The 288,358-nt window shown below is 40.0% G+C and overlaps 5 protein-coding genes across 9 annotated transcripts in view; 4 read left to right on the top strand and 1 right to left on the bottom strand.

The window, feature by feature from the left end:
- The first annotated feature begins 54,457 nt into the window (after positions 1–54,457).
- On the top strand, positions 54,458–73,745 carry LOC127436763 (cadherin-related family member 5-like). Of its 4 annotated transcripts, none has more exons than XM_051691119.1 (15): positions 54,458–54,622; positions 61,124–61,229; positions 61,505–61,713; positions 62,032–62,088; positions 62,521–62,613; positions 62,833–62,919; positions 63,518–63,628; positions 63,784–63,954; positions 64,131–64,221; positions 66,411–66,517; positions 66,823–67,023; positions 67,231–67,362; positions 67,500–67,578; positions 67,866–68,059; positions 72,652–73,745. In XM_051691119.1, exons 2-15 carry the CDS (start codon positions 61,163–61,165, stop codon positions 72,694–72,696), a joined length of 1,644 nt encoding a protein of 547 aa, XP_051547079.1. In that variant the 5' UTR covers positions 54,458–54,622; positions 61,124–61,162; the 3' UTR covers positions 72,697–73,745. The 4 variants fall into 4 exon arrangements, with proteins under 4 accessions (XP_051547079.1, XP_051547080.1, XP_051547082.1 ...); XM_051691120.1 differs by having other exon boundaries at positions 54,458–54,642; XM_051691122.1 differs by lacking the exon at positions 61,505–61,713.
- Positions 73,746–93,704: 19,959 nt separating this feature from the next.
- LOC127436773 (voltage-dependent calcium channel subunit alpha-2/delta-1-like) lies at positions 93,705–211,522 on the top strand. The gene is made up of 38 exons (XM_051691144.1): positions 93,705–94,081; positions 118,266–118,347; positions 119,228–119,344; positions 147,090–147,149; positions 149,115–149,150; positions 149,294–149,429; positions 159,448–159,579; positions 161,495–161,564; positions 161,789–161,839; positions 164,574–164,673; positions 165,441–165,599; positions 166,307–166,411; positions 166,519–166,597; positions 167,664–167,713; positions 167,813–167,902; positions 167,988–168,065; positions 168,587–168,667; positions 169,754–169,828; positions 170,284–170,355; positions 171,266–171,337; positions 171,452–171,513; positions 172,881–172,957; positions 182,469–182,529; positions 183,488–183,588; positions 187,455–187,536; positions 190,000–190,065; positions 190,151–190,260; positions 190,354–190,425; positions 190,897–190,964; positions 191,629–191,667; positions 192,142–192,213; positions 199,055–199,207; positions 200,816–200,868; positions 201,380–201,435; positions 201,733–201,859; positions 202,758–202,870; positions 203,506–203,588; positions 205,939–211,522. Exons 1-38 carry the CDS (start codon positions 93,978–93,980, stop codon positions 206,053–206,055), a joined length of 3,261 nt encoding a protein of 1,086 aa, XP_051547104.1. The 5' UTR covers positions 93,705–93,977; the 3' UTR covers positions 206,056–211,522.
- Positions 211,523–237,981: 26,459 nt separating this feature from the next.
- On the top strand, positions 237,982–272,073 carry LOC127436761 (hepatocyte growth factor-like). Of its 2 annotated transcripts, XM_051691113.1 has the most exons (19): positions 237,982–238,092; positions 245,032–245,176; positions 245,293–245,405; positions 246,087–246,201; positions 250,133–250,275; positions 252,238–252,358; positions 252,718–252,836; positions 253,969–254,134; positions 255,384–255,517; positions 256,339–256,432; positions 259,369–259,505; positions 263,589–263,621; positions 267,016–267,127; positions 267,377–267,451; positions 268,261–268,398; positions 268,489–268,595; positions 270,160–270,302; positions 270,420–270,631; positions 270,726–272,073. In XM_051691113.1, exons 1-18 carry the CDS (start codon positions 238,029–238,031, stop codon positions 270,600–270,602), a joined length of 2,142 nt encoding a protein of 713 aa, XP_051547073.1. In that variant the 5' UTR covers positions 237,982–238,028; the 3' UTR covers positions 270,603–270,631; positions 270,726–272,073. The 2 variants fall into 2 exon arrangements, with proteins under 2 accessions (XP_051547073.1, XP_051547072.1); XM_051691112.1 differs by having other exon boundaries at positions 270,420–272,073.
- Positions 272,074–273,877: 1,804 nt separating this feature from the next.
- On the bottom strand, positions 273,878–277,416 carry LOC127436611 (paired box protein Pax-4-like). The gene is made up of 8 exons (XM_051690864.1): positions 277,383–277,416; positions 276,743–276,873; positions 276,450–276,665; positions 275,261–275,352; positions 275,016–275,131; positions 274,799–274,881; positions 274,430–274,502; positions 273,878–274,287 (listed from the first exon to the last, which is right to left on the bottom strand). Exons 1-8 carry the CDS (start codon positions 277,414–277,416, stop codon positions 273,926–273,928), a joined length of 1,107 nt encoding a protein of 368 aa, XP_051546824.1. The 3' UTR covers positions 273,878–273,925.
- A 4,208-nt stretch (positions 277,417–281,624) lies between these two features.
- LOC127436756 (staphylococcal nuclease domain-containing protein 1) overlaps positions 281,625–288,358 on the top strand; it is a 247,121-nt gene continuing 240,387 nt past the window's right edge. The window contains exons 1-3 of the mRNA XM_051691102.1: positions 281,625–281,861; positions 286,536–286,685; positions 287,164–287,284. Of these exons, the coding sequence (XP_051547062.1) occupies positions 281,787–281,861; positions 286,536–286,685; positions 287,164–287,284 (346 nt within the window). The 5' untranslated portion in view covers positions 281,625–281,786. The remainder of the gene's footprint in view (positions 281,862–286,535; positions 286,686–287,163; positions 287,285–288,358) is intronic.

Below are 288,358 nucleotides of genomic sequence, written 5' to 3'. Positions count from 1 at the left end.
TTTTATTTTTATTTTTTTTTAAGTCAGGATCCTAAACATTAAAAAGCTCATACAGTAAGTACTGTATACGGCTGATGTAAACGTCAATGGCAAAAACTATAGCCATGCAGCCAGGGCCGTTTCTGAGCATACGGGGGCCCTGAGCGAAATGTAATATTGCTGGAATTTAATGCACGACAATGAACAAACACAATCTAACCAGGTAGATGGCTTACATTCATTTTTTACCAGTGGTCTGGCTGTGTTTCTCCTACTCTTCCTTTTTCTTTTTTACACTCCCGACTTGTAGGTGTGCTTCATGATGACAAAAAACCCTTTGAGTGTGTGCAAATATGTCACATCTAGCTACAACTCCCACCTTGCAATTACATTCTCCCTTCCCTCTCAAGCCACAAGTAAGCACCCTATAACTGTCTAATTGAGCCATAACAGCTACCTGAGTCTTACTGGCAGCTTTTATATATATATATATATATATATATATATATATATATATATATATATATATATATATATATATATACATATATAAACACCTTGCTTTGCCGGGCCCCCTGGTGGCTCTGGAGCCCTAAGCGTCCACAAATACCATTATAGCTAGAAATGGCATAGCTTCCTTTATATAGCTTCATGCAGCACTGCAATATAAAGGAAATTTGCACCAAACAATGGATTGGTTTGATAAGGACCGACCACCAAAATGTCTTCCATGGAGTGATTTAGCTAACTGGGAGATGTGCCTAGATCAACATCCTTTGTTGGCCGTGAAACATAATTCAAAGTCTTATTCTCAATGCACGTGAGCTTATTGATATAAGCACATACACACACATACTGTATGATAGCTTTTAAAAGCAGGTAAATAATTTAATAGTAAATAAAGGATGAGCTTGATATCTTATTGTCCTGACACAGATCTAACCTATTATATTGTACCCTATGTAGAGTGCAAAAAAAAAAAAAAAACATTCACAGGCTAGATTATTCATAATGGCATAATGCCCGACTGTGCCAGTTTACACTTTAGAGCTTTCATTATTTGGTTCCATTTAAAGTAAGTCACGTACAATCTGTTATCCTTACAGTTCTTTTTTTTATTACTTTTTTTTTCTGCTAACATAGAGATGGTACTGTGGCAGTGATACAGTGATATTAGATGGTGATTTCATGGTACTTTGATATGTACCATAGTACTTCATGGTTACCATTGTCAAATACTGTACCATGGTACTGTACATCGTTCTTTAAGGTACTTTAAAGAATACCATGCTATAACCATGGTACATGATATGACCATGATACCATGTTCAATATACTATAGTACTTTTTGGTACTTTTATTTCATCATATTATTGATGAATACAGTGGGGTACAAAAGTCTAAGACCCCGCTGAAAATTTAAAAGCAAATACAGATTCAGAGATATAATTGATAATTCATATTTAATATTCTGCACTATTTCTAGGTCTCTAATGAAATGTAGGCAAATTTATGGCAATAATCATAAAAACTTTTGGATCCAATAGAAGTTTTCTCTGCACAGATGCCCAAGAGGGGAAATCATTTTGTCTATTTTCTCTCAGTAAAACAAATGACTATTTTCAGTTTACTTCTTGGGCATAATCTCAAAATAGAGGGTTGATTCTTACATTTTAGTGCATCTGGCCTTCATTATGCAGTACAAGAGAGAGGTGGGGAGCACAATGGAGGAGATATGATAGGAAGATTGGAGACTGAAGGAGATTTAAAAGATATAAGAGGAGATGACAGGTGGTCTGGGACATTTTGTTCTATATGAAATCAGTCTACAATGAGAATCTCATTCAGAGTAAATGTTTCTGCTCATGTCTAATCACACACCTTTTTCCCAATCTAAAAAAAAATCTTAATGAGTTTCATATCATTAATTTAATCAAGCTCTCAGGTTATGGACATAATATCTCAGGAAATCTAGTTATAAAACAGCTGTGTTGTTTTAAGTTTAATCTGATCCTTTATTTTTTTTAACCAAGAATGCAGTGTTAACTACATTGCAATTTAATAATAATAAATTAAATAATTGATTTGGTCTTGCTATTAATGTTGCTGGAAGTAAAGTATACCAGAATATCACACCATCTATTTTTAAATACTTTTTATTTAACACCATGTCTGTTTAAATAAAACAGTTTTCTCATTAGTATGTGTGAGACTGTTTCCTACACATTAGTTATTTAAAAAACTAATAAAAGCTACAGGCAAGTCGTACCTCAGTATTGATCTGGGGTCACCCTCCTTGATACTGTTATAAACCAATCTATATTTAGGCTACTAAAACACACTGTCAGATTTAATTTATTGTACACACACAGATGTCTGCAGGACAAGAATAATCCATGAATCTTTTTTGGGACAACAGACACCAATCTTCTGGGGTGCACTATAGGTGCAATTTATTTTTATTTTTTTAAAGGACTCCAAATCTCAATGGCTATTGTAGGGGCTTATGTGTAATGCTCTACTGAATGTGGAGGGAAAGATTTTCTTTTTGGAGGTCAACCCAGACTCGAAGATGGTGGTGAACCCAAAAGCAGGTATTTATTTGAACAAACACAAACACATACAGCAAATGGCAGGTGAGTGGTGAATGAGCCGATTGGTTCAGGAACAAACTACAGTACTTGATGGAGGTTACTGTAATTGCAGGTAGAAGTATTACTTGGGTTGGAGGATAACACCAAGGGAAGGAGATGCAGGAGAGGAGACTTGGAACAAACTTTGGAATAGCGCTGGAGAGGAATCGTCAAGGAAGCACGCTGGAATGGCGTCTGAAGAGTCAGGTAAGTAGAAGGTAAGTGAGTCTGTATACTGCTTTGATACCAGACGAAGGGAGAGTGGAGTGTTATATAGAGGAGCTGATTGACACAGTGATTGGAGACATGTGCTGGTGATCAGTATTCGGGGGAGCGTGAAGGTGGAGTATTTGTGGGGGGAAGGTCAGGTGGATCTGTGACACTACCCCCCCTGCCCCTAAGGAACGAGCCTCCTGACACCATGGCCGACCCCGTCCACGAGGAGTTGGATGGTCTGGGTGAGTGTTGTGGAAGTAAGTGAGTAGGGTCGGGTCCAGGATGTCATCTCGTGGTACCCATGATCTTTCTTCGGGACCATAGCCCTCCCAGTCTACGAGGTACTCGAGGTGACCCTTGTGGCTTCGGGAGTCCAGGATGTCATGAACTGCATAAACGGGTCTGTCTTCCAGGTTTAGCGGTTGGGGGAGGGGTCATCAGCTGGATCAGGTTCTGAGGGGTGAGGAGAGAGAGATGGATAGTGAGGTTTCAGGAGAGAGACATGGAAAGTAGGGTGAATGCAGTATTCCAAGGGAAGTTGGAGTTGGTAGGTGACTGGATTAATTTGTTTAGTGATAGTGAAGGGACCAATGTAATGGGGACTTAGCTTTTTGCATCGTAGGTGCAACTGGATGTCCTTAGTGGAGAGCCAAACCTTCTGCCCGGGTTGGTAACTGGGGGTTGACAATCTCCGGGCATCTGCAAGGATCTTCTGGTGGCGCACAGCTCTCTGCAGGTGATAGTGGGCTAAGTCCCAGACCCTCTTGCTCTCTCTAAACCAATGGTTGACCGCTGGGACATCAGATGGCTCTCCGGACTAGGGGAAAAGAGAAGGTTGGTAGCCGAGTATGCACTGGAAGGGTGTTAAGTTGGTGGAGGGTTGACGTAAGGATTTCTGTGCGTACTCGGCCCAGGACAGAAAACGACTCTAACGGTTCTGGTGGCGATGACAGAAGGTTCAAAGGAAACGGCTGATCTCCTGAATTTTCCTCTCAGTCTGCCCGTTGATCTGAGGATGATAACCGGAAGAGAGGCTGATGGTCACTCCCTTGATGTAAAAGAAAGCTCTCCAGACTCTGGAAATGAACTGGGGACCTCTGTCTGAGACGATATCTTCGGGAATCCCATAGTTTCGGAACACATGGTTGAAGAGGGCTTAAGTGGTTTCAAGAGCGGTGGCAATACCCTTGAGGAGTATCAACTTGCAGGCTTTGGAGAAGCGGTCAATGACCGCCAAAACACAATTGAATCCCTCAGAGGATGGCAGGTCCGTGATAAAGTCGACCCCAAGATGTGACCAGGGTCGGCGTGGGATGAGTAGCGGAAGGAGCTTGCCAGTCGGTAGATGTCGAGGAGTTCAGGACATGGCACTTTCCGGGCATCCCTGGACGAACTTTCTGACATCTTTGTCCATGTGTGGCCACCAGAACTGGTCCTGGATAAGCAAGAGGGTCCTATTGGTCCCAGGGTGGCCAGTGCCCAAGGAGGAGTGGATGGAGTCAATGAGTGATAAACGTTGAGAGGATACTCAAGATGGCGCCGAGTATGGCTGCTGCGTTGCGAGCTCCAACACAACATAGTAGTGTTTTGTTTGTTTTGTTCACAATTCTTATGTTTTTTGTCTTGGATGTTGTCTGCCTTATTGTCTACGACAGACAAACACTTTTGGACATTGGTTCAGCAATTTCACACCGTAAACCGGACTTCAAATTTCTCAATGCCGACCCGCTGTTTACAAACATGCAAGCGGAGCCCTTTGTCTGGGCAGTACGGCTGCGGAAACGCAGGAGGAAAAGGGGAAACAGAGCTGTCATTCTCATCAGAGTAAGACGCCGCGCAAATCGACCCCCGCTACCCAGTATTCTACTGGCAAATGTTCAGTCTCTGGATAACAAGCTCTGCGAGCTGAAAGCGCGGATCTCTTTCCAACGAGATACAAGGGACTGCTGCATTATCTGCCTTACGGAAACTTGGATGTCTGCGGAGATTCCAGACCCGCGGGTTCTCCGTGCACCGAGCAGACAGAGCGAAAGAACTCTCAGGTAAAAGCAGAGGAGGTGGTGTATGTTTTATGATCCTGGTGTGATCAGAGGAACGTACATTCTATCAAGTCTTTCTGCTCTCCTGATCTGGAATTTCTTATGCTTCTGTGTCGACCATTCTGGCTACTGAGGGAATTCACAGCGGTCATTATCACAGCTGTGTACATTCAAGGAACTGTATGGTTGTATAAGTGAGCAGGAAACCGCGCACCCTGAGGCTGCATTCATTGTGACCGGGGACTTTAATAAAGCCAGTTTAAAATCAGTCGCACCAAAATACCACCAGCACATTAGTTTCAACACACGAGGGGACCGGGTTTTGGACCATTGCTACTCTCCCTTCCGGGAAGGCTACACATCCCTCCCCCGCCCACCATTTGGCAAATCGGACCACTCTTCCATTCTGCTTCTGCCCGCTTACAGGCAGAAACTGAAACAGGAATCACCCACCCTCAGAACGATCCAGTGCTGGTCGGACCAATCAGATTCTACGCTACAAGACTGTTTTGATCACACAGACTGGGAGATGTTCCGGTCCGCCTCTGATGACGACATCGAGCTTTACGCTGATAGCGTAATGTGTTTCATCAGAACGTGCGTAGAGGACGTGGTTCCGACCAGAACAATACGGATCTATCCGAATCAGAAACCATGGATAAATAAAGATGTTTGCGCGGCACTTAATGTGCGGACCTCCGCTTTTAATTCCGGGAACGCGGAGGAGCATAAACAAGCCAGTTATGCCCTCTGAAAAACAGAACTGCAAAACGCCAGTACAGGAACAAGATTGAAGGGCAGTTTAACACCACCAACTCTAGAAGCATGTGGCAGGGAATTAACATCATCACGGACTTTAAAGGGAATAAAAACTCCGCCATGAACACTGCTGCCTCTCTCCCGGATGAGCTAAATACTTTTTATGCTTGTTTCGGGGGAAATAACACCGCCCTCACGGAGAGAGCTCTCGCGGCTGAAGCTACAGAGGTTAGTTCACTCTCCGTCTCTGTAGCAGATGTAACCCGATCCTTCCGACGGGTGAATATCCGCAAAGCCGCGGGCCCAGACGGCATTCCGGGCCACGTCATCAGAGCATGCACGAACCAGCTGGCTGGTGTTTTTACAGACATTTTCAACCTTTCCCTCTCTTTGTCTGTAGTCCCCACATGCTTTAAAACATCCACCATTGTGCCTGTTCCAAAGCAATCAAAAATAACTTGCTTAAATGACTGTCGTCCTGTTGCTCTGACCCCCATCATCAGCAAATGCTTTGAGAGACTAATCAGAGATTATATCTGCTCTGTGCTGCCTCTCTCTCTTGACCCGCTGCAGTTTGCTTACCGCAACAACCGCTCCACTGATGATGCCATTGCATCTACAATACACACTGCTCTCTCCCACCTGGAAAAAAAGAACACTTATGTGAGAATGCTGTTTGTAGACTACAGCTCAGCATTCAACACCATAGTGCCCTCCAAGCTAGATAAGAAACTCCGGGCTCTGGGCTTAAATAGCTCGCTGTGCAGCTGGATCCTGGACTTCCTGTCAAGCAGACGCCAGGTGGTTAGAATAGGCAGCAACATCTCCTCATCACTGACCCTCAACACTGGAGCCCCGCAGGGCTGTGTTCTCAGCCCACTACTGTATTCCTTGTACACACATGACTGTGTGGCAACACATAGCTCCAATGCCATCTTTAAGTTTGCTGATGACACAACGGTGGTAGGTCTGATCACTGACAATGATGAAACAGCCTACAGAGAGGAGGTGCACACTCTGACACACTGGTGTCAGGAGCACAACCTCTCCCTCAACGTCAGTAAGACAAAGGAGCTTGTGGTGGACTTCAGAAGAAAAGACAGAGAACACAGTCCCATCACCATCAATGGAGCACCGGTGGAGAGAGTCAGCAGCTTCAAGTTCCTGGGTGTCCACATCACTGAGGAACTCACATGGTCCATCCACACTGAAGTCATTGTGAAGAAGGCTCATCAGCGCCTCTTCTTCCTGAGATGGCTGAGGAAGTTTGGAATGAACCGCCACATCCTCACACGGTTCTACACCTGCACTGTAGAGAGCATCCTGACTGGCTGCATCTCCGCCTGGTACGACAATAGCACCGCCCACAACCGCAAAGCACTGTAAAGGGTGGTGCGAACTGCCAGACACATCATCGGAGGTGAGCTTCCCTCCCTCCAGGAAATATATACAAGGCGGTGTGTGAAAAAAGCTCAGAGGATCATCAGAGACTCCAGCCACCCAAGCCATGGGCTGTTCTCACTGCTACCATCAGGTAGGCAGTATCGCAGCATCAGGACCCGCATCAGCCGACTCCATGATATCTTCTTCCCCCAAGCAATCAAACTTCTGAACTCTTGATCTCCCACGATCAAAATACATCAGCACTGCACTTTATTACCCTTATTCTTATATCTCACACTGGACTGTCATAAATTATATTATTATTATATTATATTCTCTCTTAACAACCGACAGCCTGAATGTCAATACAGTACAATACTGTACATTCTATATATACTATATATACTTTTTTATATATTTTTATTTTTTATTTTTATTGAATAATGTGTATCTATATAGTGCATATTGTATACTGTACAGTGTATGTTATTATTTGTATATTGTTGAGTGTAATTTTGTGTACATCAGATGTTTAAATTGTGCTGTGTTAATTTGATGTTATTGTAAATTGGTACTGTCTCATCACTGTCACGACTGCTATGTTGATCGGAACTGCACCCAAGAATTTCACACACCATTGCACTTGTGTATATGGCTCTGTGACAATAAAGTGATTTGATTTGATTTGATTTGATTTGATTTTGAGAGGAGGGTACAAAGGTTCTGTTGGCAGGAGAGCTGGTGGAGCAGGTTCAGTGGCGGTGGCATCAGAGATTCTATCATCCAGGGACCACTGGATAGGGCTTACAATTATGTGAGGAGGAAGGATGGTGTCTGACTTCTCAGGGCTTTCCTCTGGAGCATAAAGTCGGGAAAGGGCATCTACCTTGATGTTCTTGTTCCCCGGACGATTGGAGATGGTGAAACTGAAGCGTGTGAAGAAGAGGGCCCAACGTGCTTGGCGAGGATTTAGATGAAGAGCCTCCCGAAGGTATTCGAGGTTCTTGTGGTCTGTTAGTACCTGGAAGAGGTGTTGGGCCCCCCATCCAATGCCGCCACTCTTCCAGGGCCAACTTGACAGCCAGGAGCTCCCGGTTTCCGATGTCATAATTTTGCTCCGCCGGGGAGAGTTTTTGAGAGAAGAAGGCACATAGATGGAGCTTAGATGGTTTCCCCTGCTGCAGAGAAAGCACGGCTCCTACGCCATTAGTGGAGGCATCTACTTCAACCACAAAAGGCTTACTAGGATCGGGGTGGATAAGAAGTGGAGCCATGGTGAAGGCCTCCTTTATATGTTGGAAGGCGTAGGAAGCCTCGGAGTTCCAGGTCAGAGATTTAGGCTTGGCTCTGAGAAGAGATGTTAAGGGGGCAGTGAGGGAGCTGTAATTCCTGATAAAGCGACGATAGACATTGCCAAAACCCAAGAACTGCTGGAGTTCCTTGATGGTAGTAGGAGTGGGCCAGGATCGCACAGCCTCTACCTTCCCCTCGTCCATCTGGATAACCTCAGGGCTTATGTTGTAACCTTGGAATTGGAGGGACTACTGATGAAAGGAACATTTCTCAGCCTTGAGGTACAGATGGTATTCCCTCAGCTTTTCCAACACTAGCGTGATATGTTGACGATGGTCTGTCTCATTCCAGGAGTACACCAGAATGTCATCGATGTAAACGAGGATGAATCGATGGAGGTACTTGCAGAACACCTCATTCATGAAGCCCTGGAACATGGAGGGGGCGTTGACCAGGCCATACAGCATGACCTGGTACTCATAGTGGCCGGTTGGAGTTACAAAGGCGGTCTTCCATTCATCTCCCCTCCGGATTCAAATGAGGTTATATGCACTGCGCAGGTCCAGCTTGGTGAAGATGGTAGCTCCTCTCAACAGTTCCAAGGCAGCCTGGACGAGGGGAAGTGGATATCAGAACTTTACCATTATCTTGTTGAGGGAGCGGTAATCAATACAGGGCTGGAGACCTCCATCCTTCTTCACCACGAAGAAAAAGCTTGAAGCAGCAGGGGATGTGGAAGGTCGGATGTAGCCTTGGTTGAGAGCCTCCTCAATGAACTCCTCCATGGCCTTCTGTTCAGGGATGGAGAGAGGATATATTTTGCCACAGGGCACTGGCTCACAGGGGAGAAGGTCTATCACACAGTCCCAGGGTTGGTGAGGAGGAAGTTGCGATGCGTGGAGTGGGCAGAAGATGTCCTGGAAGTGGGAGTAACAGGATGGGATTTCCACAGAGGTGGAGCGGATAGGACTCTCGATGGAGGTGGAGTTGAGACAGAGAGGAGGAGATTTCTTGGTGATAGTCGAGGGCCTTGGAATGGGAAGACTGGGGAAACAGGTAGGAAATCATTGGGAGCCCCACTTCAAGACGTCACTGGAAGACCAGGAAATGATGGGGGAATGTAGTTCGAGCCATGGGCATCCCAACACGATGTCAGCGGTGGAGTTCTCCAAAACCAGGAGGGTGATGGTTTCATGGTGAAGACACCCGACTTGAAGTGTCACGGGACCCACACAATGACGAATCACACCTTGCCGATGGGTTTGCCAATAATGGAGTGGATCTTTAGGTTGGGCTGACATGGCCGTGGATGGAGCTGGAGTTGGTGACAGAGCGCATGTGAGATGAAGTTGCCGGCTGACCCAGAGTCGAGGAGTGCGAGTACTGTAAGGGAAAAGTGGGGAGCAGTAAACGTCACACTGGTAGACAAGGGAGAGGAACAAACTTTAGAGTAAGTAAAATGACTCACCAGTGGGTGCGGAGAATGAATGCTCCACCACAGTACAGGCACAACCGCTGGGTCAACCGACACTGCCGCTCTGCCGATGATAGCCGGGAAGCATCCATCTGCATATGCTTCCTGCCTGGTTCTGAAGATTGGATTGAGGGTGATTGTGCAGGAACATGCAGAGACTGCAAAGCGGGTACTTCATTAAGGCAGGGCTTCATTCGGTTGGCGACTCGGATAGAAAGTTGGATGAAGCGCTCAAGCCCCATGGTGTCATCAAATGAAGAGAGATGCAGCCGCAGCGTTGGGTCGAGCCCCTGATGGTAAGTGGTGAGTAGAGCAGTCTCATTCCATCCACTGGAGGCTGCTAGGGTGCGGAACTTGAGAGTGTAATCTTGGACGGAGACTCTACCTTGATGAAGATTACAGAGTTGTTCACCAGTGGAAATATCACCCGCAGAGTGTCCAAAAACCTTTCTGAAATGTCGAGTGAAGCTGTCAAAAGTTTGAGGTTCGGGACTGTTTTGCTCCCAGTGTGGTTAGGCCCACTGCAGTGCTCATCCAGAGAGCAAGTTGATGATATACGCCAACTTAGACCGCTCTGTGGGGAATAGATGCGGCTGCATCTCTAGGGCGAGCGAACATTGAAGCAAAAAGCCGCCACAGTTCTCTGCCAATCCGTAGTATGGCGCTGGATTGACCAAGAGACTGGCAGAATAGACCGGTGAAGAAGTTGCGGAAGTGTTGTTTGAGATCGGCGGGGCAGTGGGGTTAGATGATGTGGTTAGTGCTCGATGGAGTGTGTCAACCAGCTCCTGGATGGGGTCCGGACCTGCTGGGTTCATGATTCTTGATGGTCTGGTATCCTGTTACAATAACCCAGACTCGAAGATGGTGGTGAACCCAAAAGCAGGTATTTATTTGAACAAACACAAACACAGACAGCAAATGGCAGGTGAGTGGTGAATGAGCCGATTGGTTCAGGAACAGACTACAGTACTTGGTGGAGGTTATTGTAATTGCAGGTAGAAGTATTATTTGGGTTGGAGGATAACACCAAGGGAAGGAGACGCAGGAGAGGAGACTTGGAACAAATTTTGGAATAGCGCTGGAGAGGAATCGTCGAGGGAGCATGCTGGAATGGCATCTGAAGAGTCAGGTAAGTAGAAGGTAAGTGAGTCTGTGTACTGCTTTGATACCAGATGAAGACTGAAGGGAGAGTGGAGTGTTATATAGAGGAGCTGATTGACACGGTGATTAGAGACATGTGCAGGTGATCAGTATTCGGGGGAGCATGAAGGTTGAGTGTTTCTGGCAGGAAGGTCAGGTGAATCTGTGACAGGATGTCTGATTACCTCTGAAAAATGGATACATAGACACAAGCTTCCAGAAAGCAAGTGTAACAGGTTTTCCGGGGTGTGTGTAGCATGCATCAATAATAAGGGAGCAGATCCAGTCTGGCAATAGAGACAAGAAAGACCTCCATGTAGTCTGGCTGGACCTGACAAATGCCTATGCACTGGTTCCAAACCAGCTCGTCAGCTATGCACTGGAGTTTTTCCATGTACCAGAGTGTACTAGGAGCTTGGTAGACAGTTTCTAAGGGGACCTGAAAATATGTCATACAACACAAGAGAACACAATGGGTTTACAACAACTAGAAAAAGAAATTGAGATGGGATGTTCAGTCTCTCCCATCCTATTTACAGCTGCATTTGAGATCATCCTAATTGGTGCCAGACAGATGGCCCGAGGAATTCATGCACAGTCTGGTGTGATACTGCCAGCGCTGCACAGCTACATGGATGACGTCACAAGCATCCTACAGACTGCTGCATGTACAGACTCTTTAAAACCCTGGAAGAGCTTTTGGCATGGGCCATGATGAAGATTAAGCCAACAAATTGTATAGCCTTTCCATTCGTAAGGGAGTTAGGAGTGACCACATATTGTTTGAGGTGGATGGGGAAATAATTCTGGTGCTGGCAGAGCAGCTTATTCAAAGTTTAGGTAGAAAAAATACTTTAGATCTTTCAGATAAACACATGGCAGGGTTGGTTCTGAAGCAGCTGAAAAAGAGCTTGGATAAGATAGACCATTGTTATCTCCCAGGCAAATATAAGGTCTGGTGTTACCAATTTACACTGTATCATCACCTGATGTGCACACAAAAAATGTGTCATATCACTGCAGCAGCAGTGGCAAGGATGGACAAAAAAGGCCAACAGTTACATCAGGAAGTGTCTGGGCTTTTCACGTTGTCTTTCATATGTAGAATTGTTTGGAAGAAATGCATTACAGCTGCCACTAAAGTCCAAGGGGTTGTTCTTAGAACTAAGGGAATCAACAGACCAGTCTTTGAGTGCTAGTCAAACAGAGGTTCAAACAGGCTGTGCTTGGAAGGCAGAGGAGGTTGTTAACATGATAGTTTCAAGACTGAAGCAATAAGAGATTGTTGGAAGAAATCAGGAAGAGCAGGGCCTTGGATGGGTATGGCTCCCAAACTATTGTCAGCAGCCTTCAGAAAACAGTGAAAAGTGATGGTAGTGACAGAAGTATTTAGGACGAAAGAGGAAGGGTATATGATTGCAGTTTGCCAACAGCAGCATGGGCACTGGACAATATGGGAGGGTACATTTGATAGAGTTTTAGGATGGGCTGGCCTGTGGAAGGTACACCAATCATTCAAGAAACAACTGAAAACACATCTGTTCCATGAGCACTTTACCGATCCACACTAAATGCACGAACTATTAAACAAAAAAAAAACAAAAAAAACTATTCTGTGTCTGTCTCTTCCTTTTGCACTAGCATTTTGTGTGGTGAAAAAAAAAAAAAATAGATTGCTACACAAGACACCGCAATTACAAAGAAACAATATCTGGTTGAGAGAAACTGTGAGACAACAGATGAGCACTGTCTCCACTCAAAAAGCTCTCCTTAAATTGGAGTTTTGGGATTTTTTGTTTATGTCCAAACAAATACTCTCTATAATGAGAACATCCCTCCTCCTAATTTCACCTGCCACCGACCAACAATATCAAGCAATTCATGGACTGTGTCCTGTTTTGAAGGCTGTGTAGTCCAGAGGTCTCATTTGGCAGCCAAATAGGTCATCGAGGCTGTCTTGTTTCAGAAAAGCAAGTAGGACATTGAAGTTTAGGACACTTGGTATACTGCTGCCTACAAAGCGTATACTGCGTCCTAACGAGCAGCAGCCTTTGAAATGAGACAACTATGTTCTGCAGCTGTGATACACACTAAAGTCTATTTAATATTTAAAAAATGGACAAGCCCTTTGTTATGTCCCACCCCAACTTCCATGCAATTTTGAAGTCAAATGAAAGAAGAAATAGATCACACTGTAATCAATACATAATTATACAAGCCCACACACACATGCACACAGAATAACACACTCACACAGCAATACAGAGCAACACAAGCAGACTTGACAACTTTGAAAAGCATCATAATAATTCATGACTGAAAAGTCATGTGGTGTATAATTGGCATATTTTCATTTTGTGTTCACTCTAATGGATGACTATGGAAAAGAATGAATGCCATTGAAATTTACAAAGAAACAATGCTAAATGCAATGCACTTAGGGTAAATTGGGGTAATCTGGGACATTATGTTGGCATTACAGGATTCTAGCTAGGTTATCATACGATAAAAGAAACGTTCCATTTAGAAGTGATCATCCCCATGCCCTATTCCCTTCAAAGACTTTAGACAGGTGTAAATAACAGCCATCAAGAACTCACTTACTAAGTCATATTTATTGGAATCCTATTGGAAACGATCCAACAACATGCCTCCCATGATTGCACTCCCTTTTAAAGGAGAATTGAAGTCCCCTGCAAAGCATCATTTATGCTGTTTCTAACGAAGTGAAAGTCACATTTATTGGTCTGAAGTGTCGGGGTGACAATCACAGTAAATTGCAACAGTTGAAAGCACCACAAATGCCCTATATTACCTCAATTTATTTATTTTTGTAACGGCCTGCGGAAATTGTGCTATGGTGGAAAGCAAAACTGTCATTTATTTCTTAAGATTACCTCTTTGCTTTAAAACGATGTATGTGGTTTCGCTTTTAAAGATTCAAATATTGAATGTCAGAATGAAAAGCATTCATACCTCGAAATGTAATTCACACAGCTAGATGCCTACAGCATTCAAATGTGTGACACTTTACACCTGCTCAATATTAAGCACAATATTGCTTATCTGAACTACACTGTCATTTGCATTGCATTTCAATTGAAACTGCAGAAATCGTTCAACAACAAAATGCAATCACTATCTAATCACACAGCAAAGCACATGAACTATTGACCCATATTTCACTAGTTATTTAATATTCATGATGGCAGCAAAACAAAGATTTCTCCACACAGACTGGCAATGATAGCAAATTGAGTCATTAAAGCTATGTTGGGATGAGAATGTCATATAAAACATGGGCCTAGCTGAGTGGTAAAAACACAGACAAATGGTTGACTGGAAAATGATACATAGAAAAGATACTTTTGGCACAAGTGTTTATCACAGTTTGGAGCACATAATACTCCAGGTGCCCTCTATATAGGCTATTTCTATCCAAACTTCATACATTAAGTGAAAATCACATCAGTCATACAATCAAAAAATGTTCTTGGTATGTAAAGATGAACTTGTTGGAATTACATTTAATGGCTTTATTTCCTCATCTGAGGCACAAGTCCAGAATCAAATTATAGTAGCTTTAGAAGTTCTGCTGAAGAAACAGAATTAAATCTTTAAGGATTTTCAAATGCTCATGTCACACTGGGGAAAAGCACTAAATGCCCTTAAGTTTTGATTGAGGGCATATTTCATGGAAATAACCAGATCTGTTCCAAGAGAAATACGCTTGATATGTGTGCCCACAGTCTTATTTAATTGCACTGCCAGCTCAAAAGGAAAGGTCAGTGGATCAGAACAATGGTAGAGCCACCACTAAACCAAATCAAACCAAGTGAAGAAATTGGCCTTTACTGAGACAAAAGACAGGGGATAGCATGAGACAGAAGAGAATTTAAGGAGAAAAGACAAATAATGGAAAATGGGAAAAGCAAAGGAGTAAAGGTTGAAACACAAAGAAAGAGAGAGAGTCAGAGAACGAATGGTGAAAATAGAGAATGGACTGAAATATATGATTAATCCTATTTGTACCTGTTTTTAAAGTGCCATATATAACATTGCCCTCTTGTGGTGAAAATATTAGTGCAAGTTTATATATCAGGGACTGTATTCACAAAAAAAATCTTAAAACTAATTGTATGTTTACATGGAGGCGATAAAGGCATCATTTTCAAAAACTTGCACTTTGAAACCCGTTTTCAAAAGTTTGCGTTTTCAGGCCCCAAAACACCGTTTTCGTGTACACGAACAGCCAAAAGGCATAAAACGTTTTCCGTTTTTAGTTGAAAGCGTATCGTGTAAACGGCCCCTAAAAGTAGCTCAGAACATGGAAATTTAGGATAACTCTTAAAAATTAGGGGCGTGTCACTCCTAATTTTAGGACTCGTAAAATTTTTATCTAAGAGTAATTTATGAAGCATTTGAATGCTTAAAGTAGCTCCTAAACCCACGACAGCTTGCAAGTCCTCCTGAGGACTTCTAAATCCCTAAAGAGTAAATCACAAACAGTCCAATGCATGGCTGCTGCTGTCAATCCATATTAAAAACAATATATCTATATATTGCAATGCAAGTGAATGGGTACCAGAAATTTAAAGCTCCAAAAGCACATAAAGGCAGCATGCTTTTGGAGCTTAAACATTTTGGTACCCATTCTCTTGCATTGTGATGACATACAGAGCTGAGATATTCTTCTAAAAATCTTCGTTTGTGTTCAGCAGAAGAGAGAAAGTCATGCACACCTGGGATGGCATGAGGGCAAATAAATGATGAGATAATTTTTATTTTTGGGTGAACAATTCCTTTAAAGTCTGTTCCTCATTACATCTTATTCAACTGTCTACTTCCCAGGATGAGACCACAATTTAAAGAATAAAGCAGAATATTTATGCATTTGGCAGATGCTTTTATACAAAGCAACATAGAGAGCATTCAATGTGTACATTTGATCAGTTTGTGTGTTCCCTAGGAAAACATAGAATGTACAGTTCTGCTCAAGGATATTTCGTTGCTACTAAGTGCATCAGACAAAAATGTGATGCCACTAGCCTGACAAACTTCGGCAAATCCAGTGATTAGTTCTATCCCAAAAGTTCTGATTGTATCAACCCAGTACCTTTGTTAACTTTCTTGTTAAGTTTAGACTTTTTATCCAGGTGGATTGATTAAAAACCTGTGTGCCCTTACTCGCGGAAGTTGCTTAAAGCTTGCCAGTCATCTGGCAATCTATCTATCTGTCTGTCTGTCTGTCTGTCTATCTATCTATCTGTCTATCTGTCTGTCGTGAGAATCACCCTGGCACCAATTAAAATGATCTGGGCCTCACACAAGACACCAAAATATGTGGTGATTTTTTCACTTAAGGTGTATGTGTGTGTGATTATTACAGTTTTTCTCAATTGCTTTGGCACAATCGTCGAATGACTATTAAACTTCGTCAAACTATTTGACAAAATATATGAACATTAGGTCATTTGCTCACATGACTATAGTCATTTATAATTGCTTTGTCACAAAATGCACTGAGTAAGCCTTGCAGATCAAAATAGTTTGCATTCATTTGCTATTGAATGATATTACTCTCATATGCAATTATACACATGTAAATCCCTACATGCTAAATAGAACAACCAACAATCACAATAACCTGTCACACATATGTTAGATACATAATAGTTATGTAGTATTGTTGTAATAGTTGTCAGATGGATAGACTTAGGCTAGATGGGGAACAATTCAATTTCCTCACAATTAAGAGCAATGTATGTACAGGTAAGTATTCATCATTGTTCACTACACAGTGCTGTAATCTCTTTGTCTTTCAGTATTGACAAGTACAAACTGTATATGCAGAATATGTTACACAATGTGGGATATGTGTATCTGTATGATTTACAATATCTACTGTAAATTATTTCCTAAATTGCTTTACTATCTATTAGAGAGTGATGGAGCTGGAGGCTGATGAATCCCCACACATTTTGCTGTATGCTGATGAGGCAGGATTCAACTTTACCAAAGTCAGGGGACGTGGCCATAATATTATTGGTCACCGAGCCACTGTTGATGTGCCAGGCCAGCGTGGAGGGAACATTACAATGTGTGCTGCCATATGTGGGAATAGTGTACTCAGCCACATTCCCATCATTGGGCCCTATAACACAAAACGTCTCCTCAATGTCCTGGAAACTCTTTACAGGGATCTCATACCTGAGAATGAGAGGGGGTTGATAAGAAATGCCAACGTATGTTATAGTTTGGGACAACGTAAGTTTCCATCGTTCAAATACAGTCAGGGAATGACTGTAGCTTTTTAGATAGCGATTTCAACAGTAGGTAAACGTTTACTGGGAAAAGTCAATACTGTACAATACTGTAGTACACAGAAAAAGGATGCACATATGTATACAGTAAATTTATTTTTGTAGCAATGTGTTACATGTAAACAGAAAATTCACATTTGCATGTCCATTTTTACAAATTTCTTACATGTAAATCATATATAGTGAACAGACATTTGCCACAAAATGACATCCATGCAAAAAACAAAAAAAAAACAAAAAAAAAACAAAACAAAAAAAAACCCTGCAACAATGAAAAAACCTGCGGTAGTTCTGTAAAATACAATAATTTGTACCTCTTCACAGTACGTAAAACTTCAAGTTCGCATCTTCTTGGTGGACATCCTGTCGCTCTTGATGGTCTGGCCAGAGATATAGCAGACATCACAAACATTCCATGTCATAGATATATATGGAATATACATGTATTTCTGACAGATTTTGATCATTGAATGGATCATTTTGCATGTGATGACTCACACAGTGCAAGAATGTTTAGAAGTTGTTTCACTAAGAATCAACTCATCAGTTTTGTTTTTGTACTTACTCTTTTGCACACATGTACCAAAACACATGCAATTTGCTTAAATGAAAAATAAATTCAAATCTGGTGTGACCAAGAAACTAATTGTTCAGAGATTTGAACTTATTGTTTTGAAAAAAAAAATAATTCTCATTTGAGAATTGAGCCAAAATGATTGAGAAAAAACTGTAATATCAGATGGCCCCCCCCTCTATCCTTGGGGCACCAGCTAAGGAGTTTCTTCTTAACAGTAAAATAAATATGTAAACTGGAGGGAGTTGGTCATCTGATTAATCTGAATATGTGTCAGATTCTCTAAACCTTTAGAGCTCTTCTGTATCATCAACACAAGGAACACAGTTTTAATACAGTGAGTACTAATATGCTAAAAGATAACATAAATGAATAGGTAAATAAAAGTGCTTAGGATGGTTGAATTGCATAAGTGGTTGAATTGGATGTGGCAATGGCAAAGTATGACTATTATCTTATGAAAGATAAATTGCTGTTTCTCTGTAAATAATGAGGTGAAAACATTATTTCTATTTAAACAAATAACTTTTTAAATAAGTTTATTTGCTAGACATTTGATACACAGGTTATGTAATCTAAATAAGATTAGAAAATCATAAACAAGTAAGGTAAAGATGCTGACTACCACACCTGGAGTCGCAAGTTCGAATCCAGGGCATGCTGAGTGACTCCAGTCAGGCTTACTAAACAACCAACTGGTCCGGTTGCTAGGGTGGGTAGAGTCATGTTGGGTTAACCTCCTCGTGGTCACCATAATGTGGTTCTCACTCTCAGAGTTGTGCATGGATGCCGCGGAGAATAGCGTGAAGCCTCCACACGTGCTACGTCTCCGCGGTAACGTGCTCAACAAGCCACGTGATAAGATGTGTGGATTGATGGTCTCAGACGTGGAGGCAACTAAGATTCGTCCTCCGCCACCTGCATTGAGGTGAATCACTTCACCACCACGAGGACTTAGAGCATTCCAAATTGGGGAGAAAAGGGGAGAAAATGTTTTTTAAAATCATAAACTGATAGTATACACTAATGCCAAGGGTCTCTGGAAAAAGGTTAAGTAGTGATATTTACATTATCCTTGATCAATTGATGAGTTTGGTGATAGCGACGTCTTCCACTGGGGCTCAGTGCCATGTTACATTGTGGAAGGAGCTGGATTCCATTTTAACAGCCTTGGACATGAAGGAGCTGAGGAATGCTGATCTCCTGGAAACACCGAGTGGGTTCTTGCAATCTGGAACACGCAGATTTACAGCCCTTATTTTGGTGCAAGATTCATCATCTGGAACACGCAGATGCATGAAACTTGAAATGAAGGTTTGCTCGTCAGAGCTAAACCTTGTCGCTGTTGATATATCCCTGGTATAGGGATTCATAACTTGCCATTGCAATAGTCTCTAGTGAGACTTGGTACTTGGTCGATCTTCTGTCTCTTAGATGGAGACTAAGAACGTTGGATGATCTGTTATCCTCTCTCTCATGGAGTGAGACTTAGCACATTGGTTGGTTTGTATTATGTTACATCTCCTACCACTCAGGCCAGAGATTCAGAATGTTCATTATTATTCTGTTATTGCCTCTCTCATAGAGTGAGAACAGAACAAAAGTGTGTTTCTGTTATCCTGTTAGTATCTTCTTCCGAGACTCAGCACAAAGGTGTATCCTGTTAATGACCCTCTGGACAGGGACTCAGGACAAAGGTATGGTCATCCGGAGGATAGTTTTATACCTTCCTGATGAGGAGGAGATTTCATTTTGGTGTTTCTTGTTTCAAGGTTATGATTGGCTGCTGAGATCGGAGGGGCCCACACAGTGTAGCTCACCCTCCCTTCTCTGTGTGGAACATTTGCATATTTTAAAGTAAATAGTTAGAACAAAGTATTTTAAGTTTTATCTATGCATTGTTCCTTTTCTAGATCTCTTCAATATACTCATGGCATTTTTCTGAAGATATAGAGACCAAACATGATATTGAAAGATTACATATTATACATGCATTAATTTATACCACCATTGTTCCGTTTGTGTGAACTATTTAAATAAACAGTTCAGTGAACAAACATGCAGTAGATGTTTTGCAGTTGAAGTCCATTTTAGGAAAAATCGTTGTTTCTGAGGAGGAACAGCATGGACAAACATGCACACCTCACCTCATCCTTTGACCATTGGCATTTAGAGAAAACTATGGCTCAATATCTTGTGTGTAGAGCTAAAAAGAATGGCTAAATGATAAATAAGCAAGTTATTTATGAAAAAGTTTCTGGAGAAACCTATGTGGAAATAAAGATGAAAGTTCCTAAAGATAGCCTTAAGTCTCTACATTTTCTAAAGAATACTAGGGTAAACATTTGAAAATGCTTTAGTATTTTTAGAAGGAAACCAATTTCAGAAGTGTCTGGTTTGACATGATTTTGCATGCCACAGTTCAAGCTGTAAGCTAAGTGCACTTACTTTGGTTACATGGTTCGCTGCATTACCAGATTAAAAAGAACCTCAACTAGCTCATTTGGTACCATGAATGAAGAGATTAATCAACTGCCACATTATTAAGAGCGGAGTTCCATTGTTATGTAATTTGTGTATCAACCTTCAGGCTATTCAATGGGATTGTTGTATGACATCCATCATCCTGGCTACACTGAGTGGTTTAGTCAAAAAGGGTGTAGGCTGATTAACAGTGGGGGTTGTGAATTTGAGTGTTCTGCCTAAACGCTGCAGCTGCCTTTGGAAGACTGTGCCACAGAACCAATCAAACTATCTTTCTCTTTTGGAGAGGTGCCCTATGAGGGAAATTGGATGGCTGAACTTGACAACAAATGAGACAACCCTAAAGATGATCAGCAATATCTTGTTACATACAGGGCAGTGAACTAGTTGATGGAGGTCACAAATGTAGAATTTGACCTCCTTTTCCTTTGGAATTCAAAAGGGTTTGTAGTGGATTTTTAGGATCATAACCTCCCTGTGGGCTGTGGAGACTGACTAAAACTCTAAATTCTTTAAAATGGCAAACATTTCTCAGGCTGAAAATGATGTCTGAAAAGATACAGGGTCTATGTGTTTGCTGACTCTGACAGACCCTGTTTATTAATGGATGCCCCCCTTTCCCTGGTTCTCCCTCCGAGATACAGTCTGGGTGGAGGGGGGAGGGGCCCCCAACTTGGTCATGCTGACAAAACCAGATCACTGTTCTGCCTGGATCTGTGCTCCTCAGACTTAATGTCTCTGAGAGCTTCAACAAGCATTTGTCGGATCTGTGCTAAATTGTCTTGATCCATTCCTTCAGTTTTCCTGGATCACTTATTACTAGATCCTTCCCTTCTGTCTTTGCCATGCCTGTTTTTCTGTCCGGGGACATGCCTGCCATTGTTGTGTCCCCTGTCACCTGAAAATGTAGGGTTTTGGGTTCTTTCCTGAAAATCACAGGGCTTCGATTGAGAGGAGTGGCCATAATAACTGTAATGGGCAAACCCATGGGGAAGCTCTGTCACTTCCATCTTGAGGGGAGTCTTGCTACCAAGTCCTCCTGTGTCAAGTTCTGACACAGGAGGACTTGGCTCTCTGTATTTTCTGTCTGTGCATACCTTCTCACTTTCCCATGCCTGCAAAGCAAGCTGCTTCAATTCTCCTACAGACATCTGGTCAATGTCTACCAAGAGTGTGAGGGACTTTCTAATAGTGGGGTACAGGTTGCTCACAAATAGACTCTTAAAAATGACATCTTCCTCTGCCCTGGGGAAATCTTTGCCAGCAAAATAAATTTTTCGTAAGCGCTCATAATACTCTCTTGAAGATTCATGGTGACCCTGTTTAATTTGGAAGGCAGAAAAATGAGAGGCAGATGGATTTTTATACAGGGTATACTCTGCTACAAGGGCTTTGCACAATTCGTCATAATTGTTAGCGATAGATGGGATCTGCCTTTTTATAAACCATGGACAGTCTGTGATGTCGTCTTCTTAAGGAGGAATACTGGCCTCTGGGAAGTAAGTCAAAGCAAAATTTAAATTTTGCAGATACAACTCCATGTTGTTTTTAGGGGTGTCAGGATCTAACACTTCAATGCCACGTGCCAATTCTCTAAGTACATGCAGTCGGCTTTCTCTAGATGGCGGGAGGCTTGGAAGCTTAGGGAAAGGGCAACATGTTTTTCCCTTTGATGGGGAGTCAGTCTGTGTTCCATAAATGTGATTAGTATCAGTACTCACGGTTAGGCTGCTAGAGACTGTGACATTATCACTGTCCTGGAAACACTGTCTCTGTGAAACACTGTCAAGCAGGGGGTCCCTAATTTCTGTGAATAAGGAGCAGGGGTGAACACTTTTTGCATATTCACTCATCCTTCCTCCTTTTCCTAGAGGTCTCTGCTCTGCTAAACCATCTTTAGATGCCCATTCAGGAGCTCTATCTGCAGCTCTGTCATGACTTAGCGGTACTTCTGTGAATTTTGCACAGGTTATGCTCAATTCTTCCCTCAAAAAGAAAGTTGTTGCTTCAACATTTCACAAGTCTTATGTTCTGCTTGTAGATGCTTTTTCAGCTCAGATATCTTAAGCAAAGCTGATTTTAGTTCCGCTTTGGTCCTTATTTCACTAGTGCTGAGAACACTTAGCTTCTCTGTCTGTACTGACAGGTCATTCTTGGTTTGGACCATCTCTGTTTGCAAAGTGGCCATGTCTGTATTCTGGCTGTGAATGACACAATGCAGATCTTCAAGCTCTGCGGACAATCTACACGTTTCTGCTCTCAACTATGTATTGTCCCTATGCAAAGTAGCCAGTTCATATTTAAGTTCTCGTGAATTGAAAATCCCTATCTTTGTCCTGCTCTTGGGCAAGGGACACATTGTCTATGGCCTGTGTAAGTTGAATAGGCCAATTTAATGTTGAAGTAGAGATAAGCTTTATTAGTGGCACACACTTTAAGGTCTGGCCCACTGCTTCAGCTGTTAGCTGTGTTGTTAGATCAGCCATCTTAATAAATACTTCACCACCCTTATTTGCTAAATTTTGAACATTTCTACAAAAGTTTAAGCAAATCTAAGCAATTAAGGTAATGGATGTCACACACACTGTGGGTGAGAATTCCAGCACTCAGCTATAAATTAGTCAGAGTGGCTTCCCTTTCTTGACATGTTTCACACAGAAACTCAAACAAAGTTATAGGCTTACAAGGTGAATCAAACCCATGATACAATTTTGGTAGTAATTAGTTATAATTAATAATTACAACATGTGCTAAAAAAAGAGAAATTGCAAGATCTATGCCACAATAAGCATGGTTTGATGATTCTTGATAATCACAATTAAATACACTTGGCAAACAAATCCTATTCATAAGTAGTACCAAAGAGCTAAACAAGGAAACTAGCAATCAGGTTTGGAGGGAACCGCTTTTGCAATGCAATTGGTTACAGACTCAAGTAAAGATTTTGTTTCCTGCTAAGGGTAAGCTCTTGTTATCTTTTAGTGTATTGACTTGTGTGGATATACAGAAGGCTCATTTCAATCTAGATTAGGCCTCACACGGGGCTCCAAAATATGTCCTGATTTTTTATCACACTTCATTTAAGGTGTATGTGTGTGTGATTATTAATATCAGACGGCCCGTCCCACCATCCTCGGGGCACCAGCTAAGGAGTTTCACCTTAACAGTAAAATAATTATCCAAATGGATCATTCAATAAATTAGAAATATGAAAATCGGCGGTAGCTAGTCATCTGATTAATCTGAAGGATTCATGAGTTTCGGCCTAACCCTTTAGAGCTCTTCTGTATCATCAACATAAGGAACACACAGTTTTAATAAAATTAGTTATTTTCAAAAAGATAAACAAGAATAACTAACAAAACAACAAAATGGTACTAATATACTAAAAGATAACATAAATGAATAGGTAAATAAAAGTGCATAGGATGGAAAAATGCAAGTGACTGAACTGTATGTAGCAATGGCAAAGTATGACTATTATCTTATGAAAGATAAATTGCTGTTTCTCTGTTTATTAAATAGGGTGAAAACCTTATTCCTAATTAAACAAATAACTCAAAGATTGTTTGCTAGATAGTTTGATACACAGCTTTTGTAGTCTAAAGAACATTAGATAATCATAAACTGATAGTATACACTAATGCCAAGGTCTCTGGAAAGATGTTTAGTAGTGATATTTACGTTCTCCTTGATTGATCGATGAGTTCGGTGATGGTGATGTCTTCCACTGGGACTCAGGACCACGTTACAGTGGGGAAGGAACTGGATTCCATTTCCACAGCCTTGGACACAAAGGAGCTGAGGAATGCTGATCTCCTGGAAGCACCGAGAGGGTTCTTGCAATCTGGAACATGCAGATATTCAGCCCTTATGTCGGTGCAAGATTCATCATCTGGAACATGCAGATGCACGAAAAGAGAAGTTTTGCTCACCAGAGCTAAACCTTGTCACTGTAGTTGTACCGGCATCCAAAAATTTGGAATTATGTACAAATGTTGCTCTTATGGAAAGAAATTGGTACTTTTATTCACCAAAGTGGCATTCAACTGATCACAATGTATAGTCAGGACATTAATAACGTGAAAAATTACTATTACAATTTGAATTTTTAAAACTACTTCAAAGAGTTCTCATAAAAAAATCCTCCATGTGCAGCAATGACAGCTTTGCAGATCCTTGGCATTCTAGCAGTCAATTTGTCCAGATACTCAGGTGACATTTCACCCCACACTTCCTGTAGTACTTGCCATAGATGTGACTGTCTTGTCTGGCACTTCTCATGCACTTTACAGTCTAGCTGATCCCACAAAAGCTCAATGGGGTTAAGATCCATAACACTATTTTCCAATTATCTGTTGTCCAATGTCTGTGTTTCTTTACCCACTCTAACCTTTTCTTTTTGTTTTTCTGTTTCAAAAGTGGCTTTTTCTTTGCAGTTCTTCCCATAAGGCCTGCACCCCTGAGTCTTCTCTTTACTGTTGTATATGAAACTGGTGTTGAGCGGGTAGAATTCAATAAAGCTGTCAGCTGAGGGATGTGAGGCATCTATTTCTCAAACTAGAGACTCTGATGTACTTATCCTCTTGTTTAGTTGTACATCTGGCCTTCCACATCTCTTACTGTCCTTGTTAGAGCCTGTTGTCCTTTGTCTTTGAAGACTGTAGTGTACACCTTTGTATGAAATCTTTTTTTTTTCAAGCATTGTATAGTCTTAATTCCTCAAAACAATGATTGACTGATGAGTTTCTAGAGAAAGATGTTTCTTTTTTTGCCATTTTTGAACTAATATTGACATTAAGACATGCCAGTCTATCGCATACTGTGGCAACTCAAAAACAAACACAAAGACAATGTTAAGCTTCATTTAACGAACCAAATAGCTTTCAACTGTGTTTGATATAATGGCAAGTGATTTTCTAGTACCAAATTAGCAATTTAGTATGATTACTCAATGATAAGGTGTTGGAGTGATGGCTGCTGGAAATGGGGCCTGTCTAGATTTGATCAAAAATTACTTTTTTCGAATAGTGATGGTGCTGTTTTTTACATCAGTATTGCCCTGACTATACTTTGTGATCAGCTAAATGCACTTTGGTGAATTAAAGTACCAATTTCCTTCTGAAACAGCAAAATCTATATTTTATTCCAAACTTTTGTCCACCATTGTATATCCCTGGTATAGGGATTCCGAACTTGCTGTTACAATAGTCTCTTGTAGTGAGACTTGGTACTTCTTCTGTCTCTTGGATGGAAAATAAGAACATTGGGTGATCTGTTATCCACTCTCTCATGGAGTATGTTGGTTGGTATGTATTCTGTTACATCTCCTACCACTCAGGTCAGAGATTCAGAATGTTCATTATTATTCTTTTATTGCCTCTCTCATAGAGTGAGAACAGAACAAAGGTGTTTTTCTGTTATCCTGTTAGTGCCTTCTTCCGAGACTCAGCACAAAGATGTTTTAGAAGTGTATCCTGTTAATGACCCTCTGGACAGGGACTCAGGACAAAGGTGTGGTAATCCAGAGGATAGATTTATACCTTCCTAATGAGGAGGAGATTTCAGTGTGGCACTTCTTGTTTCAGGGTTATGATTGGCTGCTGAGATCAGAGGAGGCCCACATAGTGTGGCTCACCCTCCCTTCTCTGTATGGAACATTTGCATATTTTTAATTACATAGTTAGAACAATCTCTTTAAAGTTTTATCTATACATTGTTCCATTTCCAAACCTCTTAAAAATACCTTTGGCATTTTTCTGAAGATATAGAGACCAAACATGATATTGAAAGATGACATAATACGGATGCATTAATTTATACCACCATAGTTCAGTTTGTGGGAACTTTTGTACTAATTGAACAACTGCAGTTTACATAAATAGTTCAGTGAACAAACATGGAGTAGATCTTTTGCAGTTGAAGTCCATTTTAGGAGTAAAGTTTGTGTGTAAAGAATTGCCTTTGTGGCTTCTTTTTTTCAGCCTTTTCTACCACATGGGGCATAAATGCTGCCTCTGGAATTTCTATGACCATCTTAGCTAGGATGGGGGTTTCAGATTTTGTAAAATCAGTCATGAACCAATGAGAATTCTCTTTTCACGTGTAGGTTCGTATTTCCTTGTGAGGGGTGTCTGGCAGTTGTCTGAGCAGCTTATCTGATGGCTGTGCTTGACATTTGTTTGTGTTGGTCCTGCCATGATCCAATCAAAATGGAGCAACTTTTCTTTGACTTGAAAGTTAGAGAGGGGCTCTGCCATAAACTGGCTCATGGAATGTCATCTGGTCTGATTGTTCACCACATATCTTTCTGTCTGTCTGTCTGTCTGTCTGTCTGTAAGATAACCTTCAATCATCAAAGATTTTTAAACTTTTGTTAAACTTTCTGAAAGTTTGTGTAGGATTATCCACGAACGAAGCCATCAAATGAACACAACACCACATTCCACAGATCAGAGAGATCCCCCACCGAGCCATTAGTGAGTCATAAAAACTAATCCATGGTGCCTAAATTGCTGAAGGAGACTGTCTCTCCCATGCCTGCTGAATCTCAAACTAGGATTTGTAATGACAGAGCTGACCAATAAAGACGACCCTTCTTTGTTCCACAAACTTAAGCCCTCTATAAGGCCAAATGGCCAATTAACACCTTGTGATCTTAATGCACAAATCCGCAGCCATATCAGGAAACGGAGACTCGTGAAGACAGTCCCAAGGCCCGAAATCAACCAAGACCTAAAACAGTGACATTTCATTTCTCCCCTGGGACACCTCCTCTCTCCATTTGCACATTCCAAAGACATCTCTTAGCTCAGCAGAGACCACATGGATCCCAGTCTCATAGTTTTAATAGTCTAAAAATTGCTGCCAATAAGCTGTATTAATCACCAGTAGTTGCCTTAGATATACAGTATCTTATGTATCATGTATGTTTTATATAACCTGTGATTACATTTATAACTGACAAATTAATGATTATAGACCTTTTAAAATATGTGTAGTGATTTGTAATCACTTCTGACTAACAAATCAATAAGTATAATTGTTAATCTTGTATTATTCATCTCATTCTACTAAGAATAACTATTCAAGGCTTAACCTGATAACATACCCTGAAAATCAGTTTTCTCATAACGTGTAAAGTTTTATCCATGTTGTAAAACCAATGAATTAACCAGTATGATTTGTAATCAGGGATTTTCATGTTTTGTTACTTACATGTATAATATTCATGAAAGAATGTCATATTTAGTATGTAAATGCTTGCTTGTTTACATAGAGAATGTTGATGACAACGAATGTCATGTCTATTGCACCGTTTTCAAGATATAAAAGTTCATGATTAAACATTCACTGGTATGAGCGGGAAGTGTAAGAATCCTTCACACAAAGGATCGTAAATCAAATTTGAAAAGGACAGACCAGTCGACCATGTGATTCTGAAAAGCCACTTCTGATTGGCTCAGGACACCTTTGGGGTGCAGCCAATTTCAGTTCAAAACTTCCCTACCACAGAAGAACATGCTCTTAGAACTGCCTCTTAGAACTCGTCTCTTGGTCCTGTCTCTTGGTCTCCTCTCTTCTTCGTCTCTCTTGCTTCTTCCAGATCCTCCATGCCATGTAGAGTCCAAGGAAAACTCGGGACACAAAGTCCCGAGGAAGCCTCTCACTCTCTGCTCTACGGTTCACACACCCAACGGGAGTCGTGAATCTTCCTTGCAGAAGGCCTCGCTTCAAAGCCCACTTTATCAGCCATCCAGACAATAACTATCCGCGATCATAACAGAGTCCAAGACATCGACGGAACGAATTTTCTTCAAACGCCAAAAAACCAAGCAACACAAGGAAACACAACGCAAGGAAATGCAACGACACGCAAGTACATCTCCAGACTTTTGCTCAAAGTGATGGTGTATTAGTTAAATACTTTGGGTAATCCAATTGCAAATCGATTTAGACTCAAAGAAGGATAAATGGTTCTTAAGGCTTTGTCTACAGACTCCATAAAGTTTATTTTCTCTGTATTGATCATTTATTTCACATTCTGCCACTACTTACCAACCTGTTTCATGTTGTATGTGTTAGATTAGTTTTATGTTTAGAATAGCAATAAAGTTTGTTTGTATTCAGAGATAATTTGACTGTGGTATATTTTGATAAATAATCTCATCCCTGTTTTCAAAAGATTTCGCTTCGATTTCGCTTTAAATATGTGTGATATTATTTTCAATAAGCCATGAGAATAATATTACTCCAATAAGTGAATTAATCATAATTCCCTTATTAAAGCTAATTCCTTACAATAGAAATTGTGAGCAGATACAGCGGAGATGCTATATCACGATTTTAATGGTGGAGAATTTTATTCAGACAAATAATCTAGTTATTTGTTATTTATCTTGCTTATAATGGTTGTCGAACGTGACTAATTCCATTATAAATTTCCTTACATAATAATGATGTAGAATAAGGACAGTTTTAATGAATTCCTAGCTCACACATACTGTTTCCTACATATAATGGTGTTGGAATGCGGGCAAAAATCTTATTCAAAAAAGCTATTTGTCGTTTTATACACACAGTCATCCTGTTCTTTGAATCCAGAAACAGAACAGAGAAACTAGTCTGAAGTTTGCGTCTGTGACATATATATTATGCACCGGTTTGTTGTCATGACAACGAGAAAGCTAGAGATCATATTTACCCTTGTTATAAGTTAAAGGCTGAATGCTGACTACAGCACTCATGAAAAGAGCACATAAATTGACCTGAACTATCAGATGAAAAAACCCAGACACACTTTATGGAATAAAGTTCCAGTTAAACTAAAACTCTATGAAAGGAGTTTGAAATTTCCCCTGCCAGGATGAAGAAATCTCCTCACAGTGCAGTAAGGAAAAGATACAAGCGATGGTCCTCTATCTCTTTCTAAATGGCCTTATTTAATAGCTAGACTGATGACATTGCGATGTTCCAGTGCATTCAGCTAGTCTATCTTTACTGTCTGTGGAGTAATCATTGAAGTAGATGTTCGCATTTTTGTGTCTGCTCGCTGAGAGAAGTTGAATATAACTTGTGTGATGTGCATCATTGTCCGAGTGTAATTTTGAACGAGAGTGTAAATGATTGATCACTGTAACGTTGCTGGCACTGACAATGACGAAATGTAGAAAACCCAAGTGCAGTTTATTTAAAAACGTGATAACCTATAACCCTACAAACGTGAAACATAAAACATAAACATGAACTTGACTATGACTTGACTATAAGCAAAACGTCATGGTTACTGGTATAACCTCCGTTCCCTGATGGAGGGAACGAGACGTTGGTGTCGATGTAGTGACACTAGGGGTCACTCTTGGGAGCCCGAGACACCTCTGGTCTTTGATAATAGGCCAATGAAAATTGGCGAGTGGTATTTGCATGCCACTCCCCCGAACATACGGGTATAAAAGGAGCTGGTATGCAACCACTCATTCAGGTTTTACGCTGAGGAGCCGATATAAGGTCCGGCCATTTCAGCGGGTAGTTCAGCGTTGTGGCAGGAGGGACCAACGTCTCGTTCCCTCCATCAGGGAACGGAGGTTACACCAGTAACCATGACGTTCCCTATCTGTCACTCACTCGACGTTGGTATCGATGTAGTGACACTAGGGGTCCCTATACAAAACGCCACAAGGCTGAACTGTGTTATGTGAACTGGCGGTGTGTGGTAGGCAGACTTGCTGTGTGCCTCATAGCCAGCACACCAGGTCGACACGTAACCTCCCCCAACACAGTTATGAGTGTCGAACGGCCCTTTTTGGGGACAAGTCGACTACCCAGAGATAAGACAGGCTTAACCCAGTCGTGGCCTCTTTCCCCTTCTCTTTTTCCACTCCCTAAAAAAGAAGGGGGATTATCCGACTGGGCCGCCAGGTCTAGTCGGGGGGTGTCCCTCCCAAGGGGAGGACACCGCGGAGACCACACCTCGCCCCAAGAGAGGGGGGGATATTTAAGAGGAAGAATACATCACATGGTCTTTCCAACCATGTGGAGAGCCTTCAAGGTAGATCCTGCCCAATGGGGGAGGAGTTACTACAACATGGAGACTGGGGCAGAGGGGCTCTGCCCAAGGAAGATGCAGTTTGCCAGCAGGGAAATGAATTAGCGGAAGATATAGATCGCATGGGGTTAGCCTTACAGGGAACTGCCACATGCGGAGCACCTACCCCAGAATAGGCTCTTAGTTAGCGCGTGTACTGGGCCGGCAGCGAGTCTCTCCGAAAACTCGGCTGCCACAGGGCTCGGAGGAAGTCAACCAGGGAACAACTTTTGTGAACACTACTGGGAATTAACAGCGCACGTCTTCAGCTCAAAAGGAGGTGGAAGGCGCTATGTGCAAGCGATACACCCGGCCGGCTATCCCGGGCTTATCCGCTTGTGTTGCGTGCCACTACCTGGGATGAAACCGGTTCCACCCGGAGGTTGTAGAACCTTGCAAAGGTGTTGGGTGTTGCCCAGCCTGCTGCTCTGCAAATGTCTGTTAGAGAGGCACCTCTGGCCAGGGCCCAAGAAGCCGCTACATCACAGGTAGAATGGGCTTGTAGCCCTACCGGGGGCGGCATGTTTTGGGCGAGATATGCCATAGTTATGGCATCAATGAGCCAGTGGGTGATCCTCTGATTGGAGACAGCGCTTCCTTTCCGCTGTGTACCAAAGCAGACAAAGAGCTGCTCAGAGATTCCAAAGCTCTGCGTGCGATCCAAATAGATGCGTAAAGGGCTGGGTCTGCCTCCTCCTGGGGCAGCGCTTGCAGATTCACCACCTGGTCCCTAAAAGGAGGGGTGGGAACCTTGGGCACATAGCCCAGTCGGGGTCTCAGGATCACGTGAGAATAGCCCGGACCAGACCGAACTCCAGTTTCACTGACAGAGAACGCTTGCAGGTCACCTACCCTCTTGATGGAAGTGAGCGCAGTCAGGAGGGCAGTCTTCAAGGAGAGTGCCTTAAGCTCGGATGACTGCAAAGCTCAAAGGGGGCTCTCTGTAGACCCTGAAAAACTACAGAGGTCCGATGAGGGAACGAGGCACAGCCTGGAGGGATTCAGCCTCCTGGCGCCTCTTAGGAACCTGATGATCAGATCATGCTTCCCTAAGGACTTACCATTGACTGCGTCGTGATGTGCTGCTATGGCAGCAACGTACACCTTCAAGGTGGAAGGGGACAGCCTCCCTTCCAACCTCTCTTGCAGGAAGGAAAGCACTGATCTGACTGCGCATCTCTGGGGGTCTTCCCGACGGGAAGAACACCACTTAGCGAACAGACGCCACTTAAAGGCATTCAGGCGCCTCGTAGAGGGAGCCCTAGCCTGAGTGAACGTGTCTACCATCACAGGCGGGAGACAGCTTAGGTCTTCCGTGTCCCGTCCAGGGGCCAGACATGGAGATTCCAGAGGTCTGGGCGTGGGTGCCGGATGGTGCCCCTTCCCTGAGAAAGAAGGTCCTTCCTCAGGGGAATTTGCCCGGGTGGAGCTGTCGCGAGGAGCGTGAGGTCCGAGCACCATGTCTGGGCGGGCCAGTAGGGTGCTTACCAGGACGACCTTCTCCTCGTCCTCCTTGACCTTGCACAGGGTCTGTGCAAGCAGGCTCACTGGGGGAAAACGCATATTTGTGAATGCCAGGGGACCAGCTGTGTGCCAGCGCATCTATGCTGAGGAAGGCCTTGGTCAGGGCCTGGTTCAGTACTCACAGGTCCAAGATTGGCCGCAACCCACCGCCTTTTTTCGGTACAATGAAGTAGGGGCTGTAAAACCCTTTCTTCATCTCGGCTGGAGGGACAGGTTCTATCGTGTCCTTCCGTAGGAGGGTAGCGATCTCCGCGCAAGGTAGCAGCGTTTTCGTCTTTCACCAAGGTGAACCGCTGCTGGAGCGCCAACCTGCCAAATGGAGTGGTGGACAGTGGTCGTGATGCCAGCCGTACACACCGGATACGTGACCCAGGGAACAAGGAAACCACTCTTGCTGAGCTCTTGAGTACTGCAGCCACTTGGGCATGCAGCGCAATTAAATGCAAAAGGTAACAAAAAGATGAAGATCTGCTTACCAGCTCCAGAGCAGCGGGTTTCGTTGTCCCTGGGTCGCCCGTCTCAAGGGCGCTTTGAAGCCTTTCACGGGTTCTGGGCGGCCGCGAGACGGGTGGCATCTGCTTCCTGCGGTGGGCTCCACGCCGGGGCCAGGCCGAAGGGGCGGGCTGCAGCGGAGCCGGTGCAGTCAACGCAGGGGGATGCCCTTGGCGATGAGTAGATGGGGTGCAGGATCTTGAGCCGCGCCGGGGCAGGATATGCCGGCTAGCATCCATCTACTGCTCTACCATCGAGAACTGCTGGACAAAGTCCTCGACGGTGTCGCCGAATAGGCCCACCTGGGAAATGGGGGCAGCAAGGAATCATGTCTTGTCAGCCTCACCCATCTCGACCAGGTTGAGCCAAAGGTGTGGCCATCGTCCGCCCGAGAGACCGCGCCGTGACCTCCGTCGCTCGGAGAGCGAGGTCGGTCGCCGAGCGCAGTTCCTGCATCAATCCCGGGGCGGAACTACCCTCGTGCAGTTCCTTTAGCGCCTTGGCAGACTTGCAGGAGAGCCATGGCGTGCAGGGTGGAGGCAGCTTGTCTAGCGGCACCGTAGGCCTTGGCCGTCAGAGACGACGTAAACCTACAGGCCTTGGATGGGGGCTTTGGGCACCCATGCCAGGTGGCGGCGCTCTGCGGGCATAGGTGCACCACGAGCGCCTTTATCCACCGGGGGATTGCCGAATCCAACTTATCTCATAACACAAATTACTGTCTCTCAATGAGCAATTGAGTTGAAGTTAATTTAAGCTGAGTTTGGAGAGCTGATTAAAATTTATTGTTTCTTCCCGTTTCATTTATTAACACATTTATCAATTTCTTATCATAGCTGAACTACTTGATGATAATAATAAGTCTGAAACAGTGTACGTTTACAGAAAACTTACAGCTGCCTCTCATTCTTGTTATTGTCTACCACCCATCAGTTTCCAGCTTATTTTTAATTACTTATTGGCTGTTTTATTTTATTTCACTTGTGAGTGTTGGGCACTGAACTGATTCTGTTCTATGTGGAGGGCCCCCACCTGACATAATCGACTCAATCTCCTGGCCATACAGAATAAGACTTTCCCATTGTGGAATTTTAAATTGATAAAATCCCTCCAATAAAATTCTGTTACACAATCACGATTAACGAGCACCAAGCCTCAATCAGGATCCCTGTTATTGCTATTAAGCATAATGACAGAATATTTATTGGTGGATTTTGTTCATTTAGTCTTTGTTTATTTTCCATTTAATTTTTAACTTTCTGTCTCCCTCTAACTTTTCTCTCCCTACTGTTTACAGTCTAGAGACAAAGCCTATGGAACCACAGATAATTCTGGTTAAAATATTTGTCATTAATAAGAGTCATCTTGAAATGTCAAATTATTAACCAAATTTTGTGTGTTCTCCCCAGTTTTACTTTCTAACTACTTTCTTTGTGTTTATCAATGCAATCTAAATTACGGCATCCAAACAGCCACGTCAGGAAATAAATTGCAGAGAGAAGCACCAAGTAACCAACACCGCTCCCCCGAGCATGCCTTTGAGGCATTTGTGGTAAGCAGTTCAACTGTACCACATAAACAGGTGTATGGTGTCAATCCTGCCAGATTGAAAAAGAAAGAAACATTTAATTACACTTCACTAGTTGTTCACATTCACTGAAAACAACTCTTAGCTGTTACTACTCTTCACTTGTGTCCCCACACATTGAAGACAACAACTAGCTGTAACACTACACCTAGGCCCTTAACCCCATGCAGATCTGTGTCAGCTCTCTCTCCCTAGTCTTCCACTATAGTGTGCCAACATGTGGGTGAAGACTGACCCCACGACCCACTGGAAAGACTTGAAGGCGATACCGCGTGACATGCTGGAAACATTCACCAACTACCTGGTCCACAACCTCAGAGGCCAGATGAAACAGAGCGACAAGTATTCCACCCATCTGACACAGGAAGTATATGACCTAAAGCTGCAGTCCACAAAGACCCTAAAGGTGCTAAGGCATACCATGTGCAGCATAGACCAGCTAGAATCTGAAGCCCAAGAACGACGCAAGGTGTTTAAACAACTTGAACAAGTATCAACGATAGAAATAAAATGGCCCCAGGAAGCCCTGACAGCTTCCAAGCACAGAGAGCAGCAGGCCAAAGCCGCCCAGGAGGACCTGGAAAAGAAACTCCAGCACACCAAAGCGCAACTGGGAAAGGCCATGTTTGTTTTGAAAGAGATGAACTCTCGAAAAAAAGGCCTTGGAAGGCCATCTGGAAATGTCCAGAACTGAAATTGAAACCCTGACCCAGCAACTTGACCTCACCAAAGATGAGCTTGACATGGTCAGAGATGAATTGAAACACTCTTATGAGTTAAGGCTACAGTTTAAGATGGACAGGCATCCCATAGCAGCACCCCTGGTTGACAAAGCAGCATCCTACAACCAAAAGCTTCCACATGATGAGAGACATGAGGGCCCGCAGCACAAAACCTCAGCGGCCCTCCTCCAAGAACCCCTCTCCAACAGCAGTGAAAGGGTAAACATCCCAACAAACCCTGAAGCAGCACGTGGAATGGATTTTAAAGACCTCGACAAACTGGCAAGGAACATTGACAAGTTCACACCAAATCCTGCTGAGGGTCACAAGATCCATGCTTACCTGCATCACATAGACTTCCACCTGAATATGAGGCCTCAAATGACTAACAGAGACACTTTATGCCTACTATGGATAACATCCAGCCATGAGGTACAAGGTTTTCTTGACAGACAGTCAAACCACACAAAGTCTGACTACCAATGTCTGAGAGAGGCCCTGATTAAAGAATTTTCAGACCCAGAGTCTGAGCAAGAACTGTTTACTGCCCTGAACACCAAACAGGGACGGAAAGAAACCATACAAGCCTACTACCATAGACTACGGCAAGACTACTTCCAGTCTCGGAACGAACCTGAGATGGAAGAAACCTTCAAAACCATTTTCCTCAGAAACCTGCATTCCATGGTGAGATATCATCTAGGAGTCACATCCTGTCCTCGCACAATGACAGCTCAACAACTGCATGACTTAGCACACAAGGCTTATGTTAAACAAAGAATTGCCTCGAGAAAGGCCCACAAGGCATCATCAGTCTCAAACCTTACCTCTCAAAACCAAGGGCTGGCATCAGAAGATATATGGCATCACAGCAAAGCCAGGTTCTTCAGCATAGAGTGAAGTAAACTACATGGCGTTCAAGAGCGTGACCCCCACTTTAGTGCCAGACCCATATGCATGTCCAACCACTGGGAGAAACCGTGGAGCAGACCATGTCCCTCAAGCAGTCCAAAAAAAGAATGACATGGGAACCCAGATGGACACTTAAAGGCAACCGACGACGAAAGCCATCTCAACACTGTGCAGACAGACACAGAACTGAGCCTGCACACGGACCCAGAACTAAGCCTGCACACAAACCAGATGAGCCACCTGCAGAAAACTCATCAGAACTACTGAAGCTACTCACAGCATACTTCAAGCAGAATCCACCCAAGGCCAACCATAAAGACATTTCATACTTCTGTCACGAACAATGACAGGAATGCAGGTGCCAGGCACAACAGTGACCAACACGGCACTGGCTTATCAGAATCAGAATCAGAATGAGCTTTATTGCCAAGTATGCTTACACATACAAGGAATTTGTCTTGGTGACAGGAGCTTCCAGTACACAACAATACAAAACAGCAACAAGACTTTTAAAAAATAATTAAAAATTGAATAAAAAATATGTAAATATTGAAAAGAAAAAATATATATAGAATACACAATAGACAATATATATATATATATATATATATATATATATACACACACATACATACATACATACATACACACACAGACACACACATACATACATACACACTTACACATACGTAGTGCAAATCTAAATACAAATTGGTTATATACAGTGCAAGAGAATGTAATGGCAGAAGAGGTTGGATGTGTTGGATAATATAAAAAGACTAAGCTGTGTATTGCACATTAACTATTGCTCAATGGGGCAGTTTTAACTGTTCATGAGATGGATAGCCTGGGGGAAAAAACTGTTCCTGTGCCTGATGGTTCTGGTGCTCAGAGCTCTGAAGCATCGGCCAGAAGGCAACAGTTCAAAAAGGTAGTGGACAGGATGAGTGGGATCCAGAGTGATTTTTCCAGCCTTTTTCATCACTCTGGAAGTGTATAGTTTTTGAAGGGAGGGCAACCAATAATCCTCTCAGCGGTCCGAACTGTCCTTTGTAGTCATCTGATATCCAATTTGGTAGCTGAACCAAACCAGACAGTTATAGAAGTGCAGAGGACAGACTCAATGACTGCTGAGTAGAACTGTATCAGCAGCGCCTGTGTCAGGTTGAACTTCCTCAACTGGCTAAGGAAGTACAACCTCTGCTGGGCCTTTTTCGCAATGGAGTCAATGTGGGTTTTCCACTTTAGGTCCTGTGAGATGGTAGTGCCCAGGAACCTGAATGACTCCATTGCTGCCACAGTGCTGTTTAGAATGGTGAGGGGGAACAGTGTTGGGGTGTTCCTCCTAAAGTCCACAATCATCTCCACCGTTTTGAGCGTGTTCAGCTCAAGGTTATTTTGACTGCACCAGACAGCCAGCTGTTTAACCTCCCTTCTGTATGCAGACTCATTGTCATTTACATTTATGCATTTAGCAGATGCTTTTATCCAAATCGAGTGGGGAGAGCACACATCCCTGGGGGGCACCAGTGCTGATTGTACAGGTGAATTTCCCCTGTCTCACAAGCTGCTGCCTGTCTGCCAGAAAGCTGGTAATCCACTGACAGATAGACATTGGAACAGTGAGTTGGTGTAATTTAGTCCGGAGAATAGCTGGGATGATGGTGTTGAAAGCCAAACTGAAGTCCACAAAAAGGATCCTTGCATATGTCTGTCAGAGTTTTCTGCTTTAATGTTTTATTTTGGCCACTAGAGGCCATCATTTTATTTCTTTTCAGTTTCCTGCCATTTTATCATGTGTTATTGTTTTCACCTGTGCCTCGTTCTGGACTGTGTATTTAAGTTGTTCACTTCCTTTGTTTCTTTGCTTGGTTATTGATGTTCCTAGCCAGTTACTGCCTTAAGTTTGTTCTAGTTCCAAGTACTAAACTTTGTAAGCCTTTTGGTTTGTTCTTTCCCCGTGTTTATTTTTTGCTGTGTTTTGATATCTTTTTCCTGAGTTTTTTGGAGATTATTTTTCCTCCTTTCAGATCCTTTTTTGGACTAAAGATTTTTCTGTTTTTTTGTGATTGTCAGTAAGAAATAGCTTTTTGTACTCTTTTGCTATTTTTGTTAATAAACTCTTCTGAGTTCTTTTAAGAGCACGTCTGACTATTGGGTTCAACTCCTTTCTGTGACTCAGTGGTAGAAATTAAGACTCTTGCACCAGAGACCCAAGTTTGATTCCTGGCTCTGACAATGTCCTGGCCTGAGGTACAAGACTTTATCCCTACCTCTGTAAGCATCCTCTTTGGCCTGACAAAGCTGCCTGAGTTCTGCTGTAAACAATGGTTTGTTGTTGTTAAATGTTAAATAAGTCCTAGTAGGGATGCACATATCCTCACAGAAACTGATATATGATGTAACAGTATCTGTAAGCTCATCCAGATTGGTGTTTGCAGCTTCAATAACACTCCAATCAGTGCAGTCAAAACAGGCTTGTTGTTCCTGCTCTGCTTCATTGGTCCATCTCTTTACAATCCATACTACAGGCTTAGCAGATTTTAGTTTCTGTCTGAAGTTTGGAAGAAGATGAATCAGACAGTGATCAGAGAGTCTCAAATCTGCTCTAGGGACAGAGCGATATGCATCCTTTATTGTTGTGTAGCATTGATCCAGTATATTTCTGTCTCTGGTGGGGCATGTAATGTGCTGTCTGTATTTGGGCAGTTCACGTTTGTTGAAATCCCCAGGAATAATAATAATAACTGAGGCCAGGTATTTTTGTTCCGTGTCTGTGATTTGATCAGCCAGCTGTTGCGGTGTGGCATTCAAACATGCGTTTGGTGCAATGTAAACACTCGCCAGAATAAACGAGGAAAACTCCCGTGGCGAGTAGAAAGGCTTACAGTTAATAAAGAGCGCTTCCAAATTAGGAGAGCACATATTCTTTAACATTGTTACATCTGTACACCAACTTTCATTGATGTAAAAGCATGTTCCACCGCCTCTCGTTTTCCCCATTAACTCCGCGATGCGATCCGCTCTGAACAGCTGAAAGCCTGGCAGATGTAACGCTCTGTCCGGAATGGCTTCACTCAGCTAGGTTTCTGTGAAGCACAAGGCAGCAGAAGTTGAAAAGTCCTTGTTTGTGTGGGTGAGGAGATGTAGTTCGTATGTTTTGTTAGGAAGAGAGCGGAGATTCGCTAGATGAATATTCAGCAGCGCTGTTCGAAAGCCGCACCGACGGAGCTTGACCAGCGTGCCTGCTCGTCTCCCTCGCCTGCGTCTCTTGAACAGCCAAGCTGCGCCTCCGAATAAAATGTCCAGCAAAATGTCTGAATATCCAAAAACTGGGAAAATATTGTCTGGTATATGCTGTCGAATGTTCAGCAGTTCGTCTCTGGTAAAACTGACTGGAAAAAGATTACTAAACACAGGACAAACAAAAACAACAAAACAATAGGAGCATTCCACACCGAGGTGGCCATACGCGGTGCCATCACGATGAAAAAATGGAACGAAAACTCAGCCATTAGCCTCAACCTCAACCACATCTTAATTCAACATGACAGAAATTCAGTCATACAGCTGCTCATGATGAGTTATATACAGACATCAAGAACTGTGTGAAAGATTTCTATGAACTGTGGCTTCATCAGCACCCACAGTCACTTAGAGGATCCAGATTAGCCAGGACACAAAGCGCCAATCTTCAAATGGGTCCACCAAAACCAAGTCAACAGAATAGAGCTCCAAGACCAGAAAAGGGGGGAACTTGAAACAGTCTGACACAGGTTGAAACAGTCTGACACAGTTTACAACAGTCTCACATACAGCTAAAACAGTCCAACATAGTTCGAACTGTTCTTACAACACACCTTTAACACACCCAAACACTAAATAAAGCACCTAACAGTACTTTAAGGTACTCAAACCCTAGCTACCCTACACTAAGTTCATACAAGGTCACACTAACCACTCAACACTGGTTATGTAACTTACCCACATATTATGATAGGAAACACTCAATAGACAAAATGCTAAAGCTAATCCAATTAGCCAGCAAGAAAGTCAAGGGCATTATATCAGGATTGACTCCTTATGCTTTTCGTTCACGAGCCACCATGAATTCAGAGAGCATTCAGAAAGCCTCGTGCGAATTAGACATTTATCCGTGATATGCCACGATATTGTGGACAAAGAAAACCGTCCCAACTAAACTGAAGGAACTTCACACAATTGAACCATGCGGATCAATTTCCAAAAGAACGCAATCCTTCATGTTTATGACTTAGCCTTCGGTACTTTCCGAGTGAAGAGTGTCAAATGAAATTCAATCCTTCTGGTTTAATTAACTGTGACTCTAAAACGAACAATCGCAGAAGAGTCCAAATAATGCCAAAACATCCCAAGAATACTTTGAATGCTAGAACACTTACTGAATAATTCATTATTCTGCACCAGTGCTTTAGCTTTGATGGAGGTGTTGTCTTGATGTTTGTTTGTGTTTGTCTTCTTCTGCTTGTTTTCCAGCAATTGTAGATGTTTGCTTCCACTTCAAACATCCGCAATCGAAGGGGGGAATATGTAGGATTATCCATGAACGAAGCCATCAAATGAACACAACACCATGTTCCACAGATCAGAGAGATCCCCCACCGAGTCATAAAAACGAATCACCTAAATTGCTGAAGGAGACCGTCTCTCCCATGCCTGCTGAATCTCAAACTAGGATTTGTAATGACAGAGCTGACCAATAAAGACGAACCTTCTTTGTTCCACAAACTTAAACCCTCTGTAAGACCAAATGGCCAAGTAACACCTTGTGACCTTAATGCATAAATCCGCGGCCATATCAGGAAACAGAGACTCGTGAAGACAGTCCCAAGGCCCGAAATCAACATAGACCTAAAACAGTGACATTTAGTTTCTCCCCAGGGACACCTCCTCTCCCCATCTGCACATTCCAAAGACATTCTCTCTTAGCTCAGCAGAGACCGCATGGATTCCAGTCTCATGGTTTTAATAGGCAACAGTCTAAAAATTGCTGCCATTAAGCTGTATTAATCAACAGTAGCTGCCTTAGATATATCTTATGTATCATGTATGTTTTATATAACCTGTGATTACTTTTATAACTGACAAATTAATGATTATAGCTGATTGTGGCAGGGCTCTACTAGAGCGTATCCCTCCTCCTTCCCGGGTTTCGGCACCAGTGTAACAAGGTAAATGGAAAGGAGGAGGCGAGAACCGGCTTGATAATATAAATAAAGGTTTAATAATAAACTTAACCAAAAGCACAAACACATACAGGTGTCAGACAGCTGTCCGTAACTCTCTCTCTGTCGCCCTGCCATCTCTGGTCGCCCTTATCCCTCTCGGGCTTCAACAGCCTAATTAGGGCCCGGGTGTGTGGAATCACGACCCGGCCCCGCCCTCTGCCCTGCCACACTGATGTACCTTTTAAAATATGTGTAGTGATTTGTAATCACTTCTGACTAACAAATCAGTAAGTACAATCTTTAATCTTGTATTATTCATCTCATTCTACTAAGAATGATAACTATTCAAGGCTTAACCTGATAATATACCCTGACAATCAGGTTTCTCATAACATGTAATATTTTATTCATGTTGAAAAACCAATGAATTAACCAGTATGATTTGTAATCAGGGATTTTCATGTTTTGTTACTTACACATATAATATTCATGAAAGAATGTCATATTTAGTATGTAAATGCTTGCTTGTTTACGTAGAGAATGTTGATGACAACGAATGTCATGTCTCTTGCACCATTTTCATGATATAAAAGTTAATGATTAAACATTCACTGAGTGGGAAGTGTAAGAATCCTTCACACAAAGGATTGTAAATCAAATTTGAAAAGGACAGACCAGTCGACCATGTGATTCTGAAAAACCACTTCTGATTGGCTCAGGACACCTTTGGGGTGCAGCCAATTTCAGTTCAAAACTTCCCTACCACAGAAGAACATGCTCTTAGAACTGCCTCTTAGAACTCGTCTCTTGGTCCTGTCTCTTGGTCTCCTCTCTTCTTCGTCTCTCTTGCTTCTTCCAGATCCTCCGTGCTGTTGGGCCTCATGTATTCAGATAGAAGACAAAGGCAGACCTAACAGTCATACAAACATTCCTCAAGCCCCCTCCTTCTAAGTCGTAAATTTTACTGACAAAAATCGCGCCAAAATCAAACAAAGGGAGTCCAAAACAGACTACAGATCCATGAAGCCTTGCCCTCTAAAGGATCGAGCTCTCAACTCCTATTGGATGAGGCACACCACAGAACGTCCCTCAAACATGACATCATCAGGACTTCAAATAATTCTGAAATGCTTCCAGAGTTGCTTCCAGCGACTTAGTTCACCGAATACGGACGTAGCTTTTTGCTGCTCTCCGGTGCAACCTCGTGGCTTAAGGAAGTAATGTCCAACTTGAAACTGTAGCCATACAATCTCCATCTCGCTGGACGAGTTGAGATTACTCTGTGTTCAACCGAACACTCTAACGGATCCGAAGAAAACCGCCGACCAATCCGCATCTTCATCTGTTTGCCTACAGAAGTGAAGAGATTAAAGATTTCTCTTCCATCTTCAATCAAGTCGACATTTCAGAGTTCTCCGCCAGCCCGCCGAGAATCAACAGCCGTACCGCCCGCCGACAGCACGAGGAAACAGCCCCCGTCATCACCCGAGCTTCAAGGAACCGGGTCAAAGTTAAAGGACGGAGGAAAACACATTCTACCTGTGTCCTCATGCGATTCAAGTAAGAGGTTTACATCTGGGCAGAGATAGAATATTATAGTGTGTTATTCTTGTGTTTCAAGGTTTTTGCTTGTACAGTTTACGGACCGCCATGTCCGCTCATTATTAATACTCAGGGTATTAATTATCACGAATTTGTTTTGCTGTATTGTGGTCCAACCAAATTGGACTGTTGTGCATTTTCGCCATCGCGGGTGAGACAGAATCTGAGTTCATCCATTAAAGAGTCAAATAACAAGGGACTTTTACGAGCCCCGCTCGTAAAACCGCGTCTCTGAGTGATGAACACGGCTGCTTTATCTCCAGCTATCGCGAAATCAGCTTTCGGGCTGTCACTTAATCATCTCTCTCTCTCTCTCTCTCTCTCACTAACCACACTGACACACACACACACACTGTCACACACACACCTTGTGTTATATGATTATTTTATTTCCATATCTAATCGTATCACTGTTTAGTTTGTAGTTGTAAGTCGGAAGTTTATTGACTGCATTGTATTAATTATTAATTGATATTACTGCATAAATAAACTTTGTTTATATTACAAAGAGAAGTGTTTTCGTTTGTTTTGCATACGCCTGTGTCATGCTGACGGGATGTCAGTGCTCGGATTCAAACCTTCATTCATTGTTTTTTTTCCCGAATATCGATATTCTTCGGATGTCGATTTTCCTAAGAAAACAATCTAATATTGAGACTGTTTTAATATTCGGTTATTAGTCCCTGATTCCAGGGTGGTGCCCCGTCAATGTTAATCCTTATTAATATTCTATTGATTTTTGATAATTGATAATTATCTTTGATTGAATTTGAATGATCAATAAGCTAGTGTTAATTTTAATGTTTCATCGATGTTAACAATTAACGATTATCTTTGATAAGTGTTGATTTTAAAGGATTAAAAAAAGCTAACATTGATTCTCATCAATGTTCTATTGATTTTAATAATTAATAATTATCTTTGATAATTATTAATTATTGCTAATAACCAAACTTGCTCCTAAACGTAGCACACTACATTTACTGGAGTCCCATATGAGGTTTTAATGAGTTAGATCCAATTAATTAATTTAAATATTGATTAATAACTACAGAAATAATTATTAATTATTTCTGATAGTAACACTGATCTAAACAACCAGTAAAGCCCTACAGTGCCATGTAGAGTCCAAGGAAAACTCGGGACACAAAGTCCTGAGGAAGCCTCTCACTCTCTGCTCTATGGTTCACACACCCAATGGGAATCACGAGTCTTCCTTGCAGAAGGCCTCGCTTCAAAGCCCACTTTATCAGCCATCCAGACAATAACTATCCGTGATCATAACAGAGTCTAAGACATCGACGGAACGAACTTTCTTCAAACGCCAAAGAACCAAGCAAAACAAGGAAACGCAACGCAAGGAAACACAACGACACGCAAGTACATCTCCAGACTTTTGCTCAAAGTGCTGGTGTATTAGTTAAATACTTTGAGTAATCCGATTGCAAATCGATTTAGACTCAAAGAAGGATAAATGGTTCTTAAGGCTTTGTCTACAGACTCCATAAAGTTCATTTTCTCTGTACTGATCATTTATTTTACATTCTGTCACTACTTACCAACCTGTTTCATGTTGTATGCGTTAGATTAGTTTTATGTTTAGAATAGCAATAAAGTTTGTTTGTATTCAAAGATAATTTGACTGTAGTTTTGATAAATAATCTCATCCCTGTTTTTAAAAGATTTAGATTCAAAGCTATATCTAAATATGTGTGATATTATTTTCAATAAGCCATGAGAATAATATTACTCCAATAAGTGAATTAATCATAATTCCCTTATTAAAGCTAATTCCTTACAATAAAAATTGTGAGCAGATACAACAAGATGCTGTATTTTTTTTAAGATTAACATTTTTATTTGAGTCATAGAAATGACAAAGAAAAACAAAACATATATACAATGAATTAACATTTAACTCCCACTACTACCCCTAAACCTCCCCAATCAACAACCCCACCTGACCCCCTACGAACATCCTCGTAGTCTCACATAAGTACACATACACAGAAACAAATTTATGAAATAAAAAATATATAATAATCATACACATCTCAAACTATGCCTCTCTCTCCATAGTCCCTCCCCGAGAGTCCCCAAAAATGTCAAATAACTGCCCCATTTCCCATCAAATGAATCCCAGATCCCCAGCCTTCTACACAACACCTCCTCGAAAGCTTCCACCCTGCCCTTCTCCTCGCACCGCTCATGAAACGAGGGGGCTCCAGCTGACTTCCATCCTCTTAGGATAACCTGTCTGTCCACCATAACACCAGCCAGGATCCAATTCTTCATAAACTTATCTCCTACATCAATGACCGCCCTGTCACCCAAAATACAGAGCCTGGGGCAAAAGGAGATCTGATTATCCAGTACATCGGCCATAAAATTCTGGACCCTCAACCAGAACTCCTGTATCTTACGACACCCCCAAAAACATGTGTGGTGTCTCCATCTTCTAAATGGCAGCACCAGCAGATGGGTGTGTCCTTAAGACCAAGCCTATACGAGGGTCAAGTGATTCCATGCAAGAAGCAGACGTGTGCGACGAGCTCTGCGCACTTTGCTAATTTGTTATTATTCTCATGTTATAATCTGGTGAAATTCGATACGCCCAGTTACACATTTGCTCTTTGAGGTAAAACATGACAAAGAAGGCAAAATCCTTGGGCTCTGGAGACATTGAAAGACACTTACTGTACGTGTTTAGGATGAAAGCCCCGACAGGCCTACAGACCGGGGACTCGATTTAGATGGCACGGCAGGAGAGGAGATCCAGCGTCAGCTGTCCAACATGTCGGTGATGCTGACGAAGGTTCTTGCTGACTTGGAGGATCTCGCTGTAATATGTCGATCGATTACGGCGATGGAAATAAAATTCTCTGAGTTAGTTACAAGAGTGAATGATGTTGAGAGACGAATCGATTATTTGGAGTCTTCGGAGAGGGAATCATCCGCTAATCCGCCCGCGACCAAAGTTGATTTGAAACAGGTTCTTGAAAAGCTTGAAGATCTTGAGAATAGAAGCCGCAGGAATAATGTTCGAATAGTTGGAATTCCTGAGCATGAGGAGGGCAGAGATATGGTGAAATTCCTGGATGAGCTCTTCCCGAGTCTGCTTGACATTACAGGCCACAAGCTGGAAATCGAGCGACTCACAGAGTCCCTGCCCGCAGATCTGCTGAGGAAAACAGGCCCCGATCAATCCTGGCCAGATTTCTGAGATCATCCGATAAAGATCTTGTGTTGCGCCAGGCAAGGAGCAAAGGAAAGCTTTCTTGGAGGAATCATAATATTTTCTTGTTTCCGGACTTTGCGAGTTCGACAAGAGAGAAACGTGATCGGTTCAGGGAATGCAAGAAACTCTTGCATCAATGTAAGATCACTTTTGCATTGATGTTTCCGGCCAAGCTGAGAATAGAAGCGAAGGACGGTCGCAAAGTATTTACATGTCCCAATCAGGCAATGTCTTTTATAGAATCAATGGGTGAGTAAACCATCAGATGTTTCTCATGTGAGTGGGTTGACTCGCTGTACTTACTCTGACATCATTTTGGTTTCTTTCTGCATTGGCTCCACCTAGTGGCTGGAGTTTGTTTTGTGAATCACACTTTTTCTTAAAGAAACTTTTGCATTGACGGAAGATCACTTTTACCTTGAGGTTCCCGGCCAGTTTGAGATTGGACACTACGGATGACCGCAAAATATCTACATGCTGCTCACACAAAGGATGTCTTTTATAAAGTTGACGGATTGAGTAAGTCATGGTATATACTTTTATGCGGCCTCCGAGTGAATTGACTTGATCGGATTTGTTTCTTTTTGCGTTGGTTCCGCCTAGCGGCTGGAGTATGTTCTGTTGAATAACACTCCTTTGGAACAGCTGGGGATTAATCTTTCATTCTTCGTGCTTATGCCTTCTGCTGGCTGGAGTTTGTTTTGTTGAGTAATTTTACGGGACATTGGAATGATTACGTCATCTGCTGAACTCATAACAGCTGGCTCACTGAACATTCGTTTGTCTGTCCGAGGAATCTGAGCGGTTTTATATCAGCTGGAGTTTGTTTTGTGGAGGAACACACCTTTGAGACAGTTCTGTGAATGAATCTACATGTTCTTTGTCTTCATTCTGCCTATTGGCTGGGGTTTATTTTACAAAGTATTTTCTGTTATGTAATTTTGCCTCACAAATTTGTGAGGCAAAATTGTGCATTCTGATGGTAAAGTTGTCGTGGGGGTTCATGGGTGTTCATGGACCTTTTGAGTTTAGAGGGATTGTCGCCGGTTGGCGCTTTCGTGCGTGGGGCTAATGCGCATGTTTTTCTTTTTTCTGTTTGTTTTGTTCTGGGGGAAGTTCGGGGTTTTATTGTTTCACTAATGGGGAATGTGGTCTGTATTATTTTATTTTTGACACACAATTTATTTTTTCTGCTATATCAAAATGTCAAATGTTAATATGAGTGTACTATCTCTCTCCACATGGAATGTGAATAGGTTGGGGCGCCCCATAAAAAGAAGGAAGGTTATTACTTTTCTTAAACGTAAGAAATATGATATAGTGTTTCTTCAAGAAACACATCTTTCCCCGCAGGAAGCTGAAAAATTTGGGAAGATATGGGGTGGATATGTTTTTTTTAGTGCTGGCTCAAGTAAGAGCAAGGGAGTCATTATATTGGTAAATAAGAATCTACAATTCAAATGTCTCAAACAGATTAAAGATAAATTAGGGAGAGTAATTATTGTTTTAGCTGAAATTCAGGGGCAAAGGTTTATTTTGGCTAATATTTACGCACCTAATGCTGATGATCAGGGCTTTTTTGTAGATCTTGAAGGGATGTTGCAAGCCGCTGGCACCTCTCATGATATAATTTTGGGAGGAGACTTTAATGTTTTGATGGACTCAGTCCTTGATCATAGTGAAGCAAAAGTTTGTAAACCCCCTAGAGCAACAATGACGCTTCACAGGATGTGTAAAAATCTTGGTCTTACAGATATTTGGAGACTTTTGAACCCATCTGGTAGGGACTATTCATTTTATTCATCAGTCTATAAGATTTATTCTAGAATAGATTTTTTAAATATATATAAGTCCCTCATTTCATCTGTTGTTGATTGCTCAATTGGAAACATCTTATTCTCAGATCACGCCCTGGTGAGTTTAGAGGTGTTGCCACATATAGAGAAAAAGAAATCATATAGTTGCCTCTTTAATGTATCCCTTTTGCAAAATTCTGATTTCCAACAAATGTTAAAGAATGAAATCAATGTTTATATGGAGACCAACTGGTCCTCAGTATCCTCTGTGGGCGTGGCTTGGGAGGTACTTAAGGCAGTTCTTAGGGGTCGAATCATACAGTATACCTCATTCATCAAAAAATCCAAAGCAGGAGAATTCGTGGAGTTGGAAGGAAATATTAAAAGTGCAGAGGCAGAGCTGAGCGCCGTTTGTCATCTGATGGCCTCAGAGAATTGACCAGATTGAAATATAGATATAATACTATTTTGTCACAGAAAGTGGAGTTTTGGTTATTAAGGGCAAGACAGTCATACTTTGAGTCAGGGGACAAAGCAGGAAAACTTTTGGCTAGATATATAAAGCAGAGAGAGTCTTTTTCTACCATTCCCTCAGTGAAATCTGCTGGTGGTGAAATATTTACCTTGGCCATTGATATTAATAATGCTTTTAAAGAATTCTACCTTGATCTCTATAGTTCCACGTCTTCATCTACTGATGAAGATATTAGAAACTTTGTGGAACCATTAGAACTCCCTAAATTGATGACTGAGCAAAACAATTCTCTTGATTCTGAGATAAACTTGGAGGAGCTTGATGAGGTAATTAAGGCCCTGCCTACAGGCAAGGCTCCGGGGCCTGACGGCTTTGCCTCTGAATTTTTCAAATCTTATGCTACAGAAATGGCTCCACTTTTGTTAGAAGTTTATATGGAATCATTAAAGAATGGAAAGCTCCCACCAACCATGACACAAGCCCGGATCTGTCTGATTCTTAAAAAGGACAAAGATCCAAGTGAGGGTAAAAGTTACCGTCCAATTTCCCTGATCCAGTTAGATGTAAAAATTTTGTCAAAAATTCTGGCTAACCGATTAAGTAAAGTTTTGACATCACTTATACATATAGATCAGGTGGGGTTTATTCGGGGCCGTAACTCTTCTGATAACATTAGGCGTTTCATCAATATCATGTGGTCAGTAGCAAATGATCAATCTCTGGTCGCTGCCATCTCACTTGATGCCGAAAAGGCGTTTGATATGGTAGAATGGGATTATCTTTTTAAGATTTTGGAAATGTATGGGTTTGGGAGTACTTTTATTGGTTGGATTAAGTTACTTTATAGACACCCTGTAGCAGCGGTACAAACAAATGGACTAACTTCAGATTATTTTACTCTGGATAGGGGCACCCGGCAGGGTTGCCCTCTTTCCCCATTATTGTTCTGTCTTGCCCTGGAACCATTAGCAGCTGTGCTAAGAAAGGAGGATGATTTTCCAGGGTTGATTGTGGGAGGTGTGGTGCATAAGCTTCTGCTTTATGCAGATGATATTTTATTATTAGTCTCCGACCCCACTAGATCTATGCCTTGCCTCCACAGAATTATTAATTCCTTTTCCAAGTTCTCAGGATACAAAATCAATTGGTCTAAATCCGAAGCTTTGGCTTTGACAGCGTACAGTCCAGTAACGGCCTTCCAGCCAGGCACCTTTCAGTGGCCCAAACAGGGCATTTAGTATTTGGGAATTTTATTCCCAGCAAATTTGTCTGATTTAGTCAGAGTTAATTTTGATCCTTTAATAAAAAGGTTTTCGAATGATGTAGACAGGTGGGCTTCAATACACTTATCGATGATTGGGAAGGTTAATGTAATTAAAATGAATTATATTCCAAAATTCAACTACTTGTTACAATCTCTCCCTATAGATGTCCCCCTCTCTTATTTCAAGCAATTTGATAGCATAGCGAAATCTTTCATTTGGAATGGGAAGCATGCCAGGTTAAACTTCAATAAATTACATAGGCCGATTGACAAAGGTGGGTTAGGCCTACCCAAGATTTTGTTTTATTATTATGCATTTGGTCTCAGACATTTGGCTCATTGGTTGCTTCCACCTGAAAGAGCCCCTCCCTGGTTTTGCATTGAACAAGAACTTCTTGCCCCTATTTTGCCATTGCAAAGCCTTTCAGTCAAACTAACCAGAGAAGTTAAATCACACCCCGTTATTTCACATTTGCACTCAGTATGGAGAAAAGTGTCCAGAGTGTTTAATTCAGATATTTATCTAAATGTTGCCTCGAGCCTATGGCTAAACCCCAAACTATGCATTAATAAGTCCCCTTTTTGTTGGTCTGAGTGGATTGCGAGGGGGGTTAATACACTCTGTGATTTTTATGAGAGTGGTGTGATGAGATCCTTTGAAAATTTGGTTAAATATTTTGGGATCCCCAGATCTCAGTTTTTTAGGTATCTTCAGCTATGACACTTGCTCTGTACTATTTTTGGGAATAGCATACACCCCCCTAGAGTGGCAGATACTCTGGGAGAGGTGATTTCTGCTTTTGGAAAAGGCCATGAGGCCTTAGCCAAACTTAGCCAAATTTGTAAGGTAAAATGACATAACATCAAACATTTTGTAAAACAAACCCCAGCCAAAAGGCAGGAAAAACACAAAGAATGTGTAGACTCATTCACAGAATTGTATCAAAGGTGTGTTCCTTCACAAAACAAATTCCAGCCGATATAAAGCCGTTCAGTTTCCTCAGTCAGACAAACAAATCTTCAGTGAGCCAGCTGATGAGTGCAGCAGATGACATAATAATTCCAATGTCCCATGAAAATACTCCACAAATCATACTCCAGCCAACAGGAGGCATAAGAACAAGGAACTGACAGATTCATCCATAACTGTCCTGAAGTAATGTTATTTAACAAAACAAGCTCCAACTGCTAGGCGGAACCAGCACAAAGGAAATGAAACACGCATCCCGGTTCCTCGGATGGTCAAGAGTCAATTCACTCGGAGGCCGCATAAAAGTATATCCCATGATTTACACAGTCTGCCAACTTTATAAAAGACATCCTTTGTGTGGGCATGTAGATATTTTGCAGTCATCAGTTCATTGTAAAAGTGATCTTCCATCAATGCAAAAGTTTCTTTAAGGAAAAGTGTTAATCCACAAAACAAAACAAACTCCAGCCGCTCGGCGGAGCCAACACAAAAGGAAACAAAAATGGGGCCCAGCTTCCTCCGAAAGCCAGAGTATGTATAGTGAGTCAATCCACTCACAAGAAAAACACCCAATGGTTACTCACCCATTGTTTCAATAAAAGACATTGCCTGATTGGGACATGTAAATACTTTGCTACCGCCCTTGGTGTTTATTCGCAGTCTGGCTGGAAACATCAGAGCAAAAGTGATCTTCCGCTGATGTAAGAGTTTCTTGCATTCCTTAAACAGATCGCGTTTCTCTCGTTGAGTTCACAAAGTCCAGGAACAAGAAAATATTGTAATTCTTCCAAGAAAGCTTTCCTTTGCTCCTCACCTGGCGCAACACGAGATCTTTATCAGATGATTTAAAAAATTTGGCCAGAATCGATCGGAGCCTTCCTCCCTCACCAGATCTGTGAGCTGGGACTCTGTGAGCTCGCTCAATTTCCAGCTTGTGGCCTGTTATGTCGAGCAGACTCGGGAAAAGCTCATCTAGGAATTTCACCACATCTCTGCCCTCCTCATGCTCAGGAATTCCAACAATTTGAATGTTATTCCTGCAGCTTCTATTCTCAAGATCTTCAAGCTTTTCAAGAACACGTTCCAAATCAACTTTGGTCGCCGGCGGATTAGTGGCTAATTCCCTCTCTGATAACTCCAAATAATCGATTCGTTTTTCAGCATCTGTCACTCTTGTGACTAGCTCAGAGAATTTTTTTCCATCGCCGTAATCGATCGACATATTACAGCGAGATCCTCCAAGTACGCAAGTACCTTCGTCAACATCACCGACATGTTGGACAGTTGATGCTGGATTCCTTCTCCCACCGCGCCACCCAAATCGAGTCCCCGGTCCACAGGCCTGTCTGGGCTTTCATCTTGAACACATAAGTGTCTTTTAATGTCTCCAGAGCCCGAGGATTTTGACTTCTTTGCCATGTTTACCTCAAACAGTAAATGTGTAACTGGGTGTATCGAATTTCACCGGATGATATCATGAAAATAATTTAAAAAAATTAGCAAAGTGCGCAGAGCTGTCTCTTACACATCTGCTCTTCGCATGGTGTCCTTGTCACTATCAACGAGATGCTGTATTACGATTTTAATGGTGGAGAATTTTATTCAGACAAATAATCTAGTTATTTGTCATTTATCTTGCTTATAATGGTTGTCGAACGTGACTAATTCCATTATAAATTTCCTTACATAATAATGATGTAGAATAAGGACAGTTTAAATGAATTTCTAGCTCACACATACTGTTTCTTACATTTGGTAACATCAAAGTTTGTCTTGACAAACTTTTCTTATTTACTTTGGAATGTAATGCTGCATGTATGTGTTTGAATACATGCACAAGCATGTTTGCATGCAGGCCCATATACTATACATGTGTGTTTACATGTGCATGTATGCTTAGCTCTCTCTTGTCATCAGGACAGGTACACCTGTCAAACCATCACAGGAGCTGTAGAGGTGAGCTCAATCTAAGATCCATCAACTCCAACTCAAACAGGAAAATCTCTAGTGACCCCTGCCGCCCTGCAAATCATTACCAGATAACGTTCCTGAGAGGTGAGAAGCTGAAAGGGAAGTGCAAGGATCAGAGTGCTGTAATGAAGACTAATTAACTCCTCCACAAGCCTGCCGATTGATGCAAACATCCCCCTGATTGATTCTAAGTCTGGGAGCAGAGAAACTCAAGGGATTTTCTTAGAATTTCCCCCAGCCCTCAAGCACCTTGAGTGTTGAGCGTTACATGCACCCAACTATGGGAGGTGAATGTATTTAATCCGCGATGGCGCATATTCACAGCACTTGGGTCTAAGTCAATTATCTCCCCTTGCACTCTGTGTTAAGGAGTGGTTCCATTGAGAGCAGATCAGCCTGGAAGCCCATCCAACTGTGATTTCAGATAGAAGAGAGCATGTAAGATTGTGTATGCCACTTGCCAGGAGACAGACAGAGAGTTTCAAAGTCAGGGAGAAAGTGAAAAGAAAAGTGGCTTGGTAATCCATTGACAAAGGTAATTAAAGACATGTGCTGCTAGAGTCACCTTCTAAATGGAGAGGGACAGAGAGCAGTCTAGCATCACATGGAGTGGACATTTTTTTCACTCAAGCTAAAAGATAAAAGCAGTGGACTTCAGTAGATTTCAATTATCAATTCAAACAGATGTACTAAACAACCATTGACTTACTTAATGTAGACAACATCAATACACACGAGTGAATCTCACAAAACCTGCCAAGAAGATGTTTGGGTCAGATTTTACTAAAAAAAAAAAAAAAAAAAAATACGTATATCTATTATAAAAACTGAAGCCTGTTTTTAGGATTATAATTTTTTTGCATTGTATCACATCAATTAAGTACATGTTCCCACCAATTCTCAGTACCATAAAGAAAAAAGAAAAGAAAAAAACATCAAATTTTCAATACTGTATTAAGAAAAAATAAAGATATATTTTTTTATTATATCGTTTTTAAACTTAATAATGGTAAACAACCCCATACTGCCGAATTACTGACAAGCAGCATCCCCATCAGAAATGTTTGCATCAATTCAAACATGTTTACCTTTCCCTGTGGTGCTACTGATATTGGTTCTGGTCCTGTGAAAAACAGAAAGTCGTGTTCACAAAAACAATGTTGAGCCCAATTCGAAGGTTATATTTTCCCTTTAATACAAAATGTTTATTCCACTGACAGTTAGGTTTAGGGTTTGGGGGAAGAGTTGATGGTATTACATAATTTACAACTAAAAATACTGATTTCAGCATTTCACTTTCAAGATCCTGTAACCGAATTCCCAGTGTGATCAGTCTAAATGAAACATTCTGACACATTACAATGAGAATAAAGGGTGCTTAAAATATTTATGGTCTTAAAATTATAATTTTTAGTGTGGAAAACTGAATTTCTTTTTGTAAGGACCCTCCTCAGGGTTAACCCCTGCAAAGCCGGCGGACCAGATGGCATCCCAAGCTGCATGCTCAGGGAATGTGCCCACCAACTAGCAGATGTTTTCACGGACATCTTCTACATCTCCCTTGAGCAGACGGTTTTCCCTGTGTTCTTTAAATCTACCTCCATCACCCCAGTGCCTAAGAAGTCTACAGTGTCATGCCTCAATCTGCTCAACTCAGATAACCACTCTGTACAATTATGGTGAGAAGAATAGCATCTTAGAATGGTTGGCGCTGTTTTCGCGGCAAGAGGAGGACCTACACAACATTATACAGATGGTTATAATGTTTTGGCTGATCGGTTGTATTTCCTAATTGTTGTTGACTTGTTTAATTCTGTGTACTTTTTGTGGTATTATTGTCTGTATTTACTGTTGTCTGTATGTCTACTACATTTTGCACTGTTTTTATCCATTGACATGCTCTGTGCTAAATATGACAATAAAGCTGACATTGACTTTGACTTGACTTTACCTTTCGACCCCACAGACAGATATATTTCTAAATGCAAAAGGCCCTTGGACCCTTGAACTGAGTTGTACACTATGAGGGAGGCAAAGCAAGTATAATGAGAGACTAGCAGCATTTTTGCACACATTGGACTGTATTTGCTCAGGCGCCATAGCTAAAGTTCTCAGTTTAACCTCCTTCCCAGCAGCCTGAGTTATCTTGTTCTGAAAATGCTCTCTAAGCCCTCGCTTGGCTGTGTGTGAGAGCTCTTAATTCTCTACTGCTAAACACATCTCTCTCTCTCTCTCTCTCTCTCTCTCTCTCTCTCTCTCTCTCTCTCTCTCTCTCTCTTTCTCTAGCCCTCTCTCAACAGCCCTGACTTAACTAGCTGGGAATACTCTTGCAGTTTGCTACCCGCTATCCTGTGTGACACAGGTTTCAGGCCACCACACAGGCGAGACATGTTGTGTAGAACAGGAACAGCCACCACAGGAAATGACACTGGGATCCCATGAGCTGAAAAACAAAGGATAACCACCACTGTGCAACGGTGAGGACAATACTGAAAACGTAGGTGTGTGTGTGCGTGTGTGTGTGTGTGTGTTTGTTTGCTTGCTTGCATGTGTGTGTGTGTTCTAGCGTGTGACTATGTTTCTTACACTTCACAGAACATTGACAGCTGTTGCTTTCTTCTTGTGCAAAAATGTATGACTGTACACTAGCAGAGCTCACTTTCCCAGCATGCCTTGTCTGCCCTTGTTTAATACCTTTAAATCATCTTGCTCAGACATGTTTTCTGAAAATCTGAGGGGTGGGTAGTATGACCAAAATATTATATCAGGGTATGAGTAATTTTATTCATTTATAATCAAAGCAATCTGATTACTAAAGCATCTATTCAGCATACTGTAGCTTGGTCTTGATCTTATAAAACATGACAGAAAAAAATGGCATTGTGACTTAACAAGAAAAAATGATTTTATCTTTATTCATTCTTTTGACCAATTTGTTATACACAGACTTCACTCTAATTACCTCACTATTGTTCAGTCAATTTCCAAAGCTGCACTAATGAGTCTGAAAGCCTCCTCTAAAGAGACAACTGGTGTCATTACGTTTCTAAACAAGCCTGACTTTGTTTGGCTTGCTGGACTCTTTCTGTTGTGTTTCCAAGTTTAGGGCCCCACTGATTTTACATTTTTACATTTAAAGGGATAGTTCACACAAAATTGACAATTCTGTCAAAATGGACGCCCTTTAAGCAAGATTTGTATATAAAAGTATTTTTACACTCTCTTAAAGTGAAATGTCAATCAACATTGAGCACACTTTCTCCTCTGCAGATAACAGATCCGTAATGAGTGCTCTCAAGTGTGAGATTACACTAATCAAATAAAACCAGCATAATAAATTAAAATTGCAACATCACAAAATTGGTGTATACTTCTAAAATTCATAAGAGCATTAATTTGGCAAAGTGGTTTAGATTTGCACTCACAGACAGACTCTGACACAAGCAAACTTGCATATTAAATAGCAAGCTGCCGTGTGCAGCAAGAATATTAAACCATATTGCTCTGTAATCCCATAATCTTGGCTGTGGCAGAGACCTACTTCCTATTTTGTACTAATTACTCCATTTAATCCATAATCACATGGAATCCACATACAGTTATCCTTACTGTATACAATATAATAACACACTCATTAATTATATCTTGGTGAGGATACACAACCTGGTGAAAGGATACTTTAAACTAGGAGTTAACATGGTAGGCAAGACCTTTGTCTAGGTTGAGGGTTGCTAACATCTTAATCATGCTGTTCCCCTGAAAACATAATTATTAAGACTTAATATGGAAGCCATATAAATTAACAGCACTCGTGATCAACAAATTGTTAGTGTTGTTTGGTATTTGAAAGCACTAAACCTACTAGGGTGAGTAACTTGTCCTGCACTGTTTGTGTGTATGGACATAAATGATACCTCAAATTGTGTGGCTTTTGAGAAGAGGTGTGCTTTTACTTTTCTGAAGTAATCGGACAAACATTTTCACAATAAAACAGGTGAATCAATTCCATAGACTAACATTGAAGGAGCTATATCTAGGGGTATAATAACTTTAGAGGCTCTTTTGATTTGGGCCAGTAAGCAACCACCTACCACCCACCCAGAACACCCTAGCAATTAGCACCATAGCAACCCACTAAAAAACTCTGAACACCAGACTGCATAGAAACACCCTGACATCTTGCCATAACACCATAGCATTGTGGCTGTGATTTTTTGCATGAGCAAGCACCACTTACAGCTTCTTCAGAAAATGTAAAAATCTAGTTTGAAAATGCCCTTGCAAATGTCATTGCTTAGATAACCGATTGCCAGTGAAATGTTTGTATTATACCACCTGTTTTGTGACAATATCAAATTAAGCATCTAAAGAAATATATAGACATTGGTTAATAGTTCCATCTTTTACTCAATACTTTACATGCTGAATCAATATGACATGCCTTTATCAGTATGGAAACTATATGTCCTTGCACACGTCAGAGAGGGTCTATTGTAATGTTAAACCACTGTAAGCCAGCTCAGCAGTAAACTTGAACATAGTTAGCTTTGTCTCCTCTATTTAGTTGAAAAGATCAAAATAAAATTACCCTGCATCTTACAGGTTTTGCAAGGTATGTTTTTGACTTAAAGGGTAACGTAAACTTCGCTTGTTCATGTTGCTGATCGCTGCACGCACAGTATGCGTGATGCAAATTTCGTCATCAGCACAGTCTGCAGGGACTTCATATTCGCTCGTGGTCAAAATAGTAAACTTTGAAAGGCAATGTGGTCAGTCGGACGCAATCCGACACGGATGTAGAAAAGCGAAGTATTCACCTTGTGCACCAGAGAAACTAGCGCACAGCCATTTTGAAAATGTTGTCTTTGATCTTCCAGTCTAGCGTATTCTATATCGATATCTATGGTGTTTATGTCAAAGTGTAATTAGCTAAGTGGATTTACAGGTTATAGAGTTGCCAAAAGTCTTCATGAGTAGCCTATTTAAAAGTGTTCAGGGGATGTCATAACAATGGAAAGAAGAGGGGGGAGATTTTAAAACAAGTTTAATTCATAAATCCTACCTACTGATATGCCTCTGTGCTCATGAAACTCCAAGAGACAACACAAAGTCATTAAAAATATCTCTGCATGAAATCTCTGACCATCTTCTCCTTTCATTTACCCATCGTGATATACAGGTGCATCTCAATAAATTAGAATGTCGTGGAAAAGTTCATTTATTTCAGTAATTCAACTAAAATTGTGAAACTCGTGTATTAAATAAATTCAATGCGCACAGACTGAAGTAGTTTAAGTCTTTGGTTTTTTTAATTGTGATGATTTTGGCTCACATTTAACAAAAACCCACCAATTCACTATCTCAAAAAATTAGAATACATCATAAGACCAATAAAAAAAATATTTTTAGTGAATTGTTGGCCTTCTGGAAAGTATGTTCATTTACTGTATATGTACTCAATATTTGGTAGGGGCTCCTTTTGCTTTAATTACTGCCTCAATTCAGCGTGGCATGGAGGTGATCAGTTTGTGGCACTGCTGAGGTGGTATGGAAGCCCAGGTTTCTTTGACAGTGGCCTTCAGCTCATCTGCATTTTTTGGTCTCTTGTTTCTCATTTTCCTCTTGACAATACCCCATAGATTCTCTATGGGATTCAGGTCTGGTGAGTTTGCTGACCTGTCAAGCACACCAACACCATGGTCATTTAACCAACTTTTGGTGCTTTTGGCAGTGTGGGCAGGTGCCAAATCCTGCTGGAAAATGAAATCAGCATCTTTCAGCAGAAGGAAGCATGAAGTGCTCCAAAAGTTCTTGGTAAATGAGTGCAGTGACTTTGGTTTTCAAAAAACACAATGGACCAACACCAGCAGATGACATTGCACCCCAAATCATCACAGACTGTGGAAACTTAACACTAGACTTCAAGCAACTTGGGCTATGAGCTTCTCCACCCTTCCTCCAGACTCTAGGACCTTGGTTTCTAAATGAAATACAAAACTTGCCCTCATATGAAAAGAGGACTTTGGACCACTGGGCAACAGTCCAGTTCTTCTTCTCCTTAGCCCAGGTAAGACGCCTCTGACGTTGTCTGTGGTTCAGGAGTGGCTTAACAAGAGGAATACGACAACTGTAGCCAAATTCCTTGACATGTCTGTGTGTGGTGGCTCTTGATGCCTTGACCCCAGCCTCAGTCCATTTCTTGTGAAGTTCACCCAAATTCTTGAATCGATTTTGCTTGACAATTCTCATAAGGCTGCGGTTCTCTCGGTTGGTTGTGCATCTTTTTCTTCCACACTTTTTCCTTCCACTCAACTTTCTGTTAACATGCTTGGATACAGCACTCTGTGAACAGCCAGCTTCTTTGGCAATGAATGTTTGTGGCTTACCCTCCTTGTGAAGGGTGTCAATGATTGTCTTCTGGACAACTGTCAGATCAGCAGTCTTCCCCATGATTGTGTAGCCTAGTGAACCAAACTGAGAGACCATTTTGAAGGCTCAGGAAACCTTTGCAGGTGTTTTGAGTTGATTAGCTGATTGGCATGTCACCATATTCTAATTTTTTGAGATAGTGAATTGGTGGGTTTTTGTTAAATGTGAGCCAAAATCATCACAATTAAAAGAACCAAAGACTTAAACTACTTCAGTCTGTGTGCACTGAATTTATTTAATACACGAGTTTCACAATTTGAGTTGAATTACTGAAATAAATTAACTTTTCCACAACATTCTAATTTATTGAGATGCACCTGTAGTTCAGCTGAGCAGATTTTTGGAGTGCTATACCTGGATGGGGGAAGGGGTGCTGCTATATTTATATAAACACACACACACACACACATATATAAGTGCATGTAAAACAGTTAGTTCTGGTCCTCGAATCTAATTGGACAAGAGACGTTCTATGAGTACTGATGGTCTCACACCATCAGCACTCCGACGCTTCACTATTTGTATCACTCCGCTTGTGTTCGTGCCATTCTAAACTAAAGTGTAAGAGCAGTGCATATGTGTTAAGAGATATATGTCTCTTTACATTTAATTTTTTGACATTACATATTTTAGCCAGCAGGTGGCAGCAAAAGACCATTTTTGTGTGTAATATAAGCCAGGTGACATGAAGTGAGTCAACGTCAGTCAGTGTTTTCATTCATCAGCACTACATGGTCGCTCGTATTACTACTACACTACTAAAGCTAGGAAATAGCTTTAAACGGCTTTAAACTAACAACTTCAGCATTAAGGCTCATCACAGCTGAGAGACACAACAGACGAATTAATTACACAAACTCAAGGCACTTACCTCTTACCGGAGTTTCCACATTGGAGAGGACATACTGTTCAAAATGACGGAGGAGATTGCAGTTTCTTTAGTGAATGACTCTTGTATACCAGCTATCGTGAAATAGGGAGGAGTACCCCCACTTGGACGGCTATTGTTCCCTCAGAAAATAGGATGAATTTGACCAAAATGACATTATCGTCAGAAAGTTGACTAACACACTACAGCATCTCTGCTTGGGACAGGCAACAGGTGATGGCACACGCTCCATCTCTCTCTCTCTCTCTCTCTCTCACATACACACACACACACACACACACACACACACACACACACACATATCCTTGTTTCTCCAATAACTTGTTATAAACAGCCCAAGCCGTGATCCTAGTTCTAAAGTGACATTAGACGCATCATTTGGTTTGAACTAGCAATGGCAGATTCTGATCCATCACGTAAGAAAGGAGTTCCATGCACAAATGCGTTTTTTATGACCGTGCTCAGTTTTTCCTAATTTTTTAATTTTACTTGTTCATTGAACTGTTGTATATAAGCAATATCATACTCGCAATCATGCTATATGGCTCAAAATCAGCACTGCTGTGATTTGGCTGCAGGCACGAGGCCGCAGGCCAAGTGCCGTTGGTAATCACAGCAGTGATGATTTAGGGCCATATAGCACGATTGCGAGTGTGATATTGCTGAGATTAAGCAAGTAGTATTCAGCTGGTCATGTGATGCTAACATGGCTACCCCCATGAGGCTCACCTGCCCCATGTAGAATAAAAGAGCTTTTATAAGGTTACTGATATGACTGAAATCTTCATCTCACATGAGTGGTCATGATTTTATGCATATGTTTAAAAATTACTATTCATTTATTTAGAAGTAAAACTTTTTAAATGAGGAAAAAAATTACTGAGTGAATCTTTAAGTAGGATTGTCAGTCATTATCTTACCCAGGGAGGCTGTGAAGTGATGGTGATGGTGCCCCCTAGCAGCCATGTGCTACCACAACATTCCTGTGAATGAGTTTCAAATCCAGCTGAACGAATTTGAATTGACCAAGTCAGAAACACTCAGTTATGTTCTGGCATAAAAAAATCAGTGAGGTGGAAATGATGTCATCCTTATTCTCAAAGAAATGACGAAAGTTGTTTAGTTTCGCCCAGTCAGTCAGCAAAACTTGGGAGGAAAAAAACAGCTCTCAGGCAGCTTTGCTGGTATTATGAGGATTAGAAAAAGCTCTTATGTGGTGTGTTTGAGGTGGAAGGTGGCAGATCAGATGAGCAACCTTGTGGTCACGTAACACACATGACTGCCAGGTGGGTGGCTTCGCAGTGGCTAAAGACACCATAATAGGTTTTAAGTACTAGAAAAGGCCCTGAGGTGAAGACTAAAGCCTAAACACAAGTAAACAAACACGTGTGAGGAGAGAATGTGTGAGATTCTAGTCATTCTGTGTATTTAACTGTTTGATGAATTTTACTAATCTCAGTAGATCAACTAATTGATATCAAGTTCGCATCATGACAACAGCTGCTGGTGTGACTCAACAGTATTAATGATGGTTTGGTAATCTAATGATTTCAATTGACCTATGACTGAATAAGAAAGACTATTCTTTATGACAGGAAATAGGAGCACTTTAAATCCTTCAGAGTGATTCACTTTCAGGGTTTGGCCTTTTCTTTCACAGTTGGGACGAGGAGATCGGAGCCCAAGGGGAATATTAGCCATGTTGATGCCATGGAGACTGTTTCTCTGCCAGATGGCTCTAAACATATTCTATCACATTGCAAAAGGTAAACACCTCTCAGAAAAGTAGGATATGTTACAACAGAAACAAATTATCATGACTTTGAATCAGTGCTCTGTGATATTTTTGACTGTTAGTGAAATAACGTACTGTATGATCAAGGGGCACTCCCCCTTCCAGACTGATGGCGAAAGGATCAATATTGCAAATTTTATTCCTCATGTAATGACCCCTTTGAAAATTAGCTGTACAGTCTGTTATCGAATTATTTTGTGGATAATTTGTCCTCGTAATCTAATCAGTCTCTTGTCTGAACGGCAGCCAGCTTATGCCTTGGTGGTCAGGATATATTTGCCACAGTCAGAGAGAACAGTCATACAGGAGAGTTCATAGCCAACCTCAGTATCAATGGAGACCCTGGAGCCAGTAGCATTCGTCTGTGTCTTACGGGAGAGAATGCTGATTGGTTCTACCTTGAGGGTCGAACAATCAGACTGAACTCATCACTTTCTAGGACCTTGGATCGAGAGGTGATTAAAACAAATGTGGTGATGTCTGTGGAAGCCAGACAAACAAAGCTTTGGGACTTTAAAAAAAGCCAGGAAAACAGTGGAGGCGTCATATGACTTTTTCTTTTTTTAAATAGAAATTATTTTTATAAATTTACTTTTTTTTAAATACAATTATACATTTGTTATTATTTTAGTTATAACTAAAATGATTAAAATGATTACGTATTAGTTTATTTAATAATTTAGTTATCAATATTAAAATACTCATACATGTATGCAATATATACACTAACCTCTTTATGTGTCCTAATGATTTTTTTCTGTGGTGATCTATAGGTCCTGGGATCAGTCCTGATAGCTGCTTTGACATGTTATGAAGATGAAACAATACGGGTACAGTGTAAAACGCCTGCTTTATCAACTGAAACACAGAATTGAATTCACTTTAAATCATTTTTTATTTTATTATAGACACACTGCCTGTTTCATAACTAATGTGTAACATACTCTACCAGTCAAAAGTTTGAACACAGCTGTTCATCCTATATTACTAATAGCCATATTTTAGAATAATTTCATAGTCATCAAAATGATTAAATTGCTAAAATGGAAGCATTGGCATATTGTAGTCACTTCTCATCAAAACTCTCATCTCAATTTTTTAGCATCTTCAAAGTAGCCACCATTCTAAATTACAGTACTGCACACTAAACCAACAAGTGTACAAACATTTGACTGGTTGTGTACATGAAGCATTTTTCTGATAAAATAAAAGTAACTAGAAACATTAAGAGTATTGCTGTTATTCTGTTATTCTTATTTTAGGGTCAATACAGAATCATGGTGGAGATATTGAATGAGAATGACAACATGCCACATTTCCTTGAAGACACCATTCAACCGCGATACATAAGTGAGGTAAAATAATTTCTGTCCATCTTTAATTCAGACATAAACAGAACTATTTAAAAAATAAGCTTTAGTTTTTCCTGCTTTAAACTGAAATGGGGATTAAACTGCCACCATTTATTGATTATATGGCATCATCAAGGTGGGGGCCAACAGCTACATAATCTGTGATTGTTTTAAAGAATCACAGACCATCCTGATACTTGAGCTCTGACTTTCTTCCCACAGTTGATGGCTGTAAATTCAATGGTGTTCACAGTGAAAGCCAAAGATGCTGATGGAGACACGATCACTTATATGACTGATAAATCCTCGGTGAGTGACACATCTATTAAGAACAAAATTACAAAGGAAAGACTGAATAAAAGCTGTGCAGCAGCCAAGAATCAATCTATCTGCACTTGGTATTGACCAATTAATCCTCATAGATCTTGACATTACAGCAACCTTAAGAAGTATTTGGACATGCAAACCACACATACAAATTTATGAATTTGTTTTGCATTAGCAAACAAAATATAAGATGCATCTGCAAACAATTTTTTATCAGAATTAGCAAACAAATTCTAGCCAGTTTTCAAGATTTACGCATTTAAATGTCATAACAAATTTCCATTAAATTTAATTGTGTAATCTTATCTCTTGTTAGTCTTATCTGTAAATGATTACAACTTAAAATGTAAAAAATGTTTTTACTTTTTTTAGTGGATGACAAATGCCACTTGATTTGATATTTTTTCAATGACATTTTCAGGCCCAAATTCAGGCCCAAATTTTGCCCTTATGGTATGCATTCTCAATATATTCATGATATACATGTGCTGTTACTCAATATATTAGCTGATTTTACCTTTAATTAATTTGACACCACAATCCAAGAGAATATTGACAGCACTGTCTTTCTGTCATTCAGCCTGATGCCAGCTATTTCAGAATAGATCTGCCCAACAGTGGGATGGTGATCCTAGACAAACTGCTAGACTTTGAGACCAAAACCCAGCTGCAGGTGGTCATATATGCTGTGGTATGTGGAACATACTGTATATGAATCAATTACATACAGTATCCACTGACCATCCATCACAAGACATTCATGTGTTTGAAAAGAAGTTTTTTTACAGAACCGCAAAAGGTGTTACAGATTACATTGGTCCTGATGTTTTTTACATTTACCATCAGGAAATGAACACAAAAGAAAAGTACAGTACAACAGCTAAAGTCACAGTGAATGTTCTAGATGGTGATGACCATTACCCACAGTTTCTGCCCTGCTATCCTGATTATGAATCTGGTGATCATACCATCTGCACCAACCCTGTCTACACCGTCAACATCACAGAGACAGATGAGGTATGTAGTGTCATTTTATATTCACTTCAATGCTTGCAAGGAATAATGTAACGTTTGACAGGTTCAGCATGCAGGCGACTGGGTTGGCTGAAATGACTTTAAATCCAAGTACAGAAACTGTATGCACATCCAACAGCCAAAGCCTCATTTTAGCCCATATGCTCTTTATGTTATAGGACACTTTGCTATATTTCTCTCCGGGTCCCATTCATGCTGAGGATGGAGACAAAGACATCCAGACTCCTCTGGTCTACAGCATACTGTCTGGTGAGTAAAGTATTACATATGAACTCATGGGCTCTATTTTCGTGAGCGAGCAAAGCGCAGCGATACATGCAACGACCATGCGCAATGTTTTATCCAATTTTCATGAGAGCACTAATTTTAAGCAAGATTTTCGTGCCAGCGCAAAGTGCAAGTGGGCGTGGTTGGGAGCGTTTGCGCTATTGTGGGTGTATGTGCTCAAACTGTGGGTGTATTGTATGGAAATAAAGTGGGGCAAAGCATAATTTGCTATTTTCCTGAGAAATAGGTCGTTGTGTTAAGATGTTTGAAACCACGGGCCCTATTTTAAGAGCGCTAGCATTAAGCACAGCACTATGCCATAAGTCATAAGTGCAAAGTCAGTGGGAATGGTATTTTGGTATTTTCGTGCAAGCATGTGCTAAATCTATGCACAAGTAGGTTTGGTGAAATCACACGTGCAATGCGCAAACGGGCTAGATTAAGTGCAATTTATTCTGAGGTTTTCTCCAGTTATTATTCCATCGTCTGCATCGCATTATATAGTTCATTCCCTCATGCACCACTGATATAAACAAAGACAGCACATTCATAAGAAGTTGGTAGTGTAAATGGACTGTATGCAATGAATTATAAGTATTGAAAATTATGTTCTTTTGTACATTAAAATGCGTCCTTGCATTAAATCACTGCAAAACGGGCCAGTGGAAGACGTCTTGTTCGGAATTGGTAGGCTATGATTTTTTGACCACTTCGTTATTTTGATAAAATTTTCATTTCGTTTGAAGCGTACTTTCAATTTACAAATATTTTTGGTTTAAATTTTGTGTTTCGAAAAATTATTAACATTTTTCAAAATCGACCGGTAGAAATGTGTGCTGATACAATCACTGTTAATACTAGCCATGATTTGTGTGTCAGTAGATGAAAATTATTAATAATTCTTACATTCTCGGTTATTTAATGGAGCCTACATCCAAATTCTGATGAGAATCACATTTTCCATGCATATAAAAGGAGTGTGTCACTGTCATAGAAATATGGACAATCATCAACACAGTTGATGCACAAAAGAATGTAATTTTCAATTCTTCTAATTCATTGCATGCAGTCCATTTACACTACCTACTTCTTATGAATGTGCTGTCTTGGTTTATATCACTGGTGCTCAGGGGTGTGCCCCTGAGTTATTTAAACCACGATCAATGGAAACATGCAAATGCTTCATGCTGCAACCCCACCAATGTTTAAGCCAAATCTACGCTCTTGCTGGTGCTTGAGGGAATAAACTATATAATGGGATGCATACGGCGGAATAATAACTAGAGAAAACCTCAGAATTAAATTGCACTTAATCCAGCCCATTTTTGCATTATGTGTGCGATTTTGCCAAACCTACTTGCGCCTAGACTTATCGCATGCTTGCACGAAAATACCAAAATTTCATGGCCATGCCCACTGACTTTGCGCTTGTTACTTATGGCATAGCGCTGTGCTTAACAATAGCTCTCAATTTACCTTTTATCTCGCATTGATTTATTGACTAATTTGTTTAATGAATTTACACTAGACAAAGTCTATGTTTTGTATTTGTTCAGATTGATTGTTTAACCTTTTAAAGACTCCATGGAATCACTTGCAATATGTAGATTTCTTTCCTGTGTCAAAGTATTTTATTTTGAAACAGGAAGTTGGGCTGGGACACAAGGATGTAATTCAATATTCAGCACTGGGGGGCATCAAACCTTATATTTTAACAATTTATCATAGAAAAATACATCCCCCTCAATGTCTTTTGTAGCTATGGCCCTAGAGGGACATATCAAATGGCTTGTCCCTTTTTTTAAATAGCCAATAGGTTTTAGATTGTGTTACAGACACAGTCATAAACCATGATTTAGTCAGAAGAAGATGGTATTAGGGGGAGATTACATTCTCATTATAAAGAGCATTTTTTTGGGACAATAATTTGGTAACAATTTAAGATATGTCATCAGTATTTTTGTTTTGTTTTCCCGAAAGAGAAAGACTATATATTTTAATTGTGTTTATCTGCTAAAAGTTAATTTTGTGAACAAACATACTGAATATGACCTCAAAGCTAGTAGACATGGACTAAAAAAAGCTATAAAACTTCAATTCTAATTTCATACAGTCTTTCAATTTACACTCTAATGTTTATGAAAATGACTTAATGCTTATTTTTTTCACAGGTGATGACAATGGCAGATTTACAATCAACCATGAAACGGGAGAGATCACTCTGCTTCAACGTGTGGAAAACAGACTCCTAAACCCTTCGTTCAGGCTGCGCATAATGGTACGACTACACGTTATATTTTATGAACAACAAGGTGATGCCTTACTGTATTTAACACACTGATCTGCATTTTGCAAAAACTAGCAGTAGCATCAACAGAGTCCTGTAAGACAATACAGAGGTGCTTCAACAACCATATGCAAACCATAACAGTAATGTCTGCACTTTTCAGCACATAATTTATCATCTATTGTATATATGTGGAAATGCAGTTGAAGGAACTGCATTGAAAAATAAATGTGCCATATTAAAGTGTACCATATCGAGTGATAATAACTGCTGATGCCCATTGCAAACCCCAACAGGCTGCGCAACTAAACGACCCCAAGAAATATTCTGTGGCAACAGCCCTAGTACATGTGATATCTGAAAACCGATTCGCTCCTTACTTCAACAAGACTGTCTACAAAGGGTTCCTCATTGAGAACTCCAGCCCTGCTACACTGGTCACTACCTACGGGAACCAAGTCCTTGTCATACAGGCCATTGACAGAGACTTCAGAGATGTACAGTGATTTTATTTATTTTTTACATATATATATATATATATATATATATATATATATATATATATCTTGAAAAACACCTTCAAAATAGCATCAAGATTCCTCTGAATTATTGATAAAATTATAGTCTTAAACCACAAATATGGTTTAACTGTCCCCAAACCTTCATTTAAACCATAATTTATAATTTGTATTGCTATTTTGCAGGAAATAAACCCAAAAGTCCACTACACACTGCACCCGATGACGGGCACCAATAAACTGTATCACATCACCCAGGATGGAATTGTGATTGCAAAGACTGACCGCCTTAGAGCCTTTGATCGACACATCTTGGAGGTGACAATGGCTGTATAGGACTATAGAGCTGTACATAGCCTTAACCATTTAATGTACAAACCAGCAAGAGTATGTATGCATATTGTCTCTACTGAAAGGATTACTCTTAAATCACTGATGGTCACCTTTTATAACAGGTGATTGCAACAGATGAAGAGTCGGGCGAGACTGCCCATGCTTCAGTAGATATAGAAGTTCTACAGAGGGGGCAACCAGGTACGTAATAGTGTGAAAATATATTGAAACACGGTAATGGTTATAGATAACAAGGTTTAGTGCTGGTCTGGTGCCAATCTAGCTGGTTGATCAGCATAGTTTAGAAGCACGGTAAGGACACCAGTACACCAGCATCCATTGCAGCATCCAAAACACAACTTATGCTGGTCTTTACAATGGCAAATGCACAAGTCAGTGTGAGTTCAGGAATATTCTGATAGTGGTCTTTGCTACATTAGGACATCATAACCTGTTTTTTTTTTTTTCTCCTCTAAACTCTCTGCCAGTTCCCAGAAGTCCGTTTGGAGAGGAACGTTTGTTTGGAGACATGAATGCGGGTATGGCTGGTGGCATCGCTGCTCTTGTTGTAATAGTGGCCATGACGGCATTTTTTCTCCTCCTCTGGCTGGCAAAGAGAAGGAGGGAAAGACGGGATCCAGTGGACAGGGGCTCTGTAGCCCTGGGAAAGCACCCTAATGTGGTAAGAGCTGATTTACTATATCAAATACTACTGAGTTCTACCAAAGTACCTGAGAGAGCAACTGTGAGCTCCAGTCCTCTCAGAGCATACAGTATTTGACCCTGTCAAAATGTATGTCAAGAATGAATAACTAAACATAAAAATGCAGGCTAAAATATAAAACAAACTACTGAAAACCGGTACGTATACAGGTAGCCTACATTTTATTATGCACATAATTTTGGGATCAATCATAAACAGCTGTGAATGGTCCCACTGCTTCAGTGTAAATAAGAACATATTCTAATACTGTACAGAAGTTCAGGCAAAACTTATACACTAAACTAATACCTAAACTAACTAATAAACTACTAAATTAATTAGCTAATAATCTACAAAACCAAAAAAGTAATCAAAAAAATTTTGATTGTAAGAAGCATTGTGTGACTTTCAACAGCAAATGAAAGAGTCAAAACATTTTAATAATAAACAAAACCTTACCAATCACACTGCCAAACATTCAGAAACTCATCATGTCCTTGTCATCTCCCCCTCACATTCCTCTTTAATTGTTCTTATGTAGAGCTTAAGATGGTTCCAGCAGGTAAGTACTTGACATTAAGTAGCTTGACGTGTTTTGAAGTGCCACACAGTCCTTCGTGAAGGTGAGATGTGTTTTCTGGGAAAGTGAAAGCTGTGTACTCTTTATAAAGGCTGGTTTAAATGAGTTTGTCAATGTAGCAGCTTTCCAAACACCTCTAAATGCAGTACACTATTTAAACCAGTCAGTATAAAGAGCATGATCCCCTTTGTTTTATGAGCTGTCATAATATTTCACTGTATAATTGGTATTGTATATGTGTGTAATGTGTATTGGGTTTCATCTGTAAGCTTACTGTAATAAAGTCTTTTGAAATTGATGTTGTGCAATTGTTCACTAGAAAAGGAACGTTTGTCCAGAAAAACTTTGATGTTGGCTTGACAAAGCCTTGCCCACAAGTTTAAAATGATTTTATAAACATTTCAAATCAAATTTGAAATTAAAATTATTTGAAGGTTATATAGGCCAGACAGCCAACAAACAGTTTGTTGGCTTTGTCAAGCAAACATAATTACAGGTGCTGGTCATATAATTAGAATATCATCAAAAAGTTGATTTATTTCACCAATTCCATTCAAAAAGTGAAACTTGTATATTATATTCATTCATTACACACAGACTGATATATTTCAAATGTTTATTTCTTTTAATTTTGATGATTATAACTGACAACTAATTAGAATATTACTTAAGACCAATACAAAGAAAGGATTTTTAGAAATCTTGGCCAACTGAAAAGTATGAACATGAAAAGTATGAGCATGTACAGCACTCAATACTTAGTTGGGGCTCCTTTTGCCTGAATTACTGCAGCAATGCGGCGTGGCATGGAGTCGATCAGTCTGTGGCACTGCTCAGGTGTTATGAGAGCCCAGGTTGCTCTGATAGTGGCCTTCAGCTCTTCTGCATTGTTGGGTCTGGCATATCGCATCTTCCTCTTCACAATACCCCATAGGTTTTCTATGGGGTTAAGGTCAGGCGAGTTTGCTGGCCAATTAAGAACAAGGATATCATGGTCCTTAAACCAGATACTGGTTGCTTTGGCACTGTGTGCAGGTGCCAAGTCCTGTTGGAAAATGAAATCTGCATCTCCATAAAGTTGGTCAGCAGCAGGAAGCATGAAGTGCTCTAAAACTTCCTGGTATACGGCTGCGTTGACCTTGGACCTCAGAAAACACAGTGGACCAACACCAGCAGATGACATGGCACCCCAAACCATCACTGACTGTGGAAACTTTACACTGGACCTCAAGCAACGTGGATTGTGTGCCTCTCCTCTCTTCCTCCAGACTCTGGGACCCTGATTTCCAAAGGAAATGCAAAATTTACTTTCATCAGAGAACATAACTTTGGACCACTCAGCAGCAGTCCAGTCCTTTTTGTCTTTAGCCCAGGCGAGACGCTTCAGACGCTGTCTGTTGTTCAAGAGTGGCTTGACACAAGGAATGCGACAGCTGAAACCCATGTCTTGCATACGTCTGTGCGTAGTGGTTCTCCCCCACATTTATGAATGGGTTTTGTTTCACAGTCCTCTCCAGGGTGCGGTTATCCCTATTGCTTGTACACTTTTTTCTACCACATCTTTTCCTTCCCTTCACCTCTCTATTAATGTGCTTGGACACAGAGCTCTGTGAACAGCCAGCCTCTTTTGCAATGACCTTTTGTGTCTTGCCCTCCTTGTGCAACGTGTCAATGGTCGTCTTTTGGACAACTGTCAAGTCAGCAGTCTTCCCCATGATTGTGTAGCGTACAGAACTAGACTAAGAGACCATTTAAAGGCCTTTGCAGGTGTTTTGAGTTAATTAGCTGATTAGAGTGTGGCATCAGGTGTCTTCAATATTGAACCTTTTCACAATATTCTAATTTTCTGAGATACTGAATTTGGGATTTTCCTTAGTTGTCAGTTATAATCATCAAAATTAAAAGAAATAAACATTTGAAATATATCAGTCTGTGTGTAATGAATGAATATAATATACAAGTTTCACTTTTTGAATGGAATTAGTGAAATAAATCAACTTTTTGATGATATTCTAATTATATGACCAGCACCTATACATATGTTTATCAATTTATACAAAGGAATACAGACATACATAAGTGTTCTATATTCAGCACTGGACCGCAGCAGTGGAATTGCACGGTTATTCAAGGAGACCTTACATGCCCTTTCTCCGTGGTTAACAGGTCAATTCAGCACATCCCATACCACTCATAGAGGATGCCTCCTACCACAATGAGGCATACGTTGAATATGAATCCCCAAGTTCCTGTGGTTTGGCTGGAAGACATGGGCTGTACACCAAAAGAAATGAAATGTCCCATCCACCAACCAGGGCATACGGCTCTAGAGAATCTGAGAATCTGCCCCTCCATGACATGCTACCCATTCTGGTGATTCCAGAAATAACATCAATAAACATCTCCTCTTCTACTTTGAGCAATGGAAAAGCAGCTGAAAAATCAGTCTCTTTTAAAGATATGGAAGATCAGGAGATTTTGACCAGAAAAGATGAAGGGCAGGCTTTGATCATAGGTTGTCAAATGGAGAACAGAGCAGATATTTTCATGCCTATCGTACAGCAGGCTACTTTCATACAAAGCAAGATGATAGAATATACTGCAGAAAATTCAGAGAAAATCTCAGGTGATAACTGTTATTCACATCCATCTGTAGGATCCAGAGAAAACTATATAATTCAAGGCGATGCAAATAATGGAGATGACAATGATGATGATGATGGAAATCCATACAAGGCCATGCTTTCTGTCATGTACAGCAGCGATGATGAAGACACACCGGATCACGAATCAAATGAATTAAGGCTCTATCAAAAACATGGACAAAACCAGTTTACAATGGACCAAAATAAGGCCACAGGATTGGAAAAAGAGGATCCCACCAAGAAATCATTTGAACAACTGAAACCAAATGATGAGCCAACAGATCAGATGAATCTCAAATCTGACTCTTTTGTGGATGACTCGGGTGAATTTTAATCTTTAAATATGTTGATTTTATGAAAAAGCCAAATCCTTCTACATATAAAAATATGGACAAGGATCCAAAGGGAAAATTGCACATTTATGAAAGTATTCATGCAAGTTAGATTTTATTTTTCTCCTATTATTATGCTGAACTGGTAAAGGAATGCTGTGATTTTTGTGGTCTGCACATGATCAGCCTTAATTAAGCCCATGAATGAAGTTTTGCCGACTGTCACTGAGAAAAATGGAAAAGTGCAGTTGTAAATATGCAGTGTTTGAATATTTCATCGATCTCTTGAATGTATTTTAAATTAAGACATTCAGACTGATATTGCTGTCAAAACTGTAAGTAGATGGAGTACATAATCTTTTTTTTATTATTATTTTTTTTATTATTTAATTTGTGACTAGTATTTTCTGATTACATTTGACTTGACATTGAGTTAATGACCAAAAACACTCAAACAGATGTGTTGTAGATATTGTAGATTGATGGTTTAAGATGTCTAATGTTGCTATGGCCAGATTTGCAGATAAAAAATGGACTGTAATTTTTCCTGACAAAAGGAATTTGTAGCATTAGGAAAATAAATACTAAGACTTGCTAGAGAAGCTGACAAGAGAGTAAAATCCATGTTTGACATACCCAAAAGGTAAAACTTGTAGAATATTCTGCAACATGCTGCAATTGTAGTTTGGTTATACTACAGGGCATTCTTGTGCTTAGGGCTTTTGTGCTTAGGGCTTTTGGAGATCTTGTGATAGGAAAAATGACAAGCTTAGAATGTCCACATAATCCTGGAGCTAATGTGAATGCAATTTTCCAGGGCAGGTTTTAATGCCTTAGCAATTTAAACAAAACCCTGCATGTCTACAATAAAACTGAATATTAAAAAAATGAAAGTTTTCTTGTGAAAGTGATGAATTTAAAGAAATACAGTATATACAGTATATTGAGATGTCAAAGGTGAAATCTCAACTCTACAAACCATCTCATGTGTTTTATTTTTCTGTCTGTCTGCAGGAAGCATCATCACCCATCTCTCATCGCCACATTCTATGGGAATGAGGCAGCAACATCACAATCATAGTTAAGAAACTTGAGATTGTTGAATTTATAGTCATAGGTCTCCAAAGGCATCGGCAGGCATCTGTGCCAAGACATGTAGAGCAAAATAAAAGACTCTTTAAAAAACATGGAGGTGAACATAACGTTTTCTACATAATTGGCTAATACAGCTCTTGGAAGGCAGCAGTTTTTGTAGCACTTTGCATTATCCTTGGATGTTGTATGGGAGAGATACAGTGGAATATAGTGAGCTCTGATAATGGCAGCTTCGAAAAGAGTTTTTGGAGTTTAAAAATAAATGCTTTTCACAATTTGAAGTGGTCAGTAATTCAACTGATTAAAATCTCTGTTCTCCTACAAATGAATGCACTGGAACTTCTTATATTCTTTTTATGTACCAACAGTACAATTCTACATCAAACCACATTATAAATCAGATTTCACTCTTGCACATACTGGTTGTTGGTGGCAAGATATACAAGATGCAGATGTAGAGACTGGGGCTAGTAGACTGACTCTGGAAAGATGTCACAAGGCTTATACAGTATCTTAGTAATAATACGGTTTTGACTCAAAAGTCCATTTGCTCATATATTATTGTTTTCTCAAGCAGTGGTTTTGTTTTTTGGTTTCAAATACCTAGTTTAAACTTGTCTTAAATTAGTATAATTTCTGTGAATTCCATGCTCCATTATTAAAATTCCAATTGGCTATTGTTTGCTATACAATAGCTGTTAGGGTAAACAGGTTAACATGATAAAACCACTCTGGCATATATTCAGGTAAGGGTCAGTTTTAAAGTGAAGGTAGATTTTAACCCAGTGGTTGAACTGTTCTCAGGACAAGGCTTTTTTGATTAATGTTGAGTCTGGATAAATTGTCAAATTTTTATTGGTGTGTATTATATATTGTAATTCTTCTTATTATTATTATTATTTGATAATTTACCTTTGCAATTTTTGTTGGCTCAAACAATGGTTTGATTTGTTTGGCATGTTACCTCTTAGATTTTGTGCTGTTTCATGAATTGTTCTGTGTTTCATCATTATTTTACCATATAAATTTGGCTGAAAAGCCATTACTATATCATTTGGTCTGACATCATTTGTATTCCACAGAAGAAAGAGTCATGCAGGAATTTAAGTTTTACTGCGGGACACAAATAGAGCATTCTGAAGAGTGGTGTTATCGCCCATTCCACGTGTGCCCTGTATTCCAAGTCTTCTGATGCCACAAGAATGCTTTGTGTGAAGAACAGACTGGGGAAAAAAAAAGTTTTATTTTCAGAAAACTATCCGTAAGCATGATATTTGTAATATGCCAATCTCAATGAAATTTGGGGTCGAGCAATTTTGGTTGTGCATGTCATGGAAGGAAAAGCTGAAAACATAATGTGATATGTTCCACCTTATGAAGTGACACTAATTTTTTTTTTCTGGTGTCATTACTACATTGCAGTACATTTTATTTGTCACCATCATCATCAAACAGTAGAAGGGGCCATAAGATACTGCATGTTCCAGAAAGCCATGATTAATCAGAGATACTAAAAAGATGTCTGCTGCCCTCATGTGGCTGTGACAGGAATACATTATTTTCCACCCTCTGCTGTAGGTGGTAAGGTAAATCATCTTAGAACTTATTTTTGAACAAACGTTTTACTTGAAATATGTGCTTATATTTCTTTAAAATAATTGCCAAGTGCTTTGATATTTTGTTTTCTAATGACATTCATAGATTTATTAAGTGTCCAAAATACTTTTTGGGGCCATAGGTAGATAGATAGAGCTTGTAGGCAGTGTCTTATTTTCTTTTAATATTTTATATGAAATATAATTAAATATATATATTGAATTTTCATTTTGAACCACACAGGAAAAAAAGATGAAAAAATGGCAACAACTCCTATTAATGATGATCTGTTTTCTTTATAAAATACAGCTCTGGAAAAAATTAAGAGCCCACTGCAAAATGATCAGTTTCTCTAGATTTACTTTTTATAGGTATGTGTTTGAGTAAAATGAAATATTTTTGTTTTATTCTATAAAGTACTGACAACATTCTCCCAAATTCTTGTCATTTAGAGCATTTATTTGCAGAAAATAACAACTGGTCAGAATAACAAAAAAGATGCAGTGTTTTCAGACCTCGAATAATCCAAAGAAAACAAGTTCATATTCATTTTTAAACAACACAATACTAATGTTTTAACTTAGGAAGAGTTCAGAAATCTGATTTTCAATCACAGCTTTCATGCATCTTGGCATGCTCTCTATCAGTCTTTCACATTGCTGTTGGGTGACTTTATGCCATTCCTGGCGCAAGCAGCTCGGCTTTATTTGATGGCTTGTGGCCATCCTTCTTCCTCTTGATCACATTTCAGAGGTTTTCAATAGGGTTCAGGTCTGGAGATTGGGCTGGCCATGACAGGGTCTTGATCCGGTGGTCCTCCATCCACACTTTGATTGACCTGGCTGTGTGACATGGAGCATTGTCCTGCTGGAAAAAACAATCCTCAGAGTTGGGGAACATTGTCAGAGCAGAAGGAAGCAAGTTTTCTTCCAGGATAAACTTGTACGTGGCTTGATTCGTGCGTCCTTCACAAAAATGAATCTGCCCGCTTCCGGCCTTGCTGAAGCACCCCCAGATCATCACCGATCCTCCACCAAATTTCACAGTGCAAGACACTGTTGCTTGAAGGCCTCTCCAGGTCTCCGTCTAACCATTAGATGACCAGGTGGAGGATCAGTGATGATCTGGGGGTGCTTCAGCAAGGCAGGAATCGGGCAGATTCATTTTTGTGAAGGACGCATGAATCAAGCCACGTACAAGGTTATCCTGGAAGAAAACTTGCTTCCTTCTGCTCTGACAATGTTCCCCAACTCTGAGGACTGGTTTTTCCAGCAGGACAATGCACTTTTCAGCAAACATTAAAATAAGCTTTTAGAATCTATCATTTCCAAATATTTTATTTTACTATTAAACCAAACTCCTGATGTAGAGTGTTAAATTGAGAACTAAATTACAACTACATTGAAGTATGGTAAAATAAACAATTAATAATTATACTCAGCCTTTATTCAGATTTACTAACACATGATAGAAAAGTAGCACCAAATCGTCTCCAATTACTCTTGTAAATGGGATGAAATGAATGAGACCTTGCTGAACGCTTTGGGGAATTCCTTTTCCACGACCTAGTTGAAGCCTTTGTATCATAACGCCAATCTTATGATTGGCAATGGTGTTTGAGCCCCGCCACTTCAGGCACGCATTTGCCCTATATAAGCGGGCGCTCATACACCATTTCTTCAGAGTACAAGAATGCATCACTCATACCTCGAAACTCTGAAGTAGTAGTGCGGCCAAGTTTGCAATGTCTCGTTCCTTTCATCTCAGGGAACTGAGGTTACAAGTGTAAACGAAGATGTTCCTATTGATTCAGTTCACAAGACATTGCTGAACGCTTTGGGGAATGGAGTCCCATCATGCCACGCTATGTAACGTAATACCCTTGGATGCATTAGGGTATAAAACACCTAGAAGAATATGTATATAAGGTCACAGGCCTGTCGGGCGGTGACTTTGTATAATATCTCTTAGTGTGTATGAAAATGAATAACCCCACATGGTGAAAACCAGACAGGAAGTTAATCTTAGTCTGAGGATGTGTATGAGTCATATAATACACACAGTATAATTTAACCCCTTTGTACCAGAGGTAGGGAGGGAGGTTTTATTATTTTTATTGGAAGTGCTTGTGACTTCTAGTGGGAGTAAATTGGGTAGTGGCCTACACAGGTGACTGTATTAAAATATAACAGGTAGCCCGCCCATGATAAGGGGCTTGGGCTCACCCGCCAGGTGTTGGAATAGTAAGTTATCTAGACAGAGAGGACTCGTGAAGCGATGGACACCACATCTTGGTTATAAAACCTCGCGAATGTGTTTTGCGAAGACCATCCTGCTGCAAAGCATATATCCTGCAGGGATATACCATTTGTCTATGCCCATGAAGCAGCCAAGCCTCTAGTTGAATGTGCTTTCACACCAATAGGGCATCTCATGCCCTGTGATTCATAAGCGAGGGCGATCGCATCAACGATCCAGTGAGACGGACTTGCCTTTTGTGTGTCCTCTATAACAAACAAAGAGCTGATCTGACAATCTAAACTGACAAGTGCACTCCACATATGTGTGCAATGCCTGCATGGGGCATAATAAATGTGTTAACTGCTCCTCATCTGAATTAGATGGTGGAGGAGAGAGAGCTTGTAGGTGCACTAAGGGTGTGGAAAGCATCTTAGGCAAATATACGTTTTTGGGTTTAATGGTGGCTTTTGAAAGCCTGGGATCGAATTCCAGACATGAAACTGTTCTTTTAATTCTTTCAAATAAATCATATAAAATCAAATAAATTATTCATGAACTGGCCAAAGAATTTAAGGGGGCAGCATCAGAAAATTAGAAAACATATATTTTAACATTAGACATCAGCAGTAACTAATTAAATACTGAAAAATTTAGGGTAATCCCTAATTAATTTAATTACAGTAAATAATTACTTAGTAATGCATTACACCTAACACTGAGGGTAATATTATTAATAATAAATCAATATGTACATGAATGAACTATGAAAAAGTATGAAATATGAGGAACAAAATGTAAGTTATTTACTCTCAAATCAAATATAATGTTTTTTTTTTTTTTTTTTTTTTTTTTTTGTGACCAAACGACATGACACAAGAACCAAAGAGGTTCAGTGTTAAAGTGTCACCATGTTTGATTTACAGGGTTTATTATTGATTTGATGATATGATATGATTGATTTGTGAAAGTGAATTAAGACCGGTGTGTTCATCAAACAAAGTGATCATATCCTTTCAGAAAATGTGCACAATTCGCATTGACTTGTTTTATTACACTTTTGGGTGATTTTTTAAGCTTTAAAGGGAGACACTAGCCTTTTAAACATATCCTTTTGTGTTCCACAGAAGACAGAAAGTAATATGGGATTGGAACAACATGAGGGTTGAAAACAATGACAAATTTCATTTTTGAGTGAGCTATTTCTCAAAACTTTGATTAAACTGAGACCAAGGAGCTGAGGTTTATGTTTCATGAACTGTTTCCACAAGAGGGAGCCATTAGATTGTCTTCTGTTACTGTAAGTCTGACAGTCAACTTTTTGTCAGAGCTTAATTTGAAAGGAAGCAGTCTAATACTCATTTAGCTTCAACTTCTCTGTGTGTGTAATATGTAGAATATTCTGTTACACGTAATTGCAGTTTGTTTTTATAAGACATGCCCATGCTCACCACTCTGAGAGATGATATGTTCTTCAAATGTCGAAATAATCCTAAAGCTGCGATGCATGTTTTACACCCATTTGCTGTCTAAGGAAAACATTGAACAACTTTAACACAGTGTAATCCAAGTCAAGGTCAAACTGCTTAACATTTTTATATTAATAATTTTGTTCAGAGACTTAATGCATTGTGAAAAGGATGCAAGGCACAGGTTTCTCTTATATAAAATTCTGTTGATGGACAAATATGTTTACATCTTCACATTTGAGGGTGTGTGTATTAATTTAGTTACTATGTGACATATTGTGAGATTTTTTTTATACAATTGTAAAATGACCACATTTATCACTGGAGGATGCAAATAGAAAGTTTTAATTTCTGATGCACTTTCAAAAAGTGTATGGTACAATCGGGTGTTATGTATTGCACATAATTTAAAAGAAGATGCCCATTAGATACATTCATTTTAATGTATTTGTGTGTCTATATCATTGTGGTGTCTATGATAAGGAAACTGTTGGAGGGTCAGCATTGCCAGCTTTTTCTGCTCTGCTGATCATGACTAGACTGGATACACTCATTCACACATAAATGCACACACCCACCTCTCTACTCACACACTTTCCTTGTGGCACACAGTAAAACAACTCCCTTAATAAAGTATCATTACTACAACTATGGCATTCAAGATTCTAAACAAAATGCTCTGAACATTGATTTGCGGGTTGTATATGAGCAATATCAAATATCAGATGTATTGAGGTCATTATAGTGACTGTGTGCTCTGACGTTATCATGTGTGATGTGCATGAGTGCATGAAACTGGAGAAATGATTTTGCTTGAGTAAATATGTACGTATCTTAATTCTGTCATGCACACAGACTTTGACAGAATGGAGAGAAATGTTGCCCATTGTGAGGGTGGACATGGATAGAACAGTCTGTGAATCACACACACACACACACACACACACACACACACACACACACACACAAGGCTAGATTTGGCTTGAATAATGGGGGGGGGGTGCAGCGTGAAGCATTTACAGGTTTCCATTGATCATGGTATAAATAGTGGGGGGAAGTGGGGGTTATATTTGCTTGTTTTGATTATTAGATTCCTCCCCGGAATCTACGTCCCTGCATACACACACACGTCAGCACATCTTTGTACTGTTATGGCTTCTTTCTCGTAATGATGTATGTACACACACAAACTGCATAATTTAATCAGCTAATAGAGGTGAATGGGAATGTTTCATGCTTGTGGTGCTGAATTAATTTTGACATTTCCACAGCTGAGATCTTGTGGTCATTGTGGTCATCGCTCTTGGTTGTTCTCATGACTATCTTGACTAAGTATCATAACGTGCATGTGACTTGTGACAGTCTTCATACTAGTCTTCATACCAGCATAAGCCATGTTGTATTTTGGATGTTGGTGGCCCTACCATGCATCCTAACTTCTGTAGCTTCTTAAGTATCTTAAGCCTCACATGTGGTCAACCAGATCATTAGAAAGACCATGGCTATGCTGATCCACCAGATAGACTTGCACCAAACCTGCATAAACCAGCTTGGACCAGCATGGAAATCCATGCAAGTGGAAGTGTCAAATATATTTTGTGATTTTTATGTTGTATGCTTAGTGAATATTTCTGAATTTGCATGTAAAGGAATTGTTTTATTTTGTTTTGGATTTGGATAATGAATAACGTAATGTGTTTATCTTGTTTTGATGTGTTATACTGTTTTCAGAGAGAGAGAAAGAGAGAGTTCTGTTCAGGAGAGTTCAGTGGTGAACTTGAGAAAATAAAGATGGAGAAAATGATTGAGAAAGAACTCGTCAGTGTCCATGGGTTTTATTTTTGCATCCACAATATCATCCCAGGACAGAAGCCCCCAAAGTACACACATACAACTATTACAAAAGTTATACAGATTTAGACGACATAAGGGCAGGCCTGCATAAACTCCCGATCTAACGGGCTTCTATTTGTCGCAGGCAATCTCCGCTGGGCGATCACCGAACGTTGCAGCACTATCAGGGTGTTGGTCTATCTCTCTTGGGCCCCCCTCAGTGGCTGGGCCCCTGAAAGCTGCCCCCCCTCCCCCCCTTATGAGCAGCCCTAAGCAAATGAAGAGAGAATTTTCATTTTTGTCAAACTATTCCTGTTAAGCATTCACAATCATTTAAATTGTGGGCAATTTAGATCATTTAAACCAGCTAAATGGTTTTTTGTTTTGTTTTGTTTTTTTTTTGCTTCTACCAATTAAGGCAAAAGTTTCATAAGAGATTTCCTGCAACAGACAAACTGGTGTTGGTTGGATCTCTAGGTCTGCTGGGTCCAGAAGATGCTGTGGCATTCCCATAAAGTGACAAATGTTTGCAAGTACCTCGGCAGGACATCAGACTGCCAGGAGGCCATGATGGATCACACCTCTCTCTCCACCTGCTGCAGCACAGCAAGCTTTTCTTGTTTACATACTGTGTCTGCAGCTGGAGAGCTACACCACCTGTCACCATCAAAGTCTTTCATGATCTGGGGAGTAATGTCTGAAATGGTTTAGTCCAAAGTAGGACTTAATAAAGTCTCTCAACTTCAAATGAGGCTTAATTCTGTATAAAGATATAATAGAATGTGTTTTAACAATTTTTTGGCCAATACTTTGTTATTGCCTTAAGCACTGTGAATCTCACGAAAAAGCGAGAGAGCATTTGTGTATGTGCGTTGTCTAGTTAGTATGTCTATGACACATACTCAAGAGAGCCAGAGGGAGATTGCTGCTTATGCAAGACTGTAATTCAGTCCCAAGTGAATCGTGTGTTATTCAGTGTCATATTCATCCATTGTCATGCAGAAAATTGGGATGTGCTGTATATCCACATCTGTATTGTGGTGTTAATCCTTAAATAAGACAAATTTGGGGATGGAAACATCCCATTATACACAACATTTATCTTAGAATAAGACACTGAGATCTTTATAGCATGCAATCTGTAATTCAAAACTTCCTCTGCTGGTGTCTGCCAGATGAGGCACATCTCTTGTTGAGAGCTGAGATACAGACATCTGTCTGCAATCTTGAGCTGAAACAGTTAGCCATATCATTTGTGTCCTTACAGGGGTAAGACTGGAGTCTTAGAACAGCATTTTATAAATGTCATAAAATGTCAAAGAGAAAAAGCTTAAAAGAGCAAGGCCCAACTACTTGCTTGACATTTCTCTTTTATTAGGCCAAAAACATATCCTACACAGGTTTGCAAACAGAGACGTGACTGCTTGGGCAACACATTGCCCCCGTGCGGTGCTGTTCATTCTTGCATTACTGTGGTGCTAAAAAACCTTCAGAACTCAAGGGGGCGATATAGGTCGAATGTCTGTGGCTTTGAACCAGATGTATTTTTTTAAGGTAGCTAGCTGAACATGTAGACACTAGCTGGGTTTCCATCCAGATGTTTAGCATTTTTAAAAGCGTTTCTAAAAATATTAAACAATTTGAATCGTTGCACATTTCCATCCGCGATGTCATGAACATTATCTTGAGAGAGCCCGCTTTGTCATGGTGGAGCAGCTGAATGACCTCCTTGCTTCAGGGATAGTTGTATTTGTGGTGTTGGATCAATTGTACATCGTTGTGTTAAATGCTAACAGGAGACACGACAAAAAGAGTGTAATATCTCATATAATGAGGGCTGGATTTCTTCTATGCCCATTTGCCTCTAGCCTCCTTATACCTGGGAACGCCATGGCTCAAAACTGTTCTGACGAATATTGTGGACCCACTTTAACTACTAGCTGTGTGTAAAACACTTGTTGGACAAATGGTCAAACCACGTAATTGTTTTGTGAAGTAACTGTTTCCATCACCTTAATGCGTATTTTGATGCAGAACTTTTGAATATCAACTTATGCTTAGCGCACAGACTTTTAAGCAAATTTTTCTATGTTTTATGTGAGTTTATGCGCATATCTTGTGTTTCCACTCAAGTTCTCTTAAGCACAAATTTAAAATTTGCTATTCTATTCTAACTAATTTTAACTAACTTCCTTAGCAAGACTCTTCTTACTGTTGCTCCACCATGATCTGACTGTTGTAGTGATAATCATATGGCCACCCAATTATGTAGTGGACCTCACACAAGACACTAAAGTATGTGGTCATTTTTGATCACGTCACACAAGGTGTTAGTGTATGTAAATTAATGTCAGATAGCTCTTCTGTTTACCTCGGGGCAAAGACTTTATTTCTAGCCGAACAAATGACTCAAAGAATATTTGCTAGACATTGTATAAACAGGTTATGCAATCTAAAGAACATTAGATAATCATAAGCTGGATATATACACGAATGCCAAGGTCTCTGGAAAGAAGTTTGGATAGTGATAATTATGATATGCTTGATCGAGCAATAAATTTGGTGAAGGCCAACGTCATCCACTGGTCATGCCTGGGTGCGTTGCAGTGGGAAAGGAGGTGGATTCTGTTTCAACAGCCTCGAACACAAAGCACAGAGGAATGCAGATGAGGGTCCCAACAATCTGGAACATGCAGATGAGGCCCTGATGTTGGCGCAGAAGTTCCTTAATCTGGATCACGTAGATGCAGGAAAATTAAGAGAGGGTTTGCTAGTGAGAGCTTAACTCTGTCACTGGTGTTTCTGTTGATTTCTCCCTGGAATGGGGGTTCTGAACATTGTTTTATCTGTGGTTTCTTGCCTCTTGGAGCTAGAAACTTAGAACTTGGTCGATCTGTTACTGCCTCCTACCTTGCTGGAAATTGGAGTGTTACTGTTATTGTCTCTTTTCTCTAGTTACTGGAGACTCAGAACGTGGTGTGATGTATTCTATTAGTGTCTCTCTGGACAGGAGACTCAGAACTTGGTCGATCTGTTACTGTCTCCTACCTCGCCGGCTGGAGACCCAGAACAGTGTTTATCTGTTGGAAGGATACTTTTATCCCTTTCTCATTAGGAGGAGATTCTAATTTTGGCACCTTCCTGTTTCAGTGTTCTGATTGGCTGTTGAAATCAGATGTGGCACACACTGTGTGGCCCACCCTTCTGTCTCAATGTGGAACTGATTTTCTTAGTCTAACTCATTTACATATTCCTCTATTCCATATTAATTTAGGCTAATGCCTGCTGTTGCGTCCTTTGCATCAATACTGAGGCCACACCTACACTAATATATTTTTTGTTGAAAATTTGGTTGTCACTTTCCTGACTACATAATTTTACAATGAATGTGGTAGGGAGCGTTTTTTTAAAGTTTCTTTTTTTGGTGGAGGAAAATGCAGTTCCTGTGTAGATGAAAAGTGTAAACAGCAAAATCTATGACTTTTCAACCAAAAATGAATTAGGCTAGTGTGGACGTGGTTTGACAATGCAGTGTTTAATTATGCTGCATTATAAATTGCATTCTAATACATTCAAGAAAAAATTTAGCTTGCGTGGTTAGAAATGTTTGTGTTCATGCACTTGCGTAGAATATGTTTTGGGCCTCAGTGCTGCTTTCTAATTCTCTTTTTCTTGAATGTGATTTTCGAGTGTTCTTGCTCTAGGGTTGTGACTCAATGAAGGACAGTAGCCTCTTGATTTATTTTCATTTCAGTGAGGTAATATATTAGATTTATCAGAGATGGCAGGAGAGGTAACAGAGGACAAAGGAGATTTGGTGGGTGTCCACTTTGATCAAGGGACACCTGTCTCTCTTCTCCTCTCTCTCTTTTTCATCAGCATAGTGTCTCTCTCTACAAAGGTTTGTATCTGGACTTCTAAAGAGCTGTCTGTTTATCAAAGATCTGCACTGATGCTCTTCATTTTGGCTTTGATTAGTCAGACACACAAAACCTCACACATCTGACAATTAAAGGCTTGTTACTTTGTTGATGCCCAAATTACTGTATTTTCCCACAGAAAGGCACAAGCATTGGACGGAGATCAGCAGGTGTGAGATATACATGTAACCATCTTTGTCATTACCTGAGAAATGTTCAAAACTTGATGTGACCATTAAGGCCTTCCTGCTGAAAAGACCAGCTTAGACCAGCATGATTTTCCAGGCTGGTTTGGAGGACAAGCAAAACTTAGTTGGTGAGGCCACCAGCATGCAATTGTAAGACTAATAGATAAGAAGAGGTATTGTGTGTGTTGAATCATACCAATATGATTCACAACCCCACCAGACATGGCTTCTGTGGTGCATCAAAATGACTTAAAAACCTGCAGCCAGCATGCATCTGGCTTGCCACTCCCTTGCCTGCCTGTCTGCTCTACCTCTTCTTGGTATGTGACGAGCAATATGAAGTGAGCCATTAGACATGGTAACACAATTACACCTCAGCTGCCTGGATAAACAGCCTGCCCATCTGGGCTCTTATTGAATGAGCAGACCTTTACTGATGGGCTCAATGCTTTGAGATGAACTCAGTCTTAAAGGGACAGTTGTCAGATACTGAGGGCTGTGCCTTTTTAAAACTAGAATATAATGTCAAACTGGAGAATATGCTTGTTTCAATCTGATTGATGTTTAAAGGTTTTGTTTGGTCAAGGTTAAAATCTGACAGGTTTCTTATACAAAATAGTAAAATTAAGTGTTGTTAGAGTCACAACAAGCTGTTATGGTGTGCAGATCCTGTCCTCTTTTCCCATTATGCACTGCTTACATTAGCGCAGCCTGAGCATTAAAGCTGCTGTCAGTCATCTGGCCACATATTGAAAGTAAAATCACAAATGAGATCTGTTTAACATATGAATTGGTTCTCTTAGACAGGAATTAAAATAAACAGATCAAATGAACACTTTTGCTCTCCTGTTTCTCAGTTCCTTCCCCTGAGAGCAAGACCCCCAGTAAACTTACAATACATGTGTATTCTCTATGTTTTAGAGCAGATATCAACAATGCCACAAACTGTGTCAAGATAAGTCAGCAATGAAAAGTCTCATGTCTCAGAACTCAAGCATTTCTCACCAAATTCTTCCTAGAGCAAATTATGTTATCCATTAACAGTAAATTATTAACAGTAGCTCTATACTCTTACTGTATGTCAACAAGTGCCTTATTTGTTTTTATTTCTCCTATTTGTCTCCTAATTTGATTCTATTTTTAATTCCTCCTTTTTTATTTCTCCTAAAACTAAATTGATAATTAAATGAAACAACCATAGCAACAAAAAGCAGACGGCTTGTTTTAGTAGGCTACATGCCTTTGAACAACTTCAGACCTTCATTAACATTCACACTGCCATTTGTGTCTTTTAAATGTGTGACCCTCATGACGTTATATCTTCTGAACACCATACTGTTACATATCGACAAAACAGCAGTAATCACACCTGTGTTCAATATGTGCACCTGTCAAAAAGTGTAAAGTCACACAAACTGCTTTAGATTATCCATATGAGTCAGATAACAGAGCACCTTGTGCAGTGAGATCACACAGCAGCTTCTGCCACTGCTAATTTTGTGGTACAAGCCTGTTTTCCTTTTAATGAGATAAATAGTATTGTGACTCTTGCAGTGGTGTCTTGCAGAATGTAATTTTGGAGGTATTTAAAAAATAAATAAAGTGCTTTTCCCTAGAGTATGAATGCTGTCTGTTCAGTGCTTTGAAATTGGCTATTTTGCTTTTATCTTTTTATTTCTTTTTTCTTCAATAGCAGAAGGGAATCGGCACAACATTAGCCAGGAACATGTTATTATCATTCTGCTTGCACAGTTAGAGCTGTGCCTCTTTCTCTGGTGACCTGGTTGCAGTCAGAGCTGTTTGATTGCAACCAGGCCACATCAACGAGGCCAGCTTCTTCTCTGTTATATTTTTCGGTGGCTATATCAGTATCCTCAGCCTCTGCACAAAAATGCTGCTAATAATGGAAACCACAATATGACTCCACTGCCAAATTTCACAAATTTCTTTGGCACATTGAATGCAATGCGTTTAAATGTTTTTAAGCCTTGAAATGTATACACATTGAGATTTCTTAAGAAAATCTTATAAAGAGAATTCAAATTTTACGGATTAAATTATGGCTTAAATGACCTTTTCTTAGGACGTGTAAGTGCACATAGGTGTCAGATGGACACTTTTGGAGTGTCTCACTTTGGTTGCGTCATGTCATAAACACAACATTTTTAGGTCACTCTGACAAGTTAAACATAGTTTGAAACTTAAGAAAACACATCTTGAGATCCCTGCATTTGGAAGTGTGCTCTGTACAGCTCAACGCAAGAATGCATATTCATCTTGTGCTGTCGCTAGTGTCAAGCAAGACGAGTGTGGTTTGTTGTCAGTGCATTGCCTAAACAGCTTAAGTTTCTCTTACTGCCCCCTCCTAAAAACATGGTAGAAATATGTCTTATTATGGTTCAGGGACATGATTAATTGCGTTAATTTTTTGGCCAAGTGTGCTCAAAAACACAAGGAATTTGACACAGAAAAATAACAACTTGACATAAAATTATAAGAACAACAAACATGTCACTCAACACTCAAAAACTCCTATATAAAAAACTCCTTATGGGACTCTAAAATGTGGATGTCCTCAGTTGCCTTGGAAACAATCTCCATGGGACGGATTAATTAATAAATTACACTTGGCAAACCATGAGTAGAGGAAATGCAAATCATTCCTTTAATAATCTTGTAGTTTCAACTGGAATAAGAGAAAATGTGTTGCTGTAAAAATGCTAGTAAAATTATATCAAATTTTTTTTGTTGTAAGGATGTATTTGTACCAGATCATACACTTCAATCCTGAGGCCTAAAATGCCAAAAAGAGCAGGGACAATTAAAAATACAGAGATGCCTTCCACTATACTCAACTGAAGTGTTGGGTGTATTGCATTACTAAGTAACTGTTTACATTTAATGTAATTAAATGTAATTTTTCATTGAAAAAGTAAAGGTATTACTCTTAAATTTTTAAGTAATTTAATTACAGATTACTTATGATGTAATTGTGTTAAATACTGTATAAACTATAGAACAATTCTAAATAAAACAATAGTAAATTAAAAATTGAAATTTAACGTCTAATGTTAAAATATATGTTTTCTTATTTAATGCAGCCCCCTTAAATTCTTTGTCCAGGTCATGAATAATTAATTTGATTTTATATGATTATTTGGGAAGGTCATTCCACCAACGTGGTATGATGAAGCCGAAAGTCCGGGAAAGTGTTTTGGTGCCTCTTTGTGTTGGTACAACAAGGCGAAGTTCCTTAGCCGACCGCAGGCTTCTAGTGTGCATGTAGCTCTGCAGAAATGATTTTAGGTATGCTGGAGCAGACCCAGTGACTGTTTTGTATGCCAGCATCAGAGACTTGATGCATGCATCAACCGGTAGCCAATGAAGAGAGACAAGGAGTGGTGTAACATGCGCTCTCTTTGGTTGATTAAAGCCAGACGTGCTGCTGCATTCTGGATCATTTGCAGGGGTCTAATTGCTCACGCAGGGAGGCCTGCAATGAAAGTATTACAGTAGTCCAGTTTAGTCATGACAAGTGACTGAACAAGAAGTTGTGTGGCATGTTCAGAGAGGAAGGGTCTTATCTTCCTGATATTGTAGAGTGTAAATCTACATGATCTTGCAGTCTTTGAGATGTGGTCTGTGAAATTTAGGTGGTTATCAATGGTTACCCCTAGATTTCTGACCGTTTTGGAAGGTGTTACTGTAGTTACACCCAGCTGCACAGTGATGTTGTGTTCAACAGCAGGGTTGGCTGGAAAGACAAGGAGTTCGGTCTTGGCTGGGTTAAGTTGCAGGTGGTGTTCCTTCATCCAGGCCGAGATGTCTGCCAGGCAGGCAGAGATTCGAGCAGTCACTGTGGTGTCGGTGGGCTGGAAAGACAAGTAGAGTTGCATGTCATCAGTGTAACAATGGTAAGAGAAACCATGTGCCTGAATGATGGGTCCCAGTGATGTTGTGTGTATAGAGAAGAGAAGTGGCCCAAGCACTGAGCCCTGAGGTACCCCAGTAAGTAGCTGATGTGACTTGGACACCTCACCTCTCCAGGCTACCTTGAAGGACATACCTGAGAAATAGGATAGGACTGGCCATAGAGATAGACATCCATAGAGATAGAATTAAAAGAATAATTTCATGTCTATCCTTGTCTTTTTCATCTGGTCGAGGTCGATAAGGGTTTTAGAAAGTAATTAGTAATAAGTAATGCAATTACTTTTCACACAGAGTAATTAGTACCGTAATCTAAATACACTGTAGAAGATGTAATTAGTAGTTAGTAATTCATTACTTTTTTAGAGTAACTTACCCAGCACTGTCTCTGACACACAGACAGTTCTTATCCAAACATTTCACACTGACTGACAAAAAAGACTGTTTGTTTTCATATGTTTTACAATGTAAGGGGATTTATTCACTATGTTTTCACAAAATTTTACTGCTCTTGTTTTTAGATTCAGGCAAAAAATAACATCAAAACCAAACACTGTGGTGTCCCAAAACACTGCCTTGATTATTTTATCAATACTTTTATCTAATAATCTGAATATTCCTCCATGGTATATTGCCAAATGGATGTACCCACACAGAAAGCACTAATCAAGGACATTTACTGTATTAGGCCAGTATTAAATATTAACACACAATCATTAGTTACTGGGACAGAGACAGAGCATAATGCTGCTCTAGCCTGCCAAATGACTGTTAAAAACTTCAAGCAACACATCCTTTCTAAATATACTATACTTATTTTTATCATCACTGTAGGCTACAGGCTATAATTTCAGAACTGTATTTTTTCAGTAAATATCACATGCAACTCTGACAAAGGAAGACTCATGATGTGGTAGCTATGGGTCAGATGCTATATAAGACAGTGTAAGTGTTGTAATTATATCTGTCCAAGGGCGGACTGGCCATCGGGAGAACCGGGACTTTTCCCGAAGGGCCGGCCAAGAAACGGGGCAGAATGGTCTGTGATAAGCTGCAATGGGCCGCCGCGTTATGCAGAACGGGCCATAAAACGGCACCGCAATATGCCAAAGGGGGCAGCGATATGCAGAATAGGACAGACAGCGACACCCCCCCACCCCTCCACCCCCCTGCTCAACAACTTTTGGGCCAGTTTCCATGTAAAATCCCGGGCCGATTTCTCTTCCCTGTCCGCCCCTGTATCTGTCAGTTCATTTTCTCTGGATTTGAAGAATACTTTTTCAATTTTATCATTTGCTGGTTTTACCTGCACTAGATTGTTTGTTTAATAGCCAAATATATTGGACCAACACTAAAGAGAGCACACGGTAAGCACACACAATAAGTTTATCTTTAGCCGTACAATAGTTTTGTGTGAGGACCAGGAATGCAAGTCATTGTTCAACGATGATCTTCCCTTCCTCCAAAGCACTGAAATTTCAGATTCAAAATGGCATGGCAAGTATGACATAAACACCAAATGCCACTGGTTATTGTGTTGTAACTAAACAAGCCAGTTTGAATATGTGGGGTGGCGAATGAGATATTTGCTGCCCTCAAGTGCAAAAAGAGCTGTTAAGAGTCTTTAAAAATTCTCCTTTTGTGCATGACAGAAAGCAAAAAAGCATATGGTTTGGAATGACACGAGCTTGAGTAAAGAGAATTTAGAGATAGACAGATACTAGGCATTGCTAGGCGGTTGCTAGGGTGTTCTGGGTGGTCGCTAGGGCATTGTTAGGCAGTTGCTAGGGTTTTCTGGTTGGTCACTAAGGCAATGTTAGGTGGTTGCTATGCGGTTGCTAGGGTGTTCTGGGTGGTCGCTATGTGGTTACTATGGTTTTCCATCAGATAGATAGATAGATAGATAGATAGATAGATAGATAGATAGATAGATAGATAGATAGATGCTGTAAGGCAAATTTCTGTGTCTGTCTTCAAATGGCAAAAAGAAAAGAAAAGCTGAAATGTTAATATAAATAGATTTGTAATAACTTTTGCAGGTTAGATTGCTTCCTAGGGTAATGATTTCTGTGTTATGAAAGGATATGCAGTGTTTGCTGTCTGGATATAACTGGGGAGGTGAGCTCACCGGAGCGATGCATTTACTGAGCAAGTAAGCAGCTAACTCTGATCTCAGCAAATATGAGGATTTACACTAGGGCACATTTGAGGGACTTTGTGTGAGTGTGTGTGTTGGCACCTTGAATATTTGAGGTGAACCAAAAGCAGAGGATCACAATGAATATGAAGCAACACATAAAGCAGATATAGAAAATATTACAAATGACACTACAAAATATCAAATATAGAGAGAGACATGATTGTCAATCACATGAATTTATCTTAACATATAAATATGCCACAATCATCTACATAGGTTTTTCTATTTGCTTCCATTTTCAGTAAAAGTAGTTTTTTCTCCCACTGAAAAAAGCATAAAAGCACCATAAAAGCATCTTCGCGAATCCAGCAGCACCCTCATAACCTCATTTTAAGTGGATTACAGGGCTTTAGTTAGATTAGACAGTATTAGCAAGAAGCAACATCCAACACAAATGCAAGCAAAACAGCAGGGTCAGTCAATGACATTGAGAACAGTATCAGGAACCAGTTTGCACTGAGTTAATAAAAAAGTTTGTCATTAACTAGTTCAATTATATACAGTATATATATATATATATATATATATATATATATATATATATATATATATATATATATATATATACACTACTGGTCAAAAGTTTTGAAACACTTACTCATTCTTTATTATAACTTTTTTTTTTCTTCACATTTTAGAATAATAGTAAAGTCATCAAAACTATGGAATAACATAAATGGAACTATGGGAATTATGTTGTGACTAAAATAATCCAAAATAAATCAAAACTGTGTTATATTTTAACATCTTCATAGTAGTCACCCTTTGCCTAGATTTTGCAGACATGTACTCTTGACATTTTCTCAACCAACTTCTTGAGGTATCACCCTGGGATGCTTTTTAAACAGTACTGAAGGAGTTCCCATCTATGTTGGGCACTTATTGGCTGCTTTATTATTTGGTCCAAGTCATCAGTTTCAAAAACTTTTTTTTATTTTTTATTACATTTTAGTTTTATAATGAAATAAATTAATATGGTGGCATAATTATATTTTTGTCTACAAAACTAATCTCAAACATTTAAGCATACGCCTTCAGATCCAAAGATTTTTAAGATCATGAGAAACATTTCAGTCAAGTGTTTCAAAACTTTTGACTGGTAGTGTGTGTATATATATATATATATATATATATATATATATATATTATAAAATAGGATTGGTGCAAATGCAAACTCACCAGTGGTTTGTTAATGTGTTGCTAGGATGTTCTGGGTGGGTGGTAGGTGGTTACTTAACAGTGTTGGGTGTAATCTTATTACTAAGTAATTCGTTTCTGTATTCCAATTTCTTTTTGCCTAAAAGTAGTGTAATTCATTACATTTTAAATTCATGTAATCAGATTACAGTTGCTGACTTTAACTATTTATATCATCTGGCAGGTGAAAATCATAAGTACACTTGTTTAGAAAGTAATAGCACACCTCTTTTCTCCAAACCACATGATTTAAGGTATCATTCATGTCTGTAGAAACAGTGCAAGATGAGTAAAATGTCAGATGCAAAACTTAGGGTGAGGTGTTTGTTCAAATTCTTTACCCTAAGTATGTGCAATTGTAACGTGCCTTTGCAAGCACCACTAAAGACCTTATTTCAATATCACAATAAATTGCTATAAGAGATAAAAAGGCCTTTTGGTGCCAAGAAATATTTTTTACGTGTCTTTCGCTGTGCAAGCATAGACCAGCATGCTTTTTTTTTTTGGATGTGCATTGGGTCATCCAAAGTTCAAAATGAGCCCCCCAGGACATGAGTTATAGGCACAGGTAGGACAAACAATGTATACATTATCCACAGATTAACTGATCTCAATTGTCATCTAGCAACACAACACAATCACTTTACAGCCACTTGCTCCAGTTAGCCAGACTGGCCAGACGAGGACACAATCTTAAAAGAAGAGATGAATGAAAGATGGACAGAGAGGAAGTCAGCAAAAAAGAAAAGAAAAAAAATTCAAAAGAGCAAGAGAAGCAGAGAGAAAGAAGAGGAGGATGAGGATTGCCTCATTTTCTGTGTAGGAAAAGTGGATAAAAACCAATATGTCCTCTCAGTCTACTCGGGTTCCACTAAATAATCTCATTCAACCTGGCAGGCAATGCAGAGGGAGCATGGTGCATTTACCCTGATATCAGGGTTTGTAGTGCTGTTATGGATCTATGGTGGTCCAGGGGTGCACAACACAACAAAATAAGCAAAGCAAATAAAAGCTGAAAACACAATGAAAATAATTTTTAAAAGCACTTAAAATTAAAGCAATTAAAGGGATAGTTCACCCAAATATTAAAATTCTCTTATCATGTACTCAACCTCATGCCATCCCAGATGTGAATGACTTTCTTCAGCAGAACACACACACACACACACACACACAAAAGATTTTTAGAAAACAATCTCAGTGTATGGTGATCAGACATTTTTAGTTCCAAAAATCACAAAATGGGAAACCTAAAAGTAATCCAAATGACACTAGCATTGAAATCATTATCTTAAAAAGTGATATAATCGGTGATGAGAAACAGAACAATATTTAAGTCCTTTTTTTTTTTTTTTTAACAATAAATCTCCACTTTCACTTTCATTTTCATATGTGAAAATGTAACTAATCGCACCACATTTGACTTTCAGATGTGAAAGTGAAAGTGGAGATTGAGAATAAAAAGGGCTTAAATTTTGATCTGATCGCTTCTGAAGATATAGATTTAACCACTGGATTCGTATGGATTACTTCAATATTTCCTTTATATGATTTTTGGAGCTACAAAGTTCTGATCACCATTCAGCTACAGAGATGAAATATTCTTCTAAAAATCTTTGTGTTCTGCTGAAGAAAGTCATACACTAGGGTGGCTTGAGGGTGAGTAAATTATGAGAGAATGTTAATTTTTGGGTGAACTATCCCTTTAAGCCACAACACAACAGTAAATCTGCAACAACGAAAATAAGCCACAACACAACAGAAAAGCAATAACACAATGGAAATAAACCACAGCACAACGAAATTAAGCCACAACACAACTGAATTAAACCACAACACAGAACTAAGCCACAACAAAACAATTAAGCCACAAAAATATTAAAAACATTTATTTTCTGTTAATTTTGTTGTGTTGAGGCTTAATTCTGTTGTGTTGCAGCTTATTACGTTGCATTGTGGCTTATTTCCGTTTCGTTGTGGACTTTATGTTGTGTTGTGGCTAGTGCTGTGTTTATTTCCATTGTGTTTTCGACTTTTGCCTGCGCTGCTATAATGCTGTGTGCACCCCTGGGCCACCGTATGGATCCCTCTGTTGGGGTAATGCAGGTGGGGTTTATTGCCATTTGGGGATGGTACAATTATATACTATATTAAGATGGTAGGTTATACTAAAATCGTTTGTCTCCCAGTTCTTTATCCGTTTATAAGACATAACAACCACACGTCAATTAAAGCTAAAACTTTGTTACTTTTATGTAATCCAAAGACACGCGCTCATTCATGCCCACCAGGGTATCGCTGTACGTTCTGAGAGGCGGGAGACTCGCGCGCCTTGTATGGAGAGACAAGCGTAATGATGATTGAGCTCAGATGGGGTGGGGACGTTTGGAAACTGATCCGCTACAGAGCGCACAGTCTGAAACAGACACTTTTAACATACAGAAAAACTGGAGAGACGCGGAAACGCCCCACAACTGTCACCACATCTCCGTGTGTGTGTGAGAGAGAAAAAAAATCAGCAGTAAAAATAAAGTAAAGGCTGAAGTGGCTGGGAGGGACCAAAAGCATCTATTTGTGAAAGTGGCGCTGATGGCGGCTGGTTGGCTTCTTTAGGAGGGTCACTTCAGAGAATTAGTGGATTAGATTTTAGTGGGAGGATATTGCGTGTTGTTGGATGTCTTTCAGAATAATGGATGCGCTCAAATTGTCCGCCGCTCTTCTTCTAATTCTGTCTTTATTCAACTGTGGAACCACTATACAGTTTCCGGACTCTAAACTGTAAGTAGCACAAAACTTACAATTATTGTTATGATTTTTGCAGTTGTTGCAAATGTTGTTATTACCAGTTATAGCTTTTTTACATTAGCAATTGGCTGTTTTAAGTTTTCATATTCTTTAAAGGCAGTCAAGCGATGTAGACTGGCTCTTTTTTTTTTTTTTTTTTTTTTTTTTGCCACAAGTTGCGTCTGAGAGGGAGGCGTTTTTGCGTTCCGTCTTAGCGATCAGTTTTAACTCTAGGTCGGACGTCTTTGGCCAGTGCGCCTCTAGCGTCACGTTTCTAAGACGGCGTGTTATGTTAAAAATAAATAACGTTTTTAAAACGCGTCTCGAGACTCCTGCGTTCAGTGCAAGGATCCGTTCACACCGAATGCGTCCTTACGCAAACAGCTAAACGCAGCGCCACGAATAGATCAGAACACAGGTGCCTCGAGACGCGTTTTAAAAACTTTTCTTTTTCTTTTTAACTTGAAATGGCGTTCAAAACACGGCTCAACAGTCAAGAACGTCCATCAAGCGCATGTTTGCAAAGGAAAATAATTGAATAACAGCGCTCGATTTGAACGCTGTTTTTCAACGGCGTTTTGAACGGGGTTTAAACGCAAGAACGTATCTTGTGTAAACGCCCCATAGTTTTCTAATCTCGAAACGCAAAGACAGTTAAGTTTTAATAAGACCACAAAAAGTCAGAATAAGATTTTCAATGAAAGCCTTTATTCAGTGAAAGCCATGTTTTAATGCCTTGAAGTATAGAGGTGTGTATTGGATAGGATCGACTCGTTTACTCTTTTCTGGTGCGCAACGCAAGTCTTTCCGCCTAAAATAGATTTTTAGAATTCATTCATTTTTAACTAGTGGTTGCGCTCGCTTTGCATCACGTCTCTTTGCGCTGTCATTTTCAAGCGCGAACTTGACGTGCGGCATACGGCTCGTCGAAACCTTTAAACTACTCTTATACGAATTATATTCAAATAACTTCGTTCTTACTGCATGCTCTCTGGGTTGTATAATAACATCAAGGCTGCTGGCGTCAGACAAGTGGCCATAAAAAGCCGACGTGCCACCTGTGTCCTATGGGTTATTTTTAGTGAGTCATCGGTCCATATGATTTCAAACTGTACATGTGACAATCCAGACGTTGTCTTTTTATTGCAAGTCATCATATAATCACAGTGTCCTTTGTTGCCTTGGTATTGGCACATTTATTGCCCTGTTTTAAACACATCACGAGCAAATGATCTGAACCATTATGCCTATATTCTGTCTCCAAAGCATGCTATTCTCTCATGTTTCAATACCTTGCCATAACAAACACATTCATCTGGTTTCAAGTGAAGAAGACTCTCTTCTGGTGAAAGTGGCAACCGGGCTACCCATTTCTCATCTTCCCACTTTGAGTTTCCTTCACAGATTCTCTCTTCTTCCAATTAATAGCTCAGCCTCATTTGCTGGCCTTAAACAGTTGTCTTGTTCTTGGTGTGTTTCACCACATCTTCAATCTGACATAAGCACTCCCTGTGACAGAATCAACCCAAGAACAGCTCAAGGCTTAAATTCAATCAGCTGTCAAATTCAACAAACCAGACTCCACTCAGCTTGCGAATGTTTCGTTTTAGACAGAATTTGGTAAGATGTATATCACAGTCTGATGTCCTCAGGCCTGTGTCTGATCTGTCTGCTACATAAGTGCATTGTTACATTTTTGGGAGGCACCTGATAACAAGTAAAGTGAAATGTCTATTAGGAGGTTTATTTTTTGCAGCTTGGTCAAATGCTATTGTGCATTTTTCCATATTACGATTCTCTGCTCTTTGCATCCTCCCCTTTGCCTTTCTTTGCTGTTCTGAGCCCATCTCCCTCCATGTCACTGATCTGTGTGACTGCATCGTTGTGCCGAAGCCCTAACCTCCTAATGTCAGAGCCTGTCTGCTTCAGATGTTCCATGACTGTACTCCACTATCTCTTCCCCAGTCACCCCACCCCTTCATAGTGTCTTGTGGCTCTGTGCTGAGAGGGAAATGATTAATGTCCTCTAGATCACTGACTATCAGATCTGAGTCTGATGTCACTCGTTCTGCACCTAAAAGCTTCTTGAGAGAACCACAAAGCAGGTGGTGCATCAGTGAATATTTGCCATTATTTAGCTGTTGTGAATTGTCATCTTTACCTTTTGTGATGATTTGGGACCTGTTGTCCTCTTGAAACAGGGTTTCATTTACAGACTATAACATTAACATTGCCATTGTTCAAAAGCAGCTCTCTGTCTGACAGCATATGGATATTCAATTGAGTCAGAACGCTGTACTACTGGTTCTGCAGATAGTCTGGGATTGTCTGACCTTTTGACATCCCTAATATAATGCTTAAAAGTTAATCAGTGTTCCACATTTAGAAATACATTTGGAAATAAATAGAATATTTTTATATTTAAAAAAATAAATAAATAAATCCTATATGTTTTATATTGGCAATCTGTCCACAGATGCCCTTTTCCCCTGTGCTTTTTGTTAATGCACAAACTTTTCACTATATAACATCTTGGACTTTGGTTCAAGACATTTTGTTTTACAGCCCACATGCATATTGTGTCAACTGAGCTTGGTTGGCATCTCCCTATCATCAGTCTCTTGTCTCTGGGTTTCATCCCATTATTGCTGGATCAGTTTGCCTCTACTCAGCTCAGAATCTCACATCTACACCATTCGTGCCCGTGTCCTCGCCATGTTCCACTTTGACTACAAGCATAATCAAATTTCATGCTTAAGCAGTTCGATAGATGGGCCTTTCCTGTTACTAGCCTTATTCATCACATCATAGAGCGAGGGTTATTTGCCCTTTGGAAATCAGCAAGCTCATACCCTATGTTGCATGGGTTTAACTTTAGACTCAAAGAGTTTTTGATCTTCTAAAGAAATAAAAGATTTGCTTGTGCATTATGTTCTGCTGATGTGTGTGTGTTTTGGGGACAGTTTTTAACACCTTAGTTCAGGAGGAAGCCTTTTTGTAGGTATATTTCTTGAGCCTTTTGAAAACAGCTGGGAGTTATTTTTGTCCTGCCTCAAATACTCAGGCAAAGTTAAAGCTCAGTCATAATCAGGGTTAACAGCTATGGTCCAGAATCTCCCACTGTGTCTTTACTATTAATTTTCTTATGTACACCGCTGGAAAAGGTCAACATTTATTGCTTTTTAAAAAGTGTATACTGTACTCCCGTCACACATCCACACCCCCCCACACAGGTTTACTTAGGGGCCGTTTAGACCAAACAAATTCTTGCAAGAACAGAAAAAAAGCTAGACCCAGCACAACAAATATAACAGAACACGGTTATCTTGAGACACATTTTCAAAAGTTGAAGTTCTTTTTAACTTGACACATCATCTGCAGAGGTGCAAAAAGGTACCTCAGTTCACATGGGCTCACAGGTCCTCTGGGCCCCCTGCCAGTCGTCCGAAGAGTGAGCGTTGGGGGGGGGGTTGCAGACTGTTATTCTGGGAACATGCACTACATGGGCGCTATTTACATCACTATTTATATCAATGTCTCCTGCTGAACATGTTTAATGCACTATATCCACGATTGTCGTTGGTGGGAGAATAGGGTGGCGGATGCTGCGAATGGGGCATCCTAGGAGTTGTAGGCCCCTGGGCTTCAGCCCGTGCATTAACCCCTGATCATCTGAAATCCTGCTTGAGACACTGAAAAATCAGCAAGATGTTGTGTAACGGTCTAAGACATCCGTTAGCATGTTTACATAGAAAAACAATTGAAAAACAGCATAGACGGACGCAAAAGCGTTTGAATGGCCCCATGGCTGTCTAAATAAGGACATACCTTAGGCTTCTACTGTTTTTACATAAAGCAAATTATAAATACTACTACCAAGCCATGCCCACATACATTGTATTTTCTAATTTTGTTTTCTTGGTAATTTAACTCTCTTAAATTGTAATTTCAGAGTTGCCAAAGCCCAAAATGTTGATGAATCTGCTAATATTGATCTAATACTTGCAGTTGTAATGTTTTTAAGAGGGGCATACAAACTTTAAAACAATAGAAAAATGTAATGCTCATGGACTAAAGTTCTTAGTTCCATCATAGGACTTCACGCTAAGCCACGTGGAGGAATTTTCTAGAATCATTTAATTCATTCCTGTTTCCCCCAACAAGCTTGCAAGGAACTTTGAAAATTGCTTACAGCTTTTCTACTGAAAGCACATCTGCTTTGTTTCCATGACTTATATTATAATGAATGTACTTTACAGTGCATAACTCCACAGGTGGAGAATGCCCAACTGTTTATATGCATTTACAGTTAGTGTACTGCTTCTAAGAGCACAAATGGAAACTTGCTCTGCGGGCACATATCCCAGAATCCTGGGAATGCTGATGAGAAAATCCATTATACTCATAATAACAGATCAATGGTCTCCTCAAGCTTTGAGTGAGAGCTTGTGGCTTTAGAAGAGAGGAAGATATACAAGTATTGATGCCTAGCAGCTCATTAGTAGTGCATCAGAAATATCAGTGCTTATTCTCCTATCTCTTGCTCTCACAAATGGTTGTCATGATGAAACAGGGGTTGGTATGAACATGGAGTTTCATTCCATGTAGACCACTTTGGAGTGGTATTGTCCCACAGATATCTGTTTTATTCAACATGCTGATTTATATTATTCTCTTGAAATGTCTGTTTAGGGCCAGGGCCCCTGTCCAGCTGGATTAAACTTGGTACTTGTTTGGGTGTTACCAGTAATCAGGGTTGTTTTTGGTGGTACACCACTCGGCCTATACCAGTCGGATCACAGATTTTTCTTTTAAAACTGCCCTTTGCAACACTTTTGCAAGTTATATGCTACAAAACAGCTCCAGTGAGAAATCATTAGTATCTATAATTTGTTTACCATCTTTGGCATTTTTTTGTAATGCAAATCACTAATTATTAAAGAACTGCGTGAAGACGCGGTGCCATTATTGAAGGTTTAACTGTTATTGCTGTTATTAGTGGTATTGTGACAAACATATATCCGATTTAAATTGGGGTTCTCACAGAATAGTGCTGGGATGAGGGACTGATGAGAGATTGACAGTGCACATGTTTGATTGACACGTGTTAGAGGGAGTGAAACTGAGAGCTCACATAATCACACACTGTCTGATTGTCACGACTCACGTTACATCATGTATACTCAGATTTGTATTTGCATTTGTATTTGTATTTGTTGTTTAATTCGTTTTTACATCCGTTTGCAGTGTCTTTGTCCCATCTGTGTCTAACTGTACAGGGAATGTGAATTACTACCGTAATGACTCTTGAAAATGGGCACCTTAAAATTCATACAATTAAGAAAACCGGCATATTTATCTGAATTAAAGCATGTCTGAAAGTTAAAATTTGCAAATGCTTAGAATCTAGGCACGATTGGCTGATCGCTAATCAAAAAATGTATGATGAAGATCGGCTGATTAGATCGGTGGCCGACTGATCAGTTAATTTGACAGAGTGTGTTGGACTCTGTGAGATGTGTGCAGAAAAGCTTCACATCAACCAGCACATGGACATGTATAGCCTGTGTTCAGCCATCACTCAGTCAGTGCTTTGCCAGTGTTCAGTCAGCATCTAGCTGGTGCCCAGCCTGTGCTCAGCCAGTGTTCAGCTAGTTTTCAGTCAGTGCTTAGCCAGTGTTCAGCTAGTTTTCAGTCAGTGCTTAGCCAGTGTTCAGCTAGTTTTCAGTCAGTGCTTAGCCAGTGTTCAGCTAGTTTTCCATCTGTGCTCAGCCAGCATTCAGCTAGTGTTCGCCTACTGTTGAGTCATTGCTCAGTCAGTGTTCAACTAGCATTCAGCCAGCGCTCAGCCAGTGTTCAGTTAGTTTTCAGTCACTACTTAGCCAGTGTTCAGCTAGTTTTCCGTCAGTGCTCAGCCAGCATTCAGCTAGTGTTCAGCTAGTATTCAGCTACTGTTCAATCATTGCTCAACCAGTGATCAGCTACTGTCCAGTCAGTGCTCAGCCAGAATTCAGCATGCTCAGCCAGCATTCAGTCAGTGCTCAGCCAGTGTTCAGCTATTTTTCCGGCAGTGCTTAGCCAGCATTCAGCCAGTGTTAAGCTAGTGTTCAGTCAGTGCTCAGCCAGTGTTCAGCTAGTTTTCAGTCAGTGGAAGCTAGCGTTCAGCCAGTGTTCAGATAGTTTTCAGTCAGTGGAAGCTAGCGTTCAGCCAGTGTTTAGCTAGTGTTCTGTAAGTTTTCAACTAGTGTTCAGTCAGCATTCAACTAGTGTTCTGCCAGTGTTCAGCTAATGTTTAGCCACCATTCAGCTAGTGTTCAGCTATTGTTCAGTCAGTGCTCAGCCAGCATTCAGCTAGTGTTCAGCCAGCGTTAATTCAGTTCTCAGGCAGCATTAAGCCAGTATTCAGCTTGTGTTCAGTCAGTGCTCAGCTACTGTTATACCAGCTTTCAGCTAGTGTTTATTAATGGTGTAATGGTTCTCAGAAAAAAAAAAAACGAACCGTATGGTTCACCACCCACAGTTCGGTAAGCATTGGCATCATGGTTCACCTCAAGTTTATTGACACATCTGGAGCACAAGGTTTTGCAAAGAAAATAAAGCGCCAATAGACATGCACTGTTACAACCTCCACTAATACACCTGAATGGATCTGTAGATGGATACGCTCTGCCTGTGTTTTACGTGGGTCAACTTGATGACATCACTGTTCTGCAAGCGTTGTGTGTGGTTGAAAATGGCAAGTGGAGAAAACGAGCCACTGATAGAGAAGCCCCCTGCTTTATTCAGGTCTCCTGTCTGGAAACATTTTCTTTTTGCAGTCAATTACAACAACGATGGGCAAAAAACTTTACAAAACAGGCACTGTTTAGCAGATATCGTGTGCTGTATACTGATAATACATCGAAATATGATAATTTATGCCGAAATCACAGAGGAAAGATAGCACGCACAGAGCTGCAGGTAAGCCGAAACTGCTCACACTCCCTTCCGTTTTTAAGCAGGCACTCAGTGCTAATTCGGACAGGCATAAAACAATAACTAAAACAATTGGGGTGTTCATTGCAAACAAAATGTTTTCCTACTCTGCTAACGAAGATGTGTGATTTCCACGTATGATTAAAACACGCGAGCCGTGTCACAACACCCCTCGTATCCATTTTAATAGCAAAGTTCCTTTTATAGTGATGTACAGCTTCCAATTATTGAATATATGTACAGTAGAGTTTGAAATGCATTTTATGTTGATGCATTTAGCATAATAGTGCAGATATTAAGTTAAAATATTGATTTAGTAATTAGAGAAAAGGGTTTTTTTTCAGTTAAAGACCCTAATGTAAATGAACCATGGTTTTACTATAGTAATATTGTAGTAACCATGACTGCTGTCACCATGGTTTTCTTTGCAGAAATCATGGTTTTGATACAATTAACCATGGTTTTACAACAGTAATACTGTAGTTTCCATATAGTAACCATGATTATACTATATATTGTAAACATGACAATAACCATGTTGATTTTGTGGTTACTAAGTTTTTACTACAAACACTATAGTTAAACTATGGTTACTGTAAAACAATGATTTTTATTAAGGGCAAACCTGTTGAAGTGTTTGTTACCAAATAGAGTATTCTTACTTTGGATTTGGCAGTAATTTTTTATTTTTTTCTGAACATTGCAAATACCGAACCGTACCGAAACCGTGACCCTAAAACCGACCTCAGCAATAATTTAGCCAGTGCTCACACAGATTTCAGTTAGCATTCAACCAGTGCTCAGCCAGCATTCAGACAGAGCTCAGCCTGCACTCAGCCAGTGCTCAGATAGCGTTTAGCCAGCATCCAGCCAGCATCCAGCCAACATTCATCCAGTGTTCACTCAGTGCTCTAGCGTTTAACCAGCTCTCTGTCAGTTAGCCTGGGCTTCCCTGCAGAGGTGGACAGATTGATGTTTATTGCACATTTTCCACACAAGGCCAATTTCGCTATTTTTACCGCTGAAGCAAGACAAACTGTAGAGTATCCACACAGAGTACAGGAGATGTGTCTGTGTAAATGTAGCAATAAGAAGGATGAAGTGGTTGGAGAGGAAAGAGTTAAAAATAGATGGAGGATCAGAGCAGTTTGCCATGAATTTTGCATAAATCTTGAATTCTGCATTAGTCAAAATATCCATTAAGATGATGGAAACAGTCTATTCACAAAACTATGTGTTTTGACCCTTTTTTGCACGTGTTATGGGTGTGTGATAGCTTGAAGTGACTGGCACAATGAAAGGTCAGAATTCTTCGAACATAGCCCTTGACATTCAGAAGTGTTTAACCCAAGCTAGTCGTTAAAATGGGTCCTAATGATCTGTCAGAACAGTTTTAAATGCTGGCGCTCCCAGATATACTGAGGCTGGCAGTGTATTAGCAAAGCAGACATTTTAGCCTTATTATGATATTACACTTGTTCTTCAGTATCTAAAACAAAAAACAGATTTTAATAAATTAAAATAATAAACAATACAATTGCTTCAATACTGAAAATGCAACACTCCCTGAAGCAAGCAGGTCATTCAGCTGCTCCATCATGACAAGACGGGCTCCCTCAAGATAATTTGCATGCCATAGTGAATGGAAACGTACACTGATTCACATTTTCTTTAGTTTTTCTTTTTAGGAATGCACTTAAATGCAAAACATTTGGATGAAAACCCATCTTATGTCCCTCTATGTGTTGCCGTGGTTACTGTTTAGGGTTAAATTCAGTTAGTGTTAGATTTTGATTGAAGTTAGGGCTTTAAGATTTGGGGCAAGTTGTGTTTATGTTAACATTGTGAACTTGAGACATTCTGGTGCATTGTACAAAACACACATGATGTGTATCTTAGATGTCTGTTTCTCAGACATGTGCTGGTGAGACAGACAGATGTACTGACCATGAGTGAAGAAGGGAGACAAAAAGGAGGAGAGAAATATTTGTGGAGACAGCCAGGAATGCAAGAGGAGTTTACTAATGTGTAAAGAAACCTTACACTCTTTTCTTGATGGACACAGACACACACATTCCTTTGATACTTTCACTTTTATGCCACAGATTTTGTAATTAATTCTTAAATCAGTTTTAATCAAAAATTTCAATATCAGCACCTGAGGGAAGTTCAGTCAGAGGGGAAGAAAGAGACAGAGAAAGAGATTTTTCGAGATGAACAGAAAAGCCACAGACAAAATATTAAAGTTCCTTTTTACCCAGGAATAGGCTATAGGAGTTTGTTTTTATTTATTTATTTATTTTTTATTTTTATTTTATTCATTCCTTCTATTAGTATTTTCACAGAACTTTCTTTTTTGTGAAATATTTTCCACATTCACATTTTATCACCATTTACATGTTGTTCTGACCCTATATTATTTTCTTTCTACCTAGAAACACAAAATTAGATATTAGAAAGAATGTTCAAGCTGCTTTTTTAATACAATGAAAATGCTGTTTGAGCTATGGCAGAAGGGAAAATAATAGTGAATAATAATCTATCATATAGCTTTAGAAAACTTGGAAAATAGTGCATATGTTGTAGGGTTGCACGATAGGGAGTAAAAATGTGATAAGTAGTTAGATAATGCAATATTTGGTATTCGATGCGATAATCCTATGATGATGTCTTCGGAGCGTGTTGAATATTGAACCCACACCACCCAAATATACTGACGTTTATGGGGAGGGGAAAAAAAGGTCTTATATCCCAGAGATATCCCAGTTACTCTCCTCAGACCGCTTGGCTGAGGACGGATCTCAGTTGCCTCCACGACATCTTATCATATGGCTTGCTGAGCGTGTTACCGTGGAGACTTAGCGCATGTGGAGGCTCACGTTATTCACCTTGCTGTCCACGCACAAGTCACCACGTGCCCCACTGAAAGCAAGAACCACCATATTGAGACCATCAGGAAGGTAACCCCACGTGACTCTACCCACATTAGCAACTGGGCCAATTAGTTGCTTAGTAAGCCTGGCTGGAGTCACTGAGCACACCCTGGATTTGAACTCGCGACTCCATGGGTTGTAGTGAGGGCCGCCAATAAGGGGGGACAACTGGACCTTTTGTCACGGACCTGGGTTTAGGTGTGTGTGTGTGTGTGTGGGGGGGGGGGGGGTCACAGAAAGGCTGTTCCATATTGTATAGCACATCTAAGCATGTTCAGCGGGATATAAACACGGAGACAGTGTGCAACAGCGAAAGCCGCGGGGCAGCGCAGGTTGATGGAAGAACTGCCCGCAACCCCAAGTCGGAAGTAGTTTTTGGAGAAACATTATTTTAGTCTCAGCTTTCGAATTGTCAGTTTTATCACAAAATTCAACAATAAATGTTGTTTTGATGCTCTTTAATACTGTGTGTGGCAGATCGCGGTAGCTACCCATTAAAACGGAGCAGGGCGCAACACTCTCTCTCTCCAAATGATAGCATGAAAAAAACATAAATGAAAATCAGAGAGTATGTTGAAATGTAAATTTTAAGATGACTGTTCCTTTAATTGCCATGAGAACTTAAATATACTTCTAGGCCTGCATGAAATGAGTGCATGAGTGCATGGCTATGCAGGTTGGCTCAGTTTCAAAAGTTTCTATTAATACAACAGACTATATTATGAGAACATCCCTGGTTGTTCACAATGTCACAGTGACTTTGTCTGGCTCCTAGCCCCTCCCACCACAGCACAGCAGGAATGAGAGCTGTGTGAATCGCGGTGATGTTACTGTGCTAAATATAGCAAGCAGAATTTTGGTTGCAGGTGGGTCGCAGCACCCTACTGAACATTTCACAGCATTCTTTTATTTTGGGTGCAATAGTTACTAGAGCATGCAAACACAACCCACACTAACACACAGAGGTGTTCACACTATTCTGCTTGCTATACAGTGTGGAATGGTTAAAAACAGATTTAAGCGAATTGACAGTCTTTTAACATACAGTATTTGGAAGTCAGAGCAGCACTCATGCTGTGCACCTGTGATTTATTTTGTTTGACTAGTGTTAGAATTTTTAAGCATTTCCCGTAAACTCAGTTGCTACAAGGACGGAGTTAGAATGAAATATTAATATGCACTGTTGATTAAATTCTAGAAAAATGTAATAATGCTAAATTATTTTCTTTATCATTATAATTTTTGGATGGTTTACTTGACTCTCTCTCCCTGTCTCTTTCACACAACAATTAACATGTATTGCGATTGAATTTGACTTATTCAATCTCAGCGAATCTTACCAAGCAACAAGGTGTAAACCCAATCGACTTAGCTAAAAGCTAATATGAAACTCATATTAGTCATCACTGTAATAATACCACTCTATCAAAGCTTAGAATAGCTAAATGGGCTTGAGTGATTACTAAACCTTAAAAGGCTGCATTTTAAAATATAGGCTGTGTCTCAATTGGAAGGCTGCATGCTAGGTAGGACGCGTCCTTTCAAGGCTTCAGTATACCGAGTGTCCTCCTTTAAACAAGCCTCGTTTAAACGAGACGGCCTTCGTAGGACAAACGGAAATGGAACGTAACAGTTACTATGACAGCACGCAACTCTTTAACAAGCGCGAGCGTGAGCACTTTGAGTGAGAAGGGAACAAAGTCCCTTTAGAAGGCAATGTATGAGGTACATTTTAGGAGAGTTATAGAAAATAGATTTTACAGGTGTTCTTTTAGTCTAATACTTTATTTTAATTATATATTAATATAATTATATATATTATATACTCTGCACCCATCTACTGAGGTACTTCAACTTGGGAATTAACATTCCTTGCATTTGAACATCATATTTACGGGCAAATTGGTGTCATTTTTTTAGACATTTCCGTTGAAGCAAAGAATTATTGGTTGTGAGTACCCATGAAGGATACACCTCATGCATCCTCCGAATTCCTGTGAAAGAAGGTTGCATTCGAAGGCTGCATTCGATGTGTCCTACTCGCTCTACTGAAACGAGACAGCCTCGATGACGTATGCAGCTGACAAATGCGACCTCCGCAGGACGCATCCTTCCAAACGAGACACAGCCATAGTCTGCATTCAACGCTTCAGTCAGCGCACTGTGAGCAAGTGGCGCCCTCTAGCGTTATGGACAGCATTATCCATTATACCACTATTGTACAGAATTTAAAAGGGGGTTTTGTTTCTTTGGTTAAATCTTTTTATTTTTCCATGATGTGGTTGAAATTTTCATGGAATTGCATATGCATAGTATGAATTTGTAATGTTCTATCATATACAGTACATATGTGTTCTTACATGCCTGTACAAAACTCACCACCACAATTTTAGGGTATTGTGGGGTGTTGCCAGGGCATTACTATGTGGTTACTAGATTGTTCTGGGTGGTTGTTGGGGTGTAGCTTGCATGGTTGCTGTTTTCATTGCCCACCCCCAAGTCTCAGTGACATCCTGGTTCCGATGTGGCTCGGGTCCCTCCTTCAATGTAAATCTAATGGCATTTTTTGGCCTGTTTTATCACTTACCAAGTGAAAATATTATCTCTTAGAAAGTAATGACACACCTCTCCTCAACAAGCCACATGATTTGAGGTATTTATCATGTTTCTAACACAAACTATGCTGTGCAAAAGTTTAACAAGCAATAGTAATAGTAATGCTTGCTATAGAAAGCACCACTAAATATTCACATTTCTGCATATTGAGGACTTCAGGAGTTTCAAAAGCATCTATTCATCTGTTAAACCCCTTCAAGCTATTTTTCATACCCCAGTGTTTCATAGCTCTATACAATACAGCTTTAGTTAGCCTATTCTCAGAGTACCATAATGCAATCTTGTTTTGAGGTTGAATTGTACATGTTGATAAACAATTTGTTATATTATTGTGCTACGAATATTACAGAATGTCATTTTCCATAGTGTGGTCTATCATTTGGCCATAATGAGGGAACAGCTCACTGAACTGCATTAAGATAAAGAAAAGAGTATAGTGATCACTACTGGGCGGCAATTTGCGTCTGTGCATGTGTGTTTTTGTAGGTGGGGGGGGGGGGTATTGAAGCCAGAGGTCAAGAGTCAGCGCTTTAAAACCTGACTCATGCAGTCTATTTTAGGGCTGCTTGATGTATCATTCTCCCTTATTGGCGGCATACCGTGTGAACTTTCTGCTGAGCCCCATCAATGGTTGTTCCTGTCGACATTGTGTATAGTTTGTTCTCACTGTAAGGCTCCCTCTGATTGACACTTGTTGTCTCTGACACCAGGGGTGGACTGGCCATCGGGAGAACCGGGACTTTTCCCGAAGGGCCGGCCATGAAACGGGGCCGAATGGGCCGCGATAAGCTGAAATGGGCCGCCACGTTATGCAGAACGGGCCACAAAACGGCGCTGCAATATGCCGAAGAGGGTAGCGATATGCAGAAAAGGACAGGTGCCAGGTGGAGTGAGACGAAGCGCGCAATATGCTGCCTTCAAGTGGACCTGGGAAGCTCGTATGTCCAGTTCAGGCATTCATTATTACGACTTGTCACTCATTCAAGTAAAAAAAAAAAAAGGAAACCAAACTTAAACAAATACCCAATGAACAATGGCAAAAGCTCTTTTTCTGTTGTTACAGTGAATAAACTAGAGGTAGACCGATATATCAGTTTTACCGATAAATCAGTGCCAATAGTTGCTTTTTGGAACTATCGTTATCTGCAAAAATGTATGGTGATGGTTTTTCATAATTTCAAAATAAGAGTCCCTGGTGTGCTTCGGGCTTGTTTATACTTAAAAGTCCTGCATTATGCATGAAATCTTCATTTTTTCGGATTATTTTTGGGATTTTAGTTGAACAATAAATTGCATCTGGGATTTTATTCATTTAGGATTCTCTGTCTGTGCCCATCATAGTAAGGAAAGGACAAGACATTTTTTGACATTCTATAAATCAATTTAAAAAACGATCTGCCGATGAAAAAATTATCAGCCTTTTCTACCACATTGGCAAAATCCACTATCGGTCGACATCTAGAATAAATCTGCACACTTATACAAAACTTATATGATTTATTAATGCATGGTATCTAACAAATTATTAATAAATTTGCTTAAAACAAACTCCAAAGTGTGGGTCATTAGTTGACTGTCATATATAACAAATTAATTTTATTGAAATAAAGTATAGAAGTTAAAGTATTTTTGCAAAATCATTGGTTTCCATCATCTTTCACCCCTTCCAACACACTCCTTCCAAAGTTACATCTTGGCAACTCGGGTATCATCTAGGATTCCAAGTTTCCCCATTCATAAGAAGGACTGCGCTTGATCGTTCATGTGCTCAAAACTCATAATTGTAATTTTTCCAACTCCACTTGAAGGGCACATTAGTGCCTCTCCGCGGGAGGTCGCAAATCACTTGACCGTTGGGACTTCCTGCTGAGTTAATGGTTCCAGCAACGGAAATGCACATCAAAACTTTTCTGTCTCCAAGGTGGGCTCTTGTGTTCTCATCAAGTGACCAATGAGCTTCTTCTTTTACTGAAGAACTAACAATACATGATCTGAAAGTTTTCATTGCACTCAGCTGCATATCATTACAAATGCTCATTGTAATCCATAGTGATTCACCAAGCGTTACTTCTGCGTTTTTTCCTACACTAATATGACATCAGAAAGCGGAGCCACAGCAGTCTGTTTTTAATGTACTTTTTTACTCACTGAAAGCTGCATATGGACATACATGTTCTTTGGCAAGCCTCGAGGGGATAAATACACAATCATGCCACACTCCATGCTGCCACAAGAGGGAGAGCTCTGTGACCATGAGAACAGATTTTTACAGTATTGTTCCATTTTAAAATATAACCTTTTGAAAGCAAACCAGAACCATGAAGAAAATGCAACCTTGTAACAATTTTTCCCCCCTGTTTTGGAACAAATCCAGCAAACTACAGGTCTGAAAACACCCTAAATCACTCTGTTATTATTGTGTCATACTGTGCATGTGTGACACCCTTGGCTAAAATCGAGTTGTTTGGAGTTTGCTAGTGTGGTGCTGGCTTAAGCAACCACGTAGCCACCGAAAATACCCTAGCATTGTGGTGATATGTTTTGCACCACTCATGTTTTCAGAAAATGTAAAAATTTAGTTGCTATTTATTGCTGTTCTTAAAAAATACAGGGAATATGTAGATCTAGTGTGGATCTAAACACAGAAACAGCCCTGATGTCCTCAGAGGGAATAGTTTAAATAGAGAGAGAGAGTGAGAGAGAGAAAGAGTGAGTGCTTGTTTTACAGGGTACAGTCTAAACAGAATTAGTATGTTGTGTAACAGACTACAGGCCTGGATCATTTACAGTGAGCCAACCACAGCTGGACATCCTGGTCTAATTTCTTCTCTAAACAGACATCCATCTCTCTTTCTTTCTTGGTCCTTCTTGCTATCTTTTCTCAGAGAGGAAACCAGTCAACATCCTGCTTACAAAAACTGCTGAAACAGCCTAAGATATTTGCTGGTCTTAGCTGGTCTTCCAGGCTGGTCTGTTGACTGTTTTTTTTTTTTTTTTTATTAGGTTTTTTGCCACTTTTCTGTTGGTCAGATTGGAAGACCAGTGTAAATCAGCCAATACCAGCTTAAACAAAATGAGACCACCAAACCGTCTTAGGCTGGCTTCAGATGGTTTTTCTTTTCAGCAGGGCAATAATCACACAGCTCTTTTCTCTGCACTAAGCTACTGTACATAAAGTTCCTCCACTGTCTACTTTATGCTTGCACCATTTAAACCCGCTGAGCAGAGTTCGTGGAATCGGTTTCAACTTATTTTCTTAAATAATTTACAAATGGATCTTGTACTGACTGTGAGTACACAATTATGCAAGGAAATTAAGTGTTCTCAGCTCAATTCTTAAATGAGTCGAGTCGTTTCCATCAACTGTTTACACAGCCTAATGTTTTACAGAGCGCTGCTTTGCCCCTGCCCCCAACTTCAAACTTCAGAGGATTTGGAGGGGGGAGGGACCAAAGAGGATCTTAATCAGCTTTCCATGCACTGCTCCATGTTTCCGTCTTCACATAAATTTTTTCCCATTACTTTACGCCAATGTCTGTGCAATGCCTGTTTGATCTATTTTCTGGTCACTGTGGTATTAGTTATGATCATATGATACTACTTTTGGGTGTAGAATGTAATACTATTACAATCTCAGAAGAAAAATGGTTTCAAAGGATGTTCATCAGCTAAACTAAAAGGAGTTGGAATTAATTTCCTTTCTTGGTGTGTTTTTCAATGAGCAACATTCTGCCACTCATGGTACATGACAATGATTAGTTTAATCACAACAGTGATTCAACAATTTAACAGTGATTCATAACACCATAAGGGATCAAGAGTGTCCTATGACTTTGTTTGGCTTAAAGCATGTTTGGTCACAATCTGTTTCATCTTTCCCTTTTTTCTGCATAAATGAATTGTTTTCTCTGCAGATGTGATATTTCATTGTGAATTTGATTGCCAAAATAGACATTTACCTCAATACCAAGCCTTAAAGCGATAGTTCAACCAAAAATGAAAATTCTCTTATGATTTACTCACCTTCATGCCATCCCAGATGTGTATGACTTTCTTTCTTCTGCAGAACACAAATGAAGATTTTTAGAAAAATATTTACTTATATTTAAGTAGGTCCATACAATGCAAGTGAATGGGTGGCAAAATTTGGAATCTCCAAAATCCACATAAAGGGAGCATAAAAGTAATCCATATGACTCCAATGGTTAAATCCATGTGTTCAGACACGATATGATAGGTGTGGTTGAGAAACAGATAAATATTTAAGTAATTTTTAGTCATATATTCTACTCCTTGCCCAGTAGGGGGTGATATGCATGAAGACAGTGAATCGCCAAAAACAGAAGGAGGAGAAAGTGAAAGAAAAAGGACTTAAAGGAATAGTTCACCCAAAAATGAAAATTCTCTTATTATTCACTTACCCTGATGCCATCCCAGATGTGTATGACTGTCTTTCTTCAGCAGAACACAAATAAAGATTTTTAGAAGAAGATAGAGCTCTGTCAGGTCCTTATAATGCAAATACACGGGTGCCAGCACTTTGACGGTCCAAAAGTCACATTTAGGTAGCATAAAAGTAATCCATGCGACTTGTCTCCTGAAGCAAATCAATAGGTTTATGTAAGAAACAAGTCGCTTCCATCCAGGGCTCTGATGCAGTTTGAAATTGCCAAACCTTCATGTGACATTCGTTATTCTGTTGTAAATAAGCGCAGCTTCCGAATTCTCGCTTGAACTCGCCGATGCACTTACGTTGTCAGAAGGATGAGACCAGAGATCCAAGTACGGAGGCAAAGTAACAGAATTTATTGAATATAAAACACTGCAGAGCTGGCGAAGCGTGAGGGGAACCCAGTGTAACAGGTAAAGGTTGGGCATGGAGGAGGCAGGAACCGGCTGAACAATCAACATAAAATATTAATGCATAAATGAACTTAAACAATGAACTTAAACATAAACAGACACACATGCAACGTGGCTGCGTGTGTCTCTCTCTCTCGAACCGATGTCTCCGGATGCATCTTTACTCACTCTCCTGCTGATCAGCTGATTCAGCACTGGCCATGCGCCATCACAGCCCGGCCATGCCCTCCTCCTTGACACACCCGGCATCGACTGCAGCATGGAGATGGAGAGTGTGTTCATGGTAGTGTGGAGCGCAGATCCGCCAGGAATCCTCTGGAGGATAGTGTGTTCATAGGTTTGTGTGCGTTGTGGTAGTGTGAAGAGCATATCCAGTGTAGAGCGGTAACCGATGAGGAATACTCAGGTGAAGCGTCAAGGCAAGCAATGCAACCAACAGGATGGTAACCACAATCCAGGCACTACGGCAAAGACTGGCAACCAATATAGAAAACATGCAACAGGACCGACTAGGGCAGAGAGAGTGGTGAGTAACTAAACACACAACAGCAATCTAGCAGTGAACACGAAACAGAGTGGGGTAAATATAGGCAGAAAACAAATCACGATCAGGTGCCGCTCATCCGCCAGGTACTGAACCCCTCTGCCCCTGCGTCTGACATCGAGCAATCACTAGACGGAATAAGCCGGAGCGCCCTCCACTAGGTGAGGCGAAGGTGGGAAAGGTGTGGAGGGATGTAAATTAGACCGAATGACTGGTTTAACTCTGAAGACATAAAACACTGGGTGGACGCGACTGAGAAAGGAGGGCAATTTGAGCCGGGCTAAGGACCTTCATGATGGGAAAAGTTCAGATGAATTTGGGCCCCAGCTTATGAGAGGAGACGGAGTGGGATGTCCTTAGAAGACAACCAGATCTTCTGCCCGCAGATGTAAGCTGGGGGCTTAGACCGGTGACAGTCCGCCGACTTCTTAACGTGTGCGCCAGTCCGGAGGAGGGCTTCTCTGGCTATACACCAGGTGCGACGGCACCATTGAATAAACGTGTGCGTGGACGGGACCTGGGCGTCGGGTTCTTGGGCAAGGAACAGTGGTGGCTGGTAACCTAGGCAACACTGGAAGGGTGATAGCCCCGTAGATGACAACGGTAAGGAATTGTGGGCATACTCGACCCAGACTAAATGAGAGCTCCAAGAAGACGGATTATGGGAGGTGACGCAATGCAGGGTCTTTTTTTTTAAACTCTTAATTAGCTCGCTTCACCTGCCCATTCGTCTGGGGCTGGAACCCAGAAGACAGACTCATGGTAGCCCCCAGCTGTTGGCAGAATTCTGCCCAAAACCGTGACATGAATTGGGGTCCCCTGTCAGAAACCACATCGACCGGGAGGCCATGGCTGTGGAAGATGTGTTTAAAGACTTCAACCGCTGTCTCCCTCGTTGAAGGTAATTTGGGGAGGGGAATGAAATGAGCTGCCTTCGAGAACCGGTCCACCACGGTCCGGTCCTCCCCTTCCCTGATCTGAACAAAGTGATAAGCATTGCACAGGTCCAACTTTGTAAAGACGGATGCTCCCTGCAAGAGTTCGAAAGCTGAAGACATCAACGGCAAAGGATAGCAATTCTTCACCGTGATGTCATTCAGCCCCCGATAATCTATGCAGAGTCTAAGCGAGCCGTCCTTCTCCATGAAGAAGAACCCCGCCCCTGCAGGCGAAGAGGAAGGATGGATGAGACCAGCTGCCAGAGAATCATTAATGTATTTATTCATGGCCTCCCTCTCAGGAGCAGAGAGCAAATATAACCGACCTCGTGGTGAAGAAGTACCAGGAAGCAGATCGATTGCACAATCGTATGGGCGATGAGGAGGAAGGGTCGCGGCACGGGACCGACTGAACACCGCCCTCAGATCATGGTATGCCACAGGTACTCTGGATAAATCCGCTGGTTCATCCTGAAGCGAAGCACAAGACTGGACAGGAGAGACAGCAGAAGTAAGACAATGGGACAGACAATACAGGCAAGAACAGAATTGGTTGACCAGTCAGTGTGAGGATTGTGCATTACCAACCATGGATGCCCTAACACCACCGGTGCAAATGGAGACTGGACCAGGAGGAAGGACAGCTGTTCTAAATGGTTACCGGAGATGAGGGTGAGCGGTTTGGTGGAATGGGTGACGATGGCCAGGGTCGTGCTGCTGATGGAGTATGCCATGATGGACATGTCCATCTGGAAGCCGTGGCAACATCCAGGAAGTTCCCCTCTGCTCTGGAGTCCACCAAGGAATGGCTGGTCAGTCCGTACTGCAGTCGGGCCAGGAGAAGACTCCATAGTGTGGGGGTTTTGCTCAGTGGAGTTGCACTCGCCAGTAACCCCCTTCCTACCAACGAGCGTTGGCTTTTGCTGGGCAGTTTGCGGAGACTTGACTGGCGCCAGCACAGTAGAAGCAGAGTCCCTTGGTGATGCGCCACTGCTTCTTTTCTGGTGACAGCCGTGTTCTCCCGATCTGTATAGGCTCCACCTCGGACTGCAGTTCCGTTGACCCGGCAGCAGGAGTGGGGTGGTGGTGACGGTCAGCCGGCCTGGGATGTGGAGAACGATGTTGGCTAAGTTGAAGTGTTTGGCGCTGGTCCACACTAATGGCCAGGTCCACCAGGTCATCAAAATGGGGGAGCAATTCCAAGGGGTAGATTTCATCCTGGATGGTATCAGATAATCCATGCAGGAACTGATCCCACTGCCCTCGATCATTCCATTCACAGGATGAAGTGAGGGTGTGGAACTCGATGGCATAGTCCGAGACTGACCGGTTACCCTGGACCAAACCAGCCAGAACCCTCGGTGCTTCACAGCCTTGGGCCAAACAATCGAAAACTTGATGGAGATCTTCCGAGAATACCTGGAACGATGAGCAGCAGGAGCAGCCATTGTCCAACTTAGCGGTTCCCCACTCGCCGGCCCTCCTGGACAGGAGCGTAATGACAGAAGCCACCTTAGCTGTCTTCGAGGGGAATGTTGAGAACTTCAGCGAGAAAAACAATGAGCACTGAGAAAGGAATGACCCTGCCTCACCTGAGTATGGAGCAGGAGTGTTGAGACAGGGTTCAGAGTGTCCGAAGCTAGGGGGAACCTCTGGGGCCAGTGCGGGGGCTTCCGCAATGGGACCAGTATTGGAAGGCAGGCGAAGTTATTGGACCAGTGATGTGAGCTCCGCAATCTGGGACGCCAACATCTCAATGGCGTGGTTGGAGGCGGAGATCTGGTGCTGTTGGAGACCCTGCTGAGCGAGCACAGACCGAAGGTTAATGTCCTCCTCTGGATCCATCCTGGCAAGATTGTTCTGTCAGAAGGATGAGACCAGAGATCCAAGTACGGAGCTGTTATTCAATATTATAGGGCATTTATTCATAAATATATTTATTTTTAGGATTATACAGTTTCATCATTTATTACACGGCTCTCTGGAATACTCGATTCTGATTGGTCAGTGATGCCATCCAGCAGTCAGATATTGCTCTGTAACAACCGCACATCCGGGGATTAAGACGTATCAGACTGCTCATCTGGATACTGCAAGCCGTCTATCCTGTTTCTCGGATCACTGTGCGATTTCTACAAGTAAGCTAATAAAATTATTTAAACTCAAATCAATGTTTCATGCCCATTTTTTTATCTATTTGGCAAGTAGTCTTGTAATAGGCTGAATAATGAGGAGTCAGATGGTCATTTTTACAAAATAAAAACAGAGAGAACTCCAACGCAAACCAGAGGTTGATTCCATTTTTACAAAGTAAACACCAACAGAACTCCAATGCAAACCAGAGGTTGATTTCAGCTGTTCAGTGATTTATTTCTTCTCAGATAATTACACAATATCAGAGTGAATCAATGTTTGATGTCCATTCATTTATTTATTTGGCAAGTAGTCTTGTAATAGGCTGAATAATGAGCAGTCAGGTGGTCAGTTTTACAAAATAAACACAGAGAGAACTCCAACGCAAACCAGAGGTTGATTCCAGCTGATTTCTTTGTTCTCAAATTACATAATTTCAACGCAAATCAATATTTTATGCCCATGTATTTATTTTTTGGTTAGTAGCTGTGTAATAAGCGGGATAATGTACAGTCAGCCGGTTGTTATCACACAATAATTCTAAATAATATTTATTTACAAAATCTTACAAAATCCCTGCTATTTAGTAAATGTAATTGTAGTTGATGAGAATACCCGTGTATGACACTCTTCTCTTTAACTTAACAAAAATACAATATTATGCACGTTAAGCCATCGTACATTTGATGTATACTAAAACTACAGATACAGTATCATGACTATATTTAATTTGTGCTCGAGAGAGAGATGCGGGAGGCTGCACGGGAGAGAACCAGTGCTCGCTGATTGTTTCGCGGGAGCCAGACACACCTGTTCAGCGTACTGGTGCGTACTGGCCGGCCCAATTCGTTCGAACACTGGAGAGAACCACCACTTAAAATAATATGCAATATTTCACCAGTTTAAAACAATGTTATAGAACATTAAATTATGAGATAATTTGAGCATAAATTAATAGAAGACGTTTTTTTTTTTTTTTATCTAAGAGTTATAGGAGTCAAATGAATCAAATTAATACCTGCTTTTCATTTATATTAATTTGCTCTCGCAGTCCATTTCTGAAATGACTTTCAGGCTTGATAAAGCACTTAGTGGATGCAATTTGATTCATTTTTATCGACACCGCCCTTTATTATGTGCATTTGGAGGCACGCCTCTAAATTGCATATTATTTTGGTGGAATTATTTTGGAAACGCGCAAAAATTTCCAAGACATGATATTTTGCACATCTGAAAGATGCAGTCCTTGCAAGACTATATTAGTAGATCAGCTTGGACATTTTTTGCATGGGCTATCAAGTTTTCACATGTTTTTAAATCAGGGCCAATGTGTGTGACAATGCTAATGTCTGAAATCTTCATATGGCAAAAAAATATGCTTATGCCAGTCTTGCTTGAAGCTGAGGCCTCTAGCAGTTGGCTTGCATGGCTAAATATATCACCACTCCACACGTGGTTCCTCTTCTCAGATTACACTGTTTTTTTTTTTTTTTTTAAAAACAAAACGCTCCCACCAGAACCATTTGGGCAAACTCACGAGCCTCCAGCAAGAGGGATTTTCTGTGTGCTGTCCATGTTTTGTGCATATGTGGTGTGTGTTTTATGCTGTGGGTGATGCATTCTACATGTGCCGCTGTTGTGATTTTGATTCACACTGATTCATAGCGGCGGTGACAGGGGAAGGACCTCGGTACGGATTAGTTTACACGACACCCATATCCCACCCTTAACATTTCTCTCTCCCCCGTTGCACTCTCTTGCCCTGCTTTAAAGGGCTCATATAAGGCTATAGTGCCCTTGAATGGATGCATCATGGGTGATGTCTGCCCACCAGTTTTAGATTGATGTTGGGTATTTAAGTCAGCAGAGAGCTAATCTGAGATGCTGGGCGTGGTCCAAAATTATGTTATGACTGATATAAAGTACAAGAGATGGGCCTTACATGAAGCTACTTTCATCTATGAATCTTTGTTCATGTAGAGCTGGGAAATAACTGCAAAAACCTCATAGATGTAAAAGAAGAGATGGTCGTCCATAATTGGGCAGAAGTTGGGGCATCCATATTCAAGTTTCAAACCGACCCTGTCATACTCCTGCCATTCCTCTACATCTTACTTAAATATTTGAATGAAATGCAGCTACAATAAGAATGCATTCTTCACCTTTGATTAAAGGGATAGTCACCTAAACATTTCTGTCATCATTTACTCATTACTTTCCTTCTTTTTTATGTAGTCAAAAGTACAAAGTAGTCATTATGAATAAGCTTAAAGTCTTCTGAAGACATACAATAGTTTGTATGAGAAAATCATGCACTCCACACTGAAATATCAATACCATGAAAGTATCATGAAGGTGAGAAAATGTTGAACTATTCCTTTAAAAATAAAAGTTTGATTTTTTTAATATCGCAAACCTCACAGAGCCAGAAATGTGATATTAAAGCCTGACTATTTGCCTCCAGTAAGGCAGCAAATATAGTAAATCTTTGAGACAGATCAATTGTCCACTTATGATCAGAGCCCATATATAAATAACCACTTTATTATCAGGTTTCTCCATGGTTCAACTGTCCCTGAATGTGCTAACCAGATAATTACCTATTCCTGCTACAATTCACACTGTACTGAGTGTGTGAAATCTTGCAAGAACATCAGTGATACTATATTTACACTCACACAAACACACACATAGATGGAAATTTGTATAGCAGAGTGGAAGTTTATGAACAATTTTGCCCAATTACCAGTAAGTTTGTGTGCTTTCCACTATCATTACCAAGAGTGATGTTGCAATGAAAATGCATTTAAATAGGACATTTCAGTGGGGTTTTTAGTAGTTACTTTCTCTCATTTGCTGTGCTTAATTGGTCAACAATAGATTTTAGTTGCACTTTGAAACTATCAACATACATTACCAGGAAAATCTCACATTTTAGAGCCTAGAAACCAAAGATTTGCAAAACTGGCTTAAGTGTTAATCATCCCAAGATATAATTTATATATGTATTTTATTGTAAATTATAAAAAGAATTATGATTATGGTAGAAACACATACACATTTCCTATATATTGTTGGTATTACGTATAATTTCAAGCACTCAAAACCAATCTGAAACAATACAATTATAATCATCTCAAATAAAACTAAATCTGATTGGTTCTCTGTGTTCACAGGACACGTAATTGGGCAGAGCAGATGCAGGAGGAGCTGGTAAAGTTGATTGATGTTGAGAGCGGAATACAGAGTCTCAAAGACGTAAGATCACAGGACTGCCTCTGATCAGTTGACTGTCTTTCAGCACACTAAGTATATTTTATAAACCTATGAATATTTTACACACTGCCATCACTGTTACAAATGCAGCAGCAAAGCTGAGTCACATTATCTTGATTGCTATTAGCAGTATTCCTCAGATATGAAAGAAGTCAGACTAATAGCATTTGCTATCCATTGGTATATAAATGTTTCAAAGCAGCATGAGGCAATTAATAGCACCCATGTTGGAGACCAAACAGTGCTCAAATGCAAAACAGTCCTGGAAAAGAGATACAGTGGTCGCAAGCTCATCAACAGAGACACCTGTAAAAACTTTAAAAACAGCAGACCTGAGTAGCACCTTTGTGACCGACTGTACTTTGAACTGTATATCATGAGCTTCATGAACCTGGAAAATGTGACAGTTTTGCATTCTAAATCTAGGCCAAAGACATTGTGTTCAGATGCGTTTACAATAAGAGAACGCCACTGAATTCCATCAACTTTCAATGCCTTTTGCCAGCTTTTAAACTTGGTGGGGATCTGTAATGGTACGGGCTGTCATCTTACAGGAATTGCAGAGTTTGATACATATGCTATAAGAAAATACATCTTAGCAACCTTCCTCATTTTACATAATCAATTCAAGATAATTACCTAGTATTTTTTCTTGCTTTGCTGAAAAGGTCTGTTTATTTTTATAGTCACGATTACATTTTTATGACTAATTCGATTTACATGTAATTTTTTGTGAATGGTGTCTGGCTTTGACACAAACATGATTTTCTATCTTTTCTTCCCTTCTACTGTTAAATGAAGATGATAAATTTAATCTAGTAAACTCAAAGACATTCCAAACTTAACCCTCTCTCTATCTCAGATTTTCTTGAAACTTCAGAGACACTACACTGTGAAACACAACAATGCTCAACAGCTGGTGGCAAATGCTGCGCGTGAAATTGAGAATCTCCTTGCCAATCGCTCCAAAGCTTTGAAAGTAAGTACTGATCATTTATTTATAATGTAACATGGACTTAAGGGAATAGTTCACCCAAAAATAAAAATTCTCTCATCATTTACTCACCTGTATGGCATCCCAGATGTGTATGACTTTCTTTCATCTGCTGAACTGAAGAATTTCTCAGCTCTTTTGGTCCATACAATGCAAGTGAATGGGTGCCAAAATTTTGAAGCTCCAAAAATCAGCATAAAAGTAATCCAGAAATCTCCAGTGGTTAAATCAATATCTTCAGAAGCGATATGATAAGTGTGGGTGAGAAACAGATCACTTTCACTTTCTTCCTCTTGTACTGTATTTTTAGTGTTTCACATTCTTCATGCATACCACCCCTGAATTTCAAGCAAAAGAGGACTTAAATATTGATATGTTTCTCACCCACACCTATCATATCACTTCTGAAGATATGGATTAAAACACTGGAGTCATTTGGCTTACTTTTATGCTGTCTTTATGTGGATTTTGGAGCATCAAAATTTTGGCACCCATTCACTTGCATTGTATGCACCGAAACAGCTGAGAAATTCTTCTAAAAATCTTAATTTGTGTTCTGCAGAAGAAAGAAATTCATACACATCAGGAATGGCATGAGGGTGAGTAAATGATGAGAGATTTTTCATTTTTGGGTGAACTATCCCTTTAAGCTAACTACCAGTCAATGTAGTCACTCTTTGTCTAGATTACAGCTCTGTACCCTCTCTCATTCCCTCAACCAACTTCATGAGGGGCCACCTCCTTTTTAGGTGGTCAAAATGGTATTGATAGGGTTACCATGTATGCTAAGCACTTTTTGACCGGTTTTTAAGATCATGAAAAACATAAATTCAGTCAAGTGTGTTCACACTTTTGACTGGTAGTTTACATGGCACAGGTTATTCTCTTGTACATTTATCCAAAAAAGTGTTCAAGATGTGGCCACATTTCAAATGAATGGATGTTTTTGACCTGAAGCAGTTTGGGTTGAAATCATACAAAACATTAAAAAGCATTCCTTTTAATTATATGCACTGTTGAGATGCATTCCATGTGTCAATGTTTTCCTCTGCCTGGTCCATATCTTTCGTTGATAGTAAATTAGACCTAGCAGAAAGATGTAGCCTGGATCAATCTGCATTGATCTAGTTCTGATAAAACCTGGCCTGGAATGTTGGCGTGACTGCTTCAGCCTTGGAAGTTAATTCATTTGTCGATATACCCTGACCTTTTGATTTTCTTACTTGATAAACTGTGTCCACATGACTGTATTTAAAAGAGTCTGCTAATGCACAAATAGAAATGATTCGATTTGGTTTTTACTTATGAAGATGTTCAAAGGCCCATTTTTCTAGGCAGTGAAAAAAAAAGCAGGACAGAAATAAACAGGATCAGTCAACATTATAAATGTTTAACTCCCGCCCCTGAAGTGCAGGTAATGTATATGCCAGCCTGCTTGGACCTGCTTTTATTGGTAACATTAAACACATCACTGACAGCTCCGCCTGATGACTAAATGAAAGTACTGACCTTTCACTCTCTGCCTCTCTTTCTCTGACCCTTCCTCTCCTGTTTCCTCTGCTGGCTCGTCCCTGTCATATGTAATTGGTCTGAATTAAATGCTCTTATTTTAATGGAGATGGAAGCATCACAGGCCAAATGTGCTTCATATGATGGAAATAACTGCTCTTGGGTCATTGGGTCTGTAATGGCTGTCTATGGTGTGTGTGGACAGCTTGGCTCTTTGCTTCTCCGGCATTTGTGTAAATGTATTTTTGGCTGGCTGTCTCTACCTTCAGTCACAACGCCCATGCTGGTCACTGTTCTCATGTCAACCAATTTAAAATAGCTTTTGTCCAGCGTTTTCCCTCTGCCCTCCACATACACACACAAACACACAAGACAGCGCCCAATTTAGAAGAAAACACTAGGAAAACACTCATTGTACTTTTTCTCTTCTCGAATTTTTGCATTCACAAAAAAAAAAAAAAAAAAAAAAAAAAAAAATATATATATATATATATATATATATATATATATATATATATATATATATATATATATATATATACAGGTGCATCTCAATAAATTAGAATGTCGTGGAAAAGTTCATTTATTTCAGTAATTCAACTCAAATTGTGAAACTCGTGTATTAAATAAATTCAATGCACACAGACTGAAGTAGTTTAAGTCTTTGGTTCTTTTAATTGTGATGATTTTGGCTCACATTTAACAAGAACCCACCAATTCACTATCTCAAAAAATTAGAATATGGTGACATGCCAATCAGCTAATCAACTCAAAACACCTGCAAAGGTTTCCTGAGCCTTCAAAATGGTCTCTCAGTTTGGTTCACTAGGCTACACAATCATGGGGAAGACTGCTGATCTGACAGTTGTCCAGAAGACAATCACTGGCACCCTTCACAAGGAGGGTAAGCCACAAACATTCATTGCCAAAGAAGCTGGCTGTTCACAGAGTGCTGTATCCAAGCATGTTAACAGAAAGTTGAGTGGAAGGAAAAAGTGTGGAAGAAAAAGATGCACAACCAACCAAGAGAACCGCAGCCTTATGATCGTCAAGCAAAATCGATTCAAGAATTTGGGTGAACTTCACAAGGAATGGACTGAGGCTGGGGTCAAGGCATCAAGAGCCACCACACACAGACATGTCAAGGAATTTGGCTACAGTTGTCGTATTCCTCTTGTTAAGCCACTCCTGAACCACAGACAATGTCAGAGGCGTCTTACCTGGGCTAAGGAGAAGAAGAACTGGACTGTTGCCCAGTGTTCCAAAGTCCTCTTTTCAGATGAGAGCAAGTTTTGTATTTCATTTGGAAACCAAGGTCCTAGAGTCTGGAGGAAGGGTGGAGAAGCGCATAGCCCAAGTTGCTTGAAGTCCAGTGTTACGTTTCCACAGTCTGTTATGATTTGGGGTGCAATGTCATCTGCTGGTGTTGGTCCATTGTGTTTTTTGAAAGCCAAAGTCACTGCACCCGTTTACCAAGAAATTTTGGACCACTTCATGCTTCCTTCTGCTGACCAGCTTTTTAAAGATGCTGATTTCATTTTCCAGCAGGATTTGGCACCTGCCCACACTGCCAAAAGCACCAAAAGTTGGTTAAATGACCATGGTGTTGGTGTGCTTGACTGGCCAGCAAACTCACCAGACCTGAACCCCATAGAGAATCTATGGGGTATTGTCAAGAGGAAAATGAGAAACAAGAGACCAAAAAATGCAGATGAGCTGAAAGCCACTGTCAAAGAAACCTGGGCTTCCATACCACCTCAGCAGTGCCACAAACTGATCACCTCCATGCCATGCCGAATTGAGGCAGTAATTAAAGCAAAAGGAGCCCCTACCAAGTATTGAGTACATATACAGTAAATGAACATACTTTCCAGAAGGCCAACAATTCACTAAAAATGTTTTTTTTTTTATTGGTCTTGTGATGTATTCTAATTTTTTGAGATAGTGAATTGGTGGGTTTTTGTTAAATGTGAGCCAAAATCATCACAATTAAAAGAACCAAAGACTTAAACTACTTCAGTCTGTGTGCACTGAATTAATTTAATACACGAGTTTCAGAATTTGAGTTGAATTACTGAAATAAATTAACTTTTCCATGACATTCTAATTTATTGAGATGCACCTGTATATATATATATATATATATATATTACTATAATTAGAAGATTTACAAGTATGCTAAGTTTGGCATCTCCAGTGAATCAAGTATCACATTTTCCACATTCTTCCATGTCATTTCACTAACTGTAGCTAATCCAGTTTTGTAGTTTTAACATTGAGGAGAACTGTATCTGTGTCCAGTGATTTTACGTTAATCCTGCAATGACTGTTAATAGAGACTGTGCTCTGTTCACACCATTGCTTTGTCACTTTGCAAAGGTTTGATCATTTATACCAGTAACTGATTAATCATAAAAGGCATTAGATGAAATAGCATCTCACTTAGTCAATTTATTATATTAGCAGTCCTTAAACCTTTAATTAAAACAGCTTTATTGTACAGTTCATGTTTATGGTAGCTCACATCCCAATAAACAGCATAACAAGATGTGACACTGTCCTTACCAGGCGTGATGGGATAAAGTGACAAGTGATAAGTGTTAAAGACACCAAACTAAGATAAGTGTAGGTCAGAGTAGTTTCAGTTAAGTTTCGGAACTGCATTAAACTCCGTCTCGTTTAGCATGCTTTGTGGGTATGGCTTTTTTGCTGTGTCATCACCATTCATATATATATATATATATATATATATATATATACAGGTGCATCTCAATAAATTAGAATGTCGTGGAAAAGTTCATTTATTTCAGTAATTCAACTCAAATTGTGAAACTCGTGTATTAAATAAATTCAGTGCACACAGACTGAAGTAGTTTAAGTCTCTGGTTCTTTTAATTGTGATGATTTTGGCTCACATTTAACAAAAACCCACCAATTCACTATCTCAAAAAATTAGAATACATCATAAGACCAATAAAAAAAAACATTTTTAGTGAATTGTTGGCCTTCTGGAAAGTATGTTCATTTACTGTATATGTACTCAATACTTGGTAGGGGCTCCTTTTGCTTTAATTACTGCCTCAATTCGGTGTGGCATGGAGGTGATCAGTTTGTGGCACTGCTGAGGTGGTATGGAAGCCTAGGTTTCTTTGACAGTGGCCTTCAGCTCATCTGCATTTTTTGGTCTCTTGTTTCTCATTTTCCTCTTGACAATACCCCATAGATTCTCTATGGGTTTCAGGTCTGGTGAGTTTGCTGGCCAGTCAAGCACACCAACACCATGGTCATTTAACCAACTTTTGGTGCTTTTGGCAGTGTGGGCAGGTGCCAAATCCTGCTGGAAAATGAAATCAGCATCTTTAAAAAGCTGGTCAGCAGAAGGAAGCATGAAGTGCTCCAAAATTTCTTGGTCAACGGGTGCAGTGACTTTGGTTTTCAAAAAAACACAATGGACCAACACCAGCAGATGACATTGCACCCCAAATCATCACAGACTGTGGAAACTTAACACTGGACTTCAAGCAACTTGGGCTATGAGCTTCTCCACCCTTCCTCCAGACTCTAGGACCTTGGTTTCCAAATGAAATACAAAACTTGCTCTCATCTGAAAAGAGGACTTTGGACCACTGGGCAACAGTCCAGTTCTTCTTCTCCTTAGCCCAGGTAAGACGCCTCTGATGTTGTCTGTGGTTCAGGAGTGGCTTAACAAGAGGAATACGACAACTGTAGTCAAATTCCTTGACATGTCTGTGTCTTGATGCCTTGACCCCAGCCTCAGTCCATTCCTTGTGAAGTTCACCCAAATTCTTGAATCGATTTTGCTTGACAATCATAAGGCTGCGGTTCTCTCGGTTGGTTGTGCATCTTTTTCTTCCACACTTTTTCCTTCCACTCAACTTTCTGTTAACGTGCTTGGATACAGCACTCTGTGAACAACCAGCTTCTTTGGCAATGAATGTTTGTGGCTTACCCTCCTTGTGAAGGGTGTCAATGATTGTCTTCTGGACAACTGTCAGATCAGCAGTCTTCCCCATGATTGTGTAGCCTAGTGAACCAAACTGAGAGACCATTTTGAAGGCTCAGGAAACCTTTGCAGTTGTTTTGAGTTGATTAGCTGATTGGCATGTCACCATATTCTAATTTTTTGAGATAGTGAATTGGTGGGTTTTTGTTAAATGTGAGCCAAAATCATCACAATTAAAAGAACCAGAGACTTAAACTACTTCAGTCTGTGTGCACTGAATTTATTTAATACACGAGTTTCACAATTTGAGTTGAATTACTGAAATAAATGAACTTTTCCACGACATTCTAATTTATTGAGATGCACCTGTATATATATATATATATATATATATATATATACAACCAGTGTGTTAAATTACTACTAGAGCACAAAATTCTTCATAGATCTAACCTCTTAATTTTGCTCTCAAAGTGCACCAGATTGATGCATTTCACTTTCAAATGTAAAAAAAATTTGTTCGGGGGACCATGCCCCTGGACACCCCCTAGAGGGTCCGAGGTCCACCCACCACAGTTTCACAAAATCCTGTGGGAAACACTGACACTGGTCACGCTGTACATTTTGTGCTGTGTATTCAAAAGAACTGTCTCATAAGAGTCATTTGTTCAGGAATTGGACTACACTGATCAAGCTGCATGTATAGAGCTTCTGTTTCAACAAATGGGTTTCATTGCTGCTGAATAGTAGTGCATGAAACAATGTCAGAGTATCTTACTGCAATGTCCCGTCTGCATCGACGGAACAATGCACGTTCATGAAAACCATTTGGTTTTCAGTTCCAATCACAAGACCACGCCTACACTAATCTGTTTAAGTTTGAAAACTCTGTTTTCAGTTTTCTAACATATGCAGTTATGGATAGCAATTACAAAGAATCTCCATTTTTGGTAGAGGAAAATGCCATTCTAGTATGGATGAGAGTTGTAAACATAGCAAAATGTAAGTGTTTTCAAATGAAATTGTATTAGTGCGGACGTGGTTTATTAAATGTCAAATATTAGTGATGGGTCATTCGCAAACGAGTCGGCTCTGTTGTAGGTAAAATTTGGGAGCCGGCTCGCATACCAGAAGAGCCGAATCTATTTATAAAAATATAAAAAAATTGAATAAGATATGAATAATCAAAAGATTTAAATGAATAGAATTAACTAATTCAAAGAATGAAAAAATAAATAAAATAATATAGGCCTAAATGCTCAAGCGCACACACATTCGTTCTGACTGTCTGCTCAGACTAACAGCCTCACCTGTTGTTCCTGTCAATCAGACACGCAGTGTCAACCAATGAACCAAACATGCATGAGGGAGGGTGGAGCCAACTCACTCACAGACACAGTCACACACTTAGCAGCCGAGGAGAGAGAGGAAAGACAGCTGTGAAAACAACAGCTGGAAAATGAGTCAGAAGCACAGTAGCATTTGGATGCATTTTAATAATGCAGACAATGTTAGAGCAGAGTGTAGAATTTGCCAAAACAAAATCTCAAATAAAGCCAGTTCTGCGCACAACCTACACCGGCATATGTGAACTGTGCACCCAACTGTTAAGCTAGCTATAGCGGAGCTTCGAGAAACTAGCGGGCCTGGCTGCTAGTGATTGTGGTGGAGCCAGCACCTCCACACGTGGAGATGTATTTCATAACAAACCAATGCATTTTTAAATACATTGTGGTTAAGGTAGAGTATGATTTAATTTAATAATTTAATTCGAATTGTTTTAACACCAATTATAGTCAAACTATCGCAAACTGTTTGACTTGAAAAAATACAAAACATATTTTTTTAAAGAGCCGTTTGGGAGCCAAAAGTGCCGGCTCACTGAAAAGAGCCGGAATGCCTATCACTATCAAATATGTTCTGATTGCCTGGGATTTTGTGCCGTCGCACAGCATTTTTTGTTTCAGCGTGGACAGACAAATAACTTGTCGCATCATGCTTGGTTAGGACACAGTATAACTGGTTGCTGTGGAGAGATCTGGACATGTTTGTCAGACAATCTAACTCCTTTCTTGCCAGTCAGTACACACAACTCTTTAAAACTAACTTTCAGCTTTCAGTTGTGCTCTCAGCTACACTTTTTTTTCTCTCACAGCTCACCCACATAACTGCTCGATTAGCCAGCTTTTCCTAACCCCTGTTTTAAATTTTAATTTTTAAATTCCCAAGTTAACCACTGGACTGCCACCAAAAGGCATCCTATCAAAATAACACTTTTCCCAGAGAATGATGTATTGGGCTCTTATTCTACCACAGGAAGTCAGCTGTCATGGTGACGATCAGCATACCTTCTCGATTCTGCGACGCTGTTCACATTCCTGTTGTTTCTTCCTGAGCGACCCCTCGGGCACAGAATGATCACAGATCATGTCTTATTCTAATCAATATGTGCACAGGCCTGCTGGATTGCGCCTGACTAATCTGGAAGCTAAATGTGTTTGTGGGATGCTAAGACTGGATTAGACTGATTGATTGATTGGCAGCTCGGTTAAATTGATCAGCAAGTGTCTTTAATTTGGCGCCATCCATCAGCAGCTGTCTGCACAGTCGATGTGAGTTAACGGAGGTTGTTTGATGTGAGGTCATGAATAAGGATGCTGTGCTGTGTAACAGGAAACTGAAGGTGCTGGTTGCTGATGGAGGCAGTGTTTTCTTAAACACTATTTAATTTATGTAAAACACCAAAACAACTTTGCACTTTTCTTTGCTTGTGTGTCTCTCTGAGTCAGGTTTGTAGGCCTCCTTGCTCACACATGCTTTTTCAGTTTTGCCCACAAAGTTTCTATCAGATTGAGGTCAGAGCTTTGTGATGGCCACTCAAATACCTTAACTTTGTTGTCCTTAAGCCATTTTGCCACAACTTTGGAGGTATGCTTGGGGTCAGTGTCCATTTGGAAGATCCATTTGTGACTGAGCTTTAACTTCCTGGCTGATGTCTTGAGATGTTGCTTCAATATATCCACATAATTTGATTATGCCATCTATTTTGTGAAGTGCACCAGTCCCTCATGCAGCAAAGCACCACCACAACATGATGCTGCCACCCCCTTGCTTCATGGTTGGGATAGTGTTCTTCGGCTTGCACGCCTCACCCTTTTTCCTTCAAACATAACTATGGCCATTATGGCCAAAAAGTTCAATTTTTGTTTCATCAGACCAGAGGAAATTTCTCCAGAAAGTAAGATCTTTGTACCCATGTGCTCTTGCAAACTGTAGTCTGGCTTTTTATGGCAGTTTTGGAGCAGTGGCTTCTTCCTTACTGAGCAGCCTTTCAGGTTATGTTGATATAGGACTCGTTTTACTGTGTATATAGATACTTGTCTACCTGTTTCCTCCAGAATCTTCACAAGGTCCTTTGCTGTTGTTCTGGGACTGATTTGCACATCTGGGACTGAGACGCATTCTGATTTGACAGAATGCGTCTCCTTTCTGAGAAGTTGTTGGAAAAATTACTCATGTCATGCACAAAGTAGATGTCCTAAAAGACTGGCCAAAACTATAGTTTGCTAATATTAATCTGTGGAGTGGTTAAAAAATTAGTTTTATTGACTTCAACCTAAGTGTATGTAAACTTCTGACTTCAACTGTACATGCACGGCTAATCCAGATACAAGGAAAGCATTTTTAGAGGTAAAAAGTACATTTCTCAGTTGTATCCAAGTCTTCACTGAATTATTGTTAGATATGATGCATTAATACAGATTTGATGCTGCTGGGTTTTGAGTCAGAAGCAGATCTGTAAATAAAATTATACTTAACTGTTAATTAACTGTATGCTTGTTATGATTTCTATGCCGATAAATCCACCACACAGGAAAAAAAAATATTGCTTATTTTTCGCTTTTTTTGGTGAGGCATGTGGCTTATTTTGGGTTTGTTTTTCCAGACCAGGTCACTTGTTTCTGTTGCGAGATCTGGCAACACTGCAATTGGTATTTCACCCACCCCTTAACGCAAAGTACTGTCATTTTAAAAAGAACATTATTAACCTTTCTTTTATTCTGTTCTAACCGGTAAGCATTTGGAAAAGTATTAACTGTTAATTAATTTCTTTGTAGAAAGAATGGTACTTGTGATCTAAGAAACCATCTACTAACTGCTGCATCTAAAGGCAGAGAAATAAAGAGAGTGAGAGAGCACTACTTGCCTTGCATCCATCAAAAGGGAAAGACCAGATGGAAAGGAAGTGTTTATTTGTGCTCTCTCTCTCTGTCTCTCTCACTATGTTGAAGCTCTTTGATATAGCATATGAAACAGCAGCAGTCAGTTTAGTCAGTCTATGTGCTGATTTTTAGACAGCTAAATATCATCAGAGCATTTGGAAACTGGATTGGAGATTGCTGACTGTCATGAGCTTATACTATTCATACACCAAATATATCTCTAGAAACCATTTCCCTCTCCTCTCCATACTTGCTTCCTATCCTATCAGTATTCTGTCTCTGTCTCTCTCTAATGTGAACTGAAAGGCTGCTATTACTATTGCTATTGCTTATACTTGGTGTTAGGGATCTGAACAAATCCCTAACCAAAAGTATTCAGCTTCGATGCATAACTTGCATTCTTTGAGCTTTGGACATGAAATATACCTCAAATTGCATGGGATGTTGAGGAGATGTGTGCTATTACTTTCATAAGTAACTGAACTTGTGAATTTTGTTTTATAGACTTACATGGAAGGAGGGCTCATCATATGATCTCACCTCTCTTTAACTGCTCTGAGGGATGGTGTCTAACTTTGATATCACTGCCACAACCACACTGCTTCTTGATGTTAAGCAATAAATTATTCAGATTTTTGCTTTCTATTTCTCTTGATGGAAGGGAAAGGCAAACATTTCTTAACCGCTCCCACCGAAAAATCTAGACTATATATACACACAAATACCTATAAATACATCACCTCTGAAACATGAGACATTTTGGCTTTGAGATTATGATGTCATACAGGTCATATTTTGATTGTGTCTTTTGGACTAACATTATTTGTGACATGGGTTTCATGAACATATCCCACCTACCTCCTTCATATGACTTCCTATGTTGTTTATATACCTGCAGTAAAATTTGACTGGTTCTGGTGGAATATAATATATTTCTAAATCTAGTATTGCCTTACAGGATATATTTGCAAATGATGAAGTTAGAATCTAATGTAATATTTCTAGTCTTACTCAATTTCAGGAAAAGTCTAGACTGACTGATTAGATTATAGGAAGGAGAAGTGCACCTTGGGAAATGCAATGAATTAGTCACTCATTGTGATGGGATAGAGTGAGGACTTCAAGAACAAAGGAAGGGGGTGACCCAGTGATTATCAGAGGACAAACGGAACTGTCACAGGTAATGCATGTCAAACAGTTAAACTAATTGAGCAGCGTAAATGACTATGACTTCCATTACACCACTCTGAAAAGGGCTGGAGCCCCTTTTTTGTATTTGTCCTCATGATCTCATGAAGTAATGAGATTATTAATTCTACTGGCTGGGTTGCCGCATAAAGCCCAATTGACACATGCAGCATTTTGCAGCAAAAAAGTATTTGGAAGTCATTAATATTCAGAGAGAGTTTGTGATTTGATGCATCATGGGCAACAGCGATTTGATGGCAGTGCAATATGGGTGTGTCCAGCAATGCAAAAAAGTTGAGAAAAGATTAACTTTGTACAAATGAGCAGGAATAGGATGTGATGACTAGAGCGGTTCTTTTGTCTCAGCCTCAGATATGCTCAAAGATCAGAAACTGTGTGCTTTTAACACAATGTACTTTAAAACGTGATAAAAAAAAAAAAAAAAACTTTTTGTCCCTTATTTTGTTCCTTTCGTCTTTCCGTAGTTCAACACACATTTTGTAGAACTGACAAGTATTTTTTTTTTTTTTTGCCTTTTATTGATTCGTCAGGTGTTTTAAGGTAGTTTAGAGCTGTAGTTCTCAACTGGTTTTGATTCGGGACCCAGATTTTACATTGGACATCAAGTGGTGACCAACCATAGTGAAAAACATAACCTGTAATAAATGTATCCTGGGTCACATTTTCTTGGATCTTGCATAGTTTTGTTCATGGTTTTCAAGTATAAATGCATGTATCAAGTGACATTATTTTAATGATACAGGAAGTTTAAGAGTTGAGCCCATTATATTTATTATCTAGTGTGTTTCCTAATTTCAAACATCATTCAAACAGAACATATATTACACAGGAGGAAAACTTTGTTCATAATTTGCCCACAAGTCTTGGAGGTCCAGACTTTAAAGCCCTTTATGTACTTGTGCTTATATTTACAGAGCAATGTAATATACGCACAGGTAAACCATGATGTGTTTATGGTTTAAATAGTATAGATTCTACCTAAATATATTTTTTAATATGAAACTATAACATTTTTGTCAAAATATCAGTGTTAATACTGTAAAATCGTGAAAAAGTTTTGTAAGAGTGATGTGTAATAAAACAATATAATAATATACAAAATATATTTTTGAAATAGAAAATTCTCACTAGAATTCAAATGGCTGTTAATGCGCACACGTTCCAAAGATACAGTAGATTAGTGCAGAGCAGATCATTGGCTCAAGTTGTTCCGTTACACTCACACAAAAAACAAGCTTTAATCGCACTGCAAAAATATTGCGTTGCAGATGAGAAGACGTTTGCATGTGTAAAGCGCTAAAGGCAAGATTATTATTAAATTTGTCTCTGCAGTCCTAAATTTCACTTGGGCAGCTACTGAAAAATTTCAGTGGGAGAACCAGGGCATTGTTCTTTCCCTGCTGTCCGTGACTTAGTCCGAATAGACCTGCGACCCACTTTTGGGTCGTGACCTACCAGTTAATAAACACTGGTTTAGAAGATAGCAAGCTGTAAATAGGCTGAAATGGGTGCTTATGAGGAAAAAGTAGTTGCTAGTTTTGCCAGAGTTTGCTTGGTTCATGGTATTGTGTCTTAATAAAGAAGTTTGGAAAAACGCAAACGTCCTGGCTCATGACTTAAAGTTTACAAATTCCTCGAACATATCTGTAATATATTACTCTTTGTTTTCAGGGTTATACAGTATAGTACAAAAGTCTTAGGCACATAAGATGTTTCACAACAACGTTTATCTTAAGATGGTTATTTATATCTTCAACTTTAGTGTGTCAATAGGAAATATATATTTTAGAATTCTAAACATTCCTTTTTGCAAATAGAATAGAATAGAATAGAATAGAAGAACAGGGAGCCCTGCAACAGATGGCATGGCCCCCACATTGCCCCCCACTGAACATTGAGTCAGTCTGGGATTACATGAAGAGACAGTAGCAACTGAGACAGCCGAAATAGATAGAAGAACTGTGGCCAATTCTCCAAGACCTTGGAACATCCTATCTGCCAGCAACCAAGAAAAACTGTGTCCAGGTGTACCTTGGAAAACTGGTGCTGTTTTGAAGGCAAAGGTGGTCATACCAAAAATTGATTTAGCTTTTTTAAAGCATACTGAACTTTGTATGATAATTGATAAATGAAAATTATTTATGGCATTATTTTTGAAGACATCCTCACTATGCGACATTTTCACAAGTGCCTAAAACTTTTGCACAGTACTGTATATCTAAATATTTGTTACTTACTGCATCTGGACGTAAAAGCTCAACACAGTTTCCGGTATCTCAGCACGACAAGGCATTTTGACCATTCACACAGCCACAATCGCGAGTCACGGGTGCACACATACACAGTAGCTGCCAAGAAGATGGGTACTGAATTGAGTCAGTATTTGCTGTTATCGCTACTGTAGAAAGACCGGTACCATTAATTTATACATTTATATTACTTAACATTAAAGTATATATATATATATATTTTAGAGTCAACTTGTTACAGAGCACTGATACTTTTTACATCACTACATGAATGTAAAAACATTCAGGCTTAACTGAAAACATTTGTGGCTTGAACCCCGGTAGCCAACCCCGGGTGTCGACTTCCAGTATCAGTGAGCGAACTTGCATGTTCTTACTGATTATCCTTAAGAAGCCGACAACGTTTGCCACTCAATCAATTATTTTTGGTCGCATTTGCAACCGTTTTAGTCACAGTCTGGAGCCCTGTATATGGCAAAAGCAGCTTACCAATAGCGTTAGTGCATCCAGCAATAGGAACACCCACTGACAATACCAATAATGTAGCCACTCAGCAACCTCCAGCATTGAAATCACTGATGGTGTAAACACCCCTTTACAGTTATGTTACCAGAAGCATCATTACTAGTCTGCGTAAACATATCCTAGTGGCTGATAGTTGACATGATGCTTGGTTGCTACGGTATCTTAGCTCCTTACTTCTATACTGCTAAACTTAGCTGTACTGCTTGTCTCCAAAGGACAGAAAGACACAAATGATAGAAGGTTCACACTAACTTTATGCAAACTCCCCAATTTGATATCAGACATAATGAAGAGCTAGCGTGAGAGATGGCAGTAGTTAAAGTCTCATCGAAAACAATGTCGAGCTGCATAATTACAGTGGTGTCCACCCACAGTGGGACTGTATCAGGAGATATGTTCACTCCTGTTTAAACACCCTGTACTGCGTGTGAACTTTATTGGGACCTCAGGAACATGGGTAATTTTACAAATGATTCACTGATCTTTCTTAGGTCTTTCTTTAAATAGGAAGGAAAGACGCAAAGATATATGAGATGGATCTTGAAGATATTTTTATGGCTCAAAGTTTGATCTTTGATTGCTAAGGGGACTTAATTGAGTTTTCAATAATATTCAACTGAAATATGAACTCGGATTAGATCAGTATTAGATCTTTCTCTTAAATGTTTTAGAAGAAAAAAAAATAGACAATTGGTGACATACAGTAGTTACAGTATAGAACTGTATGTAGATAGTACACCCCAGATAATTTGGTCTTGAAAGTATTTTATGAGGAAAGTTTAAGTTATTTTTAAAATCTCTGACTTTTGATTGCAGAATTTGGCACCTTGGCAAATCTGAGCTCAGTTTGTGACATTGTTGAGATCATTTCTTAAACTCTATAAGTAAGTAATTACAATTTATTTATATAGCACATTTATACACAGCTGAGGGACCTATTAATTGAATGTGAAATAATAAGATATTTAATGTGTGATGGGGCCTGATCATTGAGGGCTTTAATGACAAACAACAGAATCTTAAACTGAATTCTAAAGTGAACAGGAAGCCAGTGAAGAGCGGCCAAGACTGGAGTAATGTGATCATACATTATGGTAGATGTCAACAGCCTTGCAGCTGCATTCTGGACCATCTATAGTTGCAATAATGAAAATTGGGGAAGACTGAAATAGAAAGAATTACAATAATCCAAACATGATGTAATAAAAGCATGAATAACTTTTTCCAAATCTTGATAAGACAAAAATTATTTATATTTATATTATCAAATTATATTATTTGAGTTTGGAAATAATTCTCAATTGATAGAAACTGCTTTTAACAGAACTGATTTGTTTGTCTAAGCAGAGCTCAGAATCAAGGATAACACCCAGATTTTTTGCCTGATGCCGTATATATGGAAAGTGGTTACCAAGCGTATTGGCAAGACAACTTCTAGATTTAGGAGAACCAAAGATAATTATTTCAGTTTTGTCACTGTTAAGCTGAAGAAGATTATTTGCCAATGTGAGGGAATGAGGTCACTGGGACAGGAAGGTTCAGGTCTCAGGTGAGCTTTTAATCACAAACTTAGGGATAACACAGTCACAACTGGCAATAATAATTTATAGATAAGATAATTATTTCAACATTTTTCATCCAAGTTGTGTATTTTAAGCAAAGGCTGAAAAACAACATACTTGAAACATGCAAGGACAATACTGGAAACTAAGGAATTAATAACTGTTTGAATACTGGATCCATTTGTATCAAAAGTAGCTTTTATAATATGGGAGGGAATAACATCATGTGGAGAGGTAGTAGATTTCATATGCTTAACTAAGTCACTCAACTCAGAAAATGAAACCTGGCGAAAACTATGAAAAGTAGCAGAAACAACAAAACAGTAAGACAAAATATCAGAAGAAGGATTGGTGAATATAGATCGAATATTCTCAGTTATATCAATGAAAAACGTAAATAAAATTCTCACAAATGTCAGTAGATGCTTCAGGATTATGGGAAAGACGAGGACTAATTATTGAATTTATAGTTTTAAACTAAATTTTAGGTCTATGACAACGTTTGCTGATTAAATCTGAGAAATATTTAGCCCTGGCTTTCTTGGCCGCATTCTGAAAATTCACCAGGCAATCTTTAAAAATCTCAAATGAGACAGTGAGGTGATCTTTCCTCCATCTCCGCTCAGCTTTGCTACATGTCTGTCTAAGAGAATGAGTATGGTCGTCCAACCACTGTTGAGATTTAGTTTTAGGATGTCTGTATTTAAGAGGAGCGACAGAATCTAAGATTGTTGAGCATGAAGAGTGAAAAAGAGAAATTAATTCATGTGGGGTAGAAAGAAACTCAGCAGCGACTGAAATGGGGACATGTGAGATTATTGGGGTCATGAGAAAAAAATTACTTAAATTCAACATGAAACTGCATTTGCAACCCAATTTTCTTCCATAATGTGCAGGTGTTTAAAAAAAAAAAAAAAAAAAAAAAAAACAGCTGAATGTTTTAGGTGAATATATGTTGAATATATGAAAGTAAATATGGTCAATTTTGATTTCATGGTGACTTTAGTCAAAAGTCTCAATTTCACCTCAGTGTAATCTCAATGATGTCTATGAGAATCAACAAAGATACTAAATAGATCTCACTGGTGATTTGTCTCCTACAGGATATCTTTAATATGTGCAAAACTGTTTCAATGAGCAACATTAGTGTAATCCATTGCACTTACTGAGCTCAGGGTAGAAATGCCCTTTTAAAAGATGGATGGGTCCAGAATGGGCTAACAATGTTTGCCTTTGTCATACTGTTTCTAATAGAAAACTGTCAATAGTACATTTATGCACACAGGTGCATACACAGAGTCATCTGTTTGAACACATGATGTGGTGGTGTGGAGCAGATCTCTCATCCTCAGACTGCCCTTCAGTATGATGAAGAGTAATGGTAGAAGCCAGTTTCTGTATGCTGGACTTGGCAGAGTGACGAATGGTGTATCCCCACTATACATTGAGTGCCTTGAGCAAAAATTCCTCCTAATGGACTTCTCTTCCTGTCTGGCAAGCCGGCACAGTTTCCCCTGCCTCAAGCCAACATGCCAGGCTCAATATAACGAGTAGAGCCCAACCGATATGGGATTTTTGAGACCGATACCGATTTTAGAGAGGGAAAATTCACTGATTACCGATATGGTGGCCGATATAGTTAATTTTTGAGTTGGAATGAAAACAGACCTTTTCTATGTGAATTGTTCACCGATTTTGCACCGATATGACTATGCAAAGGTACTCAGAAAGCTGCTTTCTTAAACAAATATTTTTATCAAAGAATAAAAATTGTCAACAAATTCTAGAAATGAACACTGAGAAAATAAAGAACAAATAAAAATACAATAAATAGCTTAATAAACATCAGTACTGTATGTTTAGTATCAGTCAATGGCTGACCATTAAAATAAAGAATAAATAAAAATAAAATAAATAGCTAAATAAACATCAGTACTGTTTAGTATCAGTCAAATGCTGACCATTAAAATAAAGAATAAATAAAAATAAAATAAATAGCTAAATAAACATCAGTATTAATGTTTAGTATCAGTCAAATGCTGACTATATTAATACTGCCGAGTCAAGATAAACAGCGGCAGCCGTGTTACACCGTATTCTGCTATACAAGTTCAAGGGAAACTTTCAATGGTGGAAAACGTCCTGGTTACTTGCGTAACCTCCATTCTCTGATGGAGGGAACGAGACGTTGTGTCGATGTAGTGACACTAGGGGTCACTCTTGGGAGCGCGAAACAGATGTCTCTGGTCTTTGATAAAAGGCCAATAAAAATTGGCGAGTGGTATTTGCATGCCACTCCCCCAGACATACGGTTATAAAAGGAGCTGGTATGCAACCACTCATTCAGGTTTTATGCTGAGGAGCCGAGACAAGGTCCGGCCATTTCAGTGGGTAGTTCAGCGTTGTGGCAGGAGGGACACAACGTCTCGTTCCCTCCATCAGGGAATGGAGGTTACGCAAGTAACCAGGACGTTCCCTATCTGTCACTCACTCGACGTTGTGTCGATGTAGTGACACTAGGGGTCCCTATACAAAACGCAGCAACTGTCTGAACTGTGTTACCTGAACTGGCGGTGTGTATAGTGACACTAGGGTTCTCTATACAAAACGCCGCAACTGGCTGAACTGTGTTACCTGAACTGGCGGTGTGTGACGGGCAGACCACTGTGTGCCTCGTAGCCAGCGCACCGGGCCGACACGTAACCTCCCCCAACATAGTTATGAGTGTCGAATGGCCCTTTGGGGACAAGTCGACTACCCAAAAGATAGAGACAGGCTAACCCAGTCATGGCCTCTTTTCCCCTTCTCACCGCGGAGACCACACCTCGCCCAAAGAGAGGGGGGATATTTAAGTGGAAAATATGTCACATGGTCTTGCCGACCATGCGGAGAGTCTCATGGTAGATCCTACCCAACGGGGGAGGAGTTGCTACAAACATGGAGACTGTGGCAGAGGGGGCTCTGCACAAGGAAGACGCAGTTTGCCAACAGGGAAACTAATTAGCAGAAGATATACATTGCATGGGGTTACCTTACAGGGAACCGCCACATGCGGAGCACCTACCCCAGAACAGGGCTCTTAGTTAGCATGTGTACTGAGCCGGCAGTGAGTCTCTCCGAAAACTCGACTGCCACAGGGATCGGAGGAAGTCAACCAGGGAACATAGTTTGTGAACACTACTGGGAATTAATGGCGCACGTCTTCAGCTCAGGGGAGGTGAAAGGCGCTATGTGCAAGCAATACGCCCTGCCGGCTATCCCGGGCTTATCCGCTTGTATTGCGTGCCACTACCTGGGACGAAACCAGTTCCACCTGGAGGTTGTAAAACCTTGCAAAGTTGTTGGGTGTTGCCCAGCATGCTTCTCTGCAAATGTCTGTTAGAGAGGCACTCATGGCCAGGGCCCAGGAGGCCGCTACACCCCTGGTAGAATGGGCTCGTAGCCCTACCGGGGGCGGCACGTCCTGGGCATGATATGCCATAGCTATGGCATCAAGGTGCCAGTGGGCGATCCTCTGCTTGGAGACAGTGCTTCCTTTCCGCTGTGCACCAAAGCAGACAAAGAGCTGCTCAGAGACCCTAAAGTTCTGCGTGCGATCCAAATAGATGCCTAAAAGGGGTCGTGGGAACCTTGGGCACATAGCCCAGTCGGGGTCTCAAGATCACGTGAGAGTAGCCCGGACCGAACTCCAGGCATGTTTCACTGACAGAGAACGCTTGCAGGTCTCCTACCCTCTTGATGGAAGTGAGTGCAGTCAGGAGGGCAGTCTTCAAGGAGAGTGCCTTAAGTTCAGCTGACTGCAAAGGCTCAAAAGGGGCTCTCTGTAGACCCTGAAGAAATACAGAGAGGTCCCATGAGGGAACGAGGCATGGTCTGGAGGGGTTCAGCCTCCTGGCGCCTCTCAGGAACCTGATGATCAGGTCGTGCTTCCCTAAGGACTTACCATCCACTGTGTCGTGGTGTGCTGCTATAGCAGCAACGTACACCTTCAAGGTGGAAGGGGACAGCTGTCCTTCAAACCTCTCCTGCAGGAAGAAAAGCACCGATCTGACTGCTCATCTACTTAGCGAATAGACACCACTTAAAGGCATACAGGTGCCTCGTAGAAGGGGCCCTAGCCTGAGTGATCATGTCTACCACCGCGGGTGGTAGACCGTTTAGGTCTTCCACGTCCCGTCCAGGGGCCAGACATGGAGATTCCAGAGGTTTGGTCGCGGGTGTCAGATGGTGCCCCGTCCCTGAGAAAGAAGGTCCTTCCTCAGGGGCATTCACCAGGAGGGGGGCTGTCGCGAGGAGCATGAGGTCCGAGAACCACGTCTGGGTGGGCCAGTAGGGTGCTACCAGGACAACCTGCTCCTCGTCCTCCCTGACCTTGCACAGAGTCTGTGCAAGTAGGCTCACTGGGGGAAACACATATTTGCGTAGGCCAGGAGGCCAGCTGTGTGCCAGCGCGTCTGTGCCGAGGGGTGCCTCGGTCAGGGCGTATCAGAGCGGGCAGTGGGAGGATTCTTGGGAGGCGAACAGGTCTACCTGTGCCTATCCGAATTGACTCCAAATCAGCTGGACCACCTGAGGGTGGACTCTCCACTCTCCCCTGAGGGTAACCTGCTGTGACAGCACGTCCACTGTAGTGTTGAGGTCGCCCTGGATGTGAGTGGCTCGCAGCGGCTTGAAGTGCTGCTGACTTCAGAGGAGGAGACGGCGGGCGAATTGTGACATACAACGAGAGCACAGACTGCCTTGGCGGTTGACATATGCTATCATTGCCTTGTTGTCTGTCTGAACTAACACGTGCTTGCCCTGGATCAATGGCTGGAGCCTCCGCAGGGCAAGCAGAATTACCAACAACTCGAGGCAGTTGATGTGCCAATGCAGCCGCAGGCCCGTCCATAAGCCCGTTTGCCCGTTGCAAACAGCGCCCCAGCCCATTTTGGAGGCATCTGTCATGACCACGACATGCCTGGAGACCTGCTCTAGGGGAACACCTGCCCGTAGAAACGAGAGTTCGGTCCAAGGGCTAAAAAGATGGTGACAGACCGGCGTGATGACCACGCGATGTGTCCCGCGGTGCCATGCCCATCTCTGGACTCGAGTCTGAAGCCAGTGCTGAAGCAGTCTCATATGCATCAACCCGAGCGGGGTGGCCACCGCTGAGGATGCCATATGCCCCAGGAGCCTCTGAAAGAGTTTCAGTGTTACCGCTGTTTTCTGTTTGAATGCCTTCAAACAGGCCAGCACCTACTGTGCGCGCTCATTCGTGAGGCATGCTGTCAAAGAGACTGAGTCCAACTCCAAACTGAGAAAAGAGATGCTCTGATCCGGGAGGAGCTTGCTCTTTTCCCAGTTGACCTGAAGCCCTAATCGGCTGAGGTGTGAGAGCACCAAGTCCCTGTGTGCACACAACATGTCCCGAGAGTGAGCTAGGATTAGCCAATCATCGAGATCGTTGAGAATGCTAATGCCCACTTCCCTTAACGGGGCAAGGGCTGCCTCTGCGACCTTCGTGAAGATCGAGGGGACAAGGACAGGCTGAAAGGAAGGACCTTGTACTGATACGCCTGACCCTCAAATGCAAACTGCAGGAAGGGTCTGGGTCAAGGGAAAAAAGGTGGACAGTGGTCGTGATGACGACCGTGCACACTGGGTATGTGACCCAGGGAAGGATTGCGCCAGACACGAAAGACAGCGATTGTGACCGTCTGAAGTTGAGAGGTAACCAGGAATAACACACAATCGGAAAGACATCTTTAAAAAGACACGTCTTTAAAAAGACGTTCCGTGTGTGCCGCTCTTTTAGAGAAATATACTCTTTCAGGAAAATATACTCTCTTTTTTCTGCCGAAGCGCCCAGGGGTGTTCTCTGCAGTGCACCAGTGCAGAGGAGGGAGAAGCCGCTGAAATGCGCCATCAGATCCAGCAGAGGTGAATGAACAGTCGTGAGAATTCAGCTCAGTGAGCATGACTGAGCTGAATGAGTGGTTGCATACCAGCTCCTTTTATACACGTATGTCCGGGGGAGTGACATACAAATACCACTTGCCAATTTTCATTGGCCTTTTATCAAAGACCAGAGGTGTTTTGGGCTCCCAAGTGTGACCCCTAGTGTCACTACATCGACACAATGTCGAGTGAGTGACAGATAGGGAACCAGACATTTAAATATTACATTTTGTAAATGCAATGTCTAGAATTGTTCGGTTGAAGGGGGTACTAAACAGTGAATCCTGAACAAAACAGTTCGGTGAATACATGTTTACACATTAGCTTCCACTCAGCTGGCAAGCAATGAAAGTAGCTACGTGATTAGCTAGTTAGATATAAGCTCGTTGTCATGGAGAGTAAAAGACGGACATTGTTTATTTTACTTTCCAGCATTGTGTCTCACCAGCTAGGTAACAGCATAGCATGAAATCAACACTCAGCAGACACAATCCACTACCGCACCATTGTCTGCTGAGCTGCAAAAAGATGCGCTGATGTTTACCTTTCAATCTGCTACATAACTGACTGCACCGACAAACTATAGCTGGCTAACAGCAAACAGACATGAGTGACATGATTGTCAGGGACAGGGTTAACGTTATATTAGTTATATTGAAAAGGGAAAATTATGGGGTCATTTTTTATTAACTTTCCAGTATGTATTTCACAAACTAGTTAGCAACTTACCTACACACAGCTCAACTCCGCCCTGTCTGCAGAGCCAGCGTCAGCTGTAATTTCGACTGTTTGCCCTTTTGAACTATAATAACGATTGCTCGTTCATCACCATGGCTGCTAACATTAGCATTGCTAATTTGCTATTGTGTGCCTCAACTTCACTCTACCTCTGACGTCCATCATCATCAGCGCTGTCTGATCACGGCCGGGTCTTCCCGGATCGACTCGGGTATTACACATAATGTTAAACAGACCCGGGACCAGCAACTATAGAATGGGACCCGACCCGGACCCGACCCGGACCCGGCTGACCATATTAAACGTGGATCCGAACCCGTACAGGTCCCGGGTCGGGTCTCAGGTCCTCGGGTTAGGGTGGACCCATGAAGACTTCTATTACGAGGACTCTCCTCATATACTGTACGAACTGTATATTCTATCCCCTAAACTTACACCTATCCCTAAACCTAACCCGCACAGAAACCTTTTGCCATTTTTACATTTTCAACAAAACATTGTTTAGTATATGTTTAAAGAATTACAGGGACACTAGGGGTGTATTCAGAAACCACATTTATTGCATAATACCCTCATAATTACTAGTGTGTAACCTAAAAAAATGTCCTTGTAAACCACAAAAACCAACTCACACACACACACAATCACACACGCATACAAATACACACACATTGTGTGTTGAGTGCCCTCTTGTGCACCGTCTTTCCATCTACACTCTTTGAGGAATATTTCAAGATCTACTTATCATATTATGTTGTGTGTGGGCTTGTTTGAATCGGGATAGTCTGCTGTAAGTTACGATACATCATTGTCTACTGTATGTTATATGTAAGTTTCAGGAAGTAATAAGGAAAAACATGACAAAAAGACACTTTTGTTTATTATATTGATATGTGTCTGTGGGAAATTCATACACTAATACTCACTGCAGTTTGGCTTCTAAGTGAAACAAATTTTATCTTTGCATTCTACTAACTGCGACCTTTCCAATGATATATAACACATGGGTATCTCATTTTTTTAAGGTTTTACCAACTCTGAATATAATTGTTGTGATAAGTTTGCAAATTATGAGAACGAAACAGTTCTTATTTTGTCAGCAAATGAAAAAGCATTATTTAAGAATTGGTATATATATGTATATATATATATATATATATATATATATAGAATCAGCTATATGCACTGTAAAGTACAGATTCTACAACAGTTTTATATGTATGGGTTTTGTGCATTCGTTCTGTTTCCCAGCTGTCATGCTGGCTTTGCTTCTTTGTTCTGGTTTACAGAGTAGGATAAAGACACACACACTCATTTAACTTAAAATGTATTTTATGATTTACCTCTGTAGCATTGTAGCCAACAGCTGATGAAACGAAAATAATAATCAAAATTTAGACTCTTAAAAAAAAAAAAAAAACGGCAGGGAGAGATGACAAATCCAGCCTGCAGCATTCCACACCATTATCTCAACCTTCCTTCAACACTGTGGCAGGATTCAAAGCCTAATTGGCTGACGTATGGAGATCTTGTCAGTGCCCAACTAAATGTGTCTGTTTTAATGGGGGATGCAGAGCTGTTGTTTCTCTGTCTCTCCTTTTCATACAGAGACACTCAAGCTGGGTAACTGCTGTAAATACATTGAAAATGAATGGACTGGATGTTTTGAATGGAATCTGACTTCTATAAAGTCAGAATACTCTCATCAAAGGAGATCTACCCATATATTATTTAATAATTGCTATAATTAGTCATTTGATTAGTGTAGCAACAGGGCACATATAAGCCTCAGTTTTTAGTCATGTGTGAGTGTGTGAATTTGCATGTGAGTTACTGGTCTATTTATTTTTTTCTTTCTTTGATGTCTTTTTTTGTGTTTTTCTCTACGTATTCTGGGAACGACAGGGTAAATATACAATAGTAGCAGATGTTTGTGTTGTCAGCATGTACAGTGGTGCCTCACATCAGGTGTTTGTACCTGAGAGCTGCTTTACAAGAGTGTCTAATTAGCTGCCAAAGCATTATGTGTGTATGCGTGTTTCTGACAAAGTAGTATTAGATTTTGGTCTGTTATTTTCCTCTTCAACTGTCATTCACTGGCACTCACGTTAGCAGGACTGCCTGCTGGGATGTGTCTTTGTTTTCATATTTTTAGCCTACTTGGTATTCTGATTCCAGTCTGACCTTTAAACTTGCACTGTGCTTTGAAGAGTTGTGCATGTGGCAGGTGGCATGACTTTTGCCCCTTACAATGTGGCAAGAGACCAGAAGTGAGTCAACTCATGTGCTTGACAGATAAATCAACCAAGTATTCCATCTTTGGGGAGGAGTTTACATAAATTTTCGAAAAACTTTAAAAACTGCCTGGAGACTCCTTCGTTCTGTTCCATCCAATTGCGGTCCGTAGTTGTTTTTGAACACAAGTACCTGTCCAGCGTGTACTCTATCTCAAGCATAGCATGAGCGCTGTTGGTGCCATGGACTGTAAGTCACTGTGTACAGTATTGATGTGAATTGCTGTCCGATGAATTGGATTTCCAGAAATGCTAAAAACAACAAACAGATGATACAAAATGCTAAACAATTGAGGCCCCTGTATGGCACATTTACATATACGGAACAACTACTGGATTTCGATTGGTATGAAATGTTTTGAAGTTGAAGAGAAAAAAGCTGTCTTGTCTGGGTTCCAAAAGTATTTCAATCCTATTCAATTTTTCCATAGTGACTTCATAAAATCCTTTATAAAAGAACTCTAAGCCATGAACCAAACTTACCAGCTCCGAGGTGAATCACAACTTTACAAATTTTGATTTGACGCATAAAAGTATTTGAAAATCGGGCAAAAATGGACAAAGGCACAAGACTGTGTACTTACCGTCTTTGATGAGGGAAGCGTGGCGAAAGAAGTGATCAAAGTAAAAACGATGGAAAAATACAAAACTATTGATTTTAAAGTTGTCAACTGTAAGTATAGAATACAGTATTTAATACAGTAATGTTTATTTCAAAATATTAAGTAAAATACAAATAAATCAGTAATTTGAGGGTGTAGGGAGACATGGTTGCATTCTCTGATTCGTGCATCTTTCTCCGCAGGATCATGGTTAGTGTAGTTCTTTACTAGGAATTCCGCTATTAAACATGATTACTTATTTTTTTATTAAGTTGAAGTAACACAGATTAATGGCTTTATCAGAAGCATGCACCATCAATTGACAACCTCAGAGCTCAGGGTAGGTCTATCTTTAGAGGTTTATAAGTTATCTTTAATAATCAATTCCCCTATGGAAAAAATAAATGTGATTTTTACTTCTGGAATCAGACTGTTTGCGCTCTTGTGTTGATCAGTCATTGCTGTCACCTCCGAGTACTTGACAGACGAGATGAGATTAGATGTGTCCATGCTGAGGCAGGCTTGATGATGAAAATCAAGGCTCTTGCCATACAAAGACATTTTATTGATGCTTGAGAAACACAGATAACCCTCCCTCACTGGATCGTGTGCCAGCAGGGGCCTGCACTAAGATAAACACACACCCCAGTCCGCTCTAACAAAACCACACCACTGGGGTTGTTATGGCAACAGCTCATCAGAGTGTTTGGCTGAGTGCGTAAACCCTGGGGTCAGTGGGTTATTATGGGATGTCTGAAGTGGGTGGAGAGGTTTCATCATCTAACCACGAGTTGCACTTGTTTGTTCATTTCCCCTGAAGGAACGGACAATTTTAAAGAAACTTTATTCTTAGTCTTATTGTAATAGGGAAACTCTGATCTCAGAGTACATATATGAATCTTTAAGGGGCCATTCTTTGTCTTGAACACAGTAATTGTTAATTGTGACTAAAGTTCCACTACATTGTGTACCTACAATATGAAAAACGTTCAAAGTGCTCTTAAGATAATGGAAAAAGTGATTATGTTGGCTTTAATTTGCTGCATGCACATTAATTATGTTCCTCTGACATCATTTAAGCTGGGAGCGGTGATATCAGTGAAATGCTAAGCAAATTTGTAGCATCTTGTGAGGATCTCTTTGAATCAGCTCACAATGGCAGTTCTGGACAGAACCCTACAAAATCCTGAAGTTGAAATGCTCAGATATTTTATTATTCATGTTATAGCCTTCATTTCAAACCGCCGTGAAATTACAAACCAATCACTGTTTATTTTTCAAAGTATCACTTCATAGAGTGTGGTCTGTGTTGCCAAGCATCAAATGAGAATTTCTTAATTTGCCTTTGGTCCCTTGGTTGTCAAGATTAATTTGACACCACCAACCTCTAATCTTCATATCTCATTTCAAGACCAGTTAAAAAAAAAAATGAGAATGAGATATGAAAGTTCCCGGGGGGAAATTTGCCACACAGTGAGTTTCTAGTGCAGGGCAGAATAAAGATGGTGCCATCATACTGTTATTAACCTAATCAGTTGTGGAGGCCTGGGCTAAACCTAGTCTAAATTTAGTGTGCCATCACTGAGGGGTTTTCTCATAGGCGGAGAATCTAGAGTAATGGCTGAATGCAGGTCATTCTGAGAAAAATTTGCCTGTTTTGTGCCTTGACTCTGATTGAAATGATATTAAAGGGCAGACTTACTGGAACTTGCCAAATATTTGATTCAAATGACCTGTTAGATAGACCAGCAGGTGCAATGGTCTGTTGTTGCTTCATTAAAGTGATTGATTATTTGTGTTCCTGTAGCTCAAATAGTGGAGCATGACACTAACAAGGCCAATGTAATAATGGGTTTAGTTTCAAGAAGAGGAATGCACATATTTATAAAAAAAAGTATACTGTGAATACACGATTAAAAAGCATCTACCAAATTAATACATGTAAACATAATTTGAATTAGGCTTTGCCTTTATCTTTATCTTTAAGTGTTAATTTGGCTGTAAAGTGACTGGAATACATTGAAATTATCCCAAATGTGCTTAGATTTGGTCAAAGCTGAGACAATTCGAGAAGTTCAATGAAGATACACAAACTAAACTGGATGGTCAACTGATGTTAGCCTGGATCACGGTGTCTGTTTCTGGTTTGAGGTGGTTATGTGTAATACGTAAGGGATAATGAAAAACCAATCACAAAATGGTCCTGAAGGTGTTTATTGGGACAACAGCCCATTAGTAAGGGATAATGTACAATCAGCTGGTTGTTACTGCACAATAAACCCAACAGGGTGATCAGGATGTTGTATCAGCTTTAAGGGGTTTATTTTGCAAAAACAACTGACTGTACATTATCCCACTTATTACATGGCTACTGACCAAATAAATAAATACCTGTACATGGACATTAAATATTGATTTGCATTGAAATTATGTAATTTGAGAAGAAATAAATTGCGAAACATCTGAAATCCACCTCTTGTTTGCATCAGAGTTCTGGTGGTGTTTACTTTGTCAAAATGACCATCTGAGTGCTCATCATTCAGCCTATTACAAGACTACTTGCCAAATAAATATAAATGGACATGAAACATTGATTTAAGTTGAAATTATTTTATTAGCTTACTTTTAGAGATCTCACAGTGATCCGAGAAGCAGGAGTGACGGCTCGCAGAAGCCGGATGAACGGTCTGATACGTCTAAATCCCCGGATGTGCGGTTGTTACAGAGCAATATTTGACCACTGGATGGCGCCATTGACCAATCAGAATAGAGTATCCCAGAGAGCCGTGTAATAATACTGTTTAGCTGTCATAATGCCATTACTGACCATTCAGACTCAAGTATTCCATAGAACTGTTTAATAATAGTTTGTTTATACATTCCGTAATGCTCTCTCATTGTTCCTTGTGTTGTAGGCGCTGGCCGAGACTGCAGAAAAGCTCCAGAAGGAACACCAGTGGAAGGATGATCTTGACGTAACGCCTCCCACATACATCATTTGTTTACATATAGAAACACACACTGCCTGAAGATATTTAAGGGGTAGTTCACCTAAAAATCTAAATTGTGTATTTATTTACTCATGTACAGGTGTCTCATGTTTAAGTTAGTCTCAGTCACCATTAATATCCATTGCATGTTTGTTTTTTGTTTTTTTCTCCATACAATGAAAGCTAATGGTGACTGAGTCTGCCATTCTGCTTAACATCTCCTTTTGTGTTTCACGGAATAAAGAAAGTCATACGGGTTTGCACAACATGAATATTCATTTTGGGTGAACTATCCCTTTAAGCTGCAGAATCTTTGAATGTTTGTACTTTTGGTGTCTTTTCATTCTGTTCTTTATTAACTCATCAATACATTATGGGATATCTTGCACATTTACACACACCTCACATTACCTCTATTAGAGATAATCAATGTCCATTCCATGTTCAATCAATGTTTCATCAGACATACTTGCTCTCAGATCTTACATCTGTTGCATTGACACACTTCAAATGCCCATGAACTGAAATATCAATTCTAATTAGCAAATAAACAGATGCGTGGTGTCTGGATTGCTTCAGTGTTGTCTGTTATAGATTTGTCAGTCAGGCATTGTGTGAATGAGTCATTCAGATTTGTATCATAGCCATATTTGATTTCAAAACAGGATCAGATGTTGTGTGTCTATATTCACTTGCTTGCATTTTTAGGTAGCCTATGAAAGTAGAGAGGGCTTTACAGAGAGTGAAAAAATATTAATAAGGGGTATTACAAAGTAAGAGAGAGTAACTCTCTGCTTAATGCAACAAGAGTGGATTAATGATGTCTGTGTACAAGGGAGAGAGAAAGATAGTATACCATGGTACTTTAATATACAGTATATTACACCCTATATATCATGTACTCCAAGGTACTTCTAAGTATACCATGGTACTCCCATGGTACATGTCAAACAGAAACTATGGTATTACCATGGTACTATGTTAAAAACATAGTGGCACCATGATACCACTGATGCTGGTAGGCATGAAGGTCACAGCCTTTATCCCTTGTAGGGGTGACCTGTGAACCTATGTCTCAACGATTAGTGTACTATAACCTAAAAAAGTGTCGGGCACATGATTAGTAACCTAGTAGGACAGGTGGCGCCAGTCAGTGATAATCCACTCTTATGTTTCCAAGGCAACCGTATGTCAGATAGTGAGCCCGCTTGTTAACACGCCTCTTTCACTAGTCTTGACAGCGCCCTCACACTGTGAGGAGAATAAGCCCAGAAGAAAAGACACACACACACCTGAAGCATTACTATTCACACACAAACTTAACAATATCCTTTTTTGAGAGCAAAGAGATGAGTTACAAACCTCTACCTGTGTCGACAAATCCACAACAGATCTAGACAACACAACCAAACACACACACACACACACACACACACACACATACACATCCACAAACTGACACCTAAATTGAGTCGATTGGATTTTGGCTGCACCTCTAGGATAAAGAAAGACAAGGCAATTGTCTAGGTTATTGGGCTTTGGTTAATTAAAGGAATTCACAAGCCTTTCAACTTCACTGACCCTAGCGCCAAAGCTAACAGGACACCGAGCTCTAATTGAAATGAGACTTGGTGTTCAAGCTCTTTGGAGAAAAACATAAAACCTCGCCAATTTCTGACTGATGCATTTGATGAAAAGGTACCGGAGGTATGCTGGGGGTAACAGTCAAATACAATGCTAAACTTCACACACAGATACACAGCCCTAAACAACAACATATTTACATACAGTATGCACAGTGTCATAAATTAACACAAAAGTACACTATGTGATCCTTTTGTCAGCTTTGCATATTCCCAATTAAACATTCCAATTAAACTGTTTAAAAATATAAACATATCAAATAAATAAAAGCACTGACCTCTTCTCCACCCACTCTTTGTCAAACAGGTGAATGACACCATCTACTACAATGCCAAGGACAAGGTACGAGAGTTTCTATTTGAAAAATACTCTCATGTATTTAATTTCTTAGGATGTGAGCTAACCAGGTAGCCATGTGTACCAGATGTAAATAGATGTAGTTTTTTGACTAGACAAATGTGTTTTGCTTATTTTTATGTCCCTAGTTCGACATTAATGACACAGAGGCACGGGTCCCCCAGAACCGGATCAGACTAGATTTTAAAGAAGATCCTGCATTCAAACGACCTGTTTCATACAACACGACAGCAGTGCACATCCCAACTGACATCTACGAAGGCTGTGAGTACCAGTGTTGTAGTCAAGTCACTAGATCTCAAGTCCGAGTCCGAGTCCTCACAGCTCAAGTCCAAGTCACCAATATTGTGTCCGATTCGAGTCCAATACGAGTCGCCAATAACTGCATACAAGTCCGAGTTACGAGTCATTGTCTATGTCATAAAATAAGCAAAAAATCACAATTCTGTTGCCATTTTAAGTTCATTGGCGCACACACACACACACACACACACATTCAGCCTTTGAAAGTGTATTGTACAAGAAACCATATACACAATAACAATACCATCTCTGTAGGTTTTTTTTTCTTAAGGCCAAAACTTAATTCACGCAAGTACGCAAACGCAGACGCTTGGCCAACGCCTGGCCAACGCGTGGTCCCATTGTACATACATTACGTGTGCTCTTGCATTGCTATGGCGATTACAAACCTCAGACCACAAGAGGGCAATAGATTTTTTAGGTATGACCACGAAACTGGTGCTGTGTCCGAAACCAGGAAAATGCTGCCTTCTGAGGCTGTATATGGAGGCAAGATGAAAATACTGTTCGGAGACCAGTTTCCTTAAGAGTTCCATTCATTCAAAACAGCTGTCAATTAAGCCATTAACTGATTAGGCAGCAAGTCAGCTGCCTACGTTTTCGGATGCAGCCCGGATGTGGTAGATGAGTCGATAGTTGAGGAGTGGGAAGAGATATGGAGAAAAAACAAGTTCGTTTGAATGGACTGGGGACAAAAAGTCATATATATTTTTCGAAAAGATTCAACTCAAATTGCTGCCTGAGTCTGCCATGACAGTTGTTGATTGAAAGAAGAAAATCTGCTCTAGCGCCCATTGCAACAATGCTGAGAATGCAACGCGTACTTGCGTTGTGTTATGAATTAAGCGCTGACACATTTCACAACGCAATGACGCATGAAATTGAGCTTGCGTAGCAAGGTGCGTCTGCATTCACTTACTTGTGTAGAGTATGCTTGGGCCTTTAATGTTACTTGAATGTTTGATATTGCTTTTAGAAATTTTAAGCAGTTTTCTTCAATTGTTTCTTTGTTATTATTTTAGTTCTAACTGTTTCTTTGTCTTGAATAATTACTTGAGAAAATTCTATCTATCTACAGTATCTATCTATCTATCTATCTATCTATCTGTCTGTCTGTCTGTCTGTCTGTCTGTCTATCTATCTATCTATCTATCTATCATCATCACAATGTTGTATATAGGCCTATACAGTAATCAAGGAAACAAAAAATGAGATGACAGAAAAATAACTTTCTACTGTAAACAACAGTGCCTTCTTGCCATTTATTTGAAGTTTATTTATTTATTTATTTATTTATTTTTCTCAGGTTTTGTACTCTAGTATTATATTATCAAAATTCATTATAATTGTCAGGGTTGTATGTGTTTTGTTCCATGCCATGTTTGTTCCTGTTTCCTTGTCATGGGATCTTGTCATGTGGTCCCCTGGTCATGTGATTTCATGTTTCCCTCCATGTTCATGTGTCTTGTTTTCATTGGTTTATTGTCTAGTTACCTTGTTATCAGTTCTGTCTTGTTAATGGTTATCATTGTCATATTTCTCCCTTGTCCATGTATTTAAGCCTCATGTTTGCCATTGTCCATTGTCAGGTATTGTTTATGTAACGTTGTTTGGTAGTCAAGTCTAGTCTAGTTTAGTTCATGTTTATGTTTTCTGTTCACGGTTTCTGGATTTCACGTTGATGTAAATAAACACTGCACTTGAGTTCTACACTTCATCATCATCGTCTGCCTATCATTGCAAGCGACGTTACAGAATACCTGACCGCAAAATGAACCCAGTAGTTCGGCTTCTTCGTTTACGTCAGGGGAATCGTCTCCTGGAGGAATATGTAGAGGACTTCTGCGCTCTGGCCTGCAGGGTTGACTTTAATGAGGTGGCCCTCAAAGTCTTTTTCAGTTTTGGGCTAAATGAGCCAATCAGCTCCATGATGCCTGGAGGCAAAATTCTGTGGACTCTGGCTCAGTTCATGGACTATGCCCTGTTGCTGAGCGGTTCACCTTTCACTGTGGGAGTGGCTGATGAGGGACTCAGCACTCCCACAAAGCCTGCCACGTTCCACAAGCCGGGTCCCACGCCTGCCACGTTCCACAAGCCAGAGTCCCACGTCATGGCCGCCAAGCCAGAGTCCCATGTCATGGCCGCCAAGCCAGAGTCCCACGTCATGGCCGCCAAGCCAGAGTTCCTCATCATGGTTGCTGAGCTAGCACAATCTTTTGCCCCGGATCCTGAGCCTGCTCCATCCCATGTCACAGCAACGCCTCAGCCTGCTCCATGCCATGTCACAGCAACGCCTCAGCCTGCTCCATGCCATGTCACAGCAACGCCTCAGCCTGCTCCATGCCATGTCACAGCAATGCCTCAGCCTGCTCCATGCCATGTCACAGCCGTGCCTGAGCCTGCTCCATGCCATGTCACAGCAGCACCTCAGTCTACTCCGTGCCAAGTCACAGCCACACCTGAGACTGCTCCATGCAATGTCTCAGGCCCACCTCTGGTCAACGAGCCAACACCAAAGCCTGCCACGGTCAAGGAGCCAACACCCACATCTGCCACATCCAACGAACCAGTGTTGCAAGCCTTGTCCATCCCAGAGCCAGCGTTGCAAACCTCATCTGTTCCAGAGCCATCTCTCACTGGGCTATTTGAGTTGGAATTGGATCCCGCCCTTGTGCCCACCCTGAGTTCTCCTGATCAGCCGGTTCCCCCAAGCCACCGGCTCGATCATCGCCCTCTGAGATATCCCAGACACGGAGAACTTTCGAACCTCCGACTCTGCCTAGACCCTCCGAGCCCTGGACTCCACCTTGGCCTGTCGATCCCTCAACATCACCTCGGTTCTACGTTCCCTCTGCTCCACCGTGGTCCTTCAGCCTGTCGGCTTTACCAGGGTCCCTCATCCCTCCAGCTCCTCCTTGGTCTGTCGGTCACCTGGCTCCGCCTTGGCTCTCCAATCCTCTGGCTACACCTCATCTCTCCGATCCTTCAGCTCCACCAGGGACCTCCTTCCCTATGGCTCCACCTTGGTCCTCAGCCCCAACCAGCTCTGCCTCAGTCTTCTGATCCCCCAGCACCACCTTGCTCCTCGAACCTCCCTGCCTCCGGCTCCACCCTGGCCCTTCGAGTCTTCGGCTACTCTCCGGGTATCCAGTTCTCCATGATTTCGCCCCTGAAGCCTCTCATGGCTCCGTCTTCCTCGGCTCCGCCCCTCGAGCCTCTCATGGCTCCACCCCCCACGGGCTCCACCCTAGTCTCATGCTCCACGCCACGCCCCACACCTTGTTTCACCATGTTTCCATGTCCTGCCACGTAACTACGTCAAGTTGCTACGCACCCCCCCCCCCCCAGCTCCCTCTTGAACTTGTTTTTGTTTTGTGGCGTCGGGAGCCACCCCTAGGGGGGGGATATATATCAGGGTTGTATGTGTATTGTTCCATGCCATGTTTGTTCCTATTTCTTTGTCATGTGATCTTGTCATGTGGTCCCCTAGTCATGTGATTTCATGTTCCCTCCATGTTCATGTGTCTTGTTTTCATTGGTTTATTGTCTAGTTACCTTGTTATCAGTTCTGTCTTGTCATTGGTTATCATTGTCATGTTTCTCCCTTGTCCATGTATTTAAGCCTCATGTTTACCATTGTCCATTGTCAGGTATTGTTTGTGCAACATTATTTGGTAGTCAAGTCAAGTCAAGTTATCTCATTATGTTATGTCAAGTCAAGTCATATCAAGTATAGTTTAGTTCATGTTTATGTTTTCTGTTCAAGATTTCTGGATTTCACGTTGATGTAAATAAACACTGCACTTGGGTTCTACACTTCATCATCATCGTCTGCCTGTCATTGCAAGCGACGTTACAATAATTCAGGTGTTGGAGCAATTCACGTGATTTTTCATGGATGGATGTATGGATGGATATTTGTCCTTTTAACAATGGGATTACTTAACTGTTTTAGCCTACATTTGTGTTAAACTTGCATCACATGAGCCAGTCTCCGTCACTATGTAATGCATCTGTCATAAACGCATGAACACACATCATCTTGATCTTATGTTCCCGTTATAATTATAACTCGTAATAATTATTTACGAAATACTTGATATGTTCTAGACAAACTTGCAAGAGGTGAAAGTTTTGAGAGGACTTGAGTCGCAACATGTTATTTGTTAATGGTTTCTGTCATTTGATCTGCTCATGTCTCTTAAATTGTCAGTGAGCATCAGAATATCATTCTTACAGTATGACTTTAACCATGTATTATATACCACAGACCAAATGGCAAGTTGATTCCTCAAACTCCGTTATTCTCCCTAATTATACCACGTGTACAGAGGCAGAATATTTGTATGAATAAACAGAGGCAGAGATATTTTGCATTATAATAGATTTAGAATAATAGATGCGAGTACACATGACATGTTTTGATTGGCACACTCCCTTTCTGAAAGAGAGCAGGGAGATTTGGAGTGTGCATCCAGTTTTGAGTGAAAGCAAAGGAAATCCACGTGCAAGCGCAGAGATTTGCGCTTGCGCAACCGGTACATGGCACGACATGCATGTGATCTCAAGCCATATAAGGGCAGAACGCAAAAGTTAACAGTTGTAACGAGTCCTCTCCTCCAAGTCAGAATGCACCCAATGCTCGAGTCCAAGTCCGAGTCATTAGTGTTCAAGTCCGAGACGAGTCACGAGTCATCAATATCAAACACAAACACAAGCACAATGTACAGTATACAGGCAGCTCACTCATCCTCACATTTGCTCTAGTTCTGTGGCATTGTACAGGAACTAAAATAGTAGTATATAATATCAGTCTTTCAGCCACTGCTCAGCTAACTTTATTACTGTGTCAGGTTTGGACAGCCAAAGGCTTGAGGAAAGATCGCAGACTAATTTTAGATAGCAGCCCAACTTAAATGCAGCAAACCTGGCCCCTGAGTGACCCTACAACCCCACCTTAAAGGGATGGAGATACAGTAAATTAGAGTAAATTATGACAGAATTGGGGTGAACTATTTCTTTAAGGAAGAGAAGAATTCTCTCTCTCTCTCTCTCTCTCTCTCTCTCTCTCTCTCTCTCTCTCTCTCTCTCTCTCTCTCTCTCTCTCTCTCTTTCTTTTCTTAAAAAGGGTAAGGGTTAGTGAGTGTTTCAAGGTTACTATGAAGCAGTTGACATAAGTTAGCATGCTCGAATCCCAAAGGAGCTCTCTTCCATTTATCAGAGCGAACATTCTCAAGGCCTTCTGCGTCAAACAGCTTTATTTAGCTCTCTCTGTGTGTGCTTGCTGTTTCTTATGTACACTCACACAATGTTTATTTAGTTCAGTCCAGTCTCTTCGGCCCAATGTGTCCTACTCTGAAAGCGTGGATGAGTTGAGTGAGTATAAAGCTGATCTCAGACATGTGCGGCTGCACAGCCAGCTATGATGTTTTATGAATGTTTTCCTTTGTTGTAAAGTTACCAGCCTGCAGGCCTTTCAAAATCACAGGACGCTGTTGCTCTAAATTCATGAGTAAGGAGAATTTAAAAGAGATGAAAGAAGAAAAGGCAGGATATAAAAGCAGAATGGTATGGTGAGAAAAACGGAGATGGAAAATCATGTTGGAAAGACATTGAGGGAAAAAGAGGGGGAAAGGTGTGAAGACTTGAAATGACTAAGATAGAGACAGTGGAAAGGAAAGCATTTGAGCAGAGACTGTTTAAATTCAAACAAAAGCAAAATCCAACAAATGAAAAGACAAGAAAATATGTTATCAACCAATTAGAACACACCATTTCCGATTTCACCAATAAAAAATTAAAAACTCAATAGAGGATAAAAGGCTAAAATAGGATAAAAGAGGATTAAAAAGGCCTATGTGCCAGAATGTGTTGCTTTAAATTATAAATCGTGTCACTCTATTTACATTTTTCACTTGTTCTTCACTATTCCTATGCACTTTGTCTCTTAGTGAGAGACACAGAAGATAGAGAGGGAGATTAGCTTTTATTCATGTATTGTTGTTTTTTTTTTATTTTATTTTATTTTGTTTTTTTTTTAGTTGATGTGTATGAAACAGTTGCAATTGTTGAAGACTACAGAAGAAGCATGGCTTCCCCTAAAATTTCATCAGAAATGCAACAATGACAAGTTTAATATATGCAGATTTGATCAATACAAATTACATTTATGTATATGTAATATGGTATGTTTAAATTACATACTGTATACATATGAATATGTTGTGTTCAGTGTGAAATATTTCATTGTGTGAAATATAACATGGAGTTTCATTAAAGAGGTCCTATTATGCTTTTTGGGATTTTATCTTTCCTTTTGTGTGTAATATAGCTGTTTGTGCATGTAAGAGGTCTGCAAAGTTACAAAGCACAAAGTTTAGCCAAAGGGAGTTACTCTCTCCCACAGAAAACACTGCTTCTGAACTGCCTGAAACGCCTGGTTTGCAGTCCATTACTTCCGTGACATAGCTACGCGCTGCTCAGGAAGCCTCAAGAGCTGAAACTCAGTTATGGTAAGGGCCGTTACATTGCTGACACACGCGCTAAGCAGTTGACCAGTCAGAACAGACTGGGCTTTTCTGAAAGGGGGGCTTTAAAGAGACAGGAGCTACAACATTGCGTTTCAGACAGAGGGTGAAAAGACGTGCTGCAGCATTGTATAGTATGAGAAAAATAATGTTTTGTGAACATTAAAGCATGTAAACCTATTCTAGAAGACCCCCAAAATAAAATTATGAACCTGTAAAAGAGCATAATATGGGCTCTTTAACAGAGTTCGGGACACCGCCACAGTCACACTGACAGAGCAAGCGTATATATAAACAGCTGCTTACTTCTACGTGGCGTATTTGGCCCTGCCCATTTGCCCACGAGCAGACCTATGCGAGAGACTCGGATCGTCGGATGCTACTTTGCTGCAAAGCGTTTGCCCTCATCAAATTCAGCTCTTCTGTCTAAATAATCATGTTATTCAACAGAAGCTGCTGCAGCAGCTCATTATTTTAATATTTTTCACAGCATTGACCGCTACCACTTTAAGTGCTGTTTTTACTCTGTCTTTCTTTATAATCTCTATTCGCCAAAGCAGATCATAGCGTGAAGCTACTTCCACAAACTGGCTGCTTCTGCACTGTATACATGTCAAACAGCTCACTATGACTGTTCACATGTTCTCTTATCTAAACTTTTCACATCAACCATCAGAATGGGGAAAAAAATTGATCTCAGTGATTTGGAGCATGGCATGATTGTTGGTGCCAGATAGGCTGGTTTGAGTATTTCTGTAACTTCTGATTCTGTCCAAAATCAAGTCAGTCAGTCTAGTTTTAAATGTTTTAGTAAAAATGGATCTTAAAACATATAAATATTTTTGTTTTGCTTTTACATATTAATATATTTTAACCTGGATTTCACCACAAAAATAGGCATAGAAGCTGGCATGGCATTAAAAGAAACAAACTGTGAGGAGGCAGGCAAGGAATGAGGATCTAAATGCAGCTTTTAATGGAAATCAAAGCTAAACAAAGTACTCAAAATAAAACAAAACAAAACAAAACAAAACGAAACAAAACACGGGAAACCAGGCACAGAACATGACAATACATGTGAAGACTGACAAAGGGCTTAAATATAAATGGGCAAACAAGGAAAGGAGGAACACCTGGGGAAAACAATCAGGGGAAAACCAATCATGAAAAGAAACTACAAAGGACTACAAAATTAACAGGAAACAGGAACGGGGAACTCAAAATAAAAGTTTAAGCAAAAACATGGGCAATATGTGACACAAACAAACAAGATTTGTGTGTAAATGACACTATAAATTGAGTACATTGATTCACAACACATTTCTCACGCACATTTCCACCAGCAAAATTTTGAGTAGAATTTTCAGTCTTTTTCCATACATAACTCTTACTGTAGTCACTGAGTGAGTGTTTGGGACTTGGATGGAGAGAAAGGAATGAGTGATGGAAATAGAAGAAGATGAAGAGTGACAGCTGGATGTATCAAGAAATAAAGTACAAGGATGAAGAGACAGAGAGAATTGAATTTGAAAATGCCCTTTATTACGTTATACAAACAAACAAAATGCCAACTTACAAAATCAAATGATGAGATACTAACGTAAACATCCAATCTCAGAGATAGGACAGACAATAAAATTATATACACGTCATTATAATATACACCAAATCAAATGAAAAGTTAAAAATGTTATAAATGTCCAGATTCGCTTCAACTGACTTAGTTCAAATTTAACAGCTGAAAATCAAAAGACTTTCTCTGAAAATATTTAAAATCCAATAGAAAAGAATCCATGTAAAATGATACCATTAATGGTGACCTTAATGCTTAATTCGCTATTGCGCTAGTGGCACTAAACACAATAGCAAAAATAGCAACAGATTGCAATACCAGTCAGTGTCCAGTATTTAGTAGTACTCCCTTGATACTGCCTTTCATGTTGGCTTATTTAAAAAAAAAAAAAAAGCATTGTACAACAGCTTCGTTCTTACGTTAATAAAGATTTATAAATATTTCAGCTCCTTAGGTCCATAAAATGCAAGTAAATGGTGACCAAAACTTTGAAGCGCCAAAAAGCACATAAAGGCAGCATAAAAGTAATACATACAAGACTCCAGTGGTTTAATCTCTATCTTCAGAAGTGATATAATAGGTGAGGGTGAGAAACAGATCAATATTTAAGTCCTTTTTTACTATAAATTCTCATCCTGCACAGTAGGTGGCGATATGCACAAAGAATGCGAATCACCAAAAACAAAATAAGAAGAATATGAAACTGAAAGTGGAGACTGATAGTAAAAAAAGATCTTAAATATTGATCTGTTTCTTACCCACACCTATCATATTGCTTCTGAAGATATGTATTCAACCACTGGAGTCGTATGGTTTACTTTTATGCTGCCTTCAGCTGCCTTCAGATTGGTACCCATTCACTAGCATTCACTTTCTTTTTTTTTTTTTTTTTTTTTGTATATTTGGGCTTTAATATGACCAGGGCATTTTCTTGTCAGGTTTTGGGATTGGCTCAGTCATTAGTGATTTAATTGATATGTGCCACCCACACACTTCACCACCTCTCATTGGCCTGTGGTCAAGCATCCCCTCTTCATTGGCTCTGCTCTGAGTGGGTCTCCTGTGTTAGTTCAGAGTCAAGAGATGAATGTGTTTTCAGGCCCTGATGTTTAGGTGTGTCATTAGAGTTTGCGTCAGGCCGTAGATAGACCCTCGTAAAGATGATCAATAGGGTCTGGATTGCCTTTGAATGATGGAGGATGTCTGTATTCATCCAGATCCTACAGTGGGAGGAGTCTGTTGATGGAAAGAGGAAGTGGTAGGCAATGGGGGTTATAGAACTTAAGTCACCATTGACTTTCATTGCATCTTATTTCCATATAATGAAAATGAATTGTGACCGGGGTTTTTTAGCCCCTAACGTTCTATCAAATATCCAACATCACAACAAAATGTTGATTTCTTCACTGTTGTGATGTTAAAGTTCATTTTAAAATGTAAGTCACACACAGGAAACATTATATCCTTTTCTGACGTTCTCTGGGGAAAATGCCTCCATTTCCTTCTAATTCCATTAGAACTGCATTAGCTACAGTAACAGTTCCTCTGCTCTCTTTGCTGTTTCCTATCCCACAGCCTTTCCTTCAAGTGATTTATCACTTTGAGTTCAGCACTGCATGATGGGATCTGTAGTTCTGAGAGTTTTTTGGTGTTTAGCGAGGAACGGCAGTGATGTATTGCTGTTTGGGGATTTGAGTTTGTTTGAACTAAGCTCTCAGAAAACTTCTTGAGGCTCCCTCTGCTTAAGATCTGTAAAGATGCTTCATATCAGTAAGCCACAATCATCAAACGGCAAATGCTGTTGCACGAATACATGCAGAAAATATATATATATTTTTTAGGTGTAGCCTGACCCTGTATGTGCATGTGTTTGTTACAGCCACAATAATTCTGAATGAGCTCAACTGGACTGCAGCTCTGGATGAGGTCTTCAAGAAGAACAAAGAAGATGACCCGTCCCTCCTCTGGCAGGTCTTCGGCAGTGCAACTGGCCTGGCCCGATACTTCCCAGGTAAAGCGCTGTAACAATCTGAAACACCACATTATCAAGCGCTTTCAATACTTACCGCATATTTAAGTAATAAGGTACAGATCCATATAAAGTTCATTTAACACATCTAATAAATGCTATAGTATCTACATAAAGTCATATATACATAGACTATTCTGCTTTCCTTTCAAAGTCAGATGGAGAATATTCCTACTTGATATCTCCTACAGTAATTTTGATCACAAAGCACCCTGTAGTCTAATGCTTGGAAGATGACTTCTAATGAAACAAAATTGAATTTTAAGCATTTTGTCATTATCAACAGGAGAATTCACTGTGCTCTGTCTCCGCAAACTTTGTTGAACAGGTTTTATTATCAATATAATGTAAGTTTGACTCAGTTTCCATTTTGCAAAAGTTTTTTCAATAGCTGTGAACATCTCTCTGTATGCCACCATCTTTACATGACATCATACACTCGCATCTAAGATATAAACTTTTTTGAATTAGTCCCCAAGTAGGTAATTTAACTTATAATGGTTATATTGCACTTTTTCAGATAGTAAGTTGGAAATTTTTACTTACCAAATTCAATGGATTTCAACATAATGACTTGAGGGGCCGGTGAGCATAATGAATTGACAGGAAACAGGAATAGGAAGCCTAAAACTAGTGATGGGTGCTTTCGAAACACTGCTTCATGAAGTTTCGAAAACTTTACGAATCATTAATTTCGAACCAATGCTTTGGAACATGTTTCAAAGTGACCATGTCAAGTGATTTTAGCAAACAAGGCTTCGTTACGTCATACTGTTTTAAAACTTTTCGAAATGTTTCACGGTTGGACACTGGGGGGCATTAATCCAATAGTGAAACCCTGAATCAGTGTTAAATGCAGGCTGTAACTGATCTTAAGTCATTTCAGCAGTAACTTATGTCCGTAAAATCAGACTGATTCAAACAAAAGCTGCTGATTTGAATTCAGTCGTTTTAAATTCCCTGTTGATCACCTTGAATTGTGTCTTGTCTCAGGTAGGTTGTATATTGTAAACAGCTCAGTGTCTGTTGTACTAATGCTTGCAGGCTGTTGGGCTCATTAATATTAATCACATTGTCTTTGTTCACCTGAACTGATTTGCTGAATCAAAGAAGGAACTGTGATATGTGAGTGCTAGCCAATGGGATTACCGCTTTTGCGTTAATTCCGCCCACTGCCAAAGCAACCAGCTGGCAGAGGCTCCTGCTGGGTCTTAAAGTCTTTGTTTTTGGTGAACGGCTGCACTTTTTTCACTTCCACCACAATTAAGCAAAATTAACGTATTCAAATGTTATTCTTATTTCTCAAAAAGTGGTGTTGAAAATGGAGGGGGAAATGTCCCACTGTAATGGTTATAAATGTTGCTGTGCCCCTGGAGCTCACCGAGTAGGATGTGTTCCTTGCATGACATCCTTGTTGGTCCTGGAACAACATTCCTATTAACCAGTCAGATTTAGGAAAGATATTACAGGACCAACACAAGATGCTGATTCAGGAATACGTACTACTTGGCAAAATCAGACCATGTGTGTCAGACACTTTTCAGTTTGCCACTGCTTATTCAGTAAGTGTATAAACACACATATACACAAGCACACATGCTGTAAATACTGAGTCATTGTGTTGAGCTGTCAGCTCTGGTCACCGGCACTCTGTTGCTCTTTACATGTGTTCAAGGTCATGCAACCAGATATAAACACATAGGGAAGCCATTATATGCAACCCAGAGTGATATTCACAGGTCCTTATAACCTCTATAAAACCTCTTCCGACAGTACTTACTTTAAAGAACAGATTGTTTCAATAACTTGTAATGATTGTATTTTCCTTTTTAAGGAGTTATTGTAGAAGGTAATAATTGTAGTATTTCATAATTCTCGTATTATCTCAAAACTCTAGCTTCCCCTTGGGTGGACACAAGGAACACACCAAAAAAGATTGACCTGTATGATGTACGCAGGAGGCCCTGGTGAGCAAACCTCTGCTGTTTGTGTGTGTGTGTGTGTGTGTGTGTAAGAGAGAGAGAGAGAGAGAGAGAGAGATAGCAAGCAATTTGTCCTTATTTTCAGAGTCATTGTGTTTTGAGACTGATTATCTACCATGCCTGAGAGCTTGATGGAATTTCTGTGGTTTCTGTGTGTGTGTGTGTGTGTGTGTGTGTGTGTGTGTGTGTGTGTGTATGTGTGTCTGCAGGTATATACAGGGTGCAGCTTCACCAAAAGACATGTTGATCCTGGTGGATGCGTGAGTAAAGTCTCTGATATTTTACTGATTATACACAGTACTGAGCTAATTATATTTTCTATTCCCTTTTTCCTACCCATAAACGTAACCCTCAAAGAAACCTCTCACAGTTTTTCAATAAGGCATTATTTAATATGTTTATTAAGCCATTTTTTTCTCACTGGTCCTCACAGTGTAGGTGATTTCAAGTTAGGCTGTCCTTGTAGGCAAACACTGCCCCTGTTTACTTTGTTATCTAAATGGGGACATACTATAGACTTCTATTGTTTTATATACAGCTAATCATAATTTTAATAGAATAACCCTTACCCTACCCATAAAAGAAAATATTTATATTTTTATAATAATAATAAAAAAGCATTTTCTTAATTAATAAATCATTTTTACCATTGAGAGCATACCTAAAAGGAGGTTTTGTCTGATTTAGCTAACTTCTGGGGAAAATTGTAAATATTGCTAAGTCCACATAATATTATATATAACTGTATATTATGAATTAATGATATTTAATAACATCTATAATAATTACTAATATCCGCTTTGCATCAGGTGGTTCTTTGCGTCCACGTTGTGCATTAAAATCGTTACATACACACACATTTATTAGAGTCATTTATCAGCATTAGAGAGAGAGAGAGAGAGGGAGAGAGAGAGGTGGGGGGGATGCAGTGAGAGGGACAGATGCTGATTATAGGCTGACACTGAGCCAAGGCAAGGTAAGAGGGATAGAAATATAAAATAATTGTTTTCTTTTTACCTGGAGCAGAATGGAGATTCTGTCATACTGCACCTAAAACACTGTTACTCCCAACTTAGTCATAATATTAGATTTTATGTTAGATTTTAATACTCAGTATTCTGCATTCAAAATAAATATGCAGCATAATAGTCGTGCATGCCATTAAAATTAATTCATATTTGTTCTTTTAACACTAGATAAAAAACAGCATTAGTAAATCATTATTTGATACACAGACTACTGTCTTACTGTATTATAAATTATGGCTTTGATAAATTTATTTTCATATTGCTAAGCCATAATGATGGTGGTGCTGTCTGGTGCTGTCTGGGCATTGAGCCCATTAGTGTAGTTCAACTTGAGCCAATCAGTGCAGTTTGGCTTAATGACTAAACACTGAAGCCCACACACCTCTCAGTGGAATCACAAAATGATTATTAACCTATAAAAACTTGATTCAGAAAATCACTACTGGAGCCTTTAAAAGCCTTTAAATGTGGTTCATTCTACCTCTGTTGCATTTTGTGTTCAGACTGTCCATAATCTGCTTGTCGGCATCAATCTGATAGCTTTGAAACAAAATGAGTAATTCAGCAGTATTTTTTCTCTCAGCTCTTTTTCTATCTTAAATTGTCTTTTGGATTATTTCAAAGGAATAATTTACCCAAAAAAGTAAACTGCTCCAAATCCATATGACGGAATGCAACGGAATGATCTTACGAGGAATACAAAAGGATGTGTTTTAATGGATATCTTGCATTGTCTTTTCAATACAATAGCAGTGGATAGTGAGGTGCCTCATTTTAAGGCTTCAAAAAGGACACCAAATATCATTAAAGTAGTCCATGCAATTTGTGTGTCACATTTCAAGTCTTCTGAAGGCATGTGATAAGTTTTGTTTAGAAACAGCACAGAATTTAAGTCATTTTTAAGATAAAACACTGACGTCCATTGTGCATTCATGAGCGCTATGAGAAAAGCTTATTCATAATGGTTGCATGTTCACGTGAGAACTTGTGTTATTTAGCACAAAACAACTTTTTTGATACTTTTGGGTCTTTTTTAAGTTTAACTATCCACTGCCATTGTATTGCAAAGACGCAGGGCAATCGTCATTAAAATAATATCTTTTTGTGTTCTGCATAAAAAAGAAAGCCATATGGGTTTGGAACAACATGAAGGTGAATAAATTATGACAGATTTGTATTTTGTTCTTTTTCTTTGGTGAACTATTCATTTAACAATAAAAAAAGTTTAATTCTCCTATCCACCTTTTTTCTGAATGCAGAAGTGTTCCATGATTTGCCTGTTTTCAATTTCCAGTCTCCAGTGTTTACTCTCGCATCGGCGTATATTCTTAGCGGGTAATATAATGTTTAAGGTATTGCATTTGTAAAGTTTGTCAAAAAACATGCAGATACTTCACAGAGTCGAGATGACTTTTTTTTTTTATAGACAGTGCCTCACCTGAGTGTGTAGATGACATGAAGCGATGGTCCGAGGTTAGTTATGTTGATATCATTAATTATTAGAGTTGATATAACAGCCAGCAACTGCACAAGTTGAGCCTGAAATTAATTTTTACACTAAGTAACACTTAAATGGTTGTCGTTCTCCTTTGGATCGCTCGTTTTGGCTGTTTTTACTTGGCTTCTCGAGACCAGAAATACAAAACAGGCAATTAGAATCATCATGGCGCCACCCAGTGGTTGCTCAGGAAAACTGTGGATACTGTAATAAAGATGATTTTAAATAAAAAAAATAACATTAAAAAAAAATATCCCAAAGTAGAGAGTGCTGCAAAATTGGGGTGTAAAGGCTTTTTAATGAGTGCCATGAGTATTTTGCTTTTTAAAATGATTTTTAAACTTAAAACAGACGAAAAAATCCTTATAAAAATCTTAAAACACCCCAGCTGTTCAGTGTAATGGGACTGTAGTGTTTATACATGTGATATAAGCACGTAATGAGCATGTTATAACTATGTAATTGCAGGAGTGGAAGTGTGTCAGGTCTGACTTTGAAGCTCATTCACACTTCAGTTAGTGAGATGCTGGAAACGCTCTCTGACGATGATTACGTCAACATCGTCTCAGTGAGTATGAAGGGAATTAACTCGCTATCTGATATATCAATGTGCAGTGAAGCATCAGTGTTGGGTATGCGTGTTGGTGCAAGTGTTTAAAAGATTAATTATGGCTCCTCAAAAATCTGGATTCCTGCTGAGTAGGAATTAAAACTTAGAAGGCAACAGAGGTATCAAGCCTCTTTTTCGGTAAATAAGCGTCATAGTTGGTTTTGCTTGGTTTCAGTAAGGCACCACAGAGATGGCAGGCCAAGAATTATTGATTTTTCACATCATCCCCTACTCTAACTGCTGTGCAATTAATTTTTGAAATGCAGTGCTTATTTTACTCTGTGATGCTATTGACTGGAATAAATATCACAGTCTCTATATGCAGGTTTCAAGTAAATGAGTTATTTTCTGTATGCATTTGTGTGTTTAAATTAACTTTATTTTTCATTGCTTTTATTGGTTTTCGAGTGTATTTTATGGCCTGACTCCAGCTTTGATGTTAGCTTGACGTTAATAAAATTAGCCAACAGTGCTCTAAGTGTATTGCTGGCACTGAGCCATAAGACTTTTCGAGGACCATATTAAAACCTTGTATCAAAATGATGCAAAATCATTTCATAACCAGCTTTAAGTATGTGGGGGACAGAGAGAGAGAGAGAGAGAGAGAGAGAGAGAGACTGATGATGCAAAGTTATTAGATATTTCACTCATCCTGCACCTTACAGTTTATTTTATAGCTTTTCTATTGACAGTTAACTGACAACAATGCTCTAATTTGGTTTCAGTTTAACAATTCAGCCAAGTCAGTTGCCTGCTTTGAAAACCTGGTCCAGGCCAACGTCCGCAATAAGAAGATTCTGAGGGATGCAGTACATAAGATCACAGCAAACGGCACCACGGACTATAAAATTGGTTTCACGAAGGCTTTTCATCAGCTCTCCTCAGTAAGAGTATATTATTCAGCTGAATTAAATGGCCAAGAAACATTGATGGGACTTTTTTTTTTTTTTTTTTACCAATAATTAAAAGCATTTTTTTCCACACAAAAATAAGATATTTACCTACACATGATTCACATCTGCTGAGCTAAGAAATTATTTAGTTGTACATCTAGATAAATGGATACAAAAATAAATAAAAAAATAATCACTCTGGTTCTGTTTCTTTTCTTTTCTTTTTTTTTTTTTTTTGAAAAAGACAACGCCATTAACAGCAAATAAAACATTTAATAATTGTTACAGAAATAGGTTAAAGATTGCAGCTTCACTGATAAATAGGTGAGGTCCAGAGGCTAGAGAGACATATGTTGATTACAGTCCTATTTTGTGTAGCGCTGTAAATCGAGCTGAGAATAATCATCTGTTATATGACAAGATGCTAAAACACAGCAGAGAACTGGCTTTGCATTCTCAGCTCAAGGGTCAGTTAAGTGTATTGCGCCCTCTTGTGGCTTCTGATAGGATACTTCACAAACACGTCTCTAATAAACTTTTCAGAGCATTCAGATTTTTCATTTAGCAGCAGTATCAATAGGTATTAGAGCAAGTGGACACAATGAAAAATATATTATTGCATATTATTCTGCTCTTATGGACTGTCATAGTACATACTGAATTACTGAAAGATACAAAATGACTCATCCATTTCATAGATGAATGTGTCCAGAGCAAACTGCAACAAGATCATCATGCTGTTCACTGATGGAGGAGAGGAGAGAGCATCAGAGATCTTTGATCAGTACAACACTGATAAAAAGGTGAGCATGGACCATACACACACACACACACACACACACACACACACACCTTCTCTGCTTTTATGCTATAATCATGCCAGTGTCCATTGTTTCCTCTCAACTGTCAGGTTCGCATATTCACCTTTTCTGTGGGCCAGCATAACTATGATAAGGGGCCAATTCAATGGATGGCCTGCACTAACAAAGGTATACTAAACTGAAATCAAACTTTAAAGTGATATGTCTAGTCATAAGATTGATTTTTTTTCTGTCCTGGAGATTGACAGACAGTGCAAAGCAACTGTAAAGCCCAACTGTTTACCTTAGTTTACATGTCAGTGACTAGATCTTCTGAATTTTTTTAAAGAGATAGTTCACCCAAAAATGAAAATTCTCTCATCATTTACTCACCCTCATGCCATCCCAGATGTGTATGACTTTCTTTCTTCTGCTGAACACAAATGAAGATTTTTGAAAGAAAATCTCAACTCTGTAGGTTCATACAATGCAATTCAACAGGGTCCAAAACTTTGAAGTTCAAAAGTTCATGTAAAGGCAACATAAAAGTAATCCATATGACTCCAGTGATTTAATTTATATCTTCAGAAATGATATGATAGTTGTGGGTGGGAAACAGACCAATATTTAAGTCCTTTTTTTACTGTAAATCTTCGCTTTCAAACAGCCCTCCTAAGTGCTCTTTTCTCTCCTAATAGTTCTTTTTCTTTTGTTTTTGGCGATTCACAATTGTCTTGTGTATCGCCACCTAGTGGGCAGGGAGGAGAATTTATAATAAAAGAGGACTTAAATATTGATCTGTTTCTCACCCACACATATTATATTGCTTCTGAAGGCATAGATTTAACCACTGTATGAATTTATGCACTTTTTTGTGTTTGAAGGGTGTGGAACATACAGAGCTAAAATATTCTATTCTAAAAATATCCAAAAAAATCATCATTTGTGTTCTGCAGAAGAAAGAAAGTCATACACATCTGAGATGGCATGAGGGGGAGTAAATGATGAGAATTCTCATTTTTGAGTGAACCATTCCTTTAATAAGATAATATTTTAATGCAAATCTGTGTCCTAATATTTTTTATTATGGACAAGCTTTTTTATAAAAGCAAAAAGGCACTTGAGGACGTGCTATATTGTTATGCTGTGTTTCGTGCCTTACCACACCCTTCATAGCACGGACTCTCATAAATGATTGGTTAATATGTCAATGTATGAGGTAATGTAGGAATGTTTTATGTCATGTTTATTGTAGGTTATTATTATGAGATCCCCTCCATTGGTGCTATCAGGATCAACACTCAGGTATTTTACAGCATCACTTCAGTTTGGTCCACCCACAAACACATGAAAGAGCATTCTCAGCGTATATTGTATGGAAATAATGTCCTTCTTTTCCTGCAGGAGTATCTAGATGTGTTGGGCAGACCCATGGTGAAAGCAGACAAGAAAGCCAAAAATGTGCAATGGACCAATGTTTATTTGGATGCCTTGGTATGTCAGTTCTGTCTTTGTGCACTAGAAGATTTACACCTGATGCAACAACAGAACTGAATGGCTCTATTTCTGTATGTTGCAGGAGCTGGGCCTCGTGATTACAGGCACGCTGCCAGTGTTCAACAAAACCAGCACCAGGAACAGTCGAGACAAGAATAAGGTAATGAACCCTCTTCACAGATTTCGATGACGTTTTCTGCAGCGAAAATCGAGCAAACTTTTTTATATTCTCAAAAGACTTTAGTGTATTGTTTTAACATTACATTGTGTGTTAAAAAAAAAATAGATACCACTGCAGCAGTGGGGTTTCAAATACAGCTGCTGAGGGAGTGACATTAAAAAATTAACATGTCTCTTTTGACTGCTGTAATCCCTGTTTTGGAAAGTTGTGGAAATGTAATTCCACAAAAAAAAATTAAATATGTAAATATGAATGTAATAATTACCCCACTATATTTTACTTCCACATTCTAAACCTGAAAATAGAAAAAGGGTCCACATCAAAATATATTTTCAGACTTTCAGACAATTAATCAGGAAATGTACAGAATTAAAATTCATGCTTCAAAACCGCCTGTGCATGTTGTTTGATGTCTGTTGAATTTGACAACAGTGAAGTAATCTTGATCTGTACACAATGACTTGTGTTATTAATTTTGTTGTCCTTGTTATCAATTGAAGGACCAGAACCAGTTGATTCTGGGGGTGATGGCCATAGACGTGTCTCTGGAAGACATCAAGAGACTGACGCCACGATTCACTGTAAGGCATGAGAGCTGACCCTCTTTATTTACAACTGTTGGTTTGCAACATTGGAGAGCTTGCACAAGCATTACATTGGCCTGTTGCTGCGCTGTAGCTAGACTGACAACTGGGTCATGTTATTCCTTCATACCACTGCTGGTGTTTAGCAAATCTTATTTTCTGTTTGTAATGGCAAACTAATTTAAAGGGAGCATGTCATGGAAAGCATGGTTTTCCTGGCTCTTTTAAAAAAAAAAAAAAAAAATAAAAAAGAAAGAGTGTAGACAGTGTCCAATGTAAACACATTACAGAGCTCCCTCACCAGTCCACTCAGAACAATTATGGAAATTAAACTGCAAAAAACAGGTAATTTCGAAACAGGTGGGTTGCAACCCAAAAATGGGTCACAGGTCTGTTCTGACAAGGTCACATTATTTACTCACCCTCATGTTGTTCCAAACTTTCTTTATTCCGTTGAACACAAAAGAAGATGTTTCGCAGCATGTTGATCTGGTACATTGGGGAAATCCTGGAGATTTATATCAGAGAGAAACCCCACCTTTGCAGCGTAATTCAGCTGCAAGTCATGATAGAAAGTTAAGGAAACAAATACAGCAACAACTCTGGAATATCTGGAAATAAAGTGAAGGAAATAAAGCAGCAAATCTTCCTTGGATCCCGTGTTTGTTATTTACAATGAGAAAATGTAAAGAGAATGCCAATAACATAGCTCATGTAAACACAACTTTCTTACTTTCCGGTTTCCATGTAAATGTAGTTTTTTTTCATGCAATGAAAATGAATGATGACTGAGGCTTACATTCTGCCTAACATCTCCTTTTGTCTTCCATGGAGGAAAACAAGCTAAATGGGTTCGGAACATCGTGAGAGTAACATGAGAAACAATGACAGAATTTTCATTTTTAAATGAACGATTTCTTTAAAGATAAAAACAGTTGCAAACAAGGTATAAAATGGTCATGTAACAATAAAATGTGACATTTTTAGTGCAAGAAAGCTTAATTACAAATTTAAATGGACTTTAGGGGAAAAATGCTACAAAAGTGCAACATCTTTATCTCTCATGTCTTTTGTTCCATAAAGCTTGGCCCAAATGGATATTATTTTGCCATTGATCCTAACGGCTACGTACTGCTTCATCCCAATCTTCAGCCAGAGGTAACTTTCATTGTTTATTTTGGTGTTTTCTATCTCTGTCTTTCTCTCTCTGCTTAGAAATGACTGCCCATGACCATGTGTGTATATAACAGAACCTTCCCTACAGGTTCTAATGATAGAATTCAGGCCACCCACGTCCCCATAGGTCATCTGTCCTGTGCAATAATAATCATTTGGGCAATCCAAATACAATCGTTCTGTTTAGTTTACAGATGAAATGACAAAGAAGGCATTCATTCAATACATATCATCACAGTAAATTTGTAAATGTTTAGTTAGTGATTAGTGGGTGCTTTGTGTGGACAAAGTTTGAATACTGAGAGATGGTTCCTCCCTGGAAATCTTGGTCACCTTTTCAAGGAAAATTGAGTCACGAATAAATATTTTTAAACAAAAATAAGGTGTGCTGTCCAGTATTGATGTATTGTACCTTGTAATCTGTTGTTGTACTTCAGGATCTGAAGTCTCAGGAACCCGTGACGCTGGACTTCCTGGATGCAGAACTGGAGGATGACATGAAAGTGGAGGTAAGAACAAATTTAGTCAAAGTTAAACAAGATGAAGGGTGAAGCTTGAGGACATAAAGACACAGATGGAGTCTAAAGCTTGTGCATATGAAGGCAGTGATCAGATTTAATTTTGATGGATGCTATTTTCACCCTGGTGTCATTAATAACAACTCTAATTGCATTTTGTCTTGTAACATGTACTATTACTGTACTATTAAAATATTGTATGATATAGTAGTATTGCATATATAGTGCAATGTAATGTGCATAGTATATAACATATTTATGCATTACCCTCTAGCCATGTCTGAAACATGAATCTTTGTTGTAGTTTTGTCTGGCTCCTGCTATTAAGGTGTAAATAGCTGTGCTGTGTGACCATTTACACCTTGGTGCAAATAGTCAATCTGTTAAATATTTCATCTGGTGGAATTTGAGATATTAAAGGGATTTCACCCAAAAACAGGAATTCTATCATCATTTACTCTCATGTTGCTCCAACCCATATGACTTTCATCTGTGGAAAACAAAAGGCAGAATGTTAAGGATTGACAGCCTCCATTCACTTTCATTGCGTCTTCTTCCATCCAATGAAAGTGAATGGTGACCTGAGACTGTCAGTCCCTAATATTCTGCTTTGAAAGAAATTCATACGGGTTTGGAACAACATGAATTTAATTTTTCGATTAACTATCTCTTTAATATCGCTTTTGCCATGTTGTTCAGCTGTTCACTTCAAAACAATACAATTATCGAAGCATCAACAAACAGAGAGAACTTGATTCTCAGTCCTGTGTGATTTCATAAAAAATATTTTGTATATGAAAATCTTAATTTCCTTGTGTCCGAACTTTTGACTGGTAGTTTACATCTATAAACCTTAGTACAGGGCAGTAACACACCTGTCTGTCTGACTCTCTGTCTGTAGATCAGGAAAAGCATGATAGACAGTGAGACGGGCGATCGGACATTCCGCACCCTTTTAAAGTCACAAGACGAGGTAATCGTGTGCCTAAAATACAGGGAATTATTTATTTGAATAAATCAACCTGCTGAATGTAATGGATTGTTAAACTGTGGCATTTTTTTTCTTCTCATTTTGCTCTCATTGCAGCGCTACATAGACAGGGGTGTCAGGACCTACACTTGGGGCCCAGTTCATGAAACAGACTACAGGTAAAACAGTCTTATTTGGTATATTAAATACTGAAACCCTAATAAGTTGACTCTACTCAATTAATTGAGTAAACTTGTTTCCTCAATTGAATTGAGTGATTGTGTCTCCAAAACTTGTGTAATTGAGTTCACTTAACTTGATGTTCATATTGAATGAACTAAACTATTTCAAATACTTTATCTAATCTTAATATGCAGAGATAACTGTTAGTAAGCCATTCTCAAATCTGTAAGCACTGTGTCTCCGTGGCGCTATGAAAATCCTGTGTTTGTTTTGAGTGAACCATCTATACAAACACAAAAACATTGACTCAGTCAATGGCGTGAGTTGGGATGGGACTATTTCTTTGTCTAACCAGTGGGTGGGGGGGCTAATTCAGGAAGCTGTTTTCAAAACAATGTCTATTTTTGCAATTCCATTTGGTGGCGCTTGTGGCGCAGAAATGACATATTTCAGCATTAATTTAAGGTAACTAGAAGCAAGTAGACTTAACTCAGATTTGCTATTTAAATCTTGATGTTTCTACTTTTGAATTTTTAAGCAATAAAACATCTTCAATAATGAAGATTATAACTTATTCTAGGTTAATCATTAAATAAATATATTTCTCTACAGAAATGTATAAACACCTGTACTTCAGTTGCACATGCACAAGGAGAAACTGAGATAGTGTTTACATGGTCTAACTTGACCAAAGAGGACACAGATCATCCTAATGGTGACATCACACAACATATAATTTAAACAATTTGTTTTGTTTTAATTTTTTAAATAGAAGTGTTTCTGGAAAAGACCACTAGTGGACACTGTGCAAAAAAAAGTCATGTTTAATAGTGTTCAACAGATGTTCAACAGATCCAAAGCTACATACATCACTTGCACAAGGATACAGAAAAGATTAAGGAGTAACTGATGCCATAGGAAAGCAATCAGAGTAACTTTTTTGTCCTTGAGGTCACTTTTAATTAGGTTTAACTACAAACTAAACTTTTGTACAATCGACAAAAGCAATGAAGACACTTTTAAAACGAATGAATTCAAGCCATTTCCTTCTCAACCAATTTATGGCTGGGAAATATGCAAGGACAAGCAATAACACAACCAAAAACAAACTGACAAACCATGATTTGTTACTATGTATTGCTAGTTGTAGGTAGGTGGTATTTAGTTTAGGGGGAGAGGACGTTCTCATTCTAGAGAGCACTTTATTAGCAAAAATTTGTCATTAACATTTTTGGTCTGTAATCTGTTAAACATACATTTTGTCAACTTTTAGGAGTATACTTGTATACAGATGGCCTGAAAGTGTTATTTCATGGGATGATCAGTTTCTAATTTTCTTCATTCTCGTGTCTTCTCTTTATAGCCTTGCTTTAGTCCTACCAGAGTACAGTCTCCACTACATCAAGGCCACAATAGGCGACACCATCACTCAGGCCATATGTAAGTAACCCACCAGACCATTATTGACCTTTATCAAACTCAGAGGTATGCCAGCCTCACTGCTGCCTCAAAGAAGAGATGCCTTAGGGAGAGCTCCTGGTTTTTATCCGGAGAGCGCCCTCGGATCAACCCCTCAACCTCCATCCATATCACATCTCTTTTTGACACCCTCACCTTCACCAGAGCTGTAGCAGCTTGGTTCCTTCATTGTGGTCTACCTCTGACAGCGTTCACCAGACAAGACGCCTGGCAAAGGCGTCTCTCCCCGTGCATATTACCCCCTTTTTCCTTCCAAATGCACCTCTGTGCCCATGTTTACCCTCTCCTCTCTTATGTGGCTTTTGGGAGTGGAAAGTGAATCCAAAGGCCCCCTCCCCTCAAGAGAGCCTTCACAGTCTCTATACAATATTCTTATTCAAAGCTTCTGGATGCAGAATAAAATATTGTGAAACCCCTTATGTTGTTTCCTTTATTTTTCCTTCCCCACACCCCTTACATTCTCTCTCTTTTTCTCTCCATCTCTCTCCCTCTTTTCCCTCTTTTGCCTGCCTGTCTATAGCTTGGAGGCCCTCCGTAGATTCTGGCAAGTATTTTCCTGCTGTTCTCTCACTCCTGTGTCATCTCAGTGTCCTGTGATACTCACTAGAGATCCACCGATATTGGTTTTTATGACCGATACTGATTGTTTTTATGTTTAAGTGATCAATCGACTGGCATAACTTATTTTTAATAAATATTTTGTTTCTTCTTCGAGACACAATATCAATTAATAATTTATCCAGGGATCCTGCAGATACTTAAAAGTCTTAAAATGTCTTAAATTCAGTTTTCCAAAATGTAAGGTCATAAATAGTCTTAAATATCTTAAATGATACAACAAAAGTCTTCATTTTTATTTAAAGAGGTCTTAAATTTCGGGGCAGAAAGACAGGAATCATGATATGACCTAATGTGATTATCAAACTTGAAAAGAATACGATTTAATTAAATAAATGCGTGTGCTGAGTCCTTCAAAGTGAAACCGCGGCACTGTTTTTTCTCCAAGCATGCAGGGGCTTGTGAGTGTTTTCAGCTGTTGCAGAGCAGTTCACAATCATTAAGCCATATCTGACATTTATGACAAGCTATCACTAATGATCAACTGTTGATGATAATGATGTAGTGTTGATGAAATATGACAGTGTTTACTTTTAATTGTTTATATTGTAATACTTTGTAGATTACTGTAGGAGTGCGCATTTTATATCCCTTATGTGTTTGAGCTGGAAGCAGTGAAGCGCAAACATTTCAAAATAAGATTCCCCAGTGTATTTCAAAGTTGCATAAAGTGTATCTAGAATTTAATTCAATTTAGAATCACGTAGCCTCTGTCTGGTCCTCCCCATAACAGGAAGGAAAGATTAAGAACATTTAATATAGGCTACCAAGTTTAAAAAACTATTGGTAGACTAACTGGCTTTCTTTCAATACATTATCGAATCAGCACAATCCAATATCGGTCAACCTCTAATTAGTTTTTATTTATATAATGGTATATGAACCAATTTTAATGTGATATATATGTGGAAAACATGTCTTGAGTATTTTAAACTTGCATATAGCCTACCCTGTTTTACTGATAAGGATTGTTAAGGCCATGTTGAATGTGTGCCCCTGCCTGTTTAAGTAAGAGTCTTTGATGCATGATTTATTTTGAGATTGTGTTGGTTTGTTTTGGTATGGGGATACGGTAGTAATTTTATTTGTTCAGGTCTTGAAAAAGGTCTTAAAAAGTCTTAAATTTGATTTTAAATTTTGATTATCACTAAGCATCTGAAGGTGCATTTTCAACAAAAATATTAATGTAACATGTTTCATTTGTAATGTCTACGTGTCAAAGACTCTTCACTTAAAGCCCACATTACATAATTATTATTATTATTTATTTATTTTATTTTATTAATTTTGCTTTTAGTCCATGTCTGTTAGCTTTAAAGCCATCTTTATGTAAGTATACTCCTAAAACTTGGCAACTTCTTATATCTAGTAGTAGTAGATATTTACCTATTTAAAATTTACAGTCTTTCTATTGTGTGAAAATTGACAATATTTGCATAATTTGTTCTATTATTTGAGTTCATCTTTGTTTTGCGCATTGTCTAACTCTATTGTTAACCCTTATTTTAAAAAACACAATAACTGATTAAGTGGAAAAGTGAAAATATCCGTTGCAGACATCTGTTAAATCGATTATATGTCCTTCTCTAATACTCACATCTGCTCGTTCCAGGCTGTGTGTAACTCGATCAATAATCACAATTTTTAAAAACCAAAAAACAATTAAGAAGAAAAGTTAAAATATTGGGCATAGATATCTGTTAAACCGATTATCAATCCATCTCTAATACTCACACCTGCTCGATTAGGGCTACGTGTAACTATCAGTAATCCAGCTTTTTAAAAACCAGAAAACCAATTAAGAGAAAAAGTTAAAATAAGTTCCCTGTCTGTCACTCACTCGAAGTTGTGTCGATGTAGCCCCAATCACCTTTGCTTTATTCAGAAAAGGCCAGTGAAAATTGGCGAGTGGAATTTGCATGCCACTCTCCACCCTGGACATACGGGTATAAAAGGAGATGGCGTGCACCACTCATTCAGACTTGTTCTTCAGAGCCGAGCACATGTGTGTTCATCCCGTCACCTTACCTTCTGCTGCTGGAATTTACGGTGCATATCAGCGGTCACCCTCGCACGATCGAGTGTTGTGTTGTGAATCAACAGGTGTTAAAAGAGTATATTCCAAAAGAGTATATTTTCTCTAAAAGAGCTTGCACAAATGATTGGCGTCTTTTTAAAGATGTCCTTTCGCCTTTGTACTACTGGGTGTGGCCGTTATCTCTCCCCACCAGATGGCCATGAGATCTGTCTCGAGTGTTTGGGTCGCCAGCACGCCGAGGCAGCTTTCGTGGAGGGGTCATGTTCTCATTGCAAGAACATGCCCATGAGAACGTTGCGGTCGTGGCTCTCTTCCTTCTTTGTGAAGCAGAGAGCCACCGTGGCTGCTTCCCATCCCGGTCCGTCCTGGGTTGAGACTCAGGTGGCTGCGTTGGCGAGCGCCGCGTGCGATCTGGATGTGGATATGGGAGTGTTCCCGCCGGCCCAGTCCCCGCGGACCTCCCAGCCCCCAGCAAGCTTGTTCTGCCCGGTAGAGTTCACGAGCGTGGTAGGCGGTCTGCCTCAGGGTGGATTTAATATCTCGTTAGGAGCTCGCGAAGAGGATGAGTTACCGGTTGCGGCATCGGAGAGTGGGCTTCTGCTTTTGGAAGCAGACGAATCTTCTGAGCTCCTGCTCTTGGGTGGTAGAGCTCAGGATGAGGCGGATGCTGAGTTGGCAGTCGTGCTTTCCTGGGTGGCCGCGAACATCTGGCTAGAGTGGAACCCTCCGCCCTGCCCTGAGCATTCGCAGCTAGATGATTGGTTTCTGGGCTTGGAGCATGACTCACAGCCACGCCCCGCCCTAGTGCCCTTCTTCCCGGAAGTGCATGAGGAGCTCACGAAGTCGTGGAAGGCACCTTTCTCTGCCCGTACACGCTTCACCAGCTCATCCATTCTAACTACCCTCGACGGCGGAGCGGCTAAGGGATATGTCGAGCTTCCCCAGGTAGAGTGCGCCGTTGCGGTGCATTTATGCCCGCAGGGCGCAGCCACCTGGAGGAACCAACCAAGGCTCCCTTCCAAGGTGTGTACGTTTTCTTCGTCACTCTTGGCAAAGGGTTACAACGCCGTGGGTCAGGCCACCTCCGCTCTGCATGCCATGGCCATCCTGCAGGTCCACCAGGCCAAGGCGCTCAAAGATCTGTGCGAGGGTAGGACCGACCCAGGGCTTATGCAGGAACTGGGTACCACAACTGACCTCATTCTACGGATGACAAAAGTCACGGCACGTGCCCATAGGCCAGACGATGTCCATCTTGGTGGTCCAAGAGCGGCACCTGTGGCTCAACCTGATCCTGAACCTGATCCTGATCACCAGGTTCCTCAAAGGCACGAGGAGATTGAATCCCCTAGACCGCATCTGATTCCCTCTTGGGATCTCTCTGTGGTCCTACCTGCCTTACAGAGAGCCCCCTTTGAGCCCCTGGAGCAGGCTGAGCTCAGCATTTTGTCGCTGAAGATGGCCCTCCTGGTGGTGCTCACTTCTATCAAGAGGGTGGGGGACCTGCAGGCGCTCTCTGTCACCAGCGAATGCCTGGAGTTCGGGGCTGGCACACTCTCACGTGATCTTGAGACCCCGACCTGGTTACGTGCCCAAAGTTCCCACCAGTCCCTTCTGGGATCAGGTGGTAAACCTGCAAGCGCTTTCTTCAGAGGAGGAAGTCCTGGCCTTGTTGTTGCTGTGTCCAGTTTTTACCCTGCGCATCTATCTAGACGCACGCAGAGCTTTAGATGCTCGGGGCAGCTCTTTGTCTGCTTTGGAGAGCAGCAGAAGGGGAAAGCTGTCTCCAAACAGAGGTTGTCCCATTGGATTGTGGATGCCATTTCTCTGGCTTACCAATCACAAGACCTGCCATGCCCTTTGGGAGTCCAGGTGCACTCCACCAGAGGTGTTGCGTCCTACTGGGCACTGGCGAGGGGCGCCTCTCTAGCAGACATATGCAGAGCAGTGGGTTGGGCTACACCCAATACCTTTGCGAGGTTCTACAACCAGCACATAGAACCGGTTTCGACCCGAGTGTTATGGGGTAACAACAGGTAGGCTGGGCGGCTGGTCGGGTGTATCGCTTGCATTGCGCCTTTACCCTTTTGAGGTGATAATGTGTGCTATCTTGTCCACAACTATTCGTGGGCGAACTCGGCGAAGTAGTGCCGCTGCCAGGCCCAGTACTCGTAGTATGCCCCTTTTCAGTGCTCCATACATGGTGATTTCCCCATCAGTAATCCCATGTGATGCGTTTCCACTGTCCGGTATCCCCTCAGGTGAACCCTGTGTTTCCCCTCGTCAGAGCTCTGCTCTGCCTCGGCCAATGTTGCTGTGTATCCTCTCCATAGATAGGGTCCTTCCCAGTGGTATCATTCCATATGTGAACTACCCCGTCGGTAAGTCCATGTGAGGTATTCTCCACATGTTAACCTCCCTCCGGTAGGATGTGGTCTCTGTAGTACTCTCCCTCCTGGAGAGGGAAGAGCACTTCCCCAGCACTATTCTAGCAGGTGCTCGGCAGGAAATTACTTAATACAAAAATCAGGAAAGGCCACCGCCTGTAGCTTCCTCGGGTAAGTGCTTCCTCCCACCCTAATTGGGACCCAGGAGATGCCTTACCTAACTCGCTGGAAGGTCACAACGTGGTCGAGCGCTCGCTGCGAAGCATGCAGCAGCTTGCCCGTGTCCGGTCCTCTGTATCTCGCGACACAGTTCAGCACCTGCAGCGTTTCGTATAGGAACCCCTATTGTAACTATATCGACATAACGTCGAGTGAGTGACAGACAGGGAACGTCTTGGTTACTGATGTAACCTCTGTTCCCTGATGGAGGGAACGAGACTTTGTGTCCCTTCTGCCGCGGCACTGAACCGACCACTGACATGGCCGGGACTCTCTCTCGGCTCTTCAGCACAACTCTGAATGAGTGGTGCACACCATCTCCTTTTATACCTGTATGTCCGGGGCGGAAAGTGGCATGCAAATTCCACTCGGCAATTTTCATTGGCCTTTTCTGAATAAAGCAAAGGTGATTGGGGCTCTCAAGGTCGAACCCCTAGTGTTGTTACATCGACACAATGTCTCGTTCCCTCCATCAGGGAACAGAGGTTACATCAGTAACCAAAATGTTAAAGATAAGTGTTAAACCGATTATCGGTCTATTTATAATACTCACACCTACTCAATTAGGGCTACGTGTAACTATCAGTAATCCTGATTTTAAAAAAACAAAAAAACAATTAAGAGAAAAGTTAAAATATCGGTTACAGATAAGTGTTAAACCGATTATCGGTCTGGATTATCAGCCTATTTCTAATACTCACACCTACTCGATTAGGGCTATGTGTAACTATCAGTAATCACGATTTTTAAAAACCAAAAAATAATTAAGAGGGTAAGTTAAAATATTGGGTACAGATATCTGTTAAACCGATTATCGGTCTGGATTATCGGTCTATTTCTAATGCTCACACCTTCTCGATTAGGGCTACGTGTAACTCTATCAGTAATCCCAGTTTTTAAAAATTAGTAACAAATGAAGTGAATAAGTGAAAATATTGGTTACAAATATCAGTCATAATTATCGGTCTGTCTCTAATACTCACACCTACTCGTTTAGGGCGACATGTGAAACTATTTGTAACCCTAAATTTAAAAAAAAAAAAACAATTACCGATTAAGTGCAAAAGTTAAAATGTTGGTTAAAAATATTGGTCAAACCGATTATCGGTTCATCTCTAATACTCACACTTGCTTTACACCTGTTAAATTCTCCATAGTCACCATGGAAAATAATGTACACATTAACATAAACTCACTCTGCTGTGGGTGTCTGTTCTGCATGTGTGTCTGTTTCCCAGCTGAGCATTTTAGATTATGTCTGTTATTTTCTCCTTGCAACTGGCAGCATCATTGTGTTTGTCAAAGGTATGAGAGTGGTTAGCATTTAATGTTAATCATATCATGTGGATATTGCATTTCCATGCTAGGACCCAGCTGTATTTATCTGAATGTGTGTGTATGTGTGAGAGCATCAGGAGACGTTTAGGGGATAGATTCCTGGGGTTTGGAAGGTGAAATCACAAAGGACATGAATGTGACTCCCCGTTCTTTTTTATCCCAACCCTCCTGCTCTTTGAATCATCTGGATGTTTTAAAAGCCTTGTAAAGGTCCAGTTTAACAACATACAGTCCTTGCTCTTCAGAAAGCATCACCTCTATGTGTGTGTTGGAGTCAGTGTGTGCTTGTCCAGGTTCGGATGTGGTGGTATGTGTGTCCATTTTTAAATTTAACAGGACAGTGTAACTCTGAGGCTTCTAATGTTACTGTTCCGCAATAACAGTCTGTACTAATCACCCCTCTGCCACCAGATCTCTGCTTCTTTATGAGAGCATACCTGCCAAACTATATATTGTGCCCCTCAAACCATATTTTAACATTTTACCCTTCCTTTTATACCTGATACCTCTGCAGAGATTGAATAACACAGTTTGCACTCAGTATAATGTCAATCACATGAAAATACAGTGGCCCCAAAAAGAATTTGGACACTTAAGCACTTAAACATTTATGAAAAAAATCAAAATATCAACTCAAGTTGCATTTTTTTTTTTTTTAAAGGAAGCAGCAGTAGAACACTTTTCAAGCCAAATATTTCACTTGAAATACATAAAAATACTGTTAAAAATTAAGACTAAAAATTACGATTATTTAGACACTTGCTGCTGATCAAACGTTAGTGGAAAATGTCCACCTGTATGTGATGAACTACTCCAGTGGTTACTCTGCTAGATCACCTGTGTGAACTCGAGGAGAACTGACTTCATACAGTAAATCCTCTAAAGATCACCTTGAGACCAGTTTCTTAAAAGTAATTTGCAAAAATGGCTTATAAAAGTGTAGTTAGATCTGAGAAAAGGTCTTGCATCATTCGTGATCTGCTCCGTTATTCTAAGTATCTTTGACCCAGAAACACATTTTTAGTTTTATGCACTGAAGTTAAAAGGAAAGTCTCAGCCAACATTTCAATGATTATATCTCATAGTAACTATATCAGTAAAAAGCTGAGACTCTCCGTTTTTACTTTTGTGCATAAAACTCAAAATGTGTTTCTCTGGTGTTTCAAAGGGACACAAAATGATAAAGCTGGCCACATTTTAATGCATTTATATTTCATTGGTTTAAAGGAATAGTTCCCCCAGAAATGAAAATTCTCTCATTTACTCACCTTCATGCCATCCCAGATGTATATGACTTTATTTCTTGTGCAGAACACAAACAATGATTTTTAAAGAATATTTCAGCTCTGTAGGTCTATACAATGCAAATCAAAAGGCTCCAAAACTTTGAAGCTTCCAAAAGAACATAAAGGCTGCATAAAAGTAATCCATACGACTCCAGTGGAGTTAAGATTTATAGTGAAAAAATAGTTATAGTTTGGTCTGTTCTTATCTAAAATCAATTGGATCGTTTCAGAAGACATGGATCAATACACTGGAGTCACATATGGATCACTTTTATGCTGTCTTATGTGCTTTTTTGAGCTTCAAAGTTCTGGCCAACATTCACTTGAATTGTATGGACCTACAGTGCTGAGATTCTTCTTAAAATCATCAAAATCTTTAAAGAATGTCCTTATAAATTAAAATACCATTGGTTTAATAACAAAGGCAAGTCATTTGATGAAGGCAATAATTAATAGACTCTAATTTACAACCAGTGAAATGGTTACTAGTCACTATTTGGGTTCACACACAAAATATTTGCTAATATATGCAATGTGTAAACTATAATTATTTTCCACTTTGGTCGCCTGAAGTTCTGCCCTCCTCTGTCTGGCTCATGTGAATGCATAATTCATTAACGATACCATAACCATCATGAACAGACTTCTGTACCACATGTAAGATCCCACATTGTTTTTCCTTCAATTAGCATTGAGCAAAAAGTCTTGGATCAGAATGCAATATTTTTATTCAGGACTTGTTCTGTGAATAAAATATTGGTGACCTTTGACCCCTGTGGTTTTACCCTGTTTCTCTGCCTCTCTTTCCCCTTCTCCTCGATCAATCGCTTCCTCTCTTTCCCTCTTTGCGGAATTTGACCCTTCAGAAGATGGCAAGTACTGTTTTCTTTCCCTTTTGTCTTATCCATCTTGTATGAACCCTGACCTCGCCCATGTATGAGTCTGTCATCTTGTCTCAAACACAAACAAGCACACTTAGACAATTGGTAGAATATGCTACATTTGAAGGACACATCTGTGCCTCATTAATGTTTTCTGCACTTAAATGCATCTTTTAGAGGAAAATCAACTATGAGAATGGGTGATAAATTACATGATATAAGAAATTAGCATAATCTTGGAAAAGGCCATGGTAGTATTGATAACATATTAATGTCTCCTATATTGATGATGGCATCATAATACAACATGGACAAGAGGCAAGTGAGAAACACATGCTTAGACACTGTGTAACCAATGAGATAATGGATAAAGTAGCTCTGTGCTAACTAATTTAAAACTTCCTCTCTCTGGACCCCTCTCATGTGGGGTCGTGTGCCTGAACAGCAGGGTGTCACAGCAGATAACTGTGTTACTAGACAGAAGCGCAGAGACAGATTTTTACAAGCTGTTGTGCAGCAGCCTGCTATCTGTAGAGTTGTGTTTAACTGGCAGGTCATTTTGATTTACCTCTAGGTTGTTTTGTTTTTATATTTTGCATTCAACTTCATTTTATTCATTTAATGCTTAGGAATGACAGAACTTACTGAAGTAAGCTTTGATCTTTGACTGATTTATGATCGTTTCACATTTTATATCTCTTTCAGTTTCTGTAAGCCTGCAGGTGGACAAATTTGAAGAATATGGATATACTTTCATAGCACCTAGGTCAGTTTTCTAAAGGAATAGTTCACCCAAAAAGAAAACTGTGGTCATTTACTCACCCTCATGTTACGTGGAACACAAAAGGAGAGGTTTTGTAGAATATATAAGAATATCCAGCTCCAAAAAGGATAAAAAGCACCATAAAAGGATCATAAAAGTGGTCTTTACGACTTGAGTGCCATATTTAATGGCTTGTAAAGCCATACGATATCTCTATATGAGAAAAACATAAAAATGTAAGTCATTATTTGCTAAAAATCTAGCTCTTTAATCATATTCAAACGTGGCACCTTATGACACGTCACACCAGGTTTGATGTTAAAGGTGCACTCTGTAATTTTTTTCTGCATTACAAAAGTTTTACTCATAAAGAAATTAATTGTAATTTTGGAACATAAATATCAAATCATGACCACTCACATGAGATGATGTCTCCAGTAATATCAGGAACCTTATAAAAGCTGTTTTATTCTACATGGGGCAGGGGTGCCCTTATGGGAGCAGCCATTTTAGAATTACATGACCAGCTGAATACTACTCGCTTAATCTCAGTAACCATCTTTTTATTGGACACTTTTACTTTTGCATTAAATGAATCATGGCTGATTGTAAATAGGGAATTTCTACAATGGCTTCTGTAACTGAAAACTATTGATTTTGAATGATGCTGCATCCACACCACTAGTTGTCACTGTAAGTCCAAGATGACACAAACAAAAAGTTACTGAGTGCACCTTTAATGACACTGAATCCCTTCGGTTCTTGCATGTCTCATGATGAATCACGACACACCATGTTTCAATGTGCATGGTGAGTAAATGATGAGAGAATTTAAAATTTTTGGTGAACCATTCCTTTAAAAGGTTTATTTCATAGATCATCCTAGATTACCCGAACGAATGCTCTGGATTTTTGTCCTGCTTTCTTAACTGATTCTGACAAATGTTCTGACATGTTTTAGAGAATACTGCAAAGACCTGAAACCACAGAGTGACAACAACACTGAATTTCTCATCGACTTCATTGAATACATTGACAGGAAGACCCCCAACAACCCACTATGTGAGTATATTCTGGAACACTCTAAGCAGTTTTACCAGGACAAGGTCAGGGCTGTCAGTCAGGGATGCTGGTTCAAATCCAGAACTGAGCTGTAAGGGTGCCTACATGCTAGAGTTAACACTACATCAGAGAACGCTGCAAACATATTTATTTCAACAGGGAATTGTGCATCAGATGGATGTAATGAGTTTGCGAATGCAATGCCCTGTCTTGCAGTCAGAAGTTGTGATCTTTTCAAATTTTACTGCATTGCACCTTAACATAGACATCCATTATTCAATGAAAATCTCAGAGGCAGGTTCAATTGTGCTTTCAGAAAACCAATTTGCTCTTTTCCTGCTTGATTTCAATCTGACTGGGCTCTTTCCACACCCTCAAATTAATCTTATGTATTTCTATACAGTACATCAGAGCTGTAGTACATCAGAGCTGTCCCTAGTGTGTAGGCGCCTTAACTTTGAGAGTGGTGGTCACCTGGAGGTCAGCAATATATACCATCAGTTTAAAGTTTCAGAGATCATTCTCTGGGCTGAAATGAACAATTTATGATGTTATAATCTTGATTAAAGCATGTAGCACTCACGTTCCAATTTGAATTAAACTTTACTTAAAGTGAATATTCGCCCAAAATCGAGGCTATCAGTGTTTAAAATTCTGCCTTTCATCTCCTTTTGTGTTCCACGATCCAGAAAGAGTGTCATATGTGAAACAATGTTAGGGTGAGTAATTGATGGCATAATTTTCATGTTTGGGTGAACTATCTCTTTAAAAGTCATAGCAATATAACTTATTTTGTTTAATTTTACAAAAAAGAGAGATAGAGAAAAAGGCTTGATGCATCTGTTGAGTACTTGAGCAATTTACATGAGTCAAACTACTTCTGGTGTGTGAAAACATGGGAACCCTCTTCTACATCCAAAGTAGTTCTCATAGCGTCGCTGTCTGATGAGAACCAGGTATCTCCAAAAATTATAATTTTCAAGAGCTTGGAAAAACTCGTATCTTCTGGAAAAAATCTTACAAAATGAATAAAAAATAACAATTATTAGCAATTAAATAGAATTCTATCATAACACTGTTCGAGATTTTAATTGGACTTACATGGATTTTTATAGCGAACGTGGACATACACGGTTTCCTTATCATGGGTTCCAATGGCGCATGTTCAGTTACAGATTAAGTCTAACTGTTTGTGTTCCCAGAACTCATTTGGTAGGTAATTGATTGCTAGAGAATATATTTTTGGATATATTCTGAGCTTTCACTTACTATTTTAGATCAAAATCCATTTTATGACTAGGGTTTCTAGTCTGGTTGTTGAGTGGACAGTTCGGTTTTCAGACACGATTTCCGGATCCAACACACAAATTGCCTGTCAGAATTACCTTTCACTCGTGGTTTCATGAAGATGGAAATCTGGCAACCGTATATGGCTGGTATTTTTAAAGCCACCTGACATTGTGTGTTCATGAATGGCTTTGGTTGTCAGGGAATTCACAGAGCCAGCGCAATGTAGGCAGTCTCTTCACTACACTTCAGCCGGAGAGCTGAGGTAAATTAGTTGACGCTCTTCTTAACATAAGGGCGGGACATACACGGTTTTGATGGACACTTCTCAAGGCCAATGGAGATACTTTTAAACAAATAGCCTGATTAAATATCATTTCATTGGTCATTTTGAACCCAATTAAAACAGTAGGAAGAGGTCATTCGGCGCATTCTGTCTATGACAAAAAGTCACAATTGTCAAAAGTGGAGATACGTGGGGGCCTGGGTAGCATGTAAAGACACTGACTACCACCCCTGGACAGTTCCGATTCGTGAGTTCAAATCCAGGGCGTGCTGAGTGACTCCAGCTAGGTCTCCTAAGCAACCGAATTGGCCCGGTTGCTAGGGAGGGTAGAGTCACATGAGGTAACCTCCTCGTGGTCGCTATAATGTGGTTTGCTCTTGGTGGGGCGTGTGGTGAGTTGTGCGTGGACGCCGCGGAGAATAGCGTGAAGCCTCCACACGCGCTATGTCTTCGCGGTAACGTGCTCAACAAGCCACGTGATAAGATGTGCGGATTGACGGTCTCAGACGCGGAGGCAACTGAGATTCGTCCTCCGCCACACGAATTGAGGTGAGTCTATGCCACCACGAGATGTTGTTTTTCATTGGACAGCGACAATAGACACTTTCTTGATTAAATTAAAGGGGTTGAAATACACGGTGGTGCCCTGAGAGCTCTCCGATTGGCTTTTATTTTCTGTTTTGTTCTGATTTTATTTATTGTTCTCTTGTTGACTGTGTTAAAGCTGTGTAAACCAACACACCCAGACACAGGCACCCCCTCCTCACACACACACACACCTTCCTTTCTGCAGGCCGCTTTGATCTCAGTAAGGTCAGATGGTGGTGCGCTAATCACTTGGATTGGTGCACATGTGTTGAATGTGTAGATTAATACTTCATACCTATGACCCCACCCCCTTCCCCAATTCTGCACCAATTATCATGTGAGAAAGAGGAAAAGCAGGACATGTCACAGAGAACAGAAAGAGAGAGAAAAGTTATGCAATGGTCTATTAGTATGGTCAAGGGAATTAAAAAAAAAATAGCTGATTTCAGACGTCCCGGAGTCCAACAGACTGACAAGCCCAAAGATAAGGGTATAAATGAACTAATTCGCCAACAAACAGACATTTTGTTTCATTCAGACATGTTGTTGTCTGCTTTCATTCAAAGAATAAAGATCATATGTTTATTTTAGTAATTCCTTGTGATCATAGACTACAAAATGTTGTAACCAGCGAAACATTGCACTGTAAACACTCATATTTGTGGCTGTTTGTCACTGAGGCCTGTATGGTCCTGGTTTTGAAGTCCATGATTTCCTCGCTGTCAAACTCTGGTGGATCGGTTGAGTTGTGTTCTCGAGCTGCTCTCAATCAGGTCCTAATGAAAAGCATGCAGCGTGTGGAGGAGGGATGAAATAAAGTTGTACACCAGCTGCTCTGTCTGAAGTGTGTGTGTTTTGTCGTAAAGGTTTTGTGGTAATGAACTGCAGCGATATGTTATAAAACATTCCAAGTGCTCTGAACATCCCCGCACTGAAAAAAAAAGAAAAGAAAGCAGGCCTTTGAACACTTACTGCCATTTCATACAGCCGAAGAATACAACCTTGTTCCACATCTCGGAAAATTAATCTATGTGTTACTTTCCAGACATGTCTTACTCCCTCATTTTTTTAATCTCTCTCTCTCTCTCTCTCTCTCTCTCTCTCTCTCTCTCTCTCTCTTTCTCTCTTTCTCTCTTTCTCTCTCGCTCTCTTTATGGAGTTCTACTTCTTTATGACTTTGTGCATCAGTTGCCTCAAAGGTCAGAATGTGGAGCCTGTTCTTACTCATGACCAACAGGTGTTTATTTATTTATCTAATTAAGTCAAAGGTGAAGCTTATATTGACTTAAACCTTTGTTTTGTACGTATTGATGCTTCAGTAGATTCTGCGCTAGGTTTATTCTGTACAAATTTGGCATGGTTGTGTCATCTGATAAACAATTTGGGAATTTTCTTTCGTCATAGGGCAAAATCGTCAGTCTTTGGTTGCTTAGTGTGTCAAGCTCACCGGTGGCAATTAATTGCATTTGCAAAGAATTTTCCCAATTGCTTATACTGTAGTTGCATCTCATCTTGCTCCCTAGCTCCCTATGTCATGAAAAATAACAACTGTCTTGGCTTTTACCCAAGATCTCACTGAGATCTTATTGTACAATCTGACAAGCAACAATCGTAAAGGGCAGAAAAAATTCGGACAGTGTACAACGGACAGAACAAGATCAGTCACATAGAGTTATTTGAGACTGTGCTGTGTATGCTTTCTCAGGCAATATGGACCTGACTAACAGATTGCTGCTGGATGCTGGCATCACTGCTGAACTGGCCAAACACTGGAGTGAACAGAGACCGTGAGTTCCACAGAAACAGAAATCCACAATAAACAAGGACAACAACAAAAAATATAACCTTAATCTTCAAATGATTGCAGTACGCTCCAACAAAGTTAGGAGAGTGAAGTGTTTATCACAGTGTAACATCAACATTTAAAAAAAAAAAAAAACTTCTTAAGCATTTGGGCACTGACGAAACAAGTTTAAGTTTAGCAAGCAGAATTTTCCCCCATTCATCCATTATGCAGGTCTTCAGCTGCACAGTTGTAAGGGGCCTTCATTGCTGTCTTTTTGTGCTTCATAATGCAGCTCACATTCTTAATTGGAGACAGGTCAGGACTTCAGGCAGGCCAATCTGACACCCGCACTCTCTGCTTTCACAACCATGCACTTGTAATCCGGCAGTATGTGGTTTGGCATCGTCCTGCTGAAAAATGCAGGGACGTCCCTGGAAAAGACAGCATCTGGATGGCAGTATACAATATGTTGCTCCAAAATTTTTACATACAGTACTGTGCAAATGTCTTAGGCACATAAGATGTTTCATAAGAGCATTTGTCTTAAGATGGTTATTTATATCTTCAGCTTTAGTGTGTTAATAGGAAATATAAATGTTAGACTCCCAAACATTACTTTTGCAAATAGAAAAGATTAGAATAGAAGAACAGGGAGCCCTGCAACAGGTGTCATGGCCCCCTCAAAGCCCCCCACTGAACATCGAGTCAGTCTGGGATTACATAAAGAGACAGAAGCAATTAAGATGGCCTAAATAGACTGAAGAACTGTGGCGAATTCTCCAAGAAGCTTGGAACATCCTGTCTGCCAACAACCAAGAAAAACTGTGTCCAGGTGTACCTAGGAGAATTGGTGCTGTTTTAAAGGCAAAGGTGATCACACCGAATATTGATTTAGCTTTTTTTATGTTTACTGGACTTTGTATGACGTTAATTGATAAATGAAAACTATTTATGTCATAATTTTTGAAGACATCCTCACTATGCAACATTTTTCACAAGTGCCTAAAACTTTTGCACAGTACTGTATATTTCTGCATTACTGGTGCCATCACAGATGTGAAAGTAACCCATGCCATGGACACTGACACACCCCCATACCATGACAGACTCTGGCTTTTGGACCTGATGCTGATAACAACTTGGATGGTCCTCTTCCTCTTTGGCCTGGAGAACACAAAGGCTGTTTTTTCCAAAAACTATTTGAAATGTGGACTCGTTGACCACAAAACACTATTCCAATGTTCTACTTTCCATCTGAGATGAGACCGAACTCAGAGAAGTTGGTGGTGCTTCTGGCCAGTGTTGATGTATGGCTTCTGCTTTGCATGGTAAAGCCTTAACTTGCATCTGTGGATGCAGTGGTGAAAAGTGTTGACTGACAGAGGTTTACAGAAGTATTCCCAAGCCCATGTCATGATATCCATTACAGACACATAACGGTTTTTACACAGTGACTTCTGAGAGATCAGAGATCATGGGCATTCAGATGTGGTTTTACAGCAGGACAACACCAAACCACATACTGCCGGATTACAAGTGCATGGCTGTTTAAGCAGAGTGTGCGGGTGTCAGATTGGGCTGCCTGCAGCCCTGACCTGTCTCCACTTAAGAATGTGTGGCGCATTATGAAGCACACCATACGTCAACGAAGACCCTGTACAGTTGCGCAGCTGAAGACCTGCATAATGGATGAATGGGGGAAAAACTTGCTAAACTTAACAAACTTGTGTCTTAAGTGCCCAAATGCTTAACAAGTGTTATTAGAAGAAATGGTGACGTTACACAGTGGTAAACACTCAACTGTCCCAACTTTTTTGGAGTGTGTTGCAATCTGATTTGAATCTTGAGTCATGTAGTCTGATTTGAATCTTTGAGTGTATATTTTAAAGAAAAAACAACAAGCTTAAACATCTAATAATGTGTTGTAGTGTTTTTAATATAGCACAGGGTGAATATAATTTACATATCACTCTTCTTTGTTTTGATTAGCATTTTTCATACCATCCCAACTTTTTCCAGAACAGGGGTTGTAAATTTGGTCATTATTTACAGTACTTACCCTCATGTTGTTCCAAACCCATATGACTTTCTCTGTTCTGTGAAACACAAAAGAAGATGTTGGGCAGCATGTTATTTTCAGTCACCATTTAAATTTATTGCATTTTTTTTCCCCACACAATGTAAGTGAATGGTGATTGAGGCTAAGATTCTGACTAGCATTTCTTTTTGTGTTCCATTGAAGAAAGTCATACAGGTTTGGAACAACATGAGAGTGAGTAAATGAAGACAGAATTTACATTCTAATTCAGAATCTTTCATTTATATTTACTGTAGATAATCACCAGTCCATTCTCCATATGCCTCCTAATTTATTTTGAGCACCTACGTTTATGACTTTTCATTTAAACACTTCTTTTAGCCTGATTAGGTCTTCTTTCAAAATGTGTATGTTTGTTACTTTCAGGAATGACAGAATCAGGGCGAAGTTTGTGGCAACAGATGGCGGTGTCACAAGAGTTTATCCCGCAAGGTACAAGAATAATTTCAAAGTTTAGGAATACTTTAGGAACAGGCAGCCCTCTGGGATTTGGACTAAAATTGTGTGTGTTCTGCAGTGCTGGTCCAGAATGGACCGAACAGGCAGAAACATATGAGTCCAGTTTCTACAGGAGAAGTCTGGACAATGATATTTACATGTTTACATCAACACCATACACGGCCAATGGTAAGTGTGTGTCTGTTTGTGTGTGATTTATTATACAGGTGTGTCACAGTTATTCTTTAGTTTAATGGACATTTTCTATCCTCTTTTAATCAGAAACTCAAGAGTCTGTTTTAGTGAGCAGAGCGATGGACCTGAGAATTGATGAATTTAGGTTGAAACCAGCCGGTGAGAATCTGCCGTTTTAATTTCACTATTTATCATGAGAATATATTGTAGATAGGCACTTAGTTGTGAAGAATGGATGTAGTGATCAGTGAAAATTGATATATTCATCTGGCCAATTAGATTTATTGACACTGGCATTTTAGCATAAAGTGGCCATTTCCAAAATCTGCTAACAGCCTTGTCAGTAAAAAACTTGTCAGTTTTCTGATTGAAATTTTGGGGGGATGAGTAGATAAATATTGCATTTGATGCTCAAATATAATGTTAATTTAACTGCATCAACTTGTACATGTCTCATTTGAATATATACTCATTCATTGTTTAGATCAGCATTACTGATAGAGCAACACATCAATCAGCCACTTGTAGTGATCAGTGTTTGAATGAATCGATTCGCAATTTTGAGCCATTTGCCTTGTTAAACCCTCATTTACACTGTCCTTTTTCATTGTTTTTTGTTGTCTGTTTCAGTGGTCGGGGTAAAACTGGACGTACAGACCTGGATGGACAGCTTCATGAATGCTACAATATCATCAAAGGTTACTTTAGCCGACAAATTATTAAATTATAAATAATTATTATTAAATAATTAAATTACTGTATTTTTGTTAACCTCAATTAGAGGTCTGCACGGGCCTTAAATTGAAACCCGAACCCGACCAGTACCCCAGACCGTGTGGCCCGACCCTACCCGACTCAAACGGTACCATCAGATTTAAAGCCCAAACCCGAAATCATTCAGTCTCTTTTATAATTTGTTCTCGCAGCTGTCTCGACATGACACAGTGTCTAAAAAATGCGGTGGTCCTTTGCAAGATGCAGAAGAAATCGTGAGACATGGTGCAACAGTTATAGAAGTCTGTCCAGCAGGTTTACTTAGGAAAACAATGGAAAAACAGAGCAGAGGCACACTGTCTGTAAGTGTGAGCGTATCTGCAAAACAAGTTAGGTGGGCCTGTTTTGTTTTTTGTTTTTTTTCATTAATTACAAACCTGAACCCAACCCGAACCCAAAGTCATACTTCAAAAACGAACCCGAACCCAGCCCGAAATGTGGGTCGGGTTGCAGACCTCTAACCTCAAAATAATCCAGGTTAGAAGAAAGAGTCGAGTTTTGTCAGTATGATTCCTAACCCTAATCATAGTAGTTCTGCAATTTTATTCATCTGTCTGTATATTGTTACTGTATCTATTTCCTGTACAGTGTGATGGTGAAATCTGTGGCTGCCGGAGGAACGACATGGTAAGATTACATTTATGTGGTTACTTCCAGATAAGATCTAAAGAGAAGACACTATCTTGGCTCTCTTTTAAGGAAAATCTTCACTGATGATAAATATTTTTCTTTATTGGCCAATGAGTACTGTAGCCTCAATAAAAAATTCTGATTACATTTAACCACTTAGTGCCATTATCTATATCATTTCTTCATTGTAAACTCCTTTTCTAAGTAAACAGATTCTTCTAAATTCCTACTTTCAATTATGATTGGATGAGCTGTGTTCAACGCTGTTGTAAAATGACTATAAATGCTCACTTGTAAACTCACATTCTACATCAAAGCGCCAAGTTGCTATTTTGCTTGGCAACCGCAAACAGCCTACAGTAAGATAATTAACTAGATTACTTGATGGAAGAGTTGTTAATTCTGATTATTATTATAAATTGTATTATATAAGCTTATTGCTTTATCTCTGTCTGTCTCTTCCTCTCAAAGTTTCTAGACTGTGTTCTACTGGACGATGGAGGCTTCCTCGTCATGGCCAATCAGGATGAGTACATCAGTATGGTGGGTCTCTCTCGCAACCAGTCAGAACCCTTCCACATTCCCCTTCTCTGACCCCTATAGAGCACCCACCCAACACCATCTGCCCCCCAACGGCAGCCACACTAGAGTAAATGTTTAAAGTTAAGCTCAGCGAGGGAATCCAATCAGAGCAGAGTGTGTGCGGGATAAATCACGCAGTGTTTGGCAGCAGGCTGAAGCCGAGGGGTCCGATCCTGCCCTAAATCCCGTCTGCCTCCCCTCTGTGTGGGCAGACTCCCCAGGGGTCGGCTGGGACCCGCCGAGCAGACACACATTCATTACCACTGTTATTGCATGGCGTGCAGCGGCCGTTCTATACACTCCAGGATTTATACTGCCTTTGGACTGACTTATAGTCTTAAACGCACACACTCATACATTCTTACTTCTAATACAAAGCTGGAAGCTAAGCTGTGTGTGTTCTTAACAGTAACCAGAGCTCTCTACACACACTTACAGTCAGTATCACACCTCTGAGATTTTCTAGGATTGCAGACAACTCTCTCTTTGGTTTAAATTATGATAATCCAGTAGGTTATCCTAATAAGATTGGAACAGATCCTATTGGCTTCCCCTAAGCACGGCTGGCTCCTCATGCTTTAAACACGCAGCAATTTCACAGTGTGAACTAATACTACAGTCGGTACTGGTGGAGAAAGCTCATCTCATCGAACATAGTCATAGTCTGAGTGACACATGCCAGCTACAAAATTATATGTTGTGATTTTTTTTCTACAAGCCATAAGAATGTCCACATGGAATCTGCGCCCAGAAAATTCCACAGAATTCTAACATGTGTCATTTACGAAATTCAATACGGCGCAGGGCCACCTGGTGGACAAAACAGAAAAACACACCCTGGGCCGTAACAATGTGTTCTCAAATCTTGTTGACTTCCACTCATTCAAATTCAAAATTTCCTCTTCTCTGCTGCCTTCTGCTTGGTGTCAGATAAGCTCACTGCATTGCGTTTATGTAAACAAAGATTTGAATGGGTGAAGGAGAAGATTTTCAGTGAATTAAGACTTAAATGACTGTCTATTCCTCACTCAATGCTATCATATGGCTTCAGTAGACTTTTTTGGGGGTTTTTTATCCCCTTTTTCTCCCCAATTTGGAATGCCCAATTCCCACTACTTAGTAGGTCCTTGTGGTGGCGTGGTTACTCACCTCAATCCGGTGGCGGAGGACAAGTCTCAGTTGCCTCCACTTCTGAGACAGTCAATCCGCGTATCTTATCACGTGGGCTCACTGTGTATGACACCGCGGAGACTCATAGCATGTGGAGGCTCATGCTACTCTCAGCGATCCACGCACAACTTACCACGCGCCCCACTGAGAGCGAGAACCACTTAATCATGACCACAAGGAAGTTACCCCATGTGACTCTACCCTCCCTAGCAACCGGGCCAATTTGGTTGCTTAGGAGACCTGGCTGGAGCACACCCTTGATTCAAACTCACAACTCCAGGGGTGGTAGTCAACGTCAATACTCGCTGAGCCACCCAGGCCCCCACTGGCTTCAGTAGACTTAAAAATCGCGTCTATGGACAACATTTATTGTGCTTTTATGCTTTTGGAGCTTTTACAGTCACAATTACAATTCTTTCATCCCTCAAGCTTGTGCTTCACAGATGAAGTTTTTATGTATTTAAGTTTCAGTTTTAGTAATTATAGTTTAGGAATTAACAGAACACTTAAGAGTTATTGAAATGTAAAAAAAAAAAATGCTATATGTATTATTGGTGTACTATAATATGCTTATCTATGTTTAGTATAGTGAAATTGTTTTCCTATTATGAAATATAAATTAAAATGATTTAATATCATGAGAAAAAAGTTCAACAATGACAGAGGTAAAAGACAGAATAAAATTACACTTGATATAATTATGGGACAACTCAGTTAAGTTGGCCAGCAGCTGCAGAGAGCATCAAAAACTTGCACTGGTGAAGTCATTATTATTTACACAAAGTGTAATAGTATAAGTTGTATTTAAATGCATAAATATGTACATATTTAGCAGTAAAGTAAATGAACAGCGCAAATCATGATGACGACTGCTGCTGGATGTTTAGCATTTCACTTTAGATGCTACAAATGTCCCCCCTCCCCACTGAAACGGAAACTATGCAAATATCAAGCAAATACTAAGTACTAAAGTATTTGCAAATACTAAATACCAAGCAAATATGTCATCCCGGCCTAAACGAATGTTTAGATTTGTTGAGTCAGACTGTGTATCTTGCCCGTGCCTTCAGGTCAGCGCTGGCCACGTTTAAAGTTTAGAGCGCATTGAAATTATAGTAATAAAAAAAATCACAATCCACTCAGCGGTGCTGCGGCATTGCGACTCAGTAGATTGAAAAGTTACGGGGCAAAAGTCTACTCAATGTTCTTGGCAGTATACTATTTAATTAAAATGATTTGTTTTTGTAACACAAAGTATACAAAAATAAGAGAACGATGTAAGCCTAGAGACAAAAAGTTAATTCTGAGTATTTATTTATTTTTTAAATAAAGAGTGTAATTTACGGTTATTCAGCGAAACAGTAAAAACTGAAAAAGTACGTGTAGTTTTCATTGAATTTTTTAAATAACACTCTTTCCATTATTCATCAGAAAGAATGACATGAAGCTGAAAGAAAATGCAGAGTGCTGCCACCTGGCGTGGGTGCCCGAAGCTCCCGTCCAGGGCATGTAGGTTTACGTTGTCTCTGACGGCTAAGGCCTACGGTGCCACTGGACAAGCCGCCTCCGCCCTGCATGCCATGGTTCTCCTGCAGGTACACCAAGCCAAGGCGCTAAAAGAGCTGCACGAGGGTAGTTCTGACCCGGGATTGATGCAGGAACTGCGCTCGGCCGACCTCGCTCTCCAGACGACGAAGGTCACGGCGCGGTCTCTCGGGCAGGTGATGTCCACCCTGGTGGTCTAGGAGCGCCACCTTTGGCTCAACCTGGTCGAGATGAGAGAGGCTGACAAGGTGAGGTTCCTTGACCGTCCCATTTTGGCAGGTTTGGCGCTCCAGCGGCAGGCCCCCCGCCCCTGCGCACCCAGCTGTGGCACGAACACACCCACACCGGGTTGGTTCTGATGGACTGTGGGGAAGATATTCCTCCTCCCCCCTCCCCGGCCAATCTTATGGTGGGTATCAGGAGCCAGGTAAGTGCTTCGATGTCCCTGGACTCAGCAAGGACACGGAGCTTGAGCCCCCTCAACATGGTGCCTCAGGCTCCGCCCGCCGCGAGGCCCCACCCGCCGGTACGTCCGACGTGATTGTCCCCTTGGTCCCCCTCGTCCGGAGTTTGGACGCATGGCTTGCACTCTCCAACCTGTCGCGATGGCTGACCCGGACCGTCCGACTCGGTTAGGCGATTCAGTTCACCAGGCACCCACCCAGGTTCAGTGGTGTCCGCTTCACTTTGGTGAAGGCGGTAGACCTGAAGAACGCGTACTTCCACGTCTCGGTTTTACCTCGACACAGACCCTTCCTGTGGTTTGCTTTTGAGGGCCGGGCGTACCAGTACAAGGTCCTCCCCTTCGGCCTGTCCTTGTCCCCTTGTGTCTTCACGAAGGTCGCAGAGGCAGCACGTGCCCTGCTAAGGGAAGTGGGCGTCCGCATCCTCAACTATCTCGACGACTGGCTAATCCTAGCTCACTCCCGGGATATGTTGTGTGTGCACAGGGACCTGGTGCTCATGCACCTCAGCCGGCTGGGGCTTCGGGTCAACTGGGAAAAGAGCAAGCTCCCCGGTTCAGAGCATCTCTTTTCTCGGTTTGGAATTGAACTCAGTCTCGATGACGGCGTGCCTCACAAATGAGTGTGCACAGTCGGTGCTGAACTGTGGACAGCGGTTCCTCTGAAACTTTTTCAGAGGCTCCTGGGGCATAAGGTATCCTCAGCGGTGGCCACACCACTCGGGTTGATGCATATGAGACCACTTCAGCACTGGCTTCAGACTCGAGTCCTGAGATGGGCATGGCACTGTGGGACACATCACGTGGTCATCACGCCGATCTGTCGCCGCCTCTTCAGCCCTTGGACCGACCTAGCATTTCTACGGGCAGGGGTTCCCCTAGAGCAGGTCTCCAGGCACGTCGTGGTTACGACGGACACCTCCAAGACAGGCACGCTGTCGCCGGCTCTTGGACTGGCCCGCGGCTGCGTTGGCACATCAACTGCCTCGAGTTGTTGGCAGTACTGCTCGCCCTGTGGAGGATCCGGCCGTTGATCCAGGGCAAGCATGTGTTGGTCTGGAGGGACAACACCATGATGGTAGCGTACATCAACCGCAAAGGCGGCCTACGCTCCCGTTACATGTCACAACTCACCCGCCATCTCCTCTGGAGTCAGCAGCGCCTCAAGTCACTGCGAGCCACTCACATCCCGAGCGACCTCAACACCGCAGCAGACGTGCTGTCACGACAGGTTACACTCAGGGAAGAGTGGAGACTCCACCCTCAGGTGGTCCAGCTGATTTGGAGTCGATTCGGTCGAGCACAGGTAGACCTGTTTGCTTCCTGGGAATCCTCCCACTGCCCGCTTTGGTACACCCTGACCGAGGCACCCCTCGGTATAGACGCGCTGGCCCCCGGGACTACGCAAATACGCGTTTCCCCCAGTGAGCCTACTTGCACGGACCCTGTGCAAGTGTAGGTGCTCAACATGCGCTGGTTCCCCATAGGTGACCCCATGTGATATATCTTCCACTAAATCGTTTCCCTGTCGGTAAACTGCATCTTCCTTGGGCAGAGGTTCCTCTGCCCCCAGTCACCGTGTTTGTAGAGCTCCTCCCCCTTTGGGTAGGACCTACCATGGGACTTCTCTACATGACATACTTCCAACAAGACTCGGTAAGACCATGTGATGTATTTCCACTCAAAATACCCCCCGGGTGCGGTGTGGTCTCTGCGGTGTCTTCCCCTTGGGAGTGACACCCCTGACGTAGACAATTATGGACCCAGCCGGTAAACAAAATTGCACTCTTTTTGGGGAGAAAAAAGAGGAAAAGAGGCTAGCCTGTCCCTATTTGTTGGGCAATTCGACTTGTTCCCAAAGGACCGTTCGACGTTCATAAGAGCGTTGGGGGAGGTTACATGATGGCCTGGTGCGCTGGCTACGAGGCATACAGCAGTGTGCCTGTCTCGCACCGCCAGTCCACGTAACACAGTTCAGCTTATTTTGGCGTTTCGTATAGGGACCCCTAGTGTCACTACATCGACATAATGTCAAGTGAGTGACAGATAAGGAATGTTATGTTTACTTTCGTAACCTCTGTTCCCTGATGGAGGGAACGAGACATTGTGTCCCTCTTGCCACAGTACTGAACTACCCGCTGAAATGGCTGGGACCTTGTCTCGGCTAATCAGCACAAAACCTGAATGAGTAGTTGCGAGCCAGCTCCTTTTATACCCGTATGTCCGGGGGGAGTGGCATGCAAATTCCACTTGCCAATTCCCATTGGCCTTTTTTTTCAAAATCAGAGTTGTTTGGGGCTCCCATGAGTTACCCCTAGTGTCACTACATCGACACAACATCTCGTTCCCTCCATCAGGGTACGGAGGTTACGAAAGTAACCAGGATGTTTTCTTGTTTCAAAGAGAGGTATGACAAAAACATTTATAGATTTAGAAATATACCATTGTTCGTTGTTAGTTCATTTTAGTTCACAATGCATTAACATATGTTAACATACATTATATGCATTTACAACGTTTAATAAAAAATGCATTAGCATTTGCTAAAATTTTAATTTACCAAGGTTAATAAGTTCTGCAAAAGAATTGTTCATTGTTAGTTCATGTGATATTTCATAGAAGTATCACACTAGCAAGCGTACTGTTGTACTAAATATCAGCATGGCTGTGATTCGGCCAGGTATTCACAACCGTGTTGATAATTAGTAAAACAGTACTATTGCAAGTGTAATATTGCTTTTATATAACAGTTCTATGTTAATATTGGTAACTTGCGTTTTAGACAAAATTTGTCCAGTTAGATTTTATATTCTAAGCAGCCAACAAAAATAGTTCCAAAAGAAGCCAATGCATCAAACTTTGCGAGTTACAGAGCAATGTACAGACAAGTGGAGTAATATAAACAGTGAGGTGTCAGTGCTGTTATATGAAATATCAGCACTCCTGGAACACTGCTTGTCCAATCAGATTAAAGAACCAGAACTAACTGTTGTATAATTGTATTATGAAAGTGTTTTGAACACATTTCTTTCAGCCACCATTAAGAATGTTGTACTCTCATCTTCGTTTAACACATTTTATCATTTTAAAATCCATTCTACAGAATTCTGCATGAAATTCCCACAATCAATGCAGAACATGTGAAAGTGTTCAGATTACATGTTAATCACCTATTCAAAGGAGAGTTGTTACTAAAATTCATATAGCTTCAGCAACCTGTACTGTTTCCTGCAGGAAACTAATAGCTAATATAGCTGCTTATAGTCCTTAAACTAAAGGCAAGAGCAAGAGTGGATGGGTTCACTCCTCAGAAACAGATGTGTATTCAGGGCTTTATTCCTCATCTCAGGACATCTGTAGACCAAATGGCTGATAAACAAACATTTCATTGTGAGTTTAAATAATGTTAATTGAAAACAAGAATTGGCTTTGTAAATTTTATTGCTCACTGGTGAATCTTCAGTCTGTGCATGTGAAAAGTCACTTTAGAAAAACAATGTTTCATTATTGTCATTTTTTATAGTAATGGTTATTATATTTTACAAAGATGCCAGACAAAAGCCATTTTGCTCTGTATTTTGATTTAAAAAATGTAGTGTGTATGTGCATTATCTGTGTTTTTAGATCGGACAGTTTTTCGGTATGATCGACCCTGACCTAATGAGAAATTTGCTGAACGAATCCCTGTTCTCTGTCAACAAAACCTACGACTATCAGGCCCTTTGTGAGCCCACCAGAGAAACTAAAGCTGCCGCTGGCCTCAGATCTGTCTATGTGGTGAGTTTCATTATCAGAAATTTAATCACACTTCCTTATCATTAAAAAAAAAAAAAAAAAAAAAAAAGAAAAAATACACTATCCGGTTATTTTCAATTTAAAGCATCTGTGGCATGCTGTCCATTACCATAGAAAATAATTTTAGCTCACCCCTCAGTTGTTAAACACAAACAAAAAAAAACCTGTTAATGCATGTAAATTTTAAATTTAAGCCTGTTGTTGAGTCTTTAAAGATCTCATGAAATCGCTTGTTTTCTTTCCTGTGTTGACTTATTTCCTATTGAAACAGGAAGTTGGGCGGGACATATCGAAGGGCTTTTTTTCTTTTTTGAAAAAGACAGTAGGCTTCTTGGTTCTTGCCATTGCTATTCATAAGTAAGTGGTATTTGGGGAAAGGACACTCTCATGCAAAATAGAATTTTGGTCCATTTTCAAAGACAAAGGCTGTAATTTTCACATGCATGTGTCTTTTAAAACTTAATTTTGTCAAATTGTAGCTATACGCTTGCATATAGATGGATAGACATGGATTAAAAGCCTCAAAACTCTAGCATTACCACACAGTTTTACGATCTCAGTGTTTTTTGGCCAAGTTTTCACCTGTAAATTAAAATTTGCTTACGTAGCACACTTCCCTCACATTGTAAAGTTAAGTCAAGCATAAAGAGAGTGTTGTGGTGAACTTGTGTTATTGTTCTGTAACAAACTGATAAGCTAGCCTCACGATACTCTCTCTGATCTGTTACTTCAAGGTTACTGCCCTGTTTAACATTATGACTAAATCCCTCAAAAAACACAGAGTCAAGCATGAATCATCAGAAAGAGACACTTCCTCTCACATGCTAATCAAAGCAGCGTGTGCAGCAGCTAATTGTCCCCTGAGGTCTCTCTCCTAGCCTTGTTTGTAGATTTTTGCTTGCATCTGCTGAGCTTTCACCTAATATCTCCCGTATTGTTTGGCACCGTATTCTTTTTGTCAGGCAGGTTTGAAAAAGGGCCTCTGGTGCTTCTCTGCTCCGGATATGTAACTTGCAATGTTAGAGAAGAATGTTTGAGAGAATAATGAGTTGAACACTGTCACTCATTTCCAGCGACATGTAATATGGCTTTTCAATGGCTAATACGATAACTAGAGAGTGAGGTGGCTGATGGGCAATATAATGCCGATATCTATGTGTCGGATAATCTAGACAAATACAATTTAATGGAGGCATTTGACATGTACACCAGTACGCTAAAATTTAACTTTTTTTTAACACAATATTTTTTATTCAAAATATTTTTAAGAAATTGTGCATTATCGATTGACAAGACTATTGGTAGATTTTGGAACTGACAGTAGGAATACTTCTGCTATTGAGTCTAGCGGGCATGGTTATCGGTGAATGCTGATAATCACAAAATAGCCAAATATCAACCCGTTTATTGGCTTGGCCGATATATCGATCTATCACTTAACACAATTACAGCCAGTCAGAATATATTTGATATTTAATATGGAGCAGGATTTTGGACCAATGAGACCAAAAACGTAAGATTTCAAAGGACGAGATATCTTCGTTGTTGTGCTTCTCTGAGGTTTAACAAAATGTCATTTATCCCTTTTAGCCCACAATAGCTGACATCCTGAACATTGGTTGGTGGGCTTCAGCTGCCGCCTGGTGAGTGAAGAATTGATCTTCAAACGATATAGGATTCAATTGGGCTAAAGGCCCCTATTAAACACATACTGTAGTTTTTCTGAAGTGGAGGGAATAGATTTGTTATGTAGAATGTACAAAGTGGGCTCACATTGACTGATCCAATCATAATGGAGATTAATTTGTTTATAGAATACTTAATGAAATTTCAAATGTGATTGAAATGTACATGAAATTATGCACAATTTCTGATGTGGTTATTTTGAATAAGCATTATCTTAATTTGTTACTCAAAAAAGCATCTTGTATTTTCACACAAAATGTTGCTTAATTAATATTCAATAAAAAGACATGTATTTCTTGAATTTTGACACTTTGTGACCAGACCAAAAGCTAATTTTCCTTAAGGTGTGCCTTTAGCCCCATTGTACCTTACTACATATACAAAACTTTTGCTGTACTCTGTGTGTAATAGAGTCAATCTACGGTGTGATCTGTGAAATATCCATCTTTTTTGTTTTGATTTATTCAGGTCAATATTGCAGCAGTTGTTTGTCAGCATCACATTTCCTAATTTCCTCGAGGCAGGTAAGATCCCAACATTAGTAATCAAACAAACATTAAGCTATTGCTTAATGACATTTATTTGTCTTATCGCTTGGCGCACTGTCAAAATGAGTGCTAATGTTGAATTAATGTGTGAAGCGTGACCACATATTCATTGGTCTCTTTCAAGAAGTCAAAAATAATAAATGTGATGAGAACAATGTGTGATTGTTGACTACATTCTGTGTATTTTGGGAAGAATTATTACTCTTGATAATGTGGTTTATATGGTTTATTCTGAACATGCAACATGGAATTGGGATTGTGTTTTGCACACAGCTGACCTAGATGACGATCTGTCCGAAATGCCATCTAAGGAGAGTTGCATTACAGAGCAGACTCAGTATTTCTTTGAAAACAACGAGACAAGCTTTAAGGGGACTGTTGAATGTCTGAACTGCTCCAGGTACAGTGCATACTGAAACATGGGCCAGTTTCAAGAGAAAACAAAAACATGAATTGTTCTAAATACTAGATGTCAACCGATAGTGAATTTTGCTGATATCGATTAATAAGGTACATATGGAAAAGGCTGAAAACTGATTAATTGGCCGATAGTCCGAATGTTAATTATTGAATGTTAATAAGTAAGTCTTTCCTTACTGTGACGGCCACAGACCTAGAGGCTACAAGAGTGAATGAATAAAATCTTAAATGCATTTTATTGTGCTCCCAATAATAACCAGAAAAAAAATGTATTCATATATTTGGTGCCCGGAATACACCTGGAATACACTATGTCTGTGCTTCCAGCTCAAACAAACACATACTGTAAGGGAAACAAAATATGCACTCTTACAATCATCTACTACGTATTACAATAGAAACATTTTAATTACGGGGCACTTTTCCATTTACAGTATACATGGCATTTTAGCAATATACATGCCATTTTTCTTGGCATTCCCTCACTTGAATTTAGAACACTTGATTCTTTAATTTAACAAAATATATATTGAAGTGAGGATAAAAATATAGATGAATGTTGTCAATAATGAGAGATTTAGGTAAAGCAAATCCTCTCAAGATGTCAGTGACGGTTTTTATTTAATCTCTAGAGACCATAAAACCAAGCTGTTCTAACTGTGGAATTCAACAGCTCCGAACACAAAGGAATAAAAAATATATCAGCAACTATCAGTATTGCCGATAACCAAAAGAGTTTGCTGATATTTCCAAAAAGAAACTATCGTCACAGATTAATCTGTAAAACCGATAAATCGGTCGACCTCTACTAAATACACCAGTTGTATCAAAAGTTAATGGTTTCTATTAAGAGGTCTGTGTATTTTTGTGTCTTGCAGACAGTTCATAGCTGAAAAACTTCAGAAGACTAATCTGGTGCTTATAGTTGCTGACGCACAGAAGAGCTGCCAAATGTGTGGAGAGCCGCCATTCTCCCAGGAAGAGAAGACTTGTATCCTTTAGATACATACAAACACACTTAATGTTTAGTATTGGGATACACAGTGATGATAATACAGTGCCACTGTCACTGTTGGGAAGGACCCATCTAAAAGTATTTTTTCCAGTAACAAACTATTTGTTTACTAGAGCACACAGCCTCATATCCGAGCAAGTCTCTCTCCATGTCAAATTCCAGTTCAATTTAATGAATCAGTTAATTCAAATGGTTTATTAATTCTTTTTGGGTCGCGACTTAGATATTTAGTTAAATACTGCTGTTTATCACCATAGTTATATAAATAAAATTAATACATAAAATGTTTTATTTGCATTTAGTGTAATTTTATATATTGAAGCTGATCCTCGATGTTTTGTTCTATATATAACTTTCTTTATATAATTTAAGTAACGCACTCATTTTATAATAAAAAACAGGCTTCAATGACCCTTGAATAGTTTCAGTTTAGTTAGCTAGTTTTTGTCAGTAACTTGTAGTGTAGCTAACTACTTTTTTCAGTATGGTAGCTTGACAGTAGTTTAACAAAATCATGTTCAACTGTTTCCTGAAACTGCAGTGTGGTGCGTTTTACGTGTGATTGAGTAAAGAGATGCTTTTGATCAGTTTTCCTGAACTTGAGTCCACAGCTCAAGGTCCAGATCCCTGTAAAATAGCCCAGAACCCACGGTACCGGAAAGGTCCAGCAGAGTGCTTTGACAACAACGCAAGTGTAAGTGACCCAAACGCTTTAAATCTTTGATATCCTACAACAGATGAGACTGCACAAGCATTTTCAGGGATTAGCATGATGTGCCTGGATCTCATGTGCTGCTATTCTTCTAAAATGGCTTTTTTTCTGCTCTCATTTCAACCATTAACTGCAATCTACCACACTGAGGCACAGCACATGTATTTTTGATGCTTTCCAGTCGTGATCAATGCTAAAATAAAATTTGTCTCTGTGTGATAGATGTAGGAGAGCTCGGCCTTGTTTGACATGTTCTAATTTTACACAAACATATCTCTATCTACACACACACATTGACTACATGGTCAGAAGTATGTGGAAACCCCAACACCACACCCATGTGCGCTTGCTGAGCATTTCATTTGAAAAGTATTAGCATTAATAACGAGTCATTGAATGCTGTAGCATTAGGATTCGTCTTTACTAGAATTAAAGCCTAGCCCAAGCCTATTAATTGGATGGGGATGTCAACATACTTATGTCCTTGTAGTGTACTTTCGTCTGTTTAGATACTCTCTTTTCTGGATTCCTTCTTTTCAACTTATTAACACACTTCTTCACATTTGACTTTAACCTCTGACTGCCGACTGTCAAACATTTTTCTGCATGACTCTTCCCCTCTCTCTCTCTCTCTCTCTCTCTCTCTCTCTCTCTCTCTCTCTCTCTCTCTCCCTCCCTCCCCTTCGTCTCTCTCTTTCTCTCCTGCTGTGTATGTGGCTGTATAATGTATGTTAGGATGAGGCCATGTGTAGAAGAAATGCAGGCTCTCAACTGCTCTCCTCTCTGCTCATGTTACTGCTGCCAGTGTTCTTGTGCTGTCTCGGGTCAGTCCATCTCTATCCACTCTTTCTCTCTCTTTTCTTTTCTCCATTTATGTTTTCTGTCTCTTAATTTCTTTCTTGCCTCTTGTCTGCATATTAAAGAAGTAGTTCAACCAAAAATGGAAATTCTGTTGTAATTTATCATGTTGTTCCAAGCTGATAACTGACAGAATATTCATATTTGGGTGAACTTAAAATTGATTGCAGTGGCATAAATGGAGAACCTTACAAAGTACACAAACAATTCCATCTAAAAATGTGCTTCATTTGGTAATACCTAAATTAACTCCTTTTATTCAAATCAAAAATATTATTTAACATGTCTGAGTCAACCACAAGACATTCGGTTACACCAACAAAGATAGGTAGAAATAGCTCCAGATAGCCTGTCTGTTGAAAATGTGTTTTATGGTGCTTTCACATCATGTCGAAATTGTCGTAATCATGAGATGAGCAGTTCACGTCTGCAGATTCAGAAGTTGTTTGTTTCTGTCATAGCACCTGATTTCAGCAGGGGGCATTAAGCGAAACTCCAGCTGTATAGGCAATGCAAAGCTGTATAGACAACAAATCACACTCAAGCTTGCTTGACATCTGCGACAGCACAAGTTGAGAACATGTTCTTGCTTTGAAGCACAGATGGATGGAGCGTAATTCCAGGGGATGCAGGGATCTTGAGGTTTTTTTAAAGTTTGAAAATACATTCAACTTGACACAGCGACCAAAAAACCCTATGTTTATGATCAAAGCAACCAAATTGAGACACTCCAAAAGCGTCCATCTGACTGATGTGTACATTGATGCGTCCTTGGAAAAGCCTTTAGAATAAATCTTTTCTCGGACAGATTGACAAATTCAAATGCAAAAATGGCGAACTGTAGGCCAATGATAGGCTTATGTTCAATAAAATCGATAAACAATATGTTGTCTTTTAAAGCCACTTTTTGTATTATTATATTTATAATAGATATTTATAATTATTTAGATATAACTTTTTAGAATTATTTAATCATTATATATTGAATCATTGTTTTTGAGGGGCTTTTTCAGCAAATATTTATACATGCAATTAAAAAAATGTAATCGATTGACAGCCCTAGTTTTTATATGACATCACAATGGTCAAGTGGAAGAAATCTGGGCTTTCATCAAATTAGCAGTTGCTAGTTTGCGTGTTTGCCGTGATTTTTTTTTCTTTTTTTTATCTACTTCAGCCATGTTCTCAATAATACATTTTTGTTTGAAAACGCATTTATTTTGCTACATTTACACCACTCATCCACACTAGACTGCCAGATTCCTCTACTGAAAATGGAGACTTTCAAAAACGCTCTCCATAACCTATACTTTAGAAAACTATGACATCAGGAAACTGAAAACCTACAGTAGATTTCAAACTTAAATGGATCAGTGTGGACGTCTCAAAATCCATAATTTCGACATGACTTGAACGCATCATTAGTTCCACAGCTGACTCATTGGCTTTCTCTTTCTCTTCGGCATGGCAACAGGAACTTAAAGCGGATTGTGGTGGGGCGTCAGGTCTGACTCCGCCTGTTGTGTCCCTGACCATCCTTCAGCTGCTGCTGCTCTGGCTTCTGATTGGACAAGGACATTGCCTATCGTGACCTCAACACAGACAGGCCACACCCCTTGACATGCCAAAACATCTACCACATCCAGCCGTTCATTTGAACGTTCATCCGAACTCTCACGCCACAACCCAGAAAATAGAGGGAGAGACTCTGACACAGGAAGTAAAAACCAATGCCATAATCACTTGCAGCCCTTGAGGTCAGAACGGGTCAGAGATGATAAATGACCAACAACCTTTGACATTTGACCTCTGAGGTCAGACTCTCTCCACATGGGCGGCAGGGTGGGCAGTGTTACCAGGGTGGGCAGAGCTTGACACTTTATCATCATGTTGCCATGAGGGATGTATGTCCCATAATGATCCAGTCACAGCACTGCCAACTGCCAAAGTTCTACCCTTTACCAGTGTGCTGCCTTTTTTTTAACCTTTTTGTTGTGTTTAATGCAGCTAATTTCTGAGTATTACATACTGTTTATATGTGACTTTAATGGCCAGCTCACATTTGTCCTGCTGAGATATTTTAATGGAACCCTCTGTTTGGGTCAAAATCTTGTTTTTGGTCTATAGCCCATTACTGAAAAAAAGACAAATGAGTGACTGACCCACTGGCAAAAGTCTCTTGTTTTTCCCAGCGGTTTCCACCTCTGTGCCTCGGGAATATTGTTTTCATTTCCCACCATTGTGTGAGTGATTAATCCCTCCCTTGATTCATCAGTGGGTACCCATATTCACTGTCATGCAGTGATTTTTATTTGTCCATAGTGCATTAAAAAAAAAACATGCACTGCTGCCAAACGTTACCCTGTTTGTGTGGTCTCGCTGTACTTTGCACTTGATGCCAAGCAGGTCGTTTGGCTGAACAGCCCTTCCATATGTATTTAGAGTTTTTAAATGACGGCCAATTCGCACAGACCTAAAAGCTTGCAAAGTTTTACTGGTTATGTAAGTCATGTCTGCATTCATGCAAAAAGAAATGTGTTGCATGTGTGTGTTTTGTTTTTGATGCATTACCTGTTTATTTAAGAATATTTAAAGGGAAAGTTCACTCAAAAATGACAATGTTGTCATCATTTACTCACCTTCTTGTTAAACTTGTATGACTTTTATTCTTCTGTGGAACACAAAAGTAGAACACAGAATGTTAGTCTCAGTCACCATTCACCTTCATAGCTTCTCAACCCCCCCCCCCCGCCCCCCACAAAAAAAGTGAATGCTGACAGAGACTAACATTCTGCTTATCTCCTTTTCTGTTCTGCAGAAGATGGATGTCATGCAGTTTTGGAACGACATGAGGGTGAGTGAATGATGACAGCATTTTCATATTTGAGTGACTATCCTTAAACTATCCCTTTAAGTTTTTGAAACTAGAGGTTTGTGTTTTCTGCTGTACATTTAATGTTGAATTTTCTGTACTACATATAATATGTGTGTGTGGATATGCAGATACTAAAGGGTGACAGTTGTTTTTTTAGAGTACAGTTCATGATATAGTTGCTCTTTGCCTCACTTCACTAAATATCATCTGAAAACTTGTAAAGTTTACAGATATTTTTGGGACAAATGAGTTTTTCTAAGAAATGTTGTCCTTGGTTGTGCTCTCTTTTGTGTTTATTTATTCGGCAGTCTCTAATGTGTCATTTTTCACTTTAATGTCACAGTAAGAAGCTTTGGCAGCCTGTCTTTCCTGTCAATGTGCCTTGATGTAGGTGGATCTATGTAAAAACACATTGGGAGGGGCTATTACAATGACCTGATAGTTCTGATGACAAAATCCAAAATATATGGAACAATCAAAAGGGAGTTTTTGAGAAATTTGACAAGAATAATAGCCATCCTTAAAATTAGGGAAATATTTAAAACAGGGTTGTAACCACCATAGACATTGTTTTTTAGAAAGCATTACTAACAAAGCGGTGTTCCCACTGACAGTTATTTACAGGGACAACCAGAAATCATTTATTTTCTTTGACAGCTGGCGATTTAAAGGATTGTTCCCGGTTCAATACAAGTTCAGCTCAATAGACAGCATTTGTGGCATAATGTGGATTACCAAAAAAATAAATTTCTTCTCGCCCCTCCTTTCTTTAAAAAAGAAAAACAGAGTTACATTGAGGCACTTACAATGGAAGTGAATGGGGCCAATATTTGGAGGGTTTAAAGGCAGAAATTTGAAGCTAATAATTTTATAAAAGCACTTACATTAATTCTTTTGTTATAACTAGTGTATTATTTGAGCTGTAAAGTTGTTTAAATAGTCATTTTAAGGTTTTTTGACATCATGGCAGCAAATTTGTAAAATTAGCTATAACTTTACACAGAAAAGGTTAGTAAGTGATGTTATCACACTAAAATCATGTTTACACGCATATTGTGTACGCCTTGTGGTTAAACTTTTGAAAAAGTGAGTATTTTAACGATCAAAAATGTGCCCCCATTCACTTCCATTGTAAGTGCCTCAGTGGAACCCAGATTTGTCCTTTTTTTTTTTTAAGAAAAGGAGAGGCAAGTTAAAATACATTTTTGTGGAAATAAACATTATGCCACAAATGCTGTCGAATGAGCTCAACTTGTATCGAACCCGGAATATTCCTTTAAGGTGTCAAGAGTAAAAGAGGCGACCGTTTGTGTTAGCAATGCAACAAAACAGATCTCAGCTTTATGCAAATGCACAATGATGCGATGGCGATGCGTTGTGCTCCAGAGTTGAGCTCAAGTGATCCGCCACCTGAGACAATTGGATACAGAAGTCGAGAAGAAATGCCTACTAGCAACTAACAAATCAGCAATTAAAAGAAAGACATAATACTTTACTATAAGGTTCCATTTGTTACCATAAATTATTGCATTAGGTATGGTACAATGAACAATATTTTTAAGCAGAATTTACTAATCTTGATTAATGTTAATTGATAAAAACACAATTGTTCTTTGTTTGTTCATGTTGGTTCATATTAACTAATATTAACATATACAGCTTTTAAGATTTTTTTTTTTTTTTTAATGAACGTTAACCAAGATTAACACATTTTTGTTCATTTCTATTCATGTTAACAGATGTAGTTAGGTAGACTAATGGAACCTTAAAGTGTTACTGCGAAAGATTACAGCACTGTCAGTGTGAACGGCCCTTTAAATGGATGTTTTACCTGGCAAACTGGAAAAGACAAACAATTCAATAAGATTTATGAAAGTTATGATTATTTTCCATTTTAGCCTTTAGTACTTGGTCATTATTGTTGTGAGGAAGGGATGCCTGATGCTTGGCCAATACTCAGTATATTCAATATTTTATTGATAATGGAACTGATCTGAAATATGCAAAGATCTATCATTACTTGTTATTAATGACCACCGAACCTTATTGCATATTTTTTTAGTTTATAATTGTACAAAATTATGCTCAATCTGCATCTGTGTCAAACTGATTTTAATGCAGTGTTTATTATTTTCATTGTACTCTTTTTTTTTTTTTTTAGTTTAGAAAAAACAGGAAATTAAAAGAAATGAAACCATATTACATCAAACCTGGGATGGAGGCTGGAATCCAGCAGGCAATGTGACTAATACTTCATGCATAATTTCCTCTCTTTTGTTAATGCACCTTGGAGCCAAAAACAACATGTTTGGACTATGGATTTGGCTTGTGTTTAAAAGCCATCCTTTTAAAAATCTTTCTATTATTCGTTACTATTCCTTGCTTTGTTGTAATCAGACAAGCATTCTAGAAGTGACGTGCATTAAATCAATGTGTTTTCCTACAAACACTGTAGTTAATTGGCTGTCAAAATGAGAAAAGACTGAAAACATCCTCAGTTCCAGATCGTTAACTGGAAGTAAGATTAGTTACATCACTTAATTTATAGCAAATTTAATGTCATCTTGTTTATGCTAAGTATGGTATAATGTACTGAAACAGCTGTTTTCACTTTCTCCACCTGTTGTCTACCTTTTCTCAAAGTGCCATAGAATTCCGTTTTTCTGCATATTTGTCTAAACAAAAAAAAAAAACTGGGAACTGTCACTTCCAAAAAAAAAATTGTCTTAAGGGCTGTTCATACTGAACGCGTTCATGGATCCATCTGGGCTGTTTTTCAGTTGTTTTTAAATAGTTTGATTTGACCGTTGCGCTGCATTTTGCTGTTTTTTCAGTGTCTTGCTTTAACTTTTATCTGTTTTAATTAAGCTTCTTATAAACTTTTCTGGAGGTACCTGCGTTCTGTTCTATTTGTTGCGTTGCGTCAAGCAGTTTTAAGCGCAATAAGTGTTTGCTCTGAACAGCCCCTAAAACAGTATTCTTGTCATTTTCCAATAAATATATCTAAACATTCTTAAAACAAAATACAGTATATTAACTTAAGAAGAAAATTTGTGTAAGATATTAAGATTAAGACTCCATTGAGCTAAATAAAAAAAATAAAAAAATGAATTAGGTTTATTTTTCTTATCCCGTCTTGTATTAAGTGTGTTTGGATATTTTACTAGAAAAGATATACTACTGATTTCGATTTTCGATTTATTTATTTATTTATTTTGCTGTGTTTTGACCTATGAGGATCCTCAAAACTTTAATGCAAATGCAAAATAGAAGCATTTTCACTTGTGGTCTCAGAATTTTGGACCCCACTAGATAATTAGGAAATACATGAGATACAAATACATTTTTATTTCTACTTCCAGTAGACATTTAAGAGCTGCTCTTCAAGTTCAGATGCTGTCACGTGTCACCTCAGGAACAGAATATTCACAAATTGTTATTCAAAGTGTTTCATGATGCAGATGTTTCTCTCTCTCTATCTCTGTCATCTCACGTTTTCTCACTGAACTGTGTGGGTTTTGATCTTTTGAAATCTCAGATAGCGTGAAGTGTGTTTTAAGTGGTCAGTCATGTTCTTGCTGCCTCCGCTTGCCTCTTGGCTGACCGTCAATCTGCCTTAGTCAGGGTTTTAGAGGACTTATCTGTGAGCTTATTTTATTTCTTAATTGTACTTTGATGCTGTGGTTCTCAACTGGTTTTGCTTCAGGACTCAGATTTTACAATGGCTATCAAGTGGCCAACACTGTACCAAATGTAAACTGTATTTGATGTAGTCTAGCTCATATTTTCTTTTACCTTTTTAAATTAAAATGTTTTTTTTTTTTCCCCATTTATCGCCATTATTTTTTCAAGGTTTTCAAAGATGAAGGCCCATGTTGTCCATGTTGACATCAGCCTAATTTAACAAAATTTTACCTAAGTGACTAAATTTGCATCAAAATACTGTAAAGTTTAATTGGGCCATTGCCCATCGCCCCTGCCTGTAACCCTTTTTTGGGTCACGAAAGACCAGTTGAGAAGACAACTCTCTTGTGAATATCGATACGCCTGAATCTAACCGTGTGTAAATTTGTACAAAAGCATTCTTTAAAACCGAAATTGTAAAGAAAGCCTACTGTGTACCATCTTGAAATTGTCTCAATTCATGTCCAAGTGTATTCAGAATAAAAAAGGTTTATCATTATTTTGAATGGTGCTGTGTTTTTTGCCTTGACTCTTTTGACCAGATTGCTGTTTTTCTTCTCTTCGGAAATCACTTCTACTTTTATTTGTCCTGGTGCCAAACATTTTTCCCCATGTATGTCAGAGGGAAGTTGGAGTCTGCAGTTTCTACTCTCTCCAGTGACATTTTTCTGTCATCAGAGAGGACTTGTGCCGAGCCAACCACAACACGGCGTGCGATTCACACAAAGCCATCGATTTCACACAATGTTATCTCACTGCCATCGCTATTCTATTGCTCCATCGGCATACTCACTCGGCTGCTCTGCTTTCTCTCTCAGATTTGACATAGAAGGCCTCAGTAGCAGTTTCACCTTGAGCTTGAATGTGAAACCAGCTGCACGCAGATATACTCAGTCAACTCATCCCCCGTTCATGCCGCTGTTTATTGCCAATATTAAAAAGGCTCATTTTGCAATATACAAGACCGTTAAAGCAATCGTACTGCACTTTGGTGCTTGGGGACATTTAAGATAAGTTCAATTACAATCCCTGCAAAAACTGTTTTCGTTTAATGAAAGGGCCATTTATATTTGTGAAGCAGCTGGGGGAAGCACTAAAAAGACACGTACGATATCAAATTACATATTTTACAGACTTGCAGGGAGGAAATTGGCCATAATATTAATGGCCGAGGCATTATTAAAAGTCTTCTACTGCTGTCCGTTTAAACGGAGAGATGTAAAATATTTTGTGGACTGTAAAGCAATACAGTAAATATTTGATTGTACATTAGAACTGGTGTGAAAAGTGCATGGGGTACTGCGTGTGTTAGCAGGTGTGACCAGTCCTGAGCGGTTTTGGCAGAGTTGTGGCACTCGTTCTGGTCTGAATCACATCCCCTGAAAAAAAAAAACAGACAATTTGCATCTTAGAAGTTACTTTGAACACAAACAACTCTGCTTAGCTTACTCATGTGATTCATGTGTATATTTATTTGTCTCACAAGATGCCATCTTAAAGGGTAGATACATCAGAAAGAGGTTCCAGCTGTGGAAAAGTTTACCAAAAACTGAGAATTTTGTAATTATTTACTCACCCTCGTGTTCCAAATCCATATGGCGTTCTTTCTTCTGCATTAAGCAGCAAATGAACAATGATTCTGATTATTTCATGTAAAATTCAAGCATCTGCCTATCTGAATTCCACTTCGTCTGCAATAAAGAAAGCAAACGTCATGTGATCTGCCATGACTGATGTAGGTTCAGCACTCGACGTGAAGCAGAAAAGTGTCAGGCTTGACGGCTCTCTTTTCAACTCCTCCCCGACTGCAACTGGCAAATCTCACCCATCGGTAAATCGAGATGCAGTTCAAGTTGAACACACTAAATGAGAGAGCAGGTCAGTCAAGAGCCAATCATAACGGTGGGTGTTTACTCTAAAGTCTTAAAGGAGAAGCAGCACCAAAACCGAGTGCTTCTGACAGAGGGTGAGAATGACGGTGGAAAATTACCATGTTTTTCAAAGATATTACTGTTTTGTTGGCAAAACAGTCTTTACTAATTTTATAAGTGAACCTCAAAGAACATATTAAAATAATAATAAAAACATTTCATGACTCCTTTAAAGCTTAAAAAATTGCCCAAAAGAGGAGTTCATGCAACTCATGCATCATATTCTAATTGTTCTGAAGGCATATGATTACTCTGATGAACAGAACAAAATTTAAGTCATTATTCTCTCTCAAATCAAACTAACTCATTAATCAACTCCACTAAACAGAGTAAAAATCAAATATGGCGACACAACAATAACATCAAACCTCATTGACTGGACATCATGAGATGCTTTAAAGCGAGCTACAATCAACTGCCACTGTATTAAAAGGCACACAACATCTTTTAAAATATCTGCTTTTGTTTTCCACAGAAGAAAGAAAGTCACATGGGTTTGAAATGTATTAAACGTTCTTTAGGTGAACTATTTCTTTACGAAAAATGGGTTGCAAATGCTTTTTCATGTTGACATTAACCAAAACTTATGGTGAACATCCTCTTATCATCCCTACATTTGTAATTTCTTGGATTATAGGAAAGGTCTGTGTGGATCTGTTGTCATTTTTGTTGAATATTGCTTTATATAATACTTTTCCTAGGCCTGAGTTAGTCATTACAGCTTTTAAGATTGAGATATTTGAACTGGAATGTGATCAGAGACATCCTACCCAATCCTGATTCCAGCATAGCTTGAATAATCTACTGGTTTTTCAAAAGATTTGTGTAGATGTACCATAAGTCACATGCTTTTACGATATTTACAAGGCCTTGTTTCTCAACTCACTAGAGACACGGTAGCTCTCGAATGGAATGTGTCCTTATGTTTTCCTTCTCTTGTCATCACGTCAACCCTGAACCCATAAACAATATTGGACAGTTCAGACTGAAAACTAAACATGCTCTCTGTGCACATACAGTATTTCATCTAGACATGTTTTACAAGTGCCATCTTGGACCGTCCTCTCCTTCCTGGGATTTTGACGACAACATGGTTAAGTTGTTTGTGTTCAAACAGTATGTTTCCTCTCTAAACATTCTATCTGTTGCACATTCAATGTGCATTTTCAAGTAAGGACGCATTAAAGAGTCCAAAATATCTTAGTTGTCACAGCCAAATCTGACTAGCATGCAAGAGTAACGTCTAACTTGAGGGCTTTGTTCCAGCAGAGATCTTAAATCTAAATATCTGTTGTGAAGGTTGAAGTTGGTCTTTTGGTATTTGTGGGGACTCATGGAAATTCAGTGTTAATCAGTGTGATTAACTTCATGGAATAACAGTGGTTATTGCGTTTCCAATGTCAGTGGAACAGTTTATTGTTTCAAGGCATGTTTATATACTCCATATGCAGTGGTGCAAAAAAAGGGTGTGCAAATGCAACGCATAGGGCATAGAATCTGCCCCAATGCGTAGCTGCACCCTTGTCGAAATGTCCTATAAAAATATAATTATTACAGTAGTATACTCTAAATAAATTCTAGCAAAACTAATATTTATAAGTGGTGCTTGCTAATGCTCATATAAGGCCAATATTCAAGCCTTAACTCATTCTAGGAATTACTCATATTTTCTTAAAAATAAATGTTTCTATTTGAAACAAAAAAGGTTTTACCACAGGAGAACCTTTTTAACTTTGCATGATGTCATAAGATAATCTTTTTGAGCTCCAATGATGCCATAGGATAACCTTTTTTCACAATGATGCCATAGGAGAACCTTTTTAACTCTCTATGATTCCATGAGACAACCTTTGAGTTCTAATGCCATAGAAGAACCATTTTTAGTTCCAATAATGCCATCAGAGAACCTTGTTAACTTCTTATGATGTCATAAGAGAACCTTTTAAATTCCTAAAATGCCATAGGATAACCTTTTTAACTTCTATGATGTCATAAGAGTCTTTGAGATTCAATGATGACATAGGAGGAAAAAAAATTAAGACATAAGAGAACCTTTTTAACTTCCAATAATGCCATCAGAGAACCTTGTTAACTTCCTATGATGTCAGATGAGAACATTTCAAATTTCTATTGGCTGTTTCCCACTGCAGGAACTAGCCCATTTCAGGAACTTATACACAGAACTAGTACTTTCCGTCATTTTCACACATGAGGAATTATAGTTTCTCTTAGCTTTTAAGAGAGACTTTAGACAAACTTTTTAGCTCCTAGTCCGTGTAGGTACTTCTACCCTAAAGAGAGGGACTGTGGAAGGTGCTGCAGCTTTTATGATTGGTCAAACATGTATGACGCATAAAGCAATGAGAAACACAAGGAGTCGGCAGCTGCCGTGAGTAGACAAACTTGGAGCTGCTAGCCTGCTATTCAGACAATTGCTCTAATTTTCCAGTTCCCTTAACAGAAATAATATAAAACCAACAAAGTATCCAAAGACTATTGCCTGTTTCACATATGTGTGTCCGAGGGATGAGCGGAGCTGCTGCATGACTTCAACGGGAGACAGTTTGAGTTTTCATCGCATCTGTACTCTGTGACTGTACAGAAAATAAAGTGATTTCTGGATTACTATTTTTTCCTGGGATGACGGGCACAAATAATAAGATGTTTAGAGTGGGTAAATGAAATATTTTATAAACTTAACCGTCCTGAAGTCTAATTTACATGAGGAAAGTGTTCCGTGCCTGTAACTGCGTGGTTAAATTGCGTGAGTGAGTAGTTCAGTACAGTATTTATACTGTATATATGTCACCAAAGAACCTTGTTAACGTCCTATAATGTCATAAGAGAACTTTCTAAGTTACAATGATGCCATAGGTGAACCTTGTTAACTCTCTTGTGAACTCTGAAAATTTCTATAATGCCATAGGACAACCTTTTTAACTTCTATGTCATGAGCTAATCTTTTGGAGTTCCAATGATGCCCAACATGATCACACAGAAAGTCGGCATGTTGTTTACGATAGCTCCAACCCCCTAGGATCAGCCACATTCTGCTGACTCACCGACAAGTGGCATCTTCTACCAGACATTTTTGTATAGCTCCAACTTGTTTACCTCCAGTGTATTTACCTCCCCCTGTGGCACAACCAGAAGAACTTTTCATCAACATCATGGGAGACCTGGTTTCAAATCCCACCTTGAAACCAGGAAGTAATCCCATTCGCATAATCATTGATAAGCACAATACAGAGCTTGCATGTTTCCCTTTGACATACATTTTTTACTCCACTGATGGTTAGGTTTAAGTTTGGTGTTTGGGTTGTGGGTTACAGTTTATAAAATATGCATTCCTCTTCACAGCTGAAAACAACTTGCTTCACAACTCGCTTTTGGTGCCCCTTCATGGACATTTTACTCTGAAAATGGAGCTCACACATGCCCATATGCCCAACAACACTTACTGCTTTGGCCACTGGGGGCAGGGTTTCACACTACAGTAAGCACAGACCAGTTTCAGCTAAAGAAAAGAGTAAAACTACCGTTTTCACTTTCACTGTGAGATCAGTCTGTGATGCTGTAGAAGAACCTTTTTAACTCTTAAGATGTCAAAACAACCTATTTTACAATAATTCCAAAGGAGAACCTTTTTAACAATGATGCCATTGTAGAACATTTTAATGATGCATAGGAGAAACTTTTTAAATTTCAGTGATATAAGACAAAATGTCAAGTTCTGGTGCCACAAAATAACTTTTTTTAGTTCCTATTATGCCAAAGAGACTTTTGTTAACTTCCTATAATGCCATAAGAGAAAATTTTTAGCTTCTATGATGTCATAAGAGAATATTTTAACTTCCTATAATATCATAATACCATTCTTACTTACAAAGATGTCAGAAGAAAATCTTTTTTAATTCCAATGATGCCATAGAACTTTTTTACATAATATCCAAATAACCATAAAGCCAGTTCTAGAGCTATGTGCAGCCAAAATTGGTGCTTGATGAAAAGAATGTTGTTTGCCAAGCTTACAGTGTTACAAAGAACCATTGAACAACCTTTATTTTTAAGAGTGTATTTTGAGTTAAGGTTTTGAATGAACCACTAACCTTAAGTATTAAACTTCAGCAGGTAACTCATCCAGCACTATTTGTGCTACGGACATAAATCATATATGAAACATACAAGTTTTGCCATTAGCCTTGGACAATAAAATGGGTGAAATTACCAACAGACTAACATTAAAGTAAGTACCCAAGCCATAGGGACCAGAATTTCTTAGATGGTTTTCATACCTGGCACGTTGGCTGCGGTCGAAATCTGAGTGCGATTGTCCTCGCCCCTCAACAACCCAGTGCTTTTTAGCAATGCCCTATAGCAACAAACCAGAATACTTTAGTAACTGCTTAGCTATGCCTTGGCAACCACCCACAACACCCTATCATTGTGGCGTCGAGTTTTGTACGAGCAAGCACCATTTACATTATCTTTAGACAATGTAAAAATCCAGTTGAATATTACTTGTGTGCTTGCATTTGTTCTGTGTACTTTTTGTCTTATAAGCTCTCAGATACAGATGCTCAACCAGGAATTTAGAGGATGTTCCAGGTGCTGAGAACAGTGTCTTTGCTTTGTAGCCATCACATGAGAGAAACCACTATAATCAGAAATGTTTAGATGCCAAGTCTTTCTTCTGGGTTTGGATCACTGCAAGTTAAAGGAATGCTTTATTTTTATGCATGGCGCCCCACACACATACACTCTATATACACATACACATGCAGAGCCTGCCCCAGTCACTGTTAACTCCACAGACCCACTGAACTGTGTGGTTGTACATAGTGACTCACCTGTGACTCATTTTAAACACACGTTCTGACAGCAGGAGTCTGGTAGCGCTCTTGCTTTTCATGTACTTTCATGTCCAGCTGTCTGTTGTGAAAGTGATTTGGCCACCGCACGCAGCATAGCTAAGCACAATAAGTTCTCACAGAAGTGTGTAATGTCCAGCTGAACCCCATCACAAAGCCAACTGGGAAGAGAAGTTTTCAACCAACAGTGGAACTAGACAGACAATGTAATGGTGTCTTAAAACCTAGCGAGCTAGCATGCTGTCTAATGGCTACGTGGGCCATTGTCTCAGTAAACAGCATCTTGAACAAAAGGGAACTTCATAAATAACTGATTTAAGATGTTCTTCATAGGCAGCAACTTAACAACCACTCACCTGTGCGTGCAGAATGTTATTCACATGAACTGCACAAGAGACTCAAACAACAGTCCTCACAGTTTCTTCACAGATTCAGACATTAACTTGTAGCTAAGCTAATATTAAGGACAAAACGTGGAACACACAAACACTGGGTGAAATAATACAGTAAATGTTTTTGCATCAATTCCATCATTTAGATGGAACTATTTTCTATTGATTATTATTGATAGTCAGTGCTCATTAAAAATATATATTCAAAATTAGGGCTGTGTATCGATACAGATTTCCCCACTTGATTTCATTCCCATTCACAAGCTCGCAATTCGATCCTGTTCTGATTTCAGTACTAAAATCAGCGCAACCAAAACTGAAGTAAACTTTAAAGTAAAAGATCGATCTTGGGATTTTAAGATTCGATATAGGAACCTTTCAAATGAAGATTGCAATTAATCTGGAAATCCATCTTTTTAATCAGCCTTATTCATAATCAGTATTTCCCTTAGCTCTGTCTTCTATCCCTACAAAAAGTACTTTGGTGGTGCCATGGTACATTAATACCATCAAATACTAATATCATGGCATATTCATACTGTATTTGATAAAAACTTTTTTTTTTTTCGTATTGCCGTGGTTGCATACATGTCCTAAAACATCCCAGTAAACAAATGTATTTTATTAAAGTTATATATAAAAATATATGTATGTTTATATAAAACTTCCCAAATGTTACATTGTTGTTTGAGGAATGTGAGAACCTCCAGTTTTCTTATTGTGAATTGAATACTTTTTAAAGTTAGCATAATATTCCTGGAAACGTAAAAACTTGCTGAATATTTCATTTGCCAGTTTCTCAGTTTCCACTCTCAAGATTTTTGAAGATATTTAGTGTAGAGGACATACAGTACAAAAAATGTTGCACTAAGAACATTTTCTCAACCAGTCTCGTAACATTGTGATTTCTTTTTATTTTATTATTTTTTTATTTTTTATTTAAAACTATAAACATCATAAGGATGAAGTTTTATTAATGTTATTTTAGCAACATTTCTTCCTAACTTTTACATATGTTTGGCATTGCTGTTGGAATGTTCCTTGTTAGGTGTGATGTTATTACCAATTCCAAAAGACCATGGTATTACTATTTGATACTTTGTAGTGTCTTGCAGTTAGTAGAAGTTAGTATAATTTTATTTCCTTCAACTTTATAAAGTCTTTTCATCAAAAGAGTGTTCATATGATGCCTAATATTGCTGACAAGGTAGACAACTGACTAGGTTTTGATACACAGCAGATGGATGGATGGATGGATGGATGGATGGATGGATGGATGAATGGATGGGTGGATGGATGGATGGATATACAGTATATGATTCTGGGTGATATATAGAGTGCCATATAGACAAAGTTATGAGTGTATGGCCTCAGTCAGTGTCTGTGTCGGCATGAACGTGTGTATGAAGCCGTTCTCTAGCGATCTGCAGGTGTGGGATGCAGACAGCATTTCTAAGCACAGTCTCTTGACTCACAATAAGACAATGTGTTTTGTAGCAAGCAGCAGTGATTGTGATAATGATTTTGTGACATGATAAAGCTATTAAAAGTGTCTGGACGAAGTTAGATGCCAGGCAGCTGCTCTATGCTTTATGTTCCAGCCATAGAGTCACTCTGCCTCAGGGCTGTTTACTTCTGCACACGTGCACTTTGGCTCTTTTATCCTAGTTCAAGTTCTGCAACAAGTGGCATCTTCTTTTGGTGTTCCATCAACTAGCTTTGGCCTGTGTGTGGCCTAACCGAAAACACACAAAGAGGCTATGAACACTGAGATAGTCCAGTGAGTTCCAGACTTCAGATGGCTAGTTTCTATTTTCCAAGGTTCAATTCCCAAGGCATTAACACTAATCCATTGGTCTTCATCATCCATAAGTTGACCCTAGCAAGTCCAACTACTGTCTGCAGTTGTGGAAGTGGAGGTGCTTTAGAGCTCACATGGTTTTGGATCACACGGCAAATCGATAGGTTGCTTAGTACTCTGAAATTGACCCAGTTCAGCAGAATTACCAGCAAGCGTCATCCTCCATCAGACATTTTTGTATCATTTCAAGTGTTAACACATATCCCTTTAGCACTACAGATAGCACGTTGCACAAGCAACCTCTGAGGTGCAAGTTCTGGTCCCATGGGAACCCGGAAGTATTCACAATATGGTGAGTGTGATTCTGAGTTTGCATTTTCACTCTAAAATTACATTTTTATCCACTGATGGTTAGGTTTAGGGTTGGGGTAGGGGTTTGGGAGATGAGTTAAAAAAAAAAAAACATGCATTCCTAAATGCAATACATCTAAAAATATAACTTGCTTTTAGTGCTCTCTGTGGACATTTCACCTGAAAACTGGAGCACACACGTGCCCATAGGTTCAACAACACTTCAGGCTTCGGCCACTGGGGGCAGTGGTTTGAATTTTGAATTCCTGCTCCACATAACTGTGTATTAAACATCAAATAAGTTCTGTTTGGCTGTTATTGTGCCACATTGACAGCATTGTACCTTTCAATGTGGATAGACACTTTGCTTGCCGCGGGAAAGTTACTGTGTCACTCCTGTGTAACAGTGCATAGGAATCGAAGAGGGGTGATGAATTATACAAATTATCCCTTTTCACATATTGCAATGCTTAATTTTTAATGCAAATCAACTTGAAATTTAAGGAAATAAGAACATGCGTTGCGCAAATGTAAAAATCACCATTTACAACGATATGCTTCTTGTTGTACCATTTGCAATATGTGCCTTTGTGTTTGCTGAGAAAAACAGAAAGAGGATTGGACCAGACCACATTTGTTGGCATGTCAGTTTTTCAGCATGTTCATAACAGTTAGCTTTTTGGTTTCTGCCAAGGCCATGAGAGTAAGCTGATCGATTACCACCAAGAAATTCCACACTGTTGGTTGTTACTAGATGCCATTAACTTGGAGGTTAAGTTGGTGGGGAGTGCGTACCCACTTCATTCGTTTTTCAAACCATTATGTAAATAAGGCTAATGAATTGAAAAAAAAAAAAAAGAAAAAAAAGATTAAGGGATAGTTCACCCAAAAAATTAAAATTCTGTCATTGTTTACTCATCCTCATATCATTTCAAATCAGTATGACTTTCCTTCTTCTGTAGAACACAAAAGGACATACAGTGCATCCGGAAAGTATTCACAGCGCTTCACTTTTTCCACATTTTGTTATGTTACAGCCTTATTCCAAAATGGATTAAATTCATTATTTTCCTCAAAATTCTACAAACAATACCCCATAATGACAACGTGAAAGAAGTTTGTTTGAAATCTTTGCAAATTTATTAAAAATAAAAAAATGAAATAAATCGCATGTACATAAGTATTCACAGCCTTTGCCATGATACTCAAAATTGAGTTCAGGTGCATCCTGTTTCCACTGATCATCCTTGAGATGTTTCCGCAACTTGATTGGAGTCCACCTGTGGTAAATTCAGTTGATTGGACATGATTTGGAAAGGCGCACACCTATCTATATAAGGTCCCACAATTAACAGTGCATGTCAGAGCAAAACCAAGCCATGAAGTCCAAGGAATTGCCTGTAGACCTCCGAGACAGGATTGTATCAAGGCACAGATCTGGGGAAGGGTACAGAAAAATTTCTGCAGCATTGAAGGTGCCAATGAGCACAGTGGCCTCCATCATCCATAAATGGAAGAAGTTTGGAACCACCGGGACTCTTCCTAGAGCTGGCCGCCTGGCCAAACTGAGCGATCGGGGTATCAGTAATCATCAGCTATGCTTCAAGTGGTCAGTGGCAAACAGGATCACAATTGAAGTTGTTCAAATTAATAGTTCACCCAACAATGAGAATTCTGTCATCATTTTCAGTGATACCGAAAGCGATTGGCTTGGAAGTTTACCTCTGATAATGACTGGTTATTTATGTGGAAAAAGGCTAATTTCATTTAGCCTTTTTTGACCACATTTTTAATGTTGCATCATTTGAATATCCATTTTGATTGGTTAGTCTAATGCGTGGAGACTTGATGCTGCCAGCCCCCTATACAACTTATTCAGCGATTAAATCTTGCTTGACGCTGTAGCTTGTCTCTCCATAGAATTCAACACATTGGAGAATGTTGACGTAAAACATGTGAAACATGCCTTTAAAGTCCTTTTCTGCCAACCTTTGCCCATGTTTGTATGTGTCTTACAGTGGATGTGTGTGAACTTTACTGTGAACACACCAAACTTGCCAATCAATTGGTGGTGGGGGTCAAAAGTAAGGGGGTCAAACTGCGGTCCAGGTCATTTTCTGCCTGTGAAACCAAAGACCATCACCCAGAACTGCATTAGAGACTTTTCAAAGCTGCAGGACATCTATTAACACCTGTCTTTTGCTTTCTTCTCTCGCTTGCACTCTCCCTCTCCGTCCTCTCTTCCATGCTAATTACTCAATTTAAGCACCGCAGTCATTCCCAGTTCATTCTTGAGTGGTCTCAGCAGGGTGCAGGGGTGGCCGTGTGGCTGAGAGTCTGGAAGGGTAAAACAATTTATTTGGGCTTGTTCCCTCACACGTGGAGCCACTTAGTAAGCAATGAGGTGCCAGACAACCTCACAGCTGCAATAGCACCAGGGCCCCAGCCCTCCACCCTCTCTCAGGCCAGGGATCTGTCTTTTTCTATGGGCTCTATTTCAACATTGTAAACCAGGGACTGGAAGACAACCAGTAAGCAAAAAAGACTAAGCAAATCCACTCTATTGTGATTTTGTATTGTTTTTAAAGGGATAGTGAAAATTCTCTCATCATTTACTCACTCTCATGCCATCCCAGATGTGTATGACTTTCTTCCTTCAGCAGAACTCAAACAAAGATTTTTAGAAGAATATCTCAGCTCCATAGGTCCACACAATGGAAGTGAATGGGTACCATCATTTTAAAGCTCCAAAATCCACATAAGGGCAACATAAAAGTACTCCAGACAACTCTGGTTGTTAAATCCATACCTTCTAAAGTGATTTGATAGGTGTGGGTGATAAACAGGTCAATATTAAAGTGCTTTTTCCTTCACTTTCACTTTCTCCTTCTGTTTTTGGTGATTCACATTCTTCATGCATATCGCCCCCTGCTGGACAGGGAGGAAAAGTTATGACAAAAAATGTCTTAAATATTTATCTGTTTCTCACCCACACCTATCATATCGTGTCTGCACACAGATTTAACCCCTGGAGCTGTATAGATCACTTTTATGCTCCCTTTATGTTGATTTTGGAGCTTCAAAATATTGGCACACATTCACTTGCATTGTGAAGACCTACAGAGCTGAAATATTCTTCTAAAAATCTTCATTTGTGTTCTGCAGAAGAAAGTCATACATCTGGGGTGTCAGGAGGGTAAGTAAATCATGAGAGAATTTTTATTTTTGGGTGAACTATCCCTTTAAGTTTACCTCAAGTGACTCAAGGGATAGTTCACCAAAAATTATAATTCTGTCATCACTTATTCACCCTTGATGTATGGTCAAGGGTCATGTTGTTCCAAACCCATATGACTTTCTTTCTTCCATGGAACACAAAAGGAGATACTAATATTTTGTCTAAAGGGTCGTTCACACTGAACACATTTTTGTGTCCATCTGCACTTTTGTACATTGCTCTTCTATATAAACATGCACCAGCTATTAAAAGCACTTCTTGAGACACCTGAGATTTTTTACATGCCTTGCGCTGACTTTATTAGCACAAGAATGCATTCGGTCTGAACAGCCCCTAAAGTCTCCTTTTGTGTTCCATGGTAGAAAGAAAGTCATATGGGTTTGGAACAACATAATGACCGAATGAATCTCTTTATGCTTCATTATTACAGTCTTTGTTTCTAACAGGGTTGTCAAACACATTCCAGAACACAACTGCCAACTGTCAATACAGAAGCCAAATGTGACACTTGACAGGATTTCAGATGAACAGATGTTTCCTTGTCAAATATCCAATTTAATCCAAGCACAGCCCTCGTTTTGACCCATTTAAGAGCAAACAAAAGAGACATGTACATAATACAAGTCAAGATACCGCACAGGTTTTCCACAAAGTGCACCATACGACCGCAAAAAAAAAAAAATTGTAAGAAAATTGCCCTCTTAATGTTGCTTAGTTTAGCATAAGAATTTATTTTTGCTATTGTGAAACCCATTCATCTGTGTCCAGACTGACGTCAAGTTACAAAATTCTGGCCTGCTCACTTCTCTTTGTTTCCGTAACATTGTTATCTGGGAAACTGAGTGAGCCTTATACCAATCTGAGCTGTGGCTTGTCGCATGCGTCAGGGTTAAGAAACCTGCTCGTTTGTAATTGGATTTATGTGCCGGAATGTTTTTCCAAGGTGCGACTTGTGAAATAGCACACCATCTGCTCCCTATTAGAGCGCAAGACCAATACTCGCTACACAACAAGCAAGGAAAGCCCCTGACGCGCAGATCCATGGTGCTGGAGGGCTGCTTTATTACCGCACAAGGGAGAAGTGTGGTTTTAGTGCCATGAGATTCTGTTATACATTGTTTCTTTCTCTGTTCATTTCTGTCCTTCTACTTGCTTCTTTCCAGTATAGATTTCTTCTCACAGAACTCACTGAACCATCTTGAGTTTTTAACTTGATCGTTAGTGTTACCTGCTAAGGCAAGCATCTATTGCTTATAGTTGGGGTTAGGTCAACCAACGAGTGACCATCCAGAACAACCCAGCGACATGCTTAACAACATTCCGAACACCTTAGCAACCATAACAGCTATACAAATTATTGCTCACTGTATATTTTTGAATATCACATTCCAAGCTTTCCAACTCTCTTTTTATCCTCTTACATTCTGAATTTTTACATGAGAGGGAGGGGGAGAAAGAGAAACAGAGAAAGAGAGAAGGCAGATACAGCTCTTTTTTCAATTGGTATGACAGAGTGAGGGCTAGAGGGCCGTTTCTTTGACAAGCTGGGGTCAAAAGTCACAGAAGGGAGATCACACTAACGATAAGGCCACTCTGTGTGAATTAAAGCTTCAGTCCCACTAGGAAAGGGTACTTGTGTGAGTGTATAGCACAATGACAGGCCCCGGCCATGGAGACTAAGTGTTCCCCTTTAGCCTCTGGTGTGGCGACCCACCCTTCCCTCTGGCTTTTTCATACTTCTGGTGGTTTGTGTGTCCCTTGTCTTTCTTTTCAGCACCTCTGTACTATATGTGTGTGTGAAAGAGTCAGTCGTATTGCAACACTTGTGCCATAATGGGGTGTGCGTGTGTTTGTGCATAGGTAAAAAAGAAAGCCCACGATACCATATATATATATATATATATATATATATATATATATATATATATATATATATATATATATATACTGATCAGCCACAATATTAAAACCACTGACAGGTGAAGTGAATGACATTTATTATCTTGTTACAATGGCACCTGTCAAGGGTTGGGATACAGTATATTAGGCAGCAAGTGAAAAGTCAGTTCTTGAATTTCATGTGTTGGAAGCAGGAAAAATGGGCAAGCATAAGGATCTGAGCAACTTTGACAAGGACCAAATTGTGATGGCTAGATGACTGGGTCAGAGCATCTCCAAAATAGCAGGTCTTGTGAGGTGTTCCTGGTATGCAGTGGTTAGTACCTACCAAAAATGGTCCAAGGAAGGACAACCAGTGAACCGGCGACAGGGTCATGGGCCCCAAGGCTCATTGATGCATGTGGGGAGCGAAGGCTAGCCTGTCTGGTCCGATCCAACAGAAAAGCTACTGTAGCACAAATTGCTGAAAAACGTAATACTGGCCATGATAGAATGGTGTTAGAACACACAGTGCATCGCAGCTTGCTGCATACGGGGCTGCGTAGCCACGGACCGGTCAGAGTGCCCATGCTGACCCCGTCCACCACCGAAAGCAGCTACAATGGGCACGTGAGCATCGGAACTGGACCATGGAGAAATGGAAGAAGGTGGCGTGGTTTGATGAATCACATTTTATTTTAGATCATGTGGACGGCCGGATGCATGTGCATTGTTTTCCTGGGGAAGAGATGGCAGCAGGATGTACCATGGGAAGAAGGCAGGCCGGCAGAGGCATTGTGATGCTTAGGGCAATGTTCTGATGGGAAACCCTGGGTTCTGGGATTCATTTGGATGTTATTTTGACACGTACCACCTACCTAAAGATTGTTGCAGACCACGTACACCCCTTCATGTCAGTGGTATTCCCTAATGACAGTGGCCTCTTTCAGCAGGATAATGCACCCTGTCACACTGCAAAAATTGTTCAGGAATGGTTTGAAGAACATGACAAAGAGTTCAAGATGTTGACTTGGCCTCCAAATTCCCCAGATCTCAATCCAGTTGAGCATCTATGGGATGTGCTGGACCAACAAATCCAATCCATGGAGGCCCCACCTCGCAACTTACAGGACTTAAAGGATCTGTTGCTAATGTTTTGGTGCCAGATACCACAGGACACCTTCAGAGGTGTTGTGGAGTCCATGCCTCGACAGGTCAGAGCTGTTTTGGCAGCACGAGGGGGACCTACACGATATAAGGGCAGGTGGTTTTAATTTTAAGAATGACAGACTGACTCTCGCTGATGTAAGTGATGTGACAGAATCATATCAAACCATCTGCTTAAAGGGATAGTTCACCCAAAAATGAAAATTCTCTTATAATTTACTCACCCTCGTGCCATCCCAGATGTGTATGACCTTCTTTCTTCAGCAGAACACAAAAGAAGATTTTTTTAGAAAAATATTTCAGCTCTGTTGGTCCATACAATGCAAGTGAATGGTGATCAGCCCTTTGTAACTCCAAAAATTACATAAAGGAAACATAAAAGTAATCATAAGAATCCAGTGTTTAAATCCATATCTTCAGAAGCAATATAATACGTGTGAGTGAGAAACATAACTATATCTAAATCCTTTTTTACTCTAAATCTCCACTTTAACTTCCACTTTCAGATGTGAAAGGGAAACTAAACAAGTACCACATGTGACTTTCAGATGTAAAAGTGAAAGTGGAGATTTAGAGTGGAAAAAAGGACTTAAATCTCACCAACAGCTATCACTTCTGAAGATATGGATTTAAACACTGGGGTCTTATGGATTACTTATATGTTTCCTTTATGTAATTTTTGGAGTTTCAAAGGTCTGATCACCATTCACTTGCATTGTATGGACCTACGTATGTAGCGGAAGTGATGGAGTTACCTGGCTGTGATGCTGGACTGACAAAACAATTTAGTTTGTCCCAGTGTTTGCTTTCTGCTCCATCTTCTTGTCCTTCTGTCTCTGTCTTACAGAAGGAGGTGATTTATTTGTCCGGAGTTCCGCCAGAGTATCACGATCTGCAGGCGGTTTTAAGTTGGTCCTGTGCCTCATGTCTTCCTCCACATTGGCCATACAATTGTGCCATCGACCTGCTCCCAGACACTTCTCCTCCTCGGAGGCATTTGAATGCCCTGTCTTGCCCCGAGCGAGAAGCCATGGACAAGTACATTTCTGAGTCTCTGTCAACGACCTCATTCACCCCTCCTCATCACTGGCAGGAGCGGGGTTCTTCTTCGTGAAGAAGAAGGACAGCTCCTTGCACCCCTGCATCGATTTTCAGGGGCTGAATGACATCATCATAAAAAATAGGTACCCCCTACCTCTCATGTCTTCAGCCTTTGAGATGTTGCAGGAGGAAAAGATCTTCATGAAGTTGGACCTTCACAGCACTTACCACTTGGTCCGGATCAGGAGAGGGGATGAGTGGAAGATGGTGTTTAACACCCCCATGGGGCATTTTGAATAGCGAGTGATGCACTTGGGGCTCACTAACGCCTCCACCGTCTTCCAGGCTCTTGTCAACGATGTGCTGAGAGACATGTTAAATTGTTTCTTTTCATGTACTTGGATGATATACTTATTTTCTCTCCTTCCTTCAGCACTTTTTGGGTTGCAATGGCTGTTGGAGAACAAGTTATTTGTGAATGCTGAGAAGAGTTCATTCCATGCCCAGTCCATTCCTGGGGTATATTATCTCGGCGGAGGGGATCCGCATGGGCCCAGCTAAGCTAAGGGCCGTATCTAACTGGCCGGTCCCTAATAGCCGCAAGTTCCTCCAAAGGTTTTTGGGGTTTGCTAATTTTTACCACTGTTTTGTGCACAATTTCAGTCAGATGGTAGCCCCCCTGACAGCCTCACCTCCAATAAGATCTGTTTCAAGTGGTCGCCAGCTGCTCAGATGGCTTTGGATACTCTGAAGGAGTGTTTTATATCTGCGCCCATTCTCATAACCCCAGACCTGAAGAGGCAGTTCATAGTGGAGGTAGATGCATCAGAGGAGGGTGTCAGAGCAGTCCTGTCTCAGTGATCCCCTGGGGATTGTCGGGTGCATCCCTGCACCTACTATTCCCGTCGCCTGTCCCCAGCTGAACAGAACTACAATGTTGGGAATAGGGTATTTTTAATGGTAAAATTGGCCTTGAAGGAGTGGCGCCACTGGCTCGAGGTCATGGTCGTGCCATTTTTAGTTTGGACTGACCATAAAAATTTAGAATACATTCAGTCGGCTAAGAGACTCAATTCTTATTGCCCTTGCTCCAAGAATGTCAAACCTGATGCCCTATCAAGACAATTTGCTTCCCCTGGAGATGACATGCCACTGGAAACAATTTTACCAGTTGGTCGGGTGGTGGCGGCATTTTCATATGGGATGGAGTGGCAGGTCAGGAAGGCACTTCATGGGGTCAGGGTGCCTGAAGGGTGACCTGAGGATCTGCTTTTTGTGCCACGTCAGTCCAAACTCCCGTGCTCCAATGGGGTCACTCGTCCAGGTTGGTCTGCCATCCGGGGGTGAGAAGGACGTTGGCTGCCATCTGCAGCGATTTTGGTGGACGGACATGATGAGGGACGTACGTCGGTTTGTGGCCACCTGCCCAGACTGTGCCCAGAATAAGGTCTCAAATAAACCTGTTGGTCTGTGCCACTCACCCCCATTTCTGGAAAGGAAGTCAGCATCAGCCATCTGTGCCCCCTGTGTGGTCTGTGGACCACCTTGAATTTAAAAGGCTGGAGAGCCAGATACTAACGGGTGATCCGCGCGTTGGTATCCTGCACGCAGTGGAGCCATTGGAGTGGGGCATGGTCCGAGCAGAGGGTAAAGGCCCAACACAGCAGGTAGTAGCGGAGGGTGAGGACCGCCCACTTGATGGCCAGACACTCCTTCTCCAGAGTGCTGTACTTGGTCTCCCTCAAGGAAAGCTTGCGGCTGATGTACAGCACCGGGCGCTCCTCCCCCTCCACCACCTGCGAGAGTACATCCCCCTGTCCTCTGTCTGAAGCGTCCGTTTGTAATAGGAAAGGGAGAGAGAAATTAGGTGCAAAAGCGGCCCCCCGCAAAGTGCGGCTTTAATTTGCGTGAATGCCTGTTGGCACTGCTCCATCCACTGGACCGGGTCTGGAGCCCCCTTTTTAGTGAGATCAGTCAGCAGGCTGGTGATGTCCGAATAATTAGGCACAAACCTCCTGTAATAGCCAACCAGCCCCAGGAACTGTCTCACCCCCTTTTTGGTCTTGGGTTGCGGGCAGGTCGCAATCGCCGCAGTCTTGTCAATTTGGGGATGCACCTGCCCATGACCCAAGTGGAACCCCAGATACCATACCTCCACCCACCCAATCGTGCACTTCTTGGGGTTTGCTGTGAGTCCCGCCCACCGCAGCGATCTCAGGACCGCCCTCAGATGCTGCATGTGTCGCTGCCAATCATTACTGTAAATGATAATGTCGTCTAGATAGGCAGCGGTGTAAGCCGAATGTGGTCTAAGGATTCGGTCCATGAGACGCTGAAATGTAGCTGGGGCCCCAAACAAACCGAACAGAAACGTCACAAATTGGTGCAATCCAAACGGCGTGGAGAAGGCTGTTTTTGCAGGAAATTGGTGTCAAGAGGATCTGCCAATAACCCTTTGTCAAATCCAATGTTGAATAAAATCGAGCAGTACCTGACCGATCGAGCAACTCATCAACGCAGGGCATCGGGTACGCATCAAATTTAGACACCGCGTTGATTTTCCTATAATCCACACAGAACCGTACAGACCCATCTCTCTTGTGGACCAGTTGCTGTCTGATTCCTCTATTGCCCCCATATCAAGCATCGCATCCAATTCTTCACAAACTATTTTCTTTTTGTGTTCGGGCAAGCGATAGGGATGGCTATGTACCACCACTCCCGGTTTGGTCTCGATGTGGTGTTGGATGAGGTTCGTACAACCCAGTAGAGGGGAGAACACGTCTACAAATTCTTGTTGCAACTTGGCAACCCCTGTGAGCTGATACGGTGAGAGGTGGTCTCCGCAAGTGACCGGGGTGCTATGATTAGGTTTTATATTCACCTCCGGCCCATGCTCCGCCCTACTACCATATCCAATGTCACAGGGACCGCCTCCCTCCACAATTTCAGGAGGTTGAGGTGACATATTTGACGTGCGTCCCCTCTATCGGTTTGCTTTACCTCATAATCGAGATCCCCCACTCGTCATGTGACCTCAAAGGGTCCTTGCCACTTGGCGAGTAATTTGGAGCTCGATGTGGGTAGTAATACAAGTACCTTATCTCCCGGTGCGAATTCCCGCAGCCGAGCACCCCTGTTATACAGTTGGTTCTGTCGTTCTTGAGCTTGGAGCAAATTCTCCTGTGGTAGTTGTCCCAAGGTATAGAGTTTTGCTTTAAGATCAAGAACGTACTGAATTTCATTCTTGCTATCTGAAGGTCCCTCCTCCCAAGCTTTGCAGATGATGTCAAGCACCCCGCGAAGACGCCGCCCATACAGCAGCTCGAACAGGGAAAAGCCAGTGGAGGCTTGTGGGACCTCTCGTACTGCAAATAACAGGGGGCCGAGCCATTTATCCCAATTCCTAGCATCCTCGTGCACGAACTTACGAATCATGTTCTTAAAGGTTTTATTAAAATGCTCCACCAGGCCATCTGTCTGTGGGTGGTAGACACTGGTGCATATTGCCTTAATGCCCAATAATTTGTAAAGTGCCCATGACATAAAAGTTGTGCCCTGGTCAGTGAGGATTTCTTTCGGAATCCCCACCTGGGAGATTATCTTGAAGAGTGCCTCCGCAACACTGCTTGCTGAGATGCTGCGCAGAGGCACTGCTTCCGGATATCGCATTGCATAATCCACTAGGACTAATACAAAGCGATGTCCGTGTGCTGACCGCTCTAATGGCCTGACAAGGTCCATGCCAATTCTCTCGAAGGGTACCTCGATCAATGGAAGGAGGCGCAATGGCGCTTTTGGGGTGGCTGGTGGATTCACCAGCTGACATTCATGGCACGCCGCACACCACCTGTGGACATCGCAGCCAATGCCTGGCCAATAAAAACTTGCTATTAAGTGGTTCAATGTCTTCCTTTCCCCTAGGTGTCCCACCATCGGATTACAGTGAGCCGCATGGAATAGCATTTTCCTCCGGCTCCGCGGTATTAAGAGCTGGGTTGTATCTTCTTTTGTTTGAGTGTTCGGCTCGGTCAGGGGCAGCCTGCATGGTGTCTGGGTTCCAGACCACCGTCCCCAGCTCCATCACTTGGCATTGATCCCGGAAGTGCTCCAGATCCCTGAAACCCCAGCAGACCGGCCCAGACGCCACGCCCGCACCTGCATCGGTGGGCACTTCCACCTGAGGGGGAAAGCAACGGGGCACGGTAGAGGTAGGGGGCGGTGTCCACCTCCTTAGGCGAGGAACTGGCCTTGGTGGCGGGGCAGGAATGGGCTCTGGGGAGAGAGCAGAGTGAGAGGGATGGGGGGAACACACAGAAGGAGGGGGTAGAGAAGGAGAGAGAGAGGAGGGCTCTTCCACCCTCGGGTATGCCACCAAGTGGTCCCCCGCAAGCTGGACGGCTTCCTCCGGCGACGCCGGACGGTAGCACTGGACCCACTCTGCTGTCCCCTGCGGCAGTCGATGATTCAGCTGTTACAGTACCACCTGGTTGATCACTCCCCCGACATCACGATTCCCTGCCAGCAGCCATTTCCGGCATGCATCTCAGAGCCATTGGAAAAAGGCAAACGGGCGGTTGGTCTTCCCCAGCTTCAAGGTCCGGAACAGTTGGCGATACTGTTCCGAGCTATGACCAACATGCTGCAGGATAGACTTTTTTAGATCATCATAGGTCAGGAGATTAGCCGCCGGCAACTGTTGGGCCGCAAGCTGGGCTTCCCCGGACAGTAGTGGGAGGAGCCTGGCTGCCCACTGGTCATGCAGCCAGCCCCAGATCTCCGCAGTCCTCTCAAATAAATCGAGGAAGACCTCTGCATCATCCTCCATGCCCTTCTTTGGGAGTGTGGGGGGAGGCAGTTGGCTGCGGTGGTCCGGGGTCACCGCTTGCTCTCTCTCCTGGCCGAGGAGGCTCCGGATCGCAAGCCGGTCCTCTGCTTGAGCTCGCAGGATTTCGAAAAACCATCGTTCCTGGTCTTGGCGTATCTCAAGCAGGGATTGCGGGTTGGACTGATGCAGGCTGGTGAGGGACTGGAGGATCTCAGCCACCTGGGAGGACTCCATGGGGCATACTTCAATTCCCGGGTTTTGGCACCAATGTGAGTGAAGGAGGTCACTGGGACAGGAAATGTCAGGTCTCAGGTGAGCTTTTAATCACAAACTTAGGGGTAACACAGTCACAACTGGCACAGTAACTTCTTCAGCTTCACAAACTCTTTAGCATCACAGGCTTCTAGTCACAGCCTCTTAATCATCACAAAGTCTTTAACACAACTCTTTAGCATCACGAACTCAGTAGCTTCATCGTGAGACTCTTGTGCCAGACTCTCTCTCCCTTCTGGTGGTGGCGTGGCTTGTTTATATGCCGATCTCCCCAAGCTCACTGGAATTAGAGACAGGTGTTAGACATAATTTAGCTCAGGTGTGAGCGCCCTTACCGCTTTCTCTCTCTCCGGACGGGAACTTGACCACGCCCCTGCTGCCACAGGTGCACTTCATCCACCTTCCTAAGCTCCCCTCTGCTAAGGAGATGGCACTGGTGGTGTTGGACTATGTCTTCCGGATCCACGGTCTTCTGGTGGCATGGTCTCCGATAGGGGGCCCCAGTTTGTCTCTCATTTCTGGAGGTAATTCTGCCAGCAGATTGGCGCCTCAGCCAGTCTGTCATTGGGGTTCCATCCTCAGACCAACGGGCAGATGGAGCAGGCAAATCAGGACCTTGAGCAGATGCTCCGTTGCCTGGCCACTCACAATCCATCCTCTTTGTGTCTAATCTGGGCTGAGTATGCCCATAATTCCCTTCCCGTCTCGTCTACTGGCCTCTCTACTTGGAAGAAGGCAAGGGAGGCACTCCTGCAGGCTGAGGGGAGGGTCAAGGACTTGAGCACTTGGGTATGTTTGCGGTCAAAGGGTTTGGCTTTCCACAAAGGATCTTCCTCTGAGGGGATCAGCCCGCAAGTTGGCACCTCGGTTCATGGAGCCATATCCCATTACCAAGGTTCTCAGTCTGGCAGGGGTAAGACTCAGGCTCCCACTCTCCCTTCATAGAGTCCCCCCTGTTTTTCATGTTTCCCACATTAAGCTTGTCTCTCGTTGTTTCCTGAACCCCAACCCTGGTTCCCCCCATCCTCCCCTCGTTTTGTTGATGGATCCCATGTCTTCACTGTTAGAGGCTGCTTGATGCCAGGTGCCGGGGGAGGGGTTACCAGTATATAGTGGACTGGGAGGGGTATGGCCCAGAGGAGAGATGCTGGGTCCCAGCCCGGTACATCCTGGACCGTTCCCTTATTGATGATTACAACCTGTGGCAGGGCTCCCACTTCCTCTGAAGCACCTGGAGGCAGTCCTGGGAAGGGGGGCACTGTCAGGACTCTGGACTAGAGATTGGTTAGTTTTTGTTTTGTCTTCCCATGTGCTTAGTCCTAGTCCTAGTCCTCCACTGTTGTGTCTACAGTATCCGGACAGCTTGCCTGTGTTTTTGACCCTGCCTATCTACCCATTTGAGATTGTTTTCTGCTCTTCCCCTGGGACTGTTTGCCTTGATCTCCATGGCCTCCTGCCAACCCAGGGCTGGTCAGCCCTGTCTGGGAGTCATTGTGTTCCTGAGTTTGCCATATCAAGTTTCTTGAGTTTTTGCCTTGAGATCAAAAAAGCATGATTAACTGTTCTCCACACTTGGGTCTTCTCACAGTTTGTGTTGTGACCAAGCTTGGAGACCAGCTAAGACCAGAAAACCATCTTAGGCTGGTTCAAGCAATATTTTTAACAGGTTATGACATTTTTTTGTTTGTTTGTTTTATTGTCTGTCAAGACTCTGCTGATTTAAAACTGACCTGCTGGTTTTCCACCTAGAACAGCTAACAAGTGCCCAAAACCATCTAAACCCAGCAAACTAGAACTGCCTAACCAGCCTAGGAGACCAGCTAAAACCTGCAAACCATCTTCGGCTGGTTTAAGCATTTATTTTTTATTTTTTATTTTTTTATTGTCTGCCAAGACTGCCAATTTTAAGATGGTTTGATGGTCTGCGCTGGTTTAAGATAGTCTAATTGGTCTCCCAGTAAGGCAAATCTGGGTTTCAGCTTGTTTTGCTGGTTGCTCACCTAGACCAGCTGACAAGTGCCCAAAACCCTCCAAAATCAGCATACCATACCTGCCTACCCAGGTTTGGAGACAAGCCAAGTCCAGCAAACCATCCTAGAATGGTTTCAGTTTGGGGGGGGGGAGTTCAGCAGGAAATTGATTTTTTTTTTTTTTTTTTTTTACTGTATTATTGTCTGCCAATACTTTGCTAATTCTAAGATGGTTTGCTGGTCTTAGTTTATGCAAGTCTAGCTGGTCTCCCAGCCAGGCCAAAGTGGTTTTCAGCTTGTTTAGCTGGCTTTCTGCCTGGGCTAGCTGATAAGTGCCCAGAACCCTCCAAAACCAGCAAGCCAGACCTGCCTGACCAGGCTGGGAAACCAGCTAAGACCAGCAAACCATTTTAGGCTGCTTTAAGAAGGTTTTTTTTTTTCTTCTTCTTCAGCAGGAAATAGGATTTTTTTTTTTTTTACTGTATTATTGTCTGCCAATTCTAAGCTGATTTGCTGGTCTTAGCTGGTTTAAGAAAGTCTAGTTGGTCTCCCAGCCAGGCCAAACTGGTTTTCAGCTTGTTTAGCTGGCTTTCTACCTAAAACAGCAAACCAGACCAACCTGACTAGGCCAGGGGACTAGCCAAGACCAGCAAATCATCTAAGGCTGGTTCAAGCTGTTTATCAGCAAGGTATTCTATTTTTTCGCCCACTTTATCGTCTGCCAGGTTAAAATTGTAAGTCTGATCACTTAGAGAAGTAATAGCACACCTCTCCTCCACACGCCGCATGATTTAAGGTATCATTCATGTCCGAAGCCCAAACAGTACAGAACAAGTTAATACTTAGGAGACTATTAAAATCCCTTGCCCTTAGAATGAGCAATAATATATAATCCTTTCTTTAGCAAGTACAACTAATGTGTGCTCTTTTTCTAGAGATTGAAATACTGGATCTTGCAGGTCCTGTCCTCAGCAGACCCGTCCTAAACCACAGCTGTCATTCTGTAGTGTGATACACAACATGAACAGATGTTCAGACAAATGGGACTGTATCATTACAGTCAGTTGCTCCGTACTCGTTCATCTCATTGTAAAATGTGTTCTCTTTACTCTAAAACCCGCTGTGTATAAGAATGAATTCAGACTGTGCCATTTTGCAGCTTTATAATGGACTTCACCAGGTCGGTCTGCTCATGTGGATTGGGTGGTGGTCAGAGCCTAACCTGATGTATTTAAGTAAAGCCATATAATCTGGCCACATTCTCCCCACACAAAGCCCCACCAGGCACAGCACTCTCCCTGTGACTGACATGACACTCTGACACCTGGGTTCCACCACTGCCGGCTGGCGTACGGCTTGGGCACACCTGCTCGCCACACACACGCATATACACACACACACATAACACAATGCAAACATTTCAACAGTTAGTCCAACTTTAATAGCTCCACGCGACTTAATGAGAAAGAATCTGAGGTCTGCGTTTCACCTCAGATCTTTCCGTCTCATTCTCTCTCTCAAGAGGGCATTTAGAACTGCCCATTAACGGCCAAAGTGTGGATTTCCTGTGAAATAACGATTGTGCCCTCCACATGGTTCGTGTCTAAATACTCAAGAACACTTAGTTAAACATGAAGCCAGCGTTTGGCAATCGAAGTGGGATTGCTTCCAGCTGTGTCAGACCGAGTGCCACTCCAACCAACATCCAGAGTGAAAGATATTCATCTGAACTTTTTCTTTATTGATGGTGTGGCTTATATTGCCTATATTGGCATTTGTGCAAAGTTGTCAGCCCTTCACATTCCTTCACAAACTCTGTTCTTTCAGATTGCCATCTAACCACTCTGTGCCATGGAGGTGACCTGGCAGATGACTGCTTTAATGTCTCGGATAGTTTATTTTTACAGCAGAGGACTTTGAGCTGTAAATCTTCAGAAGTCCACATTCTCCTCAAGATTGTCTTGGAACTAGATTCTGTGTCTTTTTGCCACAGATGAATGTGTCCTATTGATTCAGTTTAGTGAAACAGACAGAACTAACACTGTGAGCCACAGGGTAGCTCTGTGAGCCTCATGTTTTAGGAACTATTACTTGATCTAATTAACTAAAACATATGAATATGTGCTGTGAAATGTGCTGTGTTCCTAGAATTTATTTAAACCTTGAATTTCCTGTTTTAATTGCAGCTCTTTCTTCTTGCAGTACTTCTGGATCTTCTCACATTCGGTGACACTTTCTATTACATTATCAAAGTTACCCATAATACTGTATGTAGGAACCCCAGAACTAAATTCAAGTGTCTCTCCAAGCTGAATTTCTGTTGTTTTATTTTATTGTATTGTATTTTTTTTTTTGTTTTGTTTTTTTTTTTTTCATGCATATTTACACACACATTGCATACTTTAAAGATGAATTGTTCTGGATAGATCTCGATGGGTGTATGTAGCACACACTACATTATGTATTGATTAATCTGTGTTTAATATGTTTGTGTTGAGCATACAGATGTATTGCTGTGGATAGGTCTTGAAAGTGTTTGTTTGTTTGTTTGTTTGTTTGTTTTTATCTGTTTGTTTTGCATTGGATAATTGTTTGTATGTTTATTTTTTTTAATTACTGTATTTTATAAAGGTCAACGTAAAATGCCACACTGCATTTATTTATTAATTAGGCTAATCTGTTTTTATTTATTTTATTTTTGTGAGCATACTTTAAAGATGTATTGTTGTGGACAGATCATTAAAGTATTTTTATTTATTTATATATTTATTTAGTATAATTTTATTTGTTTTGCATTGGATATGATAGTTTGTTTGTTTGTTTATTTTTATTATTTTTTATTATATTTTTTAATTGAAAATGTAAAGCATATTGTAATGTGCCACAGTGCATTTTTTATTCATTAATCTGTGTTAAATATTTTTGTTGAGCAGATTTCAAAGGGTAAATTCTCGTATCCCATAAGTAGACTCTAGGCATCAAGAACATGTTGCTCATTAGTATTACTCAGCACTTGTTACGTAAATACACAGTAAGCACACTTTCATGATCAACATATGCAGCCTCTAATGTGGTTATCAGTCAATGCTCTAGGAAATGACACGTCCACTGATCAATCCCCCAAGAAGAGAGAGAGAGAGTGAGAGAGAGAGAGAGAGAGAGAGAGAGAGAGAGAGAGAGAGAGAGAGAGAGTTTATCACTCACTCACACACACAGCAGCACAAGCTCGGACCTTATAAACAGTCCATCCCAAATCCTGGAATAATGAAATCAGACAACATGTGGATTTATCAAGCTCTTCTGTGTGTCTTACTGTCCGTGGATATTGGTAAGTGCTCAATGCGTAATGCAAGTTTATATTGCGCTTTATTCGTTCACTTTACTGTTCATGCTTTAAATCATATGGAATACGGAATAACTGCAGAAATAAAATGCAGACACGTTAGATTGCATAGATTAATGAGGGAGAAGTTACATTTGATTACTTTTTGTAACGTTGTTTTGCGCGTATCCATAAACCGCATTTTAGTTTCCAACCTAAATATTAAGGATCTTACTATTTCATGGAAAGTAAGTGACACTGTATGCTGCAAGGTAGTGGGTAGCCTAAATGTGCTCATTGGACATCATTTTTCTGTCTTTGATCTGAGTCTGGTTAAACTGCTAATCTCTTTTACCCTCACTAAAAATGTACCATGGTAACCACTATATACCACAATAACTACTGTTAATGCTACTACATAATAATAATGATAATAATAATAATAATAATAAGATAACTTGTTAGTAGTAGCCTCCATAGTGCTCCAATAAATACATTAATTAATTACTTAATAAAGCAATAAAATAAATGTACAAAAATATTAAAGACTCTGAAAACTTCTTATATTTTTTTAAGTAGATTCCATTAATTTATTATGATTTTACAGTACAAATGTGTTAACTAAGATATTTTGGAAACTATGTTTACCATGGTAAATTTTCATAAGAGCAAGGTCAGTTAGCTCAGGCATATTTTATGTTGCTGATGAAACTGAGCTCATCTTTTTTTCCCCCTCCTTATAAACTTTCAAGCACTTTGCTGTTTACATACAGAAGGGTTCATTTGAGTTTATATCAAGTATAAACTCAATTTCATCAATCTAATAATATTACTTGCCATATTAAGAGGTAAAACACCCAACTTTGGGGTAGAAAACTAAAAATGCAATGTAGAGAAAACAAATAATGGGGTCTTTAATTTACATTCAGGGGACCACAGTCTTTAAACTGTTCTCATTGACACAACTGTATATTTAGTTTGGAGTAAAAGCAAATCCATTGATTCTCACCCATGTTTCAGTCTCATAAACTAAAGCCTGGAGTCATTAGGACCATCACGTAGCCCCAGTGGTGGGCCGTGCATTAAAAGTCTAGGCCTTCAGTGTGATTCATGCCATTAAGAAAACACAGTTTCACAATGAATAAGACACCCTATGCCTTTGGGCATCAGATATTATGTCGCAGCTAAATAATAATACCAATTTACATTTTAAAAACACGTCCACACACAAAAGCCAGAACTTGAAATGACACTTAATGCTCAAGCAAGCATAATTTTAACTGCAGCATGACTGTTTGTGAAATGAACGTCTCCCGAACAGACATTCAAAAGTCATAATTTTTCATATGAATCTACCAAGGAGGTCTATAATACCTGGAAAAATCTATCTAATAAGATTTGCGATTTAAATGTTGCTTGCAATAAATTTCTTTTCGTCAGGGTACACGGTTATGCTGCATTCCATTCAAGTTGGAAGTGGGACATTCCTACTTGATATCTCTGACCATAAATGCATTCCATTCCCCGATATTCGGAACTGCAATGCTCCCGTTAGCTTAGCAGGGGTTTGACTCTCATTAGAGATGTCTCCTAGCAACCCAACTGATAAACAATGCTGCAGCGCTAGCATTTGTGCTTCAGGTGTACGATTATCAAAAGAGATTATAATGTTTTATACACCTGTTTCTGCAGGTGTTTGTTAAACAAGCTTTAATATCTTGTAATGTGGAAACAAACTCATTTATCGATATTACTTAATAAAGTGAATGTTTATCACTTACTTTGTATATCTCCCTGAGTGTCGACATGTTTGTGTGACATCATGCCCCTGTATCTCGGCAAAATCAGAGTTGAGAATTTCTGCACGAGCATAAAAGTTGTAATTCTGACTTAAAGATGCATTCATTGCACTTTTCTTAGTAGGAAGTTGGAAAATCAGACTTTCCGAGTTGAATGGAACGCAGCACTGCTTTTCAAAAATTGATCCGACACTCAAGTAGCCTAATTTACACTTTGAAAACTCCTGATGTTGCTATAACAATGCAAAAAGCACTTACCAATTTACTTTAAGTGAAAATCAGTCCTCCTTACCTGTTTAATAAATTAAGCAATCACACCATCATGCAGAACATCACAGGTTTTTAAATCCATAAGGATCTATTTCTCAACAGCAATACCAGCAGTAAAGACAGTTGACTCGTCAGCAACATCTCGCACTCTTCGCTTTCAAATTACATCACTTAAAGCATGATTGCGTCACTCAAGGCCAGCTAGAAGGCCTCGACCGGGACATATCCTAAAGATCACACCCACCAAGAACAAATAAATCAATCTGATTGGCTGATGAATCTGACAATCTGACTTTAGTTGCCCATTAATTTGCACTTTTGAGGGATGTTGTGGAAATTCTGAATGCCTGATGGAGTGGAGCTAACAAGCTTGGCTTTGGGCATGTGATTTATGAAAAAGTTGTCACGCTTCACTTGTAAGCATCAAGGAATAAATTCTGACCGGATAAACTTTTCATTTTTCTCTATTTGTTTGTAGATTAATTAAGAGTGGAAAATGATTAAAAATAAATAGGCAAAAAGGTGATTGAGAATGAAAGGATGAAAAATATTTATTTATTTGGCATGTTACTCCAGCAGAGAAGGCTTTGCTGGCCCTGAGAATTCTCCAGTGCATAGCCCTGAAGTTTTTAAATGGTCAAAGAGCTGGGCTGCTAACTGTAAGGTTGTAGGATCAAACCCAGTGCGGTAATCACCAGACTTTGAGGTCCAGTATTCCAAAAAAGTGGTCAATCAATATAGGCTTTTTCAATGATGGTTTCTTAATTTTTTGCATTTCGTCTCTCCAATCTTGAATATTTTTTTACATCCTTGTTTAAACCCCACATTATTCATTAACTTAAGAAGTGTATTGGATAAAAGTTGCCTTGGATATAAGCACCAGCTAAATTTGTTATTTGTAATAGAGTCCTGTTCCGATGGAAAAATTCATGCATCTTCAAATGCACTATGAAATCATTACCAGAAAACATCCAGAAAAGATACACATCACAGAGAGAGAGTCCTCAATGGGTAAAAGCGCATATGGGGTGAATGGACTCTCTGAAGTGGGCGTTATCAATGTGCTGCGCAACATCTGGACAGACCCGTTTCTCCCATATTTCACCATTGCTAATATTCACTGGACCAGATATGCTGCGTAAACAGAATGAGAAGTTCTTCAAACTTGCGCCAAAGCAAAGGAAAGGAAATAAGTGAGTCAGCTTGAAACCATTAATGCTAATGTTTCACCGATGCCCATCCTCATTGCTACCATTGCACCATTATCTGCAGCGTTTTCCCCTTGTCATTTAAGGAAGATGTTTAGCCAAATCTAATAAGCAGGCTGGGAGATAAAGATGCCTCCTTCAGTCCAGGGAGAGGAATTTAAAGAAGTCTAATTGGTGCGCTGAAGGAAAAGATCAGTGTTTGAAAAGCAGCCTGATGCAAGCCAGATGTGTTCCGATGCACCCCAAACATTAATAATGTGTTCTCACCAAAACTACCTCAGCCACAGGAGTTCGGCAGGAGACAGGCAGCTGTGCAACACTGTGCACGTCTGAATCAAACTGAGGGTCATTAGCTTACACTGCTGATATTCAACAGTTGCAACAGCAAGAATTCACTTGATTATCAGGGCACAAGGCCCAGGACTACTGTGCAGAGCTTTTCCAAGATCTTACCCACCCTGAGTGGGATAACAATTAATGGCAGAGATGTATGGAGTGTCTCTACTTATTTTAGTTCTACTCTCTGCCATTTAAAGTCAACATTTAAAGAAATAGTTTACCCAAAAATGAAAATTCGGTCATCGTTTACTTTCCCCCATCCAAACTCGAACCACTTTCTTTCTTCTCAGGGACCACAAAAGGAGAAATTCTGAAGACTGTGTTGTCTGTTCTTTTCCATGCTATTTCAGTGAATGGAGGATGACGCTTTAAAGCTGCAAACGCCACCAAAGTACCATGAAGTTGTCATAAAAGTGGACCATTTGACTTGTGCCTTAAATGTAACGATTTTAACACTGTTTCTCACAAACAGCTATCATATGTCTTCGGAAGGCTTGGAATAGAACGCATGAGTCATACTGATTGCTTTTATGATACTTTTTGTGTCCTTTTTTGAAGCTTGAAAGCTTCAGTGTCAATTCAGTGTAATTGTGTTGCTAAGAGTGAAATAGTCTTCAGAACTTCCCCTTTTGTGTTCAATAGAAGAAAGTAAGTAATATAGATTTGGAATGACATGAGGGTGAGTAAACGATGACAGAATTTTCAGTTTTGGTTGCACTATTCCTTTAAGAGCCCATGCATGAGATTTACAATCAAACTCAAGACAAACTCAATCCTCCACCAGAGAGATAATGGATATGTTTTTGCGTGGGAGTAACGTGAGCTTTGCACATGTATGTAAGCTGACTTTGGGAGTGTCCTTAGACCACCGGAGTACAGTGAATCATGATACACACACGTGTGTGTTTATGCATGTGTGTGTAAGAGCGGGGCCCTCTCTTTGGCCTCTCATTCATTTCTGCAAAAGAGACAGTAATAAAGGGAGAGGGCAAACCTGATTTCTTTAATGATATAAAAGGGACATTATTGCTGATGGCCCCGCTGAAAAGACCAGAATTGCTTGTCACCAGCATAAGGACCCTGCACACTCACGCCGATGTGCTTCTTCGTTCTCTGCTCAAAACCAAAAAGAAGTTTGAAACAGCTGAGCAACAGCATACACTTTGCGAACATTCAGACACCCGCTATGCTATTGGGGGAGGCGTTTGGAAGTACATGTCAATATGAGGATGCTTAAGACTACATGTAAAACATCAACTAATATGACATTAAAATGTGTTATCAGTGAATTCATGCCTCATTCTATGAGTAGAACTCGAGAACACGAGATCAGTAAAAGAAACTGTTTTAACCACTCGATGAAGATTTAAAGCAATATATATGCAGTAGACTAGATAATGTGTAATTTGTCATGTTTACCTTTGGCATTCATGGAGCTAATGCAATAACAATTAATGCAATTAATGCTAATAACATTCTGTTATTTAATTTATTTGTCATTTATGATGACACTAATACTACTGCAAAGATGGGTGTATAAAAGAGTGTTAATTGGTAAAATACAGACAAAAGAATGATGATTAGAGAGGCATACCTTACTATGGGAAGATAAATTTAAGTTCAGTGTAAATGGCTTTCAGCTACAGACAGAACACAAGTGAAACAGCTTATCAAACAGAGTGAATGGGCACTTAAAGAGTATTTGAGTATATTTGATTCCTTTTGTAGACTAATGAAACAAAAATTTGCATGACATGTTTTTGGAAAATGTCTCTATGCACCAGTTCGCAAATAATTCTGCACACCGATGTGTTCATGTTGACTAATCTTAACTGACTGAACGTGAATTAGCTGTCAGCCTCAAAGTAGGTGGAGCTCCAGGTCACACCTACCGGTGACACGAACCAATGGCAGTAAGAAGGTGTTAAGCACCACGGTAAGAAGTTTTGCTAAAAGTTTGCCTTGCGAGCCACTACGAACCATCAAAATAAACTCAAAAACACCTTTTCAGCCACATTTTTTTTTAAACGTCGCACCAGTTCATTCTTCGATTTCTGTTGTGTTGTAGGTGGTGGTCCTCCAGCATGGGATGCTGGTGTGCTGGTATCCCCACCAGGCTTTTAAACTATCTTAACCAGCTTCATCAGAAAGACCATGCTGGTCAACCAGCTTCACTAACTAGTTTTTGCTGGTGGAAAGCATGAATATGCTGGTCCACCAGCTAGACCAGCACTAGCCAGCATTAACCATCATGGGAACTGCAAGCTGGTTAAGCTGGTTGTTTTAGAAAGGCGAGTGCGCAATCACTTTTTTGAGCATAATTGATAAACGTGTGTGTGTAGGTGTTCATATTTGCCTACACTTGTGAGGGCCAAATTTCTGAAAATGTCCTCACCTACAGCATATATTTGAACACGATGAAAAACAACTTAGAGTAAAATTTTCAGCGGTCCTCAGTTTGGCTCATAGATCAGCCAAATCATGTTTGGTTTTTAATCTACTGCTTTTAAATGGAAAGTTCCCCCAAAAATTAAAATCATGTAATCCTTTACTCACTTACATGTTGTCACAAATCCATGTTACTTTCTTCCATTGAACACAAAGAGATGTTAGGCAGAATGACAGCCTCAGTAACCATTCATTTTTATTGAATGGGGGAACAAAATGCAACGTAAGTGAATGGTGACTGAAGCTTTCAGTCTCTAACATTTTGCCTAAAATCTCCTTTTGTGTTTCACAGAAGAAAGAAATTAATATGGGTTTGGAACAATATGAAGGTGAGTAAATAATGACATTTATCTTTTATTTGTATTTTATTTTTATGATTTTTTTTTTTTTTTTTTTTTTTTTTGGAGATGAACCAACCTTTTAATGGGTTTCTCTGAGTTTTAGGTTTATCTCCATAAACATGAAACAAATACAAATTCTAAATTTTCTCAGGAAGTGTGTGAAGGAATAATAAAAAAAACTACTTAGTGTACCATGATATTTTAATTTCAAATAAGGGTTAGGTTGTATTATTTTCTCTAAAATTCTTTAAAACAGAGTAAAATGTAAAGGTGATGAATGGGGACATGCAAACTGGTTGATATTGAGATGAAAAACAAAGTTTCAAAGTTCTTTGCGATTAAACTCTAAATCTGTCAAATGATGTTGACTAAATTCAGTATCGTGTTAATTATATCGTTAATACTTCGCTCTTGATATACAAGTAAGGTTTCCTTAGAATTACTTTTCTGTTAATGTATGGCCTTTCTCACATTATGCATGTGTATGTATGTATAGTATGTATTAGGCAGGTGTTTAATGTCTGTGCATCTTTTGTTCAGAGTGCAGGAAACAGACGTTGCAGAGGTATCAGAAAAGTGAAAACACCAGGTTGCTGTGTACAGACTGTCCAGGCTCTCCACGAATCAGAAACCTTTCATTGGATGACTGTGCACACAAATGCAATAAGAGCAAGAAGACCTGCAGGTGACAAGCATCATAAACACATCAGCACGCAATGCATGAGAGCCCTTCATCTGATCCTCTTGTATCTCTATCGACTCACTGTTGTCTCTGTGCTTTCTCTCATTGTCTCATCACAGGGCATTCTACTTTGACCACATAAACAGGAAATGCCACATGCTTCCCTTTGACCGTTTCTCCGAAGGTGCACAGAGAGAACGAAAAACAAATTGTGACCTTTACGAGAAGAAAGGTAAATATTTCCCTTTGAAAAATCTGATTCGCATTTGGCTTTTTGCTTTTTCACATCTGACATTTACTGGAAATGTTAAGCTGTAAATCCAAGCAAATGGTGGTGATGTTTGTTTAGAGCGCCGACCTGAAGTGTTAAAGTGCTCCCTAGTGTCTCTGGTATATATAAATTTAACTGCTGTCAATGTAAACATGACATTCTGCAGAGATCAAACGGCCATCCTGAAAAGACCGGCTCAGGCCTGCATGATTTTCCATGCTGGTTTATGCTGGTTTGGTCCTGGATTAGATGGTGGACCAGCATAGCCATGTTGATCACCATCAAAAATAAATACTGCTTGACCTGCATAGTTAATTAAGTGTTCCTGGTTAAGCTAGTTAAGAAGTCTGGTGGGGACACTGGCATCCAAAACACAACAGATGTTTGTGACCAGTAATGCTGCTCTTTTTACAGGGGGAGGATAAAAATCAGATAGACATTTGTTGAAGTTAACAAGAAGGCGTATGTTTATGTTTCCAGCAAGAGTTGGACTTCAAAATTTTTTAATTATGCAGTAATCATCTGTAAAAATCTTGTTTGGAGAATTAAATCACCTCTGGATGTCAGAAAGATGTGTAATCAGTAAACAACATTTATGGTCTGAGATTATCTGAATAGTTGTGTGCTATATGTTTTCCACAGACTATGTGAGGGAATGCATCATTGGGTCAGGTGTCAACTACAAGGGGAGACGATCGTTCACGAAGACTGGAATTACGTGTCAAGCCTGGAATATGTCCATCCCACATGAGCACAAGTAAAAACTTTGTCTCTCCTTTCTCTCTCTTTGACTCTTTCTTTCTGTGTCTCAGACTACCCAACCCTCTATAAAGACTAGCACACACCACATGACTGAAGCGGGCTGCTTTTTTATGTTTTAAGTCTGACTAGTCAATGACTAAATTGTAGCCAGCTAGCAGCACATACCCATAACCAACACTCTTTGGGTAATTCACTAAGAATGGATTCAAATAAAAGCACCATTTGTTTGCACATGCTGTCTGCACTAATTTAGTGGCAGGTTCACTAAAGGAATTATGCAGATCAGGAAACTCAGCAAAATCTGTGCTGAACACTGCACTGCGCAATTGCGATCAATCTGTTTCTCTTTCTGTATCTTTAACATAATGAAAGTCTACTTGACTACACCATGCATCTGGATATATGCCAGGTCATAACGCTATTCTCCATCATTATTTGATGAATTACTGCTGCCATGATCAATATAGATAAAATGGAATTTACCACCTGCTTTCCCAGGCGGTAATAGTGCAATCTTAATTGCAGCAGGAAAATAGCACAGAGTTTTGTATATAAAGTCTGTAATGAATCTGATTTACATAGAAACATAAACATGTTTGCATGGCAATGAATGACAAAGACTTTATTTAACTACTTAAGATACAGTGCTATTTCAGTATCGATTGAACCTGTTTAAACTAGATTGATGGTGCTTATTGAATAAGACAATACCACACGTGAAAGTGGTGCAACTGATTAGTGAATCCGCCCCTCTGTATTTCGAGTAGACACAGATGTTATAATAAGTTTCAAGCTTGTTTGAATACTGGCCGACCTGTCTTGTCTTTGTCAAGCAGGCAAGAATCAATGAGCAACAGCTATTGAAATTGCAAGAGGAAGGCAAAAAAAAAATTTAAAAAAAAAAAAAAATGGTAAAAAATTATGAAAAATAAAAAAAATTTGTCTTTTTTATTCAATGCAAAACTGTGCAAAAATGGCTGCCATGGAGTCCTTCCTCCATGTTGTTGTGAAGTCATACTGTAGCTATGTGCATAAGTTTGTGTTAGAATGGAATTTCAGAATCGTAGCAACAGTCGGGGAGGAGAAAGATCTTTTAACTGACGCACCTAGACTACAAAGTGCGCAACATAATGTCAACATCACAAGCAAAAACAAGACAATTTGAGTATTTAAATGTGCGTAGGGTGATACGCTTCTGTCTTGTAGTGTGTGCAAGACTTACCTCATCATCTCAATAAGCTTCTTATTTGCAGTTTTCATATGGTTTCCGACAGCTCACAATTTTCACCATAATCCTCACTGTTCCTCCAAATCCTCTCTGTTAGTCATTAATCACTTCTAGCGTGTTGTCTGCTATCAGTCGTTTCAGGCCTGGTCATTTGACAAGTCAACTTTTACAACAACAACAGAAGTTAAGTGGTACTTCACGGAGTGATGCCTTGACTGCGCAAACATGAGCCAGGCTGGTTATTACAGTTAAATATTGCCAGTTAGCCACATTGTTTTTAGCTCTACGAGCTGTGCTGCTTACAAGCTGCATACAGATTTTAGAGGTGAGCGAGTAAAAGAAAGATTCAGAAAGAAAGAGAGAAGGAGGATTTATGGACTGAAGTCATGTTCTGTCTGCCCTCCAGCTGAGCTCACAAAGCCGCAGACACATTAAAATACGAGCAACATTCGAGACTTGAACACAGATGCTAATCCAGACCCTCTCATCCCTACGGATAGCTGTACTCGCAACAGCTCCAACTTCATCCCGCTTCGAACCTGTCTCCTTTTCTTGTTCTCTTTCTTTTCATGTGATAAGATCTCTTTCTTTTCTCTTTGCATTTCTCTGGAAGTTTCACTCTTATCTACAATCTTGTCTCCACGTGTCACATCAATTTGGCCAAGCCAAATGGTGGGGACAGCCTTGCTGAAAAAAATTAATAAAATACAGCTTAAACCAGTCTAGGCTGGTTAACTGGTCTCCCAGTCTGGTCAGGCTGGTCTCTTGCTGGTATTAGGGGGGGTTGGGGCACTTGTTAGCTGTTAAGTGTGGGACCAAAACAGAAATATGATATATGGCCATAAATGAACATATTTAAAATTATAGTTCATATACAGTATATGAGCATGTATGCACATATTCAAATTCCACTATTATTTGTGTAAAATGTATGTTACTTATGTAAAAACTGACATTTCTGTAGTATTTTGAAATATATGTTACATGTACAAGTATGTGACTTTTTAGATCAGTGAAAACCATACATTACATATATTGCCATATATCTGAGCAAAACTATCTGAGCACAGACTTGACCAGGCTGGGAGACCAGCTAGACCAGCTTAAACCAATTTTAACCAGCTTTAAGCAGTTTTAACCAGCCTAAGCTGGTTTAAGATGAGAGAAAATGACTTTGGATGTGGAAGTGATGCGCTATGTGGGCAGATTATGTGGTAACGTAGTAACCTACGTCACTGTTCAGTGGAAACACTGGGAAACACAGTGTAAGTAAAAGTAGCGTGACCATATCTATGAATCACTAACACCGAACTGCTGACAGGAAATTTTGCTTTATAGTGATGTAACCTTCATATGCAGGTTTCCGAACACAAACAAAATAGATGATTTCCAATAAGTGACCCATTTCTGACCCATTTGACTCCCTGGTGCCGAAACAAAAAATCAAACATGCATGTGAGTGGAATTAAAGGTTGAAAGTTTCCGTACAGACTGTGGAAAGTGCAAGAGCGTCTGTTTGCAGCCTGAGAGGAATAGCTGGCTAACATCTGTTAGCACAGTATCATTAGCTGTAGAGATTGCAGGCCTCTTGTGGAAGCAACACAAGAACCAGATGCAGAGACACAGTTTAGTTCAGCACTACAGGTCTTTCGAAACCCATTTGTTTAATCAAGGAGTTAATCTCTCTTGTTTTTGTTTATATGGAATCCTTCGTTCCTGGTCTGGTGCCATTTTTACAGTTTATTTTGGTGTTTTTATCAAGATAATATTGATAGTAGAGTCAGTTGGGGCACAGCGAGGGCAATGTGATCCCCCTGCTAGAAAATCCAGCTAAAACTGGCTTTTGATGGTGGCTGAGTTTACATGGTCTTCAGATGGTTGAAGCTGGTCAATTGTGATCTTTAGCTGGTCCAAGATGGTTTAGGTGGTTGACAATCAGTTGGTGGGACCACGGACAATCTTGTTTTCTATCTTGGCCTAAAGTGGTGGGGATCTGGTTGAGCTTGAAAGGGCTTGACCTCCTTAAAGACCCCATTAATCAAAAGTTTTGTGACTTTTATTCCATGTCTGTTAGCTTTTAGGCCATCTATGTGCTAGCATACTCATAAAATACACAGTATAACAAATATATGCACAATTAACCAAAGAAAATTGCATTTCTAAAATAATTTCATGGGGTCTTTAAATGAAAAATTCACGCCAAAATGAAAATTCTGTTACCTCTATGCTTTTTTTTTCTTTGGTGGAAAACAAAGACTATATAAAGCAGTATGTTAGCCTCAGTTACTATTCACGTTTATTGCATCTTTTTTTATTTTTTTATGTGACCTAACTTTTTATGTGTAAATGTTGACTGAGACTGAATATTTTGCCTAGCATCTCCTTTGTGTTCCACAGAAGAAAGACATATAAAAGTTATATGGGGTTGGGACAACATAAGGGTGAGTAAATAGTGACAGAATTTTCAGTTTGGGTAGCTTAAATGTTATTCCTTTAAGCCTGTATGGCATCAGTTTTCCAACAGGCTATCTCATCTAATTCTCTCAGTGCTCAAAATTCAAAATGTCATTCTGAATTGACTGGATGCCAGAGCACATAAGATAAAATCTATGTGAGTTGTCAACTCTGTTACTCTCTCTCTCTCTCTCTCTCTCTCTTTCTCTCTCTCCCTGTCTTTCTGTCTATATTTATTAATCAGTTTCAAGCCTGCCAGACACAAAAGGTTTGACCTGCGTCAGAACTTCTGCCGAAACCCGGATAATGATCCGAGTGGTCCCTGGTGCTTCACTGAACTCACTGAAACTCGCCATCAGGAATGTGGGTTGCCCCAGTGTTCAGAAGGTTAGACATTACCCCATCAATGTAGCTCTAATGCTGTGGAGATACAGTATGTTTCTCATTAATACGCAAATGTGTGTTTGTATGCGTGTTTTTGCATTTTATTTGTGATTTTATACACTGAAAACTGTTTTGTCAAGCAACCTAAAAAACTGGTGGCCAAATGTTTGGAATAATGTACAGAGTTTGCTGTTATGGAAAGAAATTGGTACTTTTATTCACCAAAGTGGCATCCAACTGATCACAATATATAGTCAGGACATTAATAACATGAAAAATTACTATTACAATTTGAAAAAATGTTCAGAACTTCTTAAACTTCTTCAAAGAGTTCTCATCAAAAAATCCTCCACGTGCAGCAATGACAGCTTTGCAGATCCTTGGCATTCTAGCTGTCAGTTTGTCCAGATACTCAGGTGACATTTCACCCCACGTTTCCTGTAGCACTTGCCAAAGATGTGGCTGTCTTGTTGGGCACTTCTCACACACCTTACATTCTAGCTGATCCCACAAAAGCTCAATGGGGTTAAGATCCATAACACTATTTTCCAATTATCTGTTGTCCAATGTCTGTGTTTCTTTGCCCACTCTAACCTTTTCTTTTTGTTTTTCTGTTTCAAAAGTGGCTTTTTCTTTGTAAGTCTTCCCATAAGGCCTGCACCCCTGAGTCTTCTCTTTACTGTTGTACATGAAACTGGTGTTGAGCGGGTAGAATTCAATGAAGCTGTCAGCTGAGGACATGTGAGGCATCTATTTCTCAAACTAGAGACTCTGATGGACTTATCCTCTTGTTTAGTTGTACATCTGGGCCTTCCACATCTCTATCTGTCCTTGTTAGAACCAGTTGTCCTGTAGTGTACACCTTTGTATGAAATCTTCATTATTTTGGCAATTTCAAGCATTTTATAGCCTTCATTCCTCAAAAAAATTATTGTCAGTCTATTGCATACTGTGGCAACTCAAAAACAAACACAAAGGCATGTTAAGCTTCGTTTAATGAACTAAATAGCTTTCAACTGTGTTTGATATAATGGCAAGTGATTTTCTAGTACCAAATTATAAATTTAGCATGATTACTCAAGGATAAGGTGTTGGGGGGCCTGGGTAGCTCAGCGAGTATTGACACTGACTACAACCCCTGGAGTCGCGAGTTCGAATCCAGGGCGTGCTGAGTGACTCCAGCCAGGTCTCCTAAGCAACCAAATTGGCCCGGTAGCTAGGGAGGGTAGAGTCACATGGGGTAACCTTCTCATGGTCGCTATAATGTGTGTTTCTCGCTCTCTGTGGGGCACGTGGTGAGTTGTGTGTGGATGCCGTGGAAAATAGCGTGAGCCTCCACACACGCCACGTCTCTGTGGTAATGCGCTCAACAAGCCACATGATAAGATGCGTGGATTGGCGGTCTCAGATGCAGAGGCAACTGAGATTCGTCTTCCGCTACCCGGATTGAGGCGAGTCACTATGCCACCATGAGGACTTAGAGCGCATTGGGAATTGGGCATTCCAAATTGGGGAGAAAAGGGGAGAAAAAAAAAAAGAAAAAAAAGGAGTGATGGCTGCTGGAAATGGGGCCTGTCTAGATTTGATCAAAAATGACTTTTTTCAAGTAGTGATGGTGTTGTTTTTTACATCAGCAATGTCCTGACTATACTTTGTTATCAGTTGAATGCCACTTCGGTGAATTAAAGTACCAATTTCCTTCCGAAACAGCAAAATCTGTACATTATTCCAAACTTATGGCCACCAGTGTACCTCAAGTGGTAACATCAAAATGAAATTATTTTATTCAAGTTTTCAATTCATCTTACTCCAATGAAGGTAATCTTTAAGAGTCAGATCAGCTTCGCTTAACATTTTCACCTTTTAGAGTGTATATTGGCACTTATTGTACTGTTTGCTATTGCCATGTGTGTGTTCGGTGTTTGTAATACCTATGTATGTGTGTGTGTGTGTGTGTGTGTGTAGTGGTGTGTATGAGGTGTAACGGAGAAACATACAGAGGACCCATGGATCACACAGAGAGTGGAAAAGAGTGCCAGAGATGGGACTCACAGAAGCCTCATAAACACACCTACCAGCCTCACAGGTACACACACACGCCTGTGCACTAACACACAACAAGCATCACTGACGTGCACAGAATGGGGTCTACAGGGGCGCAAGCCCCTGCCCCTTTCGTTCACAAATCTAAAGGTGCCCTTTTGCTCGAGGGGAGATTTAAGTGGAGGTGCCTTTAAGAGCATGCTGCAGCACAATCCCCCACTGACAGGCTGAAACTCAACAACTTTTGGGTCGGTTTCTATATTTTAAGTCCTGGACCGATTTCTCTTCCCACTCTCTCCATTTCCTTCAGCCCCTGTCCCTGCTAAGGTCTGTGCACGTCACTGACAAGCATACACAAACATCACTGATTTGCAATGCTGTCTTCTTTATGTGTATTTACAGGCATATTGATAAAGGCCTGGATGACAACTACTGCCGTAATCCCAATAATGACATACGTCCGTGGTGTTACACGATGGACAAAAACACTCCTTGGGAGTACTGTAACATCAGCGTGTGTGGTCAGTTCACAAGGACTTTTGGCTCTGTTTTGTTGCTTATAATGTTTGCATGATGTTATAATATGGTTTAATGTTTCAGGTTGTATCTCAGCTAACAAACTTGTGTTCTTAAATGTTTTCCAAATGTTACCCTGTGGTTATGGGAACGTAAAAATGTCTTAACGCGAGTAGAACGTTATTTAAAGGCTAGAATAACATCTCTGAAAATGTCCTGTGAAAATGTCCAGAAAACTTAATTTGCCAGCTTCTTTATTAGTTTTCACTGTGGGAATTTTTTTTAAAGAAATGTAGTTTAAAGGACATACAAACAATATTATACTAAGAAGGTTATTATACTAATAACGGCATAAAACTCTTCCATTAATGTTATTCTAACATTTGTTTCTAACCTTTACATAACGTTAGCCAAAAATTCCCTGGTTCATCTAGGTTCGTCCAATAGGAAGCTGCCACCTCATGGTTTAATATCTATGCATGTATGTTTTAGCTCGAGAGGAGAAGGAGAACAGAAGAGAAACAGAGCAGCAGGAGATGAGAAGAAAAGGGAGGAGGGTTGTGGAAAGCTGGAGATGATATATAGATATATGTAGAAATATATAGTATTTGTGGCATAATTATTATGCAATAATTCCTGAATGTTTTCGATGATTAAGTCATTAATGGCTTTATAATTAAAGGACTTTTTGCATCACTGAACAGTAATGTAAACCAGTTTTATTAGCAATGAGAGAATTTTGGCATTCGTTTATTTTATTGTCATCTGAATTTGAATTAAAACAAAATCAAGACCATTAGCACTATTACATTGTTTTTTTAATGACTGTAAAACGTACCTCATTCCTCATGTCTCTGCACAAATGCTCCGTTTTGTGTGTGCTTTGCTTTGATTGAATGTACTGTGTATATGCATGCATACACATAGGGAAGATTATATACAAGTTTAAATCAAACTTATAGTATCTAATGCATTTGGAAGAAAGTGATATTTAGATTAGCTCAGAGATTGTATACAGGTGCACTGACTCGCTATAAATCTCACTGTTCATGTTTAACATCTATGGCAATCTTTCCATGGAAAATGCTGATGCTTGAAATGCCTGGCATTCTCTATCTCTCTCTTTCTCTCTCACAGACTCAGATAATGACATAGAAGTGGACGTTACCACCTCTTGTTTTCGGGGTCAGGGAGTGGGGTACAGGGGTACATTCAATGTGACCCCTGCAGGTGTGACCTGTCAGCGCTGGGATGCCCTGTTTCCCCATAATCATTCTTACACGCCGCACAACTATAAATGCAAGTGAGTCTCACTTCACCACTACTGTTTTATCAGAACAGTATAATCAGAAGTGGATTTTTACATTTCCTGAAGACAACTCACCACCATAATGCTAGGGTGTTGTGGGTGGTTGCCAGAATGTTGCTATGCAATTGCTAAAGTGTTCCAAGTGTTTTTTATTGAGTTGCGATGTAGTTGCCTGCATATTCTGCATTGTTTTTAGTGGGTTGCTATGCAGTTGCTACTGTAGAATATTCTTGGTGTTTTTTAATGGGTTGCGATGCAGTTACTATCATGTTCTGCATTGTTTTTAGTAGGTTGCTATACAGTCGCTAGCATGTTCTGGGTGTTTTAAATGGGTTGCAATGCAATTACTAGCATGTTCTGCATTGTTTTTAGTGGGCTGCTATGCAGTCACAAGCATGTTTGTTTTTAGTGTGTTGCTTTGCAGTCGCTTGCATGTTCTGGGTGGTTTTTAGTGTGTTGATATGCAGTTGCTACTGTAGCGTGTTCTTGGTGGTTTGTAGTGTGTTGCTATGCAGTTGCTTGCATGTTCTGGGGGGTTTTTAGTAAGTTGCTATGCAGTTACCACTGTAGCATGTTCTGGGTGTCTTCTATTGGGTTGCTATGCAGTTGCTACTGTAGCATGTTCTTGGTGGTTTTAATGCAGTTGCTACTGTAGCATGTTCTGGGTGTTTTTTAGTGGGTTGTGATGTAGTTGCTAGCATGTTCTGGGTGTTTTTTAGTTGGTTGCAATGCAGTCGTTAGCATGTTCTGCATGGTTTTTAGTGGGTTTTCAATGCCTTGCTATGTGGTTGCTAGGGTGTTTGTTTATAAGTCAAAAGATCCCACCCTCAAGTCTCTATGAAATTCTGGTCCTTCGATATGACTCGGGTCTCTCCATCAATGTAAGTCTAGCTATTTTTTTCTATTTTATATTCCACTAGGCAAAATTTGTAATTTTTAAAAAGTTATAACACACCTGTCCTCAACAAACCATGAGGATTGAGGTATCAGTTATGTCTGTAGCACAAACTGTGTGGGATGATTAACACAACAAAGTTTAATGCTTAGGATTACAATTTTTTTTGTTTTGTTTTTCAAATCCCCAACCTTATGTATGAGCTATAGCAATAGTTAATAATTACTAAATTCATTAATATCAGGATTAACACCCCTCACATTTGACTGATCCCAAATCAGCCCTGCCACTCTGAAAATGAAAATACACACAAAAATGATTTTACAAAATGTTTTATGTGTCACTCAGGGATCTGAGGGAAAACTTTTGCAGAAACCCAGATGACTCTGAAATTCCCTGGTGCTTCACCACAGACCCAAAAGTACGCAAAGCTTTCTGTACTAACATCCCCAGGTGTGAGTCAGAAAGCTCTGACAGCACAGGTGAGATCATATAGACTTCAAATACACAACCACAAAATCTCAAATCTGTCTTTATGGCTAAGCAGCATAAACCATATTGAGCCACAAAATGAAGTTTGTTGTTCCAACACTCTTCCAGCTCATCATAATTTACAAGAATTTTAATGTTGAAAATGAAGGAAAGAAGTTTTGGCTGAGGCGCCATCATGTACATATTGAGCCTGCCTGTAAAGATCTGGCACACCGCTCAAGTGTGGTTTTGTTCTAGGTACCCTCACATTCCCCTTCATTTGTGTCACACAAATCACAAAGCTCCTAAAAGAGAGATAAATTGAGTCTTCTGCAAAAATCCTGCAGTCTGCAGCTGTTTCAAAATCCAGTTAGAATAATCTCTGTTTTTCATGTACAGTCCAGCTTTGTGTTTCAAAAGACACATTTCTCACCAGAAGAGTCCCTTTGAGGTTTCAGGTCAGAGAGACAGGGCAGTGCCTATCTGGATTCACTCAGACTTCAGTCAGAACTTGGCACAGACAAAAGCTTTTTCCCCCTACATGTTTGCCAGCCACCAATTGTAAAGCGGTCCCTGACGTGGAATTGGCCCTCACCCACTAATAAAATACTTTTTCAAACATGCTTACTTCATGACAGCATGGATACAATCAGCAAATCCATAAATGATCTAAACATGGAGCTATGATTATAAGTGGATTTTACTGAAGGTAAATGCATGTATGTTTGCATGTGTTTGGGAGTGTAATCTGTGTAGGGAGGTGAACACCAGTTTAGAAACTAAACTTAATATTATTAATATTAGTTTCATGTCTGTTTCATTTGTGTCCTAGAGTGTTATGAAGACAACGGGGAGAGTTACCGTGGTAATTTGTCAAAAACGAGATCTGGTATTCAATGTGGACTGTGGTCTGATCACACTTTCAGGTAAACAGCTGTTTCAATTAAATTTTTAAAGACATTCAAAGGTGCATGTGTAAGTTTTAAAATACTGTATCCTATCCCAGCTTTATGTGCTGAGATTTGTAAATTGATTTAGAGTTTAAACCCCCTGAATGTTAACACTTTGGCTATGTGGGGCTTTTGCAGTAACATTGCTCTGTTTTTGAGCCACCCGATATAGGTTAAATATTGGTTCAACCAAAGTAAGTAGGTGGTTTTGGGGGGAGCATTTTGAAAACCTTTAAAAAACTTTAATTTGCATTAAAAAAAATAAACGTTACACTACAGCTTTAAAGTAAAGGATTGTCTTTTGGCTGTATCAAATTATGGCTGGGTTTCCCAAAGCCCTAAGTAGAATGTTAGTTGCACATAAGTAACTCTTAATCTCTATGGCACATCCCAAAAGCATCGATATCTAAGTAGTGAGTCAAAATTGTGTAAATTAACAAGAGCTTTGTACCACTCTTACAGTAAGTCCATTAAGTGTAACTTAAATATATCTTTCAGAGTTCACAGTTTATCAGAGTCAAAGGGGCATGTACTGTATAATAAATTATATTAATATATTTTGATCATTGGAAAGCCATTGTACAGTGTTTCAGAGGATAAAAAAGTGTTGAAAAATTAATCAGTAGGCAAACAGAAAATCAATAGGCATTCTCAGCAGTCTGCACATGTGAGTTGATAAAATTAGGTCTAAATTTACATGACAAATAATACAGTATAATGATTTATTGGCCTTCTTTGATAATAATTACTGTAATGGCAATAGAAAGATGATATGTTCATATTAAACAGATTTTTAAGAAGAGATATGTGAGTGTGTAAATGTGACCCTGCAGTTTAAAACTTAAATAAATAGTTCTAAATAAATAAATAAAACACTTGAACTTGCCTTTAATTGTAACCAGATTATTAATATTTAGATATGTCTATGTGTAGTTCAGTACTGATGTCCGTCATTTTAATCCTGTTCTGTGTGCATCTGTTCAGATTCCAGAGAAAGAAACAACACTTCAGGCCACGTTAGAGCCCCTCATTGCGTACATTCACATTACATGCATATCTTGCGTCACTTTCATTAATTTCTTTAAGAGCTGAGCATTAATACATCTGAAACCCCATCTTGCCAAAGCCATCATTATTTCTTTAGTTAAATTCTGAAATAGTTAATACATTTCGTCTCCTTAACAAAGTTACAGACAATTTCCATATTGTCCACATTATTTTCATGTTGAGAAGACAAACTCTTGAATATACTGGCCAAAGTAATCAGCACCTTTGGACCGGACATTTGGACTGTAACGAGGCACTTAAGTTCTACTTTTTAACATGCTAGTTTGGGAAACTGGTGTTACTCAATTGTAAAATAACGAGCGATGTTAGTTAAAATGATTGTAAAAGCTTAAGTTGCAATGTTATAAGGAAACCCAGCCTATGTTTCTTTCTCAATAATTGACAATGCTATGAAATGTCTATGAAACAAGTGGACAATTAGCTTTCACCCATCCAACTTTTTACAGATCCTAAAAGTGTTATTTTAGTGAGTTTATCAGAGCTCTGGTATAGTGTTTAGCGCATATGCTATAGAAATGTTGAGCCTTGGCGCTTATGTTGGGGTGTGCAGGTTTGAGTCCGACTTGTGTTTAAAGCTACATCAGAAACCTGATTTTGCATTTTGAGGAGGTCCAGAACCACTATAAGCATTGAGGGGGACATGTCTCCCCCTAATTTCAAGAGTAGTAGTCAATCAATCATGGTGTTTAAAGTTTAACTGTGTAAATTCTGTGGCACTGGCGTCAACAAATGGAACTGCAAAAATAACTGTCTTCAAACAGGTTTCCTAAACCCTCCCCATAAACCATTTTATGCTTAAACTTCACTTCATGTCTGAACTTTTACATTCAGTCCACCCTTCAAGAATGAATAATTGGTTACTTTCACATTTTGCACTTTTTGTGCATTTTTGCTCTTTCAATCAGTATTTGACGACTCCTTTGGAACCACTTTTCGTTGCAGAAGTCATACATTATACATTACATACAACTCTGATGTTGAGTTTGTTTTGAGAAGCGATTACCAGGCAGTATTACAACACTGAAAAAGGTCTAAGGTGATAACAAATAGAAGGGGGAGCCAGGCAGGTCATATTCATCACTGACACTCTGAGGACCAAAAATGCCACACACTGTTTCCACAGAGACAAATGCCCCATAAAGCACTTGCTCAGTGTCCTGTAGCCCCTCCACTCTGTTAACATAGCTTAATTTACAGGAATTTTAAAAGACAAAATGGCACAGATAGATGGACATGTTCCAGGAGTGACCTCTGACTCCAGGAAGTGCTGTCAAAGCACAGATAGATCAAAGCCAATCAGCTTCTTCAATTGTTGGCCAACCAATGAGTCTGCCTCACATGGGGTCGAAAGGTTATTTCTGAGAAAACTCAATGTTGGCTTGTTCAACAGACACAGGGGACGAGAAATTACCTCTCCACTCTATCACTCTCTGCTTCCTAGACATTTTTTATTCTGGATTTTCTGCCCCTCCAATCGCTGGACTGTCCGTCTTACTCTACGATTTATTTTCTTAGTAAGCCAACTCTGTCGAAGTTGCTTGGTGTGCAGGTTGGAACTGGCTCATGTGTAGAGTTGTAGACTGGAGGTGTAATACGCAGAGCCTCTGACTTCTCAGAGTTCATACCTTCAAAATGTTATGGGTGCTGGAGGGAAAGAATGAAAACGATTCCTTTTTGAAGGTCTTTTACGGATTGTCACAGTCACTTACAAGTCAACTTTTCCATTCCTCCTGTCTTGGCCTGTTCTTCTCAACAGAAATTCAGATTTCCTGTTCTGTGTGTGTGTGTGTGTGTGTGTGTGTGTGTGTGTGTGTGTGTGTGTGTGTGTGTGTGTGTGTGTGTAGGAGAGACACACGGTCAGCGGAGGCCAGTGCAGGCTTAGAGTTGAACTTATGCAGAAATCCTGACCGAGATAAGCATGGGCCATGGTGCTACACATCCAACTCCTCCATTCCCTGGGACTATTGTGGACTAGAGCGCTGTGAGTTTCTTTTCTTTATAGTTGACCAAATCATGTTTAAATAAATTCATGCTAATTTGGTGCTGGTCTAGTTCATGCAGAATATATATATATATATATATATATATATATATATATATATATATATATATGTATATGGATGGACGGATGGATAGATAGATAGATAGATAGATAGATAGATAGATAGATAGATAGATAGATAGATGTTGCTAGGCATTGCTAGCATAATTTAACATGTATGAGAATACATGTGGATGTATTATATAACTTTATATCTGTAGATGTAAGGTTATTTAAATATCATACACTGATCAGCCACAACATTAAAACCACTGACAGGGGAAGTGAACAACATTTATATCTTGTTACAATGGCACCTGTCAAGGGGTGGGATATTTTAGGCAGCAATTGAATAGTCAGTTTCAACACAAACCGCTGAAAAACTGGCCATGATAGAAAGGTGTCAGAATACAGTGCATCACAGCTTGCTGCATATGGGGCTGCGTAGCCACAGATCGGTCAGAGTGCCCATGCTGACCCCTGTTCACTGCCGAAAGTGCCTACAATATGCATGTGAGCATCAGAACTGGCAGCAGGATGTACTATGGGAAGAAGGCAGGCCGGCAGAGGCAGTGTGATACTCTGGACAATGTTCTGCTGGGAAACCTTGGGTCCTGGCATTCATATTACTTTGTGGATGTTACTTTGACATGTGCCACCTACCTAAAGACTGTTGCAGACCACTGTGGAGGCAGGGGTGTGGTCAAGCGCCGATCTGTGGAGAGTGAGGTCTGGGAAAGCTGAGTGGTTAAGGATTTACACCTGTGCTAACACCTGTTTGTATTTCCAGTGAGCTGTGGAGGAGATAAAAGGGGAGGAGACGGCGGCAGAAGAGAGAGAGAATTGTGCTTGAACCACCTGTGTGTGTGTGTGTGTGTGTGTGTGTGTGTGTGTGTGTGTGTGTGTGTGTGTGTGTGTGTGTGTGTAGAGTGTGTTGCTGAAAAGCAACAAGTTATCCTGTAATTAAAGGGATGTTTATTGGAATGCCATCTCCCGCTTCCTCCTTCCCTGGAACTAAGGGATTTGTTACAACCACGTACACCCCTTCATGGCAACGGTATTCCCTGATGACAGTGGCCTCTTTCAGCAGGATAATGTGCCCTGCCACACTGCAAAAATTGTTCAGGAATGGTTTGAAGAACATGACAAAGAGTTCAAGGTGTTGACTTGGCCTCCAAATTCCCCAGATCTCAATCCGAATGAGCATCTATGGGATGAGGTGGACCAACAAGTCCAATCCATGGAGGCCCCACCTCGCAACTTACGTGACTTAAAGCATCTGCTGCTAACGTCTTGGTGCCAGATAACACAGGACACCTTCAGAGGTCTTGTGGAGTCCATGCCTCAAAGGGTCAGAGCTGTTTTGGTGGCACGAGGGGGACCTACACGATATTAGGCAGGTGGTTTTAATGTTGTGGCTGATCGGTGTATGTTATGTCATCTTACTTGAACCCCGTAATCAGCACGACTTTGTCTGTGTTTGATGATGATGCAGGGTATTCAAAATGAACAAATTTTGTCAGGAGAATTGAACTTAAACAGATATCCCGTGCTTGTGAGTAGGGAGCAGAATACTGCATTGGGACCCTGCGAACTGGAACGCAGCTTGAGTGTTGCTATCATGTTGGTTGTAGTTTCTAGCATTTTTTTATATGTAGCTATAAGCATTGCTAGCAAGTTGCTAGGCATTGCCAACAAGTTGTAACATGCTGCTAGCATTGCATATTTTAGCATATACAGGTGCATCTCAATAAATTAGAATGTCGTGGAAAAGTTCATTTATTTCAGTAATTCAACTCAAATTGTGAAACTCGTGTATTAAATAAATTCAATGCACACAGACTGAAGTAGTTTAAGTCTTTGGTTCTTTTAATTGTGATGATTTTGGCTCACATTTAACAAAAACCCACCAATTCACTATCTCAAAAAATTAGAATATGGTGACATGCCAATCAGCTAATCAGCTCAAAACACCTGAAAAGGTTTCCTGAGCCTTCAAAATGATCTCTCAGTTTGGTTCACTAGGCTACACAATCATGGGGAAGACTGCTGATCTGACAGTTGTCCAGAAGACAATCATTGACACCCTTCACAAGGAGGGTAAGCCACAAACATTCATTGCCAAAGAAGCTGGCTGTTCACAGAGTGCTGTATCCAAGCATGTTAACAGAAAGTTGAGTGGAAGGAAAAAGTGTTGAAGAAAAAGATGCACAACCAACCGAGAGAGCCGCAGCCTTATGATTGTCCAGCAAAATCGATTCAAGAATTTGGGTGAACTTCACAAGGAATGGACTGAGGCTGGGGTCAAGGCATCAAGAGCCACCACACACAGACGTGTCAAGGAATTTGGCTACAGTTGTCGTATTCCTCTTGTTAAGCCACTCCTGAACCACAGACAATGTCAGAGGCGTCTTACCTGGGCTAAGGAGAAGAAGAACTGGACTGTTGCCTAGTGGTCCAAAGTCCTCTTTTCAGATGAGAGCAAGTTTTGTATTTCATTTGGAAACCAAGGTCCTAGAGTCTGGAGGAAGGGTGGAGAAGCTCATAGCCCAAGTTGCTTGAAGTCCAGTGTTAAGTTTCCACAGCCTGTGATGATTTGGGTTGCAATGTCATCTGCTGGTGTTGGTCCATTGTGTTTTTTGAAAACCAAAGTCACTGCACCCGTTTACCAAGAAATTTTGGAGCACTTCATGCTTCCTTCTGCTGACCAGCTTTTTAAAGATGCTGATTTCATTTTCCAGCAGGATTTGGCACCTGCCCACACTGCCAAAAGCACCAAAAGTTGGTTAAATGACCATGGTGTTGGTGTGCTTGACTGGCCAGCAAACTCACCAGACCTGAACCCCATAGAGAATCTATGGGATATTGTCAAGAGGAAAATGAGAAACAAGAGACCAAAAAATGCAGATGAGCTGAAGGCCACTGTCAAAGAAACCTGGGCTTCCATATCACCTCAGCAGTGCCACAAACTGATCACCTCCATGCCACGCCGAATTGAGGCAGTAATTAAAGCAAAAGGAGCCCCTACCAAGTATTGAGTACATATACAGTAAATGAACATACTTTCCAGAAGGCCAACAATTCACTAAAAAAATTTTTTTTTATTGGTCTTATGATGTATTCTAATTTTTTGAGATAGTGAATTGGTGGGTTTTTGTTAAATGTGAGCCAAAATCATCACAATTAAAAGAACCAAAGACTTAAACTACTTCAGTCTGTGTGCATTGAATTTATTTAATACACGAGTTTCACAATTTGAGTTGAATTACTGAAATAAATGAACTTTTCCACGACATTCTAATTTATTGAGATGCACCTGTAGATAGATAGATAGATAGATAGATTCGACAACATTCAAAATTGGACGCAGTTGACTTCTGATCAATATTTCACCAGTTCCCATGAGCAGCTCTTTTTAAATGATAATCAAGTCACAGTACAAATTTCCCATACACAGTCATTATGACGGAAGATAAGAACCCTGACCTACATGCCACACGGGTGCCTTGTCCTCATTTGTAGCTTGAAAAGCTTTTCGAATGTTATGTTAAAAGAGTTGTGTTTGTGGTTCTTGTCATTCTCCTCAAGCAAGCCGTCACAATAATGCCAGAGAGATGCAGTCCGTTCATCTCTGTGCCCATGCAGCTGTGTCACTCAATGTTTTAATTGTATTGCATTTAGGCACAACTGTGATGGTCTGCTTATGCACATTGATGAAGAGGAGGCTTTTTGTGTATGCTCAACATTTATCATCTTAAATGGAAAAATGGTCTTGGGATTATTAAGTGATTATATTTTGAATTATTCAAAACAAATCAGATTATTGTAGGTCTCCCTGATATCATAATTTCAGCCAATCCAATCTCATTTATTGAAATTGGTTCGTCTGACAGTTATTTAAAAGAGGGAGTTGTTCACATAGATATTTTCATATCTGAAGAGCATTCAAGAGTTCATGTTATATATTTATTGCAGTTTTTGAAAGTGAACCATCATTCTATCATTCTTTCATGTCTTATTCAGGTGAATCGACGTCCTTTGATGACCATCAGAAAAGTAAGTGAGTTTATAACTTTAAGTTGTAAAGATCTTTCATATTATTATGCAGCATATGATTCCAGAGCAGATGATCAAATAAAAAATCCATGAGGTGAATATTCAGATACAGTATATGGCAGGGGTGTCCAAACTATGGCCCGCGGGCCATATGCAGCCCACCGACTGCTCTGATGCGGCCTGAGAGATTTTGAAAATAGAACATAATTTGGCCTGCTACTGAGAAATTATATGAAATTCATATTCTGAACACTGGGTGTCACTATCATGTACAGCCACATTTCACAGCGCATTTGTCTCCACAAGAGTTCAGGAGTTTGGAATCCTCCAGATTTCCACGCAGGAAGTGACATGCACAAAGAATGATGCATTTGTTATAGGACTGTGTAACAGTTCAAGGATGGGCAAGAAGGAGGTGGGAACTGGCTGAACAGTAAACATAAAGTTTTAATGTCAAACTTAACTTAAACAAACATAATAAACACAGACACACATGCAACGCGGCCGCATGCATCTCTCTCTCCCTCGAGCTGGCTTCTCCGGCTCCCCTTTATCACCATCACGGCCTGGCCACGCCCTCCTCCTTGTCACACTCCTCCCCTGCCCGATTCAGGCCAGGGCGCCACCGGTCTGACTAACTCCCCCTCCCCATCTCTAGAGGGGAGACGCTGTCCTTCCAGCCTATCTGTCAGCCAGTGGTCCACCCCGCCTCCTGTGAACCTGGGGGAGAGATGAGGAGAGGCGTGGGAAGAGGGAAAGGGCGAGCGGAGACACACAGAGATAGAGGAGAGAGAGAAGAACTTGCTCGCTGGCTCCCGGACGCGCTGTCTCCCGGTCCTCAACCGCTCCTCCGCCCTCTGGTGGATGCCAGCTCACTCCTCCCCCGGCGGACGGCAGCGAGTCCTCCGGCCCCTGGCGGACGGCAGCAGCTTCTCCCCTGGCGTGTGGCAGCGGCGAGGACTGCATTTTACCGCTCCTCACTTCTTCAGTGGATGGCAGCGTTTCTTCTGGCTTTCGGTGGCCGGCAGTGACCCCTCCGTCCCCAGGCAGATGGCAGCAGCTTCTCCCCTGGCGGATGGCAGTGGCGAGGACTCCGCAACAGCGCATCCCTCCTCTCTCTCGGGTTTCAGCACCACTGTAACAGTTCAAGGATGGGCAAGGAGGAGGTGGGAACTGGCTGAACAGTAAACATAAAGTTTTAATGTCAAACTTAACTTTGACAAACAAGCAAACATAACAAACACAGAAACACATGCAACACGGCCACGTGCGTCTCTCTCTCCCTCGAACTGGCGCCTCTGGCTCCCCTTTATCTCGCTCTCCCGCTGATCAGCTGATTCAGCACTGGCCATGCACCATCAAGGCCTGGCAATGCCCTCCTCTTCATCACAGACTGGTATGGGGTTAGATACTTTGCTCATGTACTCGTTCTCAATAAAATGTCCCGATGCATGCATTGTACAACTGAGTAGAGCTGCCGTTGTTTATTGTTTAGTTTATTGAGCACACACAGAGACGCACGAGCTGAGCACACTCTCCAAGAATGTCTTCTGCAGTGCTGGGAATTTTATTAATAGTTGTGAATTGGTTCGTTTTGATATTTCATTGAAACAAGAAAAATGATTCACAGATTTCTCACCGCCATTTGAGAGTAAGGACATAAGAGAGATCATTCAAATCACTCGCGCATCTCTCCCTGTACTGCGCACGCTCAGCTCGCACTTACGTATCAAGCAAATAAAGGGAGCACAATTTGTATCAAATTAAAATCGTATATGTAACACAAGTAACAATAGAACAGAAACTATGATTGAATTACTAATAAATGAAGAGTAATTCCTTGAATAATGTCATAGCAGGAAAATGTAACATATTCTAATTATTGTTATGCGTCACACCCAAAACTGCTTGTGCTTTGAAGTGACTGAATGGACGTCAAAAAATAAAAAACGCAAAATCCAAGGGCGTTGAAAGTAACAAGTTCTTACCCAGTATAATATTTGTTACTTCACAGCATGGTCAGAAATCAACTTTTCCATAAAGGGGACAATAAATGGATATCATTTTCAGGGGAATTTTATGTTTATGAGGGCCTTTTTTCTCAACATAAAAATGTACTGTCATTCTTTTATTCAAAACATATTTTATTTGATAGTGTGTAATGCAACTCTTAAAGTAGAATTTTAAGAACTATATCAGATGGTATAAATAAAAAAAACAGAAACCAGGGCATTGTTTGCCCCCACATTTTGAACTTTAGGACATTTTTTTGTCACTTTTGGGGGCATTTCTGCTACGTGCCCCCCTTAATTTCTGACCCTACATCACTGTTCTTTTACTAGCATTCTTGGTGGGAAAAATATCCTTTATTAACAAAATTTTTTATTAAAGCTTGCATAATATTAAGCATACCGTATAAAGATAATGCAAAAGTGGCATCTAGCCTTTTTTTGTTGTTGTTATTATTATTATTATTATGATGATTATTATTATTATTATTATTATTATTATTATTATTATTACAACGGTGCGGTCCACGGCACCTTATTTCATTTTGCATCTGGCCCCCAGTAGAAAAAGTTTGGACACACCTGGATTATGGTGTATATACATGTGGCAAGAGGAGGGCGGGGCTGGGCCATGATGACGCACGCCCGGCCCCTAATCAGGCTAATCAAGCCGATGAGAGGGATAAAGGCCACCGGAGGTGGCAGTTCTGGAGAGAGAGAGCTACAGGCAGCTGCCCTGTATGTGTTTATGTTTGTGTGTTTTTGTTTAATTAAATATTTGATGCTTAAAAAAGCAAAAAGCAAAAAAACTAACCGGTTGGGGTCTCCTCCACCCCTGGCAGCAGCCCGACCGCTGCAGGCAGTCGGTAAGGAGCCCCTCCTCCCCTCGCAGTCGGCGGTCATTCCTCCGCTTTCAGGTGGCCGGGCTCCTCCGTCCCCTCCGGCCGTGGCTGCTCCTTTGGGGTGGATTGTAGAAGCGAGGACTCTACTACGGCGCATCCCTCCTCCTTCCCGGGTTTTGGCACCAATGTAACGAGGTAAAAGGGAAAGGAAGAGGCGAGAACCGGACAAAGCATCAAAGTAATATCTAAATAAACAAAAACACACAAACATAAACACATACAGGGCAGCTGCCTGTAGCTCTCTCTCTCCTGAACTGCCTCCTCCAGTGGCCTTAATCCCTCTCATCGGCTTGATTAGCCTGATTAGGTGCCGGGCGTGCATCATCACGGCCCGGCCCCACCCTCCTCCTTGCCACAATACACTACGTCTGCAAAACGAGAGCATTTTACTTCATTTGAATCATTTCAGATTTGAAGATTATCAGATGTTGTCTTGTCTCATCAAGTCCTCTATGTAAGTTACTGTACCTCTTACCCTCTCAGCGGGTGGAGGACCAAAACCATCCTGTTTCGTACACAAAACCACGCGGATTGTTGGAGGGATGCAGGTGCAGCGGGCGGAGGATGGGAGCTGGGTCGTCAGCATTCAAAAAGGGTATGATCATGAATTAGCTTTACATGACCCTTTTACACACTCGCTCAAATATATTTCGGAGTAAGATGTTTTTGCAGCTTAGTTTCTATAAATGGTCTTTTTGCATTTATTTTATCAAACTCTTATGAAGGAAATTTTGATTTTTCTTTATTTGACCCCTTTAATGGGCATTTTAATTTTGCATGTGCATTGTATAATTGTTTGGCACCTAGCCCTAATGGTGTGTTCTGATTCATTCTCCTCCTCCAGGAACAGTCACTGGTGTGGTGGCTCTCTTATCCGTGAGGAATGGGTTCTTACCGATCAACAGTGCTTCTCCACCTGGTAATCTCTCTATCCCAAACCATCTCACATCTACCATTCACTACCTATTCTCACAGATGTGTCAACAGACCACACTTTAATTTGTTTTATTCTTGGGCGTGCATGATTCCGTATGGACACAAGCATGTCCTGGCCTTGTGTTCCCATCTGTCAGTTGATGTTTGCTGTGAGCCGTGCGGATCCAGAATTTCCGGTTTAAGAGAGCGCAGTGAGAGGCCTGTTGAGCTGTGACTGATGGTTCTCTGCTCTTTCAGTGGTGCATCTGTTTTACCTCTGCGTTTGGTTGCGTGATATATGCCAGTAGATGTGCTTCAGTGACAATAGAGTGAAGGCCTGCTGTCTCTGTTTAGTTTGAGGGGAGAACAGAAGGACAGAGATAGAGAGAGGGGGAAAGAAAGGGGAACGAAAGAGAGCGTGTCTGGGTTTTAGATCATCTCTACGTTTCCCAGATCCACTCCCTGGTGGGTTCAGCTATCTTGTGCTTCTCATGAAGATACAGACCTGGCTGGAGTCAGGCTGCGGTGCTTGAACTGACCTCTGCGCCTTGATCAGAACTGGAGATGACTTTACCAGGGATGCTTGCCAAGTTACATATCTCATGCATGTAGAGAGGCTACTCTGCGCTGTCTGCAAACCACATTAACTTGTATAGTTTCAGAAGGCTGAATGACTTATCACTGTTATACTCTGATACTGTAGTTTCATGCAGTCCTATCATGAATGGGTCAGTACTGACATGTATGTTCTTTGTTTGACTGATATGCTTGTACTGTATATAGTGTATAATGGGACTTTGGTGTGTTCCTTAGTGTTCCTGACCTCTCGGAGTACACCGTGCAGGTGGGACTTCTCCATCTCAATGCCTCCACCAGCACACAGGGTCTCCGGATCGCACATGTGGTCTGCGGGCCCGAGGGATCAAACTTGGCCCTACTCAAACTAACAACGTAAGTCCATTAAATGCACGTTCATTCATTAATTTATTAATTCATTTATTAATTCATTAATTCATTCATTCATGTGGGTCTTGTGACCAGGCCTGCCCCTCTCTCTAAGCATGTGCGAACTGTGCAGCTTCCTGTGGCAGGGTGTGCTGTTGCTGAAGGCACCTACTGCCTCATGTACGGCTGGGGAGACACTAAAGGTACTACTCTATTCTGTTGTATTCTATTTTATTCTATTCTAGTGTGGTCTATACTATTCAGTTTTCTTCTGGTCTGTTTTACTGTGGTCTGTTCTAATCTATTCTGTTCTGCTCTGCTCTCTTCTGCTGTGGTGTATACTATTCTATTCTATTCCATTCTGTTATGTTCGGTTCATTTTGTCTGCCCTGTTCTGCTGTGGTGTATTCTATTCTATTCTGTTCTACTCTGTTCTATTCTATTTTGTTCTGTTCTACTGTGTTCTATTTTAATATGTTCTTTTATGTTCTACTGTGGTCTATTCTATTCTATTCTGTTCTTCTGTGGTGTAATAAATATTTTATCAATTTGTTCTGTTCTACTTTTTCTATTCTATTCTATTTTATTCTTTCCTAGTGGTATCTATTCTGTTCTGTTTTACTTTGGTATATTCTAATCTATTCAATTCTGTTATGTTTTGTTCTGCTCTGTTCTACTGTGGTCCATTCTATTCCATTTTGTTCTGTTCGTTTCTACTGTGGTCTATTCTGTTCTATTCGAATCTATTCTGTGGTATTTTATTTTATCAATTTTGTTGTGTTCTGTTCTACTTTGGACTTTTCTGTTCTATTATTTTATATTTTATTCTGTTCTAGTGTAATCTGTTCTATTCCATTCTATTCTGTTCTGTTTTACTGTGGTATATTCTAATCTATTTTGTTCTATTCTATTCTATTGCGTACTGTTCTGTTCTGTTCTATCCTGTTCTGTCTAATGTGGTCTATTCTATTATGTTCTGTTCTCTTCTACTGTGGTCTATTCTATTCTAATTTGTTTTTATCTCTTCTGTTCTACTGTGATCTATTTTATTCTAGTGTAATCTGTTCTATTCTGTTCTATTCTGTTCTGTTCTACTGTGGTCTGTTCTATTCTATTTTGTTCTGGTCAACTGTGGTCTATTATTTTCTATTCTATTCTGTTCTACTGTGGTCTGTTCTATTCTATTTGGTTTTGTTCTGCTGCATTCTGTTCTGTTGTATTCTGTTCTATCCTGTTCTGCTGTGGTCTATTGAATTATGTAATGTTCTACTGCTGTCTGTTCTATTATGGTCTGTTCTACTGCAGTTTGTTCTATTATGTTCTGTTCAACTGCAGTCAATTCTGTTCTACTATGGTCTATTTTATTTTGTTTCCTGTTCTACTGTGGTCTATTCTAATCTATTGTATTCTGTTTTACAGTTTTCTTTTCTATTTCATTTTGTTCTGTGTCTAATTTGTTATTTTTATTTTGTTCTGTTCTACTGTGGTCTACTGGATTCTATTTTTTTACCGTGGTATATTCTATTACTTTCTTTTCTGGTCTGTTCTACTTTGGCCTATTCTATTCTACTGTGGTCTATTCCAATTTATTCTATTCTGTACCTCTGCTTTGAAATATTTTTGCTTCAGATTGGTCGACACACATTCAAAGGTGTTTGGTCATTTTCTGTAACTGCACATTTATGAAAGTAAATTCCAGCTTTGTTGACAGCAGTATATTACAGATGCACATATCACTTCACAGCATTTTTTTTGCCTCTCTTTAAGGCACTGGTCACGAGGGCAGCCTAAAGATGGTGGGACTTCCAATTGTCAGTAACAAGAGGTGTTCTCTAAGCCACAAGGGCTTTCTGCCAATCTCTGAGACTAAAATATGTGCTGGAGGCAAGAGAGACCAGGGTGTTTGTGAGGTATGAGTCAGAACCTTGTTAACGGCAGTAATCACTTAAAAAAAAAAAAAAAAAAAAAGGCATTGCTATGGCATTCCGTGTTTCTAAACTTTTGTCCTTTTGGTTCACCTCTTACAGAAAGACTATGGCGGGCCATTGGTGTGCCAGGAACGAGAGAGCAAGGTCATTGTGGGTGTCAGCATCAACGGCCGTGGGTGTGCTGTAGCCAGGCGCCCTGCCATATTTGTCAATGTGGCCTTCTACTCCGAATGGATCCATAAAGTCTTCAAATACTATTCAGACATGGAGATAAATTACTAGAACCTTCCTGACTGTTCCTCACCCATGAGGTGAATAGAACTCATGGCACATGATGTTGTTGTTGTACAATTTGTATACAAATGACACAAATGACTCTGAGGCCAAATTTTTGTTTTTCTTCAGATTAAATTAAAACCACTGGTATGGAAAAGGTGCAAGACATAAATAACTGAGGTCCTGAGCTGCAAAGACAGGTCAGAAATCAGACATGTATTTTTTTTTAAAACAAACAAGTGGCTGGTAAGTGAGCATTTAATAATCCCAGACAGATGGATAAATAAAAAATGAAAGAAAAACATTTAGGGGAAACTGTGGCATTCGTCCATATGAAGATATTTGTCTCAGACCAGAGCAGATGTGTTCTAGATGTCACTCCCTAGAGATATTCGAAGATGGCGATGACCTGCAGTTTTCCAACAGGATGGAGCATTGGTTTTTACTCTGAGAGTTTTATTTAGATTCCAACAGATCACTGGGGTGAAGACGGAGATACTTTTTTTTTTTTATTGTTCAGGCTTGAATTGAACCTGCATCTTGTCTGAAATTGTCTGAGTACATGGTTTCCGTACATGGTACGAATATGGTTTCCAAAACACCATTTTCAACATCAGCCACTTCACGAATCAGATTTGGAACTGTGACCTGCACCGTGGTTGGCATACATGACAAAACAGCGGCTTGAATGCATTTCCAAGGATTCCATAACATTCTAATGTTTCGCACCTTGCCTTAATCCAGTTTGGAGCATTTGGTGGCCCCTTTGGGGCTGTGTTTGTTTTTAAAGGACCTGTTTTTACTACACTCCAAAGAGTGTGCTAATGTCACTCTGTATGTCTGTAGGTCTTATAGATCTGAAATTACAAGCATCTGAAGGTCTTTCTCTTCTCATGGTGTAATATATCTGTTGAAATTTTATAAGCAGTTTGCCAAGTATTTATTTCTAACTTTTATAGATCGACCAAAGTCACGGCATTTCATCTTCCCAAAGTGTTTATTGTGTTTAATCTGGCATGTGGCTTTGAAACATAACATTTGTAAACAAAACAAAAGGACTATATGTCTTTTAAGGAAAATATTGTTCGTTTATGTGCCATAAAAGAGTGTTCTGACTACAAGATGGCTCCCCAAAGGTCTATAAGCAGCACATGTGTGTAGTCAAAGTGGAGGGTCTTTAGCCTCATGGATCTAAGAGTGTAAAGACACTTAATCAAACTGCAGTACTAAATAGAGTAAAGCAGTCAAGAACAGCTTTCAGTGGGCAGGGTATATTTTAACTAATGTTTATGACCTTTTAAGTACGTTTTCTAGATGATAATGTATTATATTGTAAATATTATGTTCACTATGTATATAAGGTGCCTCTGTTTCATACCAAGTGACATTGTGTATTGCATTTTTATACATTATAGTTTGTCCTTTTAACTGAATGTTCTCTTTGTGCTGCTGCTATCAATTGTCTTAATTTTAAATATGTAGGCTGCTGTTTTTTTATTAAAAAAAACAAAATGATGACTGGTTTGTATTTTATTCAAACCTTCAGTAAATATACTTGCTACCTTTTCTTTTTTTTTTTTTTTGGAAATAATTAAGAACCTCTGAAAAAATTTTTTATTATTTATTTGTTTTTACCACTAATATTGCAGTCCCTATTCAATTAAATATGGCTTATCATGAATATTATGATAGATCCTGGTTTGTTGTTACTTTCTGTATTAGTCTGAGACCCACGGTTTGCATTCACCTAGGTCTGATGTTTCACCCTGATGTGTGTGTCAGTTTACTTTCAACAGGTTGTGTGTTCAGGCTACATATAGCTGAAGAATTCACCTCTTATGAGCAATGAGCATGAACATGTGAGACAAAGGGCAAAAAACAAAAAAAAAACAATAGTTTCCCGTTTCCTTTAGGGCGCTTAAATCATTACAGGTCAAAGGTGAGAGTTCAAACTGTTGAAAAGGGAACTGGATTTATAAACCTGTTAGTGTAGAGTTACTTCAGTCGAACAGGAGCAAGCAGGATGGAGAAGCAATCATTGCTGAGAGTAATGCTTTTTTAAAGACACAGTTCTCATGTGTAAGCTGTTTCAGCTCCAGCTCTATATAGATTTTTGTTGCAATGTGAGCTTAAACTAATACACCTGATTCAATTAATCCAACATCAGTTGATTATTGTTGAATCAGATGTGTTAGTTCAAGGCTGGAACAAATTATGCTATCATAGTCTCCCTCAAGACAACAGTTGAAAACCACTGGAACAGACACAGTGTGCTTCCAGCGTAGACGTCTGATCTTCTATAGGACTCCAATGTACAGTAAAACCCAGAGGCTTTGTGTTTAATCAAGAGAAATACCACAACATTTCCACAGCATATGACATTGTTGAAGGAACATGTGCTGATGAAAATCATTTGTCTTGAGTTGCAATTCATTTTTCTGTTTCAGTGGTTTGGTAACTACACTGATTTTTTCACGAGGATTGTTTTTGTACAGAATGGTGCATTTTTTCTTTATAGATTTTCCTACTTTATGTTCAAGGGGATTACATTTAGGCTTCATGTTTTCACTAAGTCTTTATGGGTTAGATCCTCCTAACATTAGAGGAACATACTGTATTAGTAGAGTAAAAATAAACAGTAACGTCTTACAAATGAGTAATCCTTTGCTCTATCTTTAAATTAATGGCATTTATATTAGAAATAAGCCTGTGAGTTTGACCTCTGCATGTTTGTCAGTGTTGTCCAGACTCCCTGATATCGTTTCAAGCATTCTGGTTTGTGTCCAAGTGTTGATCTTGTTCAGTTACCGTGTAGAAGTATGTGAGTCCAGGCCAAAGCTCACAGGAGAGATTTCTTAACAGATGAACCTGTACTGACAGAGGTGGTCAGAAAAAGAACGGAACGGAAAAGAGAGAGAATGCGCACGGTATTACTTAATTACAGTACTCTGTAAGTATTTATAAGATGTCAGTGTGGTTACTCAATGCTGCTATTTCTAAGATTTAAAATCTTATCCCTTTACAGTTTTTTTCACCAATGATTAGTGATTTTTCATCTGGATGGAAGAGTCAGGCAATCAACAAGTTTTCAGTCTTTTAATTTTATAAAGTACTCCATTCTCACTTAATTAAATCAATTAAAAAAAAAACTGATTTAGGTTTTATGAAGTTTGTTATTCTTGAACAACAACAACAAAAAAAGATGCCATAATGTCTAAAATATTGCATGTACTGTATGTGCGACACCAAGTCACCTTTATTTTTTCCTTTGCTGCCCTCTACTGTTCACAACGTTATTCTTTAGACGTTCTTTTTTTGTCCTGCAGAATTCAAAACATGGAAGCATTATGTCCCATCAAAGTTTGATGAGGAGCCCACTGTGAGCAATTAGCCTTTAGGATCCTTTCATCAGTGTTCAAAGGAACCAGTCGGTATCCAGAGTCCTCGTTTTCATAGTGAAATGATGGTATCAAAGTCTCAAAAGTGTGATTATCCCGTGGAAATGCATTTGAGTTTAAACGAGCCAATGGAAAAGTGTTTTTGTCAGAGTGATAGGCCAGTGGAAAAGTGGATTGCAATGGGTAGGCCAGTGAGCCATTGTTATTCAAGCAGCTGTTGAGTGAGCTGTTAGAGGCCTGAGTTGCTGACAGAGAAATAAAAGAATTCTTGTTTCCCACCGGCCTGATCATACCTGTGAAAGAGACATTTGACTCTCAGTACGATGCAGACAAATTAAGTTCCAAATGTAAGTTCAGGAGGAGCTTGTTCATCTGTTCATATGAACTAGTGAACTCATGAATTGAAATCTACAATGAGAAGACATCAAAGCTCACCCAATGATCCACATTCACTGTGTTCTTCCCTTTGCTCCCTCCTCATCCTTGCTCTGCGATTGGAGAACCAAACCTTCAGACAGGAGATTAAAGTCAATTTAACACAAATCCTATGAACACAATAGGTGTTATGCAAACACTGGATACCTCATTTTCTGATTGTAACAACCATTTATGGAGCTATTTCTACCTGACCTGACCCTTTAAATGGCTTTTGATGATGTAATGTTGTCAGGTGCACTTGACTTGAATAAAACCAGTTAATTTAGTTACCACTAAAGCACATTTTAGGTTACCTGACAAATACATATTTTTTTTAATTCAGCTAATGAGTGCAGAAATGCTATTGATGTTTTAACTGATAATTACCTTAATGGTGTCTTGTGGAAGATTTGTCTCCTCAGACAGCTTTTCTCTGGTCAACACGTCTGGATAAAACCCACGGATAAATTCTGATCAGTGGAACAATTTAGTGATGGGATGTTATTATTAGTAAAACCAGACATATGCTTATATACTAAAGTAAGCAGTAGGTTAATGTGCATCAGGAGAGACAGAAGATGTGTGTTTCAGTGGTAATCATCACCTTTCTCTAACCTCTCGCACTGATCTGCAGTAAAAGATGTTCTGCTGCGATGTGAGATGCCTCGCAGGTTTGTGTTCCATTGTTGCTGATTTGTCCAGTCCATTACATCTAAACTCCTTCTCTGCTCACTCATTTGTTCCCATGCATGTTCCTCTTTGACACAAAAGTTGACACAAGAAGAAAGGTCATAAATGGGGAAAATTCTTTAATATATTTATTAGTAGAGTTAGAAATATAAATTTAACTTATTACCTGTGTGGTTTACATTTGGATATGCACTGCCCACCATGTCCACATCTAGATTAATCTTTTTAAGAATCCGGTTTATGGAGGACACCTGATGACATCATTTGATTCACGAGTCATATTGAGGTTCTGTATATTTTAAAGGAATAGTTCACCCAAAATGATCATTTATTCACTCTCATGGACTTTTCTTTCTTCTGTGGAACACAAAAGGAGATGTTAGGCAGAATGGTCAGTCTCAGTCACCATTCACTGCAATGAAAGTAAATGGTGAATGTCTGATACTATCAGTCCCTAACATTCTGCCTAACATCTCTTTTTGTGTTACACAGAAAAAAGAAAGTCATATGGGTTTGGAACATCGTGAGGGTGAGTAAATAAATGACACAATTTCCTGTTTTGTGTGAACCATTTACTGGGATAGTTCACCCAAAAAGGAAAATTCTCTCATCATTTACTCACCTTCATGCCATTCCAGATGTGTAGCCTATAACTTTATTTCTTCTACTGAACACAAAGGATGATTTTTAGAAGAATAAATCAGCTCTGTAGGTCCATTCAATGCAAGTGAATAGTGGCCAAATCTTTTAAGATCTAGAAAGCACATCAAGGCAGCATAAAAGTAATCCATAAGACTTTAGTGGTTAATCCATGTATTCTGAAAAATCTTTATTTGTGTTCAGCAGAAGAAAGAAAGTCATACACATCTGGGATGGCATGAGGGTGAGTAAATGATGAGAGAATTTTCATTTTTGGGTGAACTATCCTTTTAAGCTATGTTGTTACTGTATAATTGTGTTTATTTATCCCATCAACACATTTACAAAATGTGTTTGAACAACGATCATAACTGCATATATATCAGCCCATATACAGGATTATTATTTTAATTCATTAATGTACATTTAAATAGGTAGAAATGTCATCATCAAAAAAATAAAATAAAATAAAAATAAATATTTATCTATATCTATCTATCTATCTATCTATCTATCTATCTATCTATCATATATATATATATATATATATATATATATATATATATATATATATATATATATATATAAATGTGAATGTACAGTAGTTATTGACTATATAATGCTTGTTAATGACTTATTCATGAAAATTGTTATAGCCTAAAGTGTTACCAAGTATTACTTTAACAAGTGTAAGCAAGTTTTAACCTACACTGGGGACTTTATCTCTTCTGCACACTCGATCTGCTGCTAGTTTCTGTCGGATCTCCCAGGCAAAGAGTGTTGGGTTATGCCGTTTGTACTGCGCTATGATGGAGATGACGTCAGGAGTGAGGAGTCTCGGTCTGCTGCCACCAGTAGCCTTGGGACTGATGACCCCTGTGCGCTGAAATCTGCCCAAAATCTTGCTCACGCAGCCGTTAGAGACCTGCACACAGCAAACAGCTCACTCCAGAAATGGCTTTCACAACAACATGAGGTAAAAGCGACCGATTCACTCCGTACCTTCAGTATTCTGGAGATCTCACACGGTCTCACGCCCTCGGTCGCGAGATCAATCATCATTTTCCGTTTATAGACGGGCAGAGGACGACCGTTCAGAAACACGCCACCCAGCTGATTTCGACTCCCTTCCCCTGACACATATTCACACACATACACACGATATATTAGCACGAAGATTCAGCATTTGCGATGCGGCGGAAGTTCTACCTAAAATTATACAAAACAAAGTTTGAACTGGGCCTTAATGGAGAATTAATTTCGAAAATTGTGAAGAAGAAACACACACATACAAAATAATAATAATAATAATAATAATAATAATAATAATAATAATAATAATTTCAAAACAAAATACTTTGAATTGAGTAATCTTTAACAATATATATATATATATATATATATATATATATATATATATATATATATATATATATATATATATATATATATAACTAAATATTTTAAGTTCTGTTAATTTAATTTGTTTTAAAATTACACAATTCAATTTGATGGAATTTTGTCATGAACTTGAAATGCGTAAATCTGAAGAAAAAAAAAAGAAAAAAAAAAAGAAAGAAGAAATTCCTGTACAGCACTAACTTGCAAGTAGCCTACGCATCTGTAAAGATTAAATGCAAACCTTCATTTGCCACGTCAGAATTTGCGCCGCACATCTCGATTGACACTTGGTAACCTTGGGGGAAAAATCAAAGAGTTATAGGCTTCTTAGTAAGCGTTTCATGTATTAAATTAATTGCCTGAAATTTGCCAATGGAAAAAACGCACGACAAAGAAAGTTTGTTGGATTTTTAGTGAAAATCAGGCAACCTGTTTCTTGTAGCTGAGAAGATATTTCTGTACTGATTTTCTCTCCGCGTGACCCTCGCGCGCTGCCCACTCACTTTTCCCACGCGTTACTTCTTATATATAACCCAGTGCCCTTATCAAGATGACGTAGCCAGCTGTTTAGATACACTGTAAAAAAAAAAAAAAAAAAAAAAAAAACCTGGTCTAACCCATCATCATGCAGTCACACTCAAAATAAGAAATAATGGTTAACTTTTTTTTTCAGCGTAGGAAAAAATGTACATAATGAAAAAAGGTGAATAATACTCGACACAACTTCACATGCACTGCGTCATGAATATCCTATAAATTACTATAGCTTTTTTTCTCAAATCAAAACACTAAATAAATTAAGTTACACCAACAAAGCTATTTTTATGGATTTGAAATAGAAATATCCCTCAATGTAACAATTACAATATACCCCTTTTTTTTTTGCCAATGTGTTGCCAGTGTGCTCACCAATATTAACCAATGGGACAGGATCAATGAGGTTTTATAGACTTGGGTTCCTTGGCACATATGAAGGGTTTGAACATTTAGTAAAAGTCTAGGGAACCATATTAGTAAGGAAGTACTGTATGTTCGCTTAACTTTTAGTTAAATCACACTTGCATGAAAAATATTGGATCAGTTGGCTATGTGGGTGTGCACAACAGTCTCCATGAAAGCAAGTCAAGAGTTGGTGTGATTTCAGCACCACCCACTGCTGGACAGATCCCAGGACGTTATGAATGGGCGACTGAAAAGGACGGTAGTCCACATATGGAAGCAGTCTAATCGCGAAGGGTAATTCTGAAATGTAAAACTCATTTATGAACTCTCAAAGCCCATTTTATGCCGGTCCTGTGATGCTCAAACGCCTCGAGACCGAGGCTCTCCAGTGGTCACGTGACTCGCGCATCTCTCATCCTTCCACGCGACGACTTTACGTGTTAATCAGATTTTGCTCTTTTAAAGCAAACATTTGAGAACCTGCTCCAAAGACGACTGCCATATGGTAAAGTGCTTTTGATAAATCATAAATCCATCTTGGAGCCTCTTTTATTACATTTTCTTTCAAGCATGAACAAATATAGTCGGATGGGCAAATGTGGACCAATTGCGGTTTTATTTATAAAAAAGAGAGCTGAAAAAACCCCACAGATGTCCCTTGTCTGGCCAGCAGATAAAATGTGTTGTAAACGTTTCAAAGGAAATATTTGGAGAGCAAATATTAGCGAGAGTGTATCCACACAAGCCTCGTATTTGGTCCTGCTCGATGACTAATTGGGCATCATTAGGTAAATCCACACAGATCGAAGATTGTGGAAATAAAGGTTGGATTTTAAAATGCCATATGGTCCAAATTACATATTAACCACCCCTTACAGCATAATAATATCTGCAGGACTGGACGCTCGGTATATAAACGCGACGACCTGTTTGAAGGCCAAGATCTCCTTGCCAACGGGATGAAAAGACAAATAAAGTATTTATTTATTACTTCAAAGAGCTCCCACTGCAAAGAACTTTACATACTGCTCACTTTACAAAACGAATTGTGTTAATGAAGCGATTTCATGCTTAGCAGAAAAATGATGAAACCCTATCTGTGCGCAAATTCTATATGGGCCTTTAGGAGTATTTACAATTTGAGTCTTGAAATCAGAACGGTTTTGATATATTCACGGATACTGTGCCTGCAGAAATTTAGAAAGAAACACAAATAATTTGTTTTCCAATGATGTGCTCTGAATTGTTGCAGCTAAACTGCGATATTACACCCGCGTAAATGTGCACACGAGGCTCTCCAAACGCGCACACGTGTGAATCTGTTGTGCAGAATTCAAATATAAATGCTAATTTTAAGATGCCGCTTTAAAAGCAGAAAGAAGGAGAGATCGCTATAACATTTTCGGACACTCACTTTGATGTCATGGAAACAATACGGACAACTTCTGTGGATATATGGCCTCTTATTTTGGTTTGCGTCGTGCTCGCTGGTTCCACTGACATCGAACCTCTTGGGTAGGTAGTAGCTACAAATGGAAAAGAACAGTTCTGTTGCAAGAATGCACGTGAAGGGAATCTCATATGTTCCCCAATAAAAATAGATAAATAAATAAAATAAAAAAATATATTTAAATGTAATTATAGAACTGCCTAAAAAGCCAACACTATAACCTATAATCACAGCAGTCAAGCCCTTATAGGCTACGTGTTTTACGTCATTGACATTCTGCCTCCCATGGTTATTCATACCAACATTATTAAAGCTACAGTCTAAGGGTTGCATTGTTATGAGGTATGGCGGCAGTCCAGAATAGGAATAGACTTTTAGGCTATTTAGTTTCTTACACAGTACATTTGTGTGACCATGCGAATGTTGATACTGTATAATGCGCCTTTTAACTCATTCTTTATGATTTATGACTTGCGTGGAGTGGAAGTCAGCATGTCTGTATTGCTCTTGTCCTAAACAAATTATTTAAAGTCGGCAAATGACTTAATAAGTCATCCATTCCCTGATCAGATTAAGACATGTTATTAACGAGGTGCCCTTGATAAAACATTTAAGAATGTGATTTATCAATGTAAAAGTTTGGTATAGTTTGCCTTCCAGAGCATATTAGCCACCACGTTTATGAATTTTTGTTTAATAGATACAAAGCTGCATTGCAAAATGAACTGAGGTGCAAAAAGATAATTTAACCACAAAAAGTAGCCTACTTGCCTTTCCATATTTTGTGTGTTCAAGCAGAACGATTCTCCCAGTGCATTCACTACTAATTAGTTTGAAAACATCTAACTTTGACATTCTTTAACTAATCATAATAAAAGAAAAATCCATCCATCACCCTCACACACAATATGACATAGGCTACACTTCAATCTTGAGTACGTATATGCGTAAAAGAGGTACGGTTGCTACTTAATATTTGTCGAATGGCGTCATCTAGTGGTCAATAATAGAAAAGCATCAATGTTGCATTTTTATGCTTTTAGATCCATATTGAAATTTGGCACGGTCTCTCAGACATAGGCTAAAATTTAAAATAATAATAATAATAATAATAATAATAATAATAATAATATATTATCGTTATGTGAAAATCATCATATTCTCAGAGCCAAGCAATATAGCCTATCACAAAAAATCATTACCTTGAGCAATTACCAACATTTAGGCCTATAAGACATATTTTACTGCAGTATAGTTTCATGTTTCAAACTCCCCAAGATGCCATCATAGTCTCATCATCAAGCTTTGCGTGCTCCCTGTATCGATATTCTGGTAACACTTTACAATAAGTTTCCATTTGTTAAAAACATTAGTTAACATGAACTAACAGTGAACAATGCCTTTACAACATTTATTAATCTTAATATGTTAAATTAATGTTAATTTCAACATGTACTAATGCATTGTTCAAATAAAAAATGTATTTGTTAACCTTAATTGTTCACTAACAATGATTAAAAAAATAATTAATAACTAACATTAACAAAGATTAATAAATGCTGTAGAAAATACATTGTTCATTGTTAGTTAATGATACCCTATGCATTAACTAATGCTAACAAACAGAACCTTATTGTATAGTGTTGCCGATATTCTTATTGTAACATGGTGTTATGTAGGCAATGTGTTGTGATTGAATACGTTTTTAATGCTTTTATTTTGAATTTAGAAGCAGTACAGTGGACACAGCAACAAAAACAAGTCAATAAATGTATAAAAATAAAGTACATAATTAAAGTTACAAATATAAAACAACAAAAATAAATTACAAATATATAACAAACAAACAAAAAAATCAATTACAAATATAAGGACTAACTAAATAAAACCACCTGGGAGAATACACAGTGAAAACTTGAACAGATGTTGAGATTGATTAAGCGCACAAGCCTTTTAAAATCTGTGCTGACGTGTCGCACCTCCCCGCGTACCGGATGTCATCACTCGCGTTCTGACGTCACCACCAAATCGCCCCATTCAGCGAGCGAGTGTGAAGCTCTGACCGGGGAAGTGCAACATTTCGACGTGTACATCCCCACGCCGTGCTTCCGGTTAAGCAAAGCGTGATCAGCCGTGCTCAGTCTCTTTTCCCTTCTTTGACTCACAGTAGAGGCGTCTCGTAGGACTCTCCCGGTTCCTTTACCTCTCTCTCTCTTCCCTCCCCGATCGGAATAATCATCCAGCCCAGCGGACATGGCATCTGCACCCGCACAGGTTCAGTCCAACCAGGCTTCAGCTCCGCAGCTGCAGAGAGGAATAGTGAAGATGGTAGGAGAAGTGTTGGGTCTGGGGTGAAACTGCATAGCAGACTGGCTAACTCTCTAATGCTCATAGGGGAACAAGTGATTGCAAAGCTGTCAAAAAAGTTCACATCTTTCATGGGACGCATGCATTATGCACCGTGTTGATTTCCCTCCTGTTCTCTAGAGTTTTCAACGCTTCTTTTCGTTTCTACGAACTGTAAAGGTGAAAGTAGTTGAGCATTCTTCAGCTGTGATCCAGATGGCCATTTATGCCACATTAGATCCAATACTTACTTAAACTTTTGCTTTTCAGCATAGCAGAATACTTGTCGCTAAATCTAAATGTTTTGCAGCTAGAGCCCAGTATTTGCACACAGGCACAGCTTTAATAACAAACTCATGATACTTTTCTAAACAGCCCTTTCCTCGAGGCTAAGCGTTATAAAGTTTCATCCTCACAGATATCAGTGCAACGTACAGCTCGCGCGGTTGTGTTTGCTTATTACCGTCGTGTTAGAGTAATAGACAGTTTATATAATAGTCAGTCACTCTCTAAATCAGGAGTGTATTATTACTACATTCTTCTCAGATCAAAGTTCAGATTTGTTCTGATAGTCGCGTGCGCGTAGAGAGGAACCTCTCGCGTGCAAGAAATGGTCGTAAAGAGGAAGCGATTCAGATCGGGTTTGAGGGCTTTGGGTCTTATTATCTCAGGACGAGGGTTCTCAGGGCCCCCTGACCTGGCAAATGCGCCGCAGTTTTAAACTGTTTACTTTGCCTGCTTTGGTGAGTGGAGGGAGAGCAGCGACGAGAAACTGACACGTAGATCTTTGGCCCACCAAGACTTATTCATCGAGAAACCCACATCAACAATGTGATGTAGCCTTTAAGTAAAAGCTCTGTTGAAGATAAATTAGCATGCGCTTTGTTTATTAAAAATATTAATATGACAAATGACTGCATTTCTTAGATTTTTAAGCTACTTTGTAGTCTTCTGGACTTTTCAGTATTTTAGGATAACACACTTGTAAAACATTACCAGTTCTGTAATTATTGTGGTTACAACAATAAATCTATGGTAACTTGGTGTTAGCCACCCACCACTGTCATTAAAATTAGAAATTGACACAAATTGACAGAAAGCTCTTTACACCGTTTGAGGAGCTCCCATGTTGATTTGTTATGGTTTTACAGTAGTAAGAACAACTACAGTAGTTGTGGTATTGTGCCACTGAAAAAAGTGGAAAACAGCTCTACTGAAAATACTAAAACTAGTACACTTAAAATCAACTTAATACATTTATGTTTGAGATGAGAACATAATCATATTGAGTAAAGTCCAAGTAAAATTCAACAGTCATTAAAAAGTGAAATGATTACATTGGTATGAAATGATTGAATGGATTCAGACTTCTAACGGATAGTGTTCACTCAACATAATTGTTACTGCTTGCTCAATTGACTTATTTAAAATGAGTTAATCCAACACATTTCTTTAGCGTTTGGTCTTAATTTCATTGTGTACAATCCGTCTGTGTTTACTTGATCCAGTTGTGGTGAAACAATGTGAATAATATTTGTTCCATCAAAGTATTGCTGAAACCAAGCAGGGAATTTGCATTACCCAGCATGCTTTGCATGGGACTGGATTGGGCGAGTACATTTTGAAATTAAGTGTTATTTTAATGTATTTCTACACAAAATGAAACAAGTAGGAGACTTGTTAGTGTTTAAAGTTCCTTTATGATGGTATTTAGAGAATTTTCTCTTTTGGTGGATTTTTTTTTTGGATGTTACCATTGTGGAGAAGAGTGGAGCTAATGGTTATATTGAGGATGGGCGATTTACCATGCTAAAGATTACATTGTGTTTTGCTTTTGTTATGAAGCAAAGACTGAGGGATCGTCAGCTTAAAGGCTGATTGAGGATCAGTGTAAATTCTCAGCAGCACCACCTTTGTTAAAGTAAACAAATATATATGTATAATATCTAGGATTGGGAATCGTAAGTAATATTACGATTCTGATAGGATTCCGGTTCCAGTAACGATTCCAGTAATTCTTTTAGTACTTTTTATTTTTTTACATTTTTTTTAAGAATTATTTAGAAATGAGAAATGCAATTCTTATTGAATTTATTACCTCTGCTGTCTGTTACGCAATAATGAGATCATTTCAGATTTGTACAGAGCAGATATAACCAATCAGAAATATATTTAATACAGTTCTTGTTAAAGGTGTGTTTGCAGACTTTTTAGAGACATAAATACAATCCAATAATAGATCCTTACTCTATTTTAAAAAAAGAAATCTAAACCAACACAAAATGTGATGGCATATTTCATTGATTATTATTTTATAAAATTCCACTTATCACAACAACTCTCATGTATCTTTAATTATACATTGTCATATGAACAACCAGTCAGTAGAAGGCAGCGCTGCTGCAGAGATGCGCTGCTGGAAACACTGTCAGAGTATTTCAGGAATGTGTTCCAGCCACATTGGCGAAAAATTGCACGCTGGAGAACCGTTAATGGAACCAAAAGTCACGAAGATCATACTATTCCGGTATTTTTTTTAAAGAATGGAACCAGTTCTGAACAAGAACCGGTTCTCGGTTCCCAACCCTAATAATATGCTAATATGTACTGTTGCTAGCTCGTGGCAAAACAAATATAAGTTTTGGGTTTATTCAACACAAAATATTTGAGTTAAGCCTACATTTACATTTTATATTAAGGAAACTCATCTTCATTGTGTGGAACCGATGTCCACAATTGAATTACGTAAAACCAACCAACCAAAAAAAAAAAAAAAAATTCAGTGGGAAACTACGGTTACCATGGTAACTTCTTGTAAGAGAAATATCATGGCCTCTTTTTTTTTTATTTAGTTTGAATATGAAAAAGCACCTTTTAAAAATGTGCAGTAGTACTTCCCCGTCTTACTCAACTTCTGGGTGAACCAGAGTGTGGTGGATTTTGGGAAATTCAGGGATATTTTCCTACCCAGACTGTGGTGAAGGACGCCTGTATATCCTTCCAAACAGTCAGTAATTATAAAGGCAGGCCCTCTGATCTCAGAGCTTCTCTAGAGGAAAGAATAAACTCTTCCCTGACTCAAACCAGGAATGGTGTGCTTGTACAGTTTCAGTATTAGGTGTGTAGTATCCACAGTAATATTCTATTCTATTCTATTCTATTCTATTTTTCTTCCCTATCCTTAAGGCTGTATCCTCTCTTTTCATATCCTAAAGATTCTATCTTGTTCTGAAGATTCTTTTGTTCAAAATATTTTATCCTTTCCTAAAGATTATTGCTTTCTCTGAAGATTCTATCCTTTCCTGAATATTCTTTCCTTTCCTGAAGATTCTATACTGTTCCTTAAGATTCGTTCTTGTTCTTAAAATTCTATACTTTTTTTAATTAATTTATTTTTTTATCATTTCCTAAAGATTTTATCCTTTTTCTGAAGATTCTGTCCTATCTTAAAGATTCTATTCGGTTTTATAGAGCCTGTCTTGTTATAGAGTCAGTTGTAGTAATGGATGGATTATTTTTTCTTTTTTTGGTGTTTAGGGCATAGTGGAGAGAAAGCTGAGATTGAATGGAGTCATTCAACCAATGAATATGATCACAATGGTGTAGATCTTTCTCAGTAGTTTGCAAGAATGCCAGTGATCTGACATCTGATGGGATCAGCCAGATGTCTGCAACAATTTAGAATGATTAAATTTAGAACTTAGTGAGCATGATGAGGCTTATAAACATCAGTGCTGTAAACATCACAAACAACTTGGAGAACAAGAGCAGATTCAGATGCTAATGAGTGCAAACATACAAACAGTGTGAACTAATCTTTTTATCTTAAAGGGACCGGAACCGCCTTGAGGACTAGCAATGTTCTGACACTGAATGTTTGACCTCTTGTGTTTCTTCAGAGGTGTTATGTTGTGATTAACACAGTTCTGTGTGTTATTGTCTCTGGTTTGTGCATGTAATAGTTGTTCATCAGTTTTTGTTTATATTTGATTTGTAGATTGTTTGTCACGCACTGCCAATGCTTCTTCAATTGCTATAATTTCCCTTACATAAACTGAGAGTTCACTGCAAATTTGCCGCGAACTTGCCGCAAATTCACCACAGATAATTTTTACATGCAAATGAGCTTTGCGGCAAACTTATGGCAAATTGTCCATTGTTGTCAAAGGTTTGCCGGAGATTCACCACTAACGGTGAAGGGCTGCAATCTCCTGGCAAACATTTGTGGCGAATCATAAGCTCATTTGCATGTGAAAATAACGAGCAGAAAAATTTGTGGCTAGTTTAGATTTAGATTAGGTTTAGGTTCTCATCACCACTGTTGACTGATGTTTTCTGATGATTTAGTGAATGTCTGGATGCCAAATGTATGATTTTAATAATACTTAAAGGTCATCACATCATATATCATTATAATAAAACTACTCTTAGTTTTTTTTTTCTCCAGTGACTAATTTCTTCTCTCCACTTGCATCGCTTGTTTTGCATATAAGATGTTCAGATTCAAGAGAAATTGGGACCTTTCTGTGCAAAGTTTTTGTGCATTGAAAACTATGTAAAACTCTATCAAGAAAAGTTGCACCAGAATGATAAAGCTTGTGATCTTTTAAATGATCCAGTGTCATTTCTGAGCACTCAAAGTGACTATCTTTACAGGTCTTGTCTGGTTGTGCTGTCATCGTGAGGGGCCAGCCACGTGGAGGCCCCCCTCCCGAGCGGCAAATCAATCTGAGTAACATCCGCACTGGAGCTCTCGCCCGACGTGCAGTTCAGGGCCAACCAGACACTAAGGACACACCAGATGAGGTGAACATAGACCCTCTGTAGAGCTGCTCTACTCTTTCTGGCTGTCATCTATTACCAGGATGATTCCTTATTTTTATTGGCATGATGATTCACACACACACACACACACACACACACACACATATATATATATATATATATATTCTTATGTTTTGTGCTGAGGACCAAGTTCATTGCTGGGCAGTGTGCTGCTGTATTGGCAGTATTTTAGTGTAATTCTAGTACTCTAGTAACCCACTTTTGCAGAATTTCACTAAGCTGTTTTGCGGCTTAAGAAGTCACATGAAAACAAGTACCTGAAGATAAAGTCCATATTAAATTCTTACAGCTTAAATGCTGCACTTGAATCCAGTTTTGAAAGCTGATAATTTAGATATTTTAATTCCCACTATAGTAAATGGAAACTGTTTTAAGTTGATAATGCACAATCCTCTGGCATTGAAAGGCTGTAAATCACTTTGTGTGTTTGTTTTTGCAGCCGTGGGCTTTCCAAGCGCGAGAGTTCCTGCGTAAGAAGGTAATTGGTAAAGAAGTCTGTTTCACCGTGGAGAATAAACCCCCTCAAGGCAGAGAATATGGCATGGTGTACCTGGGCAAAGGTTGGCAATATTTATGTTCTCTTGATAGAATCTTAATGGGTCTTATTCACAAATAAATACATACAATTTGATATTTATGTGTGCAGAAAAAGTTATTATGCTAAATGGCAGATTCACAACGCACACAGATGTGTTCATACCTTTGTTCTAGTGTCGATGAATTTGAAGGTTTCTAAGTAATACTATTTATAATTTGTATAAAATACGCCCAGACATTACATTGTTCATTGATTCGTCACTCTGCAAACATATCCTTAATACATGCGCAGCAAGATCTTTAAAAAAAATAAAATAAAATGTATCCCCTTTTCTCCCCAATTTGGAATGCCCAATTCCCATTACTTACTAGGTCCTCGTGGTGGCGTGGTTACTCACCTCAATCCGGGTGGCGGAGGATAAGTCTCAGTTGCCTCCGCTTTTGAGACGTCAATCCGTGCCTCTTATCACGTGGCTCGATGTGCATGACACCGTGGAGACTCGCAGCATGTGGAGGCTCATGCTACTCTCCACGATCCACGCACAACTTACCATGCGCCCCACTGAGAGTGAGAACCACTAATCGCGACCACGAGGAGGTTACCCCATGTGACTCTACCCTCTCTAATAACCGGGCCAATTTGGTTGCTTAGGAGACCTGGCTGGAGTCACTCAGCACACCCTGGATTTGAACTCGCGACTCCAGGGGTGGTAGTCAGCGTCAATACACGCTGAGCTACCCAGGCCCCGCGCAGCAAGATCTTTGAGTAAAGCCAAGTGTCATTCTCAAAACCATTTGAAACATATTAAATACCTTTTTTTTCTAGGTCTAGATTGCATGTGTTTGGCTGCATTTTTTTGTAGAACCTATTCTAGATTAACATCATTTTTGTTACTCTAAAATAAGTTATAGCAGGTTCACACTGTTATGCAGTTACTATTAATTAATGTATAAAAACTATTTCAGCTTAAAATGTTCCTTGTTTCCATGTTTTTATGCTTCAGGAGTGTCATTTTGCGTATGTGTGTTTTCTGCTGGTTCTAAAGTTTATCGTTAATGTAGAATACATTCAAATGTGAATTTGCTGATGAATCATG

This window comes from Myxocyprinus asiaticus, chromosome 47 (genome assembly GCF_019703515.2).
Source record: "Myxocyprinus asiaticus isolate MX2 ecotype Aquarium Trade chromosome 47, UBuf_Myxa_2, whole genome shotgun sequence".
In the NCBI taxonomy this organism is placed as follows: domain Eukaryota; kingdom Metazoa; phylum Chordata; class Actinopteri; order Cypriniformes; family Catostomidae; genus Myxocyprinus; species Myxocyprinus asiaticus.
Note: the sequence above shows the minus strand (reverse complement) of the source record. Positions and strands in the feature narration are given on the sequence as shown.

What these genes read in the sequence shown, in the direction of transcription:
- LOC127436611 (XM_051690864.1), bottom strand. Translation starts at nt 277,416, where the DNA reads ATGTGCGGCGCAAATTCTGACGTGGCAAATGAAG. An exon ending in TTCTGACGTGGCAAATGAAG is followed by an intron (nt 276,874 to 277,382) that starts GTTTGCATTTAA and finishes AATATGTGTCAG; the next exon opens with GGGAAGGGAGTCGAAATCAG. An exon ending in AGATCTCCAGAATACTGAAG is followed by an intron (nt 276,666 to 276,742) that starts GTACGGAGTGAA and finishes TGCTGTGTGCAG; the next exon opens with GTCTCTAACGGCTGCGTGAG.
- LOC127436763 (XM_051691119.1), top strand. Translation starts at nt 61,163, where the DNA reads ATGTTGATGCCATGGAGACTGTTTCTCTGCCAGATGGCTCTAAACATA. An exon ending in AACCGCGATACATAAGTGAG is followed by an intron (nt 62,614 to 62,832) that starts GTAAAATAATTT and finishes TTCTTCCCACAG; the next exon opens with TTGATGGCTGTAAATTCAAT. An exon ending in TCTACAGAGGGGGCAACCAG is followed by an intron (nt 67,579 to 67,865) that starts GTACGTAATAGT and finishes ACTCTCTGCCAG; the next exon opens with TTCCCAGAAGTCCGTTTGGA.
- LOC127436773 (XM_051691144.1), top strand. Translation starts at nt 93,978, where the DNA reads ATGTCTTTCAGAATAATGGATGCGCTCAAATTGTCCGCCGCTCTTCTT. An exon ending in CAGTTTCCGGACTCTAAACT is followed by an intron (nt 94,082 to 118,265) that starts GTAAGTAGCACA and finishes CTGTGTTCACAG; the next exon opens with GACACGTAATTGGGCAGAGC. An exon ending in CACTGGAGTGAACAGAGACC is followed by an intron (nt 187,537 to 189,999) that starts GTGAGTTCCACA and finishes TGTTACTTTCAG; the next exon opens with GAATGACAGAATCAGGGCGA.
- LOC127436761 (XM_051691113.1), top strand. Translation starts at nt 238,029, where the DNA reads ATGAAATCAGACAACATGTGGATTTATCAAGCTCTTCTGTGTGTCTTA. An exon ending in CTGTAACATCAGCGTGTGTG is followed by an intron (nt 252,837 to 253,968) that starts GTCAGTTCACAA and finishes TCTCTCTCACAG; the next exon opens with ACTCAGATAATGACATAGAA. An exon ending in CGGCTGGGGAGACACTAAAG is followed by an intron (nt 268,596 to 270,159) that starts GTACTACTCTAT and finishes CCTCTCTTTAAG; the next exon opens with GCACTGGTCACGAGGGCAGC.